The 278,493-nt window shown below is 34.3% G+C and overlaps 37 protein-coding genes and 1 pseudogene across 53 annotated transcripts; 17 read left to right on the forward strand and 21 right to left on the reverse strand.

Moving 5' to 3' along the window:
• Nucleotides 1–9,759: 9,759 nt before the first annotated feature.
• On the forward strand, nt 9,760–10,564 carry LOC110663201 (glycine-rich cell wall structural protein 2). Its single transcript, XM_021822447.2, has one exon. It carries the CDS (start codon nt 9,836–9,838, stop codon nt 10,307–10,309), a length of 474 nt encoding a protein of 157 aa, XP_021678139.2. The 5' UTR covers nt 9,760–9,835; the 3' UTR covers nt 10,310–10,564.
• A 1,408-nt stretch (nt 10,565–11,972) lies between these two features.
• LOC110663202 (cyclin-U4-1) lies at nt 11,973–13,833 on the reverse strand. The gene is made up of 2 exons (XM_021822448.2): nt 13,347–13,833; nt 11,973–12,526 (listed from the first exon to the last, which is right to left on the reverse strand). Exons 1-2 carry the CDS (start codon nt 13,679–13,681, stop codon nt 12,256–12,258), a joined length of 606 nt encoding a protein of 201 aa, XP_021678140.2. The 5' UTR covers nt 13,682–13,833; the 3' UTR covers nt 11,973–12,255.
• A 2,472-nt stretch (nt 13,834–16,305) lies between these two features.
• Nucleotides 16,306–18,122, forward strand: LOC110663204 (nucleoside diphosphate kinase 1). The gene is made up of 4 exons (XM_021822450.2): nt 16,306–16,470; nt 16,976–17,024; nt 17,116–17,347; nt 17,767–18,122. The coding sequence occupies exons 1-4, from the start codon at nt 16,420–16,422 to the stop codon at nt 17,879–17,881; spliced, it is 447 nt and encodes a 148-aa protein (XP_021678142.2). The 5' UTR covers nt 16,306–16,419; the 3' UTR covers nt 17,882–18,122.
• A 664-nt stretch (nt 18,123–18,786) lies between these two features.
• On the reverse strand, nt 18,787–22,067 carry LOC110663203 (peptide methionine sulfoxide reductase A1). Its single transcript, XM_021822449.2, has 2 exons — nt 21,387–22,067; nt 18,787–19,269 (listed from the first exon to the last, which is right to left on the reverse strand). The coding sequence occupies exons 1-2, from the start codon at nt 21,924–21,926 to the stop codon at nt 19,018–19,020; spliced, it is 792 nt and encodes a 263-aa protein (XP_021678141.2). The 5' UTR covers nt 21,927–22,067; the 3' UTR covers nt 18,787–19,017.
• A 2,268-nt stretch (nt 22,068–24,335) lies between these two features.
• Nucleotides 24,336–25,544, reverse strand: LOC110663191 (mavicyanin-like). The gene is made up of 2 exons (XM_021822440.2): nt 25,068–25,544; nt 24,336–24,962 (listed from the first exon to the last, which is right to left on the reverse strand). Exons 1-2 carry the CDS (start codon nt 25,225–25,227, stop codon nt 24,571–24,573), a joined length of 552 nt encoding a protein of 183 aa, XP_021678132.2. The 5' UTR covers nt 25,228–25,544; the 3' UTR covers nt 24,336–24,570.
• A 339-nt stretch (nt 25,545–25,883) lies between these two features.
• LOC110663192 (uncharacterized) lies at nt 25,884–27,541 on the forward strand. The gene is made up of 2 exons (XM_021822441.2): nt 25,884–27,094; nt 27,218–27,541. The coding sequence occupies exons 1-2, from the start codon at nt 26,854–26,856 to the stop codon at nt 27,403–27,405; spliced, it is 429 nt and encodes a 142-aa protein (XP_021678133.1). The 5' UTR covers nt 25,884–26,853; the 3' UTR covers nt 27,406–27,541.
• A 1,221-nt stretch (nt 27,542–28,762) lies between these two features.
• On the forward strand, nt 28,763–31,692 carry LOC110663205 (GTP-binding protein YPTM2). The gene is made up of 8 exons (XM_021822451.2): nt 28,763–28,969; nt 29,353–29,425; nt 30,227–30,274; nt 30,363–30,410; nt 30,780–30,851; nt 30,935–31,090; nt 31,181–31,284; nt 31,369–31,692. Exons 1-8 carry the CDS (start codon nt 28,956–28,958, stop codon nt 31,463–31,465), a joined length of 612 nt encoding a protein of 203 aa, XP_021678143.1. The 5' UTR covers nt 28,763–28,955; the 3' UTR covers nt 31,466–31,692.
• Nucleotides 31,693–38,017: 6,325 nt separating this feature from the next.
• Nucleotides 38,018–39,585, reverse strand: LOC110663233 (probable transcription factor At5g61620). Its single transcript, XM_058133173.1, has 3 exons — nt 39,252–39,585; nt 39,049–39,177; nt 38,018–38,341 (listed from the first exon to the last, which is right to left on the reverse strand). The coding sequence occupies exons 1-3, from the start codon at nt 39,504–39,506 to the stop codon at nt 38,018–38,020; spliced, it is 708 nt and encodes a 235-aa protein (XP_057989156.1). The 5' UTR covers nt 39,507–39,585.
• Nucleotides 39,586–43,085: 3,500 nt separating this feature from the next.
• LOC110669676 (polycomb group protein EMBRYONIC FLOWER 2) lies at nt 43,086–55,953 on the forward strand. 8 transcript variants are annotated; one of them, XM_058132646.1, is made up of 22 exons: nt 43,087–43,248; nt 43,393–43,514; nt 43,664–43,811; nt 44,158–44,213; nt 44,648–44,762; nt 44,953–45,112; nt 45,200–45,250; nt 45,494–45,633; nt 48,335–48,397; nt 48,493–48,611; nt 48,788–48,852; nt 49,628–49,680; nt 49,872–49,925; nt 50,009–50,068; nt 50,372–50,418; nt 50,529–50,638; nt 51,362–51,578; nt 52,479–52,527; nt 53,956–54,039; nt 54,167–54,246; nt 55,305–55,394; nt 55,601–55,953. In XM_058132646.1, the coding sequence occupies exons 2-22, from the start codon at nt 43,477–43,479 to the stop codon at nt 55,722–55,724; spliced, it is 1,923 nt and encodes a 640-aa protein (XP_057988629.1). In that variant the 5' UTR covers nt 43,087–43,248; nt 43,393–43,476; the 3' UTR covers nt 55,725–55,953. The 8 variants fall into 8 exon arrangements, with proteins under 8 accessions (XP_021687122.2, XP_021687124.2, XP_021687119.2 ...); XM_058132645.1 differs by having other exon boundaries at nt 43,439–43,514; XM_021831430.2 differs by having other exon boundaries at nt 43,086–43,514; nt 51,401–51,578.
• A 2,158-nt stretch (nt 55,954–58,111) lies between these two features.
• LOC110669685 (zinc finger CCCH domain-containing protein 54) lies at nt 58,112–59,613 on the forward strand. Its single transcript, XM_021831451.2, has one exon. The coding sequence runs from the start codon at nt 58,718–58,720 to the stop codon at nt 59,432–59,434; it is 717 nt and encodes a 238-aa protein (XP_021687143.2). The 5' UTR covers nt 58,112–58,717; the 3' UTR covers nt 59,435–59,613.
• A 2,487-nt stretch (nt 59,614–62,100) lies between these two features.
• LOC110669648 (oleosin Cor a 13-like) lies at nt 62,101–63,015 on the reverse strand. The gene is made up of 2 exons (XM_021831383.2): nt 62,660–63,015; nt 62,101–62,541 (listed from the first exon to the last, which is right to left on the reverse strand). The coding sequence occupies exons 1-2, from the start codon at nt 62,941–62,943 to the stop codon at nt 62,406–62,408; spliced, it is 420 nt and encodes a 139-aa protein (XP_021687075.2). The 5' UTR covers nt 62,944–63,015; the 3' UTR covers nt 62,101–62,405.
• A 2,388-nt stretch (nt 63,016–65,403) lies between these two features.
• LOC110669562 (ethylene-responsive transcription factor 2) lies at nt 65,404–66,396 on the reverse strand. Its single transcript, XM_021831275.2, has one exon. The coding sequence runs from the start codon at nt 66,300–66,302 to the stop codon at nt 65,553–65,555; it is 750 nt and encodes a 249-aa protein (XP_021686967.2). The 5' UTR covers nt 66,303–66,396; the 3' UTR covers nt 65,404–65,552.
• Nucleotides 66,397–71,412: 5,016 nt separating this feature from the next.
• Nucleotides 71,413–72,831, forward strand: LOC110669624 (ethylene-responsive transcription factor ERF105). Its single transcript, XM_021831346.2, has one exon. The coding sequence runs from the start codon at nt 71,716–71,718 to the stop codon at nt 72,565–72,567; it is 852 nt and encodes a 283-aa protein (XP_021687038.2). The 5' UTR covers nt 71,413–71,715; the 3' UTR covers nt 72,568–72,831.
• Nucleotides 72,832–73,196: 365 nt separating this feature from the next.
• LOC110669623 (ethylene-responsive transcription factor ERF107) lies at nt 73,197–74,907 on the forward strand. The gene has a single exon (XM_021831345.2). It carries the CDS (start codon nt 73,999–74,001, stop codon nt 74,722–74,724), a length of 726 nt encoding a protein of 241 aa, XP_021687037.2. The 5' UTR covers nt 73,197–73,998; the 3' UTR covers nt 74,725–74,907.
• A 5,420-nt stretch (nt 74,908–80,327) lies between these two features.
• On the reverse strand, nt 80,328–84,580 carry LOC110669558 (putative lipase ROG1). 2 transcript variants are annotated; one of them, XM_058132648.1, is made up of 10 exons: nt 84,013–84,578; nt 83,551–83,618; nt 83,323–83,393; nt 82,968–83,210; nt 81,878–82,041; nt 81,702–81,757; nt 81,548–81,600; nt 81,340–81,460; nt 81,043–81,140; nt 80,328–80,753 (listed from the first exon to the last, which is right to left on the reverse strand). In XM_058132648.1, exons 1-10 carry the CDS (start codon nt 84,177–84,179, stop codon nt 80,682–80,684), a joined length of 1,113 nt encoding a protein of 370 aa, XP_057988631.1. In that variant the 5' UTR covers nt 84,180–84,578; the 3' UTR covers nt 80,328–80,681. The 2 variants fall into 2 exon arrangements, with proteins under 2 accessions (XP_057988631.1, XP_021686959.2); XM_021831267.2 differs by lacking the exon at nt 81,878–82,041 and having other exon boundaries at nt 81,715–81,757; nt 84,013–84,580.
• Nucleotides 84,581–86,668: 2,088 nt separating this feature from the next.
• On the forward strand, nt 86,669–101,856 carry LOC110669582 (uncharacterized; annotated as a pseudogene).
• On the reverse strand, nt 100,243–101,824 carry LOC110669634 (ankyrin repeat-containing protein BDA1-like). The gene is made up of 2 exons (XM_021831357.2): nt 101,220–101,824; nt 100,243–101,115 (listed from the first exon to the last, which is right to left on the reverse strand). Exons 1-2 carry the CDS (start codon nt 101,796–101,798, stop codon nt 100,390–100,392), a joined length of 1,305 nt encoding a protein of 434 aa, XP_021687049.2. The 5' UTR covers nt 101,799–101,824; the 3' UTR covers nt 100,243–100,389.
• A 22,416-nt stretch (nt 101,857–124,272) lies between the features above and the next one.
• Nucleotides 124,273–125,887, forward strand: LOC110669585 (ankyrin repeat-containing protein NPR4). Its single transcript, XM_021831292.2, has 2 exons — nt 124,273–124,754; nt 124,978–125,887. The coding sequence occupies exons 1-2, from the start codon at nt 124,329–124,331 to the stop codon at nt 125,680–125,682; spliced, it is 1,131 nt and encodes a 376-aa protein (XP_021686984.2). The 5' UTR covers nt 124,273–124,328; the 3' UTR covers nt 125,683–125,887.
• A 519-nt stretch (nt 125,888–126,406) lies between these two features.
• LOC110669581 (F-box protein At5g07610-like) lies at nt 126,407–128,569 on the forward strand. Its single transcript, XM_058133174.1, has 2 exons — nt 126,407–126,494; nt 127,341–128,569. The coding sequence occupies exons 1-2, from the start codon at nt 126,407–126,409 to the stop codon at nt 128,567–128,569; spliced, it is 1,317 nt and encodes a 438-aa protein (XP_057989157.1).
• An 11,595-nt stretch (nt 128,570–140,164) lies between these two features.
• LOC110669661 (putative kinase-like protein TMKL1) lies at nt 140,165–143,481 on the reverse strand. Its single transcript, XM_021831400.2, has 2 exons — nt 142,577–143,481; nt 140,165–141,524 (listed from the first exon to the last, which is right to left on the reverse strand). The coding sequence occupies exons 1-2, from the start codon at nt 143,058–143,060 to the stop codon at nt 140,932–140,934; spliced, it is 1,077 nt and encodes a 358-aa protein (XP_021687092.2). The 5' UTR covers nt 143,061–143,481; the 3' UTR covers nt 140,165–140,931.
• A 2,036-nt stretch (nt 143,482–145,517) lies between these two features.
• Nucleotides 145,518–149,359, reverse strand: LOC110669553 (acid phosphatase 1). Its single transcript, XM_021831262.2, has 3 exons — nt 148,594–149,359; nt 147,873–148,082; nt 145,518–145,942 (listed from the first exon to the last, which is right to left on the reverse strand). Exons 1-3 carry the CDS (start codon nt 149,010–149,012, stop codon nt 145,765–145,767), a joined length of 807 nt encoding a protein of 268 aa, XP_021686954.2. The 5' UTR covers nt 149,013–149,359; the 3' UTR covers nt 145,518–145,764.
• A 1,450-nt stretch (nt 149,360–150,809) lies between these two features.
• On the reverse strand, nt 150,810–157,577 carry LOC110669551 (U-box domain-containing protein 35). 4 transcript variants are annotated; one of them, XM_021831260.2, is made up of 11 exons: nt 157,448–157,539; nt 157,103–157,140; nt 156,708–156,949; nt 156,228–156,349; nt 155,999–156,120; nt 155,234–155,430; nt 154,035–154,450; nt 153,380–153,481; nt 152,835–153,263; nt 151,296–152,048; nt 150,810–151,215 (listed from the first exon to the last, which is right to left on the reverse strand). In XM_021831260.2, the coding sequence occupies exons 3-11, from the start codon at nt 156,907–156,909 to the stop codon at nt 151,033–151,035; spliced, it is 2,526 nt and encodes an 841-aa protein (XP_021686952.2). In that variant the 5' UTR covers nt 156,910–156,949; nt 157,103–157,140; nt 157,448–157,539; the 3' UTR covers nt 150,810–151,032. The 4 variants fall into 4 exon arrangements, with proteins under 4 accessions (XP_021686952.2, XP_021686950.2, XP_021686951.2 ...); XM_021831258.2 differs by having other exon boundaries at nt 153,380–153,484; XM_021831259.2 differs by lacking the exon at nt 157,103–157,140 and having other exon boundaries at nt 153,380–153,484; nt 157,448–157,577.
• A 3,393-nt stretch (nt 157,578–160,970) lies between these two features.
• Nucleotides 160,971–163,331, reverse strand: LOC110669607 (derlin-1.2). 2 transcript variants are annotated; one of them, XM_021831325.2, is made up of 7 exons: nt 162,966–163,331; nt 162,622–162,757; nt 162,461–162,534; nt 162,245–162,332; nt 161,942–162,070; nt 161,652–161,812; nt 160,971–161,404 (listed from the first exon to the last, which is right to left on the reverse strand). In XM_021831325.2, exons 1-7 carry the CDS (start codon nt 162,980–162,982, stop codon nt 161,182–161,184), a joined length of 828 nt encoding a protein of 275 aa, XP_021687017.2. In that variant the 5' UTR covers nt 162,983–163,331; the 3' UTR covers nt 160,971–161,181. The 2 variants fall into 2 exon arrangements, with proteins under 2 accessions (XP_021687017.2, XP_021687016.2); XM_021831324.2 differs by having other exon boundaries at nt 162,245–162,338.
• A 149-nt stretch (nt 163,332–163,480) lies between these two features.
• LOC131169219 (ceramide kinase-like) lies at nt 163,481–169,615 on the reverse strand. Its single transcript, XM_058132650.1, has 10 exons — nt 169,468–169,615; nt 168,385–168,477; nt 167,780–168,005; nt 167,646–167,672; nt 167,364–167,448; nt 166,993–167,142; nt 165,861–165,962; nt 164,772–165,152; nt 164,013–164,079; nt 163,481–163,937 (listed from the first exon to the last, which is right to left on the reverse strand). The coding sequence occupies exons 2-10, from the start codon at nt 168,436–168,438 to the stop codon at nt 163,800–163,802; spliced, it is 1,230 nt and encodes a 409-aa protein (XP_057988633.1). The 5' UTR covers nt 168,439–168,477; nt 169,468–169,615; the 3' UTR covers nt 163,481–163,799.
• Nucleotides 169,616–169,693: 78 nt separating this feature from the next.
• On the reverse strand, nt 169,694–172,196 carry LOC131171964 (U-box domain-containing protein 35-like). The gene is made up of 6 exons (XM_058132652.1): nt 171,682–172,196; nt 171,340–171,377; nt 170,945–171,186; nt 170,459–170,580; nt 170,232–170,353; nt 169,694–169,837 (listed from the first exon to the last, which is right to left on the reverse strand). Exons 3-6 carry the CDS (start codon nt 171,144–171,146, stop codon nt 169,813–169,815), a joined length of 471 nt encoding a protein of 156 aa, XP_057988635.1. The 5' UTR covers nt 171,147–171,186; nt 171,340–171,377; nt 171,682–172,196; the 3' UTR covers nt 169,694–169,812.
• A 3,018-nt stretch (nt 172,197–175,214) lies between these two features.
• On the reverse strand, nt 175,215–177,360 carry LOC131171963 (derlin-1.2-like). The gene is made up of 7 exons (XM_058132651.1): nt 177,207–177,360; nt 176,863–176,998; nt 176,703–176,776; nt 176,487–176,580; nt 176,184–176,312; nt 175,896–176,056; nt 175,215–175,648 (listed from the first exon to the last, which is right to left on the reverse strand). Exons 1-7 carry the CDS (start codon nt 177,221–177,223, stop codon nt 175,426–175,428), a joined length of 834 nt encoding a protein of 277 aa, XP_057988634.1. The 5' UTR covers nt 177,224–177,360; the 3' UTR covers nt 175,215–175,425.
• A 362-nt stretch (nt 177,361–177,722) lies between these two features.
• Nucleotides 177,723–185,292, reverse strand: LOC110669606 (ceramide kinase). Its single transcript, XM_021831323.2, has 13 exons — nt 184,845–185,292; nt 183,534–183,698; nt 183,269–183,436; nt 183,059–183,151; nt 182,610–182,702; nt 182,005–182,230; nt 181,871–181,897; nt 181,589–181,673; nt 181,218–181,367; nt 180,097–180,198; nt 179,015–179,395; nt 178,255–178,321; nt 177,723–178,179 (listed from the first exon to the last, which is right to left on the reverse strand). The coding sequence occupies exons 1-13, from the start codon at nt 185,037–185,039 to the stop codon at nt 178,042–178,044; spliced, it is 1,890 nt and encodes a 629-aa protein (XP_021687015.2). The 5' UTR covers nt 185,040–185,292; the 3' UTR covers nt 177,723–178,041.
• Nucleotides 185,293–186,377: 1,085 nt separating this feature from the next.
• Nucleotides 186,378–189,530, reverse strand: LOC110669605 (probable isoaspartyl peptidase/L-asparaginase 3). Of its 2 annotated transcripts, XM_021831320.2 has the most exons (7): nt 189,375–189,530; nt 188,974–189,148; nt 188,507–188,571; nt 187,990–188,382; nt 187,844–187,902; nt 187,213–187,317; nt 186,378–186,811 (listed from the first exon to the last, which is right to left on the reverse strand). In XM_021831320.2, exons 1-7 carry the CDS (start codon nt 189,429–189,431, stop codon nt 186,592–186,594), a joined length of 1,074 nt encoding a protein of 357 aa, XP_021687012.2. In that variant the 5' UTR covers nt 189,432–189,530; the 3' UTR covers nt 186,378–186,591. The 2 variants fall into 2 exon arrangements, with proteins under 2 accessions (XP_021687012.2, XP_021687013.2); XM_021831321.2 differs by lacking the exon at nt 189,375–189,530 and having other exon boundaries at nt 187,990–188,391; nt 188,974–189,032.
• Nucleotides 189,531–191,393: 1,863 nt separating this feature from the next.
• On the reverse strand, nt 191,394–196,246 carry LOC110669604 (uncharacterized Rho GTPase-activating protein At5g61530). Its single transcript, XM_021831319.2, has 10 exons — nt 196,068–196,246; nt 195,224–195,333; nt 194,874–195,136; nt 194,156–194,218; nt 194,045–194,063; nt 193,611–193,709; nt 193,437–193,514; nt 193,103–193,347; nt 192,062–192,224; nt 191,394–191,823 (listed from the first exon to the last, which is right to left on the reverse strand). Exons 2-10 carry the CDS (start codon nt 195,282–195,284, stop codon nt 191,675–191,677), a joined length of 1,140 nt encoding a protein of 379 aa, XP_021687011.1. The 5' UTR covers nt 195,285–195,333; nt 196,068–196,246; the 3' UTR covers nt 191,394–191,674.
• Nucleotides 196,247–197,866: 1,620 nt separating this feature from the next.
• LOC110669602 (hexose carrier protein HEX6) lies at nt 197,867–199,987 on the reverse strand. The gene is made up of 3 exons (XM_021831318.2): nt 199,804–199,987; nt 199,141–199,463; nt 197,867–199,034 (listed from the first exon to the last, which is right to left on the reverse strand). The coding sequence occupies exons 1-3, from the start codon at nt 199,931–199,933 to the stop codon at nt 197,964–197,966; spliced, it is 1,524 nt and encodes a 507-aa protein (XP_021687010.1). The 5' UTR covers nt 199,934–199,987; the 3' UTR covers nt 197,867–197,963.
• Nucleotides 199,988–207,130: 7,143 nt separating this feature from the next.
• Nucleotides 207,131–209,150, reverse strand: LOC110669548 (hexose carrier protein HEX6). 2 transcript variants are annotated; one of them, XM_058132653.1, is made up of 3 exons: nt 208,931–209,150; nt 208,501–208,823; nt 207,131–208,317 (listed from the first exon to the last, which is right to left on the reverse strand). In XM_058132653.1, exons 1-3 carry the CDS (start codon nt 209,058–209,060, stop codon nt 207,202–207,204), a joined length of 1,569 nt encoding a protein of 522 aa, XP_057988636.1. In that variant the 5' UTR covers nt 209,061–209,150; the 3' UTR covers nt 207,131–207,201. The 2 variants fall into 2 exon arrangements, with proteins under 2 accessions (XP_057988636.1, XP_021686947.1); XM_021831255.2 differs by having other exon boundaries at nt 207,131–208,275; nt 208,931–209,148.
• A 4,178-nt stretch (nt 209,151–213,328) lies between these two features.
• LOC110669580 (putative expansin-B2) lies at nt 213,329–214,488 on the forward strand. The gene is made up of 4 exons (XM_021831289.2): nt 213,329–213,515; nt 213,615–213,727; nt 213,885–214,078; nt 214,161–214,488. The coding sequence occupies exons 1-4, from the start codon at nt 213,329–213,331 to the stop codon at nt 214,486–214,488; spliced, it is 822 nt and encodes a 273-aa protein (XP_021686981.2).
• Nucleotides 214,489–215,261: 773 nt separating this feature from the next.
• LOC110669591 (uncharacterized) lies at nt 215,262–219,256 on the forward strand. The gene is given in 6 exon segments (XM_058132654.1): nt 215,262–215,563; nt 215,869–216,013; nt 217,305–217,531; nt 218,040–218,235; nt 218,238–218,284; nt 218,752–219,256. Coding segments are annotated over 6 exon segments (1,152 nt in total). The 5' UTR covers nt 215,262–215,359; the 3' UTR covers nt 219,085–219,256.
• A 1,733-nt stretch (nt 219,257–220,989) lies between these two features.
• LOC110669579 (protein DYAD) lies at nt 220,990–224,878 on the forward strand. The gene is made up of 7 exons (XM_058131648.1): nt 220,990–221,278; nt 221,397–222,103; nt 222,208–222,591; nt 222,972–223,089; nt 223,164–223,247; nt 223,654–224,424; nt 224,522–224,878. Exons 1-7 carry the CDS (start codon nt 221,108–221,110, stop codon nt 224,723–224,725), a joined length of 2,439 nt encoding a protein of 812 aa, XP_057987631.1. The 5' UTR covers nt 220,990–221,107; the 3' UTR covers nt 224,726–224,878.
• A 20,748-nt stretch (nt 224,879–245,626) lies between these two features.
• On the forward strand, nt 245,627–252,088 carry LOC110669642 (autophagy-related protein 3). The gene is made up of 10 exons (XM_021831380.2): nt 245,627–245,951; nt 246,518–246,588; nt 246,924–247,040; nt 247,120–247,286; nt 247,368–247,453; nt 247,672–247,723; nt 247,992–248,057; nt 248,571–248,698; nt 248,845–248,947; nt 251,813–252,088. The coding sequence occupies exons 1-9, from the start codon at nt 245,791–245,793 to the stop codon at nt 248,939–248,941; spliced, it is 945 nt and encodes a 314-aa protein (XP_021687072.2). The 5' UTR covers nt 245,627–245,790; the 3' UTR covers nt 248,942–248,947; nt 251,813–252,088.
• Nucleotides 252,089–252,417: 329 nt separating this feature from the next.
• On the forward strand, nt 252,418–253,941 carry LOC110669590 (PLAT domain-containing protein 1). The gene is made up of 2 exons (XM_021831299.2): nt 252,418–253,250; nt 253,347–253,941. Exons 1-2 carry the CDS (start codon nt 253,107–253,109, stop codon nt 253,821–253,823), a joined length of 621 nt encoding a protein of 206 aa, XP_021686991.2. The 5' UTR covers nt 252,418–253,106; the 3' UTR covers nt 253,824–253,941.
• Nucleotides 253,942–267,752: 13,811 nt separating this feature from the next.
• Nucleotides 267,753–271,709, reverse strand: LOC110669654 (uncharacterized). The gene is made up of 4 exons (XM_021831392.2): nt 271,178–271,709; nt 269,514–269,757; nt 269,239–269,332; nt 267,753–268,268 (listed from the first exon to the last, which is right to left on the reverse strand). The coding sequence occupies exons 1-4, from the start codon at nt 271,603–271,605 to the stop codon at nt 267,985–267,987; spliced, it is 1,050 nt and encodes a 349-aa protein (XP_021687084.2). The 5' UTR covers nt 271,606–271,709; the 3' UTR covers nt 267,753–267,984.
• Nucleotides 271,710–274,963: 3,254 nt separating this feature from the next.
• LOC110669664 (60S ribosomal protein L15-1) lies at nt 274,964–277,229 on the forward strand. 3 transcript variants are annotated; one of them, XR_002497756.2, is made up of 5 exons: nt 274,964–275,095; nt 275,327–275,493; nt 275,986–276,183; nt 276,513–276,808; nt 277,017–277,229. XR_002497756.2 is itself a non-coding variant. In XM_021831404.2 (4 exons), exons 1-4 carry the CDS (start codon nt 275,092–275,094, stop codon nt 276,756–276,758), a joined length of 615 nt encoding a protein of 204 aa, XP_021687096.1. In that variant the 5' UTR covers nt 274,964–275,091; the 3' UTR covers nt 276,759–276,896. The 3 variants fall into 3 exon arrangements, 1 of the variants encoding a protein (XP_021687096.1); XR_002497755.2 differs by lacking the exon at nt 277,017–277,229 and adding an exon at nt 276,915–277,015; XM_021831404.2 differs by lacking the exon at nt 277,017–277,229 and having other exon boundaries at nt 276,513–276,896.
• The last annotated feature ends 1,264 nt before the right edge of the window (nt 277,230–278,493 follow it).

Consider the following 278,493-nt stretch of genomic DNA (forward strand, 5'->3'; position numbering starts at 1 on the left):
TGAGAAATTAATTAATAGAGATTAATTAATTAATTTATATTTGATATAAATTAATTAGAAGAAGAAAAATAATTATTTTGGGTTGAGAACTCAAAATTAAGACACAGGGGCATTTTGGTCATTTCACAGTGTGACACGTGGCACCATGAGATGGTGACACATGGCATAACACATAAGCTTGCCAAATGTTTTTTAATCATGTAAGATGATTAAAATCAAGATTAAATATAGGCTTGACACTTGGCACAATGTGATTGGGTCACTTAAACCTAGAGCTAATCAAAGGGTGACATGTGGCAAGAGTTTAATATGTTAACCTAGCTATTTAAGTGTTGTTATGAAAAGAAAACATAACCAGCAGCCTCTCCTCTCAATTGTCACGCCACTTTGAGCCTCTCCAGCTATTTCTCTTCATCTCTCATCAATTCAAAGAGATTAGCCATCAATCTCTTGAATTAAGAACACTAGAAATTGTTTCTAGTGTCCTGTTTACATCTCTAATCTCTTAAAAGGCAGAACTTGAATTTCTAATTAATAGAAAAGGCTTTAGAAGCTGTTCAAGGGCTGCCATAGGTGTTCTTGGTGTGGACAAGCTAGAGGGACAACATCTGGTGTCCTGAAGACGAATCTCAAAGGCGCAGACACGCTGCAGCACATCAAGAGGTTAGTGTAATCGTTCTTGATTTAATCTAGGGTTCTAAAATTAATCTGATTAATTTTAAAATCTTAAATGGCAAATACAGATCCAAAAACATATTAAAAGAGTTTTAATATGTTGTTTATCATTGAAATCAAATAGATAAAAATAGATCTTGCATGGTGCATGTGACCCTAGGTGAAAATTTTTGAATTCAATGGTATAATCTTGTGTTTTTCACGCTTCCGTTCCTTCAGTTCCATCAATCTTAGAATCAAGAGCATTCATAAGAACAGTTTGAAAAGCTCTAAATTTCTGTATTTCTCCAAATTCAATCTCAATAAATTGCTTTAAATTGTTCACTTCTTTCAGAATTTCTTCAACATTAAAAGTATCACTTGGACTATCCTTAGAACTAACACCTTGTTCAAACCTTAGTTTTCTGCCATCATCATCTTTCTGCAGACTTGTAATTAGGATCATATTTGTTTTAAGTTTCTCAGTTTCCAGAGGTATCCCAAAGTCTCTAAACAGGCCATTAAGAAGATGGGCATAGGGTAGTTTGTAAGGTGGTTTCCATTTCATAATTTACTTCAGCATAAAGTAGGCAAGATTAAACTCAATTTCATTCACAATATGCCAAATTATGCAGAGATCAAGTGTGCTTAAATAGTTTGGACTACCAGTTCTAGGATTCAGCACATAGATGATAAAGCTATGAAGAATTTTGATGTGTTGGTGAGCATGGGTAATGCTAGTCTTATCTTTCACTTCTCCTTTAAACACTTCAGCCTCAAAATCTCTTTTATTGAACCCGCCAACAGCAAATACTTCTTTGTGAGAACAAATTCTATTCCCACTGTTTGGGATGCCAGGGCTTTTGCTAACCTTTCTACTATCACCTCATAGACTTTTCCTTTTATTTTTACCTTAAAAGATTCATCTCTTTCAGTATCATCAACTCTTAAATTTCTATAAAATTCTTGAACTAAGTCCATATATACTCCTTCAGTGTTAGAGCATAATTAGTCCCATTTTTTATATTCAAATAGAGACTGTAAAGGAACAGAGACTTCATTAAAAGTAGGCTAGTGAATGTACCTTGGTTCATGAATGGCCCTTTCCATATGCGCAATTGGAGCTTTTGAAGTCTTCTTCTTCTTGGAACCTTTTTCTTGGACAGACTCACTAGTCCTTTTCTTGGACTTTTCTTTTGATTTTCCAATTACCAAAAGAACTTCTCTCTAAGGAGGAGAAGATGCAGGGACGCTCGCATCAGTGGAATCTGAAGATGATGAGGGTGTAGTGACTTTTGCTTTGCCTTTTCCTTTTGACCGTGCCATGACGAAACCAGAAGAAAATTGGCAGTAGGGATAGAGAAAGCTAGGTTCACAAAATGAACAATGTGAGCAGTCAATGTATAACCATTAGAAGCATATCAACACATTTTTAGCACAATGTCATGTATTAGAAAAAAATTTAGGACTGACAGTAAGAAATATTCAGGTTTTTGAGAATCAACAACAACAAATTCATGATTTTGTCATATAGCGCATTTTTGCATAATGTGAATACTCAAAATAAGAAAATTTATCAGCTAATTTCAAGAATGAGAGACGAAAGCAAAACAAACAGAACAACCACAAAAAAAATGTAAAACACGTTTCCATTAATGTTTCGAATTCAATACCTGAGACTTGTAGAGAAAGAATACGAATCGATGATGACAGGAGAGAATGCGTCAGAAAATTTTAATCCGACGAGAATCACTTTGAATGATTTCTTTCGGCAGATTGAGAGAGATAATGGGAAATGAATAGGAATATTTTAGGGATTTTCTAACTTGAAGAATGCGGAACGATCGATTTGATTTAGAGCCAATGGGTTTCGAAAATTTTAAAGAAGATGAAGGGAGATGATGGTTAAGAGGGTTGTGAATGAAATGGGTTGACAATGGAGAGAGACAATGCATTTGATCGAGTTTCGAGAGGCGATGCGTCGGAAAAGAGAAGAAATTTTGAATTTTAAACTTGAAAAGACATAAATGGAAATTTTTACAGAATGATGGATACCGTGTACCAGTGGAGAAGCAGAGAAGATTGATAGTTCTGAAAAATTTTTGAGTCCCGCACTGGTTAATATGTAAAAGGTCTATTTTACCCTCAAAATACATAATGATGCAATGCTTTAAATAAAAAGGTATTTTAGTAATGTGCCTTTTAAAAAATACAGAATAGGCGCTCAGAAAAGAATAATAATCTTAGATTTTTAGTACAATCAGACCTGACTACCAGTTTGCTAATGAAAAATTAGAAGTAGTGGTAAAGCACTTAGCAAACAGATTAGTATGCCACTGCAATCAAATTCTGTAGAATACTATTCACATTAGATCACACCCATAAATTTTCAAATTGCACCAGAAATATTAGAACGCATTTTTAACACAACAAACCAACATATATCACTTTATTTTTATATAGAAACATGAGAATGCATCAAAAATTAAGCAAGAGCATCAGTCATACCAAGTTCTCTTCTTATTTTGCAAAAAGTTTCCTCGTTAAGTGGCTTTGTAAAAATGTCAGCAAGCTGTTTTTCAGAAGGGACAAATTCAATTTGAATATCACCATTTTGAACATGATCCCTGATAAAATGATGTCTAATTTTAATATGTTTGCTTCTAGAGTGTTGGACAGGATTTTTTGACAAGTTTATAGCACTAGTATTGTCACATCTTATGGGAATGTGATCAAATTTAATTTCAAAATCTTGAAGCTGTTGTTTCATCCACAAAATTTGTGCAACACAACTTCCAGCTGCAATATATTCAGCTTCTACTATGAAAAGTGCAACAAAAGTTTGCTTTTTACTGTGCCATGAAACTAATGCATGACCTATAAATTGACAAGTTCCAAAAGTACTTTTTCTATCCAATCTACTACCAGCAAAATCTGAATCACTATAACCAATAAGATCAAATGATTCACATTTTGGATACCACAAGCCAATGTTGTGTGTGTCAATGAGGTACTTAAAAATTCTTTTGACTGCTACAAGATGAGATTCTTTTGGACATGATTGAAATCTTGCACATAACATACACTGAAATGAATGTTTGATTTAGATGCTGTCAAGTAGAGTAAAAAACCAATCATACCTCTATAGAGTTTATTATCTATCTCCTTACCTTTTTCATCTTTCTCTAATTTAACTATTGAGCTCATGGGGGTTCCAATGCTTTTCATATCTTCCATTTTGAACTTCTTTAGCATGTCCTTTATGTACTTGGACTGATTTATGAAAATTTCATCTTTCATTTGTTTGATTTGTAATCCAAGGAAGAAAGTAAGTTCACCCATCATACTCATTTCAAATTCACTTTTCATCATATTGGAAAATTTTTTACAAAGGGAATGGTTAGTAGCACCAAAAATAATATTATCTACGTAGATTTGCACAATAAGCATGTCTTTTTCTAGTTTCTTAATGAAAAGAGTAGTATCCACTTTTCCTCTTTTAAAATCATTTTCAAGCAAAAATTTACTAAGTCTCTCATACCATGCTCTAGGAGCTTGCTTTAAACCATAGAGAGCTTTAGTAAGCTTGTAAACATGATTTGGAAAATGAGGGTCTTCAAAACTAGGAGGTTGAGCCACATAAACTTCTTCATCAATATATCCATTTAAGAATGCACTTTTAACATCCATTTGATAAAGCATGAAATTCTTAAAACATGCAAATGCACACAACATTCTTATAGCTTCAATTCTAGCAACTAGAGCAAAGGTTTCATCAAAATCAATACCTTCCTCTTGGTTGTATCCTTGAGCTACTAGTCTAGCTTTATTTCTAATTACATGTCCTTTTTCATCCATCTTATTCCTAAATACCCATTTAGTTCCAACAACAGAATGCTTTTTAGGTTTAGGAACAAGTGTCCACACTTTATTTCTTTCAAATTGATTTAATTCCTCTTGCATAGCAAAAAGCCAATTTTCATTATTTTGAGCATCATCATATGTTTTGGGTTCAAATTGAGAAACAAAAGCAACATTACCAAAATATCTTCTAAGTTGAGCTCTTGTCATCATTCTTTGTGATGGACTATCAAGAATGTCATCTTTGGAATGATTTCTATAGTACCTCCATTCTTGTGGAATATCTTAATGTTGAGGTTCCTCAATTTATAATTCTTCAACATTTGTGGAGCAAGGAAGTTCTTCTTCTTTATGATTTTGATCATCCTCCACTAGTTGTTTTGAATCAAGCTCATCTTTATTTGAATTCTTTGAATTTAGAATTTGCTCAATTTCATCATCACAAGAATCTTTTCTTTGCAAGAAAGTGTTAGCATCATCAAAAAATATATGCATTGATTCTTCCATGGTCAAGGTTTTTCTATTGAAAATCCCATATGCTTTGCTATTTGTTGAATAACCTAGAAATATTTATTCATAAGATTTAGCATCAAATTTCTTGAGATTGTTGTATTTGTTATTCAAAATGTAACATTTGCAACCAAAGACATGAAAATATGCAATATTAGGTTTTCTTCCTTTTCAAAGTTCATAAAAAGTTTTCTTTAAAATAGCTCTAATGGAAACTCTGTTCAAAATGTAGCATGTTGTATTTACAGCTTCTGCCCAGAAATATTTTGTTAAACTGTTTTCATTCAGCATTGTTCTTGCCATTTCTTGCAAAGATCTGTTTTTCCTTTCAATAACTCCATTTTGTTGTGGAGTTCTAGGAGCTGAAAATGTATGATAAATACCATTTTGAGAGCATAAATTTTCAAACAAACTATTTTCAAATTCTTTTCCATGATCACTCCTTAAAAATGTAATGCAATAACCTTTTTCATTTTGAGTTCTTTTGCAAAAAGCTTCAAATATATCAAAGGTTTCATCATTATGAGCAAGAAAGAAAGTCCATGTGAATCTTGAAAAATCATCAACAATTACAAATGTATATGTCTTGCCTCCTAGACTTCTAGGTGTGATTGGACCAAAAAGATCAAGATGTAATAACTCTAATGGTCTAGATGCAGTTATAACATTTTTTTTATTTAAAAGATGATTTTGTATGCTTACCAAGTGCACATGCTTTGCATTGAAATTCTTTTTCAAATCTTAACTTTGGAAGCCCTCTAACAAGATTCCTTCTAGAAAGTTTAGCAAGTGTACTCATGCTAGCATGTCCTAATTTTCTATGCTATAACCATGCACTATCATCTGAAGTCATAAAGCATGTTTCACAATTTTCTTCAAGACTTGTCAAATCAAGTAGGTAAATATTATCTATTCTAGCACCAGCAAACATAATATTGTTTCCATGAATCTCGCAATGTGTAGAACTGAAAATAACTTTGAAACCATTATCACACAGTTGACTAACACTTAAATGATTATATTTTAATCCTTGTACTAATGCAACATTCTCAATGCAATGATTTTTACCAATAGTTCCACATCCAATAATTTTAGCTTTACTTTTATCATCAAATTTGACATAACCTTCTTCTTTCAAAGTAAGAGAGGAGAATTTGCTTTATTTCCTGTCATGTGCCTAGAGCAGCCACTATCTATGTACCAGTGTTTTGTTTCCAGCATACTCCTTAAGCAGACCTGAAATCAGTTAACTGTCCTTAGGTACCCAAGCAACTTTGGGTCCTTGTATGTTAGTAATATTAGGTAGGGTTTCTTTAGGCACCCATACTTTCTTTGCCTTAAAGGTTTCTTTCCTAATAGGACAAGCATTAATCATATGACCTTTATGATTATAATAAAAGCATATAATATTTGGTTGAGAAGAAGATGAAGTTTTAACAAAATAATGTTTGTATTTTTCCATATTTCATAAATCCATCATAACCAATTCCAAATTTTTCATTTGTGGATCTTTGATTCCCAAGAAGTATATCAAGTGTTGCTTTTCAACTTTTGCTTCAAGAATTCTGTTTTTTTCAAGAAGTTGTTCACACACTTCTTTTGATCTTTGAAGCTCATCATTAACTTCCTTAAATAATTTCATTTGAGATTTGTAAAATTCATTTTCCTTTGAAGCCATACTCAAGGAAATATTTTCTGATCTTAAAGCACAATTTTCATGAACTAAAATTTTGCATTTCTTTTTAAAAGATCTATATTTTTCATATGTCCTTACAAATGCAAGTTCTAATTCATCAACATTAGAAAGTTCAAGATTTACCTCATTTTCACTATCTTCAATGTGCGAGCTTTCACCTTTTTCTTCAATTGCCATTATACAAGCATTTGCAACATCTTTGTCACTTGTTTCATCATTTGATGAAGAGTCACTATCACTCCATGTTGCCGCCATTGCCTTTTTACTTTTATCCTTTCTAAACTTGTTTTTCTTCTTCAATGTAGGACATTTTGGCTTAATGTGGCCTGGTTTGTTACACTCATAACAAACTATTTTACTTGAATGATTTGGAGTCTTTGGAGTATATTTCTTTGTGAACTTCTTGTATTTGCTTCCACCTTTTCTAAATGCTCTTTTGAATCTTTTGACTATCATAGCCATATCTTCATCATCATCACTTGAAGCACTTGAATCATCACTTGAACTAGCTTTGAAAGCAACACTTTTCTTTTTCTCATCTACCTTTTCAGATATGAAGGCTATACCTTTCTTTTTCTTTTGATCACCTTCTTTGTCATCTTTCTTGTAGATCATCTCATGTACAATGAGAGAACCAATTAGCTCATCATAGGTGTATTTTCTGAAATCCTTGGTGTCTTGAATAACAGTAGTCTTTGCTTCCCATGACTTTAGAAGAGATCTCAAAATTTTCTTTACGAGTTCTTGTTCCTCAAATCTCTTTCCAAGAGCTTTAAGAAGATTAACAAAATCTGTAAATCTGGTATTCATTTCAGCAATAGTTTCACCAGGTTTCATCTCAAATAACTCATAATCACGGATGAGGAGGTTTGCCTTTGACTCTTTCACTACATCAGTTCCTTCATATGTGACTTCTAGTTTGTCCCATATTTCTTTTGCAGTTTGACATCCTAAAATACGATTATACTCATTAATATCAAGAGCACAATGAAGAATGTTAATAGCCTTGGCATTTGTAGAAATTTTCTTCTAATCATTATCATCAAATTCAACTTCAGCTTTAGGAATTTGCACTGTTCCTTCACTGGTTTTATAAGGAATATAAGGACTATCTTTAATTATTCTCCAAGCATCAATATCAACAGATTGTATAAAGTTTCTCATTCTAGTTTTCCAAAAAGAGTAATTTATGCCATTAAAAAGTGGTGGTCTGGTGATTGAATAACCTTCAGCTAAGGGAGCAGATATACCAGCTAAGTTTCTAGATGAACCAACCATGTGTATGGATCACTCTAAGGTGTTTAATCCTCAAGCAAGAGAGACGAACTCTGATACCAAATTGATGTCTCAAAATATGTCCAAGAGGGGGGTGAATTGGACTCTAAAAACAATTTTTCGGTTATTGCTCAAAACCTTTAAAAAATTACAACTTGGTTCAACCTAATTTTCTAATGTGAAATATGAACAATACAGCTCTATTGATAAGTTGATTCAAAGTTGGGTCATAAGCAATCAGTATACTGATCTAACAGAATATATTGGCATTCATTAAAAATTTCAGTAATCTGAATAAATTCACAACACAGCAAACAGAGCAGTACACCAGATATATTAGTTGACAGCAAATAAAACAATAAGCAAATTAAATCAGATATCAGCAGATTCAGCAGTAAACCAATTTTCTCAGTTTGCAACAAAGTTAACAATAAATAGTGTCAATTTTCATATCAGCAAAAACACTTCAATCAAAAAGTTAAAATGCATAAATGTAAAGAGTAAGGGTTGAGAAAGTTGAACTCTGAATTTTTATAGTGGTTCGGCTCAACTAGCCTACATCCACTCTCTCAAAGATCCCACTTTGAGTCTTCACTTCACTATTCTTCTCTTTTAAAGGCAAGAGACAAAAGCCCTTTACAAATCTTCTCACCAAAGCTTTTACAAGTAGCTTCACACTTCTACCAAGTGTTATTCAAACACTCTTCACAATCAAGCTTCAATAGGTGCTTGAATGACCTCTTATAAATGATAATAAAGTGTTTAAAACTCAATCTCACTCAATACAACAGAATCTATAAAGAAGAGATGAGTAGATAAATCAATGATGAGCAATAAAAATAATTTGAGCACTTTGAATGAAAGCTTTAATGATCTTAAAAGGTTAGAAACAGTAGAGAGACTTTCATTAAGTGCAAAATGGCCAAGGATAGGTGTATTTATAGCTTTGGAACGTTTTTGACCGTTTGAGAACTCATTTAAACGTTAAAATTTCGAATTTCAAGAAAATAGCTATTATTTTATCTTTTTCTGCGATATTGTGCAGAGTTAAGACAGTTAGCATACCGGAAAAAGTAGCAAACCAGTTAACATACCAAAACAAGTAGCAAACCAGTTAGCATACCAGAAAAAACTTTTCTGCATAACTTTGAAAACTTTAAAACTTTACACCAAATCATAATCAAATGCTTTTAGGCCATTGAAGATATTTAAAAGAAAATCTTTTGAGGGATTGAAAATAAGTATCATTGATTTCTACTCCTCAATTCTTTTCACAAGTAATCTTAAAAGTTAAAACTAATTTCTATACTACATGTATCTTTAAATTTGATCTTCAATGCAGCTTTGGAAGATAACATTTTCTTCCTTTATCTCTTTTGATTCGTCCTGTGTTATCTTAAAATGTCATCATTTCTTCAAAAATACGAATCCATCATGAATTCCTTGAGTCTTTTTCTTTATTCTTTGAGAAGCATAACACTTAACACAATGTTAGTTTGATTTTAGTTGAGTTTTGGTATCATCAAAATCTATACTCCTTTGAGCTTGTGGGGTCAACAGAGACTGAGAACCTTTTTTTTTTAATATTTTTTATTATTTATTTTTTAAAAATTTTATTGTTAAATATATTGAAAATTCCTTTAAAATACGCTGTAATTCTAACTAAAATTAAAAAAAAAATTGTGTATTATGGAAAAAGGTAGATATGAAAACGGTCACCGCTGAGCCAGTTGTCAACATCAGAATTCCACCATATATACCCATACCACACCTGGTCAGTAGTCACAAGCCAACTTTGATATCAATAATTAATCCCTTCACGTTAAACTAATTCAAAATATGCATCTCATCTCCTTTCATTTTACTCTTTTCTTTCTTATCTTCATAATTGGAGTTTCTGTTGCTGCCACTGCTGGTGACAAGAAATTGGTCTCTCCTGAAATGCCTACCGGACCTAATAATGGCCAAGGCGGCGGCTCTTCTGGGGTTACTGGTTCCGGCCATGGCCCCAACTGGGACTACACTTGGGGCTGGGGGTCGAGTCCCGGCAGCGGATGGGGTTATGGTTCCGGTTCAGGCCGGTCAGCAAATGGATTTGGCAGGGGTTTTGGGTTTGGGTTTGGGTCTGGAAGTGGGTCAGGATCGGGATCGGGATATGGTTATGGGTCTGGAAGTGGTGGTGCACGCGGCGGTGGGTATGGGGCTGGAATTGGGTCAGGTAACTCTGGTGGTGGCGGCGCTGGTGGAGGAAGCGGGGGGGCAGGTGGCAGTTACTCGCCGGTTGATTCCAGGGGGAAAAACAACCATGGTTGATACAGAAAGCATGAAGTTCGATTCTATCGATACAGTGTGCATGGTGTGCAAGTGTGAGCTTGAAATATTAAGCTCAGAATTATATATAGCTTATATAGTTTGAGTTTGGGTTGTATCATCATCATTTATGTTTTCTTAGTGGCTTAACTACGTTTGCTTCTCTACTATGAAAAGGTTTCCCTATGCTATTCTCTTACTTCCATCCTCCACTCAATCTCATGAGCATCTATAAAGTTTATTGACTACTGTTTCTTATCTCCAGCCATATGCTAAGAATTACTTTGCTATTATCGTGAAGAAGCCAACTGATAGAGGATCTTGAAGACTTTGATTTTCAAGTGCAAGTATCTAGTAGAAATGACAATTTCAAGTACGACTGTTGTGGCTAATCATTTTAACGAAAAGACAGCCATATGAAACCTCAATATTACAATACATGTATAACGATAGTTTCTAAGAGATTGATGAAGAAAATTGAAAACGACAGTACGCTAAATCACAAAACGCAGTTGGTATGGCTATGGGGCTGGGGGCCTCTGCTCTGCCATTTGGTTGTGCTACATAGAACTCCTGCTCCTGCACTACAAACAATTGACTTTCTCAGAGTCACGCGACGCAAGTACAATCATGATAACCCTTGAATGATAAAAAAAACAATCATATATTCAAATAATAATAGTTATAAAATTTATTATTTTAAACGTGCGTGGTAATAGCGTTGTTTCCAACCATATTGGCATTATGATTTTGAGAGATTTTTTTTTTCCATACTTTGCAGCAACAATTATATTTAGTCTTGCTTCAAAAATTAATTTCTTTTTGCATGCTCCAAACTGTTAAAACAAAACATAAAAAAGTAAGTTTCAATGTCATAGCTATATACATTTATAAAGGGCAGGTATAAAAAAAGAAGAGACTATAGCCTAGAGACCAGAAGCCCAAAAGCTATAACCATTTCAACGTTCAGGTGCTCGTGAGTCCAGGAGAGGAGGTCCCTTTGGTTCACTCTGAAACGTCATGTGGCATTTGATTGAACAGCTAGTCTAAACCTAAGTTGGGCTCGGGTCAAGCATCTCTAGTTTTCCAGCCCAACCATAGTCGAATGATGTTTTTCCAGGCCACCTTAATTCTAATTGCCCAATGGCTGGTGTAGTGTATTTCTGTTTACAATGGTGAAAGAAATTATTATAACGGAAATTGTTTATATTGATCAGGCAATTAGAGTTTGAATCTAAGCCAATTAATATAAAATAACTTCTTTTCCCTAAAGTCATGGAAAATAAAATAATTTTTTTAATTAATTTGGGTTGAATTGTTAAAATTAGTATCACTGTAAAAGATGAAAGGTAAAAAAAAAATAATAATAAATCAATAAAATTAGCCTTAATTTTATTAAGATTTATGGGAAAGTCAACCCTCTGATCACAAGGGTTCATAGCAAGACATAAATCATTCCGAGCATCAAGGGGCAATTGTCAAATGTGTAGAGAAGCATTGCATGGATTTATGTTTGCTTGGATTTTTCTACTTATGATGTCTCTTCATCAATAATAGTTCGTGATGATTACATCATGTTAGCAGATTGCTGTAATGACAAAATACACTCCGTACTTAAACCTGATCTGTAAAAATTATGAAAAACAAGAAAGAGACAGAGAGAGAAAGAGAGAGAAGGGGATGAGGAGGGATTCAATTGCTGACTAAAGATTGAATCACAAAGAGGGTGACAATGTGTCAAAAGCACACACTGCCAGGTTCAAATCATGGAAAGCCAAATGAGAGTTTTGACCATATGTCAAAGCCACATTTCATGTGGAAAAAATCCCCAATCCCACATGAGCAGCAACCTACAAGTTGCTAAAAATCTACCCTTTTTTCTTTTTTTTTCAAATAGACAGAATCACTGATCCAACTTTTTTTATTTTTTTGGTTATCCTAAAAAAGGCCTAAACAGCAAGTTGCTTTTGATGGGTGGATTCATCTTCATTGAAACAGCAATGGAGTTTTAGGGGCCTTGCCATATTTAGAGGATTGTCTACTAATTGAATAGGAGATTGCATCATCAACTCTTTTTGGAGGTATGTGCAGTAAGTGTGGAAGGTCGTGGGTGTGACATTTAATTGGAACCCTAAACCAAACAAGAAATCCACTTCAAGAAGATTCATCTCTGCTGTGCTGATCCCTCCAACTTTGGCATAGTAAGCATTGTTGTAATGTCTGAAAAGGCCAAAAACCAGAAAATCCATTAGCCAATAGCCATTGACTTAAGATTGCTAAAACCATGTTTATGTGAATTCATGGCCACATGCACATTTATGAGAAAAAAACTACACTCTGAGATGAAAATGAAAAGAAATAGCAGACAAATCACTAAAAGCAAAGTGGCTGCACCCTGTGGCAGTCAATAAACACAGCCAAGTAGGGTAAGGTGTAGGGTCTTTCTTTTTGATGCCCCAAATAAAAGGAGGATAGCTAGCCAGTGATTTTTTTTAAAGAAAATGCATGAGCTTGATTGAGCTGTCACCGACTCTATCTCTCTATAATGATAATGACACATGCTTTCAATATGCTCCAGATTGATGGAACTTACAGGCATGCCTATATGGACAGAGAAAATAACACCACAAACTTAGGTGTGGTTTTCACATGGTTGTCTTCTTTTCCTTGGCAATTCCTAATTCAAACCTCTATACATTAGCTGCTGAGTTTGTGCACTACTACATAACTAAGATGATTTTACCAAATTGGCCTTATGCTCTGTTACTGTTGGGCCCAGAATTCCAGATCATAACTATCTCTGGAAATAAAGTAAATTCCTACAAGAAGAACGATTAAAACTAATAAATCACACACATAGGAAACAAAATCAGCATTTATTAAGCAAGATTCAAGAATGTTTTGTATTAATTAGGGGTAGATCCTGGTTTAACCAAAACTACTGACACAATTTACTTGTCATGCAGGAAGAAATAGAGAGATCATCGAACTTTAATCCACAGGGAAAACCCAGAATGATAAAGTTTTCAAGAAAACTTACATGTCATCCAAGAACTTGACAGAGACTAAGACGCTGGTGATAAGCAGCCTATGAACATTGAAAGAGTTGATAGGAATAGAAGGCTGTCTCTGGGCAAAGCGATCAAGATACACAAAGGCAACTACGAAGCAGGAGGGACTACAATTGGCGTACTTGAAGATTCTTTCCAGATAGCTTTGAATGGATATGTTAGGCCTGGTAAGGCCATGGAAGACCGAGATCCTCTGTGGGTATAACTGGCGGGTAAGATCGTTTGATTCCGCTACTCGTTGAAGGAGAGAGGAGAGGAATGTAATGATCTTAGGCATCACTACTGTGGCCTCCAAATCCGCCATTGTTGATTAATTTTAGATTTTTTTTGGCCGTTTTAGCAGAACTTTAGCTGTGTTTTATGAAAACACAGCCGGGTTATCGTGCTTTGTGGCGTGTGTAGCGTGTGAGGATGGACTTTGGTTCCTATTCTTGCGTCTTATATGAAAGGGAATGGTCATTAATATTTAATTTACAGGTATCTCCCAATCTTTTTAAATAATGACCCATATGGGAATGGAACTGGAAGTGGGCATTTTTTATTTTATTTTTCTTTTTGCATCAAAAAATGATAGATAGAAAAGTTGCAACAGATTGAATTCAACAACTGATGACATGAAAGGTGAGACTTTAATTAGTATAATAATAATGGCAATTTGGGGTTTATTGACGCATGTCTGACCTGCTAATGAATAATGAAATGCCTGGATATATAATTATGGTTTTTTTTTTTTTTACAAGTATTTGGTTATTAATTCACTTTTTCCTATTTTCTACCATCAACTAGGTAAATATTAGTAAAACATAATATATATATATATATATATAATTATCATAGAAATTCCTTCAAAATTATTTGTATTTTTTTGCTTTGTCCTTTTTGGTGGGTGGAGCTTGGCAGGAACAGCATCATAGTGACGGTTATGTCCCCACAGGTCACATTGTGTTTCTCATAACACTAGAGGTGCCATGGAATTTCAAATTTGAGAGGGAAATGGATTATCCTCCTTTAATTTCATACTAATACGTCTAATTAAAGTTGGATTATCTCCAAGAGATAGGATTTAAATACATAATAAATTACCCAAAAGTTGAAGTTGGAGTGAGTGGGATGATGCCTTCTCTTCTAAAAGAAGAAAAGTTAGTGGTATATGGGATAATGAAATAGTATAGGATGTGACATAACAAAGCAACCCAGGGTCCTAGAATAGAATAGACAAGTTGTGTGACCACCTTAGTACTGATCTCAAGTGCCTCTTTAGCATTAGTAAACAGAGTCTGCAGATGTTTTTCGGCCTGGAATCAACATGGATTGTATATTACCCACATCAAGATCCTAATTATTAACAATTCTATGCCATTCTAGTACAAAATGTATTCATAGCCTAACCTTCTAGTAAGATCAATAATTATCGAGTAATTAGATGGTTAATTAATCGAAAATCACATGCATATTATGGCTAGGAGATGGACACTGCATAGGAGATTTGAGTTGTTATTATGCTAATAATTATGACAATGTCTGTATTAAAAATGGAAAATGGTCCCAACAAACGTCTAGATCTGATATAGATCCATCTCAATTCATGCCTAATTATTTCTTTTTTTTTTTTCCCACTAGAGAAGTAAAGGTGAAGCCATAGGTTGACAGGAACCAAAATTCCTTTGAAGCTTCAAGATTTGGTTGGCTTTACTTGCATTGGGCATAAAGAAGGGCAATCATCAGAATTATGCCAGCTTTCACCGCTAATAGCTAGATGTGCTCACAAGGACATCCGTGTGCTTATTATAATTTCTCCCATTGTACTTTTTTGGGCTTGTTCCTTCTGAAAATTGCATTCCAAGTAACCTTTCAAACTTCAACAAAACCATTTTGTTCACTACCTCCAAAAGGAAATTAATCTCTACACAAAATCCAGTCCAATTAGTCTATTGCAAAACTGAGCTTTTTATACAAATTTGGGATGTCTATTGGTCATTTTCGATCCGAATCATTTAGAGGATATGATGAGCATGCAGAATGCAGATACCAACTTGTATTTGTTTCCACTACCACTACCCTCAAATAGGATAATTAGCCAACCAGTTGCTGCAAATTCGTTTGCATCAAAACGGCAAGAATATCCAAGTAATTTACTTAGCATTTTTCAATCCAACGGTTTAATTAAATCTCCCTATAATTATGCCATCCGCCAGGATTAATGGTTTGGAAAACTTATTTAGTTGGTTTATGTTAGGATTAAATTGATTAACCACCACACCAATGATTGCTGCGTTTTCTTGTAGACCAGGCAAACCATATAGCTAGAAGCAACATGATCATATACCCGATAATTTATTTTTTATTCCAAAGGGCAAATATGGAGGAAAAACAAAGCACATAATCATGAGTATGAGTAAATAAATGAAATGCACTAAAAATTGAAAAGAAAAAGGAGAAGCCGCTTAACATGGTGGCAAGGCAACCCAGGGTTTCATGCTCCGGCTTGTCCGTGCCGGCGAGATATGTTTAAAGAACATGTGACAGATCGTATGCTCCTAATTCCTATTGCCTTGCTTTGGAGGATCTTGTCTTGGTGTGGCAGATAGTTTTATTTAATTACTATTATTGTTACAAGACTTTGAACTTTGGGGGGCAACAAGCATATTGGATAGTTTTATTTTATTACTATTATTGTTACAAGACTTTGGGGGGCAACAAGCATATCGGCTCATGCTAAGGTTTTAAGTAAATTTCAAAAAGTTGAACCGTCTTGTTGTTCATAACATTGTTTTTTTTTCGTTTCGATCAACGTAGTGAATAACGTTTGCAGAGTATACGACATACGAGTTACCACTTACGACTGTTGGGCCAAGATTGGATCCTTGAAGCAGGCCCATCCATCAATGGGCCAGTGTGTAAATTTGTCTACTTGTTCTTTCTCTCAGCTTGGCTGCTTGCTGATTGCTTTCTGGTCATTGGTCCGCAGACTGCACTACTGCCCCTGTGACCCCGTCTGATCACAGCAAAACCGAAAGATTGAGGTCGAAGAAAAAGCGAAAGATGGAGCAGACTTTCATCATGATCAAACCTGATGGCGTCCAGAGAGGCTTGGTCTCTTTTCTTACTCTTACATATACGTATTATTTGTTGTTAGGGTTATTGATTTTAGTTTTCTAGATCATTAGCATGCCCAAATACTTGATTATCAAATGAAAACCTCGGAAGATTTTCAACTTGTTGGGCTTTCCAGATTCTAGTGGTTATATTGACAGGCTAGCTCTGTAGTAATATGAAAATGGTCTACTATGGTTACTTGCTTGATTGCTTCAGTATTATCGTTTTAATCTCGAGGAATGAAGGATAATGGAATTTCCTTGACAATAATCTTATTTTCAGCTGTCGAACTTTGTGTAAAATTACATGATCGGTACTTGGAGAATCTTACAACTGGTTTTATAGAAAAAAGTGATTATTTTCTGCAATGGTAAATTGTGAAATTTAGTTGAGGGTATATTGTTTTAAGGTGGATTTAGAATATATCATTAATTTTTTTTACTAAACAAATGGAAGTAGGCAGTGGACTTTTTATATCTGATGGTCAAGTGTAAATTCTTAGGTAGGTGAGATCATTAGCAGGTTTGAGAAGAAAGGTTTCTCCTTGAAAGGTAATGATTCAAATTTGATGTACAGTCTTATTTGTTTTAGTGCTTTGATTTTTTTTGTTTTCAACGTGTCAAGTGTGTTGTTAAAATGCAGGGTTGAAGCTTATGAGTGTGGAACGTCCCTTTGCTGAGAAGCATTATGAGGACCTGTCATCAAAGCCTTTCTTTGAAGGCCTAGTTGATTATATTATTTCTGGTCCTGTTGCTGCTATGGTATGGGAAGGTAAAAATGTTGTTGCAACTGGTCGGAAGATCATTGGTGCCACTAAACCTTCAGAGTCGGATCCCGGCACCATCCGTGGTGATTTTGCAGTTGAAGTTGGAAGGTACTTCATTCAGAATTGATTTGCAGCTGTTTGGCATATTGGTTTTATTCCTTTTTGTGCTTTTCATGTTCATTTTGTTTCATTTTTATCAAGAATTGAGTTTAGGATTTCAATTTTCAAATGCGGTCATCGTGCTTCTCTTTCAAAACTGTAATTTAGCATCCAATGGTATCTCTTTCCATGATATATGGATGAGAACAGTTGGTGTTCATAAATTTGAGTCAAACTCTGATCATTCAAGGCCAAGGAGATGAAATTTTCTTTTAGTTTCCTCTGATTGCAAAGCGAAAAGATTTCTTGGATCAAGTTTTTTTTTTTTTTTTTTTTTTTTTTTTTTTTTTTTTTTTTTTGTGGCTTGTTAATGCTTAAATTGTTACATGGCTTCTATGTTTTTACATTTGTACTTGATAATCTTGCAGGAATGTCATTCATGGAAGCGATTCAGTTGAGAATGCTAAGAAAGAGATTGCACTGTGGTTCCCTGATGGCACAGTGAACTGGCAGAGCAGCCTTCATTCCTGGATCTACGAGTGAAATTTTCCCATTGGTGGGTTGCTATGCTATGAAAACAATAAGAGTCATCCTGGTTATTTCTTTTTTCTGTGGGCAACTATGGTTTCCAACAACCAGTGCATACATTCTAGTCAAACGAGGAAGCTTGGTTTTGCTTCCTCTAATATCCCTAGAACATTTCCTCTGATGTGTGTAACTGCTATGAACTGAGAAATCTTGGCATATGCATGAGTAATACTAAGAAAATTAGCTTTATATATAATAGAGCTGGTATCAAAATTGGTAAATGATAAGGTCTTTGAATTGAACTGTTTGGAAAAAGATCACTAACAGTCCGAGGACCTACTGATGGTAATCAATCATGGGCACTTGTTGCCTCATTTCTGTGCTAGTAGGAAAAAATAAGAGATGCTTCATATCGTGGAAAGTTAAAAAGCCTTCGGTTGCCTGTTATGGCCTACACAAGAAAAGGATTGGCTCTTAAAACGGCCGGATGAAAGATCGTTTGCTGCTTGTAATTGTTGACTGCTCCTAGGTACATTCTCAGGTTACCTCCCCGATCTGTTCCAGTGGCCTGTCAAGCATTTCAATCGATCCACATTTGAAGTTTACAAGGAATTCTTGTAAGGATGAAGGACTAATTACCTATTAAGTAATGATTGATCTTAACTTGAGTAAACTCATATCACTTTTCACGAACTCATGCCTCCGACTTATTCACCTCCACCCGATCAACTTAGTTTAGTGATATCAGCATTTCAGATATGACAAAAACGCGAGTGTCTTGTACAGCCAAAATGCATCTCCCATTGAAAGGCTACATACGTCCTAGGTTTCAAGATGAAAAAATGAAAAAGAAATTGCTCATCTTTAAGCATGCTTCCAATTAGATCAGATTAGAAGACCCAGTTTCGTAGATAACAAACTTCATTAACAATATAAAACTTTATTTCTTATTTACCAACTAATTTGCCCAGGCTGAAAGCTTTACACAAATAGTAAAATGCACACACCTTACATACATAAAACTATTAGGGATCCATGTCCTGTTAACTAGACACACAGAACATGCTCACCCCAGCCAAGTATACTAAAGCTTAGGGCATATCAAAATAAATAATTAGTCTCCAGTGTTTCCAATTTTGGGAGGAGGCAGTTTAGCCATAGCATCTAATTGGATCATTGCAGCTTTTCTCAGCAGATTGCTTAAATCCAAAACGACCACCTTTGGCAAGGTATTGTTGGTGGTATTCTTCAGCTCGATAAAACTTCTTGGCAGGTAAAATCTCAGTGACTATCTTTCGGTTCAAGAGCTTCTGCTGTTGTTCCAAAGTCTCTCGAGCTGCCTTTTCCTGATCTTGGGTGTAATAGTATATTCCGGATCTATATTGTGTTCCCACATCATTTCCCTGCCCAGTGAGGATTTTTCACGATATTAGAAAGCAAATTATGATCAGGCCACAAGACAAATAAACTGTCATATGGTACCATGAATCCATGATTGTGCACATATACATAGCATCAGTTTTGTAGACTTGGTAATACTATAATAATGTATCACTGAAATAAGAGCAAAGGAGGGCATCCCATGGCTACAGATTCAGATACATATATGACAGATGCTGTCACATTTTCCAACCAAGCCAAGTGATTATTCTTATTAATCCCCAAAGAACTGAAACCTGTTCCTCAAAGTCAAAGATGGATCCTATGACATCATGTAACCACTAAAGTTCATCTTGGCAACCAAACCTCAAATTCTCATCATATCCTTCTTAGGTTGCATTTAATCCAAATGAATTACCATAATCACCACTTGTATAAAAAAGGGTACCAAAAAATCCTCAACATGGATTAAATTTTGAGGTGCCTTCCAACCAACCATGTTTATAATTTGGAACAAACCAACCCAGCCAGAAAGCCACAATGTAGGTCGTTCCAAAGTAACTAAAAAAAATGAGGAAAAGGAGTTACGTATGAACCTAAGTTTCTATCTAGATGTCTTCACAAGTCAATTTGCATATGAAATATACAGAGCTAAAAAGAAATCATAATTACTCGAGGAAAATGGAGAATTCAGAGAAGTGAAGCAACAAGAGAGTGTTGATGTTGTGGCTCATATTTAGAGAATGGTGTATATTAAAAGCTCCAAGTAAAAGTGGGGGACCCATCCTTGCAAAACTCCCCAGTGAAGAATGTCCAACATTTAGTATGGCCCAAGGCCTATCAGTAGACAAGTGGGAGGATGCAGTTATTAGCCTAAGGCAGTTCTAATTATGGGGTGGTTTATTTTTGTAATTATAATTTTTCCTGTTCTCAGTTGTAAAAGAAAAAAACCTTTTTTTTTTTCCATTATGAACATGCACTTAGTGGGGAAATGTATTTCTTGAAATGGTAGTGGAGAAGCGTATTTCTTGAAATGGCTTCAGCTAAAGTAAAATGTCCACCTGATAACCATCAATTCCTTAATGGGCGACAAGTCTCAAACGTGCATAAAACTCACAACAACCTCATCTTTACGATATATTAAGACTCTCCAGCTTAAATAATGTAGTAAATACATAACAACTAGACCACCTGAACTCAACTGGACTTGCCAACTGGAGTTCTTTGTGGGAGACATTTGTATAGGACTTGCTTGGGTGTGAAGCAGTTGTGGATTCTATTCCGAGGCCAGCAACTCTTTTATGGATAAGCAGGATTGTTGTCTATTGATTTGACTTGGAAGGAGATATAGGGAGGGTTTTCCTTACTTGTGTAACCTGGTCCTACTGTCTTCCATGGACCAAAAAATATGAGCTCTATGTAACCACAATTCTGATCAACTATGCGTTGCAAACAAGACAAATTAAAATTTGGAATTATTGAGCATTGAGCAACCCTGTAACCATGCTGATAGTTGACAACAAGCCTAAACACACCAGCAATGCTCCAGTTTTGGCAGGCTAATACCTCCCATGTAGGTTATCCTATGGAATTTGTAAGTAAGATTCGATATTTAGCAACAAACTGACAAACAATAAGAAATAAAGTGATTTAAAAGCCAGAGAAAATTCAAACATCCTTTGGCCAGAAGTTGAATCAAGATACTTGAATGAAAGACAAAAACTAGAAATTAAAAAACACATCCTGTGATCAGTCGAACAAAGAAACATCCACTTAACTACTTAAACCCTAAGAATCACTACCGTGATCATAAATACCATCAACCCAAACATCGAAATTGAACCGCAGCACAATTTTTTATTTTTCAAAAAAAAAAAAAACTACAAGGAAACAAATAAAACGCATAATGAATAAACCACCAAAAGTATTAATCGAGCTATCGAAATTAAACAAATGTTTAAGGAGCTAACCGAAACCCAGAAGAAAATAGTCCAATTTAAGGTTACCCAAAAAAAAAACCTCAATAAGTATCCGCATCATATCAACAATTAAAAACCTAAACTTCAGTAAAAAGAAATCACAAGGATCATTTTATAGCAATAATCCGACAAAAAAAGGAAAGAAATTGGCAGAAACTAACCTGGCGATTCATGGTAGTAGGATCATGCCTAGCCCAGAAAACATTGAGAAGAGTCTCATAGCTACACTCTTTAGGATCATACTGCACTCTGACCACCTCATTATGGTTGGTAGTCCCGGTACATACATCCTCATAAGTGGGATTATGCAAGAGGCCCTGACTGTAACCCACCTCGGTCTTGGTGACGCCTGGAACTCTCTGGAAGGCCAATTCAACCCCCCAGAAACAGCCAGCTCCAAACTGCACGAACTGCTGACCAGCGGCTGGCAGGTCGTCGTCCGAGCTCTGAGGGATTGTTGGGTCGATGGTAGATGGGTCAGAGGACCTAGTGCCAAAACCGAGTTTGTTGAGGATATTCATTGGGGCCCGGTAATAGGAGATAGGCCTGGAGTTCTGAGGGGAAGTAATAGGTTTAGAAGAAGAAAATTGAAGCTTTTTGGAGAGACATATGAAGGGTTTGGAAAGAGAGGAGGAGACGAGGAGGAGGAGCCGCGAGCTGGCGGTGGTGGAGGAGGTTGCTAGATTGTGGATCATTTTCATTCTTTTGTGCCTGTTTTGCCTGTTTTTGTGACGTGTTCAGGTATTTTACTCTAGAATTTACATTTCATTTTTTCTGCACTCGGCTGTGCGAAATTCAGTCTCATAATTCCATTTTATTACTGAAAATATGAAAATTTATTAAAAAAATATATAAAGCCTTCAATTTGAGTAATAAATTTTAAAAATATAAATTTTATGGAAAAAAATATTTGTTTAATTGATTTTTTTTTCATTTTCATTATTTATTTTCTTAATTTAAGATGTTATTATTTTGTTTTGGGGAAGGTGGTGAAGCAGAAAAGGGCTACTTTTATTTTATTCATTTCGATGTGATGTGGAGAAATAATTCCATCTTCTATTAGTTCAGCCCATTAAAAATTGGGCTTTTGGGCTTTCGAACCAACAATTACTTGATTTCACCATTTTGTTTTATAAAAGAACCATGCTTTAGCTAAGGATAAGTAGACAGTAAAATTTTTTCCTTTTAAGGGTGCCTTTGGTTTGGTATGGGGTTAAAAAATTGAGTGTTAAGTGTTAATTTTATAAAATTTAAGAGTATAATTATTAAGAAAGATAAAAAATAATTAATAATATAATAATTAATGATGTTTGGTACAAGGTTAAAAATTTTAGCTCATATAAAAAAAAAATATATATATATATATATATATATATGAAGGGATGGCCATATGTTTTGATTGGTACAGTAAAAGAAAAATTTTATTAATTTACAGATTATATATACAGATTTCATTAGTTCATAACAAGTAAAGGTAATTTGAAAATATATACATATATATTTTTTTTACAACTCATAATATAATAAACAAGATAAAAATTCATATTTTTTACACCTAAAAAATTTATAGTCTTGTTCATGTGATTGAAAAAAAAAATCATACATTTTTCTTGTTGTAGGAGATGAAGAGTTTTTGGAGATGAAGGAACCAAAAAATAAAACAAGTTGAGAAGAAATAGGAAATAGATATATAAATAGTATGTTTAGTTTTTGTTAACCTACACACTCCAAGATTAACATTTAATTCCTAAAAAGAGATTAAATGTTAATGAAGTTAAAAATTAACTTATTCATTTTAAAGTATCTAAATAACATTAAAAATTATAAAATTAATTATTAATCCTCATTAATCCCGTACCAAACGCACCCTAAGCGTAAAACAATTTTCTCATTTGATTTTCATTGTTAAATCAATTTCATGAAAAGTAAGCTATTTTATTTAAAAAGATTTAATAAATTACATTTATATAATTAAGTATAATATATTTTATTAATTTTTCTTTTAGTTTATCAACTATTGATTTTTATAAAAGTCATATGTATATCAAATATATTTATATTATATTTTTAACAAAATAAGTTTCTAAAAAATGTATTGTATGAGAATTATATTTTTCAGAAAATAGATTATTTTGAATTAAACTAGACCTAATATATTAATATCTTATCATTATAATTTTTAGTTGATTTTTATTTAAAAAATTAATTAGTTATTAACATTTAAATCAGTGAACTATTAAATCCCTTTATTCAATTTTCTATAAATTTATCATTAAAAAAAAATAATTAGAAGTCTAAAATACATGCAAAAAAATTCTAAAAATGCCATCTATTAGCAAAGAAATTTTTTTTTTCCAAAAAAAAATTAATGAAACATTTTTCGAGCAAAATTCACTTTTAATTTTCTATATTTAAAAATAATTCATAAAAATCAAAAGAAAAATTATTAATGAAGGATAATTTTAAATTTTACATGCATTTTAGTCTAAGGCATATGATTATTTCTTTAATAATTGGTTAATTGAAAAGTGAATGAAATGACTAAATCGAACAAATCGTTATTCAGCCCTAATATTTATATTAAACGATTTATTTTCCTTTATTCCCTTTCATGAGTATCATTATATTTTGGACTTTTCAAAAAGAAAATAATGAAAATGGAATAAAATGAAATTAGCCGCCTGCTTTAAGAAGGTTGTGCAGTTCAATTTCGTTCTCAAGTCTAAAAGAGAATATAAAACTTAACCAAAAATTCCACAGGACAGCTTAGAGAATCATTTGATATTGAACGTGATTGTGATGATCTCTTCATGTAAATGGGTTTCAAATGGGACCGCACGCTTTCTCACTGGCATACTAGATTGAGGAAAGGGGCACGAAAAATGCAAGAGAAATCTGGAACCTTTTTCTAGCATTTGTAAGCTGCTTTCGGCTAATCACGTAATTAGATGTTCACATTGATTAAGCAAATTAATGGTAAATCAATGAATTGGAGAGCTTTAACTGTTGCAGGTCATATATATAAATGTGCTCTTAATGATTTTCATTAGTCATAATTATTTAGATAATAGATTTCATAATATCTATACTGAACATGTACATCCAACCAATCTTCAAATGCTAATTATATAAAATTATAGTAAAGATTTATTAAATTTTTATTGATTGGGTGTATATACCAGTTTGCATGCGAGCCGAGCATTAACCACTCCAACCTTTGAAGACAACCTGCTTAAACGAATAAAAAATTCTGACAGGATCCTGATTTTACATAAGATTTTGAATATAAGAAATGGGTCAATACAACAACCTTCATGTAAGAGACGGAAGGGAGTCCTCAAGTCTTCAATATCCGCAGGTGCTCAACCACAATATAGTGGCCATAAAACCAAAGGAGGCTTTTACAAGAGAATCCTTTCCACCTGCATAGACAATTCCTGAAGAAGTCGGAATCGGATTGTTGTTCTTAGAGGAAGGCTGAGTAAGAGCAGCCCCTGGTTGTGCTTGAGGAGCAGCAACTGGGGAATCTGTTTGATTTCCTTGTACATTTACCTCAAGTTTCATTCCTCCTAGGCAATACAACTTGTTGCCCGAAATAAAATACCATGGACCAGGTCTTGACAATGTAACTGTGGTGTTCCCATTTGTATATGTTTTTATAACATGGGTGGTGTTGCATCCGTCGAATGATTCTTTTGTCACCTCATTCACACTGTTTGATGGTGTGTATTGGAACACTACGTAAAAACCATGAAAAAATACAGCCATTATTGAACTTTCAAGAATCAAGTTGGAGAGATCACAACCACAATATACAGAATATAGATCAAGAAAATACTTACAGAGAACGTCTCCAACAACAAAATTCTTGCCCTGAGCCCATGTATCAAGATCAGTGCTTATGTCCCAACCGGAATTATCCCCCACAATGTAAGTTGTAGCAGCAGATGTTAACACAAAGCATAGAATGACAAGAAAGGAAACCAAAGCCAGTTTAGCCATGGATGGATATGTGAGGATATTTCAAACACGAGAGGGAGATGATGGGCGCAGCTACGATATATAAATGTGCGAAGGTTGATTAACATTAGATGACCTAACTTCAAGATTTGCGTGATTTCTGGTCTTTGTTTTTTAGGTTTTTCACATCTACACCTTCAACCAAAACTTTATGCTCAACATATCAGATCATTGGAGAGACTAGAAAGAGGCTAAAGTCATTGTTTAAGGAAGGGATTATTATGGGGCAGTGGTCGATCATGAGGGATGCATGCTCAATAGAGTCAAAACTTGAGGATTCGTTGAGTTGGTGAGGTGGGTGAGAGCAAATGGTCTCGTTGGTGCAAGAAGTTAAACCCCTTCCAACTCCAAATTCCTCATTTGACTTCAGCAATTTATACGTGCGTCATGTCCCGAATCAACTTGAATATTACATTTTTTTTAATAAAAGGTTATATTCATTTTTTATTGCTCAAACAAAGGGACATCTTGGATCTTTTCATTAATTTGTTTACGCAATGAAAATTGAACTAAGAGAGTTACGTCTGCAAAACACTCTGATCATTCCACGTAGGTGACCATCTTCAGGTGCTAAGCAATGGCCTCTACAAAAGCATTTGGCATATAGGGCTACGCTCAACTCTGAGAGGACTCGACTATCAATTGCTCGCTTACATAGTCTTGGTATGGGTGAGAAAATGGGAACTGAAAAGGAGCTTGTGGATGATCAACATCCTGAATAATACAAAGAAACCAGCTTCAGAGATTTCTTGAATTTTCTTTCTAATTAATAATGACATTAGAGAAGGGAAGAGCTTGAAGAGTACGCTAAAGATGAGGACATAGAAGACTTGTCACTGAGGGGTAGTTCTTCATCATCTTGATAGAGATCAAGGTGTTTTTGCTCTCTTTATAGCCTGTCATCGTCTTTTCACGAGAATTCTCCAAGTCTTCAGAGAAGGGATAAGGTTGCAGATGCACTAGCTGATTATAGATTAGCTTGAAGTGAGAGTTATAATAGAGTAGGTCAGGTCTTGACACTCATGCTTATTGCTCTGTTAGCATTCTGTCTTCTTCCTTTGATGAGCGCCTTATCGCTAGTAATGTGTCTACAGAAGGGAGTTAACCAATTTGATAATTGGCTTGTGTCAAGGCTCATTGGTAAAAATTTAGTTGTGTGTGCCAATGACAGAGTTTGTGTCGGTACGTAGCTTTGGTTATTTGTTGGGTTTTTGCAGGACAGGCTAAATCAATCTCTTCTGGAAAAATCCATCTGGTAGATTTACATCATAGATCGACCAAGTTGAGATCCGAAAAAAATTGCCGAAGCTTGCCCTTGTATTTGGCAATAGATAATTCAAAATTAAATGTAAACCGTTAATTTAAAAACAAAGGCCCAAATTATGTATGGAAAAACAAAAGGGGAGGTGAAGGCAACAAATCAGAGAAACAGATTCTCCCCAATCCATGCCTTTTCCCTTGAACTTGCCAACGCACAATTAAAACTAGAAAACAGAAACTATTCTTCCATTTCTGTGCTTAGAGTAACAATCTCTCTTTCCCATTCTTCTCATCCTCTGTATTTTTTCTATTACTAGTGCATAATTTAAGAAGCTAAAAAGAAAAGATATGTATCGATCAGCGAGCTGGACCAGGATTGCAGATGATTACTTCCTTCACTCATCGCAAAATGGGGCAGGAGGGATGAGAATTACATCTTCAGCGGAAGAGAATGAACTACCAGCTTATGATCCAATCACGGAAATGGCAAAGAAGGAAAAACGTAATAAGTTTGCTGAGAATGCCGTGCATGTTATTCCTTTTGTGCTGATGCTTTGTGCCTTTATTTTATGGTTCTTTTCCAATCCAGGTAACTCATTATCTTCTTCTCAAGGCCTAGTCTAGGCAATCCAACAGGAATAGAAATCATGGCAATTAATAAGATCAAAATTAACGGGATCTTAATTTAAGTGAATCTTCTGATGATTGGCAGATGTGGAGGTGGGAATTAAAACGGATTCCATAGCAGCAAGAATTGAAGGGTTGACGATCGAAGGAGACATTGATACTGACAGTGACGGTACACAAACAGGGTTTTTACCAATTGATTCGGTAGATTTGGATGGCTCCAGAAGAACAACAGATGATAAAATTTCCAGGAAATTGGCAAAGAAAACTTAATGATGGAGTTATCTTTCTTTGAGTAACGAATTTCGCAGAAGAAATGGCAATTTTATTTTTGTGGACTTTCATTTTCAGACCCCATTTGCTTTATAATTTTTTATTTTTTCAATCAAATCTGAGTGCACAATGCTCTTATGAGAATTATTTGCACTTTTCCTAAAGCATATATGCCGTTTTTGATATTTCTATGGCATATATCTCATATTTACTACTGAACTGAGTTCAAGAACATGAATGCTAAATCTTCTATATTGTGATTTTTTAAGTTTCAGCAATGCATACATTAACGCGGACGAATCAAATTGGAATGTGCATTTGGGGGCAAATTATTAGATACTCCTGATTTTGGTACTCGTGCATTCTTACTTAAAGAACTGTGTGATTTGTGGGTCTTATACTATTAAATTTAAAAAATAATTTTTTTATAAATAATAAATATATTATTTCCAATAATTTGTGTGGCATTTTGATTATAGAAATAATGTAATGGATTGAGTTTAAGTGTTAATCAACACGACATTTGAGGAAATACAGTGATTACAAGTTTGCAACCATATTTTAAAGAAAATAAATAATATTGTGCCAAAAAAAAATACTCGAAGTTTAATTTAAAAATCTTATTTCATATTTTAAAGAAAATAAATAATATTGTGCACAAAATATAAATAATATTGTAGCTCTTAATTAGAAAAATATTTTTTATTAATTAATTTTTTTAATGTTCTAAATATTAAAAAAATATAAAAATATTTTTCTACACATGATTTTTACAAATATAAACAAATAAAGTCTAAATATATGATTCTTTCAGCGTAGTTTAATAAAATGAGAGTATTTTACAAATATAAAAAAAAATTAAGATAAAAACATTTAAACTATATAAGAAACTTTTAATTATTATTTTAAAATTGAGATAATGATCTAATGAAATGTTCTCAACAATATATTTAGCTAATTATACCTAATTAGTGCCTTCTTATTAAAAAAAAAACATACACTTGATTACGTTTATTTAAAATTGTAATTCTATATTCTTTTGATAAAATTGTGAATTTAATATACTTTTTAAAAAAATATTATGTTAAATATTATAAAATTATTTTTAAAATTTGTTTAATTATTTTGCAATTTTATAATTAAATTATATTATATGTAATTTAAAATTAATTTTTAATAAAAATATTTAAAATTATAATTTTCTTATTAATTTAAATAATAATGTCAATAATATTTTCGGGATGAATATGAAAACAAATAAAATAAAAATATGGGCCAGCTGTTGTATCAGAGGTACTCGTTGTATAATTGTATTCGTGTAATTTAAGGCGCGATTTGGACGGCCCAGATTTACAAACATAACACTGCTCCGAATTTGTCGGTCTCATCACCACTCCATTCCACTTACTAAACTCTCTGCCCTTCTTTCTACCGCTTGTTTACTAAAATCCCATTTTTGTTCTCTCTCTCTCTTGCCCGACTCGGTTTCATCTGCAAGTTCCAATTCACTTCCCGCCTGGACCGGCCCGGTCCCGGTCGTCTTCACCATCATGAATCCTGAATAGTAAGTCCGCTAGATCTTACGCTCTCTGTCAATTTCTACTTTTAACTTATCGAGATCTGCGTTGCCTTTCCCTTCTGATTCATGTTATGATTTAGTTAGTTTTTCTGTTTTGTCCTTGGTTTGGATCTGTAATTTTCTAAGTATTTAACTATAATTTTTATGTCTAATTTTTGGTTTTATACTTCAATTCAATTACTTGATTTTGATTCCCTTTATTTCAGAAATGGCTAAACCTTAACTTACTGTTAACTTCACCTAGCTTTGACATTTTTTTAGATCTCAAACTGTTTGGATTGCCATTTTTCTCTTCAGATAGATTCTTGTGATAATTTTGCCTTTTTTTTTTTGTTCTTTTTCTAAATTTATGTTGTTTTGGGGAGCAGTGACTATCTGTTCAAGCTTTTACTGATTGGAGACTCTGGAGTTGGCAAATCGTGTCTTCTTCTGAGGTTTGCGGTAAGCTTAACCCTCTTTCCTTTTTTCCTTTTTAGGTTTCCTCTTCAGTTAGTAGTAGTTGTTATGGAGCGTAATTGCTTTTTATCTGTTTTACTGATTGAAGGGAAAAATTTTTTCCCCCCTCCCATATTTATATCACTTGGTATCAGTTGTGCAAATTGATTCTTCATCTTTTTTTTTTTTTTTTTTTTTTTTTTTTGGAATGTCTTGTCCCGGGAGGGGATAGGGGCTTGTTGATTAGTCTATAACCAGTGTAGCCTATTGGTAGCATTAGGCAACTTAACAGTTAGTAGATCTCTTCTGCTTGGATTTTTGAATAAATTTTCAAACATTACCATCTAGTTAAATACATATTCTCTAGTTATTTTTGTACTTGAGATTCTAGTTTTTTTTTTTTAATTTTTTTTACGATACTTAGCTCTGTAAATGCTCTTTCCAGTAGGATTGTGAGTAGGCAATAATAAGTAAACCTTTGATAAAATGAAGTAGGTAATTAATAGGTAATTAACTGATTTTGTGCAATAACAGATTATTGAAATTCTTAAACTGTAGGAAAATGAGATTTAGATTATTGAAAGATTGCTAGAAGTTGTTGCACTAGGTGCGTTATAAAATCCAGCAGAAATTACTAAAATTATTGAGTCTTAGTGAAATAATGCGTTGACTCAAGGTATCAATTTACATTCTTTCTGATTGCTGAGCACACTGAAGCTTAGTGTACTATGGATTATTTTGTTTATTTTTCTTGAGCTGACTGTTACCCTTATTTATGCAAATTTACTGATTCTCTCTTTTGAACAGGATGATTCATATCTGGACAGTTACATCAGCACAATTGGAGTTGACTTTGTAAGCATTTTGAAAAATGTGGATTCATACAAATTTTACTTAGATTTAAACATATGACTGATTATTTAGTTGATTTTGTATTCCATAGAAAATTCGCACTGTAGAGCAAGATGGGAAGACCATTAAACTTCAAATTGTGAGATTCACTTTCTCTGTTTCTTTTGGCTGCATAATTATGTTTCCGTTTCTTCTTGGTGTGGGAGTAGATTAGATTAGTGTTCTGTGGAAATCTAATTTAGTCAAACAGGCAGAATATTTTTGTCTTCTGCTCCTTTTGGTCGGATGTGTCTTTTATTTTTCATCTATCTGTCATTTGCAATCATTTTTAACATCTTTGCTTTGGGCTTATTAATTGAAAGTAATTAGTGGAGCATGATGTAAATTTTTATTTATTTGTTTGTTCGTTATTTGCAAATGTCTATAGGTACATGGTGTTAATATCTAAATTTCTTTTGTTTGGTCTCTTATATTTGTCACTGATGTGTTCCCCTTTTACCCTCTGCAGTGGGATACTGCAGGACAAGAACGATTCAGGACAATCACAAGTAGCTATTACCGTGGAGCACATGGCATTATAGTGAGTTTGTCACTCATTTACATTTTTGGCATTGTGCTTGTGGTTTACATGAATATGTTTTCTAATGTTGTCGCATGTGGCAGATAGTTTATGATGTGACAGACCAAGAGAGTTTCAACAACGTTAAGCAATGGTTGAATGAAATTGATCGTTATGCTAGTGAAAATGTAAACAAGCTTTTGGTTGGGAACAAGTGTGATCTCACTGCTAACAAAGTTGTTTCTTATGAAACAGCCAAAGTAAAAACTAAAATCCCTATTATAACCTGTTGCTATATTTGCTTTGATTCAACTAATCAATTCTCTGCTATTCCTCTGGTGTTTTGAAAGGCATTTGCTGATGAAATTGGCATTCCATTCATGGAGACAAGTGCAAAAAATGCTACCAATGTAGAGGAGGCTTTTATGGCAATGGCTGCTGACATCAAGAACAGGTAGTTTTTTGATATATCCTCATTATTTGATTTAGGATTGCAATTTTGAGTTGCCTTCTCATCTATTTTTATATACCCCTCCAGGATGGCAAGTCAACCAGCAGCAAACAATGCAAGGCCACCGACTGTGCAGATACGTGGGCAACCGGTTAACCAGAAGTCTGGATGCTGCTCTTCTTAATTGGCTCTGGACTGACCTCACGTGGCATCATCGGTGCATCCAAATGTGGCTTCTCGGTTGTCCTGGAGTTAGAGACTATTCCCACCTTAAACCATAAAATGATTGCGTCATCAATTGTTCTGCATGCAATTCAAAAGAGTTTGTTTTCTTTTTATTTTATTGTTAATGTCTTGTACAAATTACTCGTTGCTTGATGGTAGTAGATGCTATTGTCATTATTCTCTTCCTACTGTATTCGTAACAAAGTTTTTGAGCCGGTCGTGACCATTGATTTGGGTTAGAGTTTTAGGGGTTAAATTTGCTTGAAGAGCTTGGCCTAACAAAGTTGTTCATTTTCAGTTTTTTTTTTTATTTTTTTTAAAAATATATATATATTTTTTCAAAGGTAACATGAGGTTACGTAGACTTGGGCAGGTTGCAAATAGACTAGTGACCCATCTTATTTATAATTAAATAAGATGGGTCTCTAGTTTGGTTCTCGGATATCCAATGAAATCGACCAGTCCGGTTTGGATGCGAAAAGTATGGTGTTTTTAAGTCGCAAAGCATGAAGTTTAATTTGGACGGTAACCAAACTAAACCCATTCTTAATGCCTGCGGCGGGGCTAGTGCCGTTGGCACAATGTACAACTCGACGCCTCTGCAAAGCAAACATTGCGGTTATCATTGGAGATTTGCCTTGCGGTTATCATTGGAGAAGTGAAGGAAATATAATTTCTCAAGATAGACAACAGATTGAAAAATCTAAATTTTATTTTATTTGTGAGGGGTAACCAAGTTATATATATATATGTATATATATTCTCTAAGTTCTCCTTGTCAAAATAAAATATATACCTCCACATACTCATCAACATAAAAATAAATGGGAGCTCGGCCTCATCCAATCCATCAAACATGCATAGCATATTAAGTTTACAGTCCCAAAATAATAATTTAGTTTACAGCACCAAATCAAATAAACATTTCTAACACATAACATTAATAATTGACAAATATCCTCCAAATTTTTGAGCACAGAGTGAGCGAGTAAAATATCAATTTTAACCATAATCCCTATAACTATCTAAAACTAATGCACCCTATAGAATGAAATGCAACATCAAGAATAAATTCACATCATAGCATCAAAAGGTAATTTGGAGCACTCACACCTGTGTAGTATCAATAATAACATATGGGGTTGGGCTCTTAAATAATCGAGGGTCCCAAAATATTACAGCCCGTGATACCCCAATCCATAGTCCACACCACATCACACGCACGCCAACGCGCGCACACCTCCAAATTAGTTTAACTACATAAATATATGCATATAAGTGATGCATGGGCATGCTTGAACATATAATAATATCGAAATTACAATTAAAATTAATATTATTTTATTACAATCATTTAATAAATTTGACTCAATACAAACAAAGAAAAAGACCAATACGCCCTAAGTCGTGCCAAAAAAATCAGAGTCCTCCCTATACTGACCCCTACCCCCTACCAAAATGGCTCAAAACACACTTCTATATTCACAATCCATATATTAAATTTTAATTTAGTCCTTATTATTGATCATTTTGCATGCCCAAATAAGCTCTAAAAATCTAAAACTTTGTAAAGAATCATAATTTTCTAAGCTACCACGAATATTTTATGGATTTTTAATCCTATTTAAGCACTAGAAAATTACGAAAAAGCAAGGTTCGGGTTTACCTTTGCCAATTCCTTTTCGCAACGCTTCGGGGCGACAATGGGGCTAGCCAAAACCTCGGTCCAATTCGGACTTTTTTCAAAAGTGGTCCGTCTGATTTGAAATTTGGAACAGGCCAAACCCGATCATTAATTGAGGATACCTACACGAGCCCATAACAATTTTCAAAGCTCATTTAATGCAAAATTTGAAATTTATGGAAAGCTCTCGAGTAGATGATTTTAGACACAAGACCCGGTCAATTTTGGGGCGGATCGGGGGATTTGGGGGGAAGCCGAAATGCCATGCCGCGGGGGGGCGGCGCGCAAGCTTCGCTAGGCGCGGGGCGCCGGGGCGGCCCGGGGAGGCCGGGAGGCGGCGGGGGGGGGGGGGGGGGGGAGGCGAGGCGGCAGGGCGGAGGAGAGAGAATACATAGACTCCAAATATATTTTTAGTTTTGGTCTTTAAATAAATTTTTAAAATTTATCAAAGTTTATATTTATCGAACCCGATTTTAAAATCCGAAAAATCTCAAAAATTCCTAAAATTTAAATAAAATTAAAATACCAAAATGCTCATAAAAATTAAAATTTTGGGGTGTTACATTCTTATAAAGCACATGATTATACATTGAGCAGATAAAGTACTTGCTACGCATTTTTCTTCTCTCCAGTTCCACAAAACCTTAACCATAGGGATCTGTTTGGATCTCGCTACAGTCGCCCTCAAATGTCAAGTTCTCCGCATGGAGATGTGAAACACGGATGAACGTGAGAAAGGTTGGGTGGTAGCTCCAGCCGTGAGGGCAAGCTCCAAACTCTATCAAACCTCAAAATGTCCAATATGAACTACCTCTGAAGTGTACACTAGGTCTAACATCATGCACCTTGGCTTCCCCATTTCTGTCAACACAGTAGAAGACCTACTCTTTCTTCCATATAGTGCCTCATAGGGTGCCATCCTATATCTGAATGGTAATCGTTGTTGTGTGTGAAAAACCGAAGTGAATCAGGCCCCTCCCGATATATTATGAATGCGTTTCTCGAATGTAGCCCGGCATATCTACAGTGAGCCGACGGTCAAGCGGTCTACAATTACCCATATCGAATCATATCCTCGCGTGAGTACGAGCAACCACACACAAAATCCATAGTGATCATTTGATAGAGAGCTCTTGCCTTTTCCCACGGTCTCTCGTGTTCAAACTTCACCTTCCGACAAGTCAAGCACTTGGACACAAAGTCCGCTATGTCTCTCTTCATGCCATTCCACCAATAGCTATCTTTCACATCATGGTACATCTTGGTGGAACGTAGTGTGCCTCTTGCATGATTTCATTCACATATCCTAGAACCTTGCACTAGGGCACCATCATTGGCAAATCCAAACTCACCACCTTCACTTCTATAATCTTCATCGCTTAAACTCTAACTCTGTCCCTCAGTCCGGCTCACCGAAAAGTGAGCCAACAATAAAGATCTAGGATTAAACCTTGATCCATCAACTCATGTACTTAACATTGGCCTTCCTGTGGTGGTTGGATGGTGCAATCATAGTCTTTCGAAGCTCCATCCATCTCCTCTGTCTCAAGTTTAAATCTCGCACACTTCACCATACGTAGTGTCTCTAGATCTTTAGTGCAAAGATTCTAAGCCAACTCTGGGCGTCACAATACACACTGTATCCTTCACCACTCACAGTAGTGTCAAATGAATGGAACATTCTTTAGTTAGGGGCCCGCAGGGAGAAAATCTTGTACAAAACGCTCGGTGGCAAACCTAAACCAAAAAAAAACTCAACCTCGCTTGTATCGTGTAGGCCTAAAATCGCCTCAATTTTCTTGGGATCCACTTGAATGCCGTCACTAGAAACCACGTGTCCCAAGAATGAGATGCTTTCTAGCCAAAATTCACATTTTAAAAATTTGGCATATAAATACCATCTTCAAGTACACGTGTTCTTCCTAAATGTCATCTATGAACACGATGACCATCAAGTCCATGAAGCATTAGTGAGTCCAAAAGACATCAACAAGAACTCATAATGACCATATCTTGTCACCGTCCTCGAGCCTCATTAAAGAATCTAGCTCCTTGGGTGATCAAACAAATCATCGATCCATAACCTCAATGACCCATCCTTCTTTCTCACAAATAAAACAGAGCGCCCCAAGGTGAAGTGCCAACATCAATGCAAAACTCTATTTCCCTTCTGTGGGCAACAAGAAGACATCCATAAATTCTCGACACACAGAACATTTTCCATCTCACCAATGCCAAATACCCTTGGCATCCACGCCTCAACATTTTTCTAGCACTAATTGCGACACCCAAATTATATGGAGCCACGCACCATCAAAGCTAAATTCTTCCACACCGTATGTGGAAATACACCAAGTGGCATAGTGAGTTGCCAACCAATCCATCCCCAAAATTACATCAAAATCCATTCTTGGTAGAGGAACGAGGATCTTTCCATCCACTACCACCGGACTACCCGAAAAATCATGTCTACATCTATGTTGTCACTGACATCCTAAGGTTGTAGGGTTTCTACCCAACCTCATGGCAAACGAGACAAATGAGTGCGTAGCACGGATCTATCAAAACACGAGCCTCATGAATACCGCCACAAAACGCATTTGGAAGCGAGCATCCCCGAAAGTGACACAGTTGGCCACACAGCATACTCTCTCCCCATCAAACAAGGTAGAACCCTACCTTTGTTTTTCTATTCATCTACGGCACTGCCTCTCTGAAGCTTTACGCTAAAGCGATTAATATTCCACAAACTAAGCTCATGTCAAACCCTCCATCCGGGGTAACACGTAGTCATTCATCCATTGTCTAGGCATAAGCCCCATGACATGCTGCATACACTCTATCAATCTTCTATTAGTCCATCATAAGTACCGTGCACCAACTTTAAATTTATGATTTGTTTGTGAGGATGGACCATATCTTGCGCCATCATGTCGATGGTTCTAAAGACTTATCGTGGTAGCCGCTTCTTTTGCTGCGAGCTCTGCCCTCCTACCCCTCCTCTCCGCGGCGCCTCAAATTTAAAACGCACATTACACAACTATAGACTCATATTTATACACAATATATTTTTTCGCATGTGACTACACTTTAGACAACATTCCCTAAGAACTGGAGGCCCGTAGTAGCCCTACTGCTCATTTAAGGCCCATTGGGCCCAATTTCAAGAAAACAAGCGGACACAACCAAATGGACTTTCCAACGGGTCCAACGGTTTTGACTCAAACACAATATATAGTCATTTGGGAGCTCACCTCCCTCCACATACTCATCAACATAAAATAAATGGGAGCTCGGCCCTCATCCAATCCGTCAAACATGCATAGCATATTAAGTTTACAGGTCCAAAATAATAATTTAGTTTACAGACCCAAAACAAATAAACATTTCTAGCACATGCGGAAATTCTAAGATTTAACTAGTTTACACAAACATTAATAATTTACCTGCGAGGTAGAAAGCATGTTAACCTCAAAGAAATATCCTCCTGTGGCCTTTAATAATTTTTGAGAGTAAAATATCAATTTTAACCATAATCCCTATAACTATCTAAAACTAATGCAGAATGAAATGCAACATCATAAATTCACATCATAGCATCAAAAGGTAATTTGGAGCACTCACACACGTATCAATCATAACATATGGGAGCCGATCCTATACATCTCTCTTAAATCCAACCCGGTGCAATTACTCATCCATAGTCTACACCACATCACACGCACGCCAACGCATGCACACCGCCAAATTACCACAACAACATCCATGGCACATCAATGAATGCAACATAAATCGTGCCTAGAGTTTAACTACATAAATATATGCATATAAGTGATGCATGGGCATGCTTGAACATATAATAATATCGAAATTACAATTAAAATTAATATTCTACTCACGGACTTTGATTTATTACAATCATTTAATAAATTTGACTCAATACAAACAAAGAAAAAGACCAATACGTCTCCTACCCAACCCGCAAATGGCTCAAAACACACTTCTATATTCACAATCCATATATAATCATATCACAGCCCCTCTGGACCCATCAAATCATCCATCACAATACGCAAAATTTCAATTTAGTCCTTATTATTGATCATTTTTGCAAAAGCGCCCAAATAAGTTCTAAAAATTCTAAAACTTTGCCATATTACTAGGCTATTGCAAAAGAATCATAATTTTCTAAGCTACCACGAATATTTTATGGATTTTTAATCCTATTTAAGCACTAGAAAATTACGAAAAAGCAAGGTTTTGCCAATTCCGACTTGAGACGCGCTCGGGACCGACAATGGGGCTAGCCAAAACCTCATTTCCACGAATCGAGGATACGCCCATAACACGGGGTTAGTACATAAATTTTTCAGAATTTTCTAAGCTCATTTAATGCTCGGAAAAACTGCGAAGTTAGTGGGACCTCCTCAAAGCCGGAAAAATTCGAAATTTATGTCGTTGCGAAGCTCTCGAATGGAGCGTGATGGTAGCCTAAAGTCGAAATGGGCTAAAAACTTAAGCTCTCAGTAGATGATTTTAGACACAAGAGAGGAGAGAGAAAGAGAGAGAAAAGGAAGAAAGAAAAAGGGAAGAAGGAAAAAAATTTTGAATTTTTAAAATTTTCAGAAACTCAAAAATATGTAGACTCCAAATATATTTTTAGTTTTGCCACGTGGTCTTTAAATAAATTTTTAAAATTCATCAAATTTTTAAAATCCGAAAAATCTCAAAAAAATTCCTAAAATTTAAATAAAATTAAAATACCAAAATGCTCATAAAAATTAAAATTTTGGGGTGTTACACAAACAATAACTAAAATTTCTTATATCACACTAATGGGACCGGATGCCTTGGTCGATATCTTGCCCCATGTAGGGATTTAGGAGGTGGTCCGGTTTTAAGGTCCAGCTCTGGAGCGTCTACTTTTTCAGTCGATGGACCTTCTTGCGAAAAGATGAGTGGAAATGATCTTGGCGTAGGAATGCCAGAAGTGTGGGCTGCAAGAGGTGCATAAGTAGCAAAGCTTGCAGGGCCCTTAGGGGTGAAAGGGTAGCCTAACCCTGTATAATTATAATTCATTATATGGACGAAAGGTGCAGCTAGGATGGTTTTAGCGTCCACAGAGTTCTGCCCATTGCCGGGGAATACTTGCTGTAAAAACATGGAAAATTTGATATATTGGTCAAAGAGAAAATTTAAGGAGAACTTGGTTCTGCAACAAAAAATTTGCTACTTCAAAAAGTTCAGGGAACAAATCTAGCTTAAAATATGTAAATAAACTATTTATTTCACTGCTTAAACATGCCATGTCCTGTCAACAATCGAGTGTCAAGATATTGCTGAAGGTTGCATGTAGAGCCGTATTTTAGGGTTGCCACCTAGAAAATCTAGGGGCACTATGTCAGAATTCACATAAAAGTAAAACTCCAAAACATTTCTTCTTAATTCAACTTATGCCAGATACAGGGTTCTGGAGATCACATTTGAACTACCCTTATTCCTTGAAGTAGACCTTCTAGTAAATCCTGAAATTAAATTTTCCTAAGGAGCTACAGAGATCACAATGTGCATATAAAAGCCACTGGATGGGCTGTAAACTGTGTCATCACATCTTATTGAAAATCAACAAGTACAATTTCATCAAAATGCATTTTTACCATGTATGGGATACAAAGTTTATTCGTGACACCACTAGTTACAAATGTAGGATCAACAACTGGATTATCCAAGCAGAGATGAGGGAATCGGTTCATAATCTGAGCTGGGGTAAGAGCCTGTAACCTCAGGAGAAACCAATATGATTAATAAATTCTGTCAACTATTATGCATAAAGTTGCTTGCTGGCAGATGGAATTTACATGTGACAGGATTTCAGTAGTCTTCTTCATTGGCGAAGCTGAAGATTTACCAGCCTGTCTTAATGCCTGTGGATTTACCTGTGATGAAGTGTTAGAAGGCAAATTTGGGAGCTCCTGCGATGCCAGAACCTGAAAGGTTATCACTCTGTTCACATATAATGCAAGGAAATGCATTTTACCAGCGCATGCTGAGAAAAACATACTGATTCTTTGAGTGTCATATCAAAGAGACTTGATCTACGCTTCTTCTTATCGGCTGAAGCCTGTCTCAGATAAAACTTCTGAGCATGACTAGCGACCTGCGTTGGGGTCCAAGTGGTCACAAAATTCTTTGAAATGCCTCTCCAATCACCTTTCCCAAGCTTCTTCAAGCCAGCTAAAAAGGTTCGATGTTCCTCCTCAGTCCAGGGCTTCCCTGAGCAAAGAAAAAGTATAGTCCAAGATGTCAACAGAAACATTAATAACCCATTGATGCAGAAATGAAATATTGTCTACAGAAGAAATAATGGAAATTGTCAGAGGCATCAACTTAATCTTTTATTACGGAATTATCAACCAATTAATTATTTTCAACGTCAAACAACTTCAACCTGTTCTTGGACATCATATACCATGATTATATAGTGCAGATATTAATGGGATGTGCCCATTTTGCCAGAGAACAATCCATTAATATAACAAGCAAATCTACTCTTGGAAGTTATTGCTCGCTTCAACCCAATTAGTTACACGTGGTCTAATTGATTTGAGATGGAGTGGGATTATTAGGGGACAGAAATATAATTGTATAGCCTGGGCCACATCCCAAAATAGGGGGAAAAAAACTCTGCTTCAAGGAGATAATTAAAGGAATTGCATAATTACTTAATCTGCAGAGGATCTTGATTGTCTGTGATATTTACTAGACATATAAGAAGACTTGATGGAAACTGAAATCAAGTGGACCCAACACCAAAACAAAAATTTTGATGAAAAACTACAAACAAATGAAGAGACAGAGAGCACTTTAGATTATTCACTAAACATATAATATGAAATGCAGGAGTCCAAATGTACCAAGAAGTCCAATGGAATTTTAACTTCAAAAAGAAGTCGTAGACCATGCATCTTTTGCATTCATCAGAACCTGTATCAAATACCTTGGAAACACCAGAGAAATACATAGATCAAAACAGAACAACAAATACTGAAAAAAAATAAAGGAATTTCATATAGAAGGCAAACAACAAAACATGTCCCAATCCCATCACATCGACCAATTTCCATTGGAACACGCACCACCACAACCCGAAAGAAAGAAAGAGGAAGTGATACCAGCCATTGGATCTACACTCAACATACACTTCCCACTGTTACAGCAGTGATATGATTTTCTTCTACGCTGGTTGTTTAATTTGAGCAAATTAATCGCACTATAAGTCTTAATTAAGTTTTAGATCTATATAAAGCCAAGGGCATGAGGCCAATATCAAGCAATCTGGATCGCCAGGAAAAAATGTGGGTATTATTGGGATAAATTTTTTCAAACAGTCACTTAATTTTATTAATTATTTTATTTCATTCACTACACTTTAATTTATTTTAATAAAATCTCCTTTTTTTTTTATTAGTAGCTACTTAATTCAGAATCAGATAAAATTTTTGGTAAAACTTCTATATGATATGTCTTACGTGATTTTGAATCATACAAAATTTATTTTATTATCAGGTCAGATAAAAAAAAATTAATTATAGAAAAATTTATAATTTGATCATTGAGTTTTATCTTATTACTTTAATTTTTAAATTTTATACTATATCATATTTTAGTTCCTGAAATTTTAAAAAAATTAATTATTTAATCTCTGAATTTTGCACTTATTAACTTTAATTCCAGTAATTTTAATATATATAATAATTTAGTCCTTTTGTTGATTTATTAAATTACTGTAAATATTAAAATTATATGAACTAAATTATTTTATAAATAAAATTTAAAAAAATAAATAATTCATTTTTTAAAATTTATAGATTAAAGTGTAATATAGAACAAAACCTAAAAACTAAATTATAAATTTTTCTTAATTTTATCTGCATGCTACTTTGTCCATTTACAAATTTCTATATTTATTATTCTAATTTATAATTTCATTTTTTATATGTAAATTTTTTATTAATTTTTCATTTATAATATAATATTATCAGAATATATTGATTGTTAATAACTAATTAAATTTAACTATTTATTGTCATAATATAAAATTAGCATGATTATGTTTTATTCATAATTAATTAACGTTGATTTATATTTTTTTAATTTTTTTATATGTTTAATTTGTTAATCTAAATAAAATTGGATTGTATTTTTTAAAATTATCTTCTTAAGTTTTATTATTTATATATTTTAAGGTTTCTTTAACTCTACTTCATATATATTTTATTCTAGTGATTAATATTGGAATTGTCCTATTAGTTGTTCCATCATTTTTAGATTTTTTTTTATTTGTTGCTTTAAAATTTAGATTGGAGTTGTATTAACTATCAAATAAAACATATAATTTTTGCAAGTGTTTAATTATTTTTGGTTCAATTTTAATTTTATATTTATATATTTAATCAACTAATTTTGTTTTTTAAAATTTGTTTTAATATTTTTGTTTTGTAATTATATATATATATATACACACTAGAAGAATATTATTTACTTGACAATTTTAATTTCATGTATTTTTATTTTCCTCCATATAGCAGAATAAAAATCAAAATAAATAGATAAATTTAACTTAATTCATATTAAATTTATTTTTCTTATATGTATTGAGCAATTTATTTTTAATTTTTTATTAGTGCATTAGAATTTTAATTCTTGTTGAAATCACTTTTGTCTTTATTGAAATTATATTTTTAAAAATTTTCATAATTCTTATTTAATATTAATTTTTTGGAAGTGAATGTCAAACTTTTATATTAAAAAATTTAAACAAATAAAAAATCTTTTTAAAAAGATATTGGTTGAATTTAAATTGAAAGGGAATTTATTAAAATACTTGTTATAATAATGTGGAAATAGATAATAAAAATATTTGAAAATAAAATATAATCCTCACTATACCACAAAATAGATAATACTTGTTATTTATTAATATTTCCAATGTTAGCTTGTGTTGCACATATTATATATATATATATATATATATATATATATATATATATATATATATTCTCAATTAATGGTAAAAAAGAATATATCATAATGCAAATCTAATAGAAATATTACTCATCTAATTCTAACATTTTCAAGGTAAAGTAGGATTTTAATAAAAAAAAATTTTTCCTCATATTTTATTAGATGATAATTTATACATACATATATTTATTTTTTCAATTTTTTGATTTAATTATATTTTTTATGATATTGTATTTATAATATTATAATTAATATAAATAAGTGATGATATTTTCATCTATTTATTACACTCTAAATATATGATAAAATGATATTTAAAAAATTTCAATATACATTAGATTTAGAGACTAAGTAAACCATTGAATCTAGCAAATATAAATTCTATGGGTAAATAGAATTCTATTTAATTTAATATTACTTATTTAATAAAATTAACATAAAATTGTCTCTTTATATTAATGTGCATTACATTCAATGTACATATTCAAAATTCAACTTTTTATATATAATTTTATGTTAAATTTCATATATAATAACTAATTAAATTTAGTCTTTTGTTGTCATAATACCATACTTCCAACTGGACTTAATTTTGTATTTATGAGATTGATATATATTTTTTTATAATTATTTTTTATTAAAAAAAAAAAAAAAAAGCAAGAGCTCATCACCGACTAAATTTGGCGGGGCAGACGTTGGCGGATATTTTCGCAAATGTCTCGAAATATTTTTGGCTTATATCCAGATTGTCATAACCTGAGGGGTACATTTGCTAATTTTCAAATAATTGGGTCCAGAATAAGAACATACAAAATCGTTAAGGCTTTTACCGTAATTTAGTGATTAGGGCACAAGTTAAAATTAAAATTTTTCTAAAAAAGAAATTATTTCTGTTTTTCTCGTTGTCCTCTGCGAAATCTGTCCGGCTTCTCTTTGGTCTCTCTTCCGCTCTGTAGTTCGCTTTTCGACTTTCATTTCTGGAAAATTTAACCAAACAGCTCGACCATTCCAAATTTCGAGAGCGCGCAGTGCAGGTTTGATTTAGGGTTTTTTTTTTCTTTTTTTGTTCTCTCTCTCTCTCTCTCTCTTAAGATTGTGCCCAAATGGAGACCAAAACTCTATTCTCAGTTTTAGATTACGCACATTAGGCAATTGTTTTGAGCTCAATTCTAGTGCAGAATTTCTCGGCTAAGTGAAACTGTAGTTAACAAGAGTAATTTATAGCTATGAACATATATACGCTGGAAATAGTGTAACCAAGAATGCCGGGCATCCCTTTAGTGGCTCGTGAAACCTCATCGTAAGTTTCCCTTTCTTTAGAATTATCAATTCTATGATAAAATTTTGAAGTTTCTTCATTTTGATTGAGATTTTTTTTGTTGCTTTTGGGTTTGACATTTTGAACTGGGTAATGTGCTAATTTTATTCTATTTTTTTGGGTGATTGCAGCCATACAAGAAGCACGGATCAAATGTGCCGTGAAGATGGTCGTCTGCCTTTATCTGCAGAAGAGGAAATGGCAGCTGAAGAGAGTCTTTCCACATATTGCAAGCCTGTCGAACTCTATAACATCCTCCAGCGTCGTGCAATAAGAAATGTAAATACAATTTATTTGTTTGTTATTTCCTTGCTTTCAGCATTTCTTGTTGTGTATTTTTCTGCGTATTGTGGGGTTTGAAGTTAGCAGAGTTTCAATTTTATGGTTATTGGGCTTAATAGATAGCTTAATATTCAACGTCATCTGGTTTGAACCATCTTGTTTTCTTTTTTCTTTATATATATATATATATATATATATATATTAGTTGATCGAAAAGAATGTGCCTGTGTTGGATTTCTTTGTATTGGGCTAAAATCTTTTTCATATCAATGTCTACGTGCCATTTGTTTTCCCGTAGTACATGCCATCTTTCTAATTTTGCATGTGTTTCTTTCTTATATAGCCATCATTTCTACAAAGATGTTTGAACTACAAAATACAGGCAAAGCACAAAAGGAGGTAATATTATTTCAATCTGAATTGTCTTTGTTCTCAATTCTTGATACTGCATTGAATTCTTTGAGCTCTTTGCACTGAGAATAATGAGAAAAATTGGTTTATGAGTTATTTCTTTATTATGGCTTGTTGCTTAGAGGTTATAAAACTTAAACAACTATGGTGTAGATTTTCATATAATATATTACTCTTAACTTTCCAATCTTAGTACTCTCATATGGATTTTGATGAATTTCAATTGTGATTCCTATGAGGTTTATTCCCTGGTTCTTTTTATTGACATACTACTCGTTTTGTCTCTTTTCTCATCATTTTATTGCCTAGGATTTTAATGGTACTGGCAACTCTTAGTCGTATAAGTAGTTTCTTTTCTTCAGTTGATTTTTCAGTACACAATTGAATTTGAGGTACTACGTTTCTTTTGGTTGTTTATGTAGAATACAAGTGATGATTTCCCCGTTTGTGACTGTGAATGGAAGTTTACTGTCTTGTAGTCTGTTTCCTTTGTACATTTTATTGGCAAGAACATCTTCTGACATTGGGATTACTGAGGTAAGAATCTATCTATTTATTTTTTTTTTTACCTTTTAAGCCTAATTGACCAAGCAAATAGTTTTTTTTTTTTTTTTTTTTGGGGGGGGGGGGTTATAATTCTTCATTCCCTATTGTCATTGGAGGTAGTATTCTACAATTTGTTGTACCTTTTTTATGATTTGTTTTTGCTTTTTATTCCAAAATGAAGTATTCTGCAGTCTATCGCTTTCGTCGAGCATGTGTTTTGACAAACTTCTCTGGAGTAGAGGGAAGTACCCAAGCTCAAGTAAATTTTATTCTCCCTGAAATTAACAAGTTAGCATTGGAGGCCAAGTCTGGTTCACTTGCTATCTTGTTTGTTAGCTTTGGTATGCATTCATATGATTGATTTTTAATAATTTATCAATGATTTTCACAGGAAAGTTTCATCTGATTATTTTATTTTTTTCTTCCAGCTGGAGCCCAAAGTCCTGTGCATGGAGTTGATTTATCCAAAGGTCATTCAGGTATGGAATTGTTTACATGTGAGATATAATTTTGTTGCCAAGGATATTGTTTATTGTTCAGATTAGCATAGCAGGTAAAGGGAAAAATATAATTATCATAGAATGTTACAAAGTTGGATATTGTAACCCTTGTATTCTTTCGACAAAAAAAAAGGCCCCCGTATTCCATATGAAGTATCATCTTTTAATTTTTATCATTTAAAATTCCAATTATTCTGCTGTTTTAATTGTATTTTACATCAGAAAATGTTGGTGGATGCTGCCTTTTGGGCACAATACCACTGGAATCACTCTATATGTCATTGGAGAAGTCACCAAACCTGAGTTTGGGACAAAGGGTGGAAGTGACATCTCAGGTTGACATGAAATCATGCTTCTTGAAGGTATGGCACTAGATAATTCTCAGTTGAATTTTTTTCTTTCTTTTCCTTCTTCCTTTTCTTCGTTTTGTGTTAAACATCTAGTATCCAACTGCATGCCAAGTGGAATAAATACATATTTTTTTGTCCAACTTGGAATCTTGAATGAATTCACAGTATGTTTGGTAGTGCTTGAGGTAGAGATATATGACTAAGTTACATTTTTAACAATAAACACATTCTAGATTGAATGGTATAGTTGATTAGGGTAGAGGCAATAGGAGTAGAACAACAACAATTAAGCATTTAGTTATATGGATTTTTTTTTTGCTATTTAGTTTTGTTTGAGACCAATTCCGCGCCAATATTAAAAAATTGTGGATCTTTTGATACTTCTTCCCTCCACGTCATTTTAGGTCTCCCTTTTTTCCTTCTTATTCCTTCCACCACTAATAGGAGTAGAATACAAGGAAAACAATTTCTATTCATTCACAAATTTGATAAATGAAATGGGGTTGGTCAGAGAACCTGCTTCATCAAATATAATGACTACTGAGTGGAGAAGTGGGATCACTTCCAAAATAAGGTGCAATTGATATTCTCTGATCACTACAGTGCGTCAGAGTGATGTATCATCCCTTCATCAAGTTTACACGTACAACATCAGTTAAGGACTTTGGTTGGAACAGAAAAGTGTTCTTACAAAGAGACTTCCTTAGCAACTTCACACGAATTACGCGCAAAATGCAGAGTCGCTAAGTCACTGGCTTGGATCATTCATCAAATTAAAACTGGGAGCTAAACCAATTTCTTTGACATTGCTTATTATTCAAAGAACTATACTAACATTGGGACTTGTGACCAGTTCCCTAATCTAACTAGCCAATAGCTAAGCTGAACTCTAGCAGCTTCAACATTGTTTACAACACCTACCCCACTATGGTCTGTGTAAAAGGACTACTACAATCTCTTTAATAATAGTCAAAATGGTAATAGCGTGAATATAGACTATAGAGCAATAGAAAAGAATGTGAATTATAATAAAAGGATTAGATCTTTAGAAGTAAAGGAAGCACTTAAGAGAATGAAAGTGGGTAAAACCTGTGGACCCGATGGAATACCAATTAAACTGTGAAAGTATTTGGGAGATATGGGAGTGGCATGGTTAACTAAATTGTTTAATAAGATTCTAAATTCAAAGAAAATGCCTGATGAATGGAGGAGTATTTTAGTACCTATTTTTAAAAATAAGAGAGACATACAGAGTTGCTTAAACTATAGGAGAATTAAACTCATAAGCCCTACTATGAAGTTGTGGGAGAGAGTTGTAGAACATCGACTACGTCATGATACTTCTATCTCTCCCAATCGATTTGGCTTCATGCCTGGTCGTTCAACTATGGAAGCGATCTTTCTCATTAGAAGCTTGATGGAGAAATTTGGAGATGCGAGGAAAGATTTACACATGGTTTTTATCGATTTGGAGAAGGATTATAATAGTATTCAAAGAGATGTCTTTTGGAGAGTGTTAGAATAAAAGGGGTATCTATTAGGTACATACAAGTGTTGAAAGACATGTATGAAGGAGCAACTACTATTGTGTGCACAGTGGGAGGGGACACAAAAGATTTTCCTATCTCAGTTGGATTAAACCAAGGTTCAGCTGTAAGCTCCTACCTTTTTACATTAGTTTTAGATGAATTAACAAAACATATACAAGAGAGTATCTCTTGGTGCATGATGTTTGCGGATGATATAGTTCTAATAGATGAGACGCAAGAAGGAGTTAATAGAAAGTTAGAGTTTTGGAGAAGTACTCTAGAATCAAAGGGTTTTAAGTTAAGTAGAACGAAGACAGAATACATGCATTGTAAGTTCAGTGAAGGCCAAATTGGTGATAGGGAAGGAGTTAGTTTGGATGGAGTGATACTGTCCCAAAGTAATCACTTTAAATATCTTGGCTCAGTCCTTCAAGTAGATAGGGGATGTGAGGATGATGTTAGTTATAGAATTAAAGCCGGATGGTTGAAGTGGAGACCTGCCATAGGAGTTTTATATGATCACAAGATTCCCAATAAGTTGAAAGAAAAATTTTACTGTACAGCCATACGACCGGCCATATTATATGGTAGTGAGTGTTGAGCACTGAAGGAGTCGTATGTGTCTAAGATAAGAGTTGCGAAAATGAGAATGTTAAGGTGGATGAGTGATCATACTAGACTAGATAAAGTCCGTAATGAGAGTATTAGAGAAAAGGTAGGAGTGGTACCAATTGAGGATAAGTTGAGATAAGGGAGATTGAGGTGATTTGGTCATGTGAAGTGTAGATATGCGGAGGCTCCGGTTAGACAAGTAGAGCACATTAGGCTAGAGGATAGAAAGAAAAGAAGGGGTAGACCTAAACTGACTTGGAGGAGAGTAGTACAACATGACCTAGAAGCATTACACACTTCCGAGGATATAACCCAAAATTGTTTAAAGTGGAGAAAGAGAATCCATGTAGCCGATCCCAAATTTTTGAGATAAAGGTTTAGTTGAGTTGAGTTGATTTGATTTTGACTTGTATTTTTACAGCTCTTTTTTCATTGTTCTGGTTTATTTAGCCTCAGGTAGTTGAACTGGGAGAAATTTTGTTGTTCATTTCATGCATTTTTTTTATTATGCCTACTGTTCTATTTGTATACTGAATCTCGTATAAGGACCTTTGTTTTGTTTCCTCATGCAGTTAACTTGTTTCAATGACGACAAATGCCTTTCGATTCAAATTCCATATGTTTCTGAAGCTGTGGTTTGTTCTTTCCTTAATGTCTTCATTTTACCCACATATTTTTCTAGATGAACTAACGTATATATGTTGCTTTTTGGTTCTTTGTGTTTCCAAAGAATACATCACAACGCATTCAAGTCAACATTTCTGCAGAGGAGGTTGGGACTAAGGAAAAATCTCCTTATCATTCATACACATGTGGCGACATTTCTTCATCATTATCTCATATTATTCGGTAATTTATTATCCATCGGAACTTCCCTTTTATCATCCTCCTTTTCAAGCTCATCATTTGATTGTTGCTTTCTTTCTCCATTCTTTCATTTGCATGGTCTGGGTTTCTCGTGATTTGAGAATTCTATGTTTGCCCAACTATGTATAATAAATGTTTTCAGAACTTGTATTGCTTAGGTTGAGGGCTGGAAATGTCATCTTCAACTACAGTTATTACAATAATAAGTTGCAAAAGACTGAAGGTACTGTTGATTGTTCCTTTATTTCTTTGAGTCATAATTTGTTTCAAATTTTTATTTTTAATTTTTGTTTTTCTCTTGTACTAGACTTTTATTGTTGCCTTTATTATTTTTAGTTATATTTACCATCTATTTGAGCTTTAGTTTTTAGTCAGTTAAAAGATACGTTATTCAATCATGTTTCATCCTTGTGATATGTTTTTCCTAGACGGAGTTGGCTATGGAGGTGCCTATTTTACTGGAGATATGTAGTCACTTATATGACCAATTAACCATCAAAAGCAGCAGACTTAACATATTGTGGATCAGTAATTGGAAGCCTTCATAAGTTATATCATTACCTACCCTACCATATGCACCCTTAAAATTGTCTGAACTTGACTTGTTAAGAACTTTCTATCCAGCTTGGGTTATGAAGGTTCCAAATATAATGATGGTCATTATTAAAACTGAACATGGAATATTAGGGGCATGATCCTGGGTTTATTTATCTTGATTTGGAATATTCAATGATATAGTCAATAATATTCTAATTTTCATTGGTGAAATTTGCTGGAAGTAATTACTAATTAGGTTTCAAATTATGGCTTGGGCTTGAAATGCTTTGAGATTTTTGCCTTTGATGTATATGGATTTTTATTTTCAAACTCTTTAGGTCCATGATTGTGGGTATTCTAGTTAATGGTTATTGAGGTTTTTTTTTTTATTTTTTTTTTATTTTTTAAATGGTTTTCCCTAATAGTATGATCTACAAATTCTTTGGATATCTATCTTGCAGTAACTGAAGACTTTTCATGCCCATTCTGCTTGGTAAAATGTGCTAGTTTTAAGGTATGAGCATTTTCTTACTTCTGGTTTTGTTTTTGTTCATTCCTTGTAATAAAATGAAATCATAAGTACTGGACCTTTATTTGCTGATGCCTTCTTTTCTTTTCTTTTTTCTTTGTTTTTATTTCCCTAATTTATCCTTTGGCTGAGCAAAAAGGATGCTTACAATTTTTCTTTTTTTGATTTCTCCTTAGGGTCTAAGATATCATTTGCCTTCATCACATGATCTCTTCAACTTTGAATTTTGGGTTGGTAATCTTCAGGATCTTGGTGCATTCTAGTCATTTATGTTTTCTGAACTATGACTACTAATGCCTGGGATGTTTTGTAGGTGACTGAGGAGTTTCAAGCTGTAAATATATCAGTGAAGACTGATACTTGGAGATCTGAGGTCAGATTATTTTCTCTCTGAATTTGTCAATTTTGGAGGAGTATTATGTTACTTTGTCATTGTAAACTTCTAAATGCTTAGTACTGAGAAGTACTACTGCAAGCCGGCATTACTACTTACGAATTTTCTGGTCTATCACCACTGGAGAGCCTGTTCCAGGCCTAAAACTAATCTTGGTGTTCTTAAGGAAAATTTAACCGTGAAGTATGAAATTGATGGAGGTGTTATGTGCACATCCTAACTGCTAAATGTGACTTTCTTTCCATTTGTTCTTGGAATTTACATACCGTATGCTTTATTCAGATTGTTGCTGATGGTGTTGATCCAAAACAACAAACATTTTTCTTTTGGTAAGTCACAAATTTTTCTTCCTTGAACTTGCAAGTTTTGTTGTCTCTATGTCATTGGTGTCGATATTTGAGAATACAATGGGCTTAAATGGGTCTGTATTTATGTGCAGCTCAAAGAAGCCAAAGCACAAAAGACACAAGAACCTTGTTCATGTACATCCATTCATCCTTGAGTCTAACTTAGGTATTGGAGCCTCTTGTATCCTTGATAAGGCTTATGGTATGCATTTTATGCTTATTCCCCTACTCTATATTGTGATGGATGCCAACCTTATAATTGAATCTCAATATAATTTGAAGAACATGTTACTGCATTACTAATATGTTCTTTAATTCATTTATTTTTGTCAATTTTTTTGCTGAGATTTAAATTTTGTCGAACAATAACTCCCAAAAGTTTTAGAGACGCTGGAAATGTGAAACCAAGAAACTAAAATAGAAAAGAAAGAACCAACCTTTGTTTATATCATATATCAGTTGTTTTATCCTGAAAGGCAATTTCACTGACCAGCAAGAAAGGCGGGCTTTTCTGTTATTTGCATCCTCAAAGAATTGTCGCATCTTTTTCTTCCCTAATAGGCTGTGGATTGTAAATCAACATGTTTGAAATCATTTTTCATCTGGGACTAAAATCACTGGTCGAGATCCATGAGATGCTAACTAACGCGACAAAGAAAGAAAAAAAGAAATCATCATATCAGTTGCAAGTATTATTTTGAGCAGGAAATGTCGAATAAATGGCCCTTTGTATCCATACATAATGTGGATGCATGTAAGATGGTCCTTTTTATCTGTACTATGAGGAAATTCTCCTTTCTTTATACCTTTCAATTGTTTCCAATAGATTTATTGAAAGTATTTCCCTATGGCTGATCATGCAAGAAGCTTTTGATGGGATCTTTTCTTTTTAGTTGATGACTTGTTTCAGATGTGTGTATCTCAGGCAGGAAGGATTTGCCTAATGCCATCGTTGGTGATGTAGCAGGTACAGAACATGTTCCTTCCAGCTTTGATGTTGTTGGGGTTTCAGGATCTGCAGCGCAAGCATATCCTGATCCTGAATGTGTTCAATCAGCGTCTGGGAACAATTTTGCACCCCCTGCCATGTTGCAATTTGCAAAGACACGAAAATTATCTATTGAACGGTCTGACCTGAGAAAGTATGTCTTAGTTTTTCTCTATTCTTTTTTCATATTCTTCTTTAATACTTTAGGCAGTGGAAAAATTATCCAATTTAATAGGATTAGTTTGTCAGACCTGATTAGCGAAGGCACTGGATGGTTTTGTATGCCAAATTTTTTTGAAAAATTTGCAAAGTCCATGAATTAATATATATTTAAAGATATAATTAAAACTAAGATACAAAACTAAATAATAAGTATAAAAACATCAAATAATGACATTAAATCCATCATTCTTGGACATCATTAATATTAATTAATTTAAAGCTAAAATAACTATGTAGATAATAAAGAGCTAACCATATAACTATGTAGACCGGACAAACTAATGCTTCATACTATAAATTTAACAACAAACCTAGCATAAATATAATCTTCTTAACGAATAAGCAAAAAATAGCAAAAAGTGTGGAATTAGAAAGATTGTGGATGATAACTCAAGAGGAGTAAAAGATTTGTAAAAAGATAGAAAATGTTTAGATGGAAATTTGAGAGAAAGTGAGATAATATCTAAAAACACTCAAGGAAAAAAAAAAAAAAAGAGTAATAATTGTTGCCCCCATTTGCTTAAAATAAAAAATAAGGTAATAGACTACTGCCGTTACTTAACGGTAAAGGATTTACTACTAAGTAACAGGTGTAACGGCCGTTATAGGAACAAATTTTCTTATGCCTTTAATAAACGGATGTCACGGTAACGGGAGGGCAAAAAACCTAACAATAATGACTGTTACGTAATGTAACGGCCTTTATTTAAAACCATTAGTTGGCTAAAGATAAAGTATTGGCTATTCAATATGCCCATGAAATTGCTTGCTGCTCATTTATCAAATAGCTGCCAATGAATCTGGGATTAATCTTTATTTTTCCTCTTTTCAGCCGTACTCTCCTTCACAAACGACAGTTTTTCCACTCGCATAGAGCTCAGGTGACTAGTGACCTGGTCATTTAATTACTGTTCCATTTTTCTTTGTTTTGGTTGTTGACCTGTGTATATTGTTTAATTTGTGATCCATATTAGGCAATTGTCTACTTTTTTTACTTATTATTGTTTCTTGAAATTGATCAACCCTAAAATCTAACAAGTTTTGTATTGATGTCTTCCATTTATGGATGGTCATGTGTAATGCAGATCAATAATTTAGTATGTGTTTGTTGCATCTTGAATGTGTCCATGCCTGTGATATTTTTGAAAATCTCAACTTCAGTTGTATTAGAGGGCAAGTTATTTCACTTTTGATCTGCCTGTACTATTGTGGTGATATAGCCAGATATCTGGGAAGCCAATTTTTAAGAAAGTACTCTAGCCAAATGGTGGATCTTTACATTCTTAAAATCAGAGATACCACCATGCTCTTTATGTGTTTCTTTGATTCCTCAGGTTAAATTCTATAATGCCCTGGATGAATGTTTCTCCTGTTTCCTTCCTCTTCTTTGTTATTCTTCTTCTTTTAGGTCATGGTTGTCTGCTTATTTCCTGCTTATTTATAACACCATGCAGTTTGGAGAGCCTATGATTAAGTATCATTCGCCTTCTTTACAAGCCATATGGCATTGTGGAAATTGTGTTTCTTGAATATAGACAATGTTTTAGAAATTTTGCAGCCACATATTTTGAAACATCATAGTGTTGATATCTTGAATGGTAATTTAGAATCTCTTAAATCTTTTATTCTGGGCTTATAGTAATGGATTTCTTTTAACTACTGTTTTGGGATGAATATGAAAGTCAAGCAGCACATATGGATTTGGACAATTAAAACAGTGGTAATTTCTTACAGAATCATCAAAAGTTGGTGTCATTTTCTTTTTTGGAAATGCCAAATATGGTCATAGCTATGCTTTGAGTTGGTGCAACATTATTCAGAACTTGTTTAATTATTTAGCAATTGCAGCTTATGATTGGATAAGTTGAGAGAAGTGAGATTGAGGTGGTTTGGTCATGTGAAGCGTAGACATATGGAGGCTCCAGTTAGACAAGTAGAGCACATTAGGTTAGAGGATAGAAAGAAAAAAAGAGGTAGACCTAAATTGACTTGGAGGAGAGTAGTACAACATGACCTAGAAGTATTACACATTTCTGAGGATTTAACCCAAAATCATTTAGAGTGGAGAAAGAGAATCTATATAGCTGACCCCAAATTTTTTAAATAAAGGCTTAGTTGAGTTTAGTTGAGTTGAGTTGCAGCTTAGGATTATCTTTTGCCAAAAGCCTCAATGAATCTGGAATTTTTTTTTTTTTAATAATTTAAATTTTCTTCCTGTTATTTTGGACAATCAATCTAATAAATTAATATACTTGGATATATGCTTGAGAATATTTGAAATGGATGTTTTTTTTTTGGGGTATTTGAAGCCAATGGCAATTGAGCAAGTATTGTCAGATCGGGATAGTGAGGATGAGGTTGATGATGATGTTGCAGATTTTGAAGATAGAAGGGTATGCTTTATTGTTACATGACTTTTTAGTTCCTATTATGCATATATTGTTTGTTGAAACATGTATTTGTGTGTTTTGGACCTCTCCATTACATTGATGTTATAATTTTGCTCTATCGATGCTGCAGATGCTTGATGATTTTGTGGATGTTACTAAAGATGAAAAGCAAATGATGCACTTGTGGAACTCCTTTGTGAGGAAGCAACGGTAATAATCCCTCTCTATTTTGTTTCCAGTCATGGTCTCTCTGTTGTGGCTTTTAAGATGAGGCCTGATTTGGCCAGCTTGTTAACTGTGGGAGGTGGTGCAGGGAAATATGCCCACATCTGAATCTTAATTTAATCAACTCAGCATTAACTCCAGATAGGTTGAGCTAGATTTGGCCATCTGTCCCTGGCTCGAACTGGCTGAGACCGGACCACAGGATCCTCTGGTACCGGTTTGGTCCCAATTATGCCAAGTTTTGATCTAATCCAATGGTTGGGATTTTTTTTTTCTTTTTTTTTTAAAGGTAAAAAAAATCCTGTTTTGGCCCTAAACCGGGCCGAACCAGCCAAGTTCAGGTCCGGTACAAGAGGACAGAAAAGGGGGCCAGTTCTGGCTGGTTGGGTTCAGTTCTTGGCCCAAACTGGGCCGTGGCCAGGCCTAGGTTGATCCTTGATGCAGTGTTAAGATTATGCATTGTGACATGGAGGTCATGGACCTGAAATTATGGATAAATGTTGTGCACTGCTAATACTCCTAAGAGCTTCTAATGTGGTAGACTCGTTTGTTTGGAGACCCTTTCGAGAAGCTCAGTGTTACTTTTTGACGTTTAGCTCTAACGTGGTTATCATTTATCATGTTTGTTTGATTGCCAGGAGTGACTTTTTATTCGTGGTCTTTGGCCCTATGCTTCTCTTTTATGGTTCCTTAAAATAGAATCAGATATTTCCTTCGAATATTTTTCATTTAGGACACTTATTTCTTCTTTGAGTATGGTTTGTGTATTGTTTTGATGAAAGGTAGCTTGTGTCACTAACATACATATTTGAGGTATGTAAATGCAACTAGATGGTTTATTATGTGATCTTCTGCAAGTTTCTTCATTTTGGATACATATGAAAGCTACAATGCATGTCATGTGATTTCATACCTCTTTTTTGAGGGAGGGAGGAAAGGGGTTCATGCCAGTTTTGACATATAATTAATTGATACTTTGCAAATTATTGTCTCAATATACATTTCTGGTTTCCATTTTGTCTGAGCGTTTTTCATGGTGGCAGTGTCCTGGCAGATGGTCATATTCCTTGGGCATGCGAGGCTTTCTCAAGATTACATGGGCATGATCTTGCCCGAGCCCCAGCCCTACTTTGGTAGTTCATTTGTTTCTCAATCTTTCATTTAGAATTTGCTTCAATATACAGTCCACATTAGTTGTTTCTTCTCCCTCCTTTTGTTACTGTTCCACCACTCCATTATCTACAATTGTTAGTAAGCATTATGTTTGCTCTGGGTTAGATAGATACCTTTAAAATGATAAATCTGCATCTTAAATATGAATTCACTTTTGACTGAACAGGTGTTGGAGATTATTTATGATCAAACTATGGAATCATGGTCTCCTAGATGGCCGCACTATGAATAAGTGTAATATTACTCTGGAGCAATACCAAAAGCAGGTCCCAGATCCTATGAAAAGCTAAGAGAGATGATACATTTTTGTTGGCAATCATTGAATACAAAAGCAAAGGGGAAAGGCTTTATTATCACTTGACTGATTCTTAGAGGTCTTTCCCGCTTTCATTTTCTTATGATTTTGTGTCACGTTTTTATTGATGAAATTATTTCATATCATTTTGTATTTACAGTCGAAGTCGTACCAAAATCTGGACAATTAAGTAATTGGCATTATTCATTGCTTATGCTTTGACATTTGAAGCTTCCTTTCATTGTTTCATATGACTAGTGTCTTCTTAACAACGCTTATTGACGGCATTAAGATGATGTCAGAATCATTACTGTCTTGTTTGGTTTAGAATGCTCTACTCTTTAGGCTATGGAATTATGATACAAATGTGTTTAGATACAGATTTACTTTTTAGGAAGTAGTTTACTTTCTAAATTATAAAAAATAATAAGTTTATTATGTGTTTATTGATATATTTTTAAGTAATTAATAATTTTATGAAAAAAAGTATTATTTTACGAAAAAAATTATATGAGATAAATTGTAAAATTTTATTAAATTGTCTTATGTTTTATGAAGTAATTTTACTTTATAATAAAAATAAGTAATCATAAAATATGCTGAGATATTAATATCCATTATACAGTTTAAAGTGTAATAAATTAAAGTATAAATTCTTAAATTATATTATACTCAAGTATAATTTATTAAATATTATTTTATATAAATAGAAGGACCTAAAAATAAAACTAAAATTTTTTTAAAATATTTTTCAGAAAATTCTACTTTGGCTTACCATGAGGAATTTATCTGCTCGGGTTACCAATATTTATTATTGAGTACGTATGTATGATTTGAGTGGCCGTGGCCCTACTAAAAGACAAGCAAACCCAAAGAAGAGAAGTTAGTTTGGTAGTTTTGTCTTTTACCACCAAACTAGTACAAAACGCTCGCTCTCTTCTCATGTTCGTGGGCCACGTGTCCCGGTGCATGTTATTTTGAGCAAATAAAAGCAAAACGAAACTGACATTATTTGTATTTGTATGAGGATTTTCTTGGTCTCATAAAGTCAAAACATCGCGTGGTTCACAATATGCCACGTTGGACCAACGACTTTTTTCAGAAATTGTGTACCTCATTTCTAATCATTTCATTAATTCACTGCACTACATTACTCTGTTTTCTCTCATATTTATTTATATTTAATGATTTTAAATTTAATTCTTTTCTTATAAATTATATATATATTTTTTTTCAAATGAATCAATTGGAGAAAATCTTGTTATATGTGTTCATCATCAATATTTCTTGAGCTTGGCTAAGATTCAAAATGATTTTATAATTTCTCTTCTTTATTAAAAAAAAAAAAGAATTAAAGATTTCCTAATTAATATTCGCTTACCCCATTGCTTATTTCAATGATTCGTGGTCTATAGAAACTAGCTATCTATCCTATGGCAAATTTGTGATATCCGTCGTTTTGGCAGCTTTCCTACATCTCTATAGAAATCTAAAACACGTTACAAAATTGGAAAACGAAAATCCTACCTATAATGGAGTACCTGTGGCAGTGGCTGTGCTTATTCATCCCACCACCTGTACCCTGCAAATTAGAGGCCAGAAGACTCCAGTAATTACAATAAGAAAAAGAAGAATGTAAATTTGAGATAAATTAAAAAAAAAATTGATATTCTTATCCTGCTACCCAAATGATTGTAGAGTTAAATCGTGATATAGCTAAGCAGGATGGTGAGGGTAAAGAAGGGGAAAGGGAGAAGTTTGTTAGTGGTTTTGTCGTAGAGTTAGCAACCGAAAGTAGAAAACACTCGCCAAAATTAAACAAAAAAAATATATATATATATTAGGAAAGGTGATTACGTAAGACCTCAACACGCGTAATACAGAATCCCCTGTGGTTTTATAAGTCCTGCCACTTATCACCTAAACGTGTGTTTCCCCATGCACCCTTTCTGCCACTTTTAACCTATCTTCTTACACCTCCGCTCCGTCGCCGTTGGAATTCTGACGCCTCCGTTTTCTCTGTCTCGTACTCTGCCTTCCGTTTGTTTTTAAGGACTGGGCCTGGATTCTCTGCACTCACCAAATATAATAAGAAAAGGTTGATGATGATGATGAAGATACTTTTAATTGTATAAAACAATCATTTGACAGGAAAAAAATTATGATCGATCATATTATTCAATTGAATTGTAAACATCCATTAATTCAATGTTATAAATTAATTAAAGAAAGCATGCTTGTTCACACATGAATTAAAACGGAAAAAAGAATAAATAAATGTAGGCAATACCTTGCTAAAATTGGCCAACAAGAAAAGGCACATTTATAGTTCTTGGCTGGAGCAGAATCTCTTTCTGCTAGCATCTGTTTGACACAATGGCTGCACAGAAGAGAAGCCCTACCTCCCTTTCAGGTCACACCATAGGACGTCCGTTACCGTTATATGAAGGGTCAGTGTGGAGTTCAAAATGTAACTCATGATGGTTGGCTTTTAACTCAAGGAGAGAGTTCACTTCACTCCATTATTGTTCTATAAATGTCACCTTTAGCCTGTTCTTTTCTCATCACTTCTATGCTCGAAAACCCCTCCTTGCTTTCTTCTGTTTCTATATGTTGATCTATTTTCTCCTCCTTTTAGCTTTCTTCATGTATTCCTGCTCTTCAATTATTCCTCTTCAGCTTCTTTCTTAAATCAATTCAATCCCTCCTCTTTCTGTCTTTATCAAGCTATGAAGAAATTCAAGCTCAAAATCAAGATTTTCATCCCCATCTTGATCAGATTGCTTCTCTAGTTTATGTTTAATTATAGTGTAAATATATTCAGTATTCCCTTTGAAGATACATGATATAGGAAGTATAGAGCTGTCTCCTTTCTGCTTCTGCATATAAAGTATAAACCCTAGCCTTAATTTGCACGTGCATGCAATTTGTACAATCAGATCATCCCTTGCCCTTCATAAACCTTTATTATACATCAAGATTAAGAGAATGTTGACAGGATTCAATGCCACAAATTACAACAATTTCTACGATTTCAGCGACTATGCATTTTCAGGTATAAAGGTAAACCCTTCTTCTCAATACGATAACATCCACAACGCCATCTACGGCTCCGATGAATTCCGCATGTACGCCTACAAGATCAAGCGGTGCACGAGGACCCGCAGCCACGACTGGACGGAGTGTCCCTACGCTCACCGAGGAGAGAAGGCGACTCGTAGGGACCCCGGGAAGGTGCCATATGCGGCAATCGCCTGCCCTGGGTTCCGCAACGGGAAGTGCCACAGGGGTGACGCATGCGAATACGCACACGGGGTTTTCGAGTACTGGCTGCACCCTGCACGCTACCGTACACGTGCATGCAATGCGGGGCGTTTTTGCCAACGTAAGGTTTGTTTCTTTGCTCACACCCCGGATCAGCTCCGGTCCGAAAAGAAATATGCGTGTCCTTTTGTGTACAGGGCGAGGATGAACGGTGGAGATGGGGTGTTTGGGATTGGATCAGGCAGTGAAGAGGGTGCCACGTCGTCACCCGTTAGGATAGATGGAGGGAGCTGTTTTGAAGGGGTTTCAGAGTTGTTGAGTAGTTGGAGGAAATTGACGATTAGGGATGATGAGAGGAAGAAGAAGAAGAAGAGCGGTGGAATTGATGAATTAGACGCTGATTTGCCTCAGCTTGATTGGATTTCTGAGTTGGTGCAGTGAAAATGCTCATCAAAGAGAGTTATTTTTTGTACATTTTTAAAGATATGAAGTTGTGGAGGCAGCAAATATATATGTTTTTTTTTTTATTAAGTAATTAATTACGTACGTTTTAATTTTTTTTGTGTGAAAATTGTTTATTTGTGAGTTTTTGAAATTGAGTTGTTGGTTATTATTTTTTCTGTTGGAGTGTACTAAGTAAAAGTTCTATTTGAGAGTAAACTTGCCATAACCTCAATCGATGGATTTCAAATAAAAAAGACAAGGAGTGCACATGATATAAGTATCACAAGCTAGCTAACATAGATGTCTGGCACATCAGATCCTGCTTAAAACTAGTTTCACGCCTGGTGGTGAATGGTGATTAGTGATCATCGAACGCCTCAATACCTTCTGAAGCTAAGAGCCATAAACAGATTCGGAAATGAGAAGAATATGCAGGATTCGCTGTGTATATCGATCAAAGCCCAATGGCAAGCTCATGAAACCAAAAACCACCTCCAGCACTATTGTGCTCCACGTACAGAGACTGTTTCCAACAAAGCAGCTGGGTACATCCAACGAGTGCAATTCCAAAAGGTTCATGATTTGCAAAAGATGGATGGACATCACATAAGATAACCACTCGCTGGTGATTAAGTAGATCCATCGCTATGCTGCAGACCTGGTTCAGAAAGGCAGCAATTAAGATTTTTATTGCCATATGTGAATTTCCTACATTAGGTCTCTGTATGGATATGGATTGGGCCACCCACCTTTTGGATTGACGCTTGTATGTACTTAACTAAACCCAATTCGTATATAAGCCTTCTATATTCTTATATATATTTTCTCTAACATTTAGGCTTTTAGGATGATATTTTTATCTAATTAACAAATTCTTTTAATTGCAAGATGAGAGCCTTTATTTCTGGAAATTATCTTTTTTTTTTTAATTAATAAAATATAAAGTTCTCATTGTAAAGATCATCCAATAAAATTATATGTCATATAAAAGTGAATATGCGAGGCTTTTTGAACAATTAATAGGTACATAATTAAAACTAATTAAACCTTGTTTATAATAAAATAAATTATAATTGATAAGATGGGTCTAATTGAGTTATTGAGAGAGGAAGTTGATGGAAAGTGAGGTTGAATTTTCATAAAGGTAGAGTTGAATTGGGCAAAGGTGAACATCACCTTGTTAAGATGATGAATAAGATGATGAAGTGGTGGAAGTGATAAAAGTTTTATTAGCAATGATTTTTTTTTATTATAAATTAAATTAAATTAGTATCAATTTGAGATTAAAAGTGTTGATTTGAATTGGGGCAACTAACTATGGTAGTAAAATTCTGAATATAATTTAAAAAAACTAATTTAGAGTGCAATTATGGAAAAAAAACAAAATTTAAAATTTTTTTGACCTTTTTTTATGCTAACGTGACATAGCAAAGATAGAATTGTAGAAAAAAAATTGAAAGTTCAGAATATTTTTATTAAAAAAAAAAGTTAAAATTATTAAAAAAGGATAAAATTATTAAAATCTTCAAAATTTAAGATTTTCTTGAGATTATCCCTAAAAATATATAGTTCGTGCATTGTCTAAATGAAAATAAGAATGTGTATAAAAGAAATTGTAGATTATGAATAAGGTGAAAATTTGAATGTAATGTAAATAAATTAGTTATAAGAATGAGAGTTGAGAGCCAATCATAGTCATTATGCACATGAAACCTATTTTTCATATTATTAAAAATACTATTATTTTTTAATACTCTCTTAACTTATTAAAAAAAAGGGTAGGGGGTCCGCCCTGATCAGAAACAACATTATACTGTCACATTAATATATATATATATATATATATATATATGCTTGATAGAATTGCATCCCATATATATGTTGATTTAGCCCAGTCTATATTAAGAGTATATATTCTAATTACTTATCGAACACTAGCTTTTAAAAATTAAGTTTTAAAAATATTTTTTAAAATACTAAGAATAAGCATTTCGAGTTTTAAAAAAACTTCTATTTATAATTCTTTACAACACTTTATTCTTTTTCATATTATTTATTTTAAATGTTAAAATGTCAATATTACTTTTTTTATGTAATAATAATAAAGTTATCTAACAGAAAATATATATATAGAATTCAAATCTTTTAATTTATATAATGTAAATGCTTTAAAATTTTGAAACTTAAATCCATAATTATAATTTAAATTTTGTTTTATTAATGTGCATCAATGTCTAAATTGCTTATAAGAAAATGATTCCTAGCTAAAAAATCCTATATATAAGGGAGATCTTCCTGCAAACGAACGGCCATGAAAATTCTAATGTATCCTTCATCCATCATAGTTTGTGTCAAAACATAAAAGAACTATCCATCAAAAATCTCAAAAGCCACCCACTCACACACGAGGGAGAGAATGGGACATAATAAATTTCAACAATTTCACCTTATTTGGTCGTCGAGAAGCAATGCACGTTGCCAGTGGCATTTATAGGCGCCACTGCCATGCACTTCAACACCTGTCTAATTATTAACGCACTGCGCCCCTAATAAGTTGCCACCAACCCACACGTCGCCTCTACAATTAATCATTTGAGCTATGACAGCAAATTACAAATAGATCCATCTAATCTCCAAATGGACCTAACACAAGAACTCCGATGTAGAACAAACTAAAATCCAAATCAATTGATTACTACATAAAACAAGAAATAAGACTTCATTACAAAGATCCACACAGATTCAGACAAGAAATTATTTTAAAGCACTCACAAAAGATCCATCCACAAGAAGTGTAACCCAAAAGCGAAAAAGAACACTAAACAAGCAATGGCCTTAACTGGAAATAGAATTAATTACGACTCATACATATCAAAGCCATTTTATGTATCTCCACCCTTGCTAATCTTTGACTATCCATATGAATCTTTCTCCATCAAGCAGGGAGAGATGAGATGTGGCGACACTTCTAAGAAGTCTGTTGACCAGTTGCGTGCTGTCCAAACTGCTCGGCCCTGTCCTTAATTTCTCGCGCCTTGCCCGTCAGCTTCATGCGCGCCTGGTCTAGACTTTCTGCACCTGGTGGCTTCTTCCCAGTGACATACCTGCAATCGTCCATTTAAAAAAAAAAAATAATAATAAATAAATAAAATAATCAATTACGAACAAAAAGTAGGTCTTTTATAGGGCCACAAATTAAAAGAAACTGAAGAAAATGTATACCTATAGATCCATGACAAGATGGAGATTGCTGCAACGCCGAAACCACCAGATGTCAGGAACCCCGTTATTATGAGACCAACTGCGATAACTGCAGGGACAAGAACGGGGCTGCAAATGACCAGCAATGGAGTAGCTACGGTGAGTGCAATGACCGTCCCAACAAGGATCAAGCCAGAGAGAAGTAGGAGGGATCCGCCAGCAGTGGCCGCAGTTGCAGCCTTCACCACCTGGTGGGAGCGCGGTGGCAGCTGGACCCCCTGCTGTGACTGTTGCTGCTCTGCCATTGATGTAAAAATCAGTGACTGATATGCAGCGGTGAGTTTGTTGTAGATGACGAAGGTTAGTGAGAGACAGTGTACGTGATTTATAGAGAGGATGGGTCCCAAGAAGGATAGCACGTGTTAAGAAGAGAGGAGGCACGTGTTAAGGAGGCTGTCATGCAAGGGTTGCATGCGATGAAGCGGTGGAATTCTAGGACACGTTTGTTTTTGTCGAATTTGAGGTTGTTGAAACGAAGATGATAAGAGCATCAGAGAGATTCATTTTCCATACGAATTGATCATATTTTCTGGAAACCTAAAAATATAACCTTGAAACGAAACAAATGTAAATAGGCTACGTGACCAGTCTTTCAGATTTTTATTCTAAGTCCAGCCCAAGGCCTTGTAAATTCTCGTCAACCCTGACTCTAAAAAAGTATCCAAAAAAAGTTTTTTTAAGTCCAACCCCTAATTTGTAAAGCCCAAATCCTTACTTTTCCCGAGTCGGACTCAGCCATGCTCAACCCAGTCTCGTCAAGAGAACTAAACTATGTCCGCTTGTCCCGTTTGCAGGAAAATAGCTTCCGCATTGCTTGTTTTCCATGAGAAGTGAACTTTTTCATGCTTTAATTTTAGTTTGATTGATTACATTCTGATTGAGGTTCAAAATTTAGGAAAAATGATCCGAAAAATCAATATCTATTAAACAAAGAATTTCACTTGGGAAGTCCTATCCTCATAATTAAACAAAGAATTTCAGAGTATTAGGCAATATCAATTAAGGACGCTATCATCATAATTCAAAAGTAACCCAACCACCTGGTGTAGAATTCAAAGTAACCTAAACAAAGAATTTCAGAGCTTAGTATTTTTTTTCAATGACGTGTTTTAAATAATTGGAACAGGAAGAAACTAAGTAAAACTATCCCTACTAAAATAACGCTGTAATTAGAAAGTTGGATACACAACTAGTAGAATTATTATTGGCTACTTTCCTTTTTACATCATGGCTCACATGATAATCATTAAAGTGAAGAAAAATAAATTTTTATTATCCTTTCCACGTTCTAATAAATGTCGCTGAAGACTAGAATATAAAATTAAAAATAATTCATAGGGAGAAGCAATTGGGGATTGGAATTAATTAATTAATTAATTAATTATACCGAGGATTTCTCTCATTTTATTTATTTAATTTTGTCCTTTTTTTTTTGGCCTTTTGTGATCAATGTAATCCCAAGTCAACCACCAAAGCGTAAGGTTAAGAGGTCAATTTTTGAGCAGTAGCAGTAAAAAAGAAAGACTAATCCATTGAAAGTTTAAGTTATAGAACTGAATGTGTGAAACACACCTCTGAAGTTTATTCTTTTCATATTTGTCAATTTCATTCCTTTCACTTGCAACAAATCTCTCCTAATAAATCCTCAACAGCAAAACTATTTGTTGATTTTACATCCTTTAAAAAAATATTAATGCATAAAAAAAACGTTTAACTGCAATAAGCAATCTTAATTAATTAGCAAATTATCCCAAACAATACTAGTCTTATTAGTTGTAGTTGCATGTGTGTGTATATATATATTTTGTTTGACATTGATTTGGGATAAAATTTTTATTCTGTATATATACAAGACTTAAGCAAATTTTTTTCTCTTAAATTAGCTTTTGAGTAAATTTACATTCTAAATTAGAGTATAAAAAAATTAAAATTTGAGGGATAAGGGAGGGTAAGACTTACCCTTACTCACTCTTACTCTCCATTAACTTACATCTTCCCAAATAAAAATAAAATAATTACTTATCACTCGTTATCTTTATTTACCTCCCCTCATTCTCATTCAAACAGACCTTTAGACTTAATACAATAATTCTGATACATCAATTAATTAGAATAAATTATAAAATATTTAAATTCATTATATTGAAAAATAATTAAAAGAAAAAGAAGCCAAAAGAATCAATACTCCAATTACTAAAATATAAAATAAAAAAGGATAATTTAATAGCATCTACAATCAATGGATGTTAGGTAGAAATTAGAAAGAAAAGAGATGGCTGAGTACTATTTTTTCAAATTAAGAAATGAACAAAAGGTGATGTGAAGACAAACAGAAACAGGAAAGCCGACCTTGTGATCCCGTGTGACCAGTAAAGCAATATAATTAATTAATCAATATTTAATTTTATAATGATGGATCATATATATAAATGTGACGAGAAATTCACAATAATTTATTTTACTAATTAGATATTTTCAAATAGAATTCAAAGGAGTAAAAAGAAAAAAAGAAACACCAATTTTTTTTAACAAGTAAAATAATAAATATATCTTAGCAAAAACTCCATTAAAATTGACGACTCTGAGAGCAATATGAGAGAAAATATCTGATTTATTTGTGGAGAAAAGAGTATGCATACTCCATGCTTTAATATTTTATTCCTTTCATATGGATTCCTTTTGTTTAATAAGCTCAATAAAAACAATTAGCAGTAAAATTGGTGGTCAAGTTTATTACTCAAAAAACTCATTCTGTACAAAAGTCACACAACGACACAATCAAACACTCATAGGCTCGTTCGGGCCTTTCCCACCACGCGATGACGACGTGTAGGTCAATGTCTCCAACTCAATATTAACTAACCAATAATTGCTCGCCAACTGGCATCAGCCCAATTTGGTGCACTACGCCGTATCCTCTCTCCCTTCCCATCTCAGCTTGATTAGCCACCGACCTTTTTCTCCTCTTAGAAGACACAGCCATCTCCAACTCCGGTTCACGACGCTTCGCAGTGATTCTGACCGGCTCTGGTTCATTGGAGCCAATCCTATGTGGAAAATTGAGCATAGCCCTTGAGCCGCGCATTCTAAAAGCTGCTCTATCGTAAGCCAAAGCGGCTTCCTCAGCCGTCTCGTAGGTGCCGAGCCATACTCTGGCGCCATTTTTAGCCGGATCTCGTATCTCGGCGGCGTACTTTCCCCAAGGTCGCTGCCTGACTCCCCTGTAATGCTTTCCTCTGGACACCTTCTTATTATGGGTTTTAGCTAAACGAATGGCTTGAGGTGTATTTTCAAGAATAGAAGTCTCAAGCAATGCTATAGTTGATGCAGCTTCTTGAGGGTGAACCAGAGCGGTAAGGTCCAAATCATCCATGGGCTCAGGTTTAATGGTTGTTGTTACTGGTTGAGTGGTGGAGGTGGAGATGGTGAAATCAAAGGGAGACCATCCAGAAGAAACGGCATCCCGGAGGATGTTGTAAACGAGCATATCTTCCGAATCGTCGACTTTTAAGGGCAAGTCACCCCAGTTTTCAGTTAAGCAAGGAATAAGAGTATTGTAACTTGAAGTTCGAGAATATTGATGAAACGGATTAGAATCATTCATATTTTGTGTAAGTTCTAGGAGAGATAGAGATAGAAATTGAGAAGAGATCGAGAGGGATCAAATTAAAGTATGTTTTGATGTGGATAAGATGGAATTTGAAGATGGGTATGTGTATATATATATATACATATGTAAATCTGGAAATGGAGGGTATTTTTGTAGTTTCAATGCAACTTCAAGTCACAAGTGGGCAAATGGAGAAACGAAGCAGCTGTCGCGTGGTGCTTGATGATGATATTGTGAGGAAACTGACGTCACCAGCTTCATCATTTATTAAAATAATATGCGAGTTCATTTATTAGAATATGATTCTCATGTGCATCTAGCTGGGCAAGGTGTCACTAATTAATAGGGAACAAGGATACGTGATTTTGATTCGATTTAAAATCGAATCAAAATTTTAATTTAATTTTTTTTAATTTATTATAATTATTAATTTTTTTATTTTTAATTTAATTTTTAATTTTAAAAATAATTTTATATAATTATTTTTTTAAAAGTCATAAATTTTAAATTTAATTATTAATATATAATATATCTTTTAATTATTTTAAATTATATAATTTTTAATTATAAGGTATATAAGTGATTTAAGATTAAATATATTGTATAATATAATAATATATTATATAATATATACTTTAATTATTTATTATGTAATATTTAATTATAAAATATAAATATAATTATGAATTAATATATAATATAATATAATATAATAATATATTTATGTTTAAGAATTTTAAGATAATTTAATGTAGTTATAATTAAAATTATTAATAAAATATAAATAAATAAAATATAATATTAAGTTATATTTAGTTTATATATATATTGAAAGTATATAATATATTAAAAAATAATAAAATATATATATAAATTTAATTATTAATTTAATTTTAATATAATTTTAACTTAATTATTAATAAATAATTAAAATATTAAAATAAATTTGATTGGATATAATGCGAAACCAGAACTATGCACGGCCTTACTTTCTTCGAATTGTAGCAAGCCAAACCCGTAGACCACATGTTTCCATCCCAAAATATGAAAATACTAAAACGACATGCGATGTGGATTCTACTGTTTCAACAAACTCAATTTCGGAAGCAAGTTTTTGGAAGGGAATATTAATTAATAATTCAAAAAAATATTTTTTTTTTATAACTAAAAATATTTTTTGATTATTTTATATACATCAAAATTAAATTATTTTCTGTAAGCAATTTTAAAAATAATATTTTCTATATTACTTATCAGGCATATTAAAATTTTTAAATACATTCTACTAAATTTAAATATTATCCAACATAAAATATTGATTCACACATATATATATATATATATATATATATATATATATATATATATATATATATATATATATATATATAAAGATAAATAAAATTAGGGAATTGAGCAAGGACAGTGTTAAAGAGAGAGCATGTACTATTAATGGCCAAAGATTCAAAAGTTTGAACTGGAATTTCAACTTCCAAAGTATATAGTCGTTGGGTTTGACTGAAATGACGGGCAATTGCAGCAATCAAACTTAGCTAATTATTAGATATATTTAAAATATTAAAAAAATAATATTTATGGTACTGAGTTAACCTAATAATTTCAAATTAAACTTATACAAATAAAATTATAAAAAAGTATTATTGTAACAAATATTATTGAATAATTAAAAATTTTAAAAAAGTATAAAAATAACTGGCAACAATTAAACTTATACAAATAAAACTATAAAAGAATCAAATTAATTTTAGAAAAGCTATTAAAGGGCGCAAGAATATCATAGGCTAGTGATATCATTGTCGTCTTGCAGATTAGCTTGCATTCAGCTTAGAATGTTAAATGGTGCGAAGATTTTAAGATCAGAGAACTGCTCATGGGTTAACAATGCAAACTTTTTAAATGAAAACTCAGATGAGAGAAAAGCAAAAGCTGCAAGAAAATGACATGAGAAAATTGAAAATTATAGTGAAATTGGAACATAAAAATCAAATCGATGTACGTTGCATGCAAACATTGAAACCCAATTAGTCTCCAAAATGAAACATTTCGTAATATTAGACATGAAACATGCAAATAATCAAGGAGTTTTGAATGGATACGTTGGTGTTGTGAATTGAAATCTCTCAAATTTTTGTTATTATGCATACTGGACAATATGAAAATTAGTAGCATTAATTACGCAATTTTATAAGGATTTATTTGATATTTTTATTAGAATTATTGCCAAGAAAAAACACAATTTTCAATATATTAATTAAAAATATATTAAAGATAATTAGTTTAAAATTAAATTTAATATATTTTCATTATAAAATTCTAAAATAAATAAATAGTTTGATTAAATTATACTTTAATAATTTCTAAAATAATATGCTTTTAAGGAAATTAATTTTTTTCCTCATAATCACAATCTAAATCAAAGATTAAATATAATTCAACAAGAATATTATAAAATTAAGAGCGGACTTAATTTATAAGTTAATTAAATGTATTTATAAATAAAAAGTAATAAATAAATTAATATTTAATTTAACTTATAAGATAAAAAAATAATTTTAAATAAGTTAAAAATTATAAATAAAAATACTTTACTTATAATTTATTTATTTATTTTAAAATTATTTTTTAATATAGTAAAATATTATAATTTTTAAAAATATCAATATAATCCTTGTTTCAACAACTATAACGTGTAATTATACATTTTTTAACAATTTTAATAAATTAAATTACTTTTAACTATATTTTAATCAAAAAATCAAATTATTCTATAAAAATTATTTTTAAATAATTAATTAATTATTTTTAATTTAACTCATAAATTAAAAAAAATATATATATTTTAACTAAAAAATTAAAAATCACTAACTAAATCAAACGCCATGTAAGTGCTATTTGTTGTTAGACAATAAATAGACTTCGTGTAGAGCTGGCAGATTGTCGTTTCTCACGTGGCCTAATGCCGACTCACCTGTGAGTGGGGTAAAAAAATTGGGCCTCTATAATTGGGGTTGCATAAGTTGCCAACCCCAGACCATCTCATAATCATGCTTAATTAAATTCATGGCCTTTCTCTACTTTTTTTTTTCCCCCAATTTTCTTTTTATATATGCTGGTGCTAGAGATTTTCCTCAGCAGAGAAATATGACTACAAATTTAATTTATTGATAATTAAATCTAAAAAGTTATATTTAAAATGCTTTTACGATGTAAAATTTTCCATAACCATTATTATTTTAAAATATTTGTTAAGTAGCACGGCCTTAAAATATATTATTAATGTTAATGGAGCAACAATTTGAATAAAAAATATAAAATAAATTGTCTTATTATATAGATAATCAATAATTTCAAATCATATTTTCATGTGTATATGTAGAACAGCGCCGAAAAAAAGATTACATTTCCATTTGCATATACTCGTGTGATCTCGTGTGTGTATTTTTTTTTTAATATATTAAAAATAAAATAAAATAATTAAGAGTGATATCCATTGGAATGAGTATGATCCACAATGTCAACCCATCGTAATCAAGGGGAGTTGTTTATAATATTTATAAGCAATGATTCATTGTCGACGAATGAAAAAAAAGGATCAAAGACTCACCAAAGGCAATTAAATAAAAAGCATACCCAAAAGGGAGCCACATTTATTCTACATCAAAGACAGGCAGGACCCACAGCTAGCCGAAATTGGACACTTGCGGGGGCTAACGCACAAGTTGATGATAAAGAGAGTGCAAGTGGATTCAATCTGCCAGGCAGCCAGCAGCCAGCAGCAAGGTAAGTTCGTTTAAAGCTTTTAACTTTTGATACACGTCCCTTCCAAATGAATTAGGACACTTAACTGTTAGAAAAGTGGCCTGTTTTCAAAAGTCAAATTTCAAACCACATGGTCTTTTGAAACTGCGTCTGGAGAGTTGCAGATTTTGATCTTATTGATTCAAAATTCTTCTGTCGCACAATTAATATCTTCTTTTCAATACATGGGGTTAATTTTGCTTCACTTAATTTCGTCAACAAATTTAATTTTGCTTCACTTAATTTTGTCAACAAATTTGAGTGTGAATTAAACTTGGAGATTTCAAAAGTTAAATTCGATCCTTAATTAAATTATCTCTATATGCATATACTAGTTATACGTACTTATCATCATTCTAACATTAAAATATTAGCAGCCGGGAGCCTTAAGCATATATTAGCTAGATAGAGACAGATCTTCATTTATGTTTAATTCAATATGATCATGACTCCTGATCTTATCAATTAGGCGTCTATTTTTCTTTGAGATAAAGATGACTTGATATATATTATGTTAAACTTCTTGTTGTCGGCAGAAAAAATAACAGATATTAAGGATATATATCATGAATGAAAGATGAAGCCCAATTCCATTTGGTATTCTTTCTTGATTCCGGACGATAGGCGAAGAAACGAAAAAAGGAATGGAGGCAATTTTGGAAACAGTGTAAGTCAAAGAGTCAATATGTTGGACTTGGAAGGTTTGAAGGTACAATTATTTATTTATTTATTTAAAACCAGATACGGAGCTAGATGCATGTAATGTAAGAAATTTATGAGTAAATGAGGTTATTATCATGAGGGTGAGGCCTGAGAGATATGACTTTTAGTAATATTCTTCATTTTCTGTCAATGGAATCCATATTTTTTGCGTCAAGACCATAAATGTTGAAGTCACCCTTCATTGTGGAAAACCTTAAATATTTTATTTTCTCGTCAAAATTACAGAATTATTTATTATTGACTATATTAATTTACTCCAAATTATAATTTTGTAAATTTCAATCAACAAAAATCATTCGCTGATTATACAATTGAATATTCACCTGCAACGCTACACTTGGGGAAATTACATTAATCACCTTGCTTGTCTTATCAGATCTTTTTATGTACAATACGCACACGTAACATTAATTAGTTTTTTATTTTATTTTATTTTATTTTTTAAATATTATTTAAAACAGAACAAAGTTAAAATTAAAAATCTTAATTATGAAGATAGGTTGATGAGCAATTGAGCATAATACAATGCTAAACGTTTCGCCCGAAGGAGCCTGGAAGCATGGTTTAACTTAAAGAAAGGAGTATGGGCTCCCACTATTACATTTAAAAAAATCCACTAAATACGATAAAAAGAGGCGCAATCGAAGACCCACGACGTCAATACTCTAATTTTTCCACTACGGATGCTTCGTCACACCGCCCGCGAACCTCACACGAAACTCTACCTCCCACCATTATTCTTCCCTTATATATATATTCGCCTCACTCTTTCTATTCCACTCAAATTCTTCTTATCCCTTCTCTGAATTTTCGATTTTCTCAACACCCCTTTCAGGGTCTTTCCAAACAGAGACTAATTTCTATCATGGCTTCTCCTGACGAAGCTTCAACTTTAGAGCTTATTAGGCAACACCTCCTCACTGACTTCGCTTCCATGGATAACTTCAATCTTGATGCTTCCATCTTCTTTAAAACTGAATCCCAAGAATTTGATTGTTTGATTCCACAGCAACCACACAAGATGGAATTCAATAAGCCTCAGCTGGTTCAAAACTCCAACAATACACTCAGATCTTCTACTCTGAGCCAGAGGAAACCAGCCATGAGTAACATATCAATACCCCCTCCAGCAACCTTGAAGGCTATCCCACCGCAGAAGCCGGTAGCGGTATCAGTAGCTGCAACTGATCATTCTAGTGGAGAAAAGCATTACAGAGGAGTCCGGCGTAGGCCGTGGGGGAAATATGCAGCGGAGATTCGAGATCCTAATAAGAAAGGAGCTCGTGTATGGCTCGGGACATTTGATACCGCCATAGAAGCTGCAAAAGCTTATGATAATGCTGCCTTTAGATTGCGTGGAAGCAAGGCAATATTGAATTTCCCTCTTGAAGTTGGGGATTCCGATTCCAATAATACCCAGCAGGAATCTGAATTGACAGATGATAATAGTGAGTGTAGTAATAATAACAATAGTTCTTCCAAGAAAAGGAAGATTGAGGAGACAGATAGCTTGCAAAGCAGCAATAATAAGGTCATAAAGACGGAAAATCCTTCGCCGGAAAGGGAAGGCAAGGCAGCTCAATCGACGGATCCCTTAACTCCGTCGAGTTGGAAGGGGTTTTGGGATGGGGAAGTGATGGGGATATTTAGTGTGCCGCCGTTATCACCGTTATCCCCACACCATTCAATGGGATATTCAAGGCTCATGGTTATGTGAGAGAGCAGAAGGGGAGGGATAACGGTTTGTTTGGGTATTTACGCATAAAATATGGAAAAAAAAAAAAAAAGAAATCTGATGGCGCTAAGAGTCTCAGATGATCTAGAAATTAGGAAATTTAGGGATAGTAATCATCTGTATGTGTTGTATAAGTAGAGTGTTATGGAGCAACAACCAGTAGTCGTTGGATTTGTTGAAAAATATTAAGATTGCGAGATTGTATTTGTTCTTTGATTTAATTTATATAATATTTTATGGTGTCAATTTTTTGTTTTTTTTTTCTTTTTCCCTTTTAAATTGAGGCCTTTTATTCTTTTGAAGAAATTAATTAAATTCATTTTTTTTATAAAAATTTCCACGAATAAATGGAATTGTTGATGGAAAGGAGGAATAAAAAAGAAAATTGAATATGGAAGTTTTGTGATAAAAAAAAATATATAATTTTAAAAAAATCAAAACACTAGTTTTGAAATGAGGTGTTGGTAACGAGTTTAATCAGTCAGTCGCTTCACACAAATTAAAGTTAGAAATCAGAAGCCTACTAGAACAGGCATTTTAACAAACAAGTGTATGGCATTTTATATGGACGTGCCAAAAATTTACTCAAAACGGCAAATTCCGTTTCTGGGTCTGCAAAATAATGTTTGCATATAAAAAACCTACATAAATTTGATTTGATGATATAGTGGGGTTATGTGATCCTGCAAGTGGATTGAAAAATCATCTCTATTTTCCCTCATCAGCAGTGTAAAGAAATTATTGAACCCTTAAAGTAGGGACAATTAATCTTTACAAAAAGTTAGTTAATAACTGTGCTTATCAGTAGCAATAGCGGTGTCTTGAAAGATCCTACACACTGAGACTGAGAGGATGCATGAACGACTCTGTTGGCAAAAGTTCATTCCATTTTTTTTTAATGAGCTTTTTGTCTCGGATCTTCATTCAATAGTCACTCTACATGGAATGAGAGGGTCTCAGAGAAAATAACCTTTGGAGGCCATATGGCAAAACTAGATGCAATGGACCTCCAGGACACAACCGCATGCAGCTAGGTAGCACCTGTTTCATTTACATGCATGAATCAGCGTCGATTGTGGTACCAGTAAAATGCCAGGCCCTAGAAATACAACTTGCGGAGGTTGTATCTAGTGGCATAAAGCTAAATGATTGATGGTCTTTTTTGGGGTCAGCTAGCGCAACTTGAAACTAAAACTGCCCCATTAATAATGGGAATGGATAAGACCATCCAAAACCATGGTTAAAACCGTGTGAATTGATGGATACCAACTGGCTTGATCGGAAATTGGACACTATACACTCCAATTTGATATTTAACTTTTGCATCAGCTGTTTCATAAGTCCACTTCCTTATTTAGTTCTTTCTCGCTTCCACTTCCGCAATTCATATTTTGGCTCATTTCTTGGAGTTCAATGGCAACCCCAACTGCTACTCCAGAGGAATCCTCAGCTCTAGAGCTTATTAGACAGCATCTTTTTGGAGACTTCGCTTCCACTGACGTCTTTTTCAATAATCTTGATTTCCATATCTCCACTCCCTCCCACTTTCTACAACCCATCAAACTCGAGAACCACGATTCTCTATCCGCCTCAGAATCCAACTCCCCTGTATCTGTCCCCATTCAATCTACCCATGAAACCTGCAATTTCCAACCAAAAACTGAGCTCGTCGACTTAAAATCTCCGGAGCCTCCTGGTTTGGTTAACCATTCTCCACCACCAGAACCCATGTCGGACCTCAAGTCCATTGATGAAGAAGAGAAGAGGCAGTACAGAGGTGTACGAAGAAGGCCTTGGGGCAAGTTTGCAGCGGAGATCCGTGACCCGAACCGGAAGGGTACTCGGGTTTGGTTAGGGACCTTTGATAGTGGTGTTGATGCTGCAAAAGCTTATGACTCTGCTGCATTCAGATTGAGGGGAAGAAAAGCCATCCTGAATTTTCCTTTGGAGGCTGGACTGGCTGATCCGCCAGAGCAAACCGGCAGGAAGAGAAGGAAACTGAAGAGAGCGGAAGTGGCGACGGATTCTGGTGAATTGTCATCGGCGAATTGGAATTTGGATTGCGTTGAAGGGGAGGGAATATCTTATGAGGAGCAACTGTCACCGTTATCAGGAAAACCGGTTTTGCTAACGTGTTAATACATGATTGGCTAAAGTTCAGCACTCGCCCCACGGTGAAGTACCTTGAGTTCCCTGGCTTGTGCACTGATGCACACCAATGCAAAATGTACAAGGAATATGTGAATTATTAGTTTCAATGTTTGGGTGTTTACTCGATAACGTAGAAGTTTGTGAAATATGAATAACTCATTTTAGTGTCAATATCTCCACTTTTAAGAATTGGATTAATTTCTATTTTGTTAAGAGGAAATTGGAGAATGAAGACTTGAATTCAAGCTTGATATATTAGTTATATGATTTTAATTAATTAATTAAGTTAAACTAAGCACATTAAAATTATATAACATATAATTTTTTTTTAAATCAAATTTATTCTGAATTTAAGATATAATATGTGTAATCTAATCTTATATATTTTTATTTTTATTCATAATAAATAAAATTCAAAGAAATTTTGTCATATAATTTGTATTTTAGAATTGTCTAGCTCATTTTATAATTTACGTATTTAAATTGAAAATAACAGACCAACTAGCACACAAAGTCTACCAGCATAGCAAACTATGAACTGACTTTTCCAAAACAATTAAAGCATGTGTGCCTTAATTCTCACCTATCTCAATGTTTTTCTATTAGAAAGGAGAAGAAAAGTTTGACAATTCTTGAATCTTGACTTTATTGTTCTTCGCTTGACTTTATTTCTATTAGCTATAAATTAGATTATTAATAATGGTTTCACTTAAAACAAAAATGCTAGACCTCGCCTAATAATTATGTGCAACTTGCAAGACCCAAGTTGAAGTCATAAGTTTGCCGTGTAGTAAAAGAACTTAAAAAGGAGGGTATAATAGCTTTTCAGGCAGATGGTGACATAAAAGGGTTGGGGTTAAGAATGTTGCAGAATAACCAATGAACAGTATAATACCCCAAAAATTTTAAATTTTATTATTTTATGAGTATTATTGATATTTTAATTTTATTTAAATTTTAAGAAATTATTTGAGATTTTTCGGATTTTAAAAATCGGATTCGATTTTTCGAAAATATAAATTTAGATGATTTTTAAAAATTAATTTAAAAACCACGTGGCAAAACTAAAAATATATTTGGAGTCTACGAATTTTTCTGAGTTTTCTGAAATTTTTTCGGAATTTTTGGACTTCATTTTTGGTCTCGAGACAGAGTAAAAATTTAAAATTTTGTATCTTGAATCAAACCGGACCGAATCGGACCGATCGAATCGGACCGACATTTTCTTTTTCTTCTTTACCCTTCTCCGCGCGCGTCCGACCTCCCTCTCTTTCTCTCTCCTTTTCTCTCTCCTCCCTCCTCCCATTGCGGCGTCGCCGCCTCCACTGCCACGTCAGCCGTCCCAACCCACCGGCCGCCGCCCAAAACGGCCGGAAAGCGCGCGCGAACGCCCCTCCCTTGTGCATGCGACTTTTCGACTTCCCGGCCAAAATCCGGCTGATCCGGCCATCAATCAGACCGGGTCTTATATCTAAATTCATCTACTCGTCGAGAGCTTTCCATAGACATCAAGAACACCGAAATCCATAGAGCGGTTTGTCCAATTTTTGCCCGGGAAGTTTTAGCCCATTTTGATTTTTGGGCTAGATTTCTCGCAAACCGTGAACCCCACGAGAAAACCGAGAGTACCAGAGCGCTCCACTCGTCGAGAGCTTCGCGGGGATATAAATTTCAAAATTTTCCGACACCGTTTTTCGGTGGGTCCCACGAAACTTCGCAGTGTTTTTCCGAGCATTAAATGAGCTTAGAAAATTCTGAAAAATTTATGTACTAACCCCCGTGTTGTGGGCTTCGTGTAAGTATCCTCAATTCGTGGAAATTCGACAGTTGACCAGGTCTGTGAATTTCCGGCCAGACAGACCCGTTACCGGAAAAGTCTCCGAATTGGACCGAGGTTTTGGCTACCCCCCCATTGTCAGACGTGCCGAGCGCGTCCCCGAAATCGGAATCTGCAAAGGTAAACCCGAACCTTGTTTTTTCGTAATTTTCTAGTGCTTAAATAGGATTAAAAATCCATAAAATATTTGTGGTAGCTCAGAAAATTATGATTCTTTTTGCAATAGCCTAGTAATATTGCTAAGGACCGCGGGGCAAAGTTTTAGAATTTTTAGAGCTTGTTTGGGTAGTTTTTGCAAAAATGATCAATTATAAGGACTAAATTGAAATTTTACATATTGTGATGGATGACTGATTTGATGGGCCCAGGAGGGGCTGTGTGATGTGATTGAGTTGTGGATATATGGATTGTGAATATAAAAGTGTGTTTTGAGCCATTTTGCAGGTTGGGTAGGTCCTAGGTATAGGGGAGACTCACGGATTTTAGCATGACTTAGGGCGTCTTGGTCTTTTCTTGATTTGTATTGAGTCATTTGTATTAAATAATTGTAATGTAATTGTCAGGTGAGCCGGGACAGCCTTCTTCCTCCGCCCAGCCGCCACAGTGACCGTTGTCAAGTCTGTGAGTAAAATATTAATTTTAATTGTAATTTCACTATTATTATATGTTCAAGCATGTTCATGCATCACTTATATGTATGTATTTATGTAGATAAACTCTAGGCACATTTTATGTTGCATTTATAACTGTTAAAGTGCCATGGATGTTGTTGTGGTAATTTGGAGCAGTGTGCGTGCGTTGGTGTGCGTGTGATGTGGTGTGGACTATGGATAGGACGGGTAGACACGGCTTGAGATCTTCGCTGGGACCCGGTCCTTCGGGGTAGTCACGGCTTGAGTTCTTCGCTGGGACCCCGATTTGGTTTATTAAGCGAAAGTCAGGCAGAGTTCTTCACGGCACCGGTTGGATTTAAGAGAGTCAGTATGGGGATCAGCTCCCATATATTATGATTGATATTACTGGGTGTGTGAGTGCTCCAAATTACCTTTTTGCTGTTATGATGTGAATTGTTGCTGATGTTGCATTTCACTCCACAGGGTGCATTAGTTTTAGATAGTTATAGAGATTATGGTTAAAATTGATATTTTACTCTCTGAGTCGAACGCTCACTCCTGTTCAATATTTTTTCAGGCCACAGGAGGATATTTTTTAGGTTAACCTGCTTTCTCCCTCGCAGGTTATTTATTTATGCTTGTGTAATTCTATAAATTTCTAGAATTTTCGCATGTGTTAGAAATGTTTATTTGATATGGGTTTGTAAACTAAATTATTATTTTGGACCTGTAAACTTAATATTCTATGCATGTTTGATGGATTGGATGAGGGAGCTGAGCTCCCATTTATTTTTATGCTGATAAGTATGTGGAGGGTGAGCTGAGCTCCCCAATTGAGTATTTATTGTGTTTACAGGTCGGATGAGTCAAAAACTCTCCGTTGATAGGTCCATTTTATGGCCGGACTCTGTCCGGTTGATTTCTTGAAATTGGGCCCAAATGGGCCTTAGAGTTGGGTTAAGTGAATAGTTAGGCTTACTACGGGCCTCGGGGGCTTTAGGCTAGCCCAGATCCTAGTACCGGTCCGGCCCATAGGTTGGGTCGTGACAAACAGACCCTTCGTTGGGTGAAAGCCACCGTAGTGCTTTGAGGTTCATTGTTTGCTGGTATAAAATTTTCCGCATGATGAACTTAATGCATACACAGATGAACATGATAACAGAATTTCAACTTACTATTTTTCAATGGCGATCATAAATTGCTAAAAGACAATTGTGTTGTGCACCTAAGAAGGTACAAAGAAAAATAAACATATATGACCACAAAATTTACATACATAGGGTTATGTACATAAATATATTATCTTCCACTAAGATTAAATAATTCATGAAATTAAAAGCACAAAACCATCTACTCATCAACCCAATTACATTATAACCCAATATATTATAACGTTGTTTACATCATATACCATAAAATATATTAGTCACTTACTTTTAGACCATGCCTTTCTTCACCTCAAGTCGAAGTATTTATTGAGACTGTAATAGTCAAGTGTTACTCTTCTTAATGAGCAAAAGTTTCTTTTTTTCTTTCTCAGGTTGAAAGCCACTTCTTGGTGGTAGTCAAAGCCAAATTAATCTAATTATTTTATAATATTCCTATTTATAGTGTTAGTACTTTCTATCTTAATTTTATTAAGAATTCAACTCAAACTTAAGATTTACACTATAATAGAAAGAAATATTCATCTATTCTATTGAGTAATATTTCTTTTACTCAAATTAAAAAAAAAAACCTTTCAAATCCACTGAGATTTTGAGTTACAACTTTAACAAACTTGAAATGCCTCAATCCTAAAAGCTTGACGAGTCTAACCCAGGACAAATTCTGATATTGAAGTCAACTTGCAGATTCATGCAAGTAATGTGGGCCAAGAATTGATGGCGGGTTGCCAAATTTTTGGAACTTGGCTATCACAGCAAGGTTGTATTTTAGCCAATCCACTTGATCATTTAATGATTTGCAGCTAAAGGGAACGATAGAATTGATGAACAAGTTGCATCGCATGTAGGGTCCCTTACTTGATCCAATTGCAGAAGCTTTGTTTCCCAAGTTCGTAAATGTCCACGTACAATGTGCCCACAGGAAATTGAAACGGTACAAAAACCAGTGGTCAATGATAGGGCATGAGAAGCAACTTGCAAGTTTCAGGACAAAGACTCATGCATCGTCGTCTGAATTTATCCAGATGATCCCATTATTATTGTCTTTAATGTTCTGTTACTGGATTTGAAGGCGGACCATCAGAGCCTTAAGGTGAGGGTCAATGAGTCTTGCTAAGATATTTAGTAAGATCGTTGTATATGTATAATAAATACATAGAATTCACTATAACTAATGATTGTAATATAATTATTATACATATATTTTAAAATTTTTGCTATGTAGGCCTCAGGAGTGTCGGTTATGGTTTCGGGGCTCCGGCAAGCTGTTGACCATTCTATTCTGGAATTGGACCACAACGTAATTTATGAGAAATTCCTTTGCTGTGTGTTAAGAGCTTTCAACCATTTTGGAAGCATTACTTTGAAACTTGAAGGCCCATTTTCAGCATTTTAATTCTACTTGGCATTTATCCATATGAAGAGATTCCGTGTGAAAAAAATAATATTTAACTTAAAAAATTTTTGTAATGCTGGGTAAAAATTGGATTAAATTAAAAAATAAAAAAAAAATATATTCTAATTTGACAGTAAAATTTAATTACACATTATAAATAAGTTGAATGATCAATTTAAATTTTATATTATCAATCAACTTTAACTTGATAATTTTAAAATAATTTATTTTGAATCAAGTCTCATTTAAAGTGAATTATAATAAAAAATTTAAATTTTATAAAAAAAAATTATAAAAAAAAACTCCTCGTACAATGTAAACAAATATTAGCAAAAACCTGGTGATAAAGAAAAAGGAAAAACTCACATCCAACCAAAAGGCTAACGGCAAAGGAAAAAAAAAAGCTCATGTTAAAAAAAACAAAATAAAATAAAATAAATGTAATAAAGTTACAAGAAGTTACCTTATCGTTCTACTACCACAGGTTAGAACCTTGGTGTACCAGTACACAGGTGCACTGCAGTATAGTAATTCCGATTCTTCTACCGCTAGTTTTAAAACAAAGGAATGAAAGCGTATTTTCAAAAAGAAAATTGATTTTTTTTTTTTTTACTGACGTAAAAATACATTATACATGAATGCATTAAGACAAAGGCAAATACATGGCAATTATCGCGTTTATTGATATTGTTGTGCATATGGAATTTCTAGTAATGAATAAACAAAATTTCCCTTGAATGCTGATTTAGTCGCAGTTCTAGTTGTGTTTGCCATCACCAAGAAAGTAGACAAACTTCAATCCTCCACCAATGTAATTTTACCTACAGCTCCATACTTCTGGATGGAAGGATTTTCAGAAGAATATTCCTCGTACCTTGCTATAGGATCTTGCATCCGGCAATAAATGTGTTAAATATACGAGTTATTGGCTCCTAAACAAGAAAATGATCAATCAAATGCTGTATGACATCTGCTCCTTCCATATGCATTATATGATCTTTCACCTGCAAAGTATATAGAATTAGTTTGCTCCTTCAGAAATGATGTATTACCAAGTTCATTTTCAGAGTGTTTTCGCACCGAAAGCACCAAAGAGTAGAGACAAGTATTATTCCAAGAAATTTTCCATGTTAGCATGCCACCTGAAGAACCCACACTTCAGGCAAAACCAACAGCAGGAATGTGCCCATAATTGCATGTGAACTTGCAACAATGCGCATGTATGCGCACATGTGAGAATGTTTTTGTAAGAGAGAGAGAGAGAGAGAGAGAGAGAGAGAATGTGAGCGAAACCTGAATGACACTATGAGCAGCAAACCTCTGTCTGCAGGTGTGGAAGCTAACATCTACTTTTTCCCAGGACAAACGGGATAGACCTGTCACCAGTTCCTCTGCACAAATAATTTCAATTAACAAACTTTTAGATGCAGTAGCATCAGCTCATTGACAAAAGCAATGAATGGCAAAAGGAATGTCCAGAATATGTTTTTCATTATTGCGAATTGGAGTGGGGAAAAGCAAAGGCAACTAACATATACAAACAAAGTGATGAAAACTGGTCTCTTTCGACTCAAAAATATCAGTATTTACCTTCTAGTTTGTCAGAGTAATTATCCTCTATTGTTACAAGATCGCTTTGTTCAGCATCAGAGGCTTTGCAGCGTTCTTCATATACAATATGTGGATACTTTTCATTAACATAATCCTCCCACTGACCATAAGAAAAGTAACTAAATTCCAATCAGCAGGTCAAAAAATTATAAAAAATAAATATAATACAAATTCCAAGCAGATGCACCTTTGGTAATTTGTTGTCACGCCTAATCGATGATGTTCTCCAGCCCACTATATCTATATGGTTTTTCAAAGGAAACAAAGAAAAGAAGACTAAGAAAAATTCAGACCGTAATGGGCAATGGCCGCTTATAATAAATAATGAACTGTAAGGATACGGTCATAGCCCACATTTGAATACACAACACGACGCTTGAATGTACACAAAGCAGACCTGCATATTGAGTTAGGTGCTTCTGTTAAATTACACATCTGGATATGACAGAGATGACACCTTAAGAAAATTAGTGAAAATAAAACAATTCAAATAGCAATTGGGATCTAAGTGGTATACATGAAAAAGCAACCACCATAATCTTCTATCATGCGTTTAAGCAATGGAGGTTGTCCCTCATCATCATCCGTGAGAAAAAGGTGTCGACCTGTTCTCTTAAATATCCAATGAATAACAAGACCCGCAGCTTTTTCAAAGGCAGTTACACCAAAAAGAAAAGGTACCTCCAAAAAAAAAAAACAATTTTTAACAAAATAGGTAAAGGGTTTTAATGCCGGTCCCCTAAAACCTACGAATAGGTATATTAATATGCAGCAGTTCACATAAAAACAGAAAAATGTGAAATACTATTTACATACCCAGAGTTAGTAGGATTCCAGGTTAACTATATCATGAATGGATTGTAAAAAAGTAAAACTAACAGCTGATGCAAATTCATAAAGCAGCATTAGGCATATTTTTGTAGTTGATTCAGGTACCACAGTGACGCATGTGAGCAATTATTGTACAAAACTGGGTTCCTTTTTATCATTCTTCCAATTAAATATCAGCTCAAAGTTGCCCATCCATGCAAACTAAGCTAACACAAATCATCATGCGTTTCAGGTTCACTTGCAGAAAAATGACAATTTGCTCAGATCAGGCAAGAGTCGTGAGGAAAAGTGCCAACTTGAATTCATCATGGCCTAAAGCAGCTGTAAGATAAAACTCCAAGCTTTCAAGCAAGCTGAGAGCATATACAACTACAACAAAAAATCCTCTTGTAGTCTTGTTTAATTATTGTTAAATTTATTATCCTTTTCCCATGAAAATGTTTTTATTTTATGGTCAAGGAATATAGGCGGCATTAATACAGGCACTATACCAATAACAGTCCATACTCTCAATCTCTCAAGGGAAATACTGTAGAAGCAACTGGGAATCACAATGCATTCTTTCAGCCCATAATTCAAAAGAGTCCTGATTCATAAACTATCGGATTTTTCTTTACTATTACAACATTTCTTTTATGCAAAGAATGTCAAGTTACTCTTTCTCTATTAGAATGTAACCAACCATATCATATTATCATGTTGTTTTCTCAAGTCTTAGGGTGGACATTGATGAGGCTTAAAGCTCTAGATGAACAGAAATAGTTAAAATATGATACCTGCTTATTCCATCTTGAGCCAAGGTGAGGTGTAGCAACAGTGATGAAGTTGATAGCCTCCAAGCCACCTATTGTAGCCTTTAGATCCTCTTCATGTGCATCAGCCGCTGAATCCTCTAAATTTTCTTTCTGGGGTAATCTATACAATCTTCCAATTGCATATCTTGCCACCAGTCCTCCCACAGAATGTGCAATGAAGGAAATCTTTCGCAAATTTGGCTTTCTCTGAATCACTTGAAGGACCTGGAATTCACATGCTGAGTTAATTGGTTTTGAAGTAAGTAGATTTGATAGGCAGCAGGTGGCAGAAGCACAAAGATAAAAATGCATCCCATAACAGTAACAAAATACCAACCTCCTCAGCCAACCGCTCACCCATCACATCCACACCATCAAGAGTCAGCCTAGACACATTTCGTTCACTACCTACAAAGCATGTAAAATAACACAACTATGGTGTGGGGAATAGTAACAGGAAAACCATTGCTTTAAACTCCAACCAACAAAAACAATACTAACAACTAAAAGAGTTTTGCTTATCATTGATTTAAGAAATATAATCAGAAATCAAAATCGTCCTTACAATGAACAATCACTTTATCAGGAAGCATTCTAACGAACTGCTCAGCTGCAAACTTCCAATCTGAGGCACTGCAGATAATTACATAACCACAATGAGCAAATAAAATAACTAAAGCGTCCTCAATTGGGAATATGAGACATGCTTGGCTGCAGAGATACAGCAGGAAAAATTACAGTATCTGTAATTGAGAAAAACAAGCAACTGCTCAAATTAAGCGAGGGAATTCAAATACCCATTGTTTTGAGTTCAAAAAAATATGAAATAACACATCAAAAAATAACAGCTATTACAAATTAAAGCGGCTCCATTCTTGCAAAATTACAAAATCAAATAAAAAACCAAAAAAATTATCAAAAATGAAACAAATAATTTGTCGGTCATCAAGCAAAAATAAAACAAAAACAATTTCCGAAAAAAGATAAAAAATAATAAAGGAAATTTCAATAAATCTTAGAATGCAACCTTCCAAGGATTCCATGGACCATGATAACGAGATGATCAGCTGAAGAAGAATCAGAGTCCTTACAACTCCACACATCACAGCTTCCATTGTCCGACTCGGAGGAGCACACACCGTTCTTTATAATTCCATCATTGGCAGTTCCATTACCTGCAATTACGTTCTCCATATTTGCTCCGATTCCAACTTTATCTCTCTCTCAGGTCAGCTGATAAGCATTTGAATTTGAAAAACAGATAAATAGGAAAAAACAGAGAATAAAATGAGCAGTGTTTGGCTTAGCTGAAGACTTCTGGGGAACATTAAATTGACATGGCAAAAAAGTAAGAGAAAACGTAACGCTTGAGCGTAAAATGCCTAAGAGCGAAGCGAAGGAAGCTAAAAGCGTAACGAAAGGCCTGCGAACTGGGAAAGAATTGTACATTACAGTCTGCTTTGGATATCTAATATTTTAAAGATAAGTAAAAATAATTAATAAATTTTTATAAATGAAAATAAATCTACATATAAATTTTCTTTTGCAAAACGACGGTTATTAGAGAACGTCACAGCGCTTTGGTGGTCCGTAGGGTGGCTATGCCTTTTTTTTGTTCCGAACGTAGGGTGGCTATATGCTCCGATGACGGATAAGATGGTTTGCTGATTAAGGCATACTTTAATTAAAAAAAAAGAAAAGGATGGCGATGGATAATCTGCTGAGCTATTGCTGATATGTTGAAATAATTAGAATCTACTCGCTTGCTTTGGACTTACACCGGTCCTTCTTTTGTTTTTTATTGTTAAATTAATTTTTTTATAAAATATTGTTAAATTAATTTTTTTTTATAAAATGCATACGCATATAAAACAGTAATAAAATAAATTATTATTAAAATTATAATAATTTTAATATAAATTTTATTTTTCTATAATCTATACACATACATACTTCATATTCGATATAAAATCTAATGAAAGTTAACTTTTAAATATGCCTGACTCATTTACTAACCTGAATTGAAACGTCATAATAATCAACTCTTTCTTATTTTCACTTGAGTACTTTTTTTTTTATCATACATATACAATATAGAAATAAAATATTATTAAAAATATGATAATTTTAATAAAATCTTTATTTTTATATAATTCACACACATATATAATTTTAATAGATTTTCTTTTATTTGTTTTAAATTATATCACATTTTTCTTTTTAAAATAATAATTAATTTATTAATATGATTTTATTTAATATAAATTTAAAAAATAAAATATATTAATTAATTTTAAAAAAAATTAATAACATAAATTATTTAAATTTTAAATTAACAATATGGGTGAAGGATATATTAAAAAAATAAAATAAAATTTAATACCATTAACTTTATTTCTTAATTATTTTATTGTCTTCAATCTTTGTTGATTTTCACATTTATCTATTTAATGGGTTCCTGGGCTCTGCTATATGTGGAAACTTAGAAATCAATTCTTCAAATATTTTGTTGTCTGGTTCTTCCTTTAGCTTTGAAGACAAAGCAAGTCCAATCAAAGGCAAGGCGAGAGCTTGTATATTCCACCAACATAACCAAATTATACAAGCAACTAAACGGCTCCAAGAAACGTAATGCAAACGTTGGCCAATTGATGATTTGCCTGCTCTGCTTCGCATTTTTTTATTTGCAATATATCATTGTTTTAATGCATTTGCTTAGCCAAACTCAGTATCGAAGCAATTTCTATATTATTGTCTGTGAATTTCCTTTAGCGGCCTGATCAGTTGGCAATGGTCAATAGTTTGCCGCGTTATATGATTATATTTTTCAAAATTTTGGGGTAACGTTGCAAACCCAGAGCGAGAAGGTGCGGCCTAGAATTTTAGGCTTGGTTTTTTTAAGAGTATGGGCATTGTTTTCTTTGGGCTTTAACTTCTGTTTTGTCTTGTTTTCTTATATAATCTGCGGCCTTTCCTATAGTGGGCTTCGTGCCCATTCTATTAATAAATTCTTTAATGAAAAAAAATAAATCTAATTATAAGGTTTCGCGTTCTAATTTGGCTAATTATGTATAAACCATGTTTCCTAGTAAGCGCGAGTTTGAGAAACATATAAGAATCTAGATTTTGTTAAAATTATAATAATTTTAATAATGAATTTTATTCTTTCTTGTCAATTAGAAAAAATTATATGAAAGAGATACTATAAAATATATATATTTTTTCAAAGGTAATTTTGGTAATTATATAACTCACTTAGACTAAACAGAGTTTTAATAAAATTCTACTTTTCTATTGGATATTATTTTTTTTTTTAGAACTATTGGATATTAAAATTTTAATACTTATATGAATCTTATTTCAATTTGATAGACCAATCAATTTTGTTTTACTAAATGCTAAATTAACCATATGATTAAATTTGAAATATTAATTTAATTACAGGAAATGGATCAGTAGACGCGCGAATCAAAGGGTTTAGCCAGTAGAGAACCAGGGTTTAGCCACAGCTACTACTACCCTTGGACTTGCTAGTAGGATCTCTGTACGATCTCAAGCTTCAAAGGGTTTAGCCAGTAGGAGCCAGGAGCAACAGAAAGAGAAGACACAACGAGCACTAGAAACCAGTGCCGTAGAGAACCAACTGTGCTTAAACATTCATTTCTCTCACAAATGTTGCCTAGATGGAGCAGAGCTGCTTCTCAAATGTTGAAGTTTGGGTCCCTAAGCAGCATGGGCGAACTCAGAAAAGAACTTCTTATTCCACGCTCTTAAACTTTGCCCAGGCTTCTGCTGCAGCTGTCGCACCTTCTCCTAATGATTCTACGCACAAGTGTTTTCCTAGCAAATCACTGGTACGAAATCTCGACTACCATGATTACCATTTTCTGATAAATACGTTGTCTACACAAAAACTCATCCTTTTTTTAGTTCTCGGAAACTTGAATTATTGCGCTTGCAAATCAGTATTCGTGGGTTGTGGTTCCAATGGGATATGATTGTGAATCATTGTTCAACATATAAAGTTTGCTAAATTAAACAAATAATTTATTAATTTTCTTTCTTAAATCTTATAAACATTCGTACGAGTCATGTAATGAATTAAGCTTATGTCCATGTGCAAGAGAGGTAAATAAAAATAATTATTTTATTCGTATTTAAAAAGATATGAGTTAACTAATAATAATATAAGTAAATCTTATCCTCTTATCCTTTGAATTTTAACTTTTTCAACATCTCAAATTTAAGTGTAAAAATAAATAAATAAATAAATAAAAATTATAAATATTTTTTTTATATAATTTTTTAAATTATTTATTTTTTTTCTATTTCCAAACATAAACAATTTACATTAACTCTACCTATTTTTCTATTAATTCATTTCCTTTCAAAATATAATTTTTTTTTTATAGCTACTTTGCTATTTCCATTCCTTACCCTTTCTAAATCTTTCATCACTTACGCTTATCTGTCCTCATCTTAAACAGACCCTTGAGCTCTTTATGTTTTATAGCCGACAAAGTAAATCTATTAGGGGGGCAAATGTGGTGTGCCGGCGCATCATTTCACAAGTAGATAAGCCTGCCATTTATGAAGGTGAGTCTAGCATTGTGCTTCTAGTTCAGGGTGAAAACGTAGAATCTTTGTCTTTATCTCCTTTTTCCCCCTTCCCATCAATGAACTGTGGCTTGCTCATAACGGTTGCACAGTGCTTAACATGGGTCCAAGCAGTCTATGTCCAGGCAATCTATACAATTCAAATTTGGGATTGTGGGCTTAATTTGCTAATTTTCTTCATTTCTGTCTTCTATACATTTAAAATGACATTCTCGTTGTTCTCCATATGTGGCTTTGCTTACGGCGTTTGAGACCGGAGGGAAAGGAGGGTGTTGAATTTGGGCAGTACCTGTATGAGATCTACATTGACGATGTGGCGCTGAGAGTATCTAAAGCAGGGGTAATGTGCTTACAGCTTTTATCTTTACCATGTTTGCGTGAGGATTTAATTTGCATTTCATCGTGTCTGTTATTTCTGTATTTTTGCTGATCAAAATGATCTTTCCTTTTCTATCATATGGGGCTTGAGGTAAATAATTTACTTTGAGAACATGCATAAATCACTATTGAATTGACTGTTTTGTTTCCATCCGGTCATTACAAGTGCTCGCATCTGTTCTTCTTTTTGTATGTTTTAAAAACCTGTGAAACATTCAAGATTATACAATTTTTTTTTTATTTATCTATTATTCACCGAAGTACTGACAGTTGAGACCATAGTATAATCATTTCATTTTGTGAACTATCCATGTGCCATTGTTTGAATGTCCTTCCAGTTAACAATTAATATTTCTCGTTGCTTGGCTGTGCTATTTTCAGTGTTAAGGACAGTATTGTTGAACCTACATCTTGGGATAATCTGCTTACAGTTGGGCTTTCTTGGCATGTAGATGACAATATAATATAAATACATGTAGTCGATAGAAATGTCTAAGCTTTTGTCCTATATATGTTCTGAATTGGCAGGTTAACTTACTGTTTACTAAATGGATGAAAGAATTAGAGAAGATATTCTATGGAAATATTGTTGCTTATGATGCTCCCTTGCTTCCAGAGGCTAAATCTGATGAACTAGTGAAGGTGGTATGGAAGTAAGATTATCATAAGAGGTTAATCTAGGAATTTCTTTGAATTTTGCATATTCAACTCAACTCAACTAAGCCTTTATCCCAAAAATTTGAGGTTGGCTACATGGATTCGCTTTCTCCACTCTAAACGATTTTGGGTTAAATCTTCAGAAATATGTAATGCTTCTAGGTCATGTCAATTTAGGTGTATCCTTTTTTTTCTTTCTATCCTCTAACCTAATGTGCTCTAATAGCCTCCGTATGTCTACGCTTCACATGACCGAACCACCTCAATCTTCCTTCTCTCAACTTATCTTCAATTGGCACCACTCCTACTTTTTCTCTAATACTCTCATTACGGACTTTATCTAGTCTAGTATGGCCACTCTTCCACCTTAACATTCTCATCTCTGCAACTCTTATCTTAGACGCATACGACTCTTTCGGTATCCAACACTCACTACCATATAACATAGCCGGTCGTATGGCTGTACGGTAAAATTTTCCTTTCAACTTATTAGGAATCTTACGATCACATAAAACTCCCGTAGCACGTCTCCACTTTAACCATCCGACTTTAATCCTATGACTAATATCCTCCTCACATCCCCCATCTACTTGAAGGACTGAGCCTACATATTTAAAGTGATTATTTTGGGACAGTACCACTCCATTCAAACTAACTCCTTCCCTATCATCCGTTTGGCCTTCACTGAACTTGCAATGCATGTATTCTGTCTTCGTTCTACTTAATTTAAAACCCTTTGATTCTAGAATACTTCTCCAAAGCTCTAGCTTTCTATTGACTCCTTCTCGTGTCTTATCTATCAGAACAATATCATCTGCAAATATCATGCACCAAGGAATACTCTCTTGTATATGTTTCGTTAATTCATCTAAAACTAATGTAAAAAGGTAAGGGCTTATGGCTGATTCTTGGTGTAATCCAATTGAGATCAGAAAATCTCTTGTGTCCCCTCCCACTGTACGCACAATAGTAGTTGCTCCTTCATACATATCTTTCAATACTTGTATGTACTTAATAGATACCATTTTTTATTCTAACATATTCCATAAGACATCTCTTGGAACACTATCATAAGCCTTCTCCAAATCAATAAAAACCATGTGTAGATCTTTCTTCACATCTCTATATTTCTCCATCAAGTTTCTAATGAGAAAGATCACTTCCGTAGTTGAACGACTGGGCATGAAACCAAATTGATTGAGAGAGATAGAAGTATCATGACGTAGTCGATGCTCCACAACTCTCTCCCACAACTTCATAGTATGACTCGTGAGTTTAATTCCCCTATAATTTGAGCAACTCTGTATGTCTCCCTTATTTTTAAAAATAGGTACTAAAATACTCCTCCTCCATTCATTAGGCATTTTCTTTGAGTTTAGAATCTTATTAAATAATTTAGTTAACCATGCTACTCCCATATCTCCCAAACACTTCCATACTTCAATTGGTATTTCATCGGGTCCACAGGCTTTATTCGCTTTCATTTTATTAAGTGCTTCCTTTACTTCTAAAGATCTAATCCTTCTAGTATAATTCACATTCTTTTCTATTGTTCTATAGTCTACATTCTTTGAATTTTGCATATTATTGTTAAATAGAACTCTTATCTTAATTTTTGATTTTGATAGTGCCTGGAATATGATTTGTGCTGCAATCCTTTCCTTTTTCCTTAAAATGCTGAAATCTTTGATGTGAGCAAGCCTTACACAAATATTCACAATCTACTGCAACTTGTGCTGAGCAGAAGTCCTTAATATGGATATGGCTGCCCCATCTCCCATGCAGTTCTCAGGTTAAAGATTGGGCAGCTGGAATTGTTTTCTTTTTTTTATTTTGTTTTTTTTATTTTTATTGCAAAAGCTTTTGTTGATATACGTTTTAGGTTTTAAGGTGACATTGTCACGGATCACCAAACGTAATTTTTTTTTTAAATTTTTTCATGGTTTATTTAATTGATATCACTATTGCTTCTAACAGATTAAAAGGGGTTTTTTAAAGATTGACCCTTGAATATCCATTTCTTCTTCTTCTGGTAATTTAGAACACTGAGGAAGCTGTTCATTTATGGTACATATAAGACCTTTTAAGGTCTTTTAAACTTGGGATAGATTTGGCTTAAGACTTGATGAACCCTTCTTATGATTGATTATTTACCTTGTCTGGGTCATCTTCATAGTCATTAGTTGTATTCTCCTAAGGAGAAGAGTGAATATTGCTTGCATTCAGGAGACTAAATGGGTAGGAGAGAAAAGTAAGGAAGTGGGTAATTCAGGGTACAAACTGTGGTTTACCGGAAAGGAGAGAAATAAGAACGGAATGGGCATAATCATAGACAGGACATTGAAAGACACAGTAATAGCTGTGAATAGAGTAGGAGATAGAATTATACTAGTAAAGCTAGTACTAGAAGGAGAAACAATAAATGTAGTTAATGCTTATGACCCATCAATAGGACTAGACAGTGAGGGTAAATAAAAGTTTTGGGAAGATTTGGATGATTTAATACAAAGCATACCGAATGAAGAGAATGTTTTCATTGGTGGAGATTTGAATGGACATGTAGGAAGTGATAGACAAGGTTATGAGAATGTTCATGGAGGTTTTGGTTTTGGCAGTCGAAATGAGGAGGGAAAAAGCATCCTGGATTTTGCTATGGCATACGACCTAATACCAGCAAATACCTACTTTATAAAAGAGAGTCACATTTAGTGACTTTCAAAAGTAGGCAACATAGAAGCCAAATTGGTTTTCTCTTGACCAGGAAAACAAATAGAGCTCTATGCAAGGATTGCAAGGTCATTCCAGGAGAGGCTCTAGCAAGTCAACATCGGTTGGTGGTCTTGGATGTCAAGTTTAGGAACAATTCAAGTAAGGTCAAAAGAAATAGTGTAACTCGAATAAAGTGGTGGGAGTTCAAAAGAGTAAAGCAAGTGAAGTTCAAAAATTAGCTTCTCGAGTCCAAAGTATGGAAGCTGGATATGGAGGCCAATGATATGTGGATACAGATGGCATCAAAGATTAGAGAAGTGGCTAGAAAGTACTTGGAGAGTCTAAAGGACATAGACCACCCTCAAAAGAGAGATGGTGGTGGAATGAGGAAGTACAAAAGGCAGTGAAGATAAAAAGGGAATGGTATAAGAAATTACCTAAATGTGATAATAATGAAGCATATGAACAGTACAAGATAGCAAAGAAAGAGACAAAAAAGGCAGTTAGTCAAGCAAGAGCACAGGCCTTTGAAAAGTTATATGAGAAACTCGGAACTAAAGAAGGGGAGAAAGATATTTATAGATTAGCAAGGAGGAGAGAAAGGAAATGTCAAGTTCTCAATCAAGTTAGATGCATTAAGGATAAAGAAGGAAAAGTGTTGGTGAAAGATTAGGACATTAAAGAAAGATTGAGAAATTATTTTAATGATCTCTTTAATAATAGTCAAAATGGTAATAGTGTGAATATAGACTATAGAACAATAGAAAAGAATGTGAATTATACTAGCAGGATTAGATCTTTAGAAGTAAAGGAAGCACTTAAGAGAATGAAAGTGGGTAAAGCCCATGGACCAGATGAAATACCAATTGAAGTGTGGAAGTGTTTGGGAGATATGGGAGTGGCATGTTTAACTAAATTATTTTATAAGATTCTAAACTCAAAGAAAATGCCTGATGAATGGATGATGAGTATTTTAGTGCCTATTTTTAAAAATAAGGGAGACATACAGAGTTGCTCAAACTATAGGGGAATTAAACTAATGAGCCATACTATGAAATTGTGGGAGAGAGTTGTAGAGCATCCACTACGTCATGATACTTCTATCTCTCTCAATCAATTTGGTTTCATGCCCGTTCATTCAACTATAGAAGCAATCTTTCTCATTAGAAGCTTGATGGAGAAATATAGAGATGTGAAGAAAGATCTACACATAGTTTTATTGATTTGGAGAAAGCTTATGATAGTGTTCCAAGAGATGTCTTATGGAATGTGTTAGAACAAAAGATGATATCTATTAGGTATATACAAGTGTTGAAAGATATGTATGAAAGAGCAACTACTATTGTGCGCACAGTGGGAGAGGACACAAGAGATTTTCCGATCTCAATTGGATTACACCAAGGATCAACCATAAGTACTTACCTTTTTACATTAGTTTTAGATGAATTGACGAAACATATACAAGAGAGTATTCCTTGGTGCATGATGTTTGCGGATGATATTGTTCTGCTAGATGAGACACAAGAAGGAGTCAATAGAAAGCTAGAGCTTTGGAAAAGTACTCTAGAGTCAAAGGGTTTTAAGTTAAGTAGAACGAAGATAGAATACATGCATTGCAAGTTCAGCGAAGGCCAAACTGATGATAGGGAAGGAGTTAGTTTGAATGGAGTGGTACTGTCCCAAAATAATCACTTTAAATATCTAGGCTCAGTCCTTCAAGTAGATGGGGGATGTGAGGAGGATGTTAGTCATAGGATTAAAGTCGGATGGTTGAAGTGGAGACGTGCCACGGGAGTTTTATGTGATCGCAAGATTCCTAATAAGTTGAAAGGAAAAATTTACCGTACAGCTATACGACCGGCTATGTTATATGGTAGTGAGTGTCGGACACTGAAAAAGTCGTATGCGTCTAAGATAAGAGTTGCAGAGATGAGAATGTTAAGGTGGATGAGTGGCCATACTAGACTAGATAAAGTCCGTAATGAGAGTATTAGAGAAAAGGTAGGAGTGGTGCCAATTGAAGATAAGTTGAGAGAAGTGAGACTGAGGTGGTTTGGTCATGTGAAATGTAGACATACGGAGGCTCCAGTTAAACAAGTAGAGCACATTAGGTTAAAAGATAGAAAGAAAAAAAGGGGTAGACCTAAATTGACTTTGAGAAGAGTAGTACAACATGACCTAGAAGCATTACACATTTCTGAGGATTTAACCCAAAATCGTTTAGAGTGGAGAAAGCGAATCCATATAGCTAACTCCAAATTTTTGGGATAAAGGCTTAGTTGAGTTGAGTTGCTATATTTGTTCACAATCCTGTGTCATGAATTTAATGGAGTGGCATGAATAATTTTTATTAGCCATCTAGCAGTGATTGGGCTTAATTTTGCCTTAAAAAGAAATGGGGGTATGGTGATGCCCACAACAACAGAAATGTCATTCAATAATGTTGCACAGAGGAGTATGTGTGTTTCATCCCTTCCATGTTTGATGAGAAATTTTTGGCTTTATGTCTAATGTTTTCTTTATAAGAGATCAATGCTTAATGTTAATGCTGGATGCAATAATAATGAGATTTCTTCTATCTGGTGATTGATATGAGGAATATAAAATTATTCAATTGGCCTGTATCTTCTTTTAATCTGATTGGAGTTGTGTGTTGTGTAGAAATGTCTTTTATGATGATGGGACATCAGAGCCGGATGCTACTTTATTACAGGCTGTCCAGGCATGTTCTCATCTTTGCTTTTTTACTGTGATTTGCAGTGCTGCAGATTGCCAAAGGAATTGTATCATTCTGGCCTAGGTTGTTAGATGTATCATTCTGGGAATGGAAGCTGTGAATCTCCATTTTATGATTCTCATGCTCTAGGTTATTAAGTCTTGATTTCCATTTTCCACATTTTATGCATTATGAGATTGAACCTTTTCTTGTTACACCAAAGTTAGGGAGTGATGTCTTTGATCACTATGCTGATAAATGCAATGAAGTTTTTCTAGTTCACTTGAGGAACTGTTGTGTCTTTTGTCCAAATCCTATTGTAACATTCTGGGACATATCATGAATGCCATCTTGCTTAGATTCCGTTTGTGTGTGTAATATCTTTTTCTTTCCAAATTTTCCTAAATCTTATCTGGCTTGTTTCTTTCCCAAAACAATCAATAATGCAACTGAATATTTGCTCGTATGTGCAGGCAATGGCAAGATATGTATGCCAGGAACTTAATTGTCTTAACAGGTAGGCTTTTCGCAGGCTGACTTGACTTTAGCAACTTTCTTATTTGTTAGTGGAAAAACTTTTATCAAGTTAACTTAGTTTCATTAAGGGAACTTGTGTTGACTAATAATTGACCAAATAGTTCCATGAGATGTCTCCTTTCTTCCCTAACTCAAAACACACAAGACACACAGAGGGCGGGCGGGGAGGGAGGGAGTGAGTCTGTTAGCTAACCTGCCATCAAGTTGGAATGGTTCTATGTTTCCTTGAGAATATCCACTTTGAAGCATTTAATAGCATAATTATGCTCATTCATGTGCATATCCACATACACAACCTAGTCAAATGAAATTCTCTCATTATATTTATTAGATTGATGTTTTGGTTGTTCAAAAAGCTGTGTCCTTTTGGAGTCATAAGTAGCTCTGAATGTTGAATCATTATTCATTTAATTATTCATGTCTTCTTTTATTGGCGCTTGGAGTTTTCAATGTTGGAAACAAAGGGCTCAATACTCACAGGCCACTAAAACACAAAAACAAGATAACTTGCAAAATGCTGCATGCTCCTAATTGCTGAAAGATGGCAGAAACAATGCAAAACAAGAGGATAGACAACCAACAACATAAGAAATAAAACAAACCCTTAAAACCCACAAGGCACAATAAAGAATAAAGAAAACAGGCGGAACACGATAACAACTAGGGTAACTTAAACAAAAGCAGCGGAAGACGCACGTAGCAAAAAAAAAAAAAAAAAGGACAACAATAAAATAATCTGTGGGACCCCAAAAAGGACTTGGCTAATTCCTTTGAATGCCTCCATTTCCTCCTGAATTTGCCTGAGGAAGATTTGAATCACCTCATCGTCAGGAACTGAGAAAGATAAACCCAATTTCTCCTGTAGTAGTCCAAATTCCCAAGTGCGCCACTGCATGCTCAGATTGTCTCTTAGGCACGTGGGTTGGATGGAGCGCAGGAGAAAGCGATTGCTGCTGATTGTCTTGGGTTTCCTTAGGGTTTGTAAACAAAAGAATTCTCCTCGAATCAAAATAGGATTTTGCTCGGGTAATATTTTCCATGACAATGAATGTACAGCATTTGCTTCCAAGCCATTTGAAAAAGTCAGCATCCTAGACAGGCAATGGCACACCGTAGAGATAAACCCAAACTAGACGCTTTGTTGAAGACAAAGAAGCTTCCTATGGCTTAACTTCCAAAAACCAACGCTCAAGCCAATCTATAATCTCTTTAAAGAAACCATCAATGTGATCTTTTGATTCAAAAGTGATTAAGACCAAATCATTACCCATGGGAAAAACCTTAATAAAAAAGATACTTTCATTGATAATTTTAGACTGTAAGGTGGGAAGGCCTTGAATATCGCATAATGTTGTGATAGCTGACCTGTTGAGTCAACCCTCCTTATCTCTAAAATTGTTCTCCAAGGTTTTGTAGTGACCGCATACATATGGTGCTCAACAGATGGGAGAGGTCGTCCTTGATAGATATCAACACCTATACCATATGAGAAAATAGAGTTGTTAATAAAACCATTAGAACTTACATCCCTAGCTCTTTCTTGAGAAAGGGGAGGCCTCTTAACCACATCAGGCTTATGATAAGAATGACCACAGTGGGAGAAATCCTTCTGTTTGTTGTGTTCTGGAGAAGATCTAATGAAGGTTTAGTGATGAAAGCATGTAGTTTGTATGACCCGATCCACATTGAGTTGAAAGGCGAAAGAAAGTGTTAACTGAGTTGCAGTTTCCAGATGAACAAAGCAAAACTTCCTTCCTCTTCTACTTAATTTTCGAGGTAAATAAATCTCCACATGTTGCCCTTATGAGAAAAATAATGCTAGATAGACTCAGTGGTTCAACCAGACGGGGAGTTCTCTAAGTTAATGGAAGGTAATGTTTGATTCGTGCTTTTGGGGTGGACATGAGAATGATGATGGAGGTGACGAGAGTGCTCCATTGCGTACTTGGAATACAAATACAAAACAACAAATGTAGAACAGATTACTCATTAAAAAAAAAAGGTTTTAAAAAGTAAGTTTTTTGCCTGTTCTAGAATTAAATAATTATTTTAAAGTCATATGTAAATTATTTTTATTGTTCTCAATTTCTCATAGAAAATTAAATTTTAATTTTCATAAGAACTCTAATATAATTAGGAATATATAAAAAATAGACAAAAACCTTCTAATGTGATTTTATCGTAATAGGAAATAATATCAAATTAAGACCCTAATATTATATAAATATATATATAATTAAAATAAATACATAAAAGGTAAAAATTAATTAAATAACATATAAAAATACATATAAATTTTTAATAAATTTATGTCTCCCTTCATAATTATATATATGTATATTACTTCTATAAATATTATGGATAAATTGACCCATGGTTTATTTCAACATTATAGCTGTCTTGGCTTTGAGGTTTTTGGTATAGTTTCTATTTGTACTTACATATGATTTTCATGCATCAATTAAAATTCAGTTTAACTAATTCTATCATTAATACATATAAGGGTGGAGAAAGGGAACATTGAGATTTCTAAAAATACTCTTCCTTATTTATATCACTTATAATTATATTATTTTTATTATTTAAATTAATTTTAAAATTTATATAAATTTAAAATTTTTAATCTACTTACATTGAATTTGCAATTAATTATTTCTTTTTTTAAATGGAATCCAAAATATAATGGGAGCTTGCCATTTAAAGTGAATGGACAGAAAGGTTTTTTTTTTTTTTTTTTTTTTTTTTCAAATATTATATCTAAATAGAATTCTATTTAGATACTCATATCTTATTTTATTTAGGTTTCATTTATTTCACAAAAAATAACTTCTATATAGAAAATATTTTTAACGAAAAATATTTTTTTTGAAAATATTTTTCGTTGTTTAATTTGGTTGTAATATTAAATTAATGATATGTATTTATTTTATGCACGTATAAATGTGTTCATATTTTAATAAGATTATTAAAGTTCAAAAAATAGAAAATAACTTTCTCTTTTGAAAAATGGAAGTCATTTTCCTTAAAAATGACTTAGTTTTTTCTTTATAAATATTTTCCGTTGATTAATTTTTTTGAGTGTCCCAAGCACTAAAAAATGCGATAAATATTTTTGAGGAAAATATTTTCCGTAAAGGGAGCTTTAATATAATAAAATTTTTCCAATATAGTCATTCAAACGCATTCCATTAGCGTATGGATATAATGCTGGTAAAAATAAGTGGAATTAATAACCAATAAAATCCATCAAAATTATTTATTGCTTTGAAAAATTCTTCCATAGACAAATACTCATTGATTTAACTAATCCAGTCTTCAATAAATTTGCAAGATCCATTCCAAGAAGTTTGTTCAATTGTATTTCATTATGGGACTTAGCTACGAATGCAAATGTCCTTATTTGCATTAATTGTTTTGATCATAAATCTCTTGATAGTCAAGAGAATAAGAAGGGAAATCGAACATGAATGCCTTGTTGAATGCAAGCTTGACGATGTGTTAATTTATAGGCGAATGATGAAACTACTTTCATGATGTTAATCTGTTCATCATTCATTTCCCTTTTCCTGCTTATTTGAAAAGTAGTTTTAATTAGTCTGAAAATTGTTTATTTAAGTACTTAGGAATTCGTAGTCAAGAATTGGTAGGAATCCAAATAAATAATTAGTAGGAATCCTCATCGGATCTTCAATTCAATTTTAGATTTTAGTCAAGAATTGGTAGGAATCCAGATAATTTTTAATTAATTAATAGTACTTATAAGGGTAAGGTGCTTACAAGTGTCGGTGCACAAGATTTTAAATAGTCAAAATTGTTATCTTTTTAGGAGTCATTGGAGCCTATGTCTATTGAATTCTCAAATGAAATTTCAATTGCATTCCTATTAACCATGATAGTTCAATATGATTTTCTTGGATTCTTTTTTTGGTGAATTTCAATGTGATGGGAGTGTTTTTAAATATGAGAATGTATTATGATTATGTGATTATGCAACTTAAAAAGGATTAATTAGAAAACATATATTATTTCAATAAAAAATATAACTATAATTATAATATAATAAAAAAAAATATCATTTTCAGAAACATTAATTTAAAAAGATTTTGTTGTAGGATTAAATTTAAATAATTTATTTCTTATGTTTGAAAGAGTTAATTAAAAAATTTCAATACATATCCTAACTTTTAAAATTTATTAAATACTAAAAATGGTTTAAATTTTAATCTCGATTTTTAAAACTTTTCAATTCAATGATTTAGATAGTTTTAATAAATTTTAATAAAATAAATCATGCATGAAAATATATTATTGAATGTAAAATTAATAAAAATTCAAAAATGAAAAAATATATATTAAAATGATTAAAATTTTATTTAGGTTATACTTTAAAATGAATTTCTTCCAATTAAAATTTTTATTAAAATTATTAATGTTAATATATTTTAATAAGCATAATTTTGCCTTAAGTAGACATGAAGAATGTTTAAGGGCTGATTATTTTAATTATAGGCTACACACTTTTTTGGGGCGTGTACCACATGCACCATTACTTAGAGTAAAAATAAGTTTAAAGTTTTGATTTACATTCTTACTTTATTTTTTTTAATTTTATTATATTATTATACTTAATTTGATAAAAATATATTAATATTTAAAATTTATTAATTAATTAGTATAATTTTTTAAAAAAAATTATATATTATGAAAATTAAATTATGAATGCATCAACGGACATTAAAAATATTAGTAAATAATAATATACAAAATATAAACAATAATTTATTAATTTTTATTTTTTCAGTGAATTTTTTTTTTGGATACAAAGGAGGGAAACAAACCCAAGGGAACAAAATCACCTGGAACAGGAGCAACTCTAGGAGAACCTAGGCCTTGAATATCCTAACGAAGCAATTCTTGCAATTGTGCTGGAGGAGAGGACAAGGCATGCAACCCTTTGGAAGAATCAATTGCTGAATTAGCAAGCCTATCAGCAATTCTATTCCCTTCTCTGTAACAATGAGATAAATGGATCTCCCATCTACGACCAAGAAAGGAACGACATTGAGAAATGTAGTTCCCAAGCCAAATATTTCGCTCCTCATCAAAAGAGAGAAGCTCAAAGACAGCCTTAGAATCCACTTCCACCATTAACTTGAGCACACCCATGTCCCAAGCTATTTTCAGATCATGATGAAGGGCCAAAAATTCCGCTGCATAGAGTTACAAATTCTCAACCTGATGCAATATCCAGACAACTACATGCCCATGCAGTCCCCGAGAACACCACCCCCACCTCCACGGCCTGGATTTCCCTTAGAAGCCCCATGGATTCTATATAACTGAATTTAAGTTGGTAGGTATGTTTCACTATTGTCGCGCAGTATGAATGCATGGTCAAAAGACCCTTTTTTTTTTATTATTATTATTACTTTTAAAGCTTGTCAAAAGATTTCTGTCTATCAGCATCTGAAAGTAAAACGCTTTTAAGTCAATTGAGAAACTATATTGTAAAGCATTGATATTATATAGTATATTAGATAATATGATATGATAAATTATATAATTATAGTTATTTTTTAAAAAAGTAAATAACTACTTCGAAGCTCACTATGCATGGATTCTATGCAGAATCACAGTGATACTATAGGAGGGAGATATTAGAGAGAGAATTCCATGGATTGGCGACCTGAAGGGTATCTGCATGTGTTAGTCTGGGTTGTGTTTTGTACTACTCATATGTCATGAGAAGGAGATCCATTCCAGGCTGATTGGTGTCTAGTACATGTTCTCTCAGTACGGCAGCCCTTTGTTGCGAGAGGAGATTCGAGCACCCAACCTGTAGGACTGCACGGTTTTTTTGATCACCCACTTAATAATTAGGCAGAGATAGAAAAAAGTAAAGTATGTAATAGCTCCACAGCAAATGAAGACAATAGCCAATAACCCCACCAAATGACTACTCAAAATGCTGTGAGTGCCTGCTCTGAACAAGAATTTTGGCACAATATTACTCACCAACAGAGCATAAACAATCCCGACAGTGATGGTCACAAAGAGCACAACTGGTCTAAAAGGAAGCGACCACAAGAGTACTGCAATTCCACACATACAAACGAGAAGAATGGCCGTATTGAATACCATAAGGTAGAATATGGGCGGCAGCTGACCGGCTACCATATCTCCACTATGAAATACTCTACCTTCTGCATGGTGATCTTTGAGAAAAGGACTGGGGAGGTTACAAACTGTGGTGAAGGCGGCACCAGTAACAACTCCCAGGACCACCAATATGACATTCTTGGTTTCTATGGTTTCCTTTATTACGTGTGCTCCCACAGGCAATGACCGTCCTTCAAGGGCACCGGCTTCACGCAGGATGCGGCCAATGTCCTGTGTAGTAATATTCACGCAACTTTGGTAGCACAGATCCAGGGCTGTCAGTCCCTTCTTGTTCAAGGAGTTCACTCGCACCAAAGCTCTACTTGTAGAGTTCAGAGGAAGCAACAACTTCACAATCTGTAGAATTTGCCAGCAAAAAGTACTCAAGGCAGAGGCAACACAAGCGAAACCTCTATCAATTTAAACTATTGCGTGAGAGAGCCAGAGAGACAGAGAGTTACCTCGACAAATTTATTAGAAACTGCAATATGCAAAACGTTGTTTCCCTCTCGGTCTTTCCTGTGCAGTAGATGGTCTTGTTCCCGGTTCTGAATCTCCTTCAGCAAGACTACAAAAGCATTGAGCCGGAAATGTTTTGCAGCCAGAAGAAGCACTGTGTCTCTCTGGGAGGTCACCGTTCCAATAGATTGTGGACAAGCAGCGATCAATGCACCTATCACCTCGTCATGCCCATTCCTGATAGCTATGTGGAGAGGATTCATGGATAACTTGTTTTTCTTGAGGCAGACTTCAGAATCAATCTCTAGCAAGACCTTTACAATTGGAAGATCCCCCTTAGAAGAAGCCAAGTGCAAGGCAGTACAACCTTCCCGATTTTTGAATCTTGCAAATTGAGGGTACCATTTGCCAATTACCTTAGCGACTCGGTGGCTGCCATGGTTGCAGGCAACCTGGAGAGGGTTCTCTTGCCATGTCGTGGAAGAAACGTCAAAGAAATCTGGATGGATTGACAGGAACTTGCTCACCGAATTAACATCGTCACGTTTAACAGCGTCCAGGAATTCTCCATAGTTAGACATTTCTCCGCTCCTTCTCTCCTTTCCTTTTTAACTGTATATCAGAATTATAGAAAAATAATATGCAGCTATTGCCCATTTTATAGCCCTTATCGGTTTTTTTTTTTTTAACCTGAAATTAATCTAAATTTCACCATCTTTTCAAAGGCAAAATAGCCGAACTTTTTCGTGGATGTTTCCTCCTAAAATTTCATATTTCACCATTTTTGTTTTTTATATTCGCATCTGATAGACTTTTCTTCCCTCTCTTATGATCGCTCCGCTAATCAGTAAATTTTAGTATTATAATCGTTACTATACTTTAATTAATAAGATCGACCATTAATTTATAAATTTCTACTTAAAACTTTTTTTTGTCAAATTTCTAATGTATATATTGTTGAATAAAGTTAACATATTTTGAATATATTAAAAATATTTTATATGATTATTATATAAAATTTAAATAAAATTCTATAGCAATATCCATCTTAGTGGCATTGTATATAAATGCATTTGAGAAACAAATTTAAGGAAAATTCTTATCTAGATTTAGTTCATTATAGGCATAAAATATAGACAAGTAATATTTATATATTTAATAAGTAAATTTTAGCATATCTTTTGTATTGAGTTTAAATAAAAAAAATCTTATAAGAGAATCAAAATGTTAATTAAGTGATGATTAGGTCAATAAATATAGCAAGCATGGTGTGCCTATTTGCTTAAGGTTAATTTGATCATTAAACAAAGCTTGAGACACCGTGACTTTATAATTATTTTTTTTTTTAAATAATAATAAGAGGCTTTTAATAAATTTTAACGTGATAAAATCGAATTATGTATATAGAGGAAAACATTTCATATATATATAGGTGAAGGAATATGCGAATGACTTATGAGTAGATAAAGCTTGGGAGCAATATTTAATATTTTATTTTATTTTTTTAATTTGTAATATTCTACAATAAAAAAGGATTTATATATATAATCAATCTCAATTAATTTTGAGATTAATAATCATTTAAATAAACTAGTTGTTAACAAATATGTATATGCTATTCATTTTCAGTTGATGATTGTTATTTACTATCAACTTTTTATCTTATGGCAAGGGCAAGGGGAAAACAGAGAGTAACAAGGCAACATTAACATAAAGTCTATATGTATGAAACCGCGTAAAGTTTTAACTTGTAATATGAAATCTGAAATGTACGAATACCACAAAAAAAAAAAAAAAGAGAGAGACTTTGAAGACCAACAGAGATGCTGGGAAGAGATGCAGCGATTTGGTGGTAAAAGTTTATGAGTTACTGGGAAGTTGGGCAAGAAGATCTGGAGAATTTTCAAGCTTTTTTCCTCTGTAAATGGACGCATAACCTTAACGGGCAAAAAAGAAAAAGAAATTAAAATAAAAAAATTATTATTTAGTCTCTATATTTTAATAAAATTAATTATTTAATATTTATAATTTTAAAATATTTTATTTATTCTTTATATTTTATTTTTTTAAATTATTTAATTTTATAATTAAACTATTATTTAATTTTTTTATTTTAGTAAAATTAATTAATTTTTATATTTTAAAAAATATATTAATTAGTTTATATAATTTAATTCTATTAACCTTTTAGTATTTTATATTATTTTTTATATTCAAACTATCATTACCCTCTTCCCTTATTTCTTTCTTTTTTCCCTTCTACAATCACGTCCTTCTCCACCTCATTCTCTCTCCATTTTCAATCTTTTGATAAAAATCGATACAAATTATATGTATAAAAAAATTAATCAATTTTCTTATATCTTTAACTAATCAAGATAATAATTTTGAAAAATTGTTTTTCAATAGAAAAAACACAAAAATGATGTCCAAAAAATTAAATAAAAATACTTGAATAATTAAAAATGTATAAATTAATATTTAATTTTTATACAGAAAAATTTTTATATTCTATTTAGGAATATGTTTTTTAAAATATAAGAATTAATTAATTAATTTTACTATAATAGATAGACTAAAGAGTAGTATTTTTAAAAATATAAAAGATCAATTAGTTTCGTTAAAATAAAATAACTAAATAGTAGTTTGATAGGCAATGACTAACAAAAAATGTGATAAAAAGACTAAATAATTTAAAAAAAGTAAAATACAAGATTAAATAATATATAATTTTTTAAAATATATAAATTAAATAATTAGCTTTATTAAAACGTAGAAATTAAATAATACTTTTTTTAAATAAATAATAAAAAGTGGCAAATTCTTTTAAAAATTTTTTTATGGTTAATGTTTCGTGTGAAATAAGTTAACGGCCCACCAAGTTTCTTTGCTACAAATCATATATATAATAATTTGATAAACACAATACATGTTCATAATAAAATTTTGGGCCAATAGTGAAAAAAAAAATTTATAAATTTTGAGCATAGGAATAATTTTCCATATGAAATTTTAAAAGTAAATATAAAACAAAAATAATGAAAGTTATTAATATAAATGATAAGAAAAGGCAAATTACTTTAAAAACATTTTATAGTTAATATTTCATTTGTATGTAATAAGCTAAAGTCCCACTAAGTATATTTGGCACAAATAAGATTTTAAGTCGTCAGGCTCCGATCAGTGAGAATTTTCAATATTAAAATACAAAACCTCAAGCATATGTATGTAGTTGGACGGAATGTAATATAATTTACTTTAATTAATCATGTAATATAATGAATGTATACTATAATGTAATATAATTATTATTTTATTTTTATTTAATTATAAAATAAAAATATAAAAAAATATAATATTTTCATTTTAATATTTATTTTTAGTGATAATAATAAGCGAGTGCAACTATTGTGATGATAGATAGTCGAGTGGTGTCATAGATTAGTCATAGCTGCTAGTATGGTTTTAACTCGAAATCAGATCGAATTAATTAATTCTAGTTTAATTCAAAGTCAATTATTGATTTTGGTTTTGGGTTAAATTAGTCCAGTTATGAGCCAGAAACAAAATGTGGGCACGACTAACATAGACTCAATCACGACCCAAGTTGAACCCAAAACTAGATCGGAATCAACTCAGTCAAATTCAAAATCAAAATTGATCAATATTTTATGAGTTAAAACCAATTAGAATTGTCTTTAGAGAGCTGATTTTGTAACACCCCTGATTTTTTTTATATATTATTATTGGGCTTCGTGTAGGTATCCTCAATTCGCGGAAATTCGACAGTTGTCCGGATCTGTGAATTTCTCGCCGAACATGCACTACTAGGAAAAGTCTCCGAATTGGATCGAGGTTTTGGCTAGCCCCCCATTGTCAGACGTTCCGAGCGCGTTCCCGAAGTCGGAATCGGCAAAGCTAAACCCGAACCTTATTTTTACGTAATTTTCTAGTGCTTAAATAGGATTAAAAATCCGTAAGATATTCGTGGTAGCTTAGAAAATTACGATTCTTTTTGCAATAGCTTAGTAATATTGCTAAGGACCGCGGGGCAAAGTTTTATAATTTTTAGAGCTTGTTTGGGCAGTTTTTGCAAAAATGGTCAATAATAAGGACTAAATTGAAATTTTTGCATATTGTGATGGATGATTGATTTGATGGGCCCAGGAGGGGCTGTGTGATATGATTGAACTGTGGATATATGGATTGTGAGTATAGAAGTGTGTTTTGAACCCTTTTGCATGTTGGGTAGGTCCTAGGTATAGGGGAGACACTGCCGAATTTTCGGCACGACTTAGGACGTAATTGGTCTTTTCTTTGTTTGTATTGAGTCAGATTGTATTAAATAAATGTAATATGATTGTCAGGTGAGCCGGGACAGCCTTCTTCCTCCGCCCAGCCGCCACAGTGATTGTCGTCAAGTCTGTGAGTAAAATATTAATTTTAATTGTAATTTCACTATTATTATATGTTCAGCATGCCCATGCATCACTTATATGCATATATTTATGTAGTTAAACTCTAGGCACGATTTATGTCGCATTCATAACTGTTAACGTGCCATGAGTGTTGTTGTGGTAATTTGGAGCAGTGTGCGTGCGTTGGCGTGCGTGTGATGTGGTGTGGACTATGGATAGGACGGGTAGTCACGGCTTGAGTTCTTCGCTGGGACCCGATCCTTCGAGGGGTAGTCACGGCTTGAGTTCTTCGCTGGGACCCTCGATTTGGTTTATTAAGCGAAAGTCCGGCTTGAGTTCTTCACTGCACCGAGTTGGATTTAAGAGAGCTGTATAGGGGATCAGCTCCCATATGTTATGATTGATGCTACAGGGTGCGTGAGTGCTCCAAATTACCTTTTTGATGCTATGATGTGAATTTATTGCTGATGTTGCATTTCATTCCACAGGTTGCATGAGTTTAGATAGTTATAGAGATTATGGTTAAAATTGATATTTTACTCTCTGAGTCGAACGCTCACTCCTGTTCAAAAATTTTTACAGGCCACAGGAGGATATTTTTGAGGTTAACCTGCTTTCTCCCTCGCAGGTCAATTATTACTGTTTGTATAAACTTGTTAAATCTTAGAATTTCCGCATGTGTTAGAAATGTTTATTTGATTTGGGTCTGTAAACTAAATTATTATTTTGGGACCTGTAAACTAAATATGCTATGCATGCTTGATGGATTGGATGAGGGAGCTGAGCTCCCATTTATTTTTATGTTGATGAGTATGTGGAGGGTGAGCTGAGCTCCCCAATTGACTATATATTGTGTTTACAGGTCGGGTGAGTCGAAAACTCCCCGTTGGAAAGTCCATTTTATGGCCGGACTCTGTCCGTTTGTTTTCTTGATATTGGGCCCAAATGGGCCTTAGAGTTGGGTTAATGAACAGTTAGGCTTACTACGGGCCTCGGGGGCTTTAAGCTGGCCCAGGTCCTAGTGCCGGTCCGGCCCATAGGTTGGGTCGTGACAAATGTGGTATCAGAGCTTAGGCTCCAGATTCATAGGGAAAAATTATCTAAGTGTTGGGAACAGTCTACTAGGAGTCACATGCGGAGTATAGGATTCTGTTTCGTCTTTTCCTGTAATTCTTTGTTTCTAGATTCTACGTTATACCTCGGGAAATATAAGATTACCTCAGTTAGTGTCTTGATTTTCGTGGAGTACATAGAAACATGAAATAGATTTAGCAAACTTATTGAGGTCTACGTTGGAAACACGTACTCCAATAAATACTATATTTTCGTCAGTATGGGTTTAAATGGTGTGCCCATTTCGTGCAAGGCACGAGTACATAAAAGTGAGTCTTGAAAGTACAGTTGCCCTAGATAAGGATGAGGATACCATTCTTTGGCGGTCATCGGTGGATGACCAGCATGAATAAATTTATGATAATAGAAGATTCAAGAGAGATAAGAGATTAAGAGACCTAGTCTGCCAGGACGTATCGTAGTAACTATACAATATTCTCGATGTCTGTTCTGTAAGCTGCAGATTACAGTACCGACATGAGATTATTGTGTAGAGCTGCGTACTTCCCTGTAGTGCTTATGATGAGGATGTTGCAGGCAGTCTCTGTTTTGGTACAGTAATGCCAGAACAGAGTTCTATATCTGCAAAGGAGTTGGGAACTCCTGGTTAGGGATCTAGAGCTAGAATATCGAAGGTCACAGTTGGGTGGTAACTAGAGTCAGTGACCCAGTTACCCTAGCATGAGCTAGAGTTACAGTAAGAGTTGCAAAGTAAAGGTGACACCTATAGAGTGAGACCATCTAGTCTTCGGTATGGAATTTTGGATGGTTTTTGCAGTATGACAAACATTTTGCTTAGAGCTTAGTGAGAATAGTATACCTTGTGTGTATCAGTATGGAATAAAGTACAACCCTACTACCTAGAGAAGGTCGAAACTATGAATATATGATTTACAGAGCTATGATATGATAAGAGAGACATTAGTTTGACATGGTTTTGGGCAAGGTGGTAAATGTAGTACCTTTGTTGCAGCAAGTTAGGGTATAGTCCTATCTTTTCAGAAGGGATCGAAAGTTATTACTAATAATGGTGACCCACAAAATAGTGCCCCAGATGGGACTGTAGAGTGTGGTAGAGAGTAGTTGGCTCGGGTATCCTGGAGAGGATACAAGTTCCATTATAGGAATCATATATAATCAGATCACGATGGATGTAAATCCTTTGAATTGGATGACGGGTTTGGGTGCCCGAAATCTTAAGTTTTGGAATTGAGTAAACATGGAAAATAATAATAATAATAATAAAAATAATAATAAATAAAATTACTGCAGAATCAGTTCTCGAGGTAGTAAGGGTATTATGTAAGCTAAAGGATAAGAATAGAAATCATACGATAAAGGTATGACTGCAATTTCCTGAGTTCCTTTCTGACTTCATATTGTTCAAACAGTAGTATAATCTAATTATAATAGTGTTAAGAGTAATAAATTAGCGAAGATAAATCACAGAAGGCCAGTAGATAGAGAAAGTGTAGAATGAAAATTGGGATAATTGATTACAGATGCAATATAATCTAAGTGCCAGTGGGAGTACTAGCTAGAGTGGTCAAAGGACCAAATCTGAGTAGCACAGACATATGATAACGCGATAGAGACTCTGAAAGATATAGTTAGCAAATTGTTATGTTAGGAAGAAGAATGGAACCAGGGATAGAATAGTCAAGTTCTATTTTGGGTAAGACAAAGGAAATAAATGAAAGGACAACCTAAAGAGCGCATAATAAAAGGAACAAAGTTAAGATATAGGATATGCTAAGTGTTATTCTTGGCAAGGAGAATAACAAGGATGGAAAATCCAAAATGGGACCACATTAGTGAGAAAAGTGATGGAGGTATGGAATACAATAATAATGAGTAAATGTTAGAAGGTGTGCGATGGTATTGCGGACTACCTAAATAGGTAGAGAAAGAGAAGTTAGTAAGCAGTAAGTTGAATAAAAGTCAGTCTAAGGGATCAAATAGGTATGATGAGAGGAAAAGAATGATAGATAATGACACATAGGTTTTAGGTTAGACTTTTGAGATAGTGAGAAGGTAGTTAGAGGTTCGTTATGAATGTCAGGCAAACATTTTTAGTGTGATCAACAGAATCACTTTGCAGTGAAGCAATAACGACAGAGCAACAGTAGGGGTAGAATAAAAAGTGACAAGTATGGATGGTAATAAATCACTAGAAAGTTTAAGGATCAAATTAATGACCATAGATAAGGGTGGAATTAGTGTTGGAAGAATCTATTAGCGAGAGAAATCTTTCAGAATTCAACAAGGGTTGAGGGCACAATATAAACGATGATAGATATGAATTATAGGTCGAGTATAAGTAAAGTTAATAAATTATAAAATATTATGTCAGGAAGGACGATGGTACAGTAAAGGGTTCATGTAGATGATACCTTATAGGTAGAGCACAATTGTGCTAGGAGATGATGAAATTTGAAGAGAAAGACTAAGAAACATAGGTTAAACGTTATTATATGGACAATCGGGCGTAGTTGAATATAAAGGATATTTTTCTTTCTTTTCAAGTTTAGCTCGTGTTTTTGATTTCAGAGCGTTATATAAGTAGCAGAGACTGAGGCAAGGAGACCTAGTTATTTGAGATTTTGATAGGCACCAATTCATATACAATTTCCTGATATGAGAATGACAGTAAGTGCATACCTAGTGTTAAGTATGAAAGGACGATCAGAGTAATGACAGGAGTTAAATTGAGTTAGCTACTAAGGCTTGCGACTGTTTTAAACTATGAGCTAGATGAAGTACTATTTATCGATGAGTTTCAATAGATGAAATTGTTGCTGATGGGTAATTTGAGGTTGAAGTTTAGAAAGCTATGGGCAGTATATATGATTATATTAAGGAGAATGAACACGTGAAGTATCTTGTTTGGAATTAAGGCATGACACATATTTCCTACAGCCGTGTTAGTTCAGATGGAACTTATAATTTATGGGGCTCATATTCATCCAGGATAAGCAATTTCCTACTAAGGCTGGTAGGGAATGATAATGTTCTGATAGTTAAGTTGGAAAAAAGGGGATACAAGAAAAATTTTCTATGGGTAATTATAAGTGTTACATAATGTGACGAATTTGCTGTTAGGAGTAAATCATAGGGTTAGAATTCTCGAAGTAATGAAACTAGTAATCAAGATAAGACTAAGAAATAAAAAGAAAGTTAAAGTTGATGATGGGATAGACATCTTTGAAGGAAAAGGTGTAAGGATGAGATAGGACTAAAATTAAGGAATAAGTACAGCAGGTTGAAAAGATACCAACAATACCAAAAATAGGAAAAGGGAAGTGGATAAGATGCAAAGGACAGGAAGAGAGCTAGATAGAGTCAGTTATAATGATGAGGATAAGGAGTGTCTAACCACTGCCCCTGTGTTAACACTACCTATGAGCGGTGAAGGATACACCGTGTACTGTGACGCATTCAGAGTTGGCCTAGGGTGTGTTTTGATGCAGAATGGAAAAGTAGTGGCTTATGCTTCAAGGCAGCTGAAGAGGCATGAGCAGAACTATCCCACCCATGATTTGGAAATGGCGACTGTAGTCTTTGCACTAAAAATCTGGAGACACTACTTGTATGGTGAAGTGTGCGAGATATACACCGACCATAAGAGTTTGAAGTACATCTTCCAACAGAGGGATTTAAACTTGAGACAGAGGAGATGGATGGAGCTTCTGGAAAACTATGATTGCACCATCCAGTACCACCCTGGGAAGGCCAATGTAGTAGCAGATGCTTTAAGCAGAAAATCTTCTGGCAGTTTGGCGCACATTTCAGCAGAGAAGAGACCGTTGATTCAGGAAGTACATGAGTTAATGGATCAAGGTTTAATCCTAGATCTTTCAGATGAGGGGGTCTTGTTGGCTCATTTTTCAGTGAGGCCAGACTTGCGAGATAGAGTTAGAGTTTCCCAATACAGAGACCAACAATTAATGAAGATCATATTAAGAGTACATAAAGGGGAATGTTGTTAGTTTGGATTTGCCAATGATGGTGCCCTAGTGCAAGGTTCTAGGATGTATGTGCCCGATGTGGACAATCTCAGAGATGAAATCATGCGAGAGGCACACTATACACTGTACAATGTCCACCCAGGTTCCACCAAGGTGTACCATGATGTGAAAGATAGCTATTGGTGGAATGGCATGAAGAGAGACATAACAAACTTTGTGTCCAAGTGCTTGACTTGTCAGAAGGTGAAGTTTGAACACCAGAGACCGTCAGGGAAGTTGCAAGAGCTCCCTATCCCAGAATGAAAGTGGGAAATGATTTCTATGGATTTTGTGACTGGGTTGCCTCGTACCACGCGAGGATATGATTCGATATGGGTAATTGTAGACCGCCTAACCAAATCAACTCACTTCTTGCCTGTGAAGACTACATATTCTGTAGCACAGTACGCTCGTCTCTACATTCGAGAAATAGTCAGATTGCATGGAGTTTCGGCTTCCATAATATCTGACAGAGGGCCCCAGTTCACTTCTCGGTTTTGGAGAAAGTTGCAGGAGGCACTTGGCACACAGTTGAACTTCAGTACGGCTTTCCACCCTCAGACAGACGGACAGTCCGAAAGGACAATCCAAACACTGGAAGACATGCTTCGCATGAGTGTTTTGGATTTTGGAGGTCAATGGGATGAGCAGCTAGCTTTGGTGGAGTTTGCCTACAACAACAGTTATCACTCCAGCATAGGGATGCCACCCTATGAGGCACTATATGGAAAAAAGTGTAGGTCTCCTCTGTGTTGGATGAAAATGGGGGAAGCGAAGGTGCATGATGTAGACCTAGTGCAGTACACTTCAGAGATAGTTCCTTTAATCAGGGAACGACTGAAAACAGCTTTCAGTAGGATGTAATAGAACTAAAGGAGAACTTGACATTTGAGGAGCAACCTGTAGCCATAGTGGACTACCAAGTGAGACAGCTAAGATCAAACCAGATCCCTATAGTTAAGGTTTTGTGGAGGAGCCAGTCAGTGGAAGAGTGCACCTGGGAGTCAGAACGGGACATGCGTAGCAAGTACCCTTATCTGTTCAATGTGTAATCATGTACTTTATTCTGCCTTGTGTAAAATTCGAGGACGAATTTTCTGTAAGGGGGGAAGAATGTAACACCCCTGATTTTTTTTATATATTATTATTGGGCTTCGTGTAGGTATCCTCAATTCGCGAAAATTCGACAGTTGTCCGGATCTGTGAATTTCCGCCGCATGCACTACCGGAAAAGTCTCCGAATTGGATCGAGGTTTTGGCTAGCCCCCCATTGTCAGACGTTCCGAGCGCGTTCCCGAAGTCGGAATCGGCAAAGGTAAACCCGAACCTTATTTTTACGTAATTTTCTAGTGCTTAAATAGGATTAAAAATCCGTAAGATATTCGTGGTAGCTTAGAAAATTACGATTCTTTTTGCAATAGCTTAGTAATATTGCTAAGGACCGCGGGGCAAAGTTTTATAATTTTTAGAGCTTGTTTGGGCAGTTTTTGCAAAAATGGTCAATAATAAGGACTAAATTGAAATTTTTGCATATTGTGATGGATGATTGATTTGATGGGCCCAGGAGGGGCTGTGTGATATGATTGAACTGTGGATATATGGATTGTGAGTATAGAAGTGTGTTTTGAACCCTTTTGCATGTTGGGTAGGTCCTAGGTATAGGGGAGACACTGCCGAATTTTCGGCACGACTTAGGACGTAATTGGTCTTTTCTTTGTTTGTATTGAGTCAGATTGTATTAAATAAATGTAATATGATTGTCAGGTGAGCGGATGACCTTCTTTCTCCGCCCAACCACGATGATTGTCGTCAAGTCTGTGAGTAAAATATTAATTTTAATTGTAATTTCACTATTATTATATGTTCAGCATGCCCATGCATCACTTATATGCATATATTTATGTAGTTAAACTCTAGGCACGATTTATGTCGCATTCATAACTGTTAACGTGCCATGAGTGTTGTTGTGGTAATTTGGAGCAGTGTGCGTGCGTTGGCGTGCGTGTGATGTGGTGTGGACTATGGATAGGACGGGTAGTCACGGCTTGAGTTCTTCGCTGGGACCCGATCCTTCGAGGGGTAGTCACGGCTTGAGTTCTTCGCTGGGACCCTCGATTTGGTTTATTAAGCGAAAGTCCGGCTTGAGTTCTTCACTGCACCAGTTGGATTTAAGAGAGTCAGATAGGATCAGCTCCCATATGTTATGATTGATGCTACAGGGTGCGTGAGTGCTCCAAATTACCTTTTTGATGCTATGATGTGAATTTATTGCTGATGTTGCATTTCATTCCACAGGTTGCATGAGTTTTAGATAGTTATAGAGATTATGGTTAAAATTGATATTTTACTCTCTGAGTCGAACGCTCACTCCTGTTCAAAAATTTTTACAGGCCACAGGAGGATATTTTTGAGGTTAACCTGCTTTCTCTCTCGCAGGTCAATTATTACTGTTTGTATAAACTTGTTAAATCTTAGAATTTTCGCATGTGTTAGAAATGTTTATTTGATTTGGGTCTGTAAACTAAATTATTATTTTGGGACCTGTAAACTAAATATGCTATGCATGCTTGATGGATTGGATGAGGGAGCTGAGCTCCCATTTATTTTTATGTTGATGAGTATGTGGAGGGTGAGCTGAGCTCCCCAATTGACTATATATTGTGTTTACAGGTCGGGTGAGTCGAAAACTCCCCGTTGGAAAGTCCATTTTATGGCCGGACTCTGTCCGTTTGTTTTCTTGATATTGGGCCCAAATGGGCCTTAGAGTTGGGTTAATGAACAGTTAGGCTTACTACGGGCCTCGGGGGCTTTAAGCTGGCCCAGGTCCTAGTGCCGGTCCGGCCCATAGGTTGGGTCGTGACAGATTTGTTAATAAAAAAAAAAACAATTAGATTGCATCAAAACCGAAACGAACTAAAATTAGAATTAGAATTAGAATTAGACAAAAAATGATGACTTTGAACCATCTTTGAATCAGGCTTATATCTCAAAATTGTACCTAGGCGGACACTAGGCGGTGGTGGTGAATTATAGTTCATGAGTCTAAATCAAACAAGAACTGTCTTTATCCTTTTTGAATTGGACCAGACCTGGTGGTTCCTATTAAGTATGGTTCAAATATTTTTTTTTTCAACAAAGAAAAATGAAATAAATAAATGAATTGACTCAAATTGAATTGAACTATAATATAATTAGAATCAAAACTAAAATTAGAACCCTATAGTTCGATTTAGACTGCTAGGCTTTACAAACCAGAACCACCAGTTTGGACTTGAAATTGAACGGAAATTGACTCATGGTTGTGGTTAGTTAATAGTTGCAATTAAGTATGGCTAGAATTGAATTAGCTTCTCTCAAGAAAACTCTTTTTCTCTTCTATTTTTCTCTTATTTTCTCTTTTTAATCTTCCGTTTGGGTAGTCACTAGTAAGTATTTTTGTTGGTAAGAATCCTTTCCCTTTCTTTTTTATTATTTTTTTTTCTAATAATTTCTAGATCTGTGTACGATTTGAACATATTTTGAATGTATCTTTTCAGATTTATCATTGTTGATAGATTTAGAGTGAATAAATTTTTAGATCTGTCCTTGTTGATAGATCTTGAGATTTTGTGATTTTTTTTTGTCATTGAAATGTATTTTTTTTTTTTTTGAAGAGTACTCTATGAGATGTAGATACTTTTACTATTTCTGTGTGAGTGGTTAATTTCATTCGTGTAAATATATAATATATTAGCTAATAATTTTCTTTTATACTCTATTTTTAATTAATAATTTTTTTTTCTATAAAAAAGAATTAGACTAGTCTAACTCAAAATCAAAAACGATTGAAGACAATATAAATTGATTTGAATAAAATCACATCTAAACCTTCAGTGTATGAATAAAAATAAAAAAAATAAAAAAAATAAAAAAACATAAGCTGGGAAGAGATGCAGATATTTGGTGGTGAAAGTTTCAGAGAGTTACTGGGAAGTTACGCAGAAAGTCCGGGGAAGCTCCATGCCTTTTTTCTCCATGAATGCACACATAACCTTGACGAGCAAGCAAGCAAGAGAAGAAAAGAAAACGAAAAAAAGAGGAAGAACAAGAAGAAGAAGAAGAAGAAAAACCTTAGACTAGTTACCCGTGTAAGCATTGAGAAAAATAAAAGTTCTTTCATGGCAATTTCCTTAAAGTTCAAAATTATACGAGCTGAGAATTCATCGATTGGTAAATTGAAAATGAAAATATTAACAATTTGATAAACATAAGACATGTTCATAATAAAATTATGCAAGATAATTATAATATTTAATGCATTTTGACAACAAATCATCCGCAATACGAACAAGAAGAGTTCAAAGGCCAACAGATATGCTGGGAAGAGATGCTGCTATATTAGGTGGTGAAATTTTCAGAGAGTTACTAGGAAGTTAGGCAGGAAGATCTGGGGAAGCTCCGTGCTATTTTTCTCTGTGATGGGAATGCACGCATAACCTTGACGGGCAAGCAAGAAAAGAAAAAGAAAAAGAAAAAGAAAAAGAAATTAAAATAATTTTTAAGAAGAGGCAAATTCTTTTAAAATTAAATTTTTAATAGTGAAAAAAAAAATTCTGAACTTTGAGCATAGGAACAATTTTCTATATAAAATTTAAAAAGTAAATATATAAAAAAAATAAAAGTTTATTAATGTAAATGATAAGAAGAGAAATATTCTTTTAAATATATTTTATAATTCATTTTTCATTCGTCTATAATAAGCTAAAGTCCCACCAAGTATATTTGGTAATGCCAGGCAACTGATCTGTGAGAATTTTCCAATATTAAAAGACAAAACCTTAAGCATATATGTGATTGGACGTAATGTAATTTAATTTAATTTAATTTAATTGATCATGTAATATCATTCCATTCTTATTTTTAATTATAAAATAAATATATAAGTAATGTAATATTTTTGTTTCAATATTTATTTTATGATGCTAACAGCAAGAGAGTGGCAACTATTGTGATGATAGATGGTCGGATGGTGTCATAGACAGTCATGGCCATTAGCATGATTTTAGCTCAAAATCAAACTTAATTAGTCAGTTCTAGCCTAATTTAATTTTGATTATCGATTTTAGTTTTGGGTTAGATCAGTCTGATGATGAGCTAAAACTGAATTGGCCACAACTACTGTAGACTTAACCATGATCTAAGTTGAACTCAAAATTGGATTCGAAACGACTTAGTCAAACTTAAAACCAAAATCTAAACCAAAATCTATTTTAGGGGAGGACTGTTCATCCCTTTTAAGTTGAATTGAATTGAAAATAATGATTCAGTTGATAGTCTAACTCAAGTCGAAATGATTTTTTTTTTTAATGAAAAAATTGAAAAATAACCATTAGATTACATCAAATTTAAAAACATTTTATAGTTAACTTTTCATTTGTATGTAATAAGCTAAAGTCCCACTAAGTATATTTGGCACAAATATGATTTTAAGTCGTCAGGCTCCGATCAGTGAGAATTTTCAATATTAAAATACAAAACCTTAAGCATATGTATGTGGTTGGACGGAATGTAATATAATTTACTTTAATTAATCATGTAATATAATGAATGTATACTATAATGTAATATAATTATTATTTCATTTTTATTTAATTATAAAATAAAAATATAAAAAATATAATATTTTTATTTTAATATTTACTTTTAGTGATAATAATAAGCGAGTGCAACTATTGTGATGATAGATGGTCGCGTGGTGTCATAGATTAGTCATAGCTACTAGTATGGTTTTAACTCGAAATCAGATCGAATTAATTAATTCTAGTTTAATTCAAAGTCAATTATTAATTTTGGTTTTGGGTTAAATTAGTCCAGTTTTGAGCTAGAACCAAAATGTGGGCACGACTAACATAGACTCGATCACGACCCAAGTTGAACCCAAAACTAGATCGGAATCAACTCAGTCAAATTTAAAATCAAAATTGATCAATATTTTATGAGTTAAAATCCAACTATAATTGTCTTTAGAGAGCTGATCTGTTAATAAAAAAAAAAATTAAATTGCATCAAAACCGAAATGAACCAAAATTAGAATTAGAATTAGACAAAAAATGATGACTTTGAACCATCTTTGAATCAAGCTTATATCTCAAAATTGTACATAGGCGGACACTAGGCGGTGGCGGTGAATTATAGTTCATGAGTACAAGAACTGTCTTTATCCTTTTTGAATTGGACCAGACCTGGTGGTTCCTATTAAGTATAGTTCAAATATTTTTTTTTCAACAAAGAAAAATGAAATAAATAAATGAATTGACTCAAATTGAATTGAACTATAATATAATTAGAATCAAAACTAAAATTAGAACCCTATAGTTCGATTTAGAGTACTAGGCTTTACAAACCAGAACCACCAGTTTCGACTTGAAATTGAACGGAAATTGACTCGTGGTTGTGGTTAGTTAATAGTTGCAATTAAGTATGGCTAGAATTGGATTAGCTTCTCTCAAGAAAACTCTTTTTCTCTTCCATTTTTCTCTTGTTTTCTCTTTTTAATCTTCCATTTGGGTAGTCACTAGTGAGTATTTTTGTTGGTGAGAATCCTTTCCCCTTTCTTTTTTTATTTTTATTTTTTAATAATTCCTAGATATGTGTACGATTTGAACATATTTTGAATGTATCTTTTCAGATTTATCATTGTTGATAGATTTAGAGTGATTAAATTTTTAGATCTGTCCTTGTTGATAGATCTTGAGATTTTATGATTTTTTTTGTCATTGAAATGTATTATTTTTTTTTGAAGAGTACTCTATGAGATGTAGATACTTTTATTATTTCCGTGTGAGTGGTTAATTTCATTAGTGTAAATATATAATATATTAGATTATAATTTTCTTTTGTACTCTATTTTTATTTAATATTTTTTTTTCTATAAAAAAGAATTAGACTAGTCTAACTCAAAATCAAAACCGATTGAAGACAATATAAATTGATTTGAATAAAATCACATCTAAACCTTCAGTGTATGAATAAAAAAAAATATATATATATAAGCTGGGAGGAGATGCAGATATTTGGTGGTGAAAGTTTCAGAGAGTTACTGGGAAGTTACGCAGAAAGTCCGGGGAAGCTCCATGCCTTTTTTCTCCGTGAATGCACGCATAACCTTGACGAGCAAGCAAGCAAGAGAAGAAAAGAAAACGAAAAAAAGAGGAAGAACAAGAAGAAGAAGAAGAAAAACCTTAGACTAGTTACCCGTGTAAGCATTGAGAAAAATAAAAGTTCTTTCATGGCAATTTCCTTAAAGTTCAAAATTATACGAGCTGAGAATTCATCCATTGGTAAATTGAAAATGAAAATATTAACAATTTGATAAACATAAGACATGTTCATAATAAAATTATGCAAGATAATTATAATATTTAATGCATTTTCACAACAAATCATCGGCAATACGAACAAGAAGAGTTCAAAGGCCAACAGATATGCTGGGAAGAGATGCTGCTATATTAGGTGGTGAAATTTTCAGAGAGTTACTAGGAAGTTAGGCAGGAAGATCTGGGGAAGCTCCGTGCTATTTTTCTCTGTGATGGGAATGCACGCATAACCTTGACGGGCAAGCAAGAAAAGAAAAAGAAAAAGAAAAAGAAATTAAAATAATTTTTAAGAAGAGGCAAATTCTTTTAAAATTAAATTTTTAATAGTGAAAAAAAAAATCTGAACTTTGAGCATAGGAACAATTTTCTATATAAAATTTAAAAAGTAAATATATAAAAAAAAAACAAAAGTTTATTAATGTAAATGATAAGAAGAGAAATATTCTTTTAAATATATTTTATAGTTCATTTTTCATTCGTCTATAATAAGCTAAAGTCCCACCAAGTATATTTGGTAATGCCAGGCAACTGATCTGTGAGAATTTTCCAATATTAAAAGACAAAACCTTAAGCATATATGTGATTGGACGTAATGTAATTTAATTTAATTTAATTTAATTGATCATGTAATATCATTCCATTCTTATTTTTAATTATAAAATAAATATATAAGTAATGTAATATTTTTGTTTCAATATTTATTTTATGGTGCTAACAACAAGTGAGTGGCAACTATTGTGATGATAGATGGTCGGATGGTGTCATAGACAGTCATGGCCATTAGCATGATTTTAGCTTAAAATCAAACTTAATTAGTCAGTTCTAGCCTAATTTAATTTTGATTATCGATTTTAGTTTTGGGTTAGATCAGTCCGATGATGAGCTAAAACTGAATTGGCCACAACTACTGTAGACTTAACCATGATCTAAGTTGAACTCAAAATTGGATTCGAAACGACTTAGTCAAACTTAAAACCAAAATCTATTTTAGGGGAGGACTGTTCATCCCTTTTAAGTTGAATTGAATTGAAAATAATGATTCAGTTAATAGTCTAACTCAAGTCGAAATGCTTTTTTTTTTTTAATGAAAAAATTGAAAAATAACCATTAGATTACATCAAATTTGAAAACATTTTATAGTTAACTTTTCGTTTGTATGTAATAAGCTAAAGTCCCACTAAGTATATTTGGCACAAATATGATTTTAAGTCGTCAGGCTCCGATCAGTGAGAATTTTCAATATTAAAATACAAAACCTTAAGCATATGTATGTGGTTGGACGGAATGTAATATAATTTACTTTAATTAATCATGTAATATAATGAATGTATACTACAATGTAATATAATTATTATTTCATTTTTATTTAATTATAAAATAAAAATATAAAAAATATAATATTTTCATTTTAATATTTACTTTTAGTGATAATAATAAGCGAGTGCAACTATTGTGATGATAGATGGTCGGGTGGTGTCATAGATTAGTCATAACTACTAGTATGGTTTTAACTCGAAATCAGATCGAATTAATTAATTCTAGTTTAATTCAAAGTCAATTATTAATTTTGGTTTTGGGTTAAATTAGTCCAGTTATGAGCTAGAACCAAAATGTGGGCACGACTAACATAGACTCGATCACGACCCAAGTTGAACCCAAAACTAGATCGGAATCAACTCAGTCAAATTTAAAATCAAAATTGATCAATATTTTATGAGTTAAAATCCAACTAGAATTGTCTTTAGAGAGCTGATCTGTTAATAAAAAAAAAAAAAACAATTAGATTGCATCAAAACCGAAACGAAGCAAAATTAGAATTAGAATTAGACAAAAAATGATGGTCTTTGAGTCAAGCTTATATCTCAAAATTGTACATAGGCGGACACTAGGCGGTGGCGGTGAATTATAGTTCATGAGTCTAAATTGAACAAGAACTGTCTTTATCGTTTTTGAATTGGACCAGACCTGGTGGTTCCAATTAAGTATGGTTCAAATATTTTTTTTTTCAACAAAGAAAAATGAAATAAATAAATGAATTGACTCAAATTGAATTGAACTATAATATAATTAGAATCAAAACTAAAATTAGAACCCTATAGTTCGATTTAGAGTACTAGGCTTTACAAACCAGAACCACCAGTTTCGACTTGAAATTGAACGGAAATTGACTCGTGGTTGTGGTTAGTTAATTGTTGCAATTAAGTATGGCTAGAATTGGATTAGCTTCTCTCAAGAAAACTCTTTTTCTCTTCCATTTTTCTCTTGTTTTCTCTTTTTAATCTTCCGTTTGGGTAGTCACTAGTGAGTATTTTTGTTGGTGAGAATCCTTTCCCCTTTCTTTTTTATTATTTTTTTTTCTAATAATTTCTAGATCTGTGTACGATTTGAACATATTTTGAATGTATCTTTTCAGATTTATCATTGTTGATAGATTTAGAGTGATTAAATTTTTAGATCTGTCCTTGTTGATAGATCTTGAGATTTTGTGATTTTTTTTGTCATTGAAATGTATTATTTTTTTTTTGAAGAGTACTCTATGAGATGTAGATACTTTTATTATTTCTGTGTGAGTGGTTAATTTCATTAGTGTAAATATATAATATATTAGATTATAATTTTCTTTTGTACTCTATTTTTATTTAATAATTTTTTTTCTATAAAAAAGAATTAGACTAGTCTAACTCAAAATCAAAACCGATTGAAGACAATATAAATTGATTTGAATAAAATCACATCTAAACCTTCAGTGTATGAATAAAAAAAAAAAAAAAAAAACATAAGCTGGGAGGAGATGCAGATATTTGGTGGTGAAAGTTTCAGAGAGTTACTGGGAAGTTACGCAGAAAGTCCGGGGAAGCTCCATGCCTTTTTTCTCCGTGAATGCACGCATAACCTTGACGAGCAAGCAAGCAAGAGAAGAAAAGAAAACGAAAAAAAGAGGAAGAACAAGAAGAAGAAGAAGAAAAACCTTAGACTAGTTACCCGTGTAAGCATTGAGAAAAATAAAAGTTCTTTCATGGCAATTTCCTTAAAGTTCAAAATTATACGAGCTGAGAATTCATCGATTGGTAAATTGAAAATGAAAATATTAACAATTTGATAAACATAAGACATGTTCATAATAAAATTATGCAAGATAATTATAATATTTAATGCATTTTGACAACAAATCATCGGCAATACGAACAAGAAGAGTTCAAAGGCCAACAGATATGCTGGGAAGAGATGCTGCTATATTAGGTGGTGAAATTTTCAGAGAGTTACTAGGAAGTTAGGCAGGAAGATCTGGGGAAGCTCCGTGCTATTTTTCTCTGTGATGGGAATGCACGCATAACCTTGACGGGCAAGCAAGAAAAGAAAAAGAAAAAGAAAAAGAAATTAAAATAATTTTTAAGAAGAGGCAAATTCTTTTAAAATTAAAATTTTAATAGTGAAAAAAAAAATTCTGAACTTTGAGCATAGGAACAATTTTCTATATAAAATTTAAAAAGTAAATATATATATAAAAAAATAAAAGTCTATTAATGTAAATGATAAGAAGAGAAATATTCTTTTAAATATATTTTATAGTTCATTTTTCATTCGTCTATAATAAGCTAAAGTCCCACCAAGTATATTTGGTAATGCCAGGCAACTGATCTGTGAGAATTTTCCAATATTAAAAGACAAAACCTTAAGCATATATGTGATTGGACGTAATGTAATTTAATTTAATTTAATTTAATTGATCATGTAATATCATTCCATTCTTATATTTAATTATAAAATAAATATATAAGTAATGTAATATTTTTGTTTCAATATTTATTTTATGGTGCTAACAACAAGTGAGTGGCAACTATTGTGATGATAGATGGCCGGATGGTGTCATAGACTAGTCATGGCCATTAGCATGATTTTAACTCAAAATCAAACTTAATCAATCAGTTCTAGCATAATTTAATTTTGATTACCGATTTTAGTTTTGGGTTAGATCAGTCCGATGATGAGCTAAAACTGAATTGGCCACAACTACTGTAGACTTAACCATGATCTAAGTTGAACTCAAAATTGGATTCGAAACGACTTAGTCAAACTTAAAATCAAAATCTAAACCAAAATCTATTTTAGGGGAGGACTGTTCATCCCTTTTAAGTTGAATTGAATTGAAAATAATGATTCAATTGATAGTCTAACTCAAGTCGAAATGCTTTTTTTTTTAATGAAAAAATTGAAAAATAACCATTAGATTACATCAAATTTAAATCAAACTATACCAAATGAGAATTAGAATTAGATTTGGACTTAAACGATAATTTTCAACCATCTTTGAATTAACCTCAGTTACCAAAATTGGACTTAGGTAAACACTAGATGACGACGGTGAATTACAGTTCATGAGCCCAAACCAAATTAGAACTGTCTTTATCCATTTTGAATTGGACCAGACCTAGTAGTTCCTATTTGGTTTGGCTCAAATCATAGTTTAGTGTTTTTTTTTAACAAAGAAAAAATGAAATAAATCAAACCGAATTGAACTAAAATAGAATTAGATTCAAAACTAAAATTAGAACTTTACAGTTCGATTTAGAGCATTAGGCTCCACAAACCAAAACCACTGATTTTGACTCAAAATCCAACAGAAATTGACTCGTGATTGTGGCTAGCTAATAAGGGATTTTATGAAGTAATTGGATTCTTAGTGATACCGTAATACTCGAGTTAAGAAAAAAGTTTTCATTTGGGGGGGTAATAGGCCCAATAAGCTCAGTATGAAAGAAATATACATTTAAAAAGATGATTGTTGAAAATATTCAAGTGTTAAAATTTTTACATTGAAAAGAGATGATTGAAAAGAGATGAGATAAATAAATGAAATACAAGTGAGAATGATGGAAGGATCTATAATCTCATTACCATCCATGAATATGTTTTTCACGAAATCCATTAAGAAAAATTTTCTTCAGACTCTTCGAGCACCCAATTTAATAACACATTTTACTCCCATCGTAACTTAATTTCATCAAAACACCATTTAAAGCATTAAAATAATAATAATAAAAAAAACTAATCAATATAAAAATATTATGAAACTAATATTAATATGCATAATATCAATAAAATTATACAAGGCGACTCTTATATTTCATGCATTTTGACAACATATCATTGGCAATACGAACACTCAAATGAGAAGATTTCAACCAACAGATGCTGGGAAGAGATGCAGCCATTAGGTGGTGAAAGTTTCAGTTACTCCGAAGTTAGGCAGGAAGATCCGGGGAAACTCCATGCGTTTTTTTTTTTTTAACCTCCGTGAATCAATTAAAAAAAAAAAAAACACTTAGACTAATTACCCGTGTAAGCATTGAGAAAAATAAAAGTTCTTTCATGACAATTTCCTGAAAAGTTCAAAATTATACGAACTGAGAAGTCATTGACCAGTAAATTCACAATGAAAATATTAGCAATTTGATAAACATAAGACATGTTCACAATAAAATTTGTGCCAGCAGTGCAAAACCAAAAATAAAAACTTTAAGCATAGGAACAATTTTCCATATAAAACAAAAATAACTAAAGTTTATTTATAAAAATGATTAGAAGAGCCAAATTCTTCTAAAAATTTTTTAATTCCTAACATCGTATGAAATAAGTTAAAGGCCCACCAAGTGCCTTTGCCACAACTCATATAATTTGAAGTTGCCAGGTAACTGATCCATGAGAATTTTTCAATATTGAAATACAAAAACTTAAAATCTTACGAAAGAAGCCGGTAAATAAGCAAGAAATTTCCATTCACACAATTGCACATTGGAAATTTCTTTATTCTGCGTTTACCTTAAAGAAAAATGTTCTTTGACTTTGGAAGCGATTATGCTTATTTTGCATTGTCATTAAAATTATTATTAAAAAAATTACTTTTTAAAATATATTAATCAGATAATATTAAAAAATAATTAAAAATTAAATTTAATTAATTTTAATTATAAAAATATTAAAATAATAAAATAATTTTTTTCAAACTATTTTTTTAACGCCATACGAAATAGTGTTTTAACTCGATGCCAGACGGGCTTATATTTGAAGCCAAACGCTGTCACCTTTTTTTTTTTTTGGTTTCTTGAAGGACTTGCTGAGCACTTTCGTAGTAACCTAGAATATAATACCTTGCAGGTTCATCTAATCATCTGTGTTCATTTTGTTTTCTGCGGTGTTTGGAACTCCCACTATCGAAAATGGATTCTAGGATATTTTCACCTGGTGATGACGGTGGTGCCATAGAGTATCACGAGCTCTTAAACATTGAGCGCGCTGCTTGTAATGGGAATGCGAATGAATTTCAGCATGAGGATAGCCAGGGTCAGGAGCACTGGGGGCGTGTTTCTGCTTCATCTTGTATTCAATGGAGCGAGGCAGCGAGGGAAGGGAGGGTCAGTTCGATGAGGGAACTGTTGATTCGTTACCCTGAGTCTGTGATGGATGTCACGCCAATGACTAGAGAGACACCGCTTCACCTTGCAGTGAGGCACGGTCACTGTGATGTTGTCAGGTGGTTGGTGGAGACGCTTAGACGGACAACCTGTTACAGAGATGTCATTAATAGGAAGGATTGCGGCGGCGATACAGTTTTGCATCTTGCAACCTGCAGGAAACAACTTCCAGTAAGACTCTGTTTCGCCCCTGTTCCTTTATTATGCTAGAGAAAACAACTTACAGAGATGTCATTAAAGGAATTTTTTTTTCGACTTAATTTGATTTTAGTTTATTTCTTTAAAAAAATAGGAATGATTTTTTTTTTTTACTAATTTTATTCTAGTTAATTTTATTTTATTTTAAGTTTCTTTTCATGGACCATGCCACCCATCTTGTTTTTCTAATTTGCAGACCCTAAAACTAATGCTGGAAGATAGTCCTACTCATAGTGGCATGGTTGAGGTAAATGCCAAAAACAATGGAGGCTTTACAGCACTGGACATCTTGGAAGCCATACCAGAAAATGAGGAGGTTGATGTGGCGATAAAAGAAATTCTTGTAAGAGCAGGAGCTTCGAGAGGCAGGGACATAGCTGACAGTAGCAACCATGAGGTTTATATTGAAGTTGGGAAGCAGTGGCAGCGCTTATTCCCGAAACAAGCAACCAGGTCAGAATTCCTTATCAGTAAGTATCATGGGTTGTTAATTACATCGACTCTGTTGGCAACTCTCACTTTCCATGCTGCATTAAGACCTCCCACAGTTATGTCAGAAGTTTTTCATAATGAGTCTAGCAGGACCTTCCCATTGGAGAAACAAGATGCAGAAATCAATCATCTTTTCATTTTGTTTAATTCAATCGCCTTTTTCACTTCAATGGCATTGATTACACTCCTCACACATGAACTTCCTCTCATGCCTTGGCTCCTAATTTCTGTAACTTCAACAATTGGAGCTTACATGTGTTCAATAATGGCTGTATCACCTCATGAAGTTGTCACAGTTTTCTTCATAGGAAGTTGCATATTGTTAGCTGCCTTCTTGAAATGTCTGGCCTTGGACAAGATGGTGCTTGATTTTATGCAATGGATATGCAGTAGAATTGAACTAACATAGAAATGTTAGTTCTACAAAGGGCCTCTTACCCTCCTCTGCAGCCATTTCTCATAAAGTGCGCTAGCACTTTGTGAATAATTAACAATATCATGCGTATTATTTTGAAATAAAGTAATTTGTAATAACCCATGGACATGAGCTCATGGTTACAAACAATCTATAAATGTGTTGTATTGCTTGTTATCTTATTTGTAGCTTATCTATATATATCTCTCCATATAAATCTCTATATAAATATTATAAAGCTAAAGTTTTTGAGATGGTATGAGCTTTCACCCATTCTCATCATAAAGGTGATAAATTTTAGATTAGATAAAATAAGAAGACAGGATTTTTATTAGAAAAGCAAATCAACTTGATTACATCCTTAAGAAAAGGAGCCAAAGAGCCCCATTCAAAAGAATCAGAGGCTCTAGTACACTAACTGGATGAGCAATGATTTCCTTATAAAATGCAGAGAATAAAATGGAATTTCCTGCAAAATAAACTGGCCATCTTCCAAACCATACACCAGCATATAATCAATCAAACTCACTTTTAGAAACTGCTTGGACCAAAACCAAGGAATCTGATTCAAAATCCACAGCCCTCTAGTTGTGCAGCTTGATCCAACTGACGGCCTCCCAAAAACTCAAAGCCTCAGCTTGAAGGAATTCAGGTTGCTCGACGCAGGACACATCTTAGCCACAGTCATCTGCCCAACTTCGTTTCTCAGAATCCAACCATGACCCACCCTGTTTCGCTAGTTGCAAATAGCAGCGTCAAAGTTGCATTTTACTCTACTGCACACGGAGGCGACCATTTCACCTGCTGCAAGTATTGAGAGAGTTTATAATTTGTTCATTATAGTTTGCATAAATATATGTAAGAAACCTATAGATCGAATTTTCTTGTAGTACTCTTTTTTTTTTTTTTTAATTAAATTGTATATATATTTTTTAATTAAATTTCCATACAGCACTATAAATTTCTTTATTTGAATTGTATATATTTTAAATACATTTATTTTTAATTTATTTAAAATATCAAATAATTTAAAAGATTATTATTTTTATTTATGTTTTCTTACAAAAGTTTGATACATACTATAAAAAAGCATATCGTGCAATGCATGAGTTTTCGATTAGTTATTTTAGGATTTAACCTAAAATCTGTTAAAAAAAAAAAGTTAATAGAAACAAACAAGGAGAAAAGGTTTCTTAGTAAAAAAACAAGAAACAAGATCAATGAAATGATAACAAACGGACCCTAAACACTGAAACTCTGGGTCTATAATCATCATGGAATAATAACTAAAATTTCATAATTAATTAAAATTAGTTTAAAGGTTATGATTTATGAAACTTGTATGTAAGAGTAAATCAACTGCTTCCCTTCAACCACAACCTCGGAAAATGGAGTTTTCTTTATACTAATAAGCATTAAATTAACACGTTTTTCTGTTAAACAAGTCGAATCATCATATTTTACAATGTCGTCTAGTCCAGTTTCTGCTAGGTTCTGTTTTGCCAGAGTTCCTAACAAGCTAATGGTCCTTTAAATCTCACGTGTTGTTCCTCATCTTCTGCACCAAAACAATAATAAAGAAAATCATTTTTAACTTTAAGAGAATCAACCACGATTGGCTATTGGCTTAAATACCACATTCTTGTTTGCAGGCCTGAGAAACTATTTCGCTCACAAAAGAATGATCATGTTCTCTGCTAAAGGAAACAAAATCAAAACATCTTCCCCTTCCCCTTCATCGGCGGAGACAATTGCCAATAATGATGATCTCTTAACCGAAATCCTTCTCCGTCTGCCCATCAAATCTCTCCTTAAATTCAAGTGCGTATCTAAACACTGGCTGTCTCTCATCTCGGATCCTCTCTTCTATCTTTGCCTTAACCCCTCCAACTCTCCTTGTGCTCTCATGGTGCATAAGTGGCCACGTTTGGACAACCCTGAATTCGACTTCATCAAGCTTGGTTCCAATCATTCAGTTCCTCCCTTCAAAACTCTGAATTTTATTAATGACGCATCAGTTATCAAAATCATTCAGTCCTGTAATGGATTACTATTGTGTAATAGTTTTTCCAAAAATTCACGGAAGCTAAACTATTACGTTTACAATCCCACTACTAAGCAAAGGAAAATACTTCCTGCACTGAGTCAAGCTGGTAAAACTTACGGTCTTTATTTAGCTTTTGATCCTAGGAAGTCACCTTACTACAAAGTAATTTGTGTACGTCAATGCGACATTTCACAATCAGCATACAGAATACAGATTTACTCGCCGGAAACTGGCTGCTGGAGGGTCTCATCAACTGCGACTTTTATTCTACCCTTGGGTATTGGATTCCATGGAGGGGTTTTTTGGAATGATTCTATTCACTGGTATACTGATGCAGGTCCTTCTATACGTTTTGATATAAATCAAGAAAAAGTCAAAAAAATGCCAATGCCTTCAATGCCAGATGGTTGTTATCGGAGAAGGGTAGCATATTTTGGCGAATCTAGAGGCCATTTGTGCCTGGTTGAGATTCATAGTCGATCCTCCACGCAATTCAATGTGTGTGAGATGGAGAGAGACCACTCAGGATGGTCAGTCAAGTACCGTGTTAATCTTGATGGAGTTGTAAGTGCATTTCCTGGGATGATAAAATCCTATCTTAATCCTTCGATGTTGAATTATTATGTTTATCAAATAATGGGTATTGAAAGGGAAGAAACCAACGAGGGCGACTATTTGGTGTTGCATATACCTGCACAAATCGTAAGGTATAACTTGAAGGATGGAAGTTTTAGAAAGCTTTGTGATTTTGCTCCAAATTATAAGCGTGAGGATGCCTCCAATTTTGGATATTGTAATGCCTATGAGTACATTCAGAGTCTTGCTTGTGTCTGATGATAGATTTGCAGTAGGCAATCTCTAATTTGGAGGGGTGTTCTTGTTCTTGGGGTTTATTAGTTCGGAGGCTTGTCTTGTTTGCTCCTAGTGTTTGGAATAAACAGACCAAGTATTATTCTCAAATGTTTTACTTCTGCCTGTTAACTTCCAAAATTCAACAAAATGATTTGATGACTTTTTTGCTAATATTATTTCCAATTTCATAAGATCCCAGGATTTAAATTTCATTTATTATTATTATTATTATTATTATTATTATTATTAATGATAATAATCAAGTTGCTGCACATCAATTTTCACAAATGGACTTGGCTAAAGATTATAAAGTTCTTTGAATCCCAAGCTTATGTAAGAATCCTTCATCTAATATTTCTGCGCAATTGTGATTTTTCTGTTCTATCCAAGTATCAGGATCTGAGAGAGCCTGTGAGCTTTATCTTTAAACTCAACTTCTGCAGTTTCTAGTCCTTGGGTCATTCCTCCTATCGGCTGTTATGGGGTGAGTTTTGATGGTGCTCTATTTGCAAAAACCAATTCTGTGGTATGGGCGTTGGAGCTAGGGACTATTGTGGTGCTCTATGGCAGGCCTATTAGTGTTTTCCTAATGTCTCTGATCCAGCAATAATGGGTGTTCCTGCAGCTCAAGAATGAGAAGCATTGTGTTAACTAATTTGGATGCTGAATATTATTTTAGAAGGAAACTCTGCTAATTCTATTGCTTTTTTGTTAGGTTTAGGTTCCCTTTAAGGCAGGATTATTGAAGATGCTCAAATTTTGCTTAAACAGTTTGCTTCTTGTTGCTGCAGTTTTGTAGCAAACGCAGTAGCTGATAAAGTGGACCCTCTGGCAGCATTTTTGTCTAATCATGCTTTGAAAAGCCTCCAATGGATTTAGTGTCTCTCTTACTTACTAATGTACATAATTTTTCCTCTCAATTGATATTTTCTATTTTCCGTTTCAATAAATAAATGACGGTGAGAAGCCATCATAATTAAGCAAATAAATTCAACACACATTTTTGCCTTACTAATATGATGAGTTACAGTCCTATTCGGTTCCGAGAATATGCCACTCGTTCCCCATTTAGCTCATGCTATGCCTCTTCCTTCTCCAGAAGTTCTCTCTGGCTGTGCCCTTTTGTACATTATATGTATGGTAAGGGCTCCTAGCTTATCTTGATATCAGAGCATAGTTATGCTTGTATTATACATACTTCATCAGTGAGTAGGGAGAAAAACTTTTAACCTTTGATACTTCACTAAACTACTGTCTCTATTTTCTGCCATCTTCTTTCATTAATTGGTATATCGGCTGGAAACTAGTAACTGCTTGAATCCTTCCTTGACGGTAGAGCGACCTCTAGGCACAATGCCACGTACCTATCATGGCTTGTTAAACACCCAATCCTGCTACCGAAACTCTTCTTCAGTCCCTTTCTCCTTCCGAAATTGTTAATCTCCCTCATCTCTTTCATTATCTTCACCCTTAAGAAGAACTCTGTCTTTTCGAATCGACAACCTCATAAAAATATCCACTCTGCCTGAAGATGCTCAGGTTGGAGAATCTCTCTTACCCCCTCTCAGCCCTTACAACATTTACAGACGATCTGGATCTCTAACCAGATCTATCAGATCTCTTATTTCTTCCAAAAGGTCCTTATCCAAAGAATACGTTCAAGCTTCCATAATGGATCAATGCTCTCTTCAGAGTTCATCAGCTGAACAATATGTGACCTTAGAAATTCCACCTCAGTTAATTCCAAGATGGAGACAGGAGGGATTTTCTCATCTCCACTTTGGAGCTGTGAGGCTCATTAAGCGTGGGCTTCCAGTTACAGCTAGAGTGTCTCTCCTTGACACAAGATTCTTACAGTATGAGCATGCGGTAATAGGAACACGTCTTACCACCTTACATGCTGGGAACGTGGTATTGACGTTCTTCCCTAACTACAATCTCTCACTAAGAGATCCGCATCTTAGCACCGCCCTGAAGGTCCAAGTTCAACTCACTGGTGCAGCTCAAGTAACATCATCTATGATGGCTACTTTACACCACCAGATCATCTATAGACTGTAAGACCATGCAATAGATCTATCTTAGCCATCCGTATCGAATGATGCTTTACTCATCTTGGCAGACACTGAGACCACCCCAACAATAGTCCAAATACCTAGGCAATTGCCTAGAAGTGAGCTCGAGCAGCTCATTCCAAAGAATTGGTTAACTAATTATGAAAGGCTTCATTCGACCTCTCAAACGATCTAGATTACAGAATCTTCTTTTTAGAAGAAATCCTGATGGCACAGCACAGACCTCCTTTCAGCCACCTCGGCATTCCACAGAATCTTTGCTTGTGTTCCAAACTATGATAGTCCAGCCATTAGAAAAAGAACAAGAAGATTTTCCCATCGGAGCGGTAACCCCTAATAATCACTATATCTATCCTCAAAAGATAGATGACTACTGCCCCTGGGATCTCCCAGGATTTGGAATGTGTGATGAAAACTGTGACTGTTGTGATAACTACTGGGGAAAATGAATACGACCATCATTTGTCTCATAAAAATGGGAGGAAGCTTACTAAGAAGACCAAGAAGGCCTCTTGCAAACCTTAGCAAGTTCTCAGAAGAGATTATCCAGAAAATAGCCTATGGATTGGTATCCATGAAGAAACCAAACAGAAGAAACCTCTTCCCATCTATGAGCTTGCCCTCGAGATCATTAGGAAAGAAGAAAGGAAACAAACTCCTCCTAAACCAGTTTCTTCTCTTCCCCCTACATTGCCCCTAGTGCAGCCCTGTATGATGTTCTCTCCTGCCTCTTATGAAGCAGATTTCCCTCCACTAGCTCAATAAACAAACCAGCAGACAAAGATCTCTACCAGACCTTTTATTCATTCAACCAAAGTTGATAGTGAAGGTCAAATAACCCCAATTACTCAAACTAAAGAAGTTCTGAATTGGCAAACAAAAAATGCAGCTGTCCAAAATAAGACATTATAATGGATTGACTCTAAAATTGATCAAGTCCTCACTAGAACTCAATATATTGATCAAAAGGTCGATTCTTTCACTGCATTCGCTCAGAACATATATAGAGATTTACAAGGGAAGATTGCACAGCTTGATAAGGATTTGAGATCCTCAATCCAACAACGGAGGTTTGGCGTAGAGTTCAACCAGAAGGAACAGGAAATCAGAAGGCTAAGAAAACAGCTAGCCCAAGTTGAAGCAGACCTACACAAACCAACAGAGGCTCCTGTTTCTTACGGCCCATTTTCCACTCAAATGTCTCATAACCCTTTCCTTCCCACTCCTGAACCTGCTTACTCGCCCTTCGGTCCTTTCAATTATTCCTATGAATCACCTCCAACCACATACAATCCATCTCCCTTGTTCAGACCAATCCCAACACCTATCAGATATGAACCAAAGAGCCCATCTTCTTCGAAAGAATCTCATCCTCCAAAAAGGAAGATTGATAAAGGCAAGGACAAGATGTACCCTGATCCTCCTCCTCAGCATATGGTATCTTTACCTTCTGAACCAGAAGAAAACTCTTCGGATGATCCATTTGATGATGATAGTGAGGATGGACAAATGGACATTACAACGCTACTCATGGCTGATCTGCCACCAACTCCGTCTCAAATAGGTCCTTCGCCAACTACGGACTCTACCAGTGGCACTACAGGCCCTGCTACTGGACCTCCTCAAGCCTAGGATCCACATATGGAGATACCTGAAGATGATCCAATCTTGGATTTTAATTTCCACGGAGCCCAACAGCAATCCAGGCCCAGCTTAGGCCCATGGTTCACACTAGACGATGTTCCCCCATCAAAATGGAGAGATCGTCTCGCAAAATTCAAAGCTTGGCTTGATGTTCAGATGCTTCGAGAAGGTGTCGATTCTCATGCTGTTCTTAAAGACTTTATATCCTGGACTGTTGGCACATTACAAGACTGGTTTGCCTCCATTGGAGAATATCATAAAGCTCATTTTTGTCATTTAAACACTGTGCAAGCTTTCAATGCTATCTTTGCTAAATTCATTGGGGATGCCTCTCTGTACAGCAAGCAGTTACGCCAAGAGTACTTTGATATGCGTTGCTGCTTTTTGAAGAGAACAGATATTGAAAGACATTACCAGCGCAATGCTCAGCGCTACTATAATGATGTCAATCTCAGGCACACATACATTGCCTCTCTCCCGAAAGCATTACAACCTGAACTTCACAGAAGCATTGCTGCTACTAGAAGAGCAATGAATGCCATCACTATCGGAGAAATCCATCAGATGACTCTGACTTGCTTAGACAAGATGTGTGAACAGCAAAAGTTATTCAAGGATATCATTGACAACAGTTAAGCTTTGAAGAACGTTTATCAGAAGTCCCACCTTGCTATCAAATGCAAGGAGAAGAATTGTGAATGTAAGCCCAAGAAGAAGGGACACTACAAAAAATATTCTTCTCGATTCAAACCCCCTTTCAAACATAAAAAGGGAAAGAGAAGTGTTTAGAGAGCCATATAAGAAAACCCAGAATATTATTTCACAGAAAATTTAGGTCTGCTTACAATGAGATAGAATGTCTCCTTTTATAGGCATGGAGACTCTAGCTGTTACAAGCAACCTGTTAGAAACTGGCTACCGACACCCTAAAGTAATAAAGCAAAAGATATTAAAGCAAAGGACACACTTATTACATATTTGACCGACAAGCTTTAACTTTTATCATGGAGTTATTGACAGGTTGAGTGTATCATAATCAGAATCGTCCGAGTCATCAATTCCAAAAAAGTCCTTTGGCCATTGTCGGTGTACATGTGATGGTGGGCCAGCACTCTCAATAGCTGCTTATATTTCATTGTCCATTGGGTCCTGGGAATCTTGCCAGATGGGATGGGTCCAGTCTATTTCATCAGTGAGAGACCGGATGGGTCCAAGGGACGTACAATTCATGTGAGGAAGTGACAGAGGCTGGTAGCCATTGATTTCACAGAGATGTTCTGCCAGTTGCTTCCTTAGTGGTCCCATAGCGTCCTTTTTGGTGATGGACCCTTCATAGGTCCTCCATTCATATTCAGTGTTTTGGATCCAGAGAAGTCTATCGGGCCTTCTGGAGAAAGGCCTATGCATGATGAACATGGTTCTGATGTTAGGCTGAGTCCTGATGGGCCTGTCTTCAATCACATGTGTGTTTATGAGTCGTTTCAGACTGTACTGCCATGCGGAGATGGGCTTGAACCATTCTAGGAACCTAAACAGGAAAGTCCTGTTTGTTCTATTCAGAGTATGTTGGTACAGGGCCATGAGTGGGAATTCTATTCCCGTAGAGTACAGAGTAACCATGCACCAGAGGAGCCATAATTCTTCCAGGATGAGATCCTTGTCAGGATGGATGCTGAAACATGTGAGCAAAGGATTGTTAGGAATGAAGATGGATGAAGATGGGAGCAATCCCTTTAGGGTATTCCTCGCACTTAGATAATGGAACAGATGGTCTTTTGCGAACTGAGCTATCTTTGGGATAGGCTGGTTAGGTGAGCATCCTGGAGGGAAACTGTCTGAGGTAGGGACAAGGAAACCAAGAGTATGTGGAGAAGATGATGATGCCATGAGGATCAGAGGGAGTGCAGAGCAAGATCTTATGAGGTGAAGTTCCTTGGGTCTAGATAGTAGGTCAGGAACTAGGTTATACTTCCCTTTGATGTGTTGGACCGTAAATTTATACTTAGCGAACCAGTCCTTTAGCCTCAGTAGTTGTGGTTCAGGGAGAGACTTATTTTTAAAGTCTATAACTTTTGGGAAGGATGAGTTGTCCATGACCACAGTAAAATGGTGGCCAATGAGATGAAATTCGAACCTTTATCCTATTTTTGACAGCTAATATTTCTTTATAGACCGAATGGTAGTACTTCTGAGGCTCTGGGAATTCTCCACTAGCATGTTCGCAGATATGCTTTTCTCCTTGTATTTCTTCGATGAGGACTGCACCCCAGTGCGTGTCGCTAGCATCAGTCTGAAGGATTCGATGTCCTATGCTGAGAATCTTTAGAGGTGACGGACTCAAAGCCACTTCTTTTAATGCATTGACTGCATCTGTCTGTTCTTTCTTCCAAGGTGGTGCAGTCTTCCTAAGCATTTTTGACAATTGGCTAGTGTGGGTTGCCACATGGGGAATAAACTTCCTGATGTAGTTGATAATACCAAGGAACTGTTGTATTTGTTTTACTGATAAGTCCTTATCAGGGAACTTCAGTAGTTCTTCTGCAATGTGAGGTCCCGGTTGGTATTTCCCATCTTTGAATTTCATTCCAAGGAAGTCAATATCAGTCTGGGCCAAAGAGCTCTTCTTCTCTTACAACATAATCCCATAGGAATCTACTTAATGTTGGAAGGAGTTCCTTATGGGCCGTAACATCTTTAGAAAAGAGGAGGATGCCATCTATATAGATGAGAGCATTGTAGATTATGGGCTCGAATATTTTTATCATGGCCTTCTGAAAAACAGATGGGGTCGTTTTAAGGCCGAATGGGAGAACAGTCCACTGATATTGAGCCGTAAGGATGCAGAAAGCAGTTTTGGGCCTATCAGAGGGGTTAACACCCAATTGCCAAAATCCGGCTTTAAGATCGAATTTTGAAAAGACATGGGCCTCATGGAGTTAGGTGAACAGGGCTTCGGGTTTTGATAATGGGAACTTGTCATCTTGAAGGAAGTGGTTGAGAGGCTTGTAATCAATGATAAGTCTTTTCTTTCCCCTTAGTTGTTCAGACCTTTTTCCATGTAAAAGGCCTGGCAAGCCCACTAAGAAGATGTGGGTTCTATGAGACCTTGTTGGAGAAGTTGTTTGCATTCTTTCTGGGCTAGAGCCAAGTCTGTAGGATTCATCCTCGGGTGTGATGCTTTTTTCGGGTTTGTATCCTCATTGAGCTTGAACGGAAGGTTGACAAAGAACTCTGGGTTTTACCACAAAGGGTGGTGATGATGAAAATGAGCATGAGAATCAGCACAGCATCTTAGGAGGAGTTCTTTGTGTTCTTGGAACTCAGCTGAGGCATCAGCCAAAGAGTATAACCTTGGGAGAGAGGTGAATGGCTGAAAACTCCTTTTATATTTTAATCCTGTTGGTAGAATCTTCAAATGCTTCGCTTGCTAATATAAGTCAAAGCCTATCAGAAAATCCTTGTCAGGAAGATCTGACCTGATGACCCTGGTCCAGAGGATATAGGTGGGGAAGAACTGAATCCCAATGGGTTGTTTGGTGATGAGACTGATCTTGAAAATATTTTCATCTGCTGCTTTGAAATATTCTGTATGAGGGACCCAGTATTCCGAAGGTAAAATGGCTGGGTTCATCATCCTTTTGTGAGCCTCGGTATCAAGAAAACCAATAACACTGATGGGTCGTTCATATTTACTAGGAAGGATGTGAAGTGAAACTAGGGGGATTGGAATGGTGTCTGGGCTATGAGCTGGATGTGAGGATTGGATAAGTTGGGCCAGGTAAGAAGGGTAATGGGCCTCAGAATCTGACTCTGATTCTTCTGAGGACAGAGAATGGTCTTGGCCCGAATCAGTATCTGCTCCAAGGGCAAAAACAGTCTCTTCATCTGGTTCATCTTGTTCAGAGAACAAAGATTCAACATCATCATACTCCAGGGAGATGTGAGAAGCCTGCTGAATATGTTGCAAAAGCTTAACAACTTTGTTAGGGTTTTTGGGGCAATTCTTGTCATAGTGACCCCGATTGCCACAGATGTAGCATCGATCAGACTTTCTTGTACCCGTTCTTTTCTTTTCAAAAATACCTGACCGGCTTTTTTCCCTTTTTCTTTTTGAAAGGGGGTTTGAATCCAGAAGAATACTTTTTGTAGTGTCCCTTCTTCTTGGGCTTACATTCACAATTCTTCTCCTTGCATTTGATAGCAAAGTGGGACTTCTGATAAACGTTCTTCAAGGCTTTACTGTTGTCAATGATATCCTTGAATAACTTTTGCTGTTCACACATCTTGTCTAAGCAAGTCAGAGTCATCTGATGGATTTCTCCGATATTGATGGCATTCATTGCTCTTCTAGTAGCAGCAATGCTTTTGTGTAGTTCAGGTTGTAATGCTTCCGGGAGAGAGGCAATGTATGTGTGCCTGAGATTGACATCATTATAGCCATTCAGTAAATAATAGCGCTGAGCCATACGCTGGTAATGTCTTTCAATATCTGTTCTGTTCAAAGAGCAGCAATGCATATCAAAGTACTCTTGGCGTAACTGCTTGCTGTACAGAGAGGCATCCCCAAGGAATTCAGCAAAGATAGCATTGACAGCTTACACAGTGATTAAATGACAAAACTGAGCTTTATGATATTCTCCAATGGAGGCAAACCAGTCTTGTAATGTGCCAACAGTCCGAGGTATAAATTCTTTAAGAACAACATGAGAATCGACACCTTCTCAAAGCATCTGAACATCAAGCCAAGCTTTGAATTCTGCGAGATGATCTCTCCATTTTGATGAGGGAACATCGTCTAGTGTGAACCATGGGCCTGAGCTGGGCCTAGATTGCTGTTGGGCTCCTTGGAAATTAAAATCCAAGATTGGATAATCTTCAGGCATCTCCACATGTGGATCCTGGGCTTGAGGAGGTCTAGTAGCAGGGCCTGTAGTGCCGCTAGTAGAGTCCGTGGTTGGCGAAGGACCTGTTTGAGACGGAGTTAGTGGCATATCAGCCGTGAGTAGCGTTGTAATGTCCATTTGTCCATCCTCACTATCATCATCAGATGGATCATCCGAAGAGTTTTTTTCTGGTTCAGAAGGTAAAGATACCATATGCTGAGGAGGAGGATCAGGTTACATCTTGTCCTTGCCTTTATCAATCTTCCTTTTTGGAGGATGAGATTCTTCCGAAGAAGATGGGCTCTTTGGTTCATATCTGGTAGGTGTTGGGATTGGTCTAAACAAGGGAGATGGATTGTATGTTGTTGGAGGTGGTTCATAGGAATAATTGAAAGGACCGAAGGGCAAGTAAGTAGGTTCAGGAGTGGGAAGGAAAGGGTTATGAGACATTTGAGTGAAAAATGGGCTGTAAGAAATAGGAGCATCTGTTGGTTTGTGTACGTCTGCTTCAACTTGGGCTAGCTGTTTTCTTAGCCTTCTGATTTCCTGTTCCTTCTGGTTGAACTCTACGCCAAATCTCCGTTGTTGGATTAAGGATCTCAAATCCTTATCAAGCTATGCAATCTTCCCTTGTAAATCTATATACATGTTCTAAGTGAATGCAGTGAAAGAATCGACCTTTTGATCAATATGTTGAGTTCTAGTGAGGACTTGATCAATTTTAGAGTCAATCCATTATAATGTCTTGTTTTGGACAGTTGCATTTTTTGTTTGCCAATTCAGAACTTCTTCAGCTTGAGTAATCGGGGCTATTTGACCTTCACTATCAACTTTGGTTGAATGAATGAAAGGTCTGGTAGAGATCTTTGTCTGCTGGTCTAGTTGTTGAGCTAATGGAGGGAAATCTACTTCATAAGAGGCAGGAGAGAACATCATACAGGGCTGCACTAGAGGCAAGGCAGGGGGAAGAGAAGAAACTGGTTTAGGAGGAGTTTGTTTCCTTTCTTCTTTCTTAATGATTTTGAGGGCAAGCTCATAGATGGGAAGAGGTTTCTTTTGTCTAGTTTCTTCATGGATACCAATCCATGGGCTATTATCTGGATAATCTCTTCTGAGAACTTGCTGAGGTTTGCAAGAGGCCTTCTTGGTCTTCTTAGTAAGCTTCCTCCAGTTTTTATCAGACAAAAGATGGTCGTATTCATTTTCCCAGTAGTTATCACAATAGTCACAGTCTTCATCACACATTCTAGATCCTGGGAGATCCCAGGGGCAGTGGCCATCTATCTTTTGAGGACAGATATAGTGATTATTAGGGGTTACCGCTCCGATGGGAAAATCTTCTTATTCTTTTTCTAATGGCTGGACCATCATGGTTTAGAACACAGGTAAAGATCCTGTGGAATGCCGAGGTGGCTGAAAGGAGGTCTGTACTGTGCCATCAGGATTTCTTCTGAAAGAAAATTCTGTAATCTCGATCGGTTGAGAGATCGAATGAAGCCTTTCATAATTAGTTAACCAATCCTTTGGAATGAGCTGCTCGAGCTCACTTCTAGGCAATTGCCTAGGTATTTGGACTATTGTTGGGGTGGTCTCAGTGTCTGCCAAGACGAGCAAAGCATCATTCGATACGGATGGCTGAGATAGATCTACTGCATGGTCTTGCAGTCTATAGATGATCTGGTGGTGTAAAGTAGCCATCATAGATGATGTTACTTGAGCTGCATCAGTGAGTTGAACTTGGACCTTCAGGGCGGTGCTAAGATACGGATCTCTTAGTGAGAGATTGTAGTTAGGGAAGAACGTCAATACCACACTCACAGTATGTAAAGTAGTAAGACATGTTCCTATTACCGCATGCTCATACTATAAGAATCTTGTGTCAAGGAGAGACATTCTAGCTGTAACTGGAAGCCCACGCCTTCCATGTAGGCTGAGAATGAGCCTCACAGCTCCAAAGTGGAGATGAGAAAAGCCCTCCTGTCTCCATCTTGGAATTAACTGAGGTGAAATTTCTAAGGTCACATATTGTTCAGCTGATGAACTCTGAAGAGAGCACTGATCCATTCCGGAAGCTTGAACATATTTTTTGGATAAGGACCTTCTGGAAGAAATAAGATATCTGATAGATCTGATTAGAGATCCAGATCGTCTGTAAATGTTGTAAGGGCTAAGAAGGGGTAAGAGAGATTCTCCAACCTGAGCATCTTTAGGTAGAGTGGATATTTCTATGAGGTTATCGATTCGAGAAGACAGAGTTCTTCTTAAGGGTGAAGAGAATGAAAGAGATAAGGTGAGATTAACAATTTCAAAAGGAGAAGGGGACTGAAAAAGAGTTTCGGTAGCAGGATTGGGTGTTTGACAAGCCATGATAGGTACGTGGCGTTGTGCCTAAAGGTCGCTCTACCTTCTAGGAAGGATTCAAGCAGTTACTAGTTTCCAGCCGATATACCAATTAATGAAAGATAGAGACAGTAGTTTAGTGAAGTATCAAAGGTTGAAAGTTTTTCTCCCTACTCACCGATGAAGTATGTATAATACAAGCATAACCAGGCTCTGATACCAAGATAAGCCGGAAGCCCTTACCATACATATAATGTACTCATGCTATGCCTCTTCCTTCTCCAGAAGTACTCTTTGGCTGTGCCCTTTTGTACATTATAAGTATGGTAATGGGACCGTCGCACATAATATCATAACAAAGATATTTCTGATACACAGGATCCTCTAAAGAGGCAAGTATAGAGCATACGTATCTCTGATTATAAGAGTATGATACACGTTCAAAAGTTTTCGGAGAAAAAGAGAAGTGTTTAGAGAGCCATATAAGAAAACCCATAATATTATTTCACAGCTTTGGAAAGCTGCGAGGATCATTAACAGCATTATTATAAAATATTGGACTTTGGAACTGATGCCGTTGGGCCAACTAAAGAATGATAACAAAGAACCCTGAACGCCATAGAACAATGGTAGAATAATTAAATACTACTTTGTATAATTTTCCATGTCTATTTTGGTTCAATATACATTTGACAATTTGAGTTCTATGACTAATTAACTATTGCCAAAAGCTTCACCAGAAAAAATTATGCACCATTAACCAGAACTGCAGAATTACCTCACTGCAAGGTCAAGAGGAAGATGACATAGGATGCCAGGGAGGTTTGGCAACTCGCCTGTTTGGCCTTATTAAGTGAGAACAAACAACAATCCAAATGCTGAATCATCCCATTTTGTTTTATCTTTCATGAATGTCCGAAACGTTTTTAGAGGTACATCTCAGGCAGCTGAAAGAAACACTGGCACTTTGTTAATAATTGGCTGTTTCTAATAAACCTTATATGCCTGCACAGAACGAAGCTGGGACCATATATGATCCACAATCTTTTGTTGCAGATACTTTTTGGCAATAAAGAATTCCCAAAATTCCGACAATGTCAATCGCAATTGCACTATTCTTGTTGGATGGTTGAAGCGTGCAACTTCAGCTTCAAATCAGTATCAACCCTGGCTTGGTTGGAACCTTCTCCTTAAATGTATACATCACCATTAATTTCCACAATTACTGTTAAATTAAGTAATTGCGCTCTCCCTGCACAGGGCCAATCTTGTCATTTTAGTCACTGCTGCCATCATCAAAACACCACTTTAGAAAATCAAAGTGAAGAACTTAACCCCTAATTAACTGCACAATGAACTACCACCAGAACCAAGTTCAGCGCTTCCCACAAAACAGATGAGATCATCTTCCCATTTCTTCAAGCTTCCACAGTATTTGCCTAATGGTTGGCCTAAGAGAAGGAGAAGGAGAACAACAAGCCATGGCAAGCTGAAAGAATTTGAGCACACATTCCTCAGTAACAGGACTTTCATTATGACAGTGATTGCTGAGAAGTATGTCTGGATGGTATAAATCTGCGATTCTCCGATCAAGGACTGCATTTCTCATGAAAGTTGGCAGATGAAAATCATCATCAGGGGTTGGATTCTCATTGATTGGTTCCTTCCCTGAAAGTAGTTCGAGCAAGATTATCCCAAGGCTGTACATATCAGTCTGTTCACTTGCATCTTTCATTTTGATAAGCTCAGGAGCTTTGTATCCATCAGCTGCAGAAGCTTCAAGCATTTCCTGGCCAGCAGTAGGATTCAAAAGGAGATGTAGGCCAAAGTCCGATATGTATGGTTGGTAATTGCGATCCAACAGTATGTTTTTTGACTTGAGATTCCCATGAATTACAGGCTTCTGTAATCCTGTGTGAAGATGATCTAATCCTTTGGCTATACCAACAGATATCCTATAAATGATGGTCCATTTGTGAGACTCAGCATTTCCATCTGCCCATAAAGAACATTGTTGGACCATTCAAGATTTATTGCCACTTAAGAGTACTTCAAGTACAAGAATTTACCTGAAACAGCTAGAAACTTGGTGTCCAAGTTGGAACACAGTCACACAAAGCAACATTAAAAGCAAGGTTATTTCATGAAGGTTATGAAAGGTAAACCAACATTATCTTTTTTTGGGAGACGTGGAAAGGAAGGGAAAATGACAAAAGGTGGGTGCCGACAGATATAAAATAAGGAGTGGAGAAACCCAAAAAATTGACTAGTTGCCCAATAAGAGTTCTAAAATAATGCAGGCAAAACAAGATTTTGAGTCTAAATCCAGGTAAAGGGTCTCACTGAAACTCACACCCCAACCACTTAATCCCCAAGAAAGAATAGATAAAATAAATGAACATAATTGGAACTTCGGAGATTAAAAAGGAAAAAAAAAATCTACACTTGATCTGATTGACCAAGATCTATGCAAGTCTGAACATGCCAAGCCAAATTATGGACAACTCTATTAATAGATTATATACGCAATAAAATAGAAATTTGATGATGCAAAATCAGTTAGAAATGAAAAATCAGTAGAAAGATGAAATACGAAAACAAAGTGGCTATACATGTTCTAATTTATGAGTCCATTTATGTTGTAGGGGAACTAAACATCAGGAAATTGAAGAAAACACGGGAAAAAATCAGCCATTCCTTCCATCTCGGTTCTAAGACTCTGTCAAGATAAAGGTTTGTTACCCTGTTTCCATTATTGCTCATTCCTTCTTTTCTTTTCTTTATTTTTTTAGTTACTTGTGAAAAAAAAAATAGCAAAAACCAATTTAACGCAAATATCAATCAGCTGAAAGGAGAATTAGAAAGCAGAGGACTAACAGAAAAATTATGAATCTTATAGTTTCATTTTTCCGCTCAGGTGAAGTCAGCAAATACTTAACTATGTAGAAATGTCAGGAAAAAACTAACTCATTTTATGAAATTTATATGTAGACATTTTCTCAGCAACCAAACCAAAAAAAATAATAATAATAAACTAATCCACTTACCTCTGATGAACTGAGCCAAACTGCCACGTCTGAAAAACGGATGAACAAGAAGCTTTTCCCCACTTGGCCCTGCATAGAACCCCAAAAGAGGGACTAAATTAGGATGTCTAATGCTGCCCAGCAGCTGTATCACTTCCCCAAAATCTTTAGCCCTTGCGATGCAAACTGGCCTCAAGAACCTAAGCAGCCTCAAACAGTTGCTCCTGTACAACAAGGCCTTGTATAAGGTACCATAGTTGGATTTTCCTATCACCTCTCCTGGAGCATCAAGAATGTCACTGATTGTAAGGTCTTGCCCACCTTGGAATGTCAACAAGTCCTCCCTGTCTGTGTCATCCCTATGCTTGAGTTCAGGGCTTTCTACGTCATTTTGGCCATTTCCTGCCCTTCTTTTGAAGTAAAGAAAGACGACAAGTATGAGACTAATGAAAATGGTAGCCGAAGTTAGTCCAAGAAGGAGTTTTAGCAAATGGGTGTTATTCATTTCTAGTGACTTGTGATCCCTATTAGATTAGAGCAGTGAGAAAAGATAAGATATCAAGAAGAACTTTTAAAAGTGTAGGAGAGACAAAGAACAGAGAAGTAAGATCTAGGTACAGTGTGAGAGAGACGGTGAATATTGTTGGGTTTTTTTTTTTTCCAAATATTGTTGGGTTTAATGAAAGCCGAGTTTAGGATTTGCCTGCAAAAGTGTGAGGGGAGAAGACAAGAAGATGAAGATAGAAAACTTTCTGGGAGGGGTGTGGAAACCAAGATTTATGTGGTTTATTTGCAAGAAAAAGAATAAAAAAAAAAAAGGAAAATGGGCTTTGGATTATGAATATGATAGAGGAGGGTATTGTATAATTGTATATGGAGAATGAGGAGGGAAGAAACAGTGCAATTATGCAGGCTAAATCTTGTTGGCAAGGACAGATCTAGCCATGTGATGTTTTATTTTATTTTATATTATTTTCACTATTTTGCTTGGACTGCTGTTGTGAAAGTTCTGCTACACCATTAGAGGGTTTTCTTTTTTTTGACAATGATAGGCACCGTCTCTTTGATGCAGAATTTTTATTTTTTTTTAGACATTATTCTTTGGATTGTGAGCTACTATTCAAGCTCTGTAAAAATGGCAATGCATCCTCCCTTCAATATATTTTTAAATGTTCTTTTTAGCAATAATTCATAATTGTAAGACTTCCAATTAAATATTTAGGTGGAAGAGAATTGAATTTCTGAATCATCAACTCATTATAATTATTCCAATTCAACTAATAATAACAACGTTTTGATGCTTTTAAAAAATATATATATAAGATTTACCCAGAATAATTTATTTTTTAAGTAAAAGAAATCCAAGGTCGCTTTTGCCACGTCAAGATGATTCCCAGGATGATTTGTATACCACATGGCTGCCATTCACAAGGATGACCGTAATATGTAAAGACTTTTCAACTGGAGAACATAATCGTACAGATAATAACATTGACTCTAGACATTACGTAGGCTGATCTTCACCGGCCAGATGACGGTTTGGTGTTATCCTCCTGAAATAAAGAACAAACCAATCCGGTTTCTAGACGTGTTGAAATGAATATGCGCCGGTTACAGCTCTGGGACATCAGCCATGTGAGGACAGACTGAAACGCTGAAGAAGGTGGTTGAGACGGGACTGGAAGGAAAAAGGTAATGCAAATCAACGGCGGAGATTGATGGGGTGTAAGTTAGGTAAGGTAGACCCCACAGTACTCAAAGCTCATCTTCCGATCTTCTCACAGACTTCAACCAAATCGGATGCGCGGGGAGGGAGAGGGACCTTCTTCACCTCGCGAGAGATCATGGTCTTCTCAAAAGAGAAAGACAAACATACCCCACCGTGACCCCACAGAGACCTTTTTCTATTTTGCTTTAGGTAATTACATTTGAATTTCACAATAAAAAAAAATAACATTTACGAAAATAATTAGACACTATTATATAATTCTTTAATTATTACTCACTACGTTAAATCTCTATCGAATAAAAGAAATCTATACACGATAGTTAATATCATTAAATATATGGTAATGACTATACAATATGAAAATCACATGCAATGGGACGAACCATCCAAGTCAATTCTTCCTTGAGATATATCCTACTCAAGTAAGCAATTAAGAACCCTACCGCTCAACTTTATGTGTTGTCTAGTTTAATATCTGTATAATCACAACCACAATATGAAAGAATCATGTCCTACGAGTCCACTATCATAAAAGACAAGGAGAGTAGACTTGTTTCCTTTTTCTCTTATTTTGCACAAATTGTTGTAATTGAATGTTGTTTTCCAATTAGCTTAAGTTACAGTTGTGGGAGAAATATTCTTGATTATAATCAAATTATAATAATTTTAAAATAGAAGCCAGTTTGGTGGGTTTGGATTTCCACTTAGCCATGATGAGTGGGGATCATATGCCACCACATTTTATTTTATTTTTAATAAAGAAGAGTGGGAAACGGAAGAAAATGTCACAAACTCACTATATGCAATTGCAAGAAAGGAAAACGTAAATCACAATCAAGTCCACCCAACATTTTAGATTCAATTCTCTAAATCACTGATTGCAGATAGTGACCTTTAACTAGTAAACTCATCCGTGTGCTACAGCTACCAAAAGAAAGAGCCAGCCAGGGAACAACGTAGATAATGGTGGAGAAAGTGGGCATGATACTATAAAGTGGTCCTATTTAATAATGCACAGGTTTGAATAATCTGCAGTGCTGCAGAAAATGCCACGAAAACCACCTTCATTAGGTTCGAGTAGGCATGTGTAGATGGAAAGGTGTCACCCCCATGAGGGTGGCACTTGATATGAACAGGAAAACCTAGCAGTCTCTCAAACTGAAACAGGGGATAGCTTTCTCCATATCACATAAAAAAGGGTATAAAATAAGTGGTGTGATTACAAGGGCCAGATTCACCAGGAAAGCAACTTTATTTTTCACACATAAGGTGTCTCTAACACCAGAAGCCAAATTAATTGGTGTTTCCACAAAGTAAGAAGCTTGTGCAAAATAATATACTATAAGCATTTTGTATGGCATCATAAGTTTTCTCAGTATAATAATACTTCAGTAGATTAGATGCCTTTACATTCAACAATATTGAGATCCCTATATAATGCACAATTACTTAGAGAAACAATTCAAAGAATTTTTCACTTTCAAGGAATGTAATACATAGGATTTGGAAGCTTGAATGAGCGATTTGACGTAGGAGAACCCAGTAAATCGCTCCATTGGTCACCAGAGTTTCCTAGAATTCGATATCCTTCTTTCACCATTTCACTTCTTTTCTCTGACTTGTATATTGTCGCTAGTTTCCCATGATCATCAGAAGCCCTGCACAGAATGAGAGACCAAGAAAGAGTAGGCAATCAGGATGGTAATGTAGAAAAATTATTACAAGTTCAATAGTAAAATTTGTATAGGCTTCTTCACACTAGAAATGAACATCCATCATGATTGAGAGGACAAAATAACAGGAAGTAAATGAAAGCAGCAGAAAACTAACAAAACAAAATTTCAAACTATCATTATGGATTTTTTATGACAGTTACCAAAGTTTCCTCATTTTTTTCACTTGTCCTTAATCATTCGGCATGAAATTCATTTACAAACACAATTATTAACTCAATTCCTAAGAGGAAAGGAGCACTGATGATGATCACATGGAAAACCGATTGTAAAATAGTATCTCATATTGTGGGTCCTCTGTTCAACAGTAAAACTTACTGTTTCTTTAGCCAAAAATCAAGCGATAAAATTTTGCACCTTTCATGGTAATTCAACCATCTCTAGCCAAAGAAATAACAAAAGGGCTGGCCTGGATTAATGCCCCAAAAAGTTCAGGCCTGGTTGACTCAGTCTTCAAAAACAGTTTTTTGTTCTCAGATCAGCATGAATCCAGCATCTTAGAAACTGTTGTCAGCAACATTGCTTAGAAAAAGCACAATTTCAGGGAACAGCTAAACAATTTTTTTTTTCACCCTCACAGTTAACCATTTCCATTCCACAGAGAAGAAAACAAAATCACATCTTCCGTGTATATTCTCATGTTCTTATCAAAGGAAAGCATGTTTCAGAATTAATCCTACAGGCTTAGCTGAAAAGCCCTATTAAGACTGTTTTAATCTTTTCAAAAAAGATGTGCATATTCTCATGTTCTTATCAAAGGAAAGCATGTTTCAGAATTAATCCTACAGGATCAGCTGGAAAGCCCTATTAAGACTGTTTTAATCTCTTAAAAGACTAGTACTTGGCAACGTTTCATGTCAGTGTTTTCCATTATTGGCACCAAATTAACACTCTGAATAATCCCATAAATGCCACCAGCTTGGATTCTCCCAAGATCCCTTAGGCCTCTACCAAATATTAAGTTTTGCTTTCTTTCAAGTAGGATTTTTTATATGCTTCCCAAAGAATCAGATACAAACAGAAATTACACAGCTTTGCAATTGCTCATAAAACAGCAATAGAAACCCTACTCCCAAAAGAAATCATTTTCATTCTATCTTCAGAAATCTGTTCCAACACATACCAAATTGCTAAGTTAGCAAACCTCGAAATAACTCTATCCTTCCATAACCAAATAAGAAGGCACTCACTAGAAAATAATGCATTCAACAAGGTATGGAACAACTAATACTAGCAGGTGCTTACCATTTCTGACATTTTGAATAAACTCATTAACACAAAAAGGAAAACGAGATATGATTACAGATTATCTATTTGAAGCGCATCAAAAGAATGAATATTCACCAGAGTTATCACCCAGTAACCCAGAGACACAATTTCACCAAAGGAAGAGCTATCGCACTCATGGGAATAGAAGATATGAAAGGATCTAACATCTAGTGTCAGGATATCTAAGTAAAGGAACACTGGGCCATCCACTTTTAAAATATTATTATATTTTGACAGCCATCACAGTGCAATAGCACACACAGAGAATGTTCAAACAAAAAAGATGAATGGAAAGAAATCTCCCTCTAAAGAAATTGCATAAGAAGATAGAATTTGAACAGAGATGCTAAGTTTTACCAATCATTCTAAACTGTCTCCATATATTTTGACTTGTGATTATCAATGTAATAATGTATGCATATATGTGCATATAAGACTGCTGTATATATAAGCAAAACCCATGGAAAATGCCGTAACAGACAGGCATATTTATCTATTGTCACACTTAAAACATTAAAAAAAAAAAAAAAAAAAAAAAAAAAATCAAAATTCCATCTTTCGTCAATCACAAAGTTTCCATGCTCACCTCAAAATAAGCTTGTCCCAATCCTGAAAACCTGCATTGATCAAGTTCTCCTCAGTGACACTCCTTTGCTTCTCACTGCGTCCTGTTAGCAAGAAAACCTTGAAGCCTAAACCCAGAACCTCCTTATAGAGTTTTAAACTGGGCTCTATAGCCGGTGCCACAGCCTTCCCAACCCACTTATCAAACTCCACTGGATCAAAAATCTCCAAGCTACAATTTGCCAAAATTAAAAAAGAATTAATTATTTGTTGCAAAATACCCAATGCGCTGATTCAAAGTCAATAGAAAGCTATTAGATTCTTCATCCTTTTTGGTCACTATGGTACAAATAAATTCAGAGAAAATTACTAATGAATCTTATGCTCTGCAGCGTTCAGTTTCCTCACAATAACAGTTAAAATTCAACTTACGCAAAGTTGCAATAGATCCGATTTCTTACATGTTTTGGCTTTCTCAAGTCCCAAATATGGAAGATTTTAATTACCAATTTTATATTCACCATTTTCTTCCTCATATTTTCACAGCAACTAAATAGAATTTAAACACAATATACGCAATATTGAAAGAGAAATTCAAACTAGCAGTTTCTTCAGGCTTGACATTACTTGAAACGTAAGTTTTAAATCTAAGATTCCATTTCGCAATATGTTTCCTACATTTATCTGCAACCAAAAAATCAATCAACATTCAACAAAATCCAAAACCCTATAATAGTCCTTACCCATAACCATGGTCAGCATAGTAAGGGAGATTGGAGAGCAAAGTTTCGTCAACATCGAACACCCAAGCATCCTGGCCATCCCCACTCATTTGGACACTCTTGGCATAAACTCCAGCCTCATTCGACACCCTCTCGAGATCGAGTCGATAACCCCTTCCCATCACGTAATCTCTGACATACTCTGCACACTCCTGCGGAATCGTTTTCCACGGATTCAAATTGTTAGCCTCCGCCGCAAATCTCCAGCTGGTACACTGCAATTGGAGCTCATTGTCCAATTGCTTGAATTGGGTAGTTTCGATTATGTTCTCCGGGTATTCAAGGATCAAAGGCCGAGGTAGAAGGTGAGAATTTAACGGTTCATTAGAGAAAGCGAGGGAAAACAAGGAAAAGAAAAGGAACAACCCTGGCAAAAGCATTATGAGGATTTTGATTTGGGAATTGGGAGAATGTATCAAATGATGGGAATTGAGGAAATGGGATTTTGACTCCGATTATTATAGAAGGGAATCTGTAAAAAATTGAATCTTAAGAATCCTCTCTGGTTTCTTTTTTTTTTTTTTCTGGGGAAGGAGAAAAAAGCAAAAGGTGAGTGGATGAATAGATTAGATAAAAAGAAAATCCTTTTCTTGGTGAAGGATAAGAAAAGAGGAAGACCCTTTAAAACAGTAACCTTCCTTTCCTGTTTTCTGCAGCTACAGAGAAATGGAGAGGAAGGAGCGAAGTAACGTGTTGGCAAAACGAAGAAGAAGAGTAACGGATTTGGGTTTTGAATATTCGGTTTTTTTTTTGTTCTTTTTTCATTTTTTGCTTTCGGATCTGGAGGGAAAGTCAGAGGCAGAAATGGGCCGGGTGGGTTTTTCCGTGATGCGGATTCTCATATGTGGCTGAACCTGATTGGTTGATGTTAAGCGTGGAAAGCATAAAATTATTTTTATTCCAATAAAAGCTCCATTTATAAATTGACATGTGGAGTCCCAAGTGTTGTCGAGAGAAAACGTATTTTATCATTTAGTATTTATTAATTTATATTTGTATTTATTGTTAATTTTAATTTTTAAATTGTTTATTTATTCTGTTTAATGTTGTAGGTGTAGGTAAAATGACTACATCTCAAATACTTAAGAGGAGGTTACCTTGTCTTTATCTTTATATATATATATATATATATATATATATATATATATATATATATATATATATATATATTGATGGAGAAAAATGGGCTTATGTAAATTAAAGGCAACTAGCATGAAATAAAGTTAAAAATAAAAATATATATTGAAAGAAAGGAAAATAAAAAATAAAGGTTGTCTGTTTATTTGAAAAAAAAAAATTAAAATATATATTATTTTTATGGAAATAAAAATAAGAAAAAAAAGAAAATTATGACAAATATATAAATTTATGTTACGTATTTTTAAAAAACGAAAAAGGTAGTTTTGTAATTTTCTTATGAAAAGCAACTTGCTTTCACAGTGTCTGTCTCTTTATTTTTTTATTGACATAGAGACTTGTTCTCAGAACTCTTGGCTTTTTGAAGTCAAAGCCAAATGAAATGATTGTATAATTATATAATTTTTATTATAAAAAATATATATTTGTTATTCTGTAATAGTTATAAAATTATTTTATATAAATTAAATTATCACTTATGCCTGACATGAAAGACTGGTCATTCGAAATCTCACATTTATTACGGATGATGTATATTTATAATTTATATAAATTAATATGTCTTAGTAAAATTTTCATAATTTTATTAAAAGATTTGTCCGACCACTAAATAATAAAAAAATTACTTTTATTTTTATAATAAATATAATTAATTAATTAATTCTTATATTATACCACACTAATAATTTTAAATATTAATAACTATTTAAAATTTTTATAAAAATAAATATATTTTATTCAATTTTCCACTACTTAATAATTTACTTATTAAATAATTTAATGATTGTTAAAATTTTAATTTTAAAAGTTAATTAATCAAACTTATTTATTTATATTAATAGATATGATATTTAATTAATTTATATTTAATATTTTTTTTTCTAACTTACCCATTGAACTGTTAGACTAATTGGTTGAACTTGAACCAATAGCCCAGACTCGATCCCTCAACTGGATCAAGGCCTGAACCAATAAACATGCAACAAACCAAAACTGTGGCGGGAACACATAACAAGCATTTAACCAGAGAGAGAGGAGAAGAAGAAGAAGAAGAAGAAGAATTAGACAAAAAATAGGAATTACAGGTGTGTTCTGTGCCATATGTTCATCTTTATAATCACCCAAAAATAGCATCATGAATTATATACGACAACGATAATTTATGCTCTCAATTCTATTTACACAACACCCATTCATTCTAAGGACCTCTATAAAAAAAAATTCCCTGGTGTGTTAACCTGACAATGAACAGAAGGCAATCTGTCATTGCTTATTAGACTTCCACTCCATGATTGCAGACAGAAGTGTATAGTTTGGTAAGAGATTCTTATTTGGCAAAGGCAAATTTGTCATTGGTGATTTATCATTCTCTTCAAGCCATTTCTCAATTGCTTTGCGGTCATAAGTGTATCCATCCGAAGCAACACAAGGGTCAATCATTATATCCTGTAAAAAGAAGCAAATAATAAGACCTTTTCTTTGTTTGAAGGATTGCATAGCAGTGCTAGAAAATTATGAGGTCGTACCTTTAATATCGGGCAGATGAAGTGGCTAGGAGGTGTGGGGTGAATACTGGAAGTTGTATCTCGGGCCTTATCAGCAATCTCCTTCAATCTCTCTAGTGCAGGAAGTACTTGATCTTTCAAATCAGGTCTGTCCCTTCGACGCAACTCGGCACATCTTAGTCCCAGTAAAGCCAATTCTTTTGTCTCTTCATGTGGCCAATTCCCAGCTTCTGAATCTAAAATCTCCAATAAACGACCATCATCAATTGCTGTTTCCATTATGTGTGTCAATGCTTTTGCTGGTTTTGCAGTCAGCAACTGCAAAATTACCATCCCAAAGGCATAAACATCTGATTTTGGAGAAACCAGCCCAGTTCTTTGATATTCAGGATCTATGTAGCAGAGTGTCCCTACTAGCCCTGTGTCCTTGTACGTTGTGGTTGCAAAGGAAGCATCTGTATTGAGCACCGTTGAAAGGCCAACATCACCAATCTTGCTCACAAGGTTGTGATCAAGTAAGATGTTAGCTGGTTTCATATCACGATGAATAATTGGCTTTGGCTTAGAGTTGTGAAGAAAAACAAGAGCTGAGGCCACTTCCCAAGCTATTCGGTACCTTTCAAACCATGGGATTGGTGGTGTATTGTTCACCCTGAGTAGCCTATCCTCCAAGCTACCATTCTCCATATACTCATAAACTAGGCAACCGTGATCCGAACAAGCACCAAGAAGGATAAGCAAATGTGGGTGACGAATTTTACTTAAGATCTCAAGCTGAAATCCAAGAGAAAGCAAAACAACATATCAACTTAAAATTCAGGTTCAGAATACCTCCTCCCACAATTATAAAAGAGTTTGTTCTGGTATGTCAACGCTGCAGGAGGACAAAGGATTTTCACATACCATTTCTAGAAAAAAGTCATATTGTCCCTTTTCTATTATAGTGCATAAAACCAGAGGCCAATAAAACTTTGAGCAAGAAAAAAGCTTTCCCGTGAGAAAATATTCAGGGAAGCTTACACTTCGTTTGGGAGGAGTGTAAGGAGGTAAGGTAAGGTTTTTTAAAGGCAAGGAAAAGTAATGGAAGGTAAGGGAAGGTTTTTCAATATTATATTGTTTGGGAGGAAGGTAAGGTAAATGATGGTTTATTATCCTATCCAAAGGCATGGGAAGGTAAGTATTAATAATAACTAATGTTTAATTTATAAAAACCTTCACAACACTCCAATTTGGTGAGTTGAGAAACTGAGGGTTTTGGAGGTTTTCAAAACCTCCAAAAACCTTACCTTTCCTATAAAACCTCCCTCCCAAACAAGTCCTTAGGTAGAAGGTTCAAAATTAATCAATTGAACAAGAAAGGAAAGTTTCATACCCTGAATAAGCAGAAACCATAAATTACTTCAAGAAATTTCATATTAGAAATAATGCCCTTGAAGCACCAAGAGCACATAATTACTCCAAAACTAAAAGCAAATCAAGTTCACTGCACATTTTGTTATGTAGTTTTGTTTTATTATTAATGAAGATATATGTTTGTAAGAAAACATGAAACTTCCATACCTCCTGCTGAAATTGCTTAGAATTTTGATTCTCTATTGAATGGAGGACTTTCACTGCTGCAGTTGTGTGATGCAAACTGCACTTATACACAGTTCCATATGCTCCCATTCCAATTTTAAGATCGTCTGAGAATGATGAGGTTGCAGACACAATCTCTTCCCATGTGAATTTCTGGTATTGCTGCACTGGACCCACAAGAGCATTCTGAAGCTTCTCTTTTTCTTTGGCATCACGCATGGCTTTAAGCTCAGCTTCTTGCCTTCGTGAAGCTTCTCTCTCAGCACATGTCCTTGTGTATTCAGCTTCCCTTAGTGCAGCTTTACTCCTTTCCTTCTCCTGTCTTGCTAATTCTTTAGCCTTCTCCTCTCTAAAGTTTATTTCCTTGAGCTTTATTGCTTCTTCCAAACGACGTGTACTAAGATCATTCAACTGAGAAAAATGTAATGGAACACATCAATTTAAATGAAAAGACAAGGATACAGAACTGATAGAAAACCAGAACAAGTCCTGTCAGCCAAAATGACCAGTATGATGCCAGAACTAACCTTCCGAGAAGCATCAATAGCCTCACTTTGAGCCATGGCATATATTCCTCGAACGTGTCTAAGTTCAATCCTCAGCTTTTCTAGCTCAAAGTTAATAACTGCCTGCTGATTGAAAAGCAAGATATAACTTCAGTGGTCATACAAATACAATCTACATTGAACTAGATGTTCTGAATTCGCTTATTCCAGATTAATATCTATTCAAAATAGTAAATGTTGTTTAAAGATTAACATAAATGCATTTCTACAATCAAATATTTTAAACCAAACTTCTGGGCACTAACAAAATACCACATCTTCAAGTTCAACAGAGTTTTAGCAGAAATAATTTAGAAGTGAATAATTTCATAAAATTTACCACATAGCATAGGATGAATAAATTCTCATAAAAATATTTGGACCTGCATAATCACTAAACTTTAATATATAGCACATTGCAATGTAATTTTCATATAAAGTGAAATCAATTTTAAATAGAAGATTTAAAGCTTTATTCCAATAATATAAAAGAACACATTCGTGCATCTATAAAATTAACTACCAGCATGTGAGCTATTTTTCCGAGAATCAGATTCAAGTAGTATAAAATATGCCCCAAATGGATGTCCTCTGATATGTATCCGATGACCAAGCCAAAAGAAAATGCTATAGTTACCTGGCTTTCAGATGAAGAGTAATCTGTGAGCATATCTGAGGTGGAAGCTTGATCAGACGCCCATGATTGGTAATCAGTTGGGAAGCTTTTGCAACTAGAACTCTGACTGGTTGGATGTCCATTTTCTGAAGTACTAGGCCAAGAACTCACTGCATAATTCCCTTCCTCAATATCCAGAGAACGGCACCTTGAATGATTGGTCTCGATAGAATTTGTTCTTGTATGGAGAAGGCCCTGGTTTATAGTTGAAATGGCTTGAACTTCAACGTCCAGAGACTGGCATCTCGAATGATTGGTCTCAATGGAATTTGTTCTTGTGTCAAGAAGACCCTGGTTTATAGTTGAAAGAGCTTGAAATCGCTGCATTGGCAGGGAAGGAGAATGGAATTGAGAATATGATGCAATTGAAACAGCATCTGCACATTACAGAAAACCAAATAAAAGATGTGGTAAAACTTTCATTGGCCTACACAAAGAAAAAATTGTCAGCCAGAAAACTGAAAGCTCCGCAACGCCATTAGATTTTAATCGATCTTATTTTATAATAAATATTTGTATATTTCAAGAAGCCAAACAAAGTTGCTTAAGTTTCTTATCATGTAAGTTATGCTGGAAGTCTTAGCAGAGGCTGACAATGCAGCGAAAAAAATTATGAAGTCTATAGTTTTTTTTTTTTTTTTTTACCAGATATGAAGTTTACAGTTGATTACATAGTTAATTCTCAGTCGGCTATAAATAAACCTGAATATATGAAAAATCTAGCAATGCTATGACCGTAAAGAAAAAAGCAAAAATGAATGTATAGAAGAGTGAATATGAGAATTAAGTGATCATTTAATGTAAAGCATAATGGATGCAGCAATAATTTATCGTTTCCATTCTATTATGAGTGTGAGAAATATATTTCTATATGCTGTACAACATAAGTTGCAGTCTTGGAGTGCAGAAACATGGCCACATCACTTTCTAAGATGCTAATAAATAGATTACGTAGACAATTTAATTATCAAATATTAAATATCACAGTAACAAAAGGCTGGAAGAAACAAAAAAAGATTCTGTTCAAGGTTATCATGGGCTACAGTTGATAGACGCTTGAATCTTTATATGTTAATCATTCCCCAAAAAACTCCTTATGCATGCAGGTGAAATTATTTTATTTGTTCATAACATCCGGCTCAAATTGTAGGTACAATTACCTGTTTGTAAGCTCAAAGTGTGACTTGATGAGCTATTAGTAGAACTTGTAACACTGCTGTCATCTCTAATGCTTCCATTTGTCTCCAAATCTGATGGCCGGATGGATGACAATTTTCCTTTTGAAACAGCATAGACTGTACAAAAATTTGGGGTGCATGTGGAGATTCTAGAGGACAGATCATTTCCTTTGAGTTTCCTGAAAAAAATATCTTGTCAACAAGAGTTTCTTGAAAATGAGAATCCACAGCAAAAGAACTATGATATGATTATGGTCAGTGTTCTTTCATCTTGCAGTATTTCTGTTCTCCACAATTACCACAAAAAGTAAACAGCTCTATGTTCCTTCATCTTCTTGTATCCATAGGCATTCTGTTTCCAAATATCGAAAGTAAGATACTTGGTATAGCACTGCCGCATACAATCTGGAATTGTTCAGTCATCATTAATTGATATTATCACTTTAATTTCCATTAACATCAGGATTTTGTATGATGAAATTATACTTCTGTTTGCACAAATCATGAAACCTTCTCTACTTTTGGAGACTTTCTGAACAGACTTATAAACCAACAATGATGTGAGGCTTAGATCTTTTTCTAATCCAGTTGTCACTGGTTATGTGACTGTTACATAACAAATTATAATTCAAAGCAGCACTAGATATTCGTAGAAAATGGGCAGATATAACAGGCATTCTAGCATTCAAGTTTGAACATAATTAAGGAATGCTAGCACAATAATTGGATTTTACACCATCTATGTACCTTGTAAACATGCCACAAGAAGAAGCTCCAATAACAAGCTTCTTGATAGTGCACTTAGCAACTTCCTCTGCTATTGCATTAGCCACATCATCTGATTCAATCACGATAACATCTACTTGCACCTATATCCAGAAGGGAGGCTTTTAAGTTCTAGTTTTTCAACATTCACTTACAAAACTCAACCCTACCACCTAACACCCAGGGGAGAGAGAGAGAGAGAGAGAGGGACCTTTCTCTGAGTACACATGTTTTTATAAGGAAGAAGCATTTGATTTGCCTGCCACTCCTTTTCCTTCTTATAAGCTGCTGCTACATCCTCTCGTACTTGTGATATAGGAATCGAATTTCCCACTGACAAGAAAATAAAATCAGATGGTCAGAAAAAGATAACCGAGTTAATTTTGATTATGAATCTCTTCATCTTTCTCTTTATCAAAGTTGATGTCTCAAATAGTTTTTCAGACGATATTCCCATGAAAATAAACCCCCAAACATAACCATCTGTATCCCTTTTTCCAACATTCTGATACGAGAACACGCATCCTTCCAGTCTATTCAAATCTACAATCATTTGCAAAAACATTAACATCAATCTAGAATTAGTTAGCGTGGTTTTCCCCCATTTTGCAAAAACATTAACATCAATCTAGAATTAGTTAGCGTGGTTTTCCCCCTTTCTTGGGAAACAAACAGAAGAGAAGTAGCTTACTTGGCGTAGGGACACTAGTAATCTTGGGGCAAACATGCAACAACTTGAACAAAACCTTTTCCTCTTGAATGAACTTTTCCAATGCCCATTTCACAACATGTTTGCTTTTGGTTTTTCCATTGATAGCCATCCCAACAGTTAAAGACAGTGGTGGAGGCAACCCAAGTACTTTTTGAGCCTCAATTATTTCACTTCCCTCCATTACTCAGCCACTGCTTTATGACACCCAATTGTCTATGCCACTAGAATAAAAACCATAATTGAAGTTAGTAATTAGTAACACAAAACTGGACAACATTCAAAACCAATTGGAGACTTTGAAGCACGCCAATAAAATTTGAATTTTACCCCAAATTTACTCATGTAACTCAAAAATGATATAAAGCTTAACCTACCGGGAAGAAATTACAGAACCAATTACTTTCAACAGACACTGCAAAAAAAAAAAAAAAAAAAAAAGGTTGAAGATAATGGCTAGAGAGAGAGATGAAGAATTAGAAATTAGAATCAGATATCATGTCAAAACATCCTTGCTTTGCAAAGGGCAAAAAATCTTAAATTTTGAAGGATTTTTCCAGAAAACGCAGTAGTGGACTGGGAACTATACAAAATCAAACGCGTTTAAACACAGACAACATTCGACTCCAAGGGAAAAAAATACGTGAAAACCCAGAAATACATACAGAAGAAGAAGAGCAGAGGAAGTCTCAAAACAAGAGACAGACGGAAATTGTACATACCAGTAGTTCAGAACGTCGAACCCTTGTCTGTCTGGAGCTCGTTTCGGATTGTAGAATAGAAACCCATCATTCATATCCAATTCAAACTTTTGAATAAACTTGAACTCTGACGTTTCGAGGCTTTTATATACTACAACTGGAAATAAAGAAATTATGGTTAGTTTAGGGAAGGTAGATGACGCAAAACAGAGTACCCAACAAGGAAGGATAAATTGCCTCTAAAAAATGAAGGCAACCGAGCCGTGAGGCATTTGCTCATCTCTGACAATAACCATCATTCTCTATCAATCTATATTTTTAAATTAAACTGTGTTATCACAATTTCTATTGATGCAATGAAATGATTATTGTCAAAGGGGCAAAATGTCCTGGTTTCTTTGTTTTACTTGTGGAATTTTTGTTGCCACCCAAGCGATTGTTGTTTGGCTCTTAACAAGACCAAAATTTTTTTATCTTTTCCTTAGCATAGGGTGATTATTTTAAGAAGCAACAAAGAAGATTGTTTCTTTTACGCTTGGTACCACTGTATTAGCAGTTAAGATTCAAGAGAGTTGGCTGGGACCAGACTCAGTGTTCTCCGCAAGAAACTAAAAAAGATTAACACCTTCCAACGACCCCTGTCATTACCTGCCAAGGAAATATTTAAAGCATCTATCTACGAAATGAGGGAGAAACTTGTCCCACGTGAACCTGTCCGTCTCTTTATCTAATAAATCCAATAATAAAGCAATCACAGAAGTACACAGCTTTTTCACTCCCTTCCACGAAGGTAACCAGTACGATTTGGAAGTATAAAATGCATTCAAACAAAAGACAGGGCACGAGCATATATCACATTTAAGCAAAGGTCCAACGCGGTTTTAATTTCCTGGAAGAAGAATTTTATTAATTTATTTTCGGCGGAGTCAAATGAGAAAGATGATGTGAATTTGTTGACTTTGGGGGCTGAAATTTATTAGGTGTGCAATGAACTATGTAGGGCATAGTGCAGTGTACTTGTAGCACCTAGGTTTCCAGAACCCAGACCTGGAGGAGACGTGGTCAAAGTCGTCGCAAAGATCAAGATTCCTCTTTTATCCGGCTAAGATACTAAATAATCTTTTGATTTGATTCGCAAGTTTAGGCCAAAGCTTGGAAGACTTTTCCTTTTCTCCTCTAACTATCCAATCTATATATTTACATAAATTTATATAAATATTAGTATTTTTTTATGTGTATTACATATTATTTATATTTATTATATATATTTATAACTTATTTTTTATATAAAATTTAAAAAAAAATTCATGTTAATTAATTAATAAACTTTTAAATTCATAAAAAAAATTTATTCAAATAAGTATAATAATACAAAAAAATTAAAAAAATAAATTAAATATTTAAATTGAAAATTATGAAAATACATAAAAAAAATCATTTTATATATATATATATAATATTTTTCTTAAATAGATTCTATCCAAGCAAAAGTAGCTATTATCTTGAAAAAAGATAATGAAAATCAAAACTTTATTGACACAAAAATCCTATTCAAGGAAAAAAAATAGTAAAAAAATTATATAACTTTTTAAATTTTACTTGATTATATAATTTACCATCTTTAAACTCGATTTTATGAATAATTTTAAATATTTATATATATTTTAAGAATCATAAAGCTTTATTTAAAGGAATATTCGTGAATAATACAGTAATAAGAAAATCTGTCATGGTTCAAAGTATCTCTAGCAATAGCATGAACTGCTCTACTGACAAGCCTAAGAGAAAAAAAAGCCCGTTGTTGAAACAGTTTTTAACAACCAAGAATAACACTGCCAAACTCGAAAAGTCATCTACATCGATGTTCGTTGGATCTAGGAGTGGGTACTATTTATTTTCAACGGAATAAATTAAATTAAATTATTTTAATTTATTAATTTAATTTATTTTTAAATTAAATTAATTTAATTTAATTTTATATTTTAAAAATTTTATTTATTTTGATATGATTCAATTTTAAAGAGAAAAAAATTGATTGAATCAAATTGAATTGGATAGTTTTATTATTTTTAAATTTATTTATTTTTATATGAAATATATGTAATTTTATATGTATAAATTATTTAATTTTATTAATTAATAATTATTAGGTTTTAAATTAAGTTTAAAATTAAATTAAATAATTTGAAAATTAAATTTAAATTAAAAAATAATTAAAATTCAAAAATTGATATGTTTAAATAGAATTGAATTAAAATAGAGCGATTCAATTCAATTTTTCATTCATTTCAATTCGATTTGATTTTTAAAATTTAATTTAATTTTAATAATTTTATCTAATTCGATTCGATTTGAACCGAATACTTAACCCTAACTAGGTCCGCATCATGCTTTTAACAGCCAAGACAACGCTTTCCTTAGGCTCATAGCCTCAGCAAGGTCAGGTGAGAGACATCCAACCCAATAACCAGTCACCCGCAGCAATAAATTTTTATATTGTTCATACATGATAATATAAATTATTTAAATAAATTAAGAATCCACTTATGGTTAGGCAAACGGCTAACCTTTACCTGGTAGTCGCCATTTTTTACTTTTTTTTTTTTTATTATTTTTTATAACAAAACCCAGTCGCCATTGACCTGTTAGTATCATGCATTGAGGCTGATCTGGAATGGGCCCACTGGCAACGGAGACCACACATTTTTATTTTTTTATTTTAAGGGACCCGAATCCAATATTTTTAATTTTACTATTCCAATTTATTATTTTACTTTAAAAATTATATTTATTAACTTTTTTTTTACTTTTTAATCTCTTTAATTTTTTTATATATTAATTTCAATTTTATTCAAATTCTTATAATTTAAAAAGTATAATTATATAATTTCTTTATTTTTTAATCTTTATAATATTTGGTCCTTATAATAATAATAATAATAATTATTATTATTATTATTTATTTACTTTTAATATATTAATTAAAAAAGCTTAATTTATATGGATAGAGAAAGTGAAGTGTAGATGAAATAAAAATATAATAATTAATTAATATATTTTTAAAATAAAATAATTAAATAATTATTTTTATTAATGATAAATCAGATCCATTTTTATTAAAATTTTGAAGTGTATTTTTTAAATTATTCTCTAACAAAATCGATTAAAAAATATTATTTTTATCACCTGAGTTAATTTTATTAGATTTTTTTTTTGTTGGGTTGGGTTTTGTTTTGGGGGTGTGGAGCGCCGCGGGGAAGAGGAGGAATATAGAGGGTGCAAACCCAAATAATCAATCCTGATCAGAGACTAATCTTGGCCATGCCGCCCATTGTACATCACACAGAAGGAATTGAACAAATTCTTCTGGTGATAACCTTCTTCTCCTTGAACAGCTAAATTAGCGAAGCCATCAGCAATCATTCTCGACCTCCCATGGTAATACAGTACTATTTCAGAACTAATTCAGAACTCACTAATTCAGAACTAATTCAGAACCATGCTTGACTGCTGCATCTGCCTTTTAGAGCTCAAACACAGGGTCTACATTGCAAACATACAACTGAATTACCTTGGTTGCTTAAATATGATACCGGGAACGGTCCATCCTTGCAATCCTTTAACAATATGAAAATCTGATTGGGTAGCATTTGTCACCTTGTAGGCTTGGTTGCTATTATGGTTCTAAATGCAGTAATACATTAATTTGCACCTATAATTTGATGCAGAAAGCACTGGTTACAACAGTAAGGTACCTAACGGACACCAAGACGATAACTTCTTCCCTGAAAAGCCACTCCACCAGCGGAATTATTTGGCTGCTGTGCTGGAGTGGTTCCCTGAGAGTCTTCTGAAGGCCTGGTTCTGGTACCATTGAGACGGTAGCTTCTTCCTCGGAAAGCAACTCCTGCGGAGGGATCACGCTGCACTGGGGCATTTACTTGTGTCCCTTCACCCCAAAATGCAACCAGTTTGTGACTGGGAATCACATCATTAAGGACTATGCAAACAAGTTCATGAAAGCTTAAGTGCTTAAACAATTTCTCAAATCATTAGCATTGGTTGTGTACTATATGTTCATTTTGCTCTAATGCATATCCTCTATGCTTATGAAATCCTACAGTAGTTTTCCCCAAGAAACTAAATTGGAGATTACTTCATCTGCCAGGCATGCACTATAATAGATATCAGGAATAATTTTTGAGGAAAACAAAAGATAGGATACACCCAGAGAGGAGTCCTCAGGACGAAATTTCCACCAGAAAGAGGATGAAGCACTGTCAGGAAATAATATAGATGTCCAGCAACCATCCCCAGAATATCTGGCATCAATGGATTTCCGAAAATCAGATCCAGGGCTAGCATTGCCCATGGAAGATAGAATCCCTTCATTTCATAATGAATTACTGGATGTAAGCATACACATACATGTACTTAAGCATGTAATTTTAGCTCAAATGAACCACCAAAATGTGGTATGATTAAAACAAGAACTGTAATTAATTCTTAACCTACCTTCAACGACACAAGTCCATATATGTTGATACGTGCATTTGGGAATTCACGTGCCCAGACATAGACGATCATAAAAACCAAGGAAACTCCCATGAAAGGAGACCAGAGCATTGGAACGGCTGCCATCACCTATGATCGAACAGTAGCACTTTATCATTGTCCGATTTCTATGTAGTTTAGTACTAAACAAACAACGGCAATATAAGAGTTTGCATCTGAAGGCTTGTATGAACTCATGACAAATTCTCAATTATACCATTTTATATTTTTGGTACGATCTGAATCATAATTATTCCAACTTACAAGAAGTGAAAGTGCTCCAAAGAAGAACATCCACACAAAGTCTGCAGTCCTCTTGTCAAAAGGTCCTCTTTCCAAAGAAACCCCATACCTTGCTCTATGAAATTTAAGTTAAGAAACATAGAAACAAAACTATTTGCTAAAAGAAGCAGATTGGCTGAACTGCAGAGCTAAATCACATATTAACTATAATTGTAATATATGAGATGAATTACTCACATCATTATAAGACGAAATGCAAAAGGAAATGAAAATGGCCCCAGAAAAAAGAAATTGGTAATCAGCCTCCATACCTGCACTCAACATCAACCAGAACTAAGCTTCTGGATATCTAAACACTTGATAATAAAAAAAACCCTATATAACTAGTAGAATTTTACCTGGAAACGTTTAATTACATCCTCATAAAAGAGTGCTATATTCCTGACGTTGTAAAGATGCAGATAGTAGGCAGCTGTGGTCATCAAACAAGCCACCCCATAGGTCTTGCTCACCGGTGGTAAAGAACGATAGTATCTGATGATTCCAATGTATAAGGAATTAGTCAATTTATATGTTTCTTTGCTATCAAAATTACATATAGAACGGAACAAGCAGAATTAAGAGAATAAAAAATATCAGCAAGAGACTATGTAAAGGATTCGGTTCACATAATAACAATATGTAAAATGCAAACATGAGATGATTCAAGTTTGAGTGATGTAGAGAGGGAAAGAGAGATTACTCTGCCGGCGTAGACATGTTGCAAAAACTAATGGTAGTGGTGGTAGATGGTGCGAGAGAAGAAGCAAAATTTCATAGTGTTTGACGTCTTCAGTGGAGGAGGCATTGGACGTTCCGAAAGAGAAGACTTTGACCCTTGTGGCCTTTCTCACGTCTTGAGCAAAACCATCGACGTACAGTTTAAGTTGACAGTGATTGGTAACACACGCATAAATGTCCCTTTGCCAAACTCATTTGTTCCAAAACTATGGATTTGTGAGATGAGAATTGTGATCAACTATTCAAACGCTGATTCACAGTTTCATATACACGCTCCAAAAATCCATAATGGTGGGTCTGAAGGATCTCAAGTGCGGAATGAGCTTCTAAAATGCATCAATTATGTACTAGGGGCACCTCAAATCTCAGAGATGAGAGAAAGCAGAGGCTAGCATTAATAGAAATTTCTCAGTATTTAGTTATTTACTATTTAGCGGTGACCTTTGTAAGATAAAAGACCCCATCCAAGACCAAGCATAATAAAAGGGAAAAAGTAACCTTTACTCAATAATGTTGACAATAAAACTATGTGGTTACAGAACATTTTGTTATTTTTTCTCCTTTTGCTCTCGGTTCTACCGTATACATAAGATGGAACGTTAAATCATCCCTAATCCTACAACTAATCTTTGATCTTTCTCCAAAATAGTATACAGTGACTTAAAATTCACAACCTCTGGAACTAAAGCCGCCTGTACAGCTCTCCAGATATCATTAAACTGATCTGTGATTGATAAAAGACTTAGTCATTGAACAGCTTGATTACATAAAGAAATCCATCTGATGGACAGTACTACTAAACTTCAGGACCAGAAGCAAATAAGCTAATAAGCCCTTGAAATACTTGTGCTGAGAGTTGGTGTGCTGGAAAGAGCTCGCCATCCAAATTCCAGACGCTCTCATTGCCAAACGAAGTAAATGTAAAAGCTGGGGTCTGTGAACAACAAACAAAATAATTAGGAGATTTTCACAAACATGAGATAGATGTTATGGACCAAAAGAAACGTACCTTATGGTGTTCTACAAACTCAAAATTCAGGGGTTTTCCACCTCTCTTTGCAAGCTGGGTAAGGTGCCTGCACATTTTGATCACGATTAATGGAAAAAAAGCATTGAAATTATCCAGTAAGGTACAAGCAATCCTTATTTTATTACAAATTGGACATAAGATGATAGAAAGGGAAAGAATGTTGAAACTCAGGAATATGAAGTATAAGTAGCTTTTTCTCTCCCCCTGAAATGTCTTGACATACAGCAGAGACAACAATTATGAGGCATGTTACTTAATAAAATACATTTATGGATGATCTGAACTAGAAAGAAATTAAGGGATCAATAGGAGGACATGACAAAAGGGAAAGCAAGTACATTTTCTCTTGTGCTTGGTAAAGTGCATTAGTGGCAGCAAGGCACTCCCATATTTATCGCTTCTCTCTTTTTTTTTTTTTTTTTGCCCATAAATACCTTGAAGCAATGTAGACTTTGCTGTGGCAATGATAGTTTCATAATTGCCACTTGCTACAACACAACATTAAAGAACTCAATCTGTACTTTGGTTCACATGCCTAAGTAAAATACAACAGATGACAAGAGTACACTCCACATTGCAATGAGCTGCCTTACTGAAGATTACTGCATCTCAAGTGAAAAGGTACTTCTAAATAAACAGAACAAACATGAAACATCCATGCCGGTCAAGGAAATTGAAAAACTTTCTAACAAAAATCAGCCAAGCCAAAAAGAAAGTGCCCAGAGAAGATTTCATTACCATAAATACAAAGCACGAGGACAATCTCTAATCAACAGAAGATGCAGGAAACCATCAGAAAGGTGAGCATCAGCCACCAAGCCATCAGGTGCTCTTTCATTTCTGTTAGAAATTACAGCAGCACCAACACTAAGAAAATGTCCTCTGCATCTCCGCCATCTAGTTTCTTCTGGGCGCGAATAGGGTGTTGCACGGGGACTTCTTGTGGACATGTAAACAGGCTTCGTTTTACAGACACCACAGTTCATGCGACAAATTGCTCTTTCTGATTTTTCAGGACCCCATACTGCTCTCATTCTGCTAAGTGGATGACCTTTCCCAGCAGCTGAATTTGTTTTTTCTGGTTCAGTTTCCATGTATGCTACTTCTGCCTCATATGACCTAAAAGCTTAAAGATAATTTCAATGAGAAAAAGTACAAAGAAATTATGGATATCAAACACACTGGTACAAAAACTGATCGCAACCAGCATATCTGTAAGGCAGATATGCACCCTGTGTTCAGAAACCATGTACAAAAACACGTATTGAAGACCAAGAAAATCCCACTGATTTTTTTTTTTCAAGGGTAAAATCCACCTTGCATGGCTTCGCTGCCATGGGGCCATAGCAGAAACCAGACCTTGGATTAGGAAGGAATAAAAAATAAATGAATAAATAAATATATATGTATAAAATATATATATATATATATATATATATATATATATATATATATATATATATATATTAGCCAATTTAACAGCTACCTACTATGTTAATCTTCCAGTCCCTCTTTTTTTTTTTTTTTTTTTAATCAAAAGCATCTCATGTAATTAGGAGTGATACTTTTTAGCTAGAACATGACATCAGCAAGATTGAAGTCCACATAATCGCAACCAACTGTATGCATATGATGCAGCTAAAGGCAGTGGTTTCAAATCCTTCAGAATTCCAGTAATTACTTCAGTTTCTAATTAAGAGCCGAAGAAACAGGAAGACCTCTATGCCAAACACAATGTCATAAGAAGATCCAGTTCTTCAGAATTGGGAAAACTTCAAGGAAAATACGAGGGAGGGGGAAAAAAAGGGGAAGAAGGAGAAGAATTACCTGTGTCTCAAAAACACCTTTGTTCCAGCATAATCATAACGTTTAGGGCCCATCCAACGGTATTTTTCACTCTCCGTAATAACATCTCCATAAAATCCATACCTGAAAACAATGAATGATGAATGCAGGAGAAACTCCAAAAAGCATCTTAATAAAGCATATTTATTCTATCACTGTCCAGCCACCACTGGTTTAGAAGATATACACACAAATGTTAAGGAAATATAGAAGACAACACAACACTAGTTAAATTAGCTACACTTGAGTAAGATCATACACAGGCCAACCACCAAGGCTGACCTTCACCAAAATAGCGGAGAAAAAAGAAGCAAAGGGGTCAAGTATTTTGGGAGCTTCATTATCTTAGAGAAAGCATGGACAAAATTTATACGATAGTATCAAATACGCAATTTAGAACTATTAGAACTATAAAGGCTTAATTTTTTCCCTAACCGAAAAAAGGTAAGAAAGAGAACAATTTGGTGAATTGATAAACTTCAGTACATGTTTATTAAACTTGATCTGGGAAGATAAGCATAAGGATGGAATGGCACTTGTTATAGACAGCTAATGCAATTTATAAAACCATGATTCATTAATGTTTATTTCATTTATTGATTGTCCAGACTTCCTAGTGGTCTCTCCATTTAGAATTTGTAACATTGCTTATATGGTAAAATAAGGCAAAAAAAGATTGTCACTTAATAAATAGAAAAAGAGAAAATTTTACAAAAAAACATAAAACAGCGCAATAAAGTAACAGCAAGTTGGATCTCCTGCTCAGCAATAGTGTCAGTTTCAAAGACAACTGACAAATGCTAATGCATTAGACAACCTTTAACATTTATGACAGCATGTTATTAAACCAAGTCCCTGCTTACTTATGAGATGAAAGACATTCTTTCCTGTCCCTATGTAAGATCTAGCATAAAAAAATATAAAGTTATCAATCAAAATCATCCTTGTTATCATCCTTGTTCTACCATAAGCGTGCCTTTACAGCCACATAAATAAGCTCAGGACAAAAGCATAAAGAGAAATTGCAGGGGAAAAAAAAGAAAAAAAAAATGGGGCAACTTAATATATGAGATACTTTCTCAGAATCATGACATCAGTAAAAATGAGAAACTACCCAGCAAAAGAAGCTGCATAGCGTACGCATGGTTCAACATTTGATGTGGATGACGTTTTCCATCTCACAACTTGAGCTATATCAAGGTACACCCTTTTACCCAAGACAATGTGCAATGCAGATGTTATGGGATCTCGTATTCCAGTTGTACTGCAAAAGAAAATTTTAATATAATGAAAGATTGTGTTAGATAAGTGTGTGTGTGTGTGATTTACAATCTTGTTAATAACTTTTACATGAATCACATAAAGAAGAAAATTGCAAAACCTTATTCCTGATAACAACCTCACAACCAAACTCTAGCAAATGAACTTAAAGAGACAAAAATTAGTATGCCTATATGGATAAAATATATAACAAGAAGACAATACCACATCACAATGGCATCAGTTGAACCAGCAGGAATAATTCCAAATCTAAACCGTTCTTTGAGTCGAGGGAACTCTAGATCTTGATCTGTCAGTATCCAGAGCAGCAAAAGAACCACTATTAGATATTATGCATTATCAGGTGCCAATAGACGTGAAATGGCAGATGCATACTCCTACTGGCTTCATCTGGTTATTATTATGATGGCCATTGGATTATGAGATACAATTAAGCATAAGATATCTTAGTTAACTAAAATCACCTAAATTCTGGAGCTTACTAACCTGTGAAGGAAGGACCATCTTCTGTTCCTGTAATTTCAGATACATGAAGTAATACGTTAGATAACCACTAGCTTCAATTACAATTGAAATCCAGATATGTGCTTGTATAGATGTCAAGATACTATGGTACATACTGAAATCTCCTAATCCAGAACCGTTACATATAGAACTTGAAATAAGAGGAGAATTATCTTCGTTTTTGTGAGCAGTTTCTGGAACCGTCTCATTTGACTTGGGAACTAAAGCACTGCCCTTGCTTCCATCAGAATGAATGAAATCTGAAGGAGATGGAGGGTGAGGAGCTCTATACCTAGGAAGAAGAAACCCATTAAGGATTTCATTGAAGAAGCCATCACCGCCCTGGAGCCATATCAAAAAGCAATAAGCAATAATCAGAAAAATAGTCACAAGACCTCTTGTAACTTAGCATAGTGCAGAAACAGATCAGAGATTGAAACCAATGCACAGGTCAAGGCCCATAAAACCAAGGATATGAGCAGGACTGGTCCACATGAAATTCACAGCTGTCAAGCATTCATCCCCAGTTACATTAGGATCTACATATGTGCAGTTACGCAGAAAGTTCACTGTTGGCAGCATTGAGGTTTTCTTTATAAACTAACTAATGGCATCAACCATTGTTTAATTGACCTCGAAATCCCATGATTTACTATTTCCTACTACTAAACAGAAAAAAAGAAGCAAAAAGTGAGGAAAATGAAAGGATCCTCATGCTTACGACAGCTATGACACCATCATATGAATTGAGTTCCTTGTTGGCAAGAGATGCCATCACATCAAATGCATGTCCCGCCCTCTCAGTTACAACCACCTGAAGAAGAGATTCAAAAGAAATAGTAAGTGTGTGCAACTTGCAAGTAATTCTGTAATGGAAAGAAATTCACAAAAAGGGCAGCATTAACTTGCATCATGAAAAATGTTAATTTCAGGAAATATAACATTTAATTATGTTTTCCAGGTGGCATAAGCAATTCATAGATCATGAGCATATCAGTTGCATGCAATTGAAACAGCATCTGCACATTACAGAAAACCAAAAAAAAGATGTGGTAAAACTTTCATTGGCCTACACAAAGAAAAAATTGTCAGCCAGAAAACTGAAAGCTCCGCAACACCATTAGATTTTAATCCATCTTATTTTATAATAGATATTTGTATATTTCAAGAAGCCAAACAAAGTTGCTTAAGTTTCTTATCATGTAAGTTATGCTGGAAGTCTTAGCAGAGGCTGACAATGCAGCGAAAAAAATTATGAAGTTTATAGTTTTTTTTTTTTTTTTTTTTTACCAGATACGAAGTTTACAGTTGATACATAGTTAATTCTCAGCCGGCTATAAATAAACCTGAATATATGAAAAATCTAGCAATGCTATGACCGTAAAGAAAAAAGCAAAAATGAATGTATAGAAGAGTGAATATGAGAATTAAGTGATCATTTAATGTAAAGCATAATGGATGCAGCAATAATTTATCGTTTCCATTCTATTATGAGTGTGAGAAATATATTTCTATATGCTGTACAACATAAGTTGCAGTCTTGGAGTGCAGAAACATGGCCACATCACTTTCTAAGATGCTAATAAATAGATTACGTAGACAATTTAATTATCAAATATTAAATATCACAGTAACAAAAGGCTGGAAGAAACAAAAAAAGATTTTGTTCAAGGTTATCATGGGCTACAGTTGATAGACGCTTCAATCTTTATATGTTAATCATTCCCCAAAAAACTCCTTATGCATGCAGGTGAAATTATTTTATTTGTTCATAACATCCGGCTCAAATTGTAGGTACAATTACCTGTTTGTAAGCTCAAAGTGTGACTTGATGAGCTATTAGTAGAACTTGTAACACTGCTGTCATCTCTAATGCTTCCATTTGTCTCCAAATCTGATGGCCGGATGGATGACAATTTTCCTTTTGAAACAGCATAGACTGTACAAAAATTTGGGGTGCACGTGGAGATTCTAGAGGACAGATCATTTCCTTTGAGTTTCCTGAAAAAAATATCTTGTCAACAAGAGTTTCTTGAAAATGAGAATCCACAGCAAAAGAACTATGATATGATTATGGTCAGTGTTCTTTCATCTTGCAGTATTTCTGTTCTCCACAATTACCACAAAAAGTAAACAGCTCTATGTTCCTTCATCTTCTTGTATCCATAGGCATTCTGTTTCCAAATATCGAAAGTAAGATACTTGGTATAGCACTGCCGCATACAATCTGGAATTGTTCAGTCATCATTAATTGATATTATCACTTTAATTTCCATTAACATCAGGATTTTGTATGATGAAATTATACTTCAGTTTGCACAAATCATGAAACCTTCTCTACTTTTGGAGACTTTCTGAACAGACTTATAAACCAACAATGATGTGAGGCTTAGATCTTTTTCTAATCCAGTTGTCACTGGTTATGTGACTGTTACATAACAAATTATATTTCAAAGCAGCACTAGATATTTGTAGAAAATGGGCAGATATAACAGGCATTCTAGCATTCAAGTTGAACATAATTAAAGAATGCTAGCACAATAATTGGATTTTACACCATCTATGTACCTTGTAAACATGCCACGAGAAGAAGCTCCAATAACAAGCTTCTTGATAGTGCACTTAGCAACTTCCTCTGCTATTGCATTAGCCACATCATCTGATTCAATCACGATAACATCTACTTGCACCTATATCCAGAAGGGAGGCTTTTAAGTTCTAGTTTTTCAACATTCACTTACAAAACTCAACCCTACCACCTAACACCCAGGGGAGAGAGACAGAGAGAGAGGGACCTTTCTCTGAGTACACATGTTTTTATAAGGAAGAAGCATTTGATTTGCCTGCCATTCCTTTTCCTTCTTATAAGCTGCTGCTACATCCTCTCGTACTTGTGATATAGGAATCAAATTTCCCACTGACAAGAAAATAAAATCAGATGGTCAGAAAAAGATAACCGAGTTAATTTTGATTATGAATCTCTTCATCTTTCTCTTTATCAAAGTTGATGTCTCAAATAGTTTTTCAGACGATATTCCCATGAAAATAAACCCCCAAACATAACCATCTGTATCCCTTTTTCCAACATTCTGATACGAGAACACGCATCCTTCCAGTCTATTCAAATCTACAATCATTTGCAAAAACATTAACATCAATCTAGAATTAGTTAGCGTGGTTTTCCCCCTTTTTGCAAAAACATTAACATCAATCTAGAATTAGTTAGCGTGGTTTTCTCCCTTTCTTGGGGGGGAAAAACAAACAGAAGAGAAGTAGCTTACTTGGCGTAGGGACACTAGTAATCTTGGGGCAAACATGCAACAACTTGAACAAAACCTTTTCCTCTTGAATGAACTTTTCCAATGCCCATTTCACAACATGTTTGCTTTTGGTTTTTCCATTGATAGCCATCCCAACAGTTAAAGACAGTGGTGGAGGCAACCCAAGTACTTTTTGAGCCTCAATTATTTCACTTCCCTCCATTACTCAGCCACTGCTTTATGACACCCAATTGTCTATGCCACTAGAATAAAAACCATAATTGAAGTTAGTAATTAGTAACACAAAACTGGACAATATTCAAAACCAATTGGAGACTTTGAAGCACGCCAATAAAATTTGAATTTTACCCCAAATTTACTCATGTAACTCAAAAATGATATAAAGCTTAACCTACCGGGAAGAAATTACAGAACCAATTACTTTCAACAGACACTGCAAAAAAAAAAAAAAAAAAGGTTGAAGATAATGGCTAGAGAGAGAGATGAAGAATTAGAAATTAGAATCAGATATCATGTCAAAACATCCTTGCTTTGCAAAGGGCAAAAAATCTTAAATTTTGAAGGATTTTTCCAGAAAACGCAGTAGTGGACTGGGAACTATACAAAATCAAACGCGTTTAAACACAGACAACATTCGACTCCAAGGGAAAAAAAAAACGTGAAAACCCAGAAATACATACAGAAGAAGAAGAGCAGAGGAAGTCTCAAAACAAGAGACAGACGGAAATTGTACATACCAGTAGTTCAGAACGTCGAACCCTTGTCTGTCTGGGGCTCGTTTCGGATTGTAGAATAGAAACCCATCATTCATATCCAATTCAAACTTTTGAATAAACTTGAACTCTGACGTTTCGAGGCTTTTATATACTACAAGTGGAAATAAAGAAATTATGGTTAGTTTAGGGAAGGTAGATGACGCAAAACAGAGTACCCAACAAGGAAGGATAAATTGCCTCTAAAAAATGAAGGCAACCGAGCCGTGAGGCATTTGCTCATCTCTGACAATAACCATCATTCTCTATCAATCTATATTTTTAAATTAAACTGTGTTATCACAATTTCTATTGATGCAATGAAATGATTATTGTCAAAGGGGCAAAATGTCCTGGTTTCTTTGTTTTACTTGTGGAATTTTTGTTGCCACCCAAGCGATTGTTGTTTGGCTCTTAACAAGACCAAAATTTTTTTATCTTTTCCTTAGCATAGGGTGATTATTTTAAGAAGCAACAAAGAAGATTGTTTCTTTTACGCTTGGTACCACTGTATTAGCAGTTAAGATTCAAGAGAGTTGGCTGGGACCAGACTCAGTGTTCTCCGCAAGAAACTAAAAAAGATTAACACCTTCCAACGACCCCTGTCATTACCTGCCAAGGAAATATTTAAAGCATCTATCTACGAAATGAGGGAGAAACTTGTCCCACGTGAACCTGTCCGTCTCTTTATCTAATAAATCCAATAATAAAGCAATCACAGAAGTACACAGCTTTTTCACTCCCTTCCACGAAGGTAACCAGTACGATTTGGAAGTATAAAATGCATTCAAACAAAAGACAGGGCACGAGCATATATCACATTTAAGCAAAGGTCCAACGCGGTTTTAATTTCCTGGAAGAAGAATTTTATTAATTTATTTTCCGCGGAGTCAAATGAGAAAGATGATGTGAATTTGTTGACTTTGGGGGCTCAAATTTATTAGCTGTGCAATGAACTATGTAGGGCATAGTGCAGTGTACTTGTAGCACCTAGGTTTCCAGAACCCAGACCTGGAGGAGACGTGGTCAAAGTCGTCGCAAAGATCAAGATTCCTCTTTTATCCGGCTAAGATACTAAATAATCTTTGATTTGATTCGCAAGTTTAGGCCAAAGCTTGGAAGACTTTTCCTTTTCTCCTCTAACTATCCAATCTATATATTTACATAAATTTATATAAATATTAGTATTTTTTTATGTGTATTACATATTATTTATATTTATTATATATATTTATAACTTATTTTTTATATAAAATTTAAAAAAAAATTCATGTTAATTAATTAATAAACTTTTAAATTCATAAAAAAAATTTATTCAAATAAGTATAATAATACAAAAAAATTAAAAAAATAAATTAAATATTTAAATTGAAAATTATGAAAATACATAAAAAAAATCATTTTATATATATATATATAATATTTTTCTTAAATAGATTCTATCCAAGCAAAAGTAGCTATTATCTTGAAAAAAGATAATGAAAATCAAAACTTTATTGACACAAAAATCCTATTCAAGGAAAAAAAATAGTAAAAAAATTATATAACTTTTTAAATTTTACTTGATTATATAATTTACCATTTTTAAACTCGATTTTATGAATAATTTTAAATATTTATATATATTTTAAGAATCATAAAGCTTTATTTAAAGGAATATTCGTGAATAATACAGTAATAAAAAAATCTGTCATGGTTCAAAGGATCTCTAACAATAGCATGAACTGCTCTACTGACAAGCCTAAGAGAAAAAAAGCCCGTTGTTGAAACAGTTTTTAACAACCAAGAATAACACTGCCAAACTCGAAAAGTCATCTACCTCTCAATGTCCGCTGGATCTAGGGGTGAGTGCTATTGAATTAAATAAATTAAATTAAATTATTTTAATTCATTAATTTAATTTAATTTTTAAGATAAATCAATTTAATTTAATTTTATATTTTAAAATTTTTATTTATTTTAATACAATTTAATTTAAAAAAAAAATCGATTGAACTGAATAACTTTATTATATTTATTTTTATATGAAATGTATAAATTATATATAATTTTATATGTATAAATTATTTAATTTTATTGATTAATAGTAAATAGATTTTAAATTAAAATTAAAATTAAATTAAATAATTTAAAAATTAAGTCTAAATTAAAAAATAATTAAAATTTAAAAATTAATAATTTTAAACAAAACTAAATCAAAATAGAGTGATTCGATTTAATTTTTTATTTATTTTAATTTAATTTAATTTTTAAAATTTAATTTAATTTTAATAATTTTATTTAATTTAATTCGATTTGAACCGAATATTTAGCGCATGCACATCATGCTTTTAACAGCCAAGACAAGGCTTCCCTTAGGCTCATAGCCTCAGCAAGGTCAGGTGAGAGACATCCAACCCAATAACCAGTCACCCGCAGCAATAAATGTTTATATTGTTCATACATGATAATATAAATTATTTAAATAAATTAAGAATCCACTTATGGTTAGGCAAACGGCTAACCTTTACCTTGGGGTTCAGCCGTTTCTAATGTTGGCAGCCTGGCAGTCGCCATTTTTTACTTTTTCTTTTTTTTTTTTTTTATAACAAAACCCAGTCGCCATTGACCTGTTAGTATCATGCATTGAGGCTGATCTGTAATGGCCCACTGCCAACGGAGACCACACATTTTTATTTTTTTATTTTAAGGGATCCGAATCCAATATTTTTAATTTTACTATTCCAATTTATTATTTTACTTTAAAAATTATATTTATTAACTTTTTTTTACTTTTTAATCTCTCTAATTCTTTTTTATATTAATTTCAATTTTATTTAAATTCTTAAAATTTAAAAAGTATAATTATATAATTTCTTTATTTTTTAATCTTTATAATATTTAGTCCTTATAATAATAATAATAATAATAATAATAATAATAATAATGATTTATTTACTTTTAATATATTAATTAAAAAAAGTTAATTTATATGGATAGAGAAAGGGAAGTGTAGATGAAATAAAAATATAATAATTAATTAATATATTTTTAAAATAAAATAATAAAATAATTATTTTTATTAATGATAAATCAGATCCATTTTTATTAAAATTTTGAAGTGTATTTTTTAAATTATTCTCTAACAAAATCGATTAAAAATTATTATTTTTATCACCTGAATTAATTTTATTAGATTTTTTTTTTTTGTTGGGTTGGGTTTTGTTTTGGGGGTGTGGAGCGCCGCGGGGAAGAGGAGAAATATAGAGGGTGCAAACCCAAATAATCAAATCCTGATCAGAGACTAATCTTGGCCATGCCACCCATTGTACATCACACAGAAGGAATTGAACAAATTCTTCTGGTGATAACCTTCTTCTCCTTGAACAGCTAAATTAGCGAAGCCATCAGCAATCATTCTCGACCTCCCATGGTAATACAGTACTATTTCAGAACTAATTCAGAACTCACTAATACAGTACTAATTCAGAACCATGCTTGACTGCTGCATCTGCCTTTTAGAGCTCAAACACAGGGTCTACATTGCAAACATACAACTGAATTACCTTGGTTGCTTAAATATGATACCGGGAACGGTCCATCCTTGCAATCCTTTAACAATATGAAAATCTGATTGGGTAGCATTTGTCACCTTGTAGGCTTGGTTGCTATTATGGGTCTAAATGCAGTAATACATTAATTTGCACCTATAATATGATGCAGAAAGCACTGGTTACAACAGTAATGTACCTAACGGACACCAAGACGATAACTTCTTCCCTGAAAAGCCACTCCACCAGCGGAATTATTTGGCTGCTGTGCTGGAGTGGTTCCCTGAGAGTCTTCTGAAGGCCTGGTTCTGGTACCATTGAGACGGTAGCTTCTTCCTCGGAAAGCAACTCCTGCGGAGGGATCACGCTGCACTGGGGCATTTACTTGTGTCCCTTCACCCCAAAATGCTACCAGTTTGTGACTGGGAATCACATCATTAAGGACTATGCAAAAAAGTTCATGAAAGCTTAAGTGCTTAAACAATTTCTCAAATCATTAGCATTGGTTGTGTACTATATGTTCATTTTGCTCTAATGCATATCCTCTATGCTTATGAAATCCTACCGTAGTTTTCCCCAAGAAACTAAATTGGAGATTACTTCATCTGCCAGGCATGCACTATAATAGATATCAGGAATAATTTTTGAGGAAAACAAAAGATAGGATACACCCAGAGAGGAGTCCTCAGGACGAAATTTCCACCAGAAAGAGGATGAAGCACTGTCAGGAAATAATATAGATGTCCAGCAACCATCCCCAGAATATCTGGCATCAATGGATTCCCGAAAATCAGATCCAGGGCTAGCATTGCCCATGGAAGATAGAATCCCTTCATTTCATAATGAATTACTGGATGTAAGTATACACATACATGTACTTAAGCATGTAATTTTAGCTCAAATGAACCACCAAAATGGTATGATTAAAACAAGAACTGTAATTAATTCTTAACCTACCTTCAACGACACAAGTCCATATATGTTGATACGTGCATTTGGGAATTCACGTGCCCAGACATAGACGATCATAAAAACCAAGGAAACTCCCATGAAAGGAGACCAGAGCATTGGAACAGCTGCCATCACCTATGATCGAACAGTAGCACTTTATCATTGTCCTATTTCTATGTAGTTTAGTACTAAACAAACAACGGCAATATAAGAGTTTGCATCTGAAGGCTTGTATGAACTCATGACAAATTCTCAATTATAGCATTTTATATTTTTGGTACGATCTGAATCATAATTATTCCAACTTACAAGAAGTGAAAGTGCTCCAAAGAAGAACATCCACACAAAGTCTGCAGTCCTCTTGTCAAAAGGTCCTCTTTCCAAAGAAACCCCATACCTTGCTCTATGAAATTTAATTTAAGAAACATAGAAACAAAACTATTTGCTAAAAGAAGCAGATTGGCTGAACTGCAGAGCTAAATCACATATTAACTATAATTGTAATATATGAGATGAATTACTCACATCATTATAAGACGAAATGCAAAAGGAAATGAAAATGGCCCCAGAAAAAAGAAATTGGTAATCAGCCTCCAAACCTGCATTCAACATCAACCAGAACTAAGCTTCTGGATATCTAAACACTTGATAATAAAAAAACCCTATATAACTAGTAGAATTTTACCTGGAAACGTTTAATTACATCCTCATAAAAGAGTGCTATATTCCTGACGTTGTAAAGATGCAGATAGTAGGCAGCTGTGGTCATCAAACAAGCCACCCCATAGGTCTTGCTCACCGGTGGTAAAGAACGATAGTATCTGATGATTCCAATGTATAAGGAATTAGTCAATTTATATGTTTCTTTGCTATCAAAATTACATATAGAACGGAACAAGCAGAATTAAGAGAAAAAAAAATTTCAGCAAGAGACTATGTAAAGGATTCGGTTCACATAATAACAATATGTAAAATGCAAACATGAGATGATTCAAGTTTGAGTGATGTAGAGAGGGAAAGAGAGATTACTCTGCCGGCGTAGACATGTTGCAAAAACTAATGGTAGTGGTGGTAGATGGTGCGAGAGAAAGAAGCAAAATTTCATAGTGTTTGACGTCTTCAGTGGAGGAGGCATTGGACGTTCCGAAAGAGAAGACTTTGACCCTTGTGGCCTTTCTCACGTCTTGAGCAAAACCATCGACGTACAGTTTAAGTTGACAGTGATTGGTAACACACGCATAAATGTCCCTTTGCCAAACTCATTTGTTCTAAAACTATGGATTTGTGAGATGAGAATTGTGATCAACTATTCAAACGCCGATTCACAGTTTCATATACACGCTCCAAAAATCCATAATGGTGGGTCTGAAGGATCTCAAGTGCGGAATGAGCTTCTAAAATGCATCAATTATGTACCAGGGGCACTTCAAATCTCAGAGATGAGAGAAAGCAGAGGCTAGCATTAATAGAAATTTCTCAGTATTTAGTTATTTACTATTTAGCGGTGATCTTTGTAAGATTAAAGACCCCATCCAAGACTAAGCATAATAAAAGGGAAAAAGTAACCTTTACTCAATAATGTTGACAATAAAACTATGTGCTTACAGAACATTTTGTTGTTTTTTCTCCTTTTGCTCTCGGTTCTACCGTATACATAAGATGGAACGTTAAATCATCCCTAATCCTACAACTAATCTTTGATCTTTCTCCAAAATAGTATACAGTGACTTAAAATTCACAACCTCTGGAACTAAAGCCGCCTGTATAGCTCTCCAGATATCATTAAACTGATCTGTGATTGATAAAAGACTTAGTCATTGAACAGCTTGATTACATAAAGAAATCCATCTGATGGACAGTACTACTAAACTTCAGGACCAGAAGCAAATAAGCTAATAAGCCCTTGAAATACTTGTGCTGAGAGTTGGTGTGCTGGAAAGAGCTCGCCATCCAAATTCCAGACGCTCTCATTGCCAAACGAAGTAAATGTAAAAGCTGGGGTCTGTGAACAACAAACAAAATAATTAGGAGATTTTCACAAACATGAGATAGATTTTATGGACCAAAAGAAACGTACCTTATGGTGTTCTACAAACTCAAAATTCAGGGGTTTTCCACCTCTCTTTGCAAGCTGGGTAAGGTGCCTGCACGTTTTGATCACGATTAATGGCAAAAAAGCATTGAAATTATCCAGTAAGGTACAAGCCATCCTTATTTTATTACAAATTGGACATAAGATGATAGAAAGGGAAAGAATGTTGAAACTCAGGAATATGAAGTATAAGTAGCTTTTTCTCTCCCCCTGAAATGTCTTGACACACAGCAGAGACAACAATTATGAGGCATGTTACTTAATAAAATACATTTATGGATGATCTGAACTAGAAAGAAATTAAGGGATCAATAGGAGGACATGACAAAAGGGAAAGCAAGTACATTTTCTCTTGTGCTTGGTAAAGTGCATTAGTGGCAGCAAGGCACTCCCATATTTATCGCTTCTCTCTTTTTTTTTTTTTTTTTTGCCCATAAATACCTTGAAGCAATGTAGACTTTGCTGTGGCAATGATAGTTTCATAATTGCCACTTGCTACAACACAACATTAAAGAACTCAATCTGTACTTTGGTTCACATGCCTAAGTAAAATACAACAGATGACAAGAGTACACTCCACATTGCAATGAGCTGCCTTACTGAACATTACTGCATCTCAAGTGAAAAGGTACTTCTAAATAAACAGAACAAACATGAAACATCCATGCCGGTCAAGGAAATTGAAAAACTTTCTAACAAAAATCAGCCAAGCCAAAAAGAAAGTGCCCAGAGAAGATTTCATTACCATAAATACAAAGCACGAGGACAATCTCTAATCAACAGAAGATGCAGGAAACCATCAGAAAGGTGAGCATCAGCCACCAAGCCATCAGGTGCTCTTTCATTTCTGTTAGAAATTACAGCAGCACCAACACTAAGAAAATGTCCTCTGCATCTCCGCCATCTAGTTTCTTCTGGGCGCGAATAGGGTGTTGCACGGGGACTTCTTGTGGACATGTAAACAGGCTTCGTTTTACAGACACCACAGTTCATGCGACAAATTGCTCTTTCTGATTTTTCAGGACCCCATACTGCTCTCATTCTGCTAAGTGGATGACCTTTCCCAGCAGCTGAATTTGTTTTTTCTGGTTCAGTTTCCATGTATGCTACTTCTGCCTCATATGACCTAAAAGCTTAAAGATAATTTCAATGAGAAAAAGTACAAAGAAATTATGGATATCAAACACACTGGTACAAAAACTGATCGCAACCAGCATATCTGTAAGGCAGATAAGCACCCTGTGTTCAGAAACCATGTACAAAAAGTCAAAAACATGTATTGAAGACCAAGAAAATCCCACTGATTTTTTTTTTTCAAGGGTAAAATCCACCTTGCATGGCTTCGCTGCCATGGGGCCGTAGCAGAAACCAGACCTTGGATTAGGAAGGAATAAAAAATAAATGAATAAATAAATATATATGTATAAATATATATATATATATATATATATATATATATATATATATATATTAGCCAATTTAACAGCTACCTACTATGTTAATCTTCCAGTCCCTATTTTTTTTTTTTTTTAATCAAAAGCATCTCATGTAATTAGGAGTGATACTTTTTAGCTAGAACATGACATCAGCAAGATTGAAGTCCACATAATCGCAACCAACTGTATGCATATGATGCAGCTAAAGGCAGTGGTTTCAAATCCTTCAGAATTCCAGTAATTACTTCAGTTTCTAATTAAGAGCCGAAGAAACAGGAAGACCTCTATGCCAAACACAATGTCATAAGAAGATCCAGTTCTTCAGAATTGGGAAAACTTCAAGGAAAATAGGAGGGAGGGGGGAAAAAAGGGGAAGAAGGAGAAGAATTACCTGTGTCTCAAAAACACCTTTGTTCCAGCATAATCATAACGTTTAGGGCCCATCCAACGGTATTTTTCACTCTCCGTAATAACATCTCCATAAAATCCATACCTGAAAACAATGAATGATGAATGCAGGAGAAACTCCAAAAAGCATCTTAATAAAGCATATTTATTCTATCACTGTCCAGCCACCACTGGTTTAGAAGATATACACACAAATGTTAAGGAAATATAGAAGACAACACAACACTAGTTAAATTAGCTACACTTGAGTAAGATCATACACAGGCCAACCACCAAGGCTGACCTTCACCAAAATAGCGGAGAAAAAAGAAGCAAAGGGGTCAAGTATTTTGGGAGCTTCATTATCTTAGAGAAAGCATGGACAAAATTTATACGATAGTATCAAATACGCAATTTAGAACTATTAGAACTATAAAGGCTTAATTTTTTCCCTAACCGAAAAAAGGTAAGAAAGAGAACAATTTGGTGAATTGATAAACTTCAGTACATGTTTATCTGGGAAGATAAGCATAAGGATGGAATGGCACTTGTTATAGACAGCTAATGCAATTTATAAAACCATGATTCATTAATGTTTATTTCATTTATTGATTGTCCAGACTTCCTAGTGGTCTCTCCATTTAGAATTTGTAACATTGCTTATATGGTAAAATAAGGCAAAAAAAGATTGTCACTTAATAAATAGAAAAAGAGAAAATTTTACAAAAAAACATAAAACAGCACAATAAAGTAACAGCAAGTTGGATCTCCTGCTCAGCAATAGTGTCAGTTTCAAAGACAACTGACAAATGCTAATGCATTAGACAACCTTTAACATTTATGACAGCATGTTATTAAACCAAGTCCCTGCTTACTTATGAGATGAAAGACATTCTTTCCTGTCCCTACGTAAGATCTAGCATAAAAAAATATAAAGTTATCAATCAAAATCATCCTTGTTATCATCCTTGTTCTACCATAAGCGTGCCTTTACAGCCACATAAATAAGCTCAGGACAAAAGCATAAAGAGAAATTGCAGGGGAAAAAAAAGAAAAAAAAATGGGGCAACTTAATATATGAGATACTTTCTCAGAATCACGACATCAGTAAAAATGAGAAACTACCCAGCAAAAGAAGCTGCATAGCGTACGCATGGTTCAACATTTGATGTGGACGACGTTTTCCATCTCACAACTTGAGCTATATCAAGGTACACCCTTTTACCCAAGACAATGTGCAATGCAGATGTTATGGGATCTCGTATTCCAGTTGTACTGCAAAAGAAAATTTTAATATAATGAAAGATTGTGTTAGATAAGTGTGTGTGTGTGTGATTTACAATCTTGTTAATAACTTTTACATGAATCACATAAAGAAGAAAATTGCAAAACCTTATTCCTGATAACAATCTCACAACCAAACTCTAGCAAATGAACTTAAAGAGACAAAAATTAGTATGCCTATATGGATAAAATATATAACAAGAAGACAATACCACATCACAATGGCATCAGTTGAACCAGCAGGAATAATTCCAAATCTAAACCGTTCTTTGAGTCGAGGGAACTCTAGATCTTGATCTGTCAGTATCCAGAGCAGCAAAAGAACCACTATTAGATATTATGCATTATCAGGTGCCAATAGACGTGAAATGGCAGATGCATACTCCTGCTGGCTTCATCTGGTTATTATTATGATGGCCATTGGATTATGAGATACAATTAAGCATAAGATATCTTAGTTAACTAAAATCACCTAAATTCTGGAGCTTACTAACCTGTGAAGGAAGGACCATCTTCTGTTCCTGTAATTTCAGATACATGAAGTAATACGTTAGATAACCACTAGCTTCAATTACAATTGAAATCCAGATATGTGCTTGTATAGATGTCAAGATACTATGGTACATACTGAAATCTCCTAATCCAGAACCGTTACATATAGAACTTGAAATAAGAGGAGAATTATCTTCGTTTTTGTGAGCAGTTTCTGGAACCGTCTCATTTGACTTGGGAACTAAAGCACTGCCCTTGCTTCCATCAGAATGAATGAAATCTGAAGGAGATGGAGGGTGAGGAGCTCTATACCTAGGAAGAAGAAACCCATTAAGGATTTCATTGAAGAAGCCATCACCGCCCTGGAACCATATCAAAAAGCAATAAGCAATAATCAGAAAAATAGTCACAAGACCTCTTGTAACTTAGCATAGTGCAGAAACAGATCAGAGATTGAAACCAATGCACAGGTCAAAGCCCATAAAACCAAGGATATAAGCAGGACTGGTCCACATGAAATTCACAGCTGTCAAGCATTCATCCCCAGTTACATTAGGATCTACATATGTGCAGTTACGCAGAAAGTTCACTGTTGGCAGCATTGAGGTTTTCTTTATAAACTAACTAATGGCATCAACCATTGTTTAATTGACCTCGAAATCCCATGATTTACTATTTCCTACTACTAAACAGAAAAAAAGAAGCAAAAAGTGAGGAAAATGAAAGGATCCTCATGCTTACGACAGCTATGACACCATCATATGAATTGAGTTCCTTGTTGGCAAGAGATGCCATCACATCAAATGCATGTCCCGCCCTCTCAGTTACAACAACCTGAAGAAGAGATTCAAAAGAAATAGTAAGTGTGTGCAACTTGCAAGTAATTCTGTAATGGAAAGAAATTCACAAAAAGGGCAGCATTAACTTGCATCATGAAAAATGTTAATTTCAGGAAATATAACATTTAATTATGTTTTCCAGGTGGCATAAGCAATTCATAGATCATGAGCATATCAGTTGCATGTGACGCAACAATGCAATTTCCTTGGACATTTAGTAATTTGGCATTGGTGCAACCTTCATTGCAATCACAATCAAAGTAACAGTGCAGGAAAAGCCAGTATAACAGTATAGCACAATGATCATAACTTAGGAACATCTGTTCAGAGATTCATGAAGCATGACAATACCTTTGCTTCTACATCAGCGCGTGAGAAAATGGGAGCCACAGTTTCCCAAGTCCTACAGCCATTTGCTTTCCCACTCCTTGGATTAACGAAAACCTAGTCAATAGGAAATAAAAGTCTGGAAGCATTTTTACCACTAGTTTATGACTTCACCAACTGAAAATCTATTGAAAAACATAAATGGCATAGCAATTAACTAATTGCAGAACAAACCAGAAGATTCTTTGGTCTCTCAACTTCTATTTTCAGTGAAGCATTAATTCGATTAACCCATAACTGACATGTCCGCAAATCCTTGTGACCAAAAGTGTATGTGGTCAGGACCCACAGACAAGGCTGAGTCTGAGACTTTTGAACACCATGCACTGAAAAGCGATACATCTGCGATAGTTTTATTTAAAAGGATGTATATATCATAAATGTACTCCCCATATGACTAACAAACAGTGCATCACTAACAACAGAAATGAAAACGAACCTCAGAGTCGTAAGACTTGCGACTCAAAAAATACTTCCCAGCATTAGGGTGATTTGATCCATGGTTGAAACCATATTTAACAAACTCCACACCATACACATCAAAAAATTTGATCTCTGTTGCAACTTTGGGAACAAATTTAATTCCCAAACAAATTGATTCATCCTGTTACAGAAAATGTGAAAAGCATCAGAAACAGAAACTTTAAGTATCTAATGTACCATAATACTTAAAAGCTATTAACTAGAGAACACATCGACACATCATTAGTTAGGTTTAGTTTCTAATTATTTTCAGAAAGAAAAAGGGGGAAATGCAGAAAATGGATGTCAAAAGAGTGCATCAGAAATCATTATGCAAAACCATACCTAGGTTCGTGGTCAGTTTGATGACTGCCATAGGCCATATCAGAGTAAAAAAAAAAAAAAAGAGGGGAGGGGGGGTGGACCAGTATTAATCTCCAAGCCACCTATAAAAAAAAAAAAAAAAAAAAAGGACTAGTGCATGCAACCTCATTTTATACCATATGAAAACCAAGTTATAGGAAACAACATATAAACTCTAAAAAACAACATCCGCATTAAAATCCAACAGCCTTTCCTAGGAGAGCCAGCCAATCTTCTTTATCCCTCGAGGGAGTGAGTGAACCTACAAAGTTCAGTGTAAGAAGAAAAAGCCTGAGGTCTTATCCAAGAGATTCTAGATTTGGGACTGATTGGTGTATTAACAACTAATTCTATGGTCAAAGATGTTCAAAGTTTTCCCCTTTGCCCAAAACAGGAAGCCCGAAAATTCTATTTCTGCTAATTGCAGTTACCCTCAGAATACGCAGGCCTATATTATCAAATCTCCTTGTTCCATCTTGATATCAATAAACTGAGGCCCACAAAGTCAATGAACATCCCTCAATTTGTAATTTGTTCCTCATTGTTATCAAAAGTCAAAGCAAACCCTAGTACAAACACAATTTACTCATTACGTATAAGATCATTCCCACATAATCAATGCACACACGAAAGCAAAATAATCCTGAGCTTAGGCATCTTCCAATTATCTCCCACACAACCCACACCCACACCCCCCCCCCCCCCCCCAAAAAAAAAAAAAGGAGGCTGTTGCAATCACTGAAAAAAAAAAAAAAAACAAACTACATTACCGATCAATTCATGTTTCATTTGAGAACAGAATATGGTGAAATATGGCAAACCCACAAACCTTCTTTTTTAAAAAAAAAAGAAAGACATTAAATTTAGGTGCATTTTGCGCATATATTATTGGATCAAAGATATAATATGTGATAAAGGTACTTACAGTTTCGAAGGAATCAAGCAATTCCCAAGACAAACCATCAGAATCGAGAGTTAGAACAACTTCCCCAACATTATCCAAGAAAAGGGTCGACCTCAAAACCGATGATGCTTCCCCACCTTCTACCTCTACATTATCCAAAGGAGATTTATCTCCACCAACACTAATACTAGCCTCATCATCTCCCCGAATTTCCATCAAGCCAGATTCAAAAATGAAATAACTTGAACTTGTATTATTTTTAGAATCTAACAAAATCTGAGTTATCTTGCGATGAACTCACCTGATTTGAAAATGGAAAAGGGAATTCCGCAATTCCTTTATCCAAATCAGGTTATCTGATTTATCACACAAAGCAAAGAATCATCCAAATTGGAGAGACGGCGTCAGAAAAAAGGTCGTAGATATTTATTTTTGTTGGGCTACGAATTTGACATTCGCCCCCGCAATTCCACTGCTTCTGCTCAAAAAGAAAAAACGGATCGTAAGACTCGGATCCACTGATTTTGCCTCCAACCCGCTACAGGTGGGCAGTAGATTTTTATTTACTTAATTTTAACCTAACGATCTGTTGCTCTCGAACTCCTCTCTCAATGTTTTACTTAATCGCGATTTAATTGATGAATTCTTTAGATCTAATTTTGATTATCTATTTTTCTAATTGTCTTTCACATTCATTTGTTATAATTTAATTACATTTGTACTATAAAAAGGACTCTCACTGTTATCAATGCATGCCTTCTTTAAAAAAAAAAAAATTATGTCCACAATTTAATTAAATTTTTGCACGTTTGATTTTTATTTATTTTAATTTTTTTTAAATTAAATTATTTTTTTCATTTTAAATATAAAAATTTAAAATTTTAATTAAATTAAATTTTTATAAAATTCTATTTTCTAAACAGTAAAGAATATAAAAAAAATTTTTAATGCTCTTATTCTGTTTTGAAAACTAAAATTTTATAAAAATTTAATTTAATTATTTTTTTATTAATTCTTTATTAAATTCTTTGTAATTTAAAAAAAATTATTTAATAAAAATAAAAATTAAGTCAAAGTAATATGATTATGTGCAAATTAAATTAAATTCTTTTATCACAATTAATTTTTTTCTCAATTTTTTTAATAAGAAACTTTTACAGATGTTTTGATTTAAATTTAAAATTTCATTTGTTTCGTAAAAAATAATTTATACATAAAAATATTTGTATGAAAAATATTTTTTATTATTTAATTATAATATTAAATATTTTTTATTATTTAGTTACAATGTTAAATTAATAGTACGTGTTATATTGTCAAAGCCTAAAATTAAGTAAAGAATAATTAATCCATTCCATCAATCAAACAAGTCTTTAATACTACAAAATGTGCACTGAATTCTGATGCCTGCTTTATTGCTTTAGCCTTGTTCGATATCATTCATTCATTGTGTGTGTGTGTGTGTGTGTGTGTGTGTGTGTGTGTGTGTGTGTGTGTGTGTGTGTGTGTGGAAGTGTTGATATGTGGAAGTGTTGATATTACCCAATTCATGGATACAATTCAATATTACAATCATTTCTTATATATGCTAACGACCTTTGCACAACATTCTCCCAATTGTCAAAAGTATGGAAACATCATACATGCGCACAAAATTATCAAAATAATTTCTGAAAAAGAAGCACCGAGACAATGACATTGGACAAAATTTATGGTATTGGATCTCCAGAAGAATTAAATTAGTTTGCAATGAGTTCCTACTTTTGGTTCAGGGGAATACAGTGAAAACCTCCACATCATCCATTTCTGGACTCCTCACCGAGTACTGAAATGTCCATCCATGACAAGCACCAGCATGCACGCCACTCTTATTCACGGCAAACACAGCTCCCACAAAATCTGGAAATTTTCTTGCAATCCGAGATATTGCATCCTTGGCAGCAATTCTTGGCTCCACGCCCAATCTCATACTCTCCACAACCTGATAGCTGGAAAAAAGAAAGAGAGAGGGCAACTTAAATTCAAGCAAAATAAATCAGAACATAAGGTTTGGAAAAGTTACAGTATTGTATATCCTTGGAATTAAACCAACAAAAGAAAACCAAAATGGAATCGTTTAAAATACTAAGCTCCTAGTACATGAGGAATCGAAGCTGAGGACATCTTTAGTCAGGTAGGCTCACTTACTTTCTTGAATCACTAAGGTTATTGGTATTAGTAGACATTAACCCAACTATGGAATTCTAAAAAATCCCCAAAAAAAAAATGTTTCTTCAGTCAAATTCTAATACAGAAATTTAAAAGAAAATACTTTTTTCATCCAACTTCAACTAGGACAAAAAATAACTTTACATTCAGAAATCAGAAATAAGGATATTTAGGACAATACCATGGAAGGAAGCGCATCATGATGTCACCATCCCCGGTTGCACCACAAGCACCAACATCACTGTCAGCATATGCTGAAGATCCTGCAATTGGTCCATCACCCACTCTGCAGTCAAAGAAAAGATTGCATTATATGCTACCCATATTACGAATGCCTGCACTGCACAAAAGTTGTATCTGATTGGCTTCTGATTCACTTGCACAGAAAGAACAGGAAAATATTTGCATCCTAAATTACCCTGAACCGAAAAGTTGAAGTAAAGAGGCCCCGAAGACAGGGAAAATCCACACCAGAAGGATAAGTGCATTATCATCACTTTTTCCATAAAGAAAGGTGCCCCAAAACTTCAACAATCAAAATTGATACTGAAAGATGCTGCTGATTATGGCAAACAATTTTGGTAGTCAGTTACATTATGCCAATTTTTTTTATGGCTTCTTACTCCATCTGCAACTAACATTGTTAGATCTAACAAAAGGAGCATGAAAAATGAACATTAGCCTGAATTTCTGATTCATTACCATAGAAGCAGAATCTTGTTTGTCACAATCCAAATTTCACAAGGCAAACAATACAAATCACGAAGCAATGAAGTTTACTCTACAGTCTACAGACCATGTATTCTCCTTACCTGCCAGGGATCTTATATGTGGCTCCATTAGTTGATGCACCAACAGCTACACGCCCCATCTACATACAAAACTAAGTTTGTTTGCAAATATATATATGTGGTTACTGTGCGTCAGTAAAATTGAACTCACTATTTCATCAACTTACTTTATCAATAACAGCCATCGATATGGTGTCATGGTTGTGAGGACCAATATGAGATGATCTTGGTTCAGCAACTCCCATCAGGTTGGTTTTGGAACATTCCCCCTCATTGACATCCATTATGCCCTTTGGATGATAAGGGCCACAGCTATCAACAGGCACAACATTTTTCCGAAAGTTCGGTTGGCAGTGATTTGCTTTCCATTTAGTCCATTTCTCCAAGGAATCTGATGAACTAAGATTTGTAGGTCCAGGGAGACCCATTGAAATGGCAAAGACTGATGCTTGCTCCCCAACAAGCAAAGTGTGCTCTGTATGCTGCATCACTAATCTTGCAGCTCTGATGCCATCTTTCACATATCTCATTGCAGCAACAGCCCCAACCTCCATTGTCACCTATAAATCCTTGGCAAAATAGATGATCTTAACCATTTTTTTAATATAAGTGAAACAACAAGGACAAAATTAAGAATGAACACTGACACAATGTTGATTAAAGGAATCCGAGAAAGGTGGTTACCCCATTCATGACCATGGCATCAATTGTAGTTTCTCCATTCTCATCTGGACTTCCACCAGGTCCTACTGTTCAATACAGATTAAAGTCACTGAAGACGTTAGCCATCTTAGAAAAGCTACAATAATGAGCATCTACAAGAACAAATTCCAAGGCTACATCATAATATTTTCTTCTTATGATCATATAATAAACATTAATATGCAATTTCCAGAAGATCATGCATCTGTCATATAAATCAACTTTCAGAAGTACTCGTATAAACAAGTAGAACTACTGTATGAAAGAATGGGCATTAAATTGAGTTGTTTCCCAATTTGCAATTACAAGCATCCAGGAAGTTTCTTGAAATGCATTTGTGAGAATTGGAATCTGAAAATGCTGATAACACTTGCACATAAATGTTAAGGGGTATAAGACAACAAAAATAAATGGAAAAAACCGTTTCCAAGGCTTTACGAAATCACTACCTGTACCATCACATCTGAGCTCCTCACAAGTCGAACATCCCTCCACAACAGCGTCCACGGCAGAAAGCCCACCATCAACAGCCCGCCATGCAGCTTTAACAGCTTCTATGAAGGGCCAGGTGCTCACGACTAGAGGGTACTGCCCTGAATTCCCAACCGCATCATCTCCTAATACCTGAAAAGCAAGAAATAGTTAGAGAAGAAAGAACAAATACCCACATGACAAATTTGATAACAAAATCAAGACAAATACGGAACTGAACAGGGATGCTAAGTTCCGGAAGGAAAAAAAAAAAAAGGGATGCTAAGTTTGGTTTTTATTCCTCCATTTTAACATCATTCGATCAGAAAGCAACTGAGAAAACAGAATGCTGTTGGACAACTGATATCGTTATTCTTACCATGTAGAAGATGGTGGAGAGGAAGAGAACAGTTGTGGATAGACTTCCGATGGCCATGGCGTCTGTTCTGCTCCGTTGGACGGAATGTTGGAACCGTAAATACGCTTTTCCTTCAGTTTTGACTTACAGGTGACGAAGTAAGGCTGGTCTCACGGCAATCTGTAACCCGTTTACCGTCTTAGCCCAAGCCCAATTCTATTTTTAAGACGTCAGCGTTTTGGTCCCAATTTTGAACTAATATTATCTAATTGATGCTATAATTTATAATAAATTGAATTTAAATATAAATTTTTTTAATTAAATTTTTTATAAATCTATTAATGAGTATAACTTTTAATTTAAAAAATTAAAGAAAGAAATTTAATGCAATAGTATGTCTAGTTCTATAATTTTATTCTTCTTTTCAAAAAAAAAATTTATAAAACTTTATGAATAATTTATATATATATTTTTTATTTTCATGAAATTTATAATGTGAAAAATTCATATAAATTATATAAAATTTACATATTTTAACATTATATATCATATATTTTAATCTACATGATAAATTGAGTTTATATATAATTTTTTTTCTAATTATTACTCATTGATGAGTTTTAATTCCTTGAAAAACTCATCAATGAGTTTGAATTCTAATTAAAAAAAAATTCAATGCAATAATATACATGTTTTTACAAATCTAATAGTCTCTTTACAAAGAAAAAAAAAGTAGTAAAAAAATGTATATTTAAACTTTATTTATTATGAATTATAGTATCAATTAAATAAAATACACTATCTTAATTAAGTTAAACTATATATAAAATACAAATTTTATTTAAAGAATGTTATAATTTATGTGAGATATATTTTTTCAATTATATATTATTTTGAAAATTACTTTGTAAAAATATATAAATTTATTTTTATATTTCATATTTTAATATATAGATTTGTTTGGATTGATTAAAGATAATTATATTAATTAAAATTAATAAAAATATTTCTTATTATAAATTTTAATTAAAAATAAATATAAAATATACTTTCTTTTTAAATATAAAATTTAATCAACGAATTAAAAATATCAAATATTTACATTAAATTATTATTATATCTAAAATTTTATTAATTAATCAAATAAAATTTTCACATGTAATTTATCATTAACTTTTCAAATTTAATTTTATCATTTTAGATATAATTATAAAAATTTAAAAAGTTTGGCAAATATTTTAAATATAATATTTGATGATGTAAAAGTTTGACATTTTTAATCTAATTCACTTTTTTTTTTAAAAAAAAGAAAGAGTCTCTTATTAATACAGTGAAGATGTACGCATGTAACCGTTTTATATGGAATGGTAAAAGAATAAAAGTTAATACATAGATAATTACAATTATTAAAAAATTATTTAATAATTATTAATTTTTTAAAACGTATCCATGAAAGAATACCATTTTATTTTATATAGACTGTTTATATGAAATTACTTATGTATTGTAGAATTTCTCCTGATTAATAATTTGGATAAGTGAAGCTATATGATATGATTAGTCATTATATATGGGAAATTTCTATAGTAATTATGTTTCTTACAAAGTTTTATCTTACTTTATCAATATCTACCATTAGATGAACAATTAAAATTTTAATTTAATTGTGAAATATACAAAGGGAATTAAAATCAAAAGAAGATACTTTATATTCCTCATCTCAATTGGAAAAAAAAAAAAAAGGGAAAAAGAAAAAAAAAACCAGCCGTTTGTTCCAATGTGAATTAATATATATTTGTATCATTAGAAAAAGAATAGGAGGATAAAAGCTTCAATATATATTTATATTGATTTAAAAAGCTTCAATATTTGTATTAGGGTTAGGGAATTTCAGCTTTGAATCCAAGAGAGTTGAAATGGAGATGTAACAGAATGCTACAGCAACCATGGAAAATTAACCTACATTTAGTCAAAAATCAGTTTAACTTCTTTCCTGAAAATATTTCTAAAAAAAAAAAAAGAGTTTCTGTAGAATGCAACTGTTGAACATTACATATCTTATTGATCTTCCTTTCCCAAACAAATTTGATTGGGCAAAATAATGCTCTTTCATATACTAATAGTTTTTAACATAAAACTTCCTAACCCAAACATTTACAGAACCACATCCAATAGTCTCAGGGTTGGCTAAAACTGTAATAACGGCTATTGAGCAATGATTAACCTGACTACATCAAGCATACTACACTCAATGTCCAACTGGATGGATAATAAGTCACATGAGGAAAATCCTGGAAACAGGTGTTCTCAGAAATTTCAAGTCACCTCCAAACCGTCTCATTTGCATCCGTGAAAATTGTATTGTGCTGTTCTATGAGGCATTGAACAACCTCAATAGCGCCAAAATCCACTGGTGTACCATCATCATCCAGGGGAATGGGAGATGAAACATCCGTGCCTTCACCTTCTTCTGTAGCCATAAAAGAGAAGAATTAAATCCCCACTAATAGATCCATCACAGTATTTCTACTTGGCGTGAAGAAAATGGAAGTAAGCACATTAAAAGTGTCATCCACTGAAATAAAAGCCTAGATATCTGATGGATTGATTGTTAATCGCATATAAAATAATGCCATTTCATGGGGAACATGATGCCTTTTATGTATTTTTTTTTCTGTGCTATACAGGAATTGTTTAAAGCGACACACCAGAAAGCATGTCCCATGCACTGTAAGTAGGTGCTGGAGCCATGCTCTTCTTGGAAGGACTTTTTGATGTGGGACTCCAATATTGCCTGTAAGAATCTGGCTTCTGCTCTTTCTGCCACATAATGACAGGGGCTATTTCCATGGCAAGGCTTCGCGCATCCATCTGCAGAAGACAACAAACCATGCAGTGTGTTTATCATACAACCATCCAATACCTAACAATTCTAGCCAATGATGAAATACCTCGATGGATTTCACGTACATGCTCTAAAAGTTATTCAAAGAGGAAAAGGCAAAAGGGCCTAGATGATCATTTTGTAGGATACTTAAAAAATTTTATTTATTAAGCAAGTCACAAGGAAAAAACAGAGCAGGTTATATTTAAAACACTTGTCACTTGATGAATCACACAACCAATAAAGAGATACCATCTGCAAAGTCCTCTCACCAGCTCATTGTTTGGCTTATCGGTTATCTAAAGTTGGGAAACAAATTATTGGTTCGAGATGCATTAAAATGGTTGCCAAATGCCAATGCATGATGACAGTGCATGTTGTGAAGGTAAATAATCATAAATCCTTACCTATATAATCTAACTGCAGAAACATGTCAACCAGCAGATAAATGAAAGACATATAGACATATGCGCGTGGTCATGCAGCACCACACACAAACAAGAAACTAAGCTGCAAAAAATCAATAATGCCACATAAAAATACAACTTACCATAAAACACAGAATAATGTGAGCATGCATTCTTAAACAGTGCATATATTATTAATCCATTATGTATGCTTCAGAAGAGCACCATATATGATAAAGCAGAAAAAGAACATGCCATTTGTTCCATGAAATATTTGGGCTTTGAAATCACTGAAAAACATCTCAACATGAGCCCTTTCTTATGCAATCACCAGTACCCTCAGTGGGACTAGGAGCGGGGACACAGCTCATATGTTCCACAGTTCCACACGCATATACACAAATATATAGGGAGAGAGAAACCCAACAATTTTTTTTGGGGCGGGCATTGTGCCTTGCCTTGTTAAGAGATGACTTCTGGCTGACATAGAGCAGCAGCGCAGTGATTAATTCCAAAGTCATATAGTTTACAGTAGGAAGTTTCTTCAGGATGTTTTTCACTGCATGTATGCTAGAATGAGCACTTTTAATCCCATTGTAGAGCTCAAATGTTGTTAGGGGTTCCGGAAGGCTTGCAAGGTAATATTTTATCAGAGCTGCCACATCAAGTGGATTCACACCTTCTGGCAATGAAGCATTGGAATCTAGAACATATTTATAACAACATTAAAATATAGTATCACCGTACTGAATCAAATTATCGTCAATTCTGAGCACAAACCAGTTTAAATACCTTGGTTGTATAAAGAAAACAATTGCTGAATAACTCTTATATCTCCTTCCTCTTTAAACAAGTACATTGAGTTTAATCCTAGCAAGGAAAGCAATAATGATTAATCTCAGTCTACAACAAGCAGCAAAGTAATGGATAAGTACCAAGTTCCCATCTGATTTTCATATCAATAACCTGATAATATAAGATAATCTGCACATTTGACCAAAATATGGGGAACAAGCCTGCTGGACTGTTGTCGTTGTACAGTGACCTCAATTGGAACTCCAAATACTGAAGATAAATAGTAATAAGCAGCTGTCAATATATCTACTACTACTAAGGATAGTTATTTTTACTGGAACATACAAGAAGCAGGACAAGATTTTCCAAAATATAAAGAATAAAATTAGATCCACCGAAACAAATTTTGGTCTACAAACAAATAGTTAGTTCCTGATGGTAGTAACTGTATGCACCCCACAAATAAAATTTTCCTTGGTCTGAACAAAGTTCCAACAAGAATTGGATACAAACAGATTCAACTTTGAAGTTGAAGAAGCAGAAAAGGGGAAAACAGTAGAAATTCTCATTAAATAGCCAAGGTGTTTAAAGTTTGGTAATCTTACCATCAGTGCTCGCAACTCCCTGGAAATGGACAACAAAGGGAGAATATCAAAACATATAAGCGCATGCAAAAATAAAATAGAAAGCAGCCTCAGAAAGTCGGAATATTATACCTTTTGCCATCTTTCAATATCAGTCAAAATGGTCTTACTCTTTAGAGCGGTCTTTTTTGCCACCTGCAAGAAATTCACCATCTCAGATGTCTCAATCACCAATGCTTGCTGTATAAACCAATCTTAAGTGTTATGCTGTTGTGAACAAAGATAAGCATCCCTGATGATTGGCTTTCCTATCATCTTTACTTTAAGTATTGTATACTGTATCATATCATGTATTATAAGTTCATAATGTTATAGAGAATAATAAACTATACAAGTGTGCAACAATATCCAAAACAAGGGATTTTGTGGATAAGATATCACATACTCATTCCCTCCAATCTAACACATAAACATGGCCTGTGGTCCTATATATGAGAAGTGTTAGAAAACCTCTATAATAGCATGCTTCAAGCTACTTTGAGGCTTGAGTGCATTAAGATTCAAAAAGGAAATACCTACGTAACATCCTCAAATTTTGCTAAAATAAACAAGAAGTAACCTAATAAAAGGAACAATACAATTCATATTTCTCTTTCTTGGAATTCTGTTTCTGTCATCATAATTTGTTGTATTCTTTTTCATATTATCCAGCATTATCTTGTCAAAGTGATAAGAAAAGCTCAACCATGTAAAAATCAATCAGACAACCTTAAACCTTAAACTGGAATATTTCAATTGAATCATCTAAATACATACCAAATTTCAAAATTCAATTTTCTAGCAGAATTACCTCTTCAACTTTTGTCTTCCCAACAGCAACTTTCTCCTTTGTATCTGACATGCCCTTCCTCAAGAACATGCCAGTTGTAGCAGCTGCAGTTATCAAATGTTCCTGCAAAACATGCCTGGTTGCTGGCTCCCGAAGAAATGCCCATCGACTTTTAACTGCTGACCCAAACCGTTCTGCTACATCAGTGACATTACCTTTTGCATCCTTAGCAACTTCTCCCACAAATGTTCCAGCTGATTTCCCAGCTTCTTTGAGCTTTGCTCCTGCATTGAAAGTTTAGAGCCATAATTAAAGCACAAAACAACAAAATAAGAGAGGGCAGATGATAAAGTCCATATATCAGAGGATACCTGAGGAAGAAAAGAAAACATTAGCCTTCTCTTGCCATTGTGGAGAGCCAGCGGAAGGCATTGATCCAACTATGAAAGCAGATGTTGAATCCAAAATTTATACAAAATTTCTGTTTCCAAGCAGAAACAAAAATGAGTGTAAGAAGTGACCGTCAATACCAATAGCTAAATTCTCCACAAATTTAAAAAGTAAATAAGAACAAAAACAGTTTGGTGATGTTCACTATCATTTTCTGTCTCACCCTCTTAAGCAGCCAAACAAATTCGATGCATCCAAAATCCATTATTGTCGTAATATTAAAATTAAAATAAAGACAAACTTCTAACAAATCGTAACGGGAAAAACAGAAAAACAACATATACATACTACACATGTCTCATAATCATTAAAATTTTGAAGAAAAACCCTTGACAATATCGCTTATATGGGTTCTTGCTCTGTGGTGATAACCATAAGTTTCTACAGCTAAAATCAATCAACCAATCGATCTCTGAACGTTTTCAGTTTCAAATTTCATTTGCTTTGATAACAGAATAAAATAAAAATTAGATTATATAAATCTGCGTCTAAGCTCAAAATCACGAATTTCAGTTCCCAACAACCAAACGTTAACAAAAACAAAACAATAACAGAAAAAAAAAAAATCAAAGATCAATTAATGAAAGGAATACATAACGAAGCAGAAAACCTAATTTTTACAAACATTTAATCCTCCACAATCATATTAAGCTATAAACCAAAAAGGAAAAGGAACTGATTGACGAACCAGATTAAAAAAAAAAAAAGAAGAAGAAGAAAAGAACACACAAAACCTCAAGGGAGAAAAAGAAAACGAATAGTTACCTATTCAGAAGGATAAAGGGATGTGAGGGAAAATGAAAAGCAGATTCCAGGGAAAGGTAAAGGAGAAGGAGAGAGAGGAGGGGGGGTTTGATGAGTCCAATCGCGAGAGATGAGAGAGTTCAAAAGTTGAAAACATGAAAGTCGTTTATTCTTTGGTGGAGACGGGAGAGAGAGAGAGTGTGCTGTTTTTAGGTATTTCAATATTATACGACTTTTATATTTACTGGTCAGCGAGTCAGTTGAGGTCATTCCCAAATTAGGTATTGCCACGAGTATGACACGTGGACAATCGGCGGTGCTGTGTTTTGTTTCCTGACACTCCCAACAGATATAACGGCTCTCCCACTTCTTTTTTTTTTTTGAGAGAGAGAGAATATTAGACAAAAATTAAACAGTCAAATGAACTCATTTAATCTTAACACAAGATTATCACCTCTATTTTGAATATTTTTATAATAAAATTTAATTTAATTTTGTTATAAAAATTGAATTCAAATGATTTTATAACAAAATACAGATGTTTAGAATATTTTTGAAAATAATATAATTTATTTAAATTTTATTGTTGAAATAATTAATAAGTAAAATAAATATATTTATTTTTATATTTTATTTATTATTTATACAAAAAAATAAATATAATTTATATGTGGGTACTTTGAGTATTTAATTAAAAACTTTATTAAATAAATTATATTATTGCAAAATTATGTAACTTTTAGAATGAATCCATTTCTTTTGAAATGATTTATTTTTTTAATTAAAAGAATTATTTTCTTTTAATAATTTTAAGCTTTTCAAAAATATAATTAATTTTAAAAAAAATCAATTAAATTGAATTTTTTATTTTTAGATTTTTAAAAACACACCTAATATATTTTAATGGGAAATTTTATAATTTAAAATATTATAATATCAATATTTATTTATAATTTAATATGCTTTTTAATAAATAAACTATTTTGAATTAATTTGAACATATTTAGATAAAGATAAGTCATTTTTGGCAACTTAGATTTTTTTTTTTAACTAAAATTGCAAGTCGACTTTTTAATGATATAAATTGAGAGTGGCAGCAGTCCAAATTGATTTAATTACATGTTGAGCTTCTTGGGATGTGACAAGTTTATATATATATAATAAACTGAAATTTCTCATAGAACATAAAATAAAATAAAAAAAAAAAAATCTATATCAAGATAATATCCACCACCACTATGGCCGCCACCATGGCTGTACCCGCCATTGTCTCCTCTGCTAATGCGGGACTGAGCTTTGTGAGGATATGGTTGATTTCGTAAGCATCCAACGTCCAATTTTACTAATTGAATAGTTGATTCATACGGTTGAATTTTCTCTTTTTTATTTTCTATATTAGAAGGAAAAAAAGGTGCCAAGGTTAAAGGATTTAATCCTCCTATAATTTATTGCTGATATTATTTCAAATCTCCACTGATTTAATCCCTTATTATATATATATATATATATATATAAAGTCACATTGGAAACTGGGTGCCATGCTCAGCAGTTGCGCCACATCTTTTAAGGAAAAAAAAAAAAAAAAAAAAAAAAACTTAGCAATGATTCACCAGTCTTCTTTGTAATTTTCTTTTAAGCTTTTCTTTTTCTCCCCCGTCCTTTAATCATGAAAAGGCATGCTTTGTTTGACTGGTTAAGATCTAACTCTGAGATTTATTGTTCTATTTTTCATTTTGTTTTTTGATTTTTCTTAATAACTCTCTAAAAAGAAAAGCACAAATTCATGCTTTTCATTTTCAGCAAATTAATTGACAAATATATCATGCAATTCCTTCTGGTTTATTTACCGTAATAGTTTGCTCTTCCTGTGCAAGCTTTACCAAGACGACATTTTGGAATACGAAATACAGTCTGCCATCAGGCAAATTGGGGCTCGCAATTCTCATCCAATTCCCCTGTGATTCTCTTCCAAAACCAATGATCTTTCCACACTCTATCCATGAGTTCAATGGGCTTGTTTTTAGTCTCAGGCAACAGGAAATACACAAATGCAGTCATCACTGCAACCCATCCACCAAAAAAGAAGAAAATACCAGACTTGAAGTGGCAGAGCATAGCCAGAAAGGTCTGAGCAATAATGAAAGTGAAAAGGAAGTTCACTGCCACCACTATACTTTGCCCTGCGGATCGAATCTCCAAGGGGAAAATCTCGCTAGGAACTAACCATCCCAATGGACCCCATGACCATGCAAAACCAGCCACATATATGCATATCATAGTCAAAACCAAATAAGCATACCCTTTGCCTATGCTGCCATGATCACCTAGTTCAGATGCCATAACGCATCCAATCACAGTTTGCGACAGCAACATTTGTACACCCCCAAATATGAGCATTACCCTTCGACCGAGTTTGTCTACTATGAGCATCGATATAAATGTTGCAGCTGTACCTACAACCCCAGCTATCAGCGCGGACATGATCAGGGAAACACTTTCGCTTAGGCCAATAGTCCTGAATAGTATGGGAGCGTAAAAAGAAATGACATTGATGCCTGTAACCTGTTGAAAAAATGGTATTGCTATTGCCATTACTAGTTGTGGCCTATATTTTCTTTGGAGGATGTTCTTGAATGGGTGTTTAATTGAAACTGAACTTGCTTTAGTGAGATCTTCAAGTTCTGCTTGGACATCAGTTGTGCCTCGTATGCGTTGTAGCATAGCTTTAGCCTTTTGGTGGTCGTTGTGACGCTGAATTAAGCTGTTGGGTGTTTCCGGAAGGAAAAATGCTCCTACAGTTAGGATCGCAGCTGGAACTGCTGCCATTGCTAGGGAGATTCGCCAACCCCAACCACCTTCAATCTTTTCAGTACCGAAGTTTATAGAGTTAGCTGAAAGTACCCCAATTCCAACACAGAGTTGGAAGCCATTGCTGATTGCTCCTCTGTATTGTGGTGGTGCCATTTCAGAGAGGTACAAGGGAACTGACTGCGCAGAACAAGTAAATTATGGAGTAATTAATGAAGCCAACAGAACATATAAAGTAATAACGCATGATCTGAATGAAATTGTTTAAAGAGTCAGGACAGAGTACCTGGTTTGCAAACCCAACCCCAACTCCAAGCAGGACACGACCGAATATGAGCATGAACAGGTTTGATGCTGCCCCATTGAGGGCTGAACCAGAAAGGAATGCAGCACCTCCTGCAAGGATTGACGGCTTGCGCCCAAAGTATCTAGTGACTGATGAGGCAAAGAAAGAAGCCACGAGACCAGCCACATAAAGTGATGATGTGAAGGAGGTCAGAAGTTGGCTATCAAATTTGCAATAGTTGCTAATCTCAGTATCTTCCTTCATTTTAGTGTAGACTTCTGGGAAAAACTTTCTGAGAAATGGCTCCATAGAGGTCACTCCACCTTGACATTTGTTAGTTCCATAAACTTAACGAATTAGTTTTAATCTTAATAATTGTAATTCGCATTCATTCAACAATATATTGACTTCTTGGCCTGTCAGGACATACAAATTCTGGCACCTGACTCCGTTATGAGATATGTGATGGACAATTTATATATGTGAAGTACCAGAATTGTTACCAAGAAAAGAAAAGGTAATAATCGGGCGCTCTTCTAGCATAGAAAAAGTGCATGAAATGACAGTAAGAGAACCTGGTGGATTTGCACAGCATGCAGGCAACAGGAAAAAAAAAAGTCCCAAACATTGGAAAAGAACAAGACAGGATTTAGCGGGACAGACCTGAAATTCCAATATCATAGCCAAAAATAAGTCCCCCCATAGCAGCTACCATACAGGATAGGACAACAAACGAGGTGATCCTGCCATTATAAGGCCCACCTTCTCTTTGCATGGCTAATCCTACTGCCATAGCTTAATCCTCGGAGCTCACACACAGAGAGTCCAAATTGTAGATGGTAGAGAACAAAATAGCATTCCAAGCTTAAGATAGGAAACCGCAGCAGTCTTCCTTGACTGATAGAGATCACTATAGGATAGTCAAACAAAACCAGCATCTATACCGTAGACTTGATAGGAGCACGTTGGTTTGACTATTGAAGTTGGAGGATTGGATTTTACTGGGTTTCTTGATCACACAAGCCAACTCAAATATCGTCTAACGAAGCTAGAGAAGCTGATCTTGGGAAACTTCCTCTGTCGTGAGAGTTTGTTCCACATCCAACTGGAGAATAGGAACAATGTTAGAAATTCGTTCAACTTCAATTGAGCTCAAACAGTGTGATTTTTAACTAGTTATCAGGGTATATTCAAGGAACTAAAATAATGAATTTATAATTGTTATTTTTTGTGGCTTTTGAAAATTGGGATATGTTTTTTTCATAAACCTGAATTATGACCCGACCCAAAAGTTTTTTGTACTGCAACTCGATTGGGATAAAAAGTAAGATATGTGGTAGTAGCGGAGGGCACGGGGCGATAGGCTCGGACCCGAACCCACCACTGATCTCCTTGGAGGTGCGAGGGCAACGCCCTCGCGGCATGGACCAGTATAAATATTGTAATATTCTACCTTTGAAGTAGAGTTGTGAAATATTTGTGAAACACACTGGGGTTAGGGTTTGAGAGTTCTAAGTGATTGTATCTTGCTCTTTTTATCAAATTGAAACTTTTTCCTCTTGTCTTGCCCGTGGACATAGACCTTACGGTTGAACCACGTTAAATCCTATGTTATTCTTCCTCTTTTCTCTATACTGTGTGATTGTGCAACTTGTGTGTGTGTCTTAGATTTACGTGCTTGTTATAACAAACTGGTATCAGAGCTTTGTGCGCAAAATCTAGGGTTTACAGATGACGTTGTCTTCAACGAAGTATGAGATGAAGAAGTTTGATGGTGGATCGAGTTTCAATCTGTGGAATATTAAAATTAAATTTTCCTTGATCCTACAAGGTCTATAGAAGGCAATCGAGGATAACTTTTCAGAAGGGATGAAAGAGGCGGAGAAGGCTAATCTAAAGGAGAAAGACTTGAGTGCAATTTTCATAAGCGTAACTGATAATGTCCTATGCGAGATTACTGGTGAAAGCTCAGCATCTGCGGCGTGGAAGAAATTAGTTGAGTTGTACTCTGCCAAATCGCTGACCAACCGCCTGTATCTGAAGAAAATGCTTTACAATCTGAGAATGAGCGAAGGTATGCCCATTAAAGAACATCTGGATGAATTCAATTCAATCATTATAGACCTGAAGAATATTGATATTGAGATTGATAGTGAGGATTAGGCTTTTATTATGTTATGTTCTTTGCCACCCTCCTATGAAACTTTTGTTGATACTCTGTTGTATAGGAAAAACAGTATTTCACTAAACGATGTTAGTAATTCTCTAAAATCGAAGGAGTTGAAAAAGAAATTTCTAGATAGTAGAAAAAGATTTGAGGGGGAAGGTTTGGTGAGCAGGGGAAGAACACATTCAAGAGAGGGTTCTTCAAGCAGGAAGAAATCTAAGGCCAGATCTAAGTCAAGAATGAAAAATGCTAATTGTTTTGAGTGCAGGGAACAAGGTCATTACAGGAGAGACTGTCCCAAGTTGAAAAATAAAAAGGGAAAGCAACTAGAAAGTTCTGCGAATGTGGTTGATATTTTTGTTGATTTTGATGGTGATGATAGTGCTAGAGAAATTTTATCTGTGAGTTTAGATCAGGGATGAAATTCTTGGATTCTTGATACTGGTGCTACTTATAACATGTGTCCACACAGAAACTGGTTTGTCACTTATAAACAGATGAGAGGCAAGGTGTTTCTGGGCAATGATCATGCATTATCTATTGAAGGAATTTGTAACATCAGATTGAGGATGTTTGATAACGTTGTCAAAACTATAGAGTGTTGGCATGTTCCAGGACTAAAGAGATACCTGATTTCTCTTGGGACACTTGGCTCTCATGGATTCAGATACCATGCAGAGAATGGAGTTCTTAAAGTGTGCAAGGGCTCTATGGTACTCATGAAGATCAGTTTGGTTTCAAGATTGTATTTTCTTCAGGGCAGTACATTTTAGGGGAAGCTGCAATAGCATCCGGAAGCAATAATCAGAATCAGACTCAATTGTGGCATATGCGTCTTGGTCATATGAGTGAAAGAGGATTATCTGTGTTAAGCAAGAGGGATTTGTTAGACGGGCAAAAAACAGAATCTATGGACTTTTGTGAACACTGTGTGTTTAGCAAACAGACCAGGGTGAAGTTCGATAAAAAGGCAGTGTGCAAGACTAGAGGAACGGTGGATTATATCCACTCAGATCTATGGGGTCCCAACAGAATTCCTACTAAGAACGGTGCCAGGTGCTTCATGACCTTGATTGATGATTACTCTCGGATGGTGTGGGTATATTTTCTAAAAACAAAAGATGAGGCATTTTCAACCTTTGTAAAATGGAAGACGATGATTGAGAAGTAGACAAAAAAAAGGTCAAGCGTCTTAAAACTGATAACGAGTTGGAATTTTGTAATTGTGAGTTCGATGCATTCTGCAACAATGAAGGTATAGTGAGATATCGCACTTGTACAAGGACACCACAATAGAATGGTATTGCAGAATGCATGAACAGAACGTTTTGTGACAAAGCACGAAGCATGCTCTCACATTAAGGATTGGGAAACGATTTTTGGACTGAAGCAATTAATACAACCTGTTTCTTGGTTAATAGATCTCTATCTACAACTATTAAGTGCAAAGCTCCTTTTGAGATCTAGTTCGGTTCACCTACTGATTACTCTCAGCTGAGAGTATTTGGTTGCCCTGCTTATGCTCATGTGAGAGATGGTAAGCTTGAGTCGAGGGTAAGAAAATGCATATTTCTAGGGTATGCATCTGGAGTAAAAGGCTACAGGTTGTGGTGCAATGATCCAAAGTCTCCAGGATTAATTATTAGCAGGGATGTGACATTTAATGAGTCTGCTTCATTGGATAGTCAGAGGGAGAAGTCAATAACAGAATCAGATCACGATGTTAGAGAACAGGTGGAGCTTGATATTGATTCTTCAGCAGTTCAGTCCAATGATTCAGAGGATGAGGTGCAAGATTTTGATCAACAAGAGGATGTACATGAGCAACAGCAACACAACAGGAACCATATAGCATTGCAACTGGTAGAGAGAGAAGACAGATTAGACCACCACAGAGATATGCATATGCAGATCTAATTGCGTTTGCCTAGTCAGTTGCTGAAACAGTTGATGTGCATGAACCCAACAATTATAGATAAGCTATTTCTTGTTCAGATGCAGATCAGTAGGTCGGTGCTATGAGTGAAGAAATTGAATCTCTTTACAAGAATCAGACTTGGTAGCTTGTAACATTGCCTAAGGGACAAAAAGTGGTAGGTTGCAAATGGGTGTTCAAGAAAAAGGAAGGCACTCCAGGGGTTGAAGCACTTCGATATAAGGCGGTTGGTAGTAAAAGGCTTTACTCAGAGGGAGGGAATTGACTTTAATGAAGTGTTTTCTCCAATTGTGAAGCACAATTCTATCAGAGTCTTACTTGCTATGGTTGCTCTTCATAATCTAGAGCTTGAGCAACTAGATGTGAAGACAACATTTTTGCATGGTGAGTTGGAGAAGCAAATTTATATGAGTCAGCCTGAGAGATTTGTCATTCTAGGTATGAAAAATCATGTTTGCTTGCTTAAGAAATCTTTATATGGTCTGAAACAGTCTCCTAGACAGTGATATAAAAGATTTGATACATTCATGATTCGTAATAGCTTTAATCGTAGTTCATATGACAGTTGTGTGTATCATAAAAAGCTTTCAGGTGATTCCTTTATTTATTTGCTGCTGTATGTGGATGACATGCTTATTGCTGCTAAAAGCATGTCACAAATTAACATTGTGAAAAAGCAGTTGAGTGAAGAGTTTGAGATGAAGGATTTGGGTGCTACAAAGAAGATATTGGGAATGGAAATTACCAGGGATAGAAGTGTTGGGAAACTTTTCTTGTCTCAACAGGCCTATGTTGAGAAAGTGCTTAAGCGTTTCAACATGAATAATGCTAAACTTGTGACTGTTTCTTTTGTTGCTCATTTCAAGTTATCTGCAGACATGTCACTCAAAACAGATGAAGAGATGGAGCACATGTCCAGTGTTCCCTATTCGAGTGCTATTGGTAGCATCATGTATGCTATGGTATGCACCCGACCTAACATTTCACATGTAGTTAGTGTTGTGAGTAGATACATGGTGTGTCCTGGGAAAGAGCATTAGCAGGCAGTGAAATGGATTTTAAGGTATTTGAAGGGTACTATAGATGTTGGTCTGACATTTGACAGGCCAAGATAAGTGATTCAGTTATTAGCTATGTGGATTCAGATTTTGCAAGGCACTTAGACAAGAGGAGATCTTTGACTGGTTATTTGTTTACTCTTTCTGGAAGTGCTATCAGTTGGAAGGCAACATTGCAAGCTACAGTTGCTTTGTCAACCACAAAAGCTAAATATATGGCCTTAGCAGAGGCAGTAAAGGAAGTTTTATGGTTATAAGGTTTGGTGGGTGATCTTGGGTTGATACAAAACAAGGCAACAGTATTTTGTGACAGTCAGAGTGCAATACATCTCACAAAGAATCAGATATACTATGAGCGAACAAAGCACATTGATGTTAGATATCACTTCATTCGGGACATTGTATGTAACGATTGGACTCCAACCACTAGAGGAATTGTCCGCTTTGGCCATAAGCCTCACGGTTTTGTCCTATAGGTGGAATGAAGAACTTTCCAGGAGGTCACCCATCATAGGATTTCTCTCAAGCGAGCACGCTTAACCCTGGAGTTCTTCCAACTCTCCAGGCCATTCCACCAAAATGCGCCTTTAGTGATTATTTTCCCTATTTTATATATCATTACTTTTTGAACCCAATACCATATCCATGCTTTGTCGATATGGGATTTGCCTAAGGGACCTTTCTCTCCCCCTTTCGGGACTCAGCGTCCTCACTGAGGTTTGCCCCATCATCGCCCAAGAGGACACGCGAGCAGCTCTGATACCAATTGTAATGATCGGGCTCCAACCACTAGAGGAATTGTCCGCTTTGGCCGTAAACCTCACGGTTTTGTCCCATAGGTGAAATGGAAAACTTCCCAGGACGTCACCCATCCTAGGATTTCTCTTAAGCAAGCACGCTTAACCCTGGAGTTCTTCCAACTCTCCAGGCCATTTGACCAAAAGGCGCCTCTAGTCCTTGGGTTCAAAAAGTAATGATATAGAAAATAGGGGAACTAATGACTAGAGGCGCCTTTTAGTCAAATGGCCTGGAGAGTTGGAAGAACTCCAGGGTTAAGCGTGCTCGCTTAAGAGTCTTGGGTTCAAAAAGTAATGATATATAAAATGGGGGAACTAAAGACTAGAGGCGCTTTTCGGTCAAATGGCCCAGAGAGTTTGAAGAACTCCAGGGTTAAGCGTGCTCACTTAAGAGAAATCCTAAGATGGGTGACCCCCTGGAAAGTTCTCCATTCCACCTATGGGACAAAACCGTGAGGCTTACGGCCAAAACGGACAATTCCTCTAGTAGTTGGAGCCCAATCATTACAATTAGTATCAGAGCCGCTCGCGTGTCCTCTTGGGAGATGGTGGGGCAAACCTCAGCGAGGACGCTTAAGAGAAATCCAGGGTTAAGCATGCTAACTTAAAAGAAATCCTAGGATGGGTGAACTCCTGGAAAATTCTCCATTCCACCTATGGGACAAAACCGTGAGGCTTATGGCCAAAGCGGATAATTCTTCTAGTGGTTGGAGCCCGATCTTTACATTGTATCTCAGGGGATTATAATTATGCAAAAAGTTTATACACATGATAATCGAGCAGATATGATGACCAAGGGAGTCCTAGTCAGCAAGTTTAGGCATTGCCTAGACTTAGTTGGTGTTTGTAGTGCTCAGTAATGCCCTTGTGAGAGCATATGGCAAGACAGAGTGTTTTTGTGGTTATTTTGTTGATGATAAAGAAAATTCAAGCCAAGGGGAAGAATTGGTATTTTTCATGGCTTTGAAATTTGGGATATATTTTTTTATGGCACTAAATTGTGACCTTACTCGAAAGTTTCGCGTTGCGACCTGATTGGGATAAAAAGTGAGATCTGTGATAGTGACGGAGGGCACAGGCTGATAGACTCGGGCCCGAAGCCACCACTGATCTCCTTGGAGGTGCGCTAGCAATGCCCCTGCGGTATGGACCAGTATAAATATTGTAATATTCTACCTTTAAAGTAGAGTTGTGAGATATTCGGGAAACACACTAGGGTTAGGGTTTGAGAGTTATGAGTGATTGTATCTTGCTCTTTTCATCATAGTGGAACTTTTTTCTCTTGTCTTGCCCGTGGACGTAAACCTTACGGTTGAACTATGTTAAATCCTGCATTATTCTTTTTCTCTTCTCTATACTGTGTGATTGTATGATTTATATGTGTGCCTTAGATTTACATGCTTGTTATAACAATATATTTATTCATGTAATAAATTTTTTGTAATATATTGTTCGAATTCCATTTAAATTAACATTTTTGTGCTCTTGGTCTCTTCACCTGGTTTTAGGATTGAGCCTAGAGATGGCAACCGATTGGATTTTTGCGAGTATCCCCAATCTAACTAATTTGGATGATACATAATCGGGTTTAAGACAGATTGAGTTTGAAATTTAATACTCGTGATGAGTTCCAGTTTTACATATTGGGTATTCATTATCCAAACCTGTTTATATAAATATTTGATTAAATATAAAATATATATTTTTATAATAATATTTATAAATTTTTATATATTTTATTTTATGTAAAATAAAATTGAAATATTTTATGAAATTATTAAATTTTTAAAATAAAATTTATTTTTTATATAGATTATTAATTAAAATATATAAAATTAAATGGATTCGGATATTTATTGAGTAATAATAATCGGGTTTAAAATGAATTTAGGTAATTGATAATAAATTTTAATTGAATTTGAGATGGTTTTAGATTTTAAAAATATTAATCGAATTCTGCTTCTCTGGCTAGGGAGGTTCATTGTCCCCAACAACATTTCATCTTTTACCCCATGAAGACAGATCAAGCAAGTTGAACATAAGTAAATTCTATTATTCTTGTTCTCAAATGAATTTGTACATAAACAAAGTTTGAAAATTAATTCAAGCTATTTCTATTTTACTGTCCTCAACAGCTTCCCCTACAATTCTCTTCCAGAACCAGTGGTCTCTCCACACTATATCCATTTTCTCAATGGGCATATTCTTTGTCTCTGGCAGCAATAAGTACACAAAAGCAGTCATAATTACAACCCAAACCCCAAAAAAGAAGAAAATTCCAGACTTTAAGTGACAAAGCATAGATAGGAAAGTTTGTGCAACAATGAAAGTGAAGATAAAGCTAACTGCTACTACAATACTTTGCCCTGCTGATCGAATCTCTAGTGGGAAAATCTCACTAGGAACCAACCATCCCAGAGGACCCCATGACCACCCAAATCCAGCCACATAAATGCAGATCAAAATCAGAACTATATAAGCATACCCTTTGCCTATGCCGCCTTGATCACCCAGCTGAGCTGCCATAATACCTCCAACCATTACCTGTGACACAAACATTTGTACACCCCCAAATATGAACAATGCTCTTCTACCAAGTTTATCGACAATAAGCATTGATATGAATGTGGATGCAGTACCCACAACCCCTGTCACAATCGAAGACAAGAGGGATGCACTTTCACCTAGTCCAATTGTCCTGAAAAGTATTGGAGCATAAAATGCAATGACATTGATGCCTGTAACTTGCTGAAAAAATGGAATGGCTATTGCCATTGCTAGTTGAGGCCTATACTTTCTTCTAATAATATTCTTAAATGGGTGCTCAATAGTCTTTGATATTGAGCTAGCTTTGATGAGATCATCAAATTCTGCTTGGACATCGGTGATGCCTCGAACCCGTTGCAGCATATCTTTGGCCCTTTCATGGTTATTGGCACGCTGAATCAGGCTGTTGGGTGTCTCTGGGAGGAAAAGTGCACCTAGAGTTAGGATTGAGGCGGGAACCGCTGCCATGGCTAGGGAGATTCGCCATCCCCAACCTCCTTTTATCTTTTGAGTCCCATAGTTTATGAGGTTGGCGGACAGTGCCCCGATGCCAACACTAAATTGAAAGCCATTGTTCACTGCCCCTCTATATCTTGGTGGTGCCATTTCAGAGAGATATAGTGGAACCGACTGCGGAGCGCAGAAGAAGCGTATATTAATTGTCAACATTATCTGAGATAAAGACTACTAGCTATTAAAAATGAGCATACTACCATTCATAACCTGACAAATTGAGATGAATTGAACTTCTTGAGGAAACTAAGCAACATTTATTTTTTAAAGACTAACGCTATTCTTAAGAGCATTTGAGGTGCTAAAGAAACGAAATAACTTTAAAAGAATCAAGTAGATTACCTGATTCGCAAAACCAACACCAACCCCAAGCAAGACACGACCAAATATTAACATGTAGACATTAGAAGCAGCACCACCGAGGGCAGCTCCAGCAAGGAAGGCAACACCTCCTAAAAGGATTGATGGCTTTCGCCCAAACGCTCTGGTGACCGAAGAGGCGAAGAAGGAAGCAACAAGGCCAGCAAGATATAGTGAGGATGTGAAGGAGGTGAGCAGTTGGCTATCGAATTTACAGTAATTGCTTATCTCTGTGTCTTCTTTCATCTTTCTGTACACTTCCGGGAAGAATTTTTTCAAGAATGATTCCATTGATGTCACGCCACCTTCATATTGACTTGCATAAGTTAATCTTGAACTATAAACGTGACTGAAAATGAAAAATTATTCCATCACTAATTCATTTTAATTAGAATTTGAGATAAAGACAGACCTGAAATTCCGATATCGTAACCAAAAATGACTCCTCCCATGGCAGCCATCATACAAGATAGAACAACGAAGGAAGTCATCCTGCCATTGTATTGGCTCCCTTCACTTGAAATGGCCAATCCCACTGCCATGGGTTAAGCTTCCAATCCCAGGCTCAATCACCAATGTCAGTAAGAGATGGGGAGACCCAGAGTAAGAGGAGAGTTCAAACTTGAATGGATATAGATGGATGTAATAATAGAAAGAGCAGTCTTCCTTGACTTGTAGATGTCAACATCAAGTAAATCAAGTGTTGGGAGCAAAATAAATTTAGTTTAATGTAAACTTGGACTTTTTGGGAGCAAGTGGGTAGGTCAAAATATTCGAACTTGGAAGTCACCGGTTTGGCATCGTGTGGATTTCACTATCAGGAGGACAAGCCAGCGGGGTCTGTTAATAAGAAAATAATTATATCACTATTTTATAATAAAAGTATATGATATTATATTTATTTAAAGTAATTACAGTAAGATTTTGATTTAATAGAAAATTTATCAAAAAATATAAAAATTATAAGGAAATTATGGTATTAAAGGCTATTACAGTAAAATTATCCTAATGTTTCCATAATTACTTAAATAAAAACATATATAAAAAGAATGTTGAGAAAATTTAGGGGATTATGACTCTTTCAGGGTGAGTAAATTTTAGCTCAAATAAAAAAAATTTAATTAAATTAATTTAATTTAAAAATTCATTTTAATTCATTCGATAATTTGATTTGTTTTACCTTTAATTTTAAGAAATTTTATCTATTCAGTCCGATTTATAAAAAAAAATTAAATTTATTAGCATAATTACAGCAATTAGCATGATTATAGGAGATTTATGTAGTATAATTACAGTAAAAATATTTTAGTTTTTTAGTTAATTATTATTAAGTTTCAAATTATTATTAAAAAAGGAAATAAAATAAAAATTGGGTCTGAAATTAATTTAATATAAATTAAAAAAAATGAATTATATTAATTAAGTTGGTTTTTTTTTAATTTGATTCATTTTATTAAAAATTTTAATTTATTTAATTCAATTTGATTTATTGATTTAATTTTTTTAATTTGTTAAAAATTTTAATTTATATAATTTTTTTAAATTGAATAAACCCTCCGTTCCCTTCATAAGTCATAACTACGCCATTGGTTGTCTGAATAATTTTGCAGTACTTGTATGGACAAGAAAAGCGCGATGGACCACTCGCCACAGTCCCCAATTATTGGAGGATAAACTCGTAAAATCATTCTGGAAGCAGGGCTCTTTTTTTTACCATAATTTTTTTTATAAATACATAAATGTAGACTGTTGGAGAAGACCAAATGTGTTACGTGTATCCACGGATAACCAATACGATACAGGCTGCTCAGTATTTTAAGAGAATTAATTAAATTTAAAAGACAAATATTTAATTATCTTTTTTATAAGAAAATGACAGCTTAGAATAAAATATTCGGCAGATTCGTTAGGCGCAATTGCAGAGGATGCTAGAGAATCAGAATCTCCTTCCAAAATTATAACATCGTAGTTCGCAGAGCTGCAGGAGCATCGCATTTTTGGTTCTTATCTGTTTATTTTTTTAGTTTCTCACAGTGCTTTTATCGAAAACGACACCGTATGAATTTTCATTTCAAGTTGTTAACTACAGTCCAAACCTAATCCCTCGAAATATATATATATATATATATATATATATATATATATTTATTTATTTATTTATTTTTCTCTAGGTGATATTTGGACTTGATATAGCCAAAGTATTTCTCAATGTGGTTCATTCTTGTGTCAGCCGAACAGTTTTAATGATTTCTTTATCTCCATTTTCATTATCAGCTTCCAGAACATTTTCTTCTAATTCTTGATCCACTTCTCTTAGTAAAGTTTCTTCAGACATCTCTTCTTTTACAAAGTTATTAAGAATAAAATAAACATTGATGATTCTAACTTGAGTCTTATGATCAAAAAAGTTAAAGAGTTGGTAATATAGCGTATCGCTTTTTCAATAACTCAAACGCTCTTTCAATGTTATTTCTTGCTGATGAATATCGAAAATTAAAAAGCCCTTTTGTTGGTGTATTTTCCTGCCACAAATTATGATAATGAAAAAGAATGAATATAAATGAAAAAAAGAACCATTTATGCATAAGTGTGTTACCTGAAACCATTTCCACTATTGTCTTGGCATTCTCTATTTGGATTAACCTCTTTAATACAGTATTTTTTCTATTTTCATTACTGCCTTTAGAACAATATGAAATTGTCTATTGATAGTTTCTCCATTCTCATCCCGTGAAATTTCCCTCACTCTATATTTATGATGATAGAATGCTCCAACAACCATTACAAGATAACTTATTGCCAACATAAAAACTTCCGCCACTTCTTCCTCCTCAAACATTTTCTTCTCTTCTCTTGCACATTTTCTTTGAATTTGCAAGTCTTGCTCATTATTAGTCATATTGTACCTTAATCACTAGAGGTAAAAAAACTAGAAAATTAACAATACTAAACTAGCACAATCTAATTTAACATTCTAATACAGAGTCATAAGCTCCATCAATAGACAATTAATTAGGCAAATACTAATATGATTCTTCCACTCAAAATCTTTAATTATTCACATCTTATGTGACTTCTTATTTCTCAGCAAAAACATACTTTTTTTAAAGCAGGCAATATGCCAATGGCAAAAAGAAGCCTAGAAAGAGCACTGCACTTGACAAAAAAAGAAAGAGCACTGCACTTGACAAAAAAAGAAAGAGCACTGCACAATATAGTTCAATTTCAGTGTAAAATGTTGATCAATGCAAGAATGATGATAAAAAGGAAAACCCACGTATGATGATCAAAAAGCGTTACATGGGTTCAACTTGTAGTCAAATTCAGGCAAGTTAAAAATTGTGAGCATGATTCTCAAAAACATAAGTAGTTTTTCACGCCTGGGCCATCTTAGTCCATCATGAGATGTGGGCTAATTATTGGCTGCAAACTTTTCGGCCTAATTCTCAACACCCAGTTTTTTGGACGAAAAAGGCCAAAAAAGCCCAAAACCTTAGAGGATTAGAGTCCATAATTCTAACGTTGCTAGCATGGCAATGGGCTTTGGAGATCAACAAATTTTATTTTTTAAAATATATATTATTAAATAGATTTTATTATTTTTAAATTAATTTATTTATAGACTTAATAAATTAATTCTAAAATAAGCTTTGGAATGGTTTTAGGCATTTTGTCCGCTTTTATTACCGTCTCATGAAAAGGATACGGTGGTTGAGATTTCATACTCATTGAAATCTTTTGAAAATCTATATATATGCTTCTGCCACTATGATTTGTACAAATAAATCCAAAAATCTGACATCATTAAATCATAATTAAAAATACAAAAGCAGAAACGTCTTCGACATTTAGGAGTATAATATAATACCAAGTCCATCAACCTTAAAACATTAACAATTAGGGGGGCCCTGGATTTTAATCAAAGTAATCTCATTTGTAGGATTTGCAGATGAAGATAGAAATAGGATGAATTGCAAGCATTATATTAGGAGATTAATTAACGACCAGCAACCAACATCAACGGCAAAATCCAAGGAAATTTTCTTTTATGATCAAAGACAAAAATTGTTAATTATCAACATGCATGCATGGCCCCGCTTCAACCGACAGGGCTCTTTAATTTGGATTGTATTATACCGACTAAATGAAGCCTTGCATATAGTAATTATATATATATATACATATATATATATATTATATGCATGGAGAATAAGTTTTAAGATATATGCAGTTATCATTGAATTATACCGATAAATAATAAATAGTTAATAAATTAATGATAAAGGCATAGAGAGATATTTATAAATAATTTTATTTTAAAAAAATAGTAAAATGATTTAATTTTATTAAAATTTATTGTTTAAGGTAATCTGTTGTATAATATATGATGAAGCCTCAATTACTAATTACTTTAGTTGAAATTTTGTAAATTATATATCAAAATATATAAAATGAGAAGAATATACTATATATTATCGGTTTAAAAAGCATATTAGCTTGCTTATTATTATGGGAAATCATGCTTAATAAGCAAGTTAATTTGCAATTAAGAGCCAAGTCATAATTGCAGCTAAATTTCAAAGTTGGGATTTATAATTTAAAATAAGAGCTTTTAGCTCTAATTGTAAATCATCGTAAACATTTAGCCTTTTATATCCAATTGTGTTTCAAGAAATGCATAGATGGTAAAAATGCACATGCCTTTGTTCTATAAATAGCAGCAAGATAGATGTGAAATATCACAGTCAATATCTACGTAAGAGGATTGCATCAGCCACTAGGAGACTTTGAAAGTAGCTTGTGAGTAGCTATGGCTACTGATAAGTACATATCCTTGTATGGTTTGTTAGCTTCATACTTGCTAGTTTTCGTTGGCCACTTTAAGCTCAGCTTTTGCTTCAGTTCCAAAAATTTTAACCTGTCTGGGAGGGATGGTATCCACTGGTCATCTGCCGGAGCTACTTGGTATGGTAGCCCTGACGGTGCTGGAAGTGACGGTAACGTAGAGAGAAAGAGAGAGATGACTTATTGTTATAGTAATTATTAGCTTTAATTAATGAACTAACAAATTAATCTATATATGAATGCACATGCAGGAGGTTCTTGCGGATATGGGAATGCAGTTTCAGAACCTCCTTTCTCTTCTTTGGTTACCGGAATAGGTCCATCTCTCTACAAGTCGGGCAAGGAATGTGGAGCCTGTTACCAGGTAAAACAAGGGAAGCTAATAAATACATTAAAACTTTAGAGTAGTTGCATTTTGCTTTTCTAGAAAATGATTAAATATATTTTTTTTTTCAGGATTCTTTAATAAGAAAAGGTGCTTATTAATTCAATAACACTAATATTGTCTTAATTATTTTCAGGTCAAATGTACCAAGCATCCCTCCTGCTCTGGAAAACCAGTTAGAGTGGTGATAACAGATTTTTGCCCAGGAGGTCTCTGTGCATCTGATTCTGCTCATTTTGATCTTAGTTTTACCGCTTTCGGTGCCATGGCAATTTCCAGTGAAGAAGACACTCTTCGCGATGCTGGAATCCTGGAAATTCGATATGCAAGGCATTTACAATTAGTGTTCAATATATTTATTAACAGGAATTAACTTATTCTGTGTATTAACTTATAATTGTGATTTTTTCAGGGTTGCATGTGATTATTCAGGAAAAACCATAGCCTTCCATGTTGATCAAGGATCAAATCCTAACTACTTTGCTGTCCTAATAGAGTTTGAAGAGGGAGATGGTGATCTTGCTAGCGTTTATCTGAAGGAAGCCTCATCGGATGAATGGAGGCCAATGCAACAATCGTGGGGTGCAATTTGGAAGCTTGATGCAGGAGTAGCATTGCGTCCCCCATTTTCTATCCAATTGACCTCACGATATTCAGGCGAAACGCTAGCGGCAAAGGATGTGATTCCTGATGGATGGAAGCCCGGCTCAATGTATAAATCAGTGGTTAATTTCCCCTAAAGCTTAAAGGGTATCCAAAATATAATATATTAATCCATGGACATTGTATATCTGGACCAACAACTTTGCCCAATAGACAAAGCCCATGAACAAAGAGTGTCCATTTCCCACCACCGTACCTTGTAACATATGGTTTTGTAAGAACGTTTGGGACAGGAAAGGGAGCGTTGGAGCCCAGTAAAATTTTCATTTTGAATTTGAAAGGTCGGTTTGTTTTACTAAAAATAATTTATTTATAAAAAAATATTTAAAAAAAGTAAATGATTTTATATTATTTAATTTTAATATTGAAAATTAGCTAAAAAAAACCTTTTTGAACTTTGATGCGTATTAAAAGTAAGAAATTTTGAGTGTCATTCCATGTTAAAATGTTGACATAAAGTTTTAGTTATGCTGTATACATTTTAATGTATCACACAAAGTATGTGGCTGATTTTTTTTGTGACAAAGAAAAATACACACACAAATACATATAAAAAATATAAAAATTATTATATTAACATTCATATTTAGACAATAATTAATTGGACAAAATATTAATATATGCCTATAAATTCACATATATACATTTTCACAATTCGAAAATATTACCTTTGACACGTCTGGGACCTCAACTAGATGACATCGCCTACTCCGCTGATTGACCTATTAAATATAACCGAATTTCCTCCAAAGATACACAGGACCTAATTGGATGGTCCCACCCATCACAGCTAGTGTCTGCTCAATATCAACCTTCACTGTTTAGTCCTCGTCACCTTTCTCAAGTTCCATCCGTGGACAATTGAGATTTGAGAGAAATAAGATAGAACAGCAAAACAACAAAGCAAGTGTCAATTTGTTTGGTAACGGCAACGCATAGTAATTGTAAATGGGATTAGGAGTCAAGTTCTGGAACCACATCTCTCTTTTTATACCTAAACAACTGCTTCTTTCATCCCATTCTCTTCCCAAATCATCAATTTCTGTTCACAGTTTACCAACCCACGCAAAACCACTCGTTAGAGCGCTTGCCACAGCATCACCAGCCAAAATGGTCAAATCTATTAGGGTTCATGAGCTTGATGGACCTGAGGTCTGTTTCTCTGTCACTTTCTTCAATCCATAACATTTCATGTTAAATTTGATTGGGTTTGATAGGCACTCCCAAATCATATTTCAGTTATGCTGGCGTACAATGTATCGGCTTACAACATTTTCACTTATGTGTATTCTAGAATTTAATTTTCTTGATTTGGTTTTGGTTTCACCTCAACAAATTTCATATCTGGGTTTTGTCTGCATATAACTATTTTAGAACTTTCATTTAGAAGAACAGCGGCTGTTCTTCTTGTTCTTAAGTCAGTCTTTTTCAGTTATTTGTATACATGATGACACTAGGTCCTCAAGTGGGAGGATGTGGAGATAGGAGAGCCAGGTGAGGGCTAGATACGTGTGAAAAACAAAGCCACTGGGCTTAACTTCTTTGATGTGTACTTCAGAAAAGGAGTTTATGATAAGGCTCCTTCAATGCCCTTCACTCCAGGTTTTGCTCTCTCTGTTCACCGCATAAATTTGCCATTCAACACCTACATATATATTTCTGCCGGGAATGGATTCTACTTATCATTATTTATTTATTTATACTTTTATAAGAGAACATATTATCAGTAATAAAGGCTCCAAACGGAGATTTCACTCTGTGCTCTTGGTCTTGGAGTGTGCTTACAGTTACAGTTTGCTTAGGTCCTGACTGCCTGGGTTTATTTGAATGCCAAATGAATTTATTATTGTTTTTTCAATGGATTTTGTTCGCCTTAAAAATGAAAACAAGGCATGAATTTTTGTGTACTCTTAGTTATGGCTATCTTAGAGTTCATTTATAAATGCAATCACATGATAAGGTGAACTTTATCTTCTTCTGTGGTTCTTCTTACATGGTACTTAGTTGTGTGGGAAATAACCAATCTTGAAAAGCTATTAATGTAACATTCATCTCTGAAGCAATCAGCTGGGAAAGCTGTCTATGTGATTATAGGTTTGGTGTTCATAATTATTCATGAATTTGGATATAGTGTTAAAGAAAAGAAAACATATTTATGCTGTGTGGTCTTTGTTTGAACTAATTGAACATAATGAATTTTATATTTTTGAATGAGATACTTGTTCAATCAAACTGAAACAGGATGAATTTGGACTGGGGGGTGGAGGGGAAGGGAGTGTTCTTGATTGTGAAAGTGAACTCAAGTCTTGCTTGCTTAGAGAGGTAACCAACCAAAAAAAAATAAAGCTCTAATGGAAAATTCCTCTGAAATTAATTTGTAGTTGTTCTTGAATTGGGTTTTGCTAGTGATACCTGCTGTCCGATTAATGTGGAATGTGATTTTAGTTGGATATAAAATGTCATAGGGTCTTTGTTAATGATTGCAATCACAAAGGCTTATTGCCAATTTGTCATAAAAGTCGTTAACATAACTTTTGTGATTCATATGCTGTTGATTTTGAACTATAAACTTTAGGAATTCTACCTATCTCTGAATTTTATATGTCATACATGAAGAAAAAGAGTTTGTATTCTTTTAGTGGGTTTTATTCGAAGAATGATGTAATCCATAAAGAATTTATTGAGACATCAATATTTGAAGAATAAAAGATTGATGCGTGAAATCTGGAATCTTGAGATATCAAATTGATTTGGTGTTTGCTAGGTCTGTAGACATTGTAAAGGTGTCCAAGTGTTCTCATCTATTTTTATATTTTACCTGTTGATGTTGGGTCTATAAGCATTGTAAAGATAAGTCTTTCTTGGAGTAATAGAAAACAATTCTTTCTTGTAGGTATGGAGGCTGTTGGAGAAGGGGTGGCTGTGGGTCCTGGACTTACTGGTAGGAAAGCTGGAGATATTGTAGTCTATGCTGGCATTTCTATGGACTCATTCACTGAAGAGCAGATCCTTCTTGCAAACAAGGTTGTGCCTGTTCCTTCCTCCATCAGTCCTGTTATTGCAGCATCTGTTATGACTAAGGGCATGACTGCTCAGTTCCTAGTCCGCCGTTGCTTTAAGGTATGTTGTATAACGAGTCTTCATAATTCATAATACTGTGATTATGCAGTCATGAAATCATTTTAAATTTAAAAACAGGTCAAATGATGTCATAATAACAAAATCCATGATGTTTTTGTATCAGGAAAGTTAATAATATGCCCATTGATATCCCTTATTTTGTATATTAATGATGAATCACTCTTGCATAAATGCATAGGTGTTCTATTGTTACTAAAGCATCACCACTGAATATGCAATTCATTTCCAGTGAATATGTAGTGCTAATTTTGTAAATATGTGTATGTGTGCTTACACATGTAGGAGTTAGAATACAAGTTTGTGTAATAATCATTATCATGTTTCAAGTGTTCAACTTTTTCTCCAAACTACCTTTGGATTTCAGCTGCATGGAATTTCTTTTGATTAGACACTCTCTGAACACACATCTTGCTAATAATTATTTACATTAGTTAATTGTTTGTTCTTTTCTGTAGGAACGTATTTCCGAGTTCTTATTTTATTATAGGTTGAACCTGGGCACACCATCCTTGTTCATGCTGCAGCTGGTGGAGTTGGGTCTCTCTTATGCCAGTGGGCAAATACCCTGGGTGCCACTGTCTCAACCAAGGAGAAGGCAGCACAAGCCAAGGATGATGGATGTCACCATGTCATAAACTATAAAGAAGAAGATTTTTTTCTCCGCATCAATGGGTTCACATCAGGCAGGGGTTCGATGTTGTCTATGATTGTGTGGGCAAAGACACCTTTCAGGTAATTTATGCTCTATATATTCTCATACAAGGTGGTTTTGTGCAAAACAGTAACATTAATGTTCTAAATCAGTTATTTGTGGATTGATGATTCATATTTATTTTATTCTGTATGCTTTCTATGTTATCACATTTTACTAGCCATATGGCAGAACTACACCTTGAGTATGTTCAGTTTTCCATCATGTTATGCCATCAAATGGTTTAGATTATCAAACCCAAGGACCATTGCAGTTATAGTCACAAAGGTTTCACCTAATCTTATAGTTAATTTCTCTCTGCAAGGCCAAAATCATGTTTTTTATTCGGCTTTGTTTGAGAAGGTTATAAAACACCATAGTTCCATATTGGTTAAAAGTAACTGATTGGCCTAGTAGTTATAATCACAAAGGCACAGAGCCAAGTTGCACTTTGCTTTCTTCAAATTTGAACGGTCAAGATTTCTTATGGGCAAATCATGATATTCAGGGATCACTGGCATGCCTGAAGACTCGTGGGTACACAGTGAGTTTTGGGCGGTCATCAGGTACACCGGATCCACTTCCATTGTCAGGTCTTGCGCCGAAAGCACTGTTCTTGACTAGGCCTTCCCTCATGTTCTATACTGAAACTCGAGAGGAGCTGCTTGAAACTGCTGCAGAGGTATTTGCCAACATTGTATCAGGTGTCTTGCGAGTTCGAGTAAACCATACATACCCTCTGTCTGAGGCAGCACAAGCACATGCAGAACTTAGAGTCAAAAAACATCTGGGTCATTGTATTGATACGGTGAAGCAAATGTATAGTTACCAGCTATACTGAACTCTCTGTTGTTTGTTAAACATGTAGGTATATAAATAGCATGTTGTGTTGTATCTGTAGAGATGAGCTAGTTAGTTAACTTACTGTGCCAGCTGACGTGTGTGTTACTTGTATAAATACTTTTCTCAGTTTAGTTGATCAATAGAGAACTCTATTCAGTTCATTTTCCTAATTTCTCACAGTATGGGGACCATAGAGGGCAGAAGCGTAATTTGAAAACTACGGTTATTGCCATATACTCTCTCGGTTTGGTTTATAACAGAACATTACAGCTCTCTCATATTTCCTTGCTTTACAAACACTCATTCACAATCACAAAGCACCAGTTTGATAAGAAGCGTTTTTAACCAAAAAGGAAAAGACCTGCTCTCTCCTTGAATTTTGATGTATATATCCACATCCACCATGAATTTAAAAATATTCACCTATTTTATATTACGATAGACTAGGTTTAAATAATAATGTCCCTCTTAATTCTTTGCTTATTTATGCTCTTTCACACTGAGTGCTTGATCAGGTCTTGAGCTAGCCAGGATCGATCCTCATCGAGGAAAGGTATGAGCTTTGTCCAGTTTCTATGTTGTGGTACTCTGCTATTTACAATGCGTCTCCCTCCAAAAATAAAACGTCTCTTACTTGGTTTTCCATTTTTGGCTAGTCAGAAAAAACTTTCTCATGTCTTTTCCCTCTATTCCTGGCTCACTCTCAGTGGACAAACAGATGGACTTAGACCTCATTCATGCTTGACCTCTATCCCTTTCTTTTTATTATGGTCAAACCCCGCAATTGCTTCCCATTTCAGTTCCCTGTTCTGCCTCTATAATAAGTTCAGTTCTGCAAGTATTGCCATTTTAGCGTTTGAATCACTTTTTACAAAGCCTTGAACTTTCATTTGGATTTCTCGCCCCCCAAAAAATCTACCCTCCGTGCCATTTTCTTTTCGTTACAAATACACAGATTGATGAAACTTGAAAACTGACTTTTTGGGTTCAAATTTCCAAAATGATAATCTGATTTAGATGATCACAGGTTCGTTTATTTAGTGTTTTAGAGATGCAATTAACGGGAGGAGGTTTTGTGCTTTGGAAAGTAAACTTTAGCTCTTATATCTACAACTATAAACAGTCAAGAATATGAATAATTTTCACAGAATCTAGCTTAGTCGAGTAAGTAAAGACATATAATTTATCCAATAATTTCAAATTCCAATATTCACTCTTTCAATTCTCCGCTCAGACAAATGTACATGAATAATTTCACAACATTATTTGAATATTTTTATGGTTCTTTATTTATTTAATGCGTTACTTTTAGTTTTAAAAGCTTCACTGTAATGGGTAATTATTAAAAATGATGTTTAATCTTTCACAAAGAATAAACTCTCCTTATAAGTACGTGTATCTAATAATTTCTATGTAACTCTCTCTCTCTCTAACGATTCCATTTTTCTGTTACTCATCTGTTCATTCTGCTTCACGCTCATTTTCTCTAACTCCAACCCACGCGCCACAACCTCAATGCTTAAATGGCATCACCCAGCCAACCACAACCAGACGTCATACATTCACTTTAGTGCTGCAGTTGGTTTCACGCGTGCATGAGGCAAGTAAAAAACTCACACGTCTCGCTGGTTTAGCAAGTCGCCGCGAAACCACCACCCAAACAAAAATTTCCCTTCTTCCCTATGTAATGATTAGAGCGCGTGACCGGATGGCACGCATATATCACCGTTATACGATACACGAGAGGCTGTAAACCTTAAGGTGTGCGTGTGTGTGTGAGTAAAAACGGTTGTGGTTGGTTACTGGGTTTATATGTTGCGTGCATGTGCATGCAGGAAATAATTTTCTTGAAAAGGCAGCAACAAAGCCCCGAGGACGCCGCAAAAGAAACATATTTGGGCGGACAACTCCTGCCGATATCTTCACCAATTGGTACCTTTTCCTCTGATCACCTGATTTGAATCATCAAACTTTTCTTGTCAATACTTTCCCTCTCTTTCACTTCATTTTCACTCAGCATTATGTCCCTTCCATCAGGGTCTCTTCTTCAACCTCAAAGCCCTTCCTATCAGTGTAGTTACATGCTTGCAGATCCTGCTGAGCATATTAAAGTGGGTTCTTTCTATGAAGTTGTTCATTCCAAGCTCCCTCCTAAATTCCCAGATCAACTAAACTCAATCCGGATTGTCATGGTAAATTAATACAACCCTTTACATTGATCCATTTGTTTTTTTATCTTCTCTATTTTTGTTGGATGTTTGTGTTTATGCGATTCAACTTTTGAGTTGTTTTGAGTTCTATTTTGATCAGGTGAAGGAGAAGACCAGAATGAGGGTTTCGCTCAGATTCCCAAGCATCTACTCTCTCCGGGCCTACTTCAGTGAGACTAACTGTACTAAACCGGATGTAAAGAAGCTGCCAGCACTGGACGAAAAGTACATTGTCGGATCAGAAATAGCAGCTGAAGCTCTTTATCGGCGAATCCCTCCTCATGAAATCACCGATAAGAGAAATTTGTGGCATTTCTGGGCGGTTCCTTCAATTCCATCCCAGAAAGTGTTAAGCTCACCTTTAAATTCTAGGCCTGGAAGTATTATTGTCTCGAAGAAGGGTTCTCTTTGGTCTGAGCTCAAGGGCACCGCGATGCCCAAATGGGGCCAGCGCCGACACGTCAGATACTTGGCTCGGCACGAGGAAGATAAGTCTGAACTGATGTTGTCATGCAACGTTACGGACAAAGAAGAAGAAGAGGCAGGAGAGGAAGAAGAGAACGAACCAGAGGTGGTAAGTAACGAGGATGAAGAAGAGCAAAAAAGTGATGACGAGAAAGATACCGTGAAGGTGGATAAATCAGGGGACACGGCCAAGACCAATAGCAAGAGAAAGCATCGTGGGTCTAGCTGCAAGATCGAGAATGACGAAAGGACAAAACGCGAAAAGAAGAATCAAATTGTAGCTTACAAACAGAACAAAAACAAAGTTCTCAAAACCTCTATTGACAGATGGTCCGTTGAGAGGTGAGGACTAATAATAAAGTTTAGTTAACTACTTTATTCTTAGCATATTAATTTGTTTTTCCAGTCAGAAAAGTCAACTCAGCGATGAATGACTGTTTATGAAGGTATAAATTAGCTGAGGTGAACATGTTAAAGATAATGAAAGAACAAGGTGCAGTGTTTGGGAAACCAATTCTAAGGCCAGAACTGAGAGCTCAGGCAAGGAAGCTAATTGGGGATACAGGTCTGCTAGACCATTTGCTGAAACATATGGCAGGGAAGGTGGCGCCAGGTAATGAAGAGAGATTTAGGAGGCGGCACAATGCAGAAGGGGCAATGGAGTATTGGCTGGAGAAAGCTGATTTGGTTGATATAAGAAGGGAGGCTGGGGTGCAGGATCCATATTGGACTCCGCCACCTGGGTGGAAGCCTGGTGATAATCCTACTCAGGATCCTATTTGTTCCAGGGAGATCAGGGATCTCAAGGAAGAGATTGCTAAATTGAAAAGGTAATTAAGGAATTTTTTTTTTTGTTCAACTAAGTTAGTGTATACACTCGATTAATTAGTAATTATTATTTTAGTTAAAATCATTGGAGGTCTTATTTTAAAATATACATAGATAATTTTTTATTAGCTACGTGTATATATGACTTGATGTAGATAAGAAATTTAGTGTATACACTCGATTAATTAGTAATTATTATTTTAGTTAAAATAATTGGAGGTCTTATTTTAAAATATACATAGATAATTTTTTATTAGCTACGTGTTTATATGACTTGATGTAGGTAAGAAATTTCCTCAATAAGTGCTCTTTTATATGGTATTTATACTTTGTTTGTATGCTGTGTACTTATGATTTTTTTTTTCAATTGCTGGATGAACAGGGACATGGAGGAGCTGTTATCCAAGAAGGATGAGGAAGAACTAGCTATTATGAGCACCACAGTTTCTTCTGTTACTAGTCACTACCTAGAGCATGACAACTTGTTAACTCCACTAAAGGTAAATCTGAAAGTTGGACCAGATTTTGACCAAAAAAATATTTCTCTTGACCATCTGTTTTTTATTTTTTGCAGGAAATGTATATTGATTTGGTGAATAAGAAGGCTAAGATTGAGGAACAATTGATGGAAATTTCACAATCCTTGTGTGGGATGGAGGTATATAAGCATGATCATTTAGTTCTCCATGTTCTTTTAAATAATGTAAAGGATCATTATAACCCAAATCTGCCAAATGATGAATTGTCTAGCAATCAGATTTATCACATCAACCTGTTAACATTGTAGATTACCTATTTGGATGCTACTTTGTTGTTTATTTCAAAATAGTATAGCCATGGGGATACTGATATTAGTTAATGTGCAGGATGGATTTTGCTATCTATTATGCTCAATTTCAAGGTTTAAAAACATCATAAATAGTTGCATAATGAATGCATGGTGAATAATTTGTACTGTCCTTTTCGACACTATTGGTTATAAATGATACTGTCAACAGAATGTTAATTGAATTTTTTTAGTGATGAGGAGAAAATGGTGATTTTATGGGCTGAATTTAATGCAGGAAGAAATGGGGAAGGTTAAAACAACGGTGGAAGAAGCAAACAGGACAGAATCGTCTGAAAGACCTACATTAATGGGATTACCAGAATCAACATCAACAGCAGGCACTGCACAAAGAGAGAGAAAAGCAGCAGTAGTGCAACGGAAGAAAGAAACAACGGTCTCAAGGGAATTTGGACAAGAGCACGGTAAGGCAGGAAGCAATAAAGCACCACCAACAACAAAATTGCCAGCACCAACAGAGGACAAAGCAGCAAAGATAGAAAGACTGAAGAGTGGGTTCAGGATATGCAAGCCCCAGGGAACTTTCCTGTGGCCAAACATGGTGATCTCATCTCCTCAGGTTGTGGTCCAGCTTGAGGACCTATTTTCAGTCCCTACACCGCCCTCTGTCTCTTCCACGTCAGCAACACAACACCGCCTCTTCCCCACTCCTCCTTCTGAACACCAAGGCCCCATTCCTAATTTCCTTGTGAAACCATTAGCTGAAAAAAGACCTGTCACCATTGCTCCATCCACAGCTATCACCAGACAAATTCATCCTCCCCGTGAGGTCAACAGCACTCAGTATGAAAATAGCAGCATTAGTACTACATCTTCTACTAGCACCACAACCACAATCAAAACTTCCCTGATCAACCTCAATGAGCCTCCTAGGCCTAGCAATCAAAATGACAATGGTCTTTTTGGGTCTGACTCACATGGTCAGACCAACTTCACCTACCAAAGACGAGGCCACCATACTGTGACAGCCATTGCTGCCTTGCCGTGCGTATGTAACGAAGAAATTAAATCTCAATCTCAGATTCATTTTTGTGATACTGAAGTTATATTGTGAGCCCTTTTCATTTTCTGCATTTTTTTCACAGTTGGCACCTGCAAAGAAAGAGATGAACCAATGGGACGGAGGTGATGATCAAGGACAGGAAATGACAAGGTACCGTGAACAGCACCAACAAGGATGCTGCTCTTCCACATCTCCGTGCTTGTCAGTGGAAGTAGAAGCGTGGCTGGCTCTTTCTACTTCTAACCCACCATTGGATAATAATTCTAAACAGGTTAAAAAGTACTAATTATGGAAAACTTTATATTTTGGTATCGGTTATAGAGAGATATATGGCTTTACATATACTTGATGCATGCTTAGTAGGATTTGATTTAAGCATGATTAATGGGGATTATGATATTCATATAATCGTTATAAATAAATAGTAATGATTCTGTTTCATTCATGGTAGTAGAAAATCATACCTGTATTGTTATATGAGATCCATTATAAGTTTAATTAAAATGATAATTGGTGATTAATTGAGTGTATACAGCTGAATATAAGTAAAAATTACTCTTTTCAATCCCACTCTTTGGCTATCATAAATCCAAAACTCTAGTCGTCACACATGTGAAAAGCATCTAAATCGTGTTGAAAAATGATGTGCCAAAATCCAACTCCACTCACACACTAACAGAGATAAAATTGAAATTCAACAAATTTCGAAACGAGTTGTCACTTGTCACTGTTAGTTTAAATTTAAAAGAGGCAAAGATGAGGGCATCAGGCCAGAGATCTTCATTTTAGAAGACATTGATTGTTTTGAAAGAAATAGAAAGCAAGAAGACTTTGATCTTACACGGTTGTACAATGTTTTGCATGAATTTTGCAGAAATAGGAGAAACCCCTAATAGAAAAGATAAACAATGAAAACTATAAAAAGATAAATTTATTATTAAAAAATTAATTAATTCATATTAGCCTTGCCTGATTTAACTTAATAATTAAAAGTATATTATTTACTTACTAAAATTAAATTTGAGTTTCTATTTTTTCAAAAAAAAATTCGTATTAAAATTTTTAAAAAATCGAAATATATCATTAATTTGATTCACTTTATCTATTTTTATTTATTACAGCCAAATAATGGTGACCTTCGTTGCTGGAGCCAGTGCCTCAAAAAGTGACGTATTGGCCATAGGGTAGCTCGGTAGCCGTCCTTTGGATTAGTTTACATATACGTGATTGTTTCGCAATCGTACATGATGATTAAGGGGGCTGGGATATTTTTTCTATATCCAAAATATTATACGCATTTATTGTCACAATTCACATGAGCTGAATCAACACTAAAATTTAAATTAGTATAAATTCATAAAAGTTCGTAACAAATTTTATTATTCCTAGATTCATAACCAATGTAAAAAATTAAGGCCTAATATATGAATAAAATAAAATAAAATAAAATATTATATTTTTATTCGAGTCAACTTAATCCGATAATCATAAAAAATTAAAATCAAAGGAGTACGGCTCAATCCTGATACTATCTTTTTCAAACATTTTAAATATCATAAAAATTTACATTTATTAAAACATCAAAACTTAAATTTACGTAGTACCTGACAAGATTATTACTACTGCTAACACATGTAAAATTCTAAATTACAATTTTAAAAAATAATAATACAAATAAATAACTGCTAATAAGTCTGTAAAGAATAAAGCAGGTTATTCTGAAAAAAAAAAAAAAACTCATCCTATAACATGAAAAAATATGTTGAATAGGATTGAGCGTTCGACTCATAGAGTAAGATATTGATTTCACATACAATTTCTATAACTATCTAAGTCTAGTGTGTCACACCTTACCCCTCTGTAAGGTATAACATGATTCCATAATATACCCAATGAATTACCGAACTTCATTTACTGATAACCCATTAAATAGGGATTTTAAAATAATTTTCTTACCTTTTGAAGGTGGTGAGCATTTCTAACAAATATTAACAATGTTTAATTAAAGTTTAAAAGTTAGGTAAAATTTTTGTCCATTTTATTTTTCAGTAAATTTTGAAAAAATTTTGGCAGAATGTCGGTTATAATTGAGAAAATAAAAAATTTTGACCTGGAGAAAATACTTCCAAATATTTCACTTCATCAAAATCAACCATTAACACAACTCAATTCAATACAAATGTACTCCATCTCCACCATTCAATGCAAATTTTCACAATTCATAATTCTCAACTCAAATATTTTCAAAAATAATATTAAACAATTTCATTTACATTCCAGTAAAGAAAAATTGATTTACATTCATCAATCTAAATTTACATCAGAAAATTCAAAATATTTTATTACAAGTTTTGTACAACTGCTCAAGACCAATTTACAACATGTATATACAGTCACATATATCAAAATAAATATGTACAATAAGGGTATAATATAATACCCGACAAAATATCCAAAGATAGTACTATGATCCTCGGCAGCTTACTCGACTGCTTTACTAGTCTCTCTACCTGCGACAGCAATAAAAAGTCATCGCTGAGTACAATGACTCAGTGGTGCACAACATACTAAAAATACTAATTTAAGCATAAATTAAATCACACTTATCCAAACATGGTACTGAAAATGGTACACAGATACAAAACACAATTTAAAATTTTACTCAAATAATTTTTCACTTCAGAAGTCACAAAACAAATTTTATAAAAACGCACAGACATATCATGCCATTAATATATTGTTCATCTCAATAGCCAGAGGTTTATGAGGCATACCAAGGCTAGCTAGCTCAAACTATGGGTACCCATTCAAATTTCTTCCTCTACTGGCACACACCTCAACACTTCAGCCAGAGAGGAAATTCAAAACTATATCCTCTCACTAATCATGCTAGGGAGGCATTTAGATATATGGTCATAACACTGTCGTTTCAAAACTATCTTAACAATTTTCTAAACATTTATTTGCAATTCATCACATACCACTAAGTTTTCCAACAATTTAAGTCAAAAGCATATTGTTCCATTAAATCACAATTTCCAATACAAATAAGTCACGATTTATTCATTCAAAACAATTTGCCAAATAAAATTTACAGAAAAATTCTATATTGTGCACAAATCTCGTGCGAGTCGCCTCTAAGCCTTGACTCGATGTTTTATTTCTTTTCTCTGTATTCTTTTCAACTGAAACACACAATTTACAGTGTTTTAGTATCACAACTTATAATAAATTCAACAATAAATTTACATCTACTTATTTCTAGTCCTAATATGTTTAAATTAACGTTCTTTAAAATTTGTATTTCGGGGTTACTATTCATGTCAAAATGTTGACTTTCTTATACCTAATAGGTATGGAAATTTCAATTACACCCACATACCATATTTTGGGTGCCTAATTTGTTGGTTTTGGTTGCCCCTTCAATTTTTTTTTTGTCTCCTAATGACAATTTCAAATTTTCAGTCTTTGTGTCATGTTTTTCACTATTCCATTGGTCTGGTTACTGTGAGAATTTGGCTAAGTGTCCCGCATCAAAGTTGTTTCTTATTGTCTTATCTTTAATTTCCTTTTTGAATCACTCCATTTGGAGTTTTGTAGCCCAAGATATGGCAATTTGAATAAGGCTGGTCGGATTGGTTTTTAACCCAGAATTCTGGGCTTGTTTAGGTTCTGGCAGTTTTGGACAATTAATTTTGGGTGGCAAAATGACTTGATTATGGGCATAATTTGGGTTAATCTTCCCATGAAAGTTGTAGTACTATGTCATACCTTTCCAATGCCACAAAAATCAGGTCATTTGGACCTGTCTAGCCCAAGTTATGGCCAAATAAACAAATACTATTCATTTGATCATTTTTGTACAGTGGCAGTACACATTACCCAGATTTGACCTAATTGTTCACTATCTAAATGTCATTTTCTGGGCATGATCTCTAAATGAAAATTGTGTCTTTATGTATCTAATTTCATTTTCAATTAGCCTCACACCAATTAGGTTGGTAAATTTTCAGTTTTGGTCCTTGAAAATGACCTAGGTCAAGCTGCCAGATTAGGAACCCTACCCAATCCGAATTGCATTTTAATTCTACTAATTCCAACACATCACAATTGGTCCCAAGTGACTATTTCTAATCTCAATTAAGGTCATTTGCATCAATTGATCATTTTTTTTTCAATTTTTCTCCCAATTTCAAGAGGCTTAAGAACCCTAATTCCTCAGTTGTGTAATCTAATAAAATTAAAGTGCATAGATCTTGTTTACATACTTAATTCAACTAAATTAACACTTTAATTCCATCAAATTCTTGCAATTTCATTTCTCTCTATTGCTGGCCGAAATTTCCCTTTAGTCCCCTATAATGGTTTTTGTTTGATTTTAAGTTAAATTCTAAGTTAAGTTAACTAAAAACATAGAAATTAAACAACAAAATTCAAGTTTACTTACTAACCTCAACTTTGATTTCTAATTCTCCAATTCTTCACTTTTCTCCTTTCTTTTACTTCTTCAATCTTCTTTTCTAGTTGAGATAGTAAGGTTTTATGGGGTAATTTTGAGAAAATTAGGGTTAAGTGAGGGATTAAAAGCTTGAGTCAAGCTTTAATGGAGGAAGGTGATGGAGATGGGAGTAGAGGAGGTCTCGGCTGGCTGATGGGAAGAAGAAGATGGGTGTAATTTCTTTTAATTTTTTGTATTTTTATGTCTAAATAAGTTAAAATTGACTTGGTCAAATTTTCCATTTAATTGACATCATACATGATGTCACCTAAATGATGTAATAATTCCCTTTTCATTCTTTTTCCTTTTCCTTTAAATTTTTAATAGTTCTTTAATTTAATTTGCTATTCCAAAATTTTCATTTTTCTGATTTTATTGGATAGTTAGGTCAGGAGTCACCTTTAGGGGTGAATTGATCAAATTGTCTCTCGCCGGTTTAACTCGGTTTACACATAATCTAGTGTTTCTTCCGGAACTTTGACCTAATTATTTGACCTACTTATCAACCCTTTTTTGTGAGTTTCTCTTTTCCACTAGGTTTGTAATAGTCCTTAGGACAACAGCGTCACATTTTTCGGTTCAAAACCGGCTCATTTAACCTTTTATGTTCTGTTTTTCTTATTTATACTTAACTACCTGGCAATCACTATTTATTTTCATTCAGGATTTTTCTAAGTGTCTTAAATGTGATTCTAATCTCCTTAATTGTCCGGATCGACACCGGTCACCGAAACAGTGAAATATACTAGGCTATGCATATAGGGGTGTTACAATTCTCCCCCCCTTAAAATAAATTTCGTGTAACGGCCCGGCCCACTAGTGATATTGTCCGCTCTGGGCCGAAGCCCTCACGGTTTTAAAACGCGTCAATAGGGGTTAGGAACCTCCATCTTATGAACCCAGCATCTCTCCCGTGTTTTGTCGATGTGGGATTTGCCTAGGGTGTTACAATCCACCCCCCTTATGGGACTCAGCGTCCTCGCTGAGGTTTGCCCCACCATCGTTCAAGGTTGCACACGGAGCGGCTCTGATATCAAAATTTTACCTGGTCTTAGTCTCTGAACAGCTGTGGGTGCTGTCTCCTCATGTCATCTTCACGCTCCCAAGTAGCTTCCTGGCCTGAATGATGGTTCCACAACACTTTAACCAATGTTATCTGCTTGTTCCGTAGCTGCGTCACCTCATATGCCAGAATCTCTACGGGTTCTTCCTCATATGTGAGGTCTGATGTCACACCTTACCCCTCTGTAAGGCATAACATGTTCCCGTAGAATACTTAATGAACTACCGAACTTCACCAACCGATAATTCACTAAGTACACTACAAGGGATTTTAAAACAATTTTCTTACATTTTGGAAGTGGTGAGCATTTTGGTAAGAATTAAAAACCATTTATTCAAAGTTTAAATACTAGTAAAAATTTTTGTCCATTTTAATTTTGCCGCAAATTTTATAAAAATTTTGACAGAGTTCCGTTTGTAATTAGAGAAAATAGTTCTTCAAATACCTGAGAAAAACACTTCCAAAAAAATTTTCACAACTCCCAACTTCCAATAAATCTCAATCAACTCAATTCAAATCACTTCAAAGTAATTCCACAATACAAATCAAAATTCATCATCTCAAAATATTTAATACTTCATTCACAAGGCATAAAACATGAAATTCATATATACGGATATTAAATTTACAAAAGGAAATCCAAAATAATATTATTACAATTTATTTACAACTGCTCAACTTACATTGATACATACAACATTTCTATATTTACATCAAAATTTTCTACAAGGGTATAAAATAATACCCGTACAAAATGATCGATGTGGTCCACAATTCGATAGCAGCTCACTCTGCTGCTTTCTACTTGCTCTTATCTGCGACAGCAAAATAAGCTATCGCTGAGTATAAACATACTCAGTGGTGCACAATAAAAATTTAAAATGCAATACATAAATCATTCATTGATGAAACACAATTTGAATACTTCTCAATCATATTTCACAAATATCAAAGCTCATAACAATTCCATTTAGTCAAATAATTTATTAAACACAGTGTTGCCAAAATCATACACAACTTAAGCCATGACACAAAATTTCCGATCAATGCCGTGTTGTACACCACGACAAAGCAATCTCAACCCCATTAACCGAAATCAATGAGGGAGATGGCTAGCTAGCTAATGAGTACTCATCCGATCTCAACCTCAACTGGCAAGCCAGAGAGGGAGGAAAATAAACGATCTCAACCCCACAAATGGAGGAGGAATAATGTGATACTGTCATGCTAAGTGTAAACATAAAATCAATTCAAAATAATTTATTCAAATAATTTATGAAAAATCTGATCAATTTTCAAAGTCACATTTACGATTATAAAATGGCAACACAGTACATAATTAATCAAAGAAGTCAAATTTTTTAGAATAAAATATTTAAACAAGTATTATTGTGCACAGACCTGACGTGAGTCGCCTCTAAGCCTTGACTCAGTCTCTCAGAGCTTCCAAGTTTATTTCAGCTGAAACACACAATTTCATAGTATTTCAGTACCATAACTTAATATAAGTCCAAAAATAAATTTAACTTCACTTTTACCTAGCTTTAATGTGCTAAATTCGACGTTTTCAAAGTTTTTGTGTTTCGAGTTACTATTCACTACACTATTCAAGTCAATTTGTTGACTTTTTAAGGCTTAATAGGTATGGGAACTCCAACTTCACCCATATACCACATTTTGGTCATTAAATTTGTTGGTTTTGGTCATTTTCTCAAAGTTTAAGTTCTTTTGGCCAAATTGTCAAATTTTCAGTTTTGGTGCTCCTAGTTGCACTGTTCCATTGGTCAATCTACTGTTGGAATTTGACAAAACTTCCTTCATAGAAAATGTTCCTTATTGTCTTAAGTTTATTCTCATTTTTGGATCACCCCAATTGGAGTTTTGTAGCTCATGTTATAAGCAAATTACATTTACTGTTCATGCTGCAGAATTTGGTTCTGCAGATTTGTTGATCCAATTTCGTTCAGCAATTTGATCAAGTTAAGTCCATAATTTGGTCTAACTTTCTTCATATGAAATGTTCTACTATGTCTTAGGTTTCCATTGGTTTAAGAATCACCTAAATCGGAGTTTTCTAGTGAGAGTTATAGCCATTCAAACTTTACTGCTCAAATGGCAATTCTGCAGTTTTGCAGGTTCAGTAACTCAACTTTGCTCAATAATTTGATTGGGTTAATGGCATAATTTGGGTTTGTGTTCTTCATAAAAGTTTTAGGTCTATATCTCATCTAACCACCGGTAAAATTTCAGGTCAATTTGATCTGCCTAGCTCGAGTTATGACCAAATGAACAAACACTGTTCATTTTGTTAGTTTGTACAGTGGCAGCCTGCTCTTATTCAATTTTGGTCAATTGGTTCACTAAGTTTTGGTCACTTTTTGGGCATGGTTACTAAATGAAAATTGTGTCATTTTATGTCTATTCTCATCTCCAATTGATGGCATATCAATTGGACTTGTAAAATTTCCGTTTTGGTCCTTTAAAGTTAGTTTGGTTATGCTGCATTTACCCTACGAATTTGACTTCCATTCCAACAATTCCCACACATCTCCTTTGGTCATTATTGACCATTTTTCTCTTCACAATAGGTCAAAGTCATCATTTATGCATTTCTCCAAAATTTGCCTCAAAACCCTAGGCCTCCAAACCCTAATCTCACTACTTAATTACCATTAGCAATTTTAAAGTTCCAATCTATAATCATTCAACTAATTAAGACTTTTAAACTCATTCTAATGCATCAAACCATACAATTTATGTTCCTTCTTCAAGTTGGCCGAAATTCAGCAATGGTCCTTCCCCCATATTTTTATTTCATTTCATTAATTCTAAGCTCATTTCAACCATTACATATGCATTTAAAATGGAAAACTAACAAGTTAACATACTAACCTCAACTATAATGCCAATTCTTCAATTTCTCTCCTCCTTTCTTCTTTCTTTCTTATTCTTAAGTTGAGATTGCAAGGCCTAGTGAAGTTTTTAGGGAATTTATTAAGGTTGAGTGGAGGAATTAAAGCTTAAGTGCAAGCTTTAATAGAGAATTTTCATGGGAGAAGTGTGGAGATGGTGAGGCAGCAACCAAGGGAGAAGAAAAGTGATTTTTCTAATTTTTTTTCTTTTGTTTTCTTTTATTTATTTTGCTATGGAAGACCATAAAAATCTAATTTAATAAATAATTTAATTGATTATTTTATGACATCATGCATGAGGTCATGCATGATGTCATTACCTTTTTACTTTTTCATTTTCCTCTTTTTTTTTCTTTTTTTTTTCTATTTTTCTATTAGTTCTTTAATTTAATTCTCGATCCCGAAATTTTCTTTTCTCCGATTTTATTTGACAGTTAGATCAGGAGTCAGCTCTCGGAGTCAATTGACCAAATTGCCCCTCGCCAGTTCATCCCGGTTTGCAAATAATTTCATATTTTTTCCGACTCCCTGACCTAATTATTTGACTGGCTTAATAGTTCTTTTTCGTGATTTTCCCTTTTCCACTGTGTTCATAAGGGTCCTAAGGACCGCGGCGTCACATTTTACGATTCGAAATTTGAGTTTAAAACGATTTCGCAGTCGTTCCCGAGGAGGTCACCCATCGCTGTGACTCTCGGCTCGTTTAACCTCTTATGTTCTGTTTTTCTTATTTATAGTTAACTAATTGAACATTACTAATTATTTGTATTTATGGCTTCTCTAGTTGTCTTAAGTATGGTTCTAATCCCCTTAATTGTCTGAACCGACACTGGTCACCGGAACAGTGAAATATACCAGGCTATACAAATAGGGGTGTTACATCTGAATTCACCTCAATCTCTTCTAATGGTAGTATATGAGATGAGTCTGATCTATACCTCCTCAATATGGACACATGGAAGACGTTATGTATTTTCTCTAACTCTGGAGGTAATGCCAAACGGTATGCAAGAGGACCTCATATGGTCCAATGAAACGAGGATTCAATTTCCCCTTTCTGCCAAATATCCTAATTTTCTTCAAAGGGGAAACCTTGAGGAATACTTTATCACCTACTGCATATTCAATATCCCTTCTCTTCAAATCAATATAGGACTTTTGACGGTCTGATGCAACCTTAAGTTGATCTCTGATCAGCCTGATCTTCTCTTCTATCTGCTGAACAATTTCTGGCCCAATCATCTTTCTTTCACCTACTTCATCCCAGCACAGGAGAGTTCTGCACTTTCTGCCATACAAAGCTTCATATGGAGGCATCCCAATGCTTGATTGGTAGCTATTGTTATAAGCAAACTCAATCAAAGGCAAGTGTGTATCCCAGCTGCCCTCAAACTCAATCACACAAGCCCGTAGCATATCCTCCAATATCTGAATTACACTCTCAGACTGGCTATCTGTCTGTGGGTGGAATGTTGTGCTGAAGTTCAATCTAGTTCCTAAGGCTCTCTAAAGACTACCCCAGAATCTAGAAGTGAACCTAGGATCTCTGTTAGATACAATCAATATTGGCACTTCATGTAATCTTACAACCTCATCTATGTACAATTTGGCCAATCTCTCCAGGATGTAGTCCATCCGGACTGGCAGAAAATTAGCAAACTTGGTCAGTTTGTTAACTATGACCCATACTGCATCATGGTTCTTCTGTGTCCTCAAAAGTCCCATCACAAAATCCATAGTTATCCGTTCCCATTTTCACTCAAGTACTGGTAATGGATGTAGTAAACCAGCTGGTACTTGATGCTCTGCCTTCACTTACTGACAAGTTAGGCATTTAGAGACAAAATCAGCTACATCTCTTTTCATACCCATCCACCAGTAATGCTCTTTTAGCCCTCTATGCATTTTAGTGCCACTAGGGTGCATAGCAAAAGGAGACTCATGTGCTTCCTTCATAATGATCTGTCTCAAGTTAACGTCATTAGGAATGCACATTCTGCCCTGGTGTAGCAGTAGGTCATCACCTCTCACTGAGAATTCAGTTCTCTTACCTTACCAGACTTCTTCCAGTAGCTTCTGATATTTCTCATCATTCTGAGCAGCCATTCTAACATGATCGATCAACACTGATTGTACATAACATGCAATTACTGTCTGCCCCTCATCATTAATCTGTAAGCTAGCATGCAATGCTCTCAACTCATGTACCATAGACAAAGGAGAAACTCTTAGACTTGCCATAGTCTTGCGACTTAAGGCGTCAGCCACCACATTAGTTTTCCCTGGCTGATAGTCTATCAGACAATCATAGTCTTTAATCAGTTCTAACCATCTCCTCTGTCTCAAATTCAGCTCTTTCTGGGTGCCCAGATACTTCAAACTCTTATGATCTGTGTAGATGTAGCACTTTTCCCCATATAAGTAGTGTCTCCAGATCTTAAGAGCAAATACAATAGCTGCAAGCTCCAAGTCATGTGTTGGATAATTCCTCTCATGCGGTTTCAGCTGGCGTGATGCATATACAATAACATTCCGATCTTTCATCAGTATATAGCCTAACCCGTTATAAGAAGCATCACTATAAACTGTGTATTCTTTACTCGGGGTAAGTAAAGTTAGGACTGGAGCTTCCGTCAAACATCGCTTCAGTTCATCAAAACTCTGCTAGCATTTATCCGTACACTGAAATTTCACATCTTTTCGAAGCAGCTTGGTCAGTGGAAAAGCTAACATAGAGAACCTCTTCATAAATCGACGGTAGTATCCAACAAAACCCAGAAAATTGTGAATTTTTGTGATATTCCTGGGTGGCTTCCAATTAAGGATAGCTTCAATCTTGCTGGAATCTACCTTAATGCCTTCTGTCGATACTATGTGCCCCAAGAAAGATATTTCCTTCAGCCAAAATTCACACTTTGACAATTTTGCATATAGTTGTTTCTCCCTTAAAGTTGTAGTACAATTCGCAAATGTTTATCATGCTCTTCTGCACTCCTCGAATAAACCAATATATCATCAATGAATACTACCACAAACTGGTAGAGGTATGGTCTAAAGATAGTGTTCATCAGATCCATAAATGCAGCTGGAGCATTAGTTAACTTGAATGACATAACCAAGAACTCATAATGGCCATATCGAGTTCTAAAGGCAGTTTTAGGAATACTCTGCTCTTGTACTTTCAGCTGATAATAACCCGATCTCAGGTCAATTTTGGAGAACACAGCTGCACCCCCTAACTGATCAAACAAGTTATCAATGCGGGGCAATGGATATATGTTCTTTATTGTCACCTTATTCAATTGTCGATAGTCAATACATAAGCGGAGAGTGCCATCTTTCTTCTTAACAAATAGCACTGGCGCTCCCCAATGTGACACACTAGGGCGAATAAAGCCCTTGTCAAGCAATTCTTGCAACTGCACTTTCAATTCTTTCAATTCTGCTGGTGCCATTTTGTATGGTGTTATGGAGATTGGGTCCACACCAGGCATAACATCAATCCCAAACTGCACCTCTCTTTCCGGAGGTAATCCTGGCAACTCATCAGGTAACACATCCGGAAAGTCACATACTGTAGGGATGTCCCCCAATGCTAGACTCCCCACTTGGGTGTCTATCACATGTGCCAAGTATACTTCACACACTTTTCTGATCATCTTCCTGGCTAGTGCAGCCAAAATGATGTTTGATGGCAATAACTGCCTCTCCTCGTATATTACCACATCACCGTACAGAGGGAGATCAAAAGTGACTGTCTTCAGTCTACAGTCAATCATAGAGTGATGCCTGGCTAACTAATCCATGCCCAAGATAATGTCATAATCTCTGAAGGGCATTTCAATCAAATCGGACAGAAAAACATGTCCTTGGATCACCAAAGGATAATCTCTATACATTATGTTGACCATGACCTCTTGTCCTAATGGACTAGTTACTAGCACCTCAAAATCCATTTTGACACACGGAATAACAAGGGAACTAACGATGCTAGCACTGACATACGAATGAGTAGAGCCCGGATCAAATAGTAGAAATACATCTTGATCAGAGATAGAGAATGTACCGACCAAAATGTCAGAAGTCTCAGCTTCTTCCCTCTATCTCATCGTGTAGACTCTAGCCGGAGCACTACCTTGTTCTGATTGGTTTACTGTACCCTGACTGCCTGAAGTGCTACCCCGACCTCTGCCTCTACCTCTGCTAACTAGTTTTGAACCTCTGGTAGCAGAACTCTGAATAGACCCTTCTGTAGTAGTAGGAGGCGGCCCAAATCTACGGGCACTGGTACAGTCTTTAGCAAGATGCCCCGTACCCCCGCAGTTAAAACAGACTCCCGAAGCCCAATAACATATCCCACCATGGGTCTTACCACATGTCTCACAAGGGCGGGGAGGGTGAGAACTCCTAGTCGTCTGCTGACTAGACTAAGAGGGTTTCTGCCCAGAAAATCTACCCCTACTAGACCTTCCACCTCTGCTTGATCCCCCAAATTTTTTCTTTTTCCAGTATTACCACTGGAACTTTGATCTGCTGATTTTCCACTTTTCTCTTTTTCTGATTTCTTTGTCTTCTCTGTTTTCTCTTTCATTGGTGCCCATTATGACTAAACTCTTTCTAATTCAAGTTCTTGAGAAATAAGTTCAGAGAAGTTATTATGTCTGAATCTAACCACTTGCATCCTCAGACTGGACTTCAAGCCGGTTTCAAACCTCTTACATCTTTCTCTGCTGGTAGAAAGAAAACTCCCTGCATAGTGGCTCAGGCGGGAGAACTCCCTTTCATATTCTGCCACTGATATGCTTCCTTGTTTCAGACTTAAAAAAATTCCTGTAGCTTCTGATCCATATAAGCATCTGGGACATATTTTTGTCTGAACTCTCTGAGAAAATCTTCTCATGTCAGTACTGGAGGTTCCAGCAAGCTATGGGGGATGGTTTTCCACCAATCATACACATCCCCTTGTGGCAGTGACACCGAATACTCGAATTTTAATTCATCCGTGCAGTGTAGTTTCTTGAACACTTTGTCTATTCTCTCTAGCCACTGCTCTGCGTCTAAAGGGTTCACTGTATCCTTAAACTCTGTAGCCCTGTACTTAAGTAATTTATCATACTGTCTAGCTGGAGCCTAAGGTTGCACCACCGGTGTCTGAAGTGGAGCTTGAGCAGGCATACTTCCGGCCATTTGTTGAAACATCGTAGCCATCTGTTGGGCAAATTGTGCAGGAAATTGCAACATTGGTGGGGCTGGTGCCACTGATCCACTTACATTTTGAAGGGCTGAGGCTTCCCCTTGTGCCTCAACCTCTACCGATTGCTCAAATGAGCGGTCCCCTTCTTTCATTACAATTTGGGGTAGAATATCTCAAGAACAAATAACACAAGGAGATTTTCCTCCGTTAGTTCATATTTATAATGTAATGCACTGTATGTATCAAATAAGAACATTGAGTAGTTGTACTTGTCAAAGAAAATATACAAATTCACAAGTTAAAATATACTTTAAAAATTTGCTCTGATACCACTAAAACATGTCACACCTTACCTTTGTGTAAAGTATAACATGTTCCCGTAGTATACTTAATGAATTACCGAACTTCACCTACCGATAACCCATTAAATACACTACAAGGGATTTTAAAATAATTTTCTTACTTTTTGAAGGTGGTGAGCATTTCTAGCAGGTATTAAAAATATTTAATTGAAGTTTAAAAGTTAAATAAAATTTTTGTCCATTTTTATTTTTCAGCAAATTTTGGAAAAATTTCGGCAGAGTGCCAGCTGTAATTGAGAAAACAAAAAATTTTGACCTGTAGAAAACACTTCCAAATATTTCACTTCATCAAAATCAACCACCAACACAACTCAATTCAATACAAATTTACTCTATCTCCACAATTCAATGCAAATTTCCACAATTCATAATTCTCAACTCAAATATTTTCAAAAATAATATTAAATAATTTCATTTACATTCTAGTAAAGGAAAATTGATTTACATTCATCAATCTAAATTTACATCAGAAAATCCAAAATATTTTATTACAAGTTTTGCACAACTGCTTAAGAACAATTTACAACATGTACATACAGTCACATATATCAAAATAAATTTGTACAATAAGGGTATAATGTAATACCCGACAAAAGATCCGAAGGTAATACTATGATCCTCGGCAGCTCACTCGGCTGCTTTACTAGTCTATCTACTTGTGATAGCAATAAAAAGCCATCGCTGAGTAAAATGACTCAGTGGTGCACAACATACTAAAAATACTAATTTAAGCATAAATTAAATCACACTTATCCAAATATGGTACTGAAAATGTTACACAGATACAAAACACAATTTAAAATTTTAGTCAAATAATTTTTCACTTCAGAAGTCACAAAACAAATTTTACAAAAACACACAGTCATATCATGCCATTAATATATTGTTCATCTCAATAGCCAGAGGCTTATAAGGCATACCAAGGCTAGCTAGCTCAAACTATGGGTACCCATTCAAATTTCTTCCTCTACTGGCACACACCTCAACACTTCAGCCAGAGAGGGAATTCAAAACTATTTTCTCCCACTAGTCATGCTAGTGAGGCATTCAGATATATGGTCATGACACTGTCGTTTCAAAATTATCTTAACAATTTTCTAAACATTTATTTGCAATTCATCACATACCATTAAATTTTCCAACAATTTAGGTCAAAAGCATATTGTTCCTTTAAATCACAATTTCCAATACAAATAAGTCACAATTTATTCATTCAAAACAATTTGCCAAATAAAATTTATAGAAAAATTCTATGTTGTGCACAAATCTCGTGTGAGTCGCCTCTAGGTCTTGACTCGATGTTTCCTTTCTTTTCTCCATATTCTTTTCAATTGAAACACACAATTTGCAGTGTTTTAGTATCACAACTTATAATAAATTCAACAATAAATTTACATCTACTTATTTCTAAATGTTCACTATCTAAATGTCATTTTCTAGGCATGGTCTCTAAATGAAAATTGTGTCTTTATGTGTCTAATTTCATTCTCAATTGGCCTTACACCAATTGGGTTAGTAAAGTTTCAATTTTGGTCATTGAAAGGGACCTAGGTCAAGTTGCCAGATTAGGAACCCTACCCAATCCGAATTGCATTTTAATTCTACCAATTCCAACACATCACAATTGGTCCCAAGTGATCATTTCTAATCTCAATTGAGGTCATTTGCATCAATTGACTATTTCCTTCAATTTCTCTCCCAATTTCAAGAGGCTTAAGAACCCTAATTCCTCAATTATGTAATCTAATGAAATTAAAGTGCATAGATCTTGTTTACATGCTTAATTCAACTAAATTAACACTTTAATTCCATCAAATTCTTGCAATTCCATTTCCCTCTATTATTGGCCGAAATTTCCCTTTAGTCCCATAATGGTTTTTGTTTGATTTTAAGTTAAATTCCAAGTTAAGTGAACTAAAAATATAGAAATTAAACAACAAAATTCAAGTTTACTTACTAACCTCAACTTTGATTTCTAATTCTCCAATTCTTCACTTTTCTCCTTTCTTTTACTTCTTCAATCTTATTTTCTAGTTGAGATAGCAAGATTTTATGGGGTAATTTTGGGGAAATTGGGGTTAAGTGAGGGATTAAAAGCTTGAATCATGCTTTAATGGAGGAAGGTGATGGAGATGGGAGTAGAGGAGGTCTCAGCTGGCTGATGGGAAGAAGAAGATGGGTGTAATTTCTTTTAATTTTTTTTCTTATTTTTACGTCTGAATAAGTTAAGATTGACTTGGTCAAATTTTCCATTTAATTGACATCATACATGATGGCACCTAAATGATGTAATAATTCCCTTTTCATTATTTTTCCTTTTCCTTTAAATTTTCAATAGTTTTTTAATTTAATTTGCTATTCCAAAATTTTTATTTTTCCGATTTTATTGGACAGTTAGGTCAAGAGTCACCTCCAGGGGTGAATTGATCAAATTGTTTCTCACCGATTTGACCCGGTTTACACATAATCCAATGTTTCTTTCAGAACTCTGACCTAATTATTTGACCTACTTATCAACCCTTTTCTGTGAGTTTCTCTTTTCCACTAGGTTCGCAATAGTCCTTAGGACCGCGGCGTCACATTTTCCAGTTCAAAAGTAGGGTTAGAACTGACCTCGCAGTCATTTCCCAGGAAGGTCACCCATTGCTGTGACTCCCGGCTCATTTAACCTTTTATGTTTTGTTTTTCTTATTTATACTTAACTACCTAGCAATCACTATTTATTTTCATTCAGGGTTTTTCCAAGTTTCTTAAATGTAGTTCTAATCCCCTTAATTGTCCGGACTGACACCGATCACCGGAACAGTGAAATATACCAGGCTATGCATATAGGGGTGTTACATAGTGCATCCCTAAGAATGAAATGCAACATCTTCACACAATTCAAACAAGTCAAGTCATAATCACACCAAAGGTAATCTGGAGCACTCACACACCCATGTGTCAAATCCATACTCACACATATATATATAGGAGTTGATTCCCTATACAGCTCTCTTAGTTCCTACCTCTGCCAGCGAGATCAACTCAAAGTCGGACTTTCTCTTAATATCTAAATGCGGGGGCCAGCAAGATCAACTCGAGTCGTGCCTATCCCGACTTATCCATAATAAGGATCGGGTCCCAACAAGTTAAGCTCCAGCATCGACTATCCGTCCTACCCATATCCATATACATACCACATGCACACCAAACTCATGCACACAGCTCCAAATTGCCACAGAGCAACATATACAGCAAGTCATTAATATTATATGCAAAACAAAGTGTGCCTAATAATTAACTATGTACATATATCTACAAGTGATGCATGAGCATGCCTTAAATATATAATAATATTGAAATTATAAATAAAATCAATATCTACTCACAGTACTTCACAAGTCACTGCGGTAGCTGGGCAGAGGAGGAAGGCTGGCCCGGCTCACCTAGACAATTACATTACAAATTTATCAATATTTACTTAAAGTAAAACTTTAAAGAATCAAAAGACATTCTATGTTTTGCTAAAAATCTAGCAGAGTTTCCTCTATACGTGGGACCTACCCAACTTGTAAAATGATTTAAACAATACCTCTAAATCACATCTCCTATATCCACATCTCATCAACATCATATGGGCCCTCCAAACCAGGTAATACTCACAAAATTGAAAAATTATATTTTAGTCCCTAAAACTAATATTTTACAAAAATTACTTAAACAAGCTCTAAAAATTATAAAATTTTGCCTCGCGATCCTTAATAAGGTTATAAAACTATGGCAATAATAATTATAATTTTCTAATTACCCATGAATATTTTATGAATTTTCATTCTAAACCCAATACTAAGTAAATAAGAAAACTTAGATTTCGGGTTTACCTACGCCAATTTCGATGCTTGGAACGCATTTGGGGTGTTTGAAAACGTTAACATCGACTATAATATTGATCGTGTTTTGGGACCAGCTGCGGGGCAGTAGGATTTGGCCGAAAACTCATTCTCGATGCCGTTGAGCTATTATCGATCCTATCACACTTAAATGAAGCTAAAAAATTGTCAATAATTATCATAAAATTATTTTTAATTTTTATTAATCGAAAAAGTAAAAAAAAATATCACCAGGTGATCTGGATCATCCGATGATTATTTTTTTCAAACATTATCTGATCGGAGCAGGGTTGGTCCCATCTCGAAAGTTTCATCGGCCTAAGTTCATTGGTGGCCTCAGTTTTTCAATTCGACGGTCGGATCGCTGAAAAAATGGCCAAAAAGCTTGCTACTCATCAATTTCTCTCTCTTTTTGAGCTCGCGAGAAACTCCATTAAAATTAGTATAGTTGGCTAGAAACCTTTTCCTTGGACAGAAGGACGCTGAGCCAGACTAATTGGAGTGGTGGGAAGGGAGCAGAGTTGTCGAAAAATGGAGGAGAGAAGCTTTGGCCGATGGTTTTCTCTCTCCTTGTCGTGGATGCTCTCTTTCGCTGCTGGCAATGGCTCGCCATCCATGGAGGGTCGCTAGTCACAACTAATCGTTTGGAATGGTCATCGCCGACGCTAGGATGGTGGGTGGTCGGAAAAAAAAAAAGAAAGAAAAAAAAAAGAAGAGAGGGAAATCGGGGAGAGAGAGAGAGAGAGGGAACACTGAGGGGTGGGGGGAGACGCTGCGTTGTGATTTTTTTTTTTTAAATTTTTTTAATTACATAATTGGTCCTTAAACTTTTTCATGTTTTTCAATCAAGTCCAAGAATGAAATTTTTTGTGTATAATTTAAACAATAAAGAAATAATAATAATAATAATAATAATAATAATAATAATAATAATAATAATAATAAATCAAACCTTAAAAATTAAGATTGAAAATAATGAAATAATATATCTTGATAATTGATTTAACATTACTTTATAAAACTAACTATTTCAATTAAAAATTGGTCTATTATATGATTTATAAAATATGTTTAGAAGTAACATTAAAACATATAAATGAAAGTTTTACACAAATTATAAATCAGTTAGATAATATTAAAATACTATACATAAAAATATAATTACATTTCAAAAATTCAGGTCATTACATTTATAACTAAAGAGTTGTAATTATTAATAAAATTCATCATTTATTTACAATAAGTTTTCCTATATATAAATTCTAATCCTATTATAATTTAAAAATTAAATAAATTATAAGTATATTTGGTACACTAAAAGTAATGCATTTATTATTTACAAAATAATAATTATTTTTTAAATTTTAAAATGTAAAGCCCACAATTTTATGAGTGATAATGTAACAGTATTTAATAATTTATCTTTTATTCTCTTTTTTTTTAAATATTTATTTATTATTTTCCGCAAATGATACCATCTGTCACCAATTTTTCTTTACACAAAATGTTTTTGAAACTCTTGGGAAAAAGTTTCCTTGCGTCATGAAATTTCTCGTGGATAGGAATCTATATTTGTTTACTATAGTTCCAGCAGAAATAAAATGTGTTTATTACATACTGCTTTTACTAAAAAGGCCTCAAGTAATTAAGGAGATCTCTGCAAATTAAAATTTTGATATAAAAGATAAGAGTGCAATTTGTCTCATAAATTTTTATTCATTTTAACAATAAATTATAATAAATTTACTTCTAAAATTATTGATTATGGTGAAATATTAAAATCTTAACAAATCCATAACACCATCAAATATTTCTAATCTCTCAACACAAACACGCTCACAGCAAAAGGAATGCAATGCTGAAACACAAATTTCATTTCCAGCAAAATCTTTGATAGTGAATCCAACTTTATCAAACTTGCCTTTCTCAAGCTTTTTCTGAATTTCAAAATAATCCCTGCAAACAAAAGGCTTGAACATCCTGAAACTTTCTTCTCTAACCACTTCCTGTTGCTCAGCTGATCTCAACTTGCCATTTCTCCAAGCATCCCCAACATTCACTAACCAAGATCATTAGTACCACCTTGAATATTCTTTTTAGTAGCTCAGACATCTTGTTCCCATATTCTTTTACTGTGTCGTTACTGCCATTATTCAAGCACAAATTAAAAACCAGATGCATACATCTATAAGAAACTAGCTTTTCCAGAGATTAAATAAAAATGACAGTCAGAGTTGTATGTTACATGAATCCAGGTCAGGTCCATACACTCTTTAAGACTTTCAAAGAAATTAGGGAGATGCAATGAAACGAGGAGTGTACGATTTGAGAGAGGATGAAGGGCCAAGCTTGATTTTGGACGCATAAGATAGATATAAATGAAGAGGGAATAGAGTTTCCTGTTAAGATGTTTGGAAACTCCATGGTCGATTACATGGAAGAAACCCCATTATTGCATGCAGCAGAGATGGGAGAGGGGGAGGATGGGCTAAAGGGATGAGAGATGTCAAAAACAGAAGCCTGCTGATATTCAGGCTTTACTCGATGAATGAGTTAGTTAGTTCTATTGGATTGGAGTTTATTAGATACAGCTGCCCATCGACCAGTAGTAGCTATAGGAATCCTGTTGTTTTTGAAGGAAGGGCTTATGTCCATGACATGAAGGCCCAAAAGAAAGATGCTTAGAGCCTTGAGAAACTAAAGCCCATTCAGAATAAAGTTTTTGAATACAATAAGAGTGGCACTAAGAGTGCAACATGAACTCCTATTACGTCTTAGATAAAAAAAAAAAAAAAAATCTCCTATTACGTAAAGGAGTTGATAACAGAGTGGTTATTAAATATTAGTCAAAAACTAATTGACAAAAACGTTTACTCTTTGTGGTGTGAGCACAGTAAAATTCAGAAGAGGAAGTGAGAGCTTTGTTAGTGTAAGAATAGAAAAGGTGAGAGCGTTAAAAGGGTAATTTTGAAAGTCTATAATTGTTTATTGTTTTTGATAAACATAATTGTTTATCCTAACTAACTTTTAATTAATCTACTTCCAATAAAGGATCGAATTCATTAAAATTAAATAATTATATTATTTAATTAAAAAAATAAATAATTAATATTATTTTCAATATATGTTAAATATAAACGTTAATAAATTAATAAATAAATTATTATTTCAAAACAAAAGACAGCCTGCAATTTAAAAAAGTAAAAAAAAAAAAGTGATGGAATAGGTAATTTTAAATTAAAAAAATATATGTGTGAGAATTTAATTATAAAGGAAAATAATAAATAAAACCAAAACTAAGAGGGAAAGCCAACCATCGCAGCAAAGTTAACGGGACAACCACGCCGTTCTCTCTCTCACCCTTCCCACCCCTCTCGGTTCTCTTTCTCTCTCTCTGCAATTTCTAGGGTTTGCCAGAACTTAATTGTTATTTTATCTGCATATCCAGAGATGGTACTGTCACAGAAGCTTCACGAAGCATTCAAAGGCACAGTAGAGAGAATCACAGGGCCGCGGACGGTCTCTGCCTTCAAAGAGAAAGGCGTTCTTAGCGTCAGCGAATTCATTATTGCTGGTGACAATCTCGTCTCTAAATGCCCCACCTGGTCCTGGTAATCTGCCTCTTTCCCATCCCCAATGTTTTACGTATTTCAATTTATATTTTTTTTGTTGTGATTATTGCTCAGTTTTCTGTGGGCACATAATTCTAGTTGTAGTGAACTGGATTTTAGAGGTTAAGGATTTTGGGTTTTGTTGAGAAGGCATTATTAGTGAGTGAAGTCATGTCTTGCAATATTAGTTTCATATATGGATTTTTAATGATCATGGGTATTTTGGCATGGAATTTACTGGATATAATCCAAATTAATAGTTAGGTTATTTTAAAGCTTTCTTTTACTGTTATATGAGCTCTAGCCTCAATCTTATAACCGTTCTTCCTTTCTCTTAACTAAATTACAATTGTTCCTGATTTGGAAATAATGGAATTTGAATTGCTGTTTGTTTTGTGAAGGATATAATTGGATCTTTTACTGGTTTTTTTTTTTTCTATTTTCTTCTGTTCCTTGTTTTAGCATGCCCTTTTGTTACAATTTTTTCTAAAGGATTGGCCTTTTTGCATAGATGAGGTTTTATGTTGCTATTTCCTATCTGTTATTCTTTTCTGCCCTTTTAATAGGGAATCAGGCGAACCAAGCAAGAGGAAGTCTTACTTGCCTCCAGAAAAACAGTTCTTGATCACTCGGAATGGTAACGGTGCCATCTTCCACCACTTTTTCTTCTTCTCAATCTCTATTTTGTTATGCAATTTTGGGAATCGTCAAAAATGTTAGTATACATCTATGGCAATTGTGAGGACTGGTAGCTATTGTTATTCTTACAAGAGAAAATATGGTTTAGGGAAATTGCAAGTCTCATTGTTTTGAATGTAAAACAAAGTACAAGCTATATTTATGTGAAACTACTGAAAATATACCCATAACTCAAGGAGAATAAATATGGACGTCAAGCAGTTCTTTTTTTAGCTCTAGAAAATTTCTACAATCACCATGTAAGTTCATGACAAGCTATTAACTTCCCTTTAGTTCCCTGCCTACGAAGAGCTGCTTCTGTTGAAGAAGAATATGAAGCTGCTGGCGGTGAAGTTCTACTTGATAATGAAGATAATGATGGCTGGCTGGCAACTCATGGGAAACCAAAAGGTATATTTCTTTCCAAAAAGCTGGATATTTGATAATTTATGTTTAATTCTTTGACTTCATGTTCCAATATTTCTTCTAGAAACAAAAGGTGATGAGGATGATAATGTACCATCGATGGAGGCCCTAGAGATCAGCAAAAAGAATCATATTCAATCAATATCCTCATACTTTGGGGGTGAAGAGGAAGAAGATATTCCAGACATGGCTGACTATGAAGGCACTAACAATCTAATTGAAACAGATCCTGTATGTTGTCTCTCTTGACATCATTATTGCAGTCTTATTAGGAAGTTGAGATTATGATAGTTGTATATCTACATGGTGCAGGCAACACTTCAGTCTACTTATCTTGTAGCTCATGAACCTGATGATGACAATATTTTACGTACTCGAACATATGATGTCAGCATCACGTAAGATTTATTTTGGTACTCAAAATACTAGTTAATTACAAAATTAACTGCCCCTATAGCGTTAGACACACTGCAAGCATTTCTCTAATTTATCATAGTTGTTATCGTTACACTTTTAAATTCCGTAATTGTATTGTGATAATGTTTGGAAAGAAGTGTGCCTTTTGAAATCCATGGTGTTGTTTAGCCCAGTATAACATGGTTTTTCATATTTCCAGGTATGATAAATATTATCAAACTCCTCGTGTATGGCTCACTGGATATGATGAGGTTTGTGTTGATGAGATTTTTGTTGCTTTTATTTGTTGCTTAATAATTATTGGGGGGAAAAATTATTTTAAACCAATGAGACAGCAAATAAAAATTCACCTGGCTACAGGTTATGATTTGTTGGTATTAATAATTTGTGGAGTCGATTGCTGAAATCTATAGGCTGGTATCAACATTTGAAAGGATTTAACTGGTTCAATATGTCAAATGATATCTTGTTCAGCAAAGTTAAATGTATTGGCTATTTCTTTTTTTTTTTTAATGGCAGTCGAGGATGCTTCTGCAACCAGAACTTGTACTTGAAGATGTTAGTCAAGACCATGCACGCAAAACGGTGAGAATTGAGATATTATTTCAAATCTACAAAATGATAATGAGCGAGCACTGGCATAATAAATTTGTTCAAACTCTGTTTTATAGTTGTAGTTTCTAGCCCTGTTCGAAGAACTGGAATTCAATAAACAAAAGAAACCACTATTTTTTGAGATTCCAAGAGGTTGAGGAAAGTTTTGTATCTGTGTGGGGACATGTATGTGTTTGTGTGTAAGAGAGAGATCTAAAAAGAAGCGCGGGGGGGGGGGGGGGGGGGGGTGGGTTTGGTGTGAAGAATTGATTTACTGTTTACTAGGAACTTTATTATGAAACTTAGGGAACTTTATAAGGGAAATTCATGTTTATAAACTTCAGATGGCAATTGAGAAAAGTTTAAAGTCAAGTTTTCTACAGATTATCTTTCTGTTCAAAGTGATGGCTTTCTCAAGTGTTGGTTTATGTAGATATGATTTATATATCACGTCATATGTTCTCAGAATTTTCCTTTTTACATTCCAAGTTTAATTACATGCAGGTAACTATTGAAGACCATCCTCACTTGCCTGGAAAGCATGCTTCTGTACATCCATGCCGACATGGGGCTGTCATGAAGAAAATTATTGATGTCTTAATGTCACGTGGAGTTGAACCAGAAGTTGACAAGTGAGTTTTCCATTTTTGATTTCAAATCTCCCTGTTTTCTTTATGTATTTTTGAATTTTAACAAATACTGAAGTATCTTTTGTTTCTGCTGATTTCTTTTTGTTCTATCTCAGTCTATCTCATGATTGCAAATACATACTTTGTAGGTATCTTTTCCTATTCTTGAAATTTGTAGCCTCTGTAATTCCAACTATTGAATATGATTACACAATGGACTTCGATCTTGGCAGCTCAAGCAACTAATCTAAGGTAATTGCCATCGTCAGTATATTGCTCACTCTCATTCTTGCTCTGAGCATTGCTGAAATTTTAAAAGAGAAAGCAATTGATCATTGATACTGCACATGATACTTATTTGTCCATCGCAATTGCTTTTGCATTGAATATGCTTGGTAGCATGTGACAATTACAATTCACTGTGCCATGCTTTTATATATTTTTCATCTATTTTCTAATGAAAGAACATACGTTCTGTAGGTAGAACTCAAAAAGGTATGTCTGGGAGTCAAAAGTATGCATTCTTTTTTGAAATATTTTTTTTTTTGGAACTACTGCTTGAATTATTTATTGTTGATTTATTTGTTAAGGCCTCAACTTTAACTTTTCTTTGTCTGTGAATCGAGTCGCTTTTACTTAGGGGTGTAATCGAACCGAGTCCAACTTTGGCTTGTTCAGGCTTAGCTAGCAAGAATATGTTTCAAGCTCAAGCTTGATTTGAACTTTAATATTAAGGTTCGAGCTCGTTTTGTTTAAATTTTATTAAAATAGAGCTCGGCGAGCTTGGCTAACTCCTGGCTCGCTTAAATAATAAACGAGCTAAGCTCAAGCTCGGCTTGTTTATGATAAACAAGCTTATTTTTAAATAAAAAAAAGTATTAAAAAAGTCATTATAAAGACTTCTAATTTTAATTTAATTAAAGTTTCATTAAGACTAATTTCAGTTTTTAAACCATATTAAAACTTAAAAGGGGTTCTTCTTTTATAATGAAGCCAATTCCTTCTACTTCACCAAAACTTCTGATGTGGGACAAGAGACTTTTACTTCAATATTTGAAATGATTATATATATCTTAAGCGTGATTAGTTTCCACTGAAAATTAGCTGCGGTCGAGTGGCAGAGGATGAAGTAACCAGGATCCCTTCCTAAGGATTGAATCCTACCTTCGGTTTTTTTTTTTTTGCTTTTTTTTATTTTCATTTTTTTTAATTTCCATCCTTTTTATTTATTTTTTTATGTTTTCTTAGTTTCCTTCCCTTTCATATTCTTTTAGTTTCTTTGTTGAAGTACGTGTCAATAAATTCTTGAGTTCTATTTTTATTCTTTTTTAATAAAATTTAATTTAAAAATTTACTATATAATATAAATATGTAAATTATTTAAAATACTTTTAAGGTTTCAATATTATCATAATTTATTATTATTATTATCATTATCATTATTATTATTATTATTATTATTATTATTATTATTATTATTATTATTGTTATTAATTATAACTTTAAATGTTAACTCTTATTGACTCAAATGCTAATTAGAACCTTTAATTATATGTATAACACTCCAAGTACTTATAATATATCACTCTATGATTAAATCTTTTTATTTGATTTAAACTTTATAATTATATTACAATAATACAAAAGAAGTATATGTGTGTATGTGTGTGCATATTACATGTTTAATTTTTAAATATTAGTTGTAGTATTAACAATCAATACACACTTAATGCCTTGTATAATTTATTCCAGTATAGTTTAATTAGTTTTTAAGGACTATATAATTGAAAATTGGAATGTATATTATATAATAGACTAATACGCTTATATATATATGTGTATATATATATATATATATATATATATATATATATATATGAGAGAGAGAGAGAGTATCGGTTAATGTTTCTGCATTAAATTGGTTGGATAAAGTTGAAAGAAGGTGTTTATAGATACAGAGACTGGGTGAGGGATAATATCGAGTAATAATAATAGATAGATAGATTAGTCAGTATTAATAGAAAGAAATAGGGGGGAGATTGTGGAGAAAGAGAGAGCGAGTAATAATAATGGTTAGATAATTAGTATCAAACTTGAAGTTTAATCTTTTAAAATTTCAAAATTTAGAGAGAAGGAAAAAAGGAGAGAGAGAGATGGGTTCATATTTTTAAGTCATATAGCTACCACCAAACTACATAGCCTAATTTTTTAAATTTATTTTTCATATAAAAATTAACTTTAATTTTCATAAAAAATTAAATTTATATTAAAAAATATATTTTATAAATACACTTTTTATTTTGATTATTTCATAATTGTATATAATAATATAATATTTAATAATATATTATTTTATATTGAGAGCACATATTTAACATGTTAATTTTATTTTGATATATAAATTAAGTTAATTTTTATTAAAAAATTAAAATACAAATAACTATATTTTATATATTGATTATATTATAATTTTAAATAATATATTATTTATACAACAATTATAAATAAAATAAATATATTTATAACATTAAGAAATGTAATTATTAATATAAATGTTTTTGTAAACGAGCCAGCTTACGAGCTTATTTACGAACCTATTAAATGAGCTTATTCACTAGCTTGTTCAATAAGCTGACTCGAGTTTGGTTCATTTATCAAACGAGCCTAAAATTCGAGCTCGAGCTCGAATTCGACTTGTTTAAAAAACAAATTGAATCAAACTGAGTTTTTATCGAGTTGAACCTCGAGTAGCCTGCGAACAGTTTGGTTCGTTTACTCCCCTACTTTTACTGTTAGCTCACTTCCCATACATCATTAACCCCTATTTTTGGGTCACTAACACACTGCCTCTGGCTTCTTATGGATTTGTATACTTACCATTACTACCTATTTGCAATCTCCAGATTCTAATCACATATCTAGCAACTTCCTTTGATTGCATCCCAAACCTTAACATCTCTTGTAATTTTTTTTAATTATTTATTTTAATATTCTGAATATCCTATATGATAAATGATAATGAAGGATGGTCTCATGCATGCTAATTTGGACACACACACACACATATGTATATATATTGAATTTGGTGATGAATTAAATGATATTTGATTTTGCCAGGTGGAATCGGCTGTAAATTCAAAAATTTATCTTCTGGTGCATTCTCTACTGATGTGCTTTCTACGTGTTACTTTACTAAAATCTCTAGAAGAAACTTGTTAAAATGTCTATTTAAGAGAGAGACTTAAGCTTGTGAATGTGTTCATGATGTCATGCGTTTATAAATTGTAAAGGGGGAAGATAAACTCTACTCAAGATTATTTAGTTTGGCATGCCATTGTCAATAAGCTTGAGGTGTGGCATTCTACATCGGTCTATGTGATACAACATTTCGCATTGCCCTTTTTACTTATTTTTTCATGGAATGGCATGGGACTTGTAAATTTTAGTCAAATGCATGGGAAACATTAATAGATAAAATTTTAAATTCGATAGCAGTCATAACTCCGTATGTCGTCGATACAAGGCTCGAACTAATGTTGTCTCTAGGTGAGGAGTAATTATGTTATTTCATGTCTACTAGTTACATTACAATTTAATATAAATTTAATAATAATAAAAAAAAAATTGTATGGTAGTTATATTTTTAGTGTGTAATCATAGTTGTGTAAGTCTAGTTGTGGTTTGTCCATGATGGCCCAGCTTAGAATTAACATTGAAAATATAGGCTTTAATAGTTGGGCTAAATTGGATTATAAAAATCGTTGCTTAATTTGCGTTTTGATTGGATGTAATAATGAATAGTTTTCTTGTTGTTATCCTATTTCTATCCAAGCTTCTGTAATCTTTTAACTATAGATTGAAAAATTAATTACGTTTTCTTTTCTTAAATAAATTTCAAGGAGATAAAAGAGAGGAAGTCGGAAGGAGATAGTTTCTTTGAGAAAATAAAGAGGGAATAATAGAAAATAATTCTTATTGATCCACAGACCACGTTTATTGGGACCAAGAAAATACTTTCTGCAGAAAATGTTGAATGATAATTAACTTTTAATCAATTTGTCCTGGCATTTATTATTTGCCCTGCCGTTCAATGGTACATCTCAAATCTTGCAAAAAAAATTTCACATATCCTTGATTAAAAAAAAAAAAAAAATCAACATATCGGTGGTGCAGATGCAGAGTCGGGGCGCCATGCTTTCTTCACGTGGCTATCTTTGTGGATTCCACCTCACATGCCTTGTGCAGAATGGTTAGTTTAGGCAAATCAATCAATGGAACTGGTTTCTTTCCGTTGTTAAAAAAAAAAAAAAAAAGGAAATGGTCAAAAAAGAAAAAATAGTAGCATCGATAATGCTTTGGTCCCATACTCCTTGTATGGTAGTGGCAGCCCTATATATATATATATATTCACATGAAATTAAGCCTTCAAATCACGCCCCAAAATCTACTCATAGTTCACAAAGTCCAAAGCTGTGAGGCAGATAAAGAAATGAAGAAGAGTCTCTACACCACAATACTCTTGATCGCGCTCATCTCTGCTGCTGCTGGAGATCATGTAATCAACTAAACCACCCTTATCTTCTGTACTTTTTAATGCTTATGTTCTTACTTTGTTATCAATAATGTAATAATATTCTCATCTTTCGTGCAGAGCGACGAATGCGTTTACACCCTCTACGTCAAGACCGGATCCATCATCAAGGCTGGAACCGATTCCAAGATCAGCCTGGCCCTCGGTGATCCACAAGGCCGCTCTGTTTGGGTCCCAGACCTTCAATCCTGGGGCCTAATGGGACCCTCCCACGACTACTATGAGCGTGGTAACCTCGATATCTTTAGCGGCCGCGGCCCCTGCATCGGCTCACCCGTCTGCCGCCTCAACTTGACCTCTGATGGCTCAGGGTCGCACCATGGCTGGTACTGTGATTACATCGAGGTCACCTCCACTGGGCCTCACAAGGAGTGCAGCCAGACCATCTTCTACGTTAATCAGTGGCTGGCTACCGATGTTGCACCCTTCAAGTTAACGGTTCAACTTGATGGATGTAGCTTGTGGGATCAACATGCGAAGCAGGCGGTGAAGGAGAGGTTTGTTGTTGGAAATCGCAGAGGATTTGCAGCCACTTGAAAAGGGATCATTTTATCAACTATAATCCATTGGTGTTTTCACTTTGTTGAGAATCCGTTTTAGCTAGTTTGGATTTTCTGAAGAGTATTAATAATGATAATTTCTCTTCATCTTCCAATTCGATCATCTTACACCTCAACCAAATCATTTTTCTCCGGCAATAGACGAATGTCACAGACGATACTACAAATACTATAATCACTGATGAAAAATAACTCTAATCTAATGTCGCAGAATAAAATATATGAAGCTCAAAGCCCGAAAGCTGTCTCAGACTCCCAGTTAAGAGCTTGTAAAAGCCTTATTCGATCCGAAAGTGAGTAGGAATAAACCATTCTGAATCACCAAAAGCAATGCCACACAATATTTATGCAAATCCCTCGCTCTCTGAAATCCTACCTCTCCCAGTTTCAATGGACTTTATCCACCGATATAATCCTCAGATCGCTGCCGAGACCACTCCGAAACTCGAAATATCTAGATTCCTAGTATCCGAAAATGGTATCACCAATGTCCACTGATTACTATGGAAGCGAAGAGGAAATAAGAAGCCATCGACGTCGCTCAGCCGATGGGATCCACCGGCTGATTCCACCACCAATAATCAGTCCACTCACACTTGTAACAATGATTCCGGTGGCGGCACATGAAAGCGAAAATCGCGATGACCTGATTTTATGAAAGACTCCACTGAAGGTATTGAGTTCGACATTTTTAATTCAGAATTTGAATTCTAGGCTTCGTGGCGTTAGTCGAATGTTGCAATCTGGTTTGCCCCTCGATGATGGGCCTGAGGGAGCTAGATCTCCCACACCGTATTATCACTAGAATTAACGCTAGAGATTATAGGGCAAGAGAGATTGAACAAAGAGAGTCTAAGAAATCGCATATCAGATTATCAAGAAAAATTCTACCTTTGTGGGCCTTTAAATTAAGATAATGAAAGAATGAAGTTTTAAAACCTTCAAAAACAAAGCCTCTAGAATCCTCGACTCAATAAACTTTCCTTCCAAACAAAAACCCATATTTACCTCCAAAAACCCAAAACACATTTACCTCCAAAAACTTATCCTCAAATTGTACCTTTGTTTGGATCCATGCATAACTTGACAGGGCAATGAAAAGAAATTAAAGAGAGAAAATTGTGATTAGAGGCAAAGGTCAGTAACCTTTGTTTGAATCTTTAACTTAATAGAGATAATAGAGAAAATTGTGATTAGAGAGAAGAAAAAATAAATTTAATTTACTCTATATTATTTAAATAGATTATTAAAATATTAAAAAAATATAATTTTTTTAATAAAAAAATAATTATTATATCTTTATTTTTTTATTTATATTATAAAAAAATTTAGATATTTTAATTATTATTTCTTTTCATTTTTTATTAATTTAGAGATTTTTTTTTTATTTTTCATAAATTAAAAATAAAATATTTTGAGTTAAAATTTTTATTCGTTGCTCCTTTATCTTCCTTTCTTTTTAATTCTGCGTTCTGACTGATGTCTAAAGCAATCAAATTTCTTTTTTTGTTTTCTCTTTCTCTCCGTTTCTCTCGATCCAAACAAAGGGTAAAGGAGGGGGATGTCGCAGCAAAAGAGGAATCTGAAGCCGGACCCATCCGAGAACGAGGATTTGCACGTTTTAGTCGAAGCAGAAACACAGAAGGCATCGGATGCTGCTGGAGGGATGATTGAGAAGTTGTTGCATCCTGCAGATGAGGGAAGATAAGAGGCAACGGCGCCAGGAACTTGCTGATTTGAATGGGACAATCAGAGATGAGTATTGTAGGTTGTGTGGTGAGCCAGGCCATAGGCAGTGTGCGTGTCCTTCGCGTAATACTACATTTAAAAGTGATGGGCTTCGCAAGATTTGTGGCGATGGTGGACATCCAACTACAGATTTTCCTCTGAAGGGAACAACAGCAAAGAAAATGGATGATGAATATCAGACTGTTCTGTGTAAGGGTGGGGGGCGTGAGGCGAAATATCATCTATTGGAATTATATAAAATGTACCAGGTAATGCCCAGGAAAGATGGTGAAGTCACAATAGTCTCACTAAAGTACCACCTCCTTAGACAACATTTCCTAGACATGCAATTCATACAACCCTAATAGAATCAAACCACTGGTAAGTACTGTCTTCCTATAACACTACCACGGTACTAAGGATTTATGCCACGAAGACATAAATAAACAGGAGTCGCCACCCGGGTAATAACCGGGACATATTCAGTGTTTCTTCCGAGGGTCATGGATGGCAACTTACTCCTTGCAGAGTTTCCACAACCGTCATTATCATAGCCCAATATCTAGGTTCGGGATAGTGGGTACGTAAGGGGAAGGTGTTAGGCACCCCTTATGCCTGGTTTAACCTCGTTGATTCGAGTGTCAGTCCTCTACTAATGTTTCTAGAAGTCTTATTTATTATTCCTTTATCCTAAAAAATGCAATTCTAATCCTACACACACAAGTAATTCACAAAAGAGTTATTGTTTACACACAATTTTCATGCATAAGTAATTCCTATCCATGGGGTTGCTAATTATTTAAATGATATTTACCAGATGACTAAAATTAATTTATTATTGAGAATTTAATTTACAAATAAATTCAATTTCAAATAATCCTACATTTCTATTTAACCTAATTAATTAATTTTCACCAAGTTACCCTAAGGATAATTAAACTAAGTTAATTATGTACATGTGTAATTTATTCTAATATCACATAAGGCCCAAACAATCATAACCTAATAAAGATTTCTAACATGCAAATTTATTTTACAATTACCATGTATTAAATTAAATTTATTTTAAATGCCACTGTTAGTTTAATTTACAAACAGGATTAATTTTAATTTACAAAGTATTTATTTAAATTAATTACATGCAAAAGTTAGTTAAATTAAAAATAAAGTTAATTTTAATTTGCCAAATAAAAGTTTTATTATTACTACAATTTCATGCCAATGGTTATTCGAGAAGTTTAGAGCTACTTACCTGTTAGTAAATGCAGTTGTCATTAAGTCAAGCTACCCTTAAAAAAGGATCTTCTCTTCTAGTATGACAACGATATCCTTGGCTTACTCCTGTTTAGCTCTACATAAGCTCCACGCAAATGCCCTCTTTGGTACTTACTTTAGGGCTACTTACCAATTTTATTTGTAATAAAACATAAAGAAACTTCCAGAAATCTTGTATGAAAATCTTCTTGAAGAAAAGAAAAAATAAGGAAGAACTCAAAGAGTCTTGAATATCTCTAAATTTCCTATAGCTCTGAATTTTCTCTTCCTCTTTCCTCCCATCCTCCTCTCTTCCCTTCTCTAGTAGGGTATTTATAGGGTTTTGGAAGAGAGGTGTGATAGGGTTTGGAGTCTTAGGGTGATAAAGTTTAGATGACTTAAACAACTACGATTGCAGAATTCGAATATGACTAAGATATGAGCGAGATGTTTCAACCAATAGGAAGACAGAAAAAAATGAAAGGCACCAATAGGGAGTGAGGAAGAGGTATGGTAGGGTTTGGAGTCCTAGTGTGATAAAGTTCAGATAACTTAAATGACTAGGATTGATGAATTTGAATGAGACTGGAATATGGGTGAGATGTTCCAACCAATAGAAAGAGAGGGAAATGGGGTGACACCAATAGGGAGTGAGGAAGAGAGTGGGGCCAAGGAGGAGAGAGATATTTTGTTATTTTAATTTTTAGAAAATAATTAAATGGGTCCTATTTAAAATTCATAACTAGGCTTTCTTAGGCTCATGGAGCCCAATTAAATTTAATTAGATCCATTTAAGAACTATCCATATTAAATTTAAACAAAATAAAATTTTATTAAATTTAATTAAATTAATTTTCCCAAAACTTTATTATTATTTTTATTTTTTTCAAGATCATGCCACGGAATTAATAATTCAGCTCCATGCCTTCAATTACATCTTACAGTCATATAATTTTTCATCATCGGGTTTCCACGGCCTCAATGCACATATTCATCACAAAATAAGGGTCTACAGTCTGCCCCCCACTTTGGCGAAAGTTGAAATCAATGCGAAAATATTGCTCAAGTTTCGTCAAAGTGAAACTCAAATTTCTAATAATTATGAAACATTGGCTATGAGGATCAAGTATATCTTGCTCGGTCGACATACTCTATGTTATGAGACTAGCTACGGTCTCATAACAGTAATAACTGTGTCATGTGAAAAATGAGTGTATCTTGCTCTGTCGATACACTCTGCGTCATGAGACTAGCTACGGTTTCATAACAGTGATAACCGTGTCATGTGAAAATTGAGTGTACCTTGCTCTATCGATACACTCTATGTTATGAGACTAGCTACGATCTCCTAACAATAGCAACTGTGTGATTTGAAATGTTGTGGATTCGTATTTAGGACTGCAGTCCTAAACTACCTACGTATCCCCCTCGCTATCCTGAGGAAGAATCAGACCCACTCGTAGTTCGACACTTGAAACTGTGGTGATGTATGTTCTTCTACGCCTTACACACCTACAGGTGATATGTTGATGCGTGTTCTTATATGCCTTACACAACTATGCCATATGCCCTAAACAATGTCTAAGGACTTACCAAAAAATATCTGTCATGAAATGTTGTGGGTTCGTATTTAGGACCGCGGTCCTAAACTACTTACGTATCCCGCTCGCTATCCTGAGGAAGAATCAGACCCCCTCGTAGTTCGACATTTGAAATTGTGGTGATGCATGTTATTCTACGCCTTACACACCTACAGGTGACATGTTGATGCATGTTCTTCTATGCCTTACACAACTATATCATGCGCCTTAAACAACGTCTAAGGACTTACCAAAAAATATCTATTTCATGATTTGAAAAAATTGAGATGACAGGGTCTCAAAACTCTTTTTGTGATTTTTGTGCTTCTTGTATGCTGCTTCCTATCATGGGCATGCTGATTTTGCTAGAGATTCTAAAAAAAACTTAGTCCTCTGGGGGACCTCTTTTTATAAAAACTTTCTTATAGCCTTAAAGTTTTTTAGAAGAATTGTTCATCAAAAAAGACTTCCTTAAGGTCACAATACAATTTCCCTCTGATTTTTCTTTTTCTTCTCTCCCCCCATGGTTTCTGCCTTGACTCATTTCTCTTTCATGAACTCCATTCTCTGTGCCCTAACTTTTGCCTGAAATGTCCTTTTGGATTTTCATCTCAACGGGCTTGCTCTAACTTTGTCTAAGCGACCCTTTCGGGTTTTCCACCTAGCAAGCTCCTTTTTTTTTTTTTTTAGATAATTATCAGGTGTAACACCCTAGGCAAATCTCATATCGGAAAAACACGGGAGAGATGCTGGGTTTATAAGTTGGCGGTTCGTAACCCCTATTGACGCGTTTTAAAACCGTGAGGACTTCAGCCCAGAGCGGACAATATCACTAGTGGGCCGGGCCATTACATCAGGGCATTCATATCAAGCACCTATCTTGTCATACTCAGAAGGCATATATTAAATCAAAACAATGCAGTTCAATTACTTAATCATTTGATGTATCCCTCAAGACACAAACATTCGCGATCATAATTAAATAAAATCCATTTCTAGTTAATGCAATAAAAAATTCTTTATTTATTCAGGTACACCATTATTCCCTCTTACATTTAGTTTTACCAAATTTTCAACATTCCAAAGTTAGAAATAAGATTTATAACCTGCTGAATGGCCTTTTCAGGTTTTCCATCCAGATCTTCTCTCATCTCTCCTTTTACCTAGGCCACCTTTTGCAGATTTTCAATCTAGCATTTTTTTTCTTTTTTTTTTCTTTTGACCCTTACTTTTGCCTAGACCGACTTTTATAGGTTTTCAGCCTAGCGGGCCTATCTCACACAAAGTACCATTTGAGCATGTCTAAATTGACTGTTTCTTGAAATTCATTCCCATCCAGGTCTGATATTATTACAACACCTCCTGGCAAGATCTTTTTGACTATGTATGGACCATCCCAATTTGGCTTAAACTTTCCTCTTGGATCAAAAGAGATGGGCTGAGCTTGTTTCAAAACCATGTCTCCCTCTTTAATCTTTCTTGGCTTCACCTCCTTATTAAAGGCCTCAACTATCTCCTTTGATAAGTCTGCATATGATACAAGGCTCGCATCCTCTTCTCATCAATCAAAACTAGCTCTTCATATATTTTCTGGGCCCATTCATTTTCCTAGATCTTAGCTTCTAGTATCACCCTCAAGGATTTGACCTCTTACTAATGGATAGCATTGTTTTAGTCCCATCTACTAAAGAGAATGGGTTGCCCCCGTGGATGTCCTTGCAGTACTACGATAACCTTAAAGAACATAAGGAATTTTTCAGGCCAATCCTTATATGTTTTGAACACTTTTTTCCCAACTAGAACCTTTTCATTCATATAGGGACCACACATTCCTGCATGTACTTCTTTCAGTATTTGCTCAGCCTATTTTTCTATCACACAAAAGAGTTTGTAGAATTGCCCCCCAACTAAAGTAAGTTGAGTGGTTAATCAATGAATTGTTGTTCTATCTCTTTTGTAGGTTTATTGTGAGTATTCTCTCACTTCCAGAGACCTTCTTATGTCTTCATACCATTTTCTTTCTCCCTATAGGTCTACATGTGCTACTATTAATCCTTCATAGCATGAAATTTTACTCCTCATTAGGATAACTAGCTAAGTTAACTTTTGATCACTCTTTTTCTATGCGGACATCAGTGTGGCTTGAGAATCGGTCACCTGATTTTAACAAGGCTATAACTTTATTTCTTTCTTCTTGGGTTAAATCTTCAGCTAACTTAATGTCTTTAGGATTATTTGATGTACCTAAATTAATAGAGATCGATTTTGATGCATTAATAGAAACTGATTCTAAATGATTATAAATGCCATGCATATGCCTATTAGAATAAACATCAAATAAGTAAGCAAAAAGACTAGTCATATTAGTAATTTTTGCCTCGAAAACTTCATCAAGTACATCAGAAATGGAAACATTAATATCACTACTGTGAGCATTACAAAAGACAAACTCAAACTTAGGAGTGTAACTTTAGGTTCTTGGCTTCCATGCAGTCTTTAGATCAATAGTGCTGATTTTCTGCTCTAATTATTTTACATGTAGTAACCCCTAATCATATGTCAAGGTAATTGCCCCTCTCTTTCAAGAACTTAGGAGGTTTTGACTCTTTTTCCTCTTTAGTTGGCTCATAGCCCAAACCATACCTTGTGATCTACCCCTTCATCTCAAGAAAAGCCACTAGGCCATCTATACTTTCTCCTAGGCCTATGCTAGGAAAATACTTCATCCCTTTCTTCATAATAGCCACTTTTATATCCATCTAGTTTTCATAGATCCCAACAACTTGAAAATCAGACACTAGTGGAACTGAACCATCTAGTTGTAATGTAATTATCTCCTCATCAGAATTAGTCCAGACATCCAAAGGACCCTTATCATAGCTAGAATTATCACAAATGTCAACAACCATTGTAGACTGAGGTTCATTGGGCTTTTGGATGGGTTGGATAGATTCACTGGGCTTTTGGATGGGTTGGATAAGTTCATTGGGCTTTTGGATGGGTTGGATAAAGTCAATAATTCTGTTAGGGTTATTTGGGGTGATGGAGATCATGTAGAGACCTGGCATAGGTGGAAATTTTGGCTAGGCATGGGGCTTTTAGGTTGATTTTCTAGGTCAATTATCCTTTTGGCATCAATTAGGTCTTAGATATCATGCTTAAGTTGAAAGTATCAGTCGGTGTCATGACTGTGAGCTTGGTAGAACCGGCAACATTAGTTGATATCATAGCTAGGTGGGAGTGAATTTGGTAGTGGTCTGGGTACTAAGAGCTATAGGAGGTCTTGAACTTTGAGACGCTCCAAAACTTCAGATAAGGGTTGGCTGATTTGGAAAAAATCTCCTTGGGGTGTGAGACACAATTTAAACCTCAATAATTTTCTCTTCTAGCTCAAACATCGTGGCATTCAATATTTCATCAAGTACGGCTATAGTTTCTTCCATCTTAAGTAGTGCAAGTGAAATCCTTACTAGTCTCTTTCCTTCCCTAACCTAAATGACTTAATTGGAAGTCTCTTTGGTGTGTTTTGAGGCTATATTTACTAAAAAAAAAAAAGGATTTAAGGGTTAACCTAAGCATGCTATGTACATGAATGCAATGCATGAATGGATCATTTTTTTTCTTTTTTTTTTCCTTTACTTTTACAAAACCAAAACCGAACTGTACCAATAGAATCAAAACCAGACCATATAAACTGAACTAAAATCAGACCAAAGACTGAATAAATATATATATATATATCTCTAGAACCGAATCTTCACCCCCTTATACCTTCAACTCTCACGTGCAGGGTAAGAAAAAATTCTATCCTAGGCTATGGTACACTGGACACACCAATAGGGGGTGGTCCAGGACGATCCTTCCCTCATAAATAAAAGATTTATATCCTTAAAGTTTAACCATAAGTAAGCATCCTCTTACTTAACGTGGGTTTTGAAATGAACTTGGGCCTATACACACATTGGGTTTATGCATAGGCCTAGGTTCATTTCAACTACCACTAGAACTTATGGTTTAAACAGTAAGGTTATAAATCCAGCACAACAAAAATCTACGGGGTACCTTGGATTGAAATCTATGGCTCATGGGCTTCATTGGGTAGGAAAATGGTCACCCATGCGAGAGCTTATCCATTAAGCACAACGGCCGAAGCTGTGGCTCTTTTATATACTCGAAGGTACGGGCATGAGGTGCTAGCATTCACTAATTCGTCATAGCTCGATTAGAACTATGGTCTCCTTGGCTAGTACTAACGGGGCTAAAAAGGGTAAGGGTAATCCATGTGATAGTGTAGTGCAATGCAAAAAGTTTAACAGAGAAATAATATTAGACTAATAAAAACATGTTGGAGTAACTATCCATTTAGTCCCCAAAGAGTCCCGAAGAGAGTAAGGGTGGGGCGTGAGGCGAAATATCATCTATTGGAATTATATAAAATGCACCAAGTAATGCCCAGGAAAGATGGTAGAGTTACAATGGTCTCACTTAAGTACCACCTCCTTAGACATCATTTCTTAGACATGCACTTCATACAACCCTAATAGAATCAAACCACTGGTAAGTACCGTCTTCCCATAACACTACCACGGTACTAAGGATTTATGTCACGAAGGCATAGATAAACAGGAGTCGCCACTCGGGTAATAACCAGGACATATTCAGTGTTTCTTCCGAGGGTCATGGATGGCAACTTACTCCTTGCAGAGTTTCCACAACCGTCATTACCATAGCCCAATGTCTAGGTTCGGGATAGTGGGTACGTAAGGGGAAGGTGTTAGGTACCCCTTATGCCTGGTCTAACCTCGTTGATTCGAGTGCCAGTCCTCTACTAATGTTTCTAGAAGTCTTATTTATTATTCCTTTATCCTAAAAAATGCAATTCTAATCCTACACACGCAAGTAATTCATAAAATGGTTGTTGTTTACACACAATTTTCATGCACAAGTAATTCCTATCTATGGGGTTGCTAATTATTTAAATGATATTTACCAGATGACTAAAATTAATTTATTATTGAGAATTTAATTTACAAAAGAACTCAATTTCAAATAACTCTACGTTTCTATTTAACCTAATTAATTAATTTTTACCAAGTTACCCTAAGGATAATTGAACTAAGTTAATTATGTACATGTGTAATTTATTCTAATATCACATAAGGCCCAAACAATCACAACCTAATAAAGATTTATAACATGCAAATTTATTTTACAATTACCAAGTATTAAATTAAATTTATTTTACATGCCAATGTTAGTTTAATTTACAAACAGGATTAATTTTAATTTACAAAGTATTTATTTAAATTAATTACATGCAAAAGTCAATTAAATTAAAAATAAAGTTAATTTTAATTTGCCAAATAAAAGCTCTATTATTACTACAATTTCATGCCAATGGTTATTCGAGAAGTTTAGAGCTACTTACCTGTTAGTAAATGCAGTTGCTATTAGGGTAAGCTACCCTTAAAAAAGGATCTTCTCTTCTAGTATGACAACGATATCCCTGGCTTACTCCCGTTTAGCTCCACATAAGCTCCACGCAAATGCCCTCTTTGGTACTTACCTTAGGGCTACTTACCAATTTTGTTTGTAATAAAAAATAAAGAAACTTCCAGAAATCTTGTATGAAAATCTTCTTGAAGAAAAAAAATAATAAGGAAGAACTCAAAGAGTCTTAAATATCTCTAAATTTCAACTCTGAATTTTTTCTTCCTCTTTTCTCCCATCCTCCTCTCTTTCCTTCTCTAATAGGGTGTTTATAGGGTTTTAGGAGAGAGGTATGATAGGGTTTGGAGTTTTAGGGTGATAAAGTTTAGATAACTTAAACAACTACGATTGCAATAAGATATGGGTGAGGAGTTTCAACCAATAGGAAGACAAAAAAAAATGGAAGACACCAATAGGGAGTGAGAAAGAGGTGTGGTAGGGTTTGGAGTCCTAGTTTGATAAAGTTCAGATAACTTAAATAACTAGGATTGATGAATTTGGACGAGACTGGAATATGGGTGAGGTGTTCCAACTAATAAAAAGAGAGGAAAAGGGGGTAACACCAATAGGGAGTGAGGAAGAGAGTAGGGCCAAGGAGGAGAGAGATATTTTGTTATTTTAATTTTTAAAAAATAATTAAACGAGTCCCATTTAAAATTCATAATTAGACTTTCTTAGGCCCATGAAGCCTAATTAAATTTAATTAGATCCATTTAAGAACTATCCATATTAAATTTAAACAAAATAAAATTTTATTTAAATTTAATTAAATTAATTTCCCAAAAACTTTATTATTATTTTTATTTTTTTCAAGATCATGCTACGAAATTAATACCTCCAATTACATCTTCCAGTCATATAATTTTTCATCATCTGTTTCCCACCACCTCAATACACATATTCTTCATAAAATAAGGATCTACATTCTGGCTGAGTTAGGAGGGACTACGCCAAAAATATCAATCAAACTAACCTCTACTTCATCTTTGGGTTCATGTAGATCTGGAAGCAATCCTCCTTGGGCTGAGTTTGGGGAGGCTGCAAGGAAATTGGGGTATGATGAAAAACTATTAATCCCGCTTCAGATCTTGGACTATAGGTTGGTGTTTGGCTTAATAAATTAGATAATTTTGAAACTCCACCTTTTTTATGCATATGAAAGACTTTGTTGTTAAAACTAAACTGGTGGTTGGTGACAGGAGGAATGCGACAAGGAAAGGATGTTTTTCTTTCAACTTCCCCCCAATTGTTAAACGATCAGCTAGTGTAAAGGGAAAAGAAAAAGCTGAAGGCTCAACTCAATCACAAGGCAAGAATGTTTCAGAGAAGGAAAGCCGTCTGGAAGAGTTATCAGGGCGATACATGGGGAAAATGCTAGTTTACATAAGCTACGTGATACACTATATGATGTAAGTCATCGCATGTTTCCTTTACACACTAATGAGATCTTACCATTTCATAAGAAACTGTTGGAGATGAGAAGATCAAACATAAACAGAATTAATAAACCAGAAATGAGCATAACATCAACATAGAAGAAAGAAGAGATAATCAAATCTGCTAGAAGTTAATCTTTCTCTGGTTTATTTCACACATAAACACACACTTCTTACATTTCCAGCATCATACATCTATTTATATTTACAAAAACAACTTATAAAGATTCCAGAAGATTTAACTAACAAATCACAGTCTTACATTTGTTAACAAAAGAGTGGCTGATAAGACACCACTAACTTATCTAGAATGTTCTCTAATTCAGCTGGATTATACAAAATATAATTAATATTCCAATTATTCTGGAACCTTCGTTAAGAAAACTCTCAATTCCAACACTCCTCCTTGAGAGTTTTCTTAGAAACTACCAGCTTGTTTCTAAGATATTCAAATCTACCTCTTGAAAGTCCCTTTGTGAGAATATCAGCAACTTGCTGCTCAGACTTACAATGCACAAGCTTCACTTCATGATTCCTTTCAGCCTCTCTAATTGCATGAAACTTGACTAAAATGTGCTTGGTTCTGCCATGCTGCACTGGGTTATTTGCAATAGCAATAGCTGATTTGTTATCACACCAAAGAAAAGTAGCTTCAGATTGATCTTTTCCAAAATCAGCAAGCAATCTACGAAGCCAAATGGCTTGATTAGAGGCTGCAGCAGCTGCTATATACTCTGCCTCAGCAGTAGACTGAGCAACAACTTCCTGCTTCTTTGAAATCCAAGAAAATGGACCTGATCCAAGAAAAAATAGGTAACCAGAGGTGCTCTTCATGTCCTCAGCATTACCAGCCCAATCACTATCAACATATCCTTCAAGCTTTGCATTTTCATTCTTCAAATACAAAACACTGTAATCAGAGGTGCCTTTTAAATATTTTAGAACTCTCTTGGCAGCCATAAAATGAGAATTACTTGGAGAGTTCATAAACCTGAACAAAAGACTTGCTGTAAACATAAGATCAGGCCTTGTTGCTGTTAAATATAGCAAGCTTCCTATTAAACTTCTATAACTTGTAACATCTACTATGGAATCACCATTTTCTTTGCTGAGTTTCACATTTGGATCAAGAGGAGTTGCCACAGCCTTGCACTGATCCAAATTAAATCTTTTAAGAACATCAATTGCATATTTTCTTTGTGAAACAAAAATTCCAGAATTAAATTGCTCAATCTCCATGCCCAGAAAATAAGTCATTAAGCCCAAATCAGACATCTCAAACTCCATTTGCATTTGGAGCTTAAAATCTTTTATCAATTCAGTAGAGCTTCCTGTGAGGAGCATATCATCAACATAGAAGAAAGAAGAGATAATCAAATCTGCTAGAAGTGAATCTTTCTCTGGTTTATTTCACACATAAACACACACTTCTTACATTTCCAGCATCATATATCTATTTATATTTACAAAAACAACTTCTAAAGATTCCAGGAGATTTAACTAACAAATCAGAGCCTTACATTTGTTAACAAAAGAGTGGCTGATAAGACACCACTAATTTATCTAGAATTTTCTCTAATTCAGCTAGATTATACAAAATATAATTAATCTTCCAATTATTCTGGAACCTTCATTAAGAAAACTCTCAATTCCAACAGAAACTTGTGTTGCTTCTCATCCTTTATGTTCTTTTTTCATTTTTGAGGCCTTAGCATCAGATGATTTTTCTTTATAAAAACCCCATCCTATTAGTAAATATGTTCTTATTGAGGTTGGAAATGAAGAGATTTAGTTTGATACTTAATTTGGTGAATTTTGGAAACTGTAATTTTTGTTTTGCATGGCCATCGGAAGGTTTCAACAGGTTCAGATTAAACATTTGCTCAACATGTTATGACCATCAACACTGCAGCCAAACACTGTTGCACTGTTGGAGAACTTGGGAAACGAGTTGTTTGTACATCTTGATGTCGATTCTCTCCTGAATTCTGTGATTAACTTGAGGAGCTAAATGCACAGCAATAGATTCAGTAGGTAATCAGTGTCCATAGAGCATGAAACACAGCAATACAATGGGGAAATAGTTCAGTAGAAATCTAACAATGTTGAGTAGATAGCAGGCGAATTTGATTTGGGCATTTGCAAGATGTTATTCATTCTTGAGCTATACTCTCAATTTAATCGAGAAATATAATTTTTCTCCTACTAATCATGCTTGGCAGAAAAAACTAAATCGAAGCTGATTCGTAAAGAGTATCGTGTTTAATTTTACCTCAAGGACATTGCATAACGCATAGTTGCCTGGTCTTCTTTTCCCCTTATCAATACAGCTATTTTCTTTTATACAGCGCAAAAATGAAACACATTCCATGCAACTTAAATTTGATAAATCCTCCCAGTTTAAAGGCTCCGAATCCAAATCACAAGCTGAAAGCACCTTTCTTAATTAACAGAAATACCAAAAGATTGTGCACAACAAGTCCGCATAAATTAAGACTACCCAGAGTGATGTTTTTGACAGAAAGGACTTAAATAATCACATAGCCATAAGACAAATATAGTGTTAACGCATAACTTCATCTTGAGCTGAAAGACTCAAGTAAAACAACCCAGTGGGAAGGGTACAACTTGTTATGTCGACAAATTATGGTCAAGCCCTGTGGGCTCGAGTCACAACCACAACCAGCAGGACCACCACGGATAGCAGGAAGGATGTTCTCAGCTTTTCCTCAAATGGATCTGCGGCTTCTGTTGTTTTCTTCTCATTATTAGGTGCTTTGAACAACTCATTCATCAGCTTCGTTATTTTCTCAATTGCTTCCGTGAATTTTGCTTTTGTGTTTTCAAATATCCACTTTACAGCATTCAAAGCAGGACTGGAGTCATCGCCAGTCTCATCTGAACTCTCTGTGGTTAGTGAACTAATCTTTTCTTCTGCATATATCATGGCAAGGCCATGTCAAAATTCAGTATTATGTGTGAGAAATTTATCCAAATAATGATAAACATGAAAAACACATGAAACATAGTACAGGGAAATTTATCGATGATGGTAAATGCTTTCATTAGAGACTAGGCCAGAGTACATACAAGCCAACTATATGCCTTTCTGAAAGAACTAAGAGAAATGACAATAAAGCATGGATGATAAGAACATATGATCAGTGAATTGCATGCTGGCTAGATATTGTTTGAAGATAATCAGTGACATTAGCAAGGATCATTGGTTATTCCAAACTAACCCAAAAATGTGCAAAAGATAAAAAGGTGAATAAACAAAATATAAATTAAACTCCTGACTTTGTGATTTATGATAGGTGCATCATGTGTCTCCAATTTCGGAAGATAGAGGGTCAAACAGCATCTTATATTTGGGAAACATTTTGAAGAATGACTCAAAAAAGTGAAGCTCTGACAAATTCTAAGGTGAAGTTCAGGAATGGCTTCGTAGACTATAGAATTGAGATTCAAAGATTCAAGTATCAAAAACTGATCATCAATTGATTTTAAGCAAGAACTTGATGAGGGGTAATATATAAGTCAGATTATGAGTCCGCTTGAAACTGGTTGAAAGTACAACACTAGTAGCAGTAGTTTAGAAACAGGATTAGACTCTTTTGAAGTGAAGACTAAACTAGAAAAAAAGATGATTCTAAGTCCACAACAAAGAGCCTGAGAGTCTATCTTCTCAAGCAATAAACATCCTTTACCCAAGCAAAGAATACAGGGGCGCATCTCAAAGATTTGCAGATGACACAAACAAGACCACCTAATTTATCAAGATCAACTTCAACACTGATGAAAATATATGAAAGGAACATCTTTTTTTCCTCCTAATATTAGAGGTGTAAAAAATAACTTCCTCATAGATGTTCAGTGTTAATGTAATGTACTTCACACTAACCTGCACAGTAGGTCTCACGCAGCTCGCGGACTACCTCATTGTTCAAAACAGCATCCCAAACAGCTTTATCAGAAGACAATGAGATGACCATTCTCTGCACATAAAGGTTATAGCCTTTGATAAGGGGAAAACTAATAACCAGAGCTGGGTCATTTCTTCAGTGAAAAAAAAAGATACATAGATGTGGGCTTTTAAAAGTTACATAAATTGATTTACAGGAAAGAGGTTCTATCTAACTAAACTTTTCGCATGTAATTATCATTAACAGTAGTCACCTGAACAGATGGCTCAGTCTGCAATAAATGGAAAGCATCATAAACACTGTCAGGTCCATAAGGGCGTAACATTCTTGAGTTACACAGATGTGGAGAAGACTCCCCCCAATCTAAATCTGACCCAGCTGGAGAAACATGGTGCAGCATGCCTGTTGAACTCAAAATTTGATCTGCTACATCTTTGTCCACATTATAAGTAAATTTATCTGTAATGGACTGGGGATGCGAAGCAGCATCATATATCCTGCAAGTGAAAATTCCAGAACAGTAGGCTTTTACATGGGAAATATGTAAGCATCAAGAAACCCATTCACAATGTTACAATTTTAGAAATCAAGAGGAAATCATCTCACCCCATCTACATGGAATTCCCGTCTTATCATAACATATCACGTTTTTGGGAAGTTCTATTATTTCTTTTTCTTTTTTTTTTTTTCCACCAACATTCTCACATTCATTGAGCCTAATTCTCATTTCTCAAACCAAAACTGCCTTTGTTTAGCTCATAAAACGAAGTGTCACTGTCAGTAACAACTAAATGTTCATTTTCTTGCAGAATAACGAGGATTGAAGTAATTGAGTAAAACCAAAATTAAGTTAGAAACATTTAGCAGTTCCCACTGTTCAAAATTGCAGACATGCTTAGTAGCAACCGCTGTTCAAAATCACATATTTTCTTTGCCTCTGCTATTCTACATAAACCATATTCATTTTCAAGACTTCCTTTGTTGGAAATAGAAAATCTAAGGTGAAGATAACCTGATATATGCAAGTAAACATCACTGTCGGTCTGTCACCATCATTCTCATTATAAAAGCATTGATTGTAAGATTAAACTTGAGATAATCATGACTTGCTTTTTAATTATGGTATTTTACTTGTTAGGGTAAGGCAAGAACGTGTCATACTATCAGCATTTTCGTGCAAAACACTCCACCATCACCATCCCAAACAGCACCCAATACATAACCGCTAGTCCAGCCTCAAAAACAGCAACTATCTCTAGTATAGTAGTGAATAGTAATTGTCTAGAATAGCAACAACATCAAGAACAACGGCAGCAAATTCTAAAATAATCTGTTTTGTTAGTGTGTCTCAAAATAAGGAAATTCTTGTCATGATGGGTCCATATATAAAAATGAAACTCATGTATTTGTAACTGCAAAGCGATTCTTTCATTATATTTCAATTTATACTCGATTTAATAAAAAAAAAATAATTTTTTTGCGATAAATTTCTTAATTCTTTAATTTATACCAAAAATCAAATTAGCTAAATTTCTTGATAGACCAAAATTTAAAAATAAAAAACTCAATTTTTGTATTTTCTTTATTTAAATTAAAATTTTTAGTAATTTCAACAAAAAGTCGAAATCAGTAAATTGAACCTCTTACTTAATGAAATTGAGTATTAACCCGTAAATTTATTTTTCCCACAATAAACTACCCAGAACAAACCAATCATAACAGGAAAACAACAATTTCTTCTAAAGACAACAAAGCAGAAATAATAATATGATTAAATAATAAAAATAAAAAATAGAACCGAATTTTCTTTCAATTTTATCAAATACGCAGAAATCGAAGCCAACGATAGCAAACATATAATTGAACTTCAAAACAATGGAATGAATAATTTTCTTTAAAAAAGGAGAAAAATCTCACTGTGTAAGGGCAGAGACAGCGCTATGAACTTCGTCCATGGAAGGAACAGGTCCCAGAACAAAATCATCAGAAACTCCAATTGTGCTCTTATATTCACTCCCATCCATATACACCCACTCATACTCATCACTATAAGAATCATCAGAAGGAGCAAAAGAAGGCCAGGAAGAGGCGTCGGGACTCCCATAATTAGCAGATACGGGAACATTGCAAGCAGAAGCAGAAGACAAACTAAGATTATTATTGGAAGAATTGAGCCCGTGGGTTGACCTAGAAATAGCAGTAGGGGAAGTAGCAGTGCCACAAGAAGAAGAAGAAGAAGAAATGGTTTCTTGGAGGTTGGTGACACCAGCGCGAGTAACTGCCCTACCAACCACCTTTAACATGCTGCCGCCTCCACCGCCCATCCCTTTGCCTCCACCAAACATGAATGCTCTGCTGATGTCTCTGTCTCTCTGTGTAAAGAGAATCCAGCAGAGATTATACCCGTGTACCAATTTAGAATTCTTAACGAAATAAAAATTGTTTGAGGAATGCTACCATTTGAAAGTCACTGTATAATACTCTACTTCCTACTCCTTGACAAGGCAATTCAAAAAAAATTAATTTATTTTTGCAATTCAAAAAAAAATTATTATTTTTATTTATTATCAAGATAATCTAAAAGAAATTAATTTATAATTAATTATTATCTCCTTCCTTTTATAAATAATTTCTCTTTTCACTCTCCTTCCTATTATTTTAAAAGTATTTATCATATTATTATGTAATTTATCCTCTATTGTTAAGGTAATTTCTTTTTATTCTTTTATAATTAATTATTATTTTATTTATTGTCAAAATAATTCAAAAAAATAATTTATTGTTTTTTTCTTATAATTAATTATTATTTTCTCTATCCTATAAATAATTCCTCTTTTTACTCTTGTATTTTTATACCTCATTTATCAATTGATTGATATCTCATAAAACATAGGTATTTAAAGGTAATACTCAGTAATTTAATTCTTTTGTACAATTTTTCCTTTTTATTGTCTTATTATTTATTTATTTATTCTTATATTAATGTAATTTTTTTTTAATTGATGGCATAGCGAGATTATTCAAATTTGTATACGAAAGATTTTTTTTTTTTTTTTTTTTTAGATGCTACTTGGTTGATGTAGGAAGTGAAGTAATCGAAATGAAGATTTAAAGACTGCGAATTCTTTTTTTGTTTATGCTATTAAAGACTTTAATAGAATGAAGCAATAATTGATATAATTTTTCATAATTATTTGATATTATTTTTTATAATAATATTTAAATTTTAAAAGTATTTTTTTTATATTTTTCCTTATATCATTTAGTAATTATGATGTTTTAAATTTAAACTAGTAAGATAACTTTTTAAATAGCTAATTCGTTAATTTTTTTTATATTAATTTATTTTTTCACATTTAATTGATGGCAATTTCAAGCAATAAAAATTTTAAGAAAAAAAAAAGCTAAAAAAAATGGTGAGATAAATAAGGTAAGTAGCAGAACAAGGAAAATACGAGAGTTAAAATAGGATTAATCATAGAGATAAAACAATAATTAATTATGGAATAGAGAAAAAAAAAGAGTTAATTTCTCTTTGAGTTACCTTAATAATAGGTGACAAATTACCAATTAATATAATAAATACTATCCTACGTAATTATTGTTAACATTTTTTAAATTATTTTTATCGATAATTAAAATAATATCACATTATATAATTAATAATAAAAAATTAATAATAATAATAAAAAAAAATCGAGCCTTCTACATGACAATGAACTCGTTATTTATATTTTTAAAAATATATATATTAATTAGATACAGTTAATTTTTAAATAATTAAAAATTATTTATCGATGAATCTCAATATATATAAATTTTTATATTTATATTTTAAATTTTATGGATGTAACTTATCGACATTAAAAAAATTATGAAAAGTAAATAAATTTATATATTGCAAGACATTGAATGGTGTATAACAATATGGTTTGCACTGAGAATTTGGGGTTTGAATATTAGCATGGTATATATGAATGAGAAATCATCAATTAAAAATGTATAAAATGGCATTGGATTGTCATTTACAAAACGTTCCGTTTCAGTCAAGGAAACTCCGATGTAGACATCTTTTATTTTTTTTCTTTTTTTTCTTTTTTTTTTACCAACTGAAAAGCCAATGCTCTTCTTGGGATCAAAACGACGTTTCAATCCTATAATAAAGTAGCCGTTGAAATGATGCTATAGATTTAGGGTCCGTTTAGTTGATAAAAAAATACTAAAAAATAAGAATGAATGTAAATAATTTCCTTTGCGGGCATTTGAAAGTTTTTTTTTTATTCTCATAAATTAGAAAATCTAATTTTATAATTAAGAAAATCATAATTTTCGTGAGAATTAAAACATAGAAAGAAATTAGAATGATTATCTTATTAAATAATAAATCCTAAATCTTGCTCATTTACTTATTGAAATGTTTTAGTTTCTATATTTGCATATTATTAATTAAAAATTATAATTATAATAATTATAATCATTACAATAATTAAAAAATTTTTATATTTCAAATAATTAATTTAAAATTATAATTATAAATATTTTATAATTAACATGATTATAATTATTGAAATAATTAAAACTAAATTAAAAATTGAAATAATAATTCAAATATAAAACGATTATTTTTATATTTTCATATAAATGATTAAAATTAAAAATTATAATGATAATTAATTATACCTCATTAGAATAAAAACAGTAAAAATATAATTTTTATATAATTTCATAAAATTAATTAAAATAAAAAATTTTAAATATAATTAATTTTAATTTTTTAAAGTAAAAAGATAAATTATTTTTATTTTTACTTATAGTAAAATAAAATTGAAAATTATGAATATAATTATAATTAATTAAAATAAAAAGTATTATTTTTATATTCTCATATAATAATTAAAATTAAAATATAAAACATAAAAAAAATAATTTTAAAAAATAATTTTTATTTGAGTATAAAATAAATTTGATTTCGATAATGCAACTTATATTTATAAACTAAACACTTTGAAAACGAATTTGATCCTAATTTTACAATAAAACAAATATAAATAAAAAGTTATCATTTTATTTCTTATACCAGTTTTTAATTCTATTCCAATTCCAATATGTCAACCACACATGCTCTGAAATTCCAAAATCTATTTATTACGAAAAAGCCAAATTATTATAATTGATTGCGTATTTTGTTGAGTTTTCTCAATTAACGATGATCTTAATATAATATTGACATGAAAAATTAGCAACACTTGAAAAATCAAAATCATAACAGAATATAATTATTTTCATATGAATATTTCACATTGCTATCAATTATAATAAAACTTAAAAGAACCTTTTCGTATAACTCTAAAACTGCAATTATTATATAATTTTTATTTAAAAAAATGATTTGAATCTTATATTTAACATGACATATTTAAATGCAAGATAGTGTAATTATATTTTAAAATATAAATTGTTCTTGACCACTTCAAATTCTTAAATCGACCTAGGTTTATTATTATTATTATTATTATTATTATTATTATTATTATTATTATTACAACATCAACGCTTAATTATTCAAGGCTGGACATGAGTATTGTACATAGATGGGTTGGGACTTGGGGCTAACCATGTGTGAAACTTCAACCCAAAATCAAGCGAACCAATCCAATAGAAAAGCAAGGTATGCCCATTGAGAGCCCATAAACATAGGAAAATGTACAATATTTAAGGGTAAATTGGTCCTTTTGCTCTACCAGCTAAAACCCTAATCGATCTTATTATATCCGTGGTCAGCTTCCCTCCGAGCCGAAACCAGAGAGCAAAGGAATCTCAAAGAAAAAATAATGGGTATGCATATTTTAATCTCTTGCCAATATCTCTACGTTTCTCGCATTTCTGAGATTTAACATGTTCAAATTACGCTATTTGTAATCCTTTGCTCCTTAACTAGGCTCTTTATTATTGAATCTAATGTCATGAAAAGGTTACGATGGTGCTTTTTTTTTGCCCCTTGAAATTTTCCTTAATCACTTATAACGTAGTTTCTGGGGTTAATTCTGGTGTTTATTGTGGAATTAGGTGCGTACAAGTACGTGTCGGAGCTATGGAGGAAGAAACAATCGGATGTGATGCGGTTCCTGCAGAGGGTGAGGTGCTGGGAGTATCGCCAGCATCCTTCCATTGTGCGTGTCACGCACCCCACCCGCCCTGACAAGGCACGCCGCTTGGGTTACAAGGCCAAGCAGGTAAAAACAAACCTTTTATTTTTGAACCAATATTCTCTCTCTTCCTTTTTTATGTTGAGTTACGTTTTTTAGATTGAAACACACGGATTCTTTATCATGTTTTTGAGATGATCGTTGTCATGTATCATGAATTCACATTGTGGATCTGCTTGATCCCCAATGCGTGTACTGTGTCTGTCCCCATCACGTAGGGATGACTGATCCTTTAATCATTGGACCTCAAATTAATCTAATTTACTTGATCGTCATTTACTGTTGTAGCCATTTTATTATCTATTGAGGGCTTGTGCACTAGTGATACGATGGATATCTACCAATTTGAAAATAGATGTATCGGAATTTGTCATTGTTGTCAATTCAACAACTAGTTGTTTTCGTGTTAAGTGTTTTTCTGCAATGCTAATGGATATGGCAACTAGTTCTATGCTGTTTTTCTTTTTTGGTTCTCTTTCAGTTAACTGATACACATGCCCTGACTGATATACTTTCCAGGGTTATGTGATATATCGTGTGCGTGTGAGGCGTGGTGGAAGGAAGAGACCAGTACCCAAGGGTATTGTCTATGGGAAGCCCACAAATCAGGGTGTTACTCAACTGAAATTTCAACGCAGCAAGCGTTCAGTTGCAGAGGAGCGTGCTGGTAGGAAGCTGGGTGGCCTTAAGGTTCTTAACTCTTATTGGCTCAACGAGGTGTGTGCATTGGTTGAACTTTTGTTAAGCCTTATTTGTATAGATTTCAATTGTCAATTCTTATAGCATTTGTCCTGGTGCTAATGATGGGAAACCGCTAAGGTGTCTATGAATGTTTTATTGGTTTGAATTCAATGAATGTGTTGGTAATATTGAGACGATGGGGAATCTTGAACAAGCTAATTATTCGGTAGAGGATTTTCCAAAACATTCTCATCGGAGACTTAGTGTTGTGGCAATTTGCATGTGCAGAAGTTGAGAGCCTGTGATTTGTGATAGGGATCCTGATCCTAGCTATTATAAAATATCTATGTAATTCTGTCATGCAGGATTCAACATACAAGTACTATGAGGTTATCTTGGTTGATCCTGCACACAATGCGATCCGCAATGATCCAAGGATCAACTGGATCTGCAATCCTGTCCACAAGCACAGGGAGCTTCGTGGGCTTACTTCTGCAGGGAAGAAGTACAGAGGTCTGCGTGGCAAGGGGCACTTGCACCACAAAGCACGGCCTTCAAGAAGGGCAACCTGGAAGAGGAACAACACACTTTCTCTCCGACGCTACCGTTGATCTTTTTGACATAGTTTGTCGTTTCTATCATCCAAATTTTATTTTCTATTGTAAGATTTGCCTATTTTGATACAATTGTTTTTTGCTACTTTTGTTGAACAAGTTCTTTGAGGCTTACTGAGTTTCATTTTTGTGGAACTGCTTTGGTATTTTCAGCTTATGATGATTTACTTCGAAGTCTGTTGGATGTTTGATTGTTCATATTATGAAATGTTTTGGGTTTTCCAATATAAATAAAGCCAAATTGTGGTTTGGCAGAGCCGTCAAGAGAGATTCATAATTGGTAACCAAGATCCAAGAAGACATGAATATGATGATGCTCAAAGTTGCTGCGCTCGTTGGAATGTTCTGGTAATTTCAGATAAATCTGCTCCTACCGTGCATCTGGAGCTTGGTTCTATCATAACACAAAGTGAATCGTCTTTAAGTGGACTGTAGCCTGTAGATTAATTTCAAAGGAAAAAAAAAAAAAAAGATGTATACCTATACTGTTTTTGTTTTGCAAAACATCATTAGTTTTGAGCAAATTTTTTGCTAATGCTTTTCAAGGCTCGTTTCAGAGTCCTGTCAACTTGGATTTGATTGAAGTAGCTAATTTTTTAGGGTGATAAAGTTTTTAGTTTAATTTGTAAATTTATTAAATTTATTTAAAAATCGGAAGGCATTTAGTTGAATTTATAATTTAAAAGTAAAATTATTTAAAATAATTTTTTAATTAATTAAAAATTATATTATGTTAATAATTTTTAAAAATATTGACATAACATTCATTTTAATAGTTATAATATTTAATTATATATATATTTTATTATTGTGATAAATTAATTTATTTTAATTTAAAATTATTTTGTTAAATAATTATTTATTTATTTTTTAAATTAATTAATAAATTAAAAAACATATTTTATATTAAAAATTAAAATTAAAAAAAATTATTATATACACTCAAATGTATACACACTCAATCGATTAATAAATTATTATTTTAAGTAAATTTTATTATGAATTTAAATAAAATTACTATAATTTTATATAATGTGTCATATTTAAATTAATTGGGTGTATAGTATAGGTAAAACTCACTCTTCCAACAACATCAAAACCAAAATTTTGAACACAAATTTGAATATAACAGTACTATAACAATTTTGAACGTAAAGACAAGTTCTCGATATCACAGTAAAAGTAATACACAAAGTAATGCTCACAACATCAAAAAAAACTGAAATACACCCCTTTTACAATAGCAGAAAATACTTCTCATTGACGGCCGGTAGCTGCAAACGGAAGTCGAAGACTCGAGATGCTTTTTAACAAGATGGAGAACATGGCCAACAATAGATGGCGATTAGAAGACGGCCTGAAGGACAGAAGCAAAAGGAGTAAAGGTTGAGGCAGAGAAAACGAAGTCTGGAAGAGGAATAAAGGAGCCTGTCTGGGAGAGAAAATGACGGACTAAGTGAGAGGGTGGCAAGGCAGAGAAGAAAACGAAGAATGGGTCAATGGGGAATGGGGACATCCAACGACCTCGTTTTAATTGAAACAATAAGGAAAATATGCATAGAAAGCATTTATTATGCTATACGCGTGAAGGAACTATATAATTTTTTTTAGTAGTCTTACGTACATTTTAGTATATATATTCAATCAATTTAAACACAAATCATGATAATTTATCATGATTTTGTCTAAATTCATAATAAAATATACTTAAAATAATAATTTATTAATTTTT

Source organism: Hevea brasiliensis, chromosome 13 (assembly GCF_030052815.1).
Source record: "Hevea brasiliensis isolate MT/VB/25A 57/8 chromosome 13, ASM3005281v1, whole genome shotgun sequence".
Classification (NCBI taxonomy): Eukaryota; Viridiplantae; Streptophyta; class Magnoliopsida; order Malpighiales; family Euphorbiaceae; genus Hevea; species Hevea brasiliensis.

What these genes read in the sequence shown, in the direction of transcription:
- LOC110663201 (XM_021822447.2), top strand. Translation starts at nt 9,836, where the DNA reads ATGCATCTCATCTCCTTTCATTTTACTCTTTTCTTTCTTATCTTCATA.
- LOC110663202 (XM_021822448.2), bottom strand. Translation starts at nt 13,681, where the DNA reads ATGGCGGATTTGGAGGCCACAGTAGTGATGCCTAAGATCATTACATTC. An exon ending in GTCAAGTTCTTGGATGACAT is followed by an intron (nt 12,527 to 13,346) that starts GTAAGTTTTCTT and finishes TGGCCTTTTCAG; the next exon opens with ACATTACAACAATGCTTACT.
- LOC110663204 (XM_021822450.2), top strand. Translation starts at nt 16,420, where the DNA reads ATGGAGCAGACTTTCATCATGATCAAACCTGATGGCGTCCAGAGAGGC. An exon ending in ATGGCGTCCAGAGAGGCTTG is followed by an intron (nt 16,471 to 16,975) that starts GTCTCTTTTCTT and finishes GTAAATTCTTAG; the next exon opens with GTAGGTGAGATCATTAGCAG. An exon ending in TTTGCAGTTGAAGTTGGAAG is followed by an intron (nt 17,348 to 17,766) that starts GTACTTCATTCA and finishes ATAATCTTGCAG; the next exon opens with GAATGTCATTCATGGAAGCG.
- LOC110663203 (XM_021822449.2), bottom strand. Translation starts at nt 21,926, where the DNA reads ATGAAAATGATCCACAATCTAGCAACCTCCTCCACCACCGCCAGCTCG. An exon ending in CTACTACCATGAATCGCCAG is followed by an intron (nt 19,270 to 21,386) that starts GTTAGTTTCTGC and finishes CTCACTGGGCAG; the next exon opens with GGAAATGATGTGGGAACACA.
- LOC110663191 (XM_021822440.2), bottom strand. Translation starts at nt 25,227, where the DNA reads ATGGCTAAACTGGCTTTGGTTTCCTTTCTTGTCATTCTATGCTTTGTG. An exon ending in TGTTGTTGGAGACGTTCTCT is followed by an intron (nt 24,963 to 25,067) that starts GTAAGTATTTTC and finishes GTTTTTACGTAG; the next exon opens with TGTTCCAATACACACCATCA.
- LOC110663192 (XM_021822441.2), top strand. Translation starts at nt 26,854, where the DNA reads ATGTATCGATCAGCGAGCTGGACCAGGATTGCAGATGATTACTTCCTT. An exon ending in ATGGTTCTTTTCCAATCCAG is followed by an intron (nt 27,095 to 27,217) that starts GTAACTCATTAT and finishes GATGATTGGCAG; the next exon opens with ATGTGGAGGTGGGAATTAAA.
- LOC110663205 (XM_021822451.2), top strand. An exon ending in AGACCATTAAACTTCAAATT is followed by an intron (nt 30,411 to 30,779) that starts GTGAGATTCACT and finishes TACCCTCTGCAG; the next exon opens with TGGGATACTGCAGGACAAGA. An exon ending in TTTCTTATGAAACAGCCAAA is followed by an intron (nt 31,091 to 31,180) that starts GTAAAAACTAAA and finishes GTGTTTTGAAAG; the next exon opens with GCATTTGCTGATGAAATTGG.
- LOC110663233 (XM_058133173.1), bottom strand. Translation starts at nt 39,506, where the DNA reads ATGTTTCTGTTGACATCTTGGACTATACTTTTTCTTTGCTCAGGGAAG. An exon ending in ATATGACACTCAAAGAATCA is followed by an intron (nt 39,178 to 39,251) that starts GTATGTTTTTCT and finishes ATAACCTTTCAG; the next exon opens with GTTCTGGCATCGCAGGAGCT. An exon ending in CTACTGAAATCCTGTCACAT is followed by an intron (nt 38,342 to 39,048) that starts GTAAATTCCATC and finishes ATGTTTTTACAG; the next exon opens with CAAGTATTCCCCGGCAATGG.
- LOC110669676 (XM_058132646.1), top strand. Translation starts at nt 43,477, where the DNA reads ATGCCGGGCATCCCTTTAGTGGCTCGTGAAACCTCATC. An exon ending in TAAGTTGCAAAAGACTGAAG is followed by an intron (nt 48,853 to 49,627) that starts GTACTGTTGATT and finishes TCTATCTTGCAG; the next exon opens with TAACTGAAGACTTTTCATGC. An exon ending in TATCCTTGATAAGGCTTATG is followed by an intron (nt 50,639 to 51,361) that starts GTATGCATTTTA and finishes TGTGTATCTCAG; the next exon opens with GCAGGAAGGATTTGCCTAAT.
- LOC110669685 (XM_021831451.2), top strand. Translation starts at nt 58,718, where the DNA reads ATGTTGACAGGATTCAATGCCACAAATTACAACAATTTCTACGATTTC.
- LOC110669648 (XM_021831383.2), bottom strand. Translation starts at nt 62,943, where the DNA reads ATGGCAGAGCAGCAACAGTCACAGCAGGGGGTCCAGCTGCCACCGCGC. An exon ending in ATCTTGTCATGGATCTATAG is followed by an intron (nt 62,542 to 62,659) that starts GTATACATTTTC and finishes GGACGATTGCAG; the next exon opens with GTATGTCACTGGGAAGAAGC.
- LOC110669562 (XM_021831275.2), bottom strand. Translation starts at nt 66,302, where the DNA reads ATGAATGATTCTAATCCGTTTCATCAATATTCTCGAACTTCAAGTTAC.
- LOC110669624 (XM_021831346.2), top strand. Translation starts at nt 71,716, where the DNA reads ATGGCTTCTCCTGACGAAGCTTCAACTTTAGAGCTTATTAGGCAACAC.
- LOC110669623 (XM_021831345.2), top strand. Translation starts at nt 73,999, where the DNA reads ATGGCAACCCCAACTGCTACTCCAGAGGAATCCTCAGCTCTAGAGCTT.
- LOC110669558 (XM_058132648.1), bottom strand. Translation starts at nt 84,179, where the DNA reads ATGGAGAACGTAATTGCAGGTAATGGAACTGCCAATGATGGAATTATA. An exon ending in TATGGTGGTTGCTTTTTCAT is followed by an intron (nt 81,758 to 81,877) that starts GTATACCACTTA and finishes CTCAATATGCAG; the next exon opens with GTCTGCTTTGTGTACATTCA. An exon ending in GTGACAACAAATTACCAAAG is followed by an intron (nt 81,461 to 81,547) that starts GTGCATCTGCTT and finishes TCTTATGGTCAG; the next exon opens with TGGGAGGATTATGTTAATGA.
- LOC110669634 (XM_021831357.2), bottom strand. Translation starts at nt 101,798, where the DNA reads ATGTCTAACTATGGAGAATTCCTGGACGCTGTTAAACGTGACGATGTT. An exon ending in TTTCTAATAAATTTGTCGAG is followed by an intron (nt 101,116 to 101,219) that starts GTAACTCTCTGT and finishes CAAATTCTACAG; the next exon opens with ATTGTGAAGTTGTTGCTTCC.
- LOC110669585 (XM_021831292.2), top strand. Translation starts at nt 124,329, where the DNA reads ATGGATTCTAGGATATTTTCACCTGGTGATGACGGTGGTGCCATAGAG. An exon ending in CCTGCAGGAAACAACTTCCA is followed by an intron (nt 124,755 to 124,977) that starts GTAAGACTCTGT and finishes TCTAATTTGCAG; the next exon opens with ACCCTAAAACTAATGCTGGA.
- LOC110669581 (XM_058133174.1), top strand. Translation starts at nt 126,407, where the DNA reads ATGACCCACCCTGTTTCGCTAGTTGCAAATAGCAGCGTCAAAGTTGCA. An exon ending in AGGCGACCATTTCACCTGCT is followed by an intron (nt 126,495 to 127,340) that starts GCAAGTATTGAG and finishes TCTTGTTTGCAG; the next exon opens with GCCTGAGAAACTATTTCGCT.
- LOC110669661 (XM_021831400.2), bottom strand. Translation starts at nt 143,060, where the DNA reads ATGAATAACACCCATTTGCTAAAACTCCTTCTTGGACTAACTTCGGCT. An exon ending in TTTGGCTCAGTTCATCAGAG is followed by an intron (nt 141,525 to 142,576) that starts GTAAGTGGATTA and finishes CTTTATGGGCAG; the next exon opens with ATGGAAATGCTGAGTCTCAC.
- LOC110669553 (XM_021831262.2), bottom strand. Translation starts at nt 149,012, where the DNA reads ATGCTTTTGCCAGGGTTGTTCCTTTTCTTTTCCTTGTTTTCCCTCGCT. An exon ending in TATGCTGACCATGGTTATGG is followed by an intron (nt 148,083 to 148,593) that starts GTAAGGACTATT and finishes GGCAAATTGTAG; the next exon opens with CTTGGAGATTTTTGATCCAG. An exon ending in TGGGACAAGCTTATTTTGAG is followed by an intron (nt 145,943 to 147,872) that starts GTGAGCATGGAA and finishes CATTCTGTGCAG; the next exon opens with GGCTTCTGATGATCATGGGA.
- LOC110669551 (XM_021831259.2), bottom strand. Translation starts at nt 156,909, where the DNA reads ATGGAGGGAAGTGAAATAATTGAGGCTCAAAAAGTACTTGGGTTGCCT. An exon ending in TCTTGTGGCATGTTTACAAG is followed by an intron (nt 155,431 to 155,998) that starts GTACATAGATGG and finishes TATTTTTTTCAG; the next exon opens with GAAACTCAAAGGAAATGATC. An exon ending in CTATTGATGCTTCTCGGAAG is followed by an intron (nt 153,264 to 153,379) that starts GTTAGTTCTGGC and finishes CATTTTTCTCAG; the next exon opens with TTGAATGATCTTAGTACACG.
- LOC110669607 (XM_021831324.2), bottom strand. An exon ending in ATGTAATTAAACGTTTCCAG is followed by an intron (nt 162,535 to 162,621) that starts GTAAAATTCTAC and finishes TGTTGAGTGCAG; the next exon opens with GTATGGAGGCTGATTACCAA. An exon ending in ATGGACTTGTGTCGTTGAAG is followed by an intron (nt 161,813 to 161,941) that starts GTAGGTTAAGAA and finishes TATGAAATGAAG; the next exon opens with GGATTCTATCTTCCATGGGC.
- LOC131169219 (XM_058132650.1), bottom strand. Translation starts at nt 168,438, where the DNA reads ATGGCATCTCTTGCCAACAAGGAACTCAATTCATATGATGGTGTCATA. An exon ending in TTCTGGATTAGGAGATTTCA is followed by an intron (nt 167,673 to 167,779) that starts GTATGTACCATA and finishes CTGAAATTACAG; the next exon opens with GAACAGAAGATGGTCCTTCC. An exon ending in ACTGATGCCATTGTGATGTG is followed by an intron (nt 167,143 to 167,363) that starts GTATTGTCTTCT and finishes TTTCTTTTGCAG; the next exon opens with TACAACTGGAATACGAGATC.
- LOC131171964 (XM_058132652.1), bottom strand. Translation starts at nt 171,146, where the DNA reads ATGGAGGGAAGTGAAATAATTGAGGCTCAAAAAGTACTTGGGTTGCCT. An exon ending in TACTAGTGTCCCTACGCCAA is followed by an intron (nt 170,581 to 170,944) that starts GTAAGCTACTTC and finishes TTTTCTTGTCAG; the next exon opens with TGGGAAATTTGATTCCTATA. An exon ending in ACATGTGTACTCAGAGAAAG is followed by an intron (nt 170,354 to 170,458) that starts GTCCCTCTCTCT and finishes TTCTGGATATAG; the next exon opens with GTGCAAGTAGATGTTATCGT.
- LOC131171963 (XM_058132651.1), bottom strand. An exon ending in ATGTAATTAAACGTTTCCAG is followed by an intron (nt 176,777 to 176,862) that starts GTAAAATTCTAC and finishes TGTTGAATGCAG; the next exon opens with GTTTGGAGGCTGATTACCAA. An exon ending in CTGAGGACTCCTCTCTGGGT is followed by an intron (nt 175,649 to 175,895) that starts GTATCCTATCTT and finishes TGTGATTCCCAG; the next exon opens with TCACAAACTGGTAGCATTTT.
- LOC110669606 (XM_021831323.2), bottom strand. Translation starts at nt 185,039, where the DNA reads ATGGAAATTCGGGGAGATGATGAGGCTAGTATTAGTGTTGGTGGAGAT. An exon ending in AGAGACCAAAGAATCTTCTG is followed by an intron (nt 183,152 to 183,268) that starts GTTTGTTCTGCA and finishes CCTATTGACTAG; the next exon opens with GTTTTCGTTAATCCAAGGAG. An exon ending in AGTTTGTAGAACACCATAAG is followed by an intron (nt 178,180 to 178,254) that starts GTACGTTTCTTT and finishes TGTTGTTCACAG; the next exon opens with ACCCCAGCTTTTACATTTAC.
- LOC110669605 (XM_021831320.2), bottom strand. Translation starts at nt 189,431, where the DNA reads ATGGCCATCGGAAGTCTATCCACAACTGTTCTCTTCCTCTCCACCATC. An exon ending in ATGCCATGGTCATGAATGGG is followed by an intron (nt 188,383 to 188,506) that starts GTAACCACCTTT and finishes AAGGATTTATAG; the next exon opens with GTGACAATGGAGGTTGGGGC. An exon ending in ACATATAAGATCCCTGGCAG is followed by an intron (nt 187,318 to 187,843) that starts GTAAGGAGAATA and finishes CTTTGACTGCAG; the next exon opens with AGTGGGTGATGGACCAATTG.
- LOC110669604 (XM_021831319.2), bottom strand. Translation starts at nt 195,284, where the DNA reads ATGCCTTCCGCTGGCTCTCCACAATGGCAAGAGAAGGCTAATGTTTTC. An exon ending in GTTTTCTTTATACAACCAAG is followed by an intron (nt 193,348 to 193,436) that starts GTATTTAAACTG and finishes AATATGTTCTAG; the next exon opens with ATTCCAATGCTTCATTGCCA. An exon ending in TGCATGGGACATGCTTTCTG is followed by an intron (nt 191,824 to 192,061) that starts GTGTGTCGCTTT and finishes TTATGGCTACAG; the next exon opens with AAGAAGGTGAAGGCACGGAT.
- LOC110669602 (XM_021831318.2), bottom strand. Translation starts at nt 199,933, where the DNA reads ATGGCAGTAGGATTAGCCATGCAAAGAGAAGGTGGGCCTTATAATGGC. An exon ending in CTATGATATTGGAATTTCAG is followed by an intron (nt 199,464 to 199,803) that starts GTCTGTCCCGCT and finishes ACAAATGTCAAG; the next exon opens with GTGGAGTGACCTCTATGGAG. An exon ending in GGGTTGGGTTTGCAAACCAG is followed by an intron (nt 199,035 to 199,140) that starts GTACTCTGTCCT and finishes TGTTCTGCGCAG; the next exon opens with TCAGTTCCCTTGTACCTCTC.
- LOC110669548 (XM_058132653.1), bottom strand. Translation starts at nt 209,060, where the DNA reads ATGGCAGTGGGATTGGCCATTTCAAGTGAAGGGAGCCAATACAATGGC. An exon ending in TTACGATATCGGAATTTCAG is followed by an intron (nt 208,824 to 208,930) that starts GTCTGTCTTTAT and finishes GTCAATATGAAG; the next exon opens with GTGGCGTGACATCAATGGAA. An exon ending in GTGTTGGTTTTGCGAATCAG is followed by an intron (nt 208,318 to 208,500) that starts GTAATCTACTTG and finishes TCTTTATCTCAG; the next exon opens with ATAATGTTGACAATTAATAT.
- LOC110669580 (XM_021831289.2), top strand. Translation starts at nt 213,329, where the DNA reads ATGGCTACTGATAAGTACATATCCTTGTATGGTTTGTTAGCTTCATAC. An exon ending in TGACGGTGCTGGAAGTGACG is followed by an intron (nt 213,516 to 213,614) that starts GTAACGTAGAGA and finishes ATGCACATGCAG; the next exon opens with GAGGTTCTTGCGGATATGGG. An exon ending in CTGGAAATTCGATATGCAAG is followed by an intron (nt 214,079 to 214,160) that starts GCATTTACAATT and finishes TGATTTTTTCAG; the next exon opens with GGTTGCATGTGATTATTCAG.
- LOC110669579 (XM_058131648.1), top strand. Translation starts at nt 221,108, where the DNA reads ATGTCCCTTCCATCAGGGTCTCTTCTTCAACCTCAAAGCCCTTCCTAT. An exon ending in ACTCAATCCGGATTGTCATG is followed by an intron (nt 221,279 to 221,396) that starts GTAAATTAATAC and finishes TATTTTGATCAG; the next exon opens with GTGAAGGAGAAGACCAGAAT. An exon ending in GACAGATGGTCCGTTGAGAG is followed by an intron (nt 222,104 to 222,207) that starts GTGAGGACTAAT and finishes CTGTTTATGAAG; the next exon opens with GTATAAATTAGCTGAGGTGA.
- LOC110669642 (XM_021831380.2), top strand. Translation starts at nt 245,791, where the DNA reads ATGGTACTGTCACAGAAGCTTCACGAAGCATTCAAAGGCACAGTAGAG. An exon ending in GTTCTTGATCACTCGGAATG is followed by an intron (nt 246,589 to 246,923) that starts GTAACGGTGCCA and finishes ACTTCCCTTTAG; the next exon opens with TTCCCTGCCTACGAAGAGCT. An exon ending in ACATATGATGTCAGCATCAC is followed by an intron (nt 247,454 to 247,671) that starts GTAAGATTTATT and finishes TCATATTTCCAG; the next exon opens with GTATGATAAATATTATCAAA.
- LOC110669590 (XM_021831299.2), top strand. Translation starts at nt 253,107, where the DNA reads ATGAAATTAAGCCTTCAAATCACGCCCCAAAATCTACTCATAGTTCAC. An exon ending in CTGCTGCTGCTGGAGATCAT is followed by an intron (nt 253,251 to 253,346) that starts GTAATCAACTAA and finishes TCTTTCGTGCAG; the next exon opens with AGCGACGAATGCGTTTACAC.
- LOC110669654 (XM_021831392.2), bottom strand. Translation starts at nt 271,605, where the DNA reads ATGTTTGGTGGAGGCAAAGGGATGGGCGGTGGAGGCGGCAGCATGTTA. An exon ending in GCTGTCTCTGCCCTTACACA is followed by an intron (nt 269,758 to 271,177) that starts GTGAGATTTTTC and finishes TTTCACTTGCAG; the next exon opens with GATATATGATGCTGCTTCGC. An exon ending in AGACTGAGCCATCTGTTCAG is followed by an intron (nt 269,333 to 269,513) that starts GTGACTACTGTT and finishes CTTTATGTGCAG; the next exon opens with AGAATGGTCATCTCATTGTC.
- LOC110669664 (XM_021831404.2), top strand. An exon ending in TGGGTTACAAGGCCAAGCAG is followed by an intron (nt 275,494 to 275,985) that starts GTAAAAACAAAC and finishes TATACTTTCCAG; the next exon opens with GGTTATGTGATATATCGTGT. An exon ending in ACTCTTATTGGCTCAACGAG is followed by an intron (nt 276,184 to 276,512) that starts GTGTGTGCATTG and finishes TCTGTCATGCAG; the next exon opens with GATTCAACATACAAGTACTA.